Genomic DNA, 288358 nt, shown 5'->3' on the forward strand with positions numbered 1-288358 from the left:
AAGGCTTAGCAGTTGTTTTTTCTAAGGTAGAGATAGACAAGAAGGGGAGATTTATAATTGCCTTAATTCAGATTGACACTTCCACATACACCCTATGCAATGTTTATGGCCCTAATGCATATGACCCTGACTTTTGGACGAACCTTCTAGCCACATTGGCCACATATAACGCTCCTATAATTATGGGGGGTGATTTTAACTTGGCTCAGGCTCTTCCCCTAGATAGGTTTAGGGACCCTTCTGTCTCAAAAGCTTTGAAGATAAGTATGTCTAGATATAAGCGTGAGGTATCCCTTGTTGGCTCCTTTAAAGAAACTTTGAACCTGGTAGATGTGTGGAGAGCTAGAAACCCTGTTGAGAGAGATTTCACTTGCCTTTCTAAAACGCACCATACCATGTCACGTATTGACTATTTTCTGACTGCACCAAGTATCACGCCACAGATCTCGTTCATAGGTATAGGTCAAGTTACTATTTCAGACCATGCCCCAGTTACTCTAATCATTCAGCCTCAGCTTCCTAAGCCTCCAAATAATACTTGGAGATTCCCTCTTCACCTCTATAACAATATTGAGTTTCGTCGCCATTTAAAGGCCTCCTGGACACACTACGCGTCGGACAATGCTTCCCACTCAAGTGCTCCAGATCTATTTTGGCATGCCTCCAAAGCGGTGATGAGGGGCCACATAACCTCTTTCACAGCACATCATAACAAGCAACTTAAGAGGGTGGATGGGGCTCTTCTTTCTCAACTCACTGAGGCCTATAATAACTATCTATCTACCCCTACATTGCTGACTAGGAAAACATACTATGACCTTAAACAAACTAGGGATACATACCTCGCTCAACAAGACAATAAAGTCAATATTCACAGGCAGGGGCGTTATTATCGGCATGGTAATAAGGCTGGCAGGTTACTCGCCAAATTGGTTCACTCTTATAAGCCTAAGTCCCAGATCCTAGCTATTAAATCCAAGGGTATCATAACTGTCGACTCTAAAGACATCATGGCCGAATTTGTAGACTATTATACTTCCCTATACTCTAAACAATTAATTAATTCAGAAGCAAAGCACAAGTTTTGGGATGCAGTGCAACTCCCTACTCTTACGGAGGACCAGACCTCCCTCTTGAACTCTAGGATACACCCTCAGGAAGTTCTTAAGGCCATTCGGCAGAACAAGCAGGGCAAAGCGGCGGGCCCTGACGGGCTACCCGCTGAATATTTTAAAATACTGGATGAAGAGCTAGCCCCTGTCCTATCTTCCCTATACTCTGCGTACCTGGCAGGTACTGAGCAAATAAATGACAGATTTTCTGAAGCCAACATTTGTCTTTTATTGAAACCCGATAGGGATCCCCTCTTACCTCCTCTTATCGCCCCATTTCATTGTTAAATGGAGACTATAAACTTTTGACGAAGATCTTGGCGGATAGATTGGCAACGGTTCTACCACATATAGTCCATGCCGACCAAACTGGTTTTGTAAAAGGAAGATCGTCAGTGTTGAACATCAGGAAAACTCTTGGTGTGGTGGCCCATTATTGGTACAACGCACATGCACAACCCCCCTTTCAACTGCCAGATGCTTGCCTTTTAGGCTGCCTTGACGCTGAAAAGGCGTTTGATCGAATTGAGTGGGACCATTTACACACGTCACTATCTCACTTCGGTATCCGGGGTAACTTTTCCAACTTTTTACAGCAATTGTACATGGCCCCCAAAGCTTCTCTCATAATAAACGGGGGGCTTTCTCCCTCTTTCACGTTGCAGAGGGGTACGAGACAGGGGTGTCCCCTTTCTCCTCTCCTCTTTGATCTGGCCATTGAGCCCCTAGCATCCTACATTAGACAGCACTGTGCGGGTTTAAACATACATGGCCGACGGCAGCATCTTTCTTTATATGCTGATGATCTGTTGCTCTTTGTAGGTGACCCGGGTGCCAATTTGCACCCTCTCTTGGATATTATTGAGGAGTTTGGCAAGTTTTCAGGATACAAGATTAATATCGACAAATCTGAAGTCACGTGGTTACAGAACTCTTGTAAGACAGATCTGGCGGGTACTGGTCTCACAATTACTGACGGCTGCTTTAAATACTTGGGCATCCGCATACATGTCAATCCTCATAAATTATATTCTCTTAATCTTAGTGGGATTGTAAAGGATATTAAACAAATTTTGCTGAGTTGGGTGAAGCTCCCCCTTTCTCTTTCAGGAAGGGTGCATCTTTTCAAGATGGTTGCTCTGCCTAAGCTTCTTTACCCCTTGCAGATGTTGCCCTTGCTTCTCACCCAGCAAGACATTGCCTCCTTGCAGACTTCCATTGGCAATTTTATTTGGCAGGGTAAGAAACAACAGGATAGGGTAAGACTCCTCTGTCAATGCCGGTGGGTGGGGGTGGGCTCCGTCTTCCTAATATCATGTGGTATAATTGGGCAGCCCTTTCTAGGTTCATACTGGATTAGCTGGTAGGGAATGACTTTTACACAGTCCCTAATCTAGAGTCTAACTTCATCAAACCGCTACACTTGGCTTTCTTGCCTCATGCGGATTTTAAATCATTACCCATATTTGTACAAAATCATATCTTATTTAGTGACCCCTTGAGAGCCTGGGACAAGATTTGTAAACTATGGGGATTGCAGAAATCTACTAGTAAATACCTCCCAATACAGGGTAACCTCAACTTCCTTCCTGGTTATACTACACAAGCATTTCAGATATGGCAAGAATCAAAACTGACCAGACTTTATCAACTACTGCATCCCTTGACCTTTAACATATTACCTTTTCAAGACTTGCGGGTGAGTTATGATCTCCCCAGCACCCACAGGTTTGCGTACTTCCAATGCAGACATTACATTTCTACACTAATTTCAGGGGGACTGTTGTCTAAGGAATCTTCCAATATAGACAGACTTTGTGCCTTGGCAAAACTGGGACCTCACAGACTCTCACACACATATACTCTGTTGTATCGTCATTTTGAGGATTCCACTCTGCGTGGGATCGTATCGAAATGGTCTCATTTTGAAGATTTAGAGGTGGACACAACGCAGATTACTTTGAGAGGGCAATTCAGGGTACCATTTCTGCAAAATTGAGAGAATCGCACCTAAAGTTCTTGCACCAAGCTTATATTACCCCTGGCATGCGTGCAAAATGGGTTCGAGGGGCACGTGATCTATGCAGTAAATGTAGCCGGGTGTCCCCTGACTGGATTCATCTGATGTGGGGGTGCCCAAAGGTGCAGAGGTTCTACCCCTCTCAGCACAGTATGTGAATTTTCTGACGCCTAGAGACCAGACACATAAATCCAACACTTTCATAACTACAGTTCTCATGCTAGCTAAACAGGCTATTGTTAGGGAATGGGTGGGAGAGAGAACCCCTCCATTTCAACAGCTGCTTAGAGCGGTACACACTCAGATGTTAATTGAGCAGGCAGACACAAGGGGAGACCCTGAGAAAAGAGTGAAGAGGTTTCTTCTTAAATGGGAGGTATATTTCATGCAGTTACCAAACATAGTTAGGGATAGAGTTCTCCTTCCCTTTAAAAACAGTCTGTATGTCTTAAACGAAAATCTAAAGGGTAACTGGTGTCTTTCCACTGATTCAAACTGTTGAGAATTCCTTTCATTTGCGGAGGCGCGCGGTGGTTGGCTGGATGGGGGGGGGGATCCGGAGATACCCTGGGTGAGTATGAGCATATTTGTTGTTTATTGATCTTTCCGTTTTTCTTTCTATGCTATTCTCTTTCTTTCCTTATCTTAGTTTGCTTTTTCCCTTTTGCTTTTCCTTTCTTTTTCTTCCCTTTGTTTGTCTGTATATTTAGATATTTTTGATAAAAAACGAGTCCAAGTACATGCATGAAGATTTCATTTAAGTATCGGGCCTTTTAACACGGTCACTGCCTTATATGTCTTACTATGCATATGTTGATATCGAAACCTATTATACCAATGTGATTGTACTTGTTTTGTATGTCTTGGATTCTTTTCTATAAATAAAGTTTTAAAAAAAAAAAAAAAAAAGTGCACACTTTTTTTACTGAACTTAAAAAATGATCCAATCTTCCTGAAATTTTCAACACATTATACTAATGCCTTGAAATGGTTGCACATTTAATTTCAAGCCAATTAACCCATTAATGCCCAAACCGGAGCCACCTAAAGTAAACAACCGGTTAGCAAACTACAGCACCATGCCACAGCAATCTGCCGTGGCCCTACCTGCCCCTGGGGATTAGATGAATGGAAAATAAGCCTCTATGAAGTCCTCAAGAAGTCTTAGGACCCTCCACGTGAAGCTGCATGAAGCTGTCTGCAAATGTAACTGCGCAACTGAGGCGCAAAATTTAGGGGCCTCCCCCATCACTCCGGAGTTGTGGGGCCTTCAAAAACCCTAATTAGGTGTCTAAAATATGCCATGTGGAATAAAACCCCGTAAAACACATCCAAAGTAATAAAAAAACTTGTATAACGATTATATTTTGCTTAAAATAATCGATTGCCCCTTTGACAGTGTCCACCAGTGTTTGAGCCCTTAATTAAGCCTTCCTTCTATACTGAGTCTAGAATATGACTTACCTTCCCCACGTGGGGATTCTTGTCAGTCTTCTAGCATTACTAAGTCTTGACTAGAAAAAATGACTACACATACCTTATAGCAGTTAAGCCTGCAAACTGTTCCCCCCAACTGAAGTTTTCTGGTACTCCTCAGTCCTATGTGGGAACAGCAGTGGATTTTAGTTACAACATGCTAAAATCATCTTCCTCTCAGCAGAATTCTTCATCACTTTCTGCCAGAGAGTAAAGAGTACAAACCGGCACTATTTAAAAATAACAAACTCTTGATTGAAGATATAAAAACTACAAATCTAACACCACATTCACTTTACCCTCCCGTGGAGATGCTACTTGTTAGAGCGGCAAAGAGAATGACTGGGGGGGCGGAGCCTGAGGGGGAGCAATATGGACAGCTCTGCTGTGTGCTCTCTTTGCCACTTCCTGTAGGGAATGAGAATATCCCACAAGTAAGGATGAATCCGTGGACTGGGATACACCTTGCAAGAGAAATTAAAATTATTCCTATTCTAGAACCCTTTTACAAAAAAAAACAGCCTAATCTAGAATAAACTACCAAGGGCCCTTAAAAGGGCCTTTTGTAGGGCATTGCCCTGAGTTAAACAGCTCTTTTGTCCCCCCAAAAATACACCAAACACCCCCTAACACTATACAACCCCCACCCCCCAAACTACCAAGGGCCCTTAAAAGGGCCTTTTGTAGGGCATTGCCCTGAGTGAACTGCTCTTTTGCCCCCCCCAAAAATACAACACCCCCTAACACTATACAAACCCCCACCCCTCAAACTACCTAAACTAGAAAAATAAAACCACCCAAAAAAACTTAAAAAAGCCTAACACTAACCTTCTTCAATCCGCGAAGTCCTAATCCAAGTGGTGAGAAGTCTTCATCCAGGCGGCCTCTTCAATCTTCATCCAGACGGCATCTTCTATCTTGATCCAGGAGGCGAGGAACAGGTCCATCCTGAAGACATCCGGCGCAAAGCATCCTGCTACATACGGTCGTCGCCGTACACTGAATCTTCAATGCAAGGGACGCGATCCAAGATGGCGTCCCTTGCATTCCTATTGGCTAAAAAATTTGAATCAGCTGTTCAACTGTTCAAATCAGCCAATAGGATTTAAGCAGCTCTAATTCTATTGAATGATGAATCAGCCAATAGAATGAGAGCTGCTTAAATCCTATTGGCTGATTTGAACAGTTAACAGGTTTTAAGCAGCTCTCATTCTATTGGCTATTGGTGTGAAGAGGATGCTCCGCGCCGGATGTCTTCAGGATGGACCCGCTTCGCGCCTCCGGGATCAAGATAGAAGATGCCGCCTGGATGAAGATTGAAGAGGTCACCTGGATGAAGACTTCTCGCCGCCTGGATCAGGACTTCAAAAACTGTAAGTGGATCGTCAGGGGGTTAGTGTTAGGCTTTTTAAGGTTTTTTGGGGTGTTTTGTTTTTTTAAAATAATTTAGACTTGGATTTCAGTCCTACATAAATTATATCACTGGGGCATTATGTTTTACTAAAATGAGACAAGGCTCTAAAATGTCTCTCTCTCCCCTAGTAAAAACCTCCCTGTGCTTAGTGGTACAGATGATCTGTATCTCTCAGACATATCACACATGTACACTTACCTGTACTGATATTGTCACTGATATCCTGCTTCACAGGTTCCAGCTTACATGTCACAAATGTAAACTCACTTGTGACCTGCATCCCTCAGACACATCACACACATACACTCCCTTGGTCCATGCACCCATCAGACGCATCACACATGTACACTCACCTGTGACCTGCGTCCCTCAGACACATCACACATGCTCTCACATGTACCCTGCACCCCTCAGATACGTCTCACAACGTGCACCTCACATGTACCCTGCACCCCTCAGATACGTCTCACACATGCACTCACATGTACCCTGCACCCCTCAGACACATCACACGTGCACTCACATGTACAATGCACCCCTCTGACATATCACACATGTACACTCACCTGTACTGATATTGTCACTAATTTCCTGCTTCAGAGCTACCAGATCATCAGTCTGTTCAGCATTAATTGTGACTTCAGTCTTAACATCACCTGCATAGATCATATAAAAATGGTTAAATTTTAGCACTGATCAAGGAAATTATATTAGACACATATACACTCACCTGTACCCTGCACCCCTCAGACACATCACTCACATAAACTCACCTGTACCCTGTAGATACATCATACACATACTCACTTGGTCTCTACGTCCCTCAGACACATCACTCACATAACTCACCTGTACCCTGTAGATACATCATACACATACTCACTTGGTCTCTACGTCCCTCAGACACATCACTCACATAAACTCACCTGTACCCTGTAGATACATCATACACATACTCACTTGGTCTCTACGTCCCTCAGACACGTCACTCACATAAACTCACCTGCACCCTGTAGATACATCATACACATACTCACTTGGTCCCTGCGTCCCTCAGACACATAACGTACACACCTGTGTGCTGCATCCATGAGACTAAGCGCAACCATTGACCATTAACTTTAGTGTGATGCTGCGCACAGTCATTATCAGAGACATGAAATTGTCAGACAGATTCAGAGAGCAGGCAATTTGTAACAACTTTCCAATTTACTTTTATTATCGAAATTGTTTTGTTCTCTTCGCATCCTTTGATACCAAGAAAATGAAGAAAATTATATATAGAAGTAAATTTGAAAGTTGTTCAAAATTTTATTCTATCTCTGAATTATGAAAGAAAATGTGGGGTTGCATGTCCCTTTAACAAGGCTGACATTTATTTAGCGCACCCTATACTTTGAATGGATAGCACAGGATTTGTTACTAACGCTCGTATTACATTGGCGACATAAGTGTTACACTCAAGCACATTACAAAATAGCATTGGAAAAATTAGTGCTTTTGGAGACCTGAAGTAAACCTTTCACAATACAGATAGAGCGTGCACTTTTAAAAAACTTTCCAATTTACTTCTGGTACCAAGAGAATGAAGCAAATGTTGTTATATTTTGTTGAAGAAGCGGCTAAGCACTACTGGGAGCTAGCTGTACACATTTGGTGAGCCAATGACAAGAGACATATGTGCAGACACCAAACTTTAGCTAGCTAGTAGTGCATTGCTGCCCTTGAGCCTACCTACCTAGGTATGCTTTTCAACTAACTATACCAAGAGAACACAGAAAATTAGATAATAGATGTAAATTGGAAATGTTAAAATTGTACTCTTCATCTGGAGCACAAAAGTGTAATTTTGCCTTTACTGTCCCGACCCTATGAATATATGCACAACAAAACATACAGTGGCTCACAAAAGTGAGTACACCCCTAACATTTTTGTAAATATTTTATTATATCTTTTCATTTGACAACACTGAAGAAATGACACTTTGCTACAATGTAAAGTAGTGAGTGTACAGCCTGTTTAACAGTGTAAATTTGCTGTCCCCTTAAAATAACTCAACACACAGCCATTAATATCTAAACCGTTGGCAACAAAAGTGAGTACACCCCTAAGTGGAAATGTCAAAATTGGGCCCAATTAGCCATTTTCCCTCCCTGGTGTCATGTGACTTGTTAGTGTTACAAGGTATCAGGTGTGAATGGGGAGCAGGTGTATTAAATTTGGTGTTATCGCTCTCACACTCTCTCATACTGGTCACTGGAAGTTCAACATGGCACCTTATGGCAAAGAACTCTCTGAGGATCTGAAAAAAAGAATTGTTGCTCTACATAAAGATGGCCTAGGCTATAAGAAGATTGCCAAGACCCTGAAACTGAGTTGCAGCACGGTAGGCAAGACCATACAGCGATTTCACAGGACAGGTTCCACTCAGAACAGGCCTCGCCATGGTCGACCAAAGAAGTTGAGTGCACGTGTTAGCGTCATATCCAGAGGGGTGTCTTTGGGAAATAGACGTATTAGTGCTACCAGCATTGCTGCAGAGGTTGAAGGGGTGGGGGGGGGGGGGTCAGCCTGTCAGTGCTCAGACCATATGCCCGCACACTGCATCAAATTGGTTTGCATGGCTGTCGTCCTAGAAGGAAACCTCTTCTAAAGATGAGGCACAAGAAAGCTCGCAGGTTTGCTGAAGACAAGCAGACTAAGGACATGGATTACTGGAACCATATCCTGTGGTCCGATGAGACCAAGATAAACTTATCTGGTTCAGATGGTGTCAAGCGTGTGTGGTGGCAACCAGGTGAGGAGTACAAAGACAAGTGTGTCTTGTGTTGCCTACAGCCAAGTATGGTGGTGTGAGTGTCATGATCTGGGTCTGCATGAGTGCTGCCGGCACTAGGGAGCTACAGTTAATTGAGGGAACCATGAATGCCAACATGTACTGTGACATACTGAAGCAGAGGCATGATTGCCTCCCTTCGGAGACTGGCCGCAGGGCAGTATTCCAACATGATAACGACCCCAAACATACCTTCAAGACAACCACTGCCTTGCTAAAGAAGCTGAGGGTAAATGTGATGGACTGGCCAAGCATGTCTCCAGACATAAACCCTATTGAGCATCTGTGGGGCATCCTCAAACGGAAGGTGGGGAAGCAAAGACTCTAACATCCACCAGCTCTGTGATGTCGTCATGGAGGAGTGGAAGAGGACACCAGTGGCAACCCTTTTAAGCTCTGGTGAACTTCATGCCCAAGAGGGTTAAGGCAGTGCTGGAGAAATAATGGTGGCCACACAAAATATTGACACTTTGGGCCTAATTTGGACATTTCCACTTAGGGGGTATACTTACTTTTCTTGCCAACGGTTTAGACATTAATGGCCGTGTGTTGAGTTATTTTGAGGGGACAGCAAACTAACACTGTTATACAGGCTGTACACTCACTACTTTACATTGTAGCAAAGTATAATTTCTTCAGTGTTTTCACATGAAAAGAAATAATAAAATAAAATATTTACAAAAAATGTGAGGGGTATACTCACTTTTGTGAGATACTGTATATAATATAACAAAAATAAAGTATTTCACTCAGTTATACATATTTAATACAAAAACAAATATTCTAACAGTGATTTAAAGGGATATGGTCTATGATCAGGTGCTGGACTGGAACAGACACAAAGTTGTATATCCAAGTGTTTTTTATTTATATGTGTATAAATATACAGGAGTCTATGCAGAAAGAGATCACAATAAACGACCTCCAGATGTTAGCACCTGAGGCTTTGACTCTTCCGATAACATTCTACTTTCAACTTGTAATACGAGTACAAGAATAGAAGCTCTATAGATTTAACTTGAGTGGAGTTAGCACTCAGCAGTGCTTATATTTGTGTGCTTCATGTGTAATCTAGCCCTTAGTTATTCATACATGAGCTGCTCACTGACTTGTGTCTGCTGTGTAACCATCTGAGAAAATATAACTGTTTAAATAAGACAAAATGTCACCATCAGAATATTCCCTTTACTTAAAGGGACATGATACCTACATTTTTTCTTTCATGATTTAGAAAGAGCATGCAATTTTAAACAAAATTCCAATTTATGTCTATTATCTAATTTGCTTCATTCCCTTGATATCCTTTGTTGAAAAGCATATTTAAATAGGCTCAGTAGCTGCTGATTGGTGGCTGCACATAGATGCCTCATGTGATTAGGTCACCCATGTGCATTGCTTTTTCTTCCACAAAGGATATCTAAAGAATGAAGCAATTAGATAATAGAAGTAAACCACAAAGTTGTTTAAAATTGTATTCTCTATCTGATCAAGAAATAAATCTTTTTGGGTGTCATGTCTCTTTAATTAACCTTGGTTAATGGTTAAATATAGATAATGACTTGTTTTTCAGAACCTGTACAGGCCCTGTAGGTTTGTGGTCATTTTGGGTTTATCTAGCAGAGCTTCGCTGGAAAAGCTGTGCTAGGACTGTATGCCGGAGTCAAGACCTGTGCTATAGCTGGCGGATATTTAAGGGTAATGTGTTAATTAGTGCAAATCACCTGTAGCCATATATATAGGAACTTCATCCTCCTCAGTCTTTATGTGATCACACAAATACGGTTCTCCTCTGTGCTCAACCGCTGAGCCCTCTAAAAAGGCGGTCACATCCATACGGCCTGTACAATAAGAATATATATGTATGTGTGTAAGTTGTGTGCATTGCTCGTGGGATGTATCAATGTATCTCACACACAATATACGTGCTCACTCACCTGTAACCCACATACCTCACACACAATATATATGTGCTCACTCACCTGTAGCACACATACCTCACACACAATATATATGTGCTCACTCACCTGTAACGTAGATACCTCACACACAATATATATGTGCTCACTCACCTGTAGCACACATACCTCACACACAATATATATGTGCTCACTCACCTGTAACACACATACCTCACACACAATATATATGTGCTCACTCACCTGTAACACACATACCTCACACACAATATATATGTGCTCACTCACCTGTAACGTAGATACCTCACACACAATATATATGTGCACACTCACCTGTAACCCACGTACCTCACACACAATATATGAGCACACTCACCTGTAACGTAGATACCTCACACACAATATATATGTGCTCACTCACCTGTAACTCACATACCTCACACACAATATATATGTGCACACTCACCTGTAACCTACGTACCTCACACACAATATATGTGCTCACTCACCTGTAACGTAGATACCTCACACACAATATATATGTGCACACTCACTTGTAACCCACGTACCTCACACACAATATATGTGCACACTCACCTGTAACACACGTACCTCACACACAATATATGTGCACACTCACCTGTTTCCCACGTACCTCACACACAATATATATGTGCACACTCACCTGTTTCCCACATTCCTCACACACAATATATGTGCACACTCACCTGTAACCCATGTACCTCACACACAATATATGTGCACACTCACCTGTAACCCATGTACCTCACACACAATATATGTGCACACTCACCTGTAACACACATACCTCACACACAATATATGTGCACACTCACCTGTAACACACATACCTCACACACAATATATGTGCTCACTCACCTGTAACACACATACCTCACACACAATATATGTGCACACTCACCTGTAACACACATACCTCACACACAATATATGTGCACACTCACCTGTTTCCCAAGTACCTCACACACAATATATGTGCACACTCACCTGTAACACACATACCTCACACACAATATATGTGCACACTCACCTGTAACCAACGTAACTCACACACAATATATGTGCACACTCACCTGTAACACACGTACCTCACACACAATATATATGTGCACACTCACCTGTTTGCAACATACCACACACACAAAATATATGTGCACACTCACCAGTAACCCAAATATCTCACACACACACAACACATATGTTACCTTCATCCCTCAGACACATGCCCACTCACCTGTAACCTGTATCCCTAAGACACAACATATGTGCACATTCACATGTATCCTGTGTTCCTGAGACACAACACACATGCACACTCATCTGTAACACTCATGCACACTCACCTGTAACCCATATCCCTCAGACACAACATACGTGCACACTTACCTGTGATCTGCATCCCTCAGGCACAACACAAGTGTCGTATCCTGTGTCCCACAGACACACCACAAGTGCACACTCACCTGTATCCTGTGTTCCTCAGACACACCACAAGTGCACACTCACCTGGGCTGATGCTGTCACTGGTTTCCTCATCTGGTGCTTCCAGCTGATGCCTCACACACAGATCTTCTGTTATCTCAACTTTCACTATATCAGTGTTATCTTCATCTGTACAAATAAAGCAGATTCAGTTTTTATATCACATGATCTATTTTTTTTTAACTTTACTATAAAATAGTTTGTTTATTTCCCTGACAGACAATAGCACCAAATTCACACATTCTCCTCCTTTTCCCTCTCATTCCTTTTTTTTACTGTGATCCTCTATGATCCAGTATAAAAAAAACAACATGAACTAAACAAGGGTTAAACTCATTGTGTTATCTGCGCTTATAAAGCAGACAGTAAACTACAAGGGAGAGCAGTAAGTAACTGTGTGCACAGCCCCGGCAGACTCTCACGTATTACTACTCACCGGCAGGGAGGGAGAGCGGTAAGTAACTGTGTGCACAGCCCCGGCAGACTCTCACGTATTACTACTCACCGGCAGGGAGGGAGAGCAGTAAGTAACTGTGTGCACAGCCCCGGCAGACTCTCACGTATTACTACTAACCGGCAGGGAGGGAGAGCAGTAGGTAACTGTGTGCACAGCCCCGGCAGACTCTCACGTATTACTACTCATCGGCAGGAAGGGAGAGCAGTAAGTAACTGTGTGCACAGCCCCGGCAGACTCTCACGTATTACTACTCACCGGCAGGGAGGGAGAGCAGTAAGTAACTGTGTGCACAGCCCCGGCAGACTCCTCACGTATTACTACTCACCGGCAGGGAGGGAGAGCAGTAAGTGACTGTGTGCACAGCCCCGGCAGACCTCTCAACGTATTCCTACTCACCGGCAGGGAGGGAGAGCAGTAAGTAACTGTGTGCACAGCCCCGGCAGACTCTCACGTATTACTACTCACCGGCAGGGAGGGAGAGCAGTAAGTAACTGTGTGCACAGCCCCGCAGACTCTCACGTATTACTACTCACCGGCAGGGATGGGAGAGCAGTAAGTAACTGTGTGCACAGCCCCGGCAGACTCTCACGTATTACTACTCACCGGCAGGGAGGGAGAGAAGTAAGTAACTGTGTGCACAGCCCCGGCAGACTCTCACGTATTACTACTCACCGGCAGGGAGGGAGAGCAGTAGGTAACTGTGTGCACAGCCCCGGCAGACTCTCACGTATTACTACTCACCGGCAGGAAGGGAGAGCAGTAAGTAACTGTGTGCACAGCCCCGGCAGACTCTCACGTATTACTACTCATCGGCAGGGAGGGAGAGCAGTAAGTAACTGTGTGCACAGCCCCTTCAGACTCTCACGTATTACTACTCACCGGCAGGGAGGGAGAGCAGTAGGTAACTGTGTGCACAGCCCCGGCAGACTCTCACGTATTACTACTCACCGGCAGGGAGGGAGCAATGTATTTCAGTCTGATGACTATTCATGTCATCTGTCTCATCCTCTTCCTTCACATTTAATAGCCCAGTGCCCGGGTTTTCCTCTAGACGCCCTGTAATTACAGCAGGAAGTTACCTGATAGAGCACAGTACAGGGTGTAACATAAACTTATATAACAGAAATTTGTATTATTATTTTTTTTAACAATAATATTCTTAAAGGGACATGAAACCCAAAAAAATGATTTCATGATTTAGATAGAGAATACAATTTTAAACAACTTTCTAATTTACTTCTACTATCTAATATGTTTCATTCTCTTGGTATCATTTGTTGAAGGAGCAGAAATGCACTACTGGTTTCAAACTGAAAAAAATGGATGAGCCAATGACAATCGGTATAAACATGCAGCAACCAATCAGCAGCTAGAAACTAGGTTCTTTGATGCTCCTGAGCTTTTCTAGATAATATTTCAGCAAAGGATAACAAGGGAAGGAAGCAAATGAAATAAAAGTAGTAAATTGGAAAGTTGTTAAAAATTGTACTCTCTAGCTAAATCATGAAAGAAAAATGTTGGGTTTCATGTCCCTTTAAACCTAATAATCTAGATAATAAAATCACGCTTTGTATTAAATTCAGTCACTTACAGCATTGAGTAATATTGAATCACTTTTGGGAAGAAATTGGCACAGATTTTATAAAATACAATTTAAATAATAAAAAAATAAGTACAATAGCTCAGCTAAAAAGACAAAAAATCCCAATTTAAAAGCTTAAAGGGACATTCCAGCCAAAATTGGAATCCACGTGGATGCATTTCAGTTTTGAATTGTAGCATTTTTGTAATTTACATGCATTAGCAAAAGTGCTTCTATTAAAAGCTATAGCTGTTTCAAAAGTGTATTTAAGTATGCCCCGTGCACCAGCATTTTCAACACAGCACTTGTGAGGGAGCCTAAAGTGCTTGTACCATCTGTTAATGAGCAGCTGCAATATTTAAAATGCTGCTGCACTGAGAATATCTAGCTGTGCGTCACATGCACGTGCAGAGACAAATGCTAACACTAAAACACTGATAACTTTTACTAGAAGCATTTTTGCCAATACTGTACATGTATATTACAAATATGTTTCTATTCAGAGATGAAATTCATCTATGCGCATTTAAATTTTGATCGGAATGTCCCTTTAACAGATACCAACTATGGGCCCAAATAAACCAGCGTCTTGAAATACTGTAGTCACTAAGTATGTATTTAACTCCTTGATACAACTTAACTTGTGCCTATCTTAGTATGCTCTCACGACAAGCACTGGTGTCATACATAAAGCACGCTCCTGAGCCTACTTCTGTGTGCTCCCATGACTGCTGCCTCATATAGAGCATGATCCTGTACCTACCTCAGTATGCTCTCATTACATACACTGCTGCCTCATATAGAGCATGATCCTGTACCTACCTCAGTATGCTCTCATTACAAACACTGCTGCCTCATATAGAGCATGATCCTGTACCTACCTCAGTATGCTCTCATTACAAACACTGCTGCCTCATATAGAGCATGATCCTGTACCTACCTCAGTATGCTCTCATTACAAACACTGCTGCCTCATATAGAGCATGATCCTGTACCTACCTCAGTATGCTCTCATTACAAACACTGCTGCCTCATATAGAGCATGATCCTGTACCTACCTCAGTATGCTCTCATTACAAACACTGCTGCCTCATATAGAGCATGATCCTGTACCTACCTCAGTATGCTCTCATTACAAACACTGCTGCCTCATATAGAGCATGATCCTGTACCTACCTCAGTATGCTCTCATTACAAACACTGCTGCCTCATATAGAGCATGATCCTGTACCTACCTCAGTATGCTCTCATTACAAACACTGCTGCCTCATATAGAGCATGATCCTGTACCTACCTCAGTATGCTCTCATTACAAACACTGCTGCCTCATATAGAGCATGATCCTGTACCTACCTCAGTATGCTCTCATTACAAACACTGCTGCCTCATATAGAGCATGATCCTGTACCTACCTCAGTATGCTCTCATTACAAACACTGCTGCCTCATATAGAGCATGATCCTGTACCTACCTCAGTATGCTCTCATTACAAACACTGCTGCCTCATATAGAGCATGATCCTGTACCTACCTCAGTATGCTCTCATTACAAACACTGCTGCCTCATATAGAGCATGATCCTGTACCTACCTCAGTATGCTCTCATTACAAACACTGCTGCCTCATATAGAGCATGATCCTGTACCTACCTCAGTATGCTCTCATTACAAACACTGCTGCCTCATATAGAGCATGATCCTGTACCTACCTCAGTATGCTCTCATTACAAACACTGCTGCCTCATATAGAGCATGATCCTGTACCTACCTCAGTATGCTCTCATTACAAACACTGCTGCCTCATATAGAGCATGATCCTGTACCTACCTCAGTATGCTCTCATTACAAACACTGCTGCCTCATATAGAGCATGATCCTGTACCTACCTCAGTATGCTCTCATTACAAACACTGCTGCCTCATATAGAGCATGATCCTGTACCTACCTCAGTATGCTCTCATTACAAACACTGCTGCCTCATATAGAGCATGATCCTGTACCTACCTCAGTATGCTCTCATTACAAACACTGCTGCCTCATATAGAGCATGATCCTGTACCTACCTCAGTATGCTCTCATTACAAACACTGCTGCCTCATATAGAGCATGATCCTGTACCTACCTCAGTATGCTCTCATTACAAACACTGCTGCCTCATATAGAGCATGATCCTGTACCTACCTCAGTATGCTCTCATTACAAACACTGCTGCCTCATATAGAGCATGATCCTGTACCTACCTCAGTATGTTCTCATGACAAACACTGCTGCCTCATATAGAGCATGATCCTGTACCTACCTCAGTATGCTTGATTACAATCACTGCTGCCTCGTATAAAGCATGCGCCTGTACCTACCTCAGTATACTCTCATTACAAACACTGCTGCCTCATATAGAGCATGATCCTGTACCTACCTCAGTATGCTCTCATTACAAACACTGCTGCCTCATATAGAGCATGATCCTGTACCTACCTCAGTATGCTCTCATGACAAACACCTCTCCCATATATAGACACAACAGATAATGTAAAGCTCAGCACCTGGAACTCCCATCTGGGGTAGTGCACGTAGGACTGGAAGCCACGGCCAAGGCTGCAAAAAGGTGTAGAGTCCACAGCACTATGAATAAGCATCTGTTTACTAAAGCATAACGTGCACATTTACCTGACTGTTATGCGTTAGTTCCCACGGGAATAGGGTCCTCAATTCCTCCTGTATGTGTTTGTAAATTTTGTCCTGTCTCTTACAAGTCTTAACATTTGTTTTATTTAAATTAATTGTATCCATGGACAGCGCTGCGATATGTTTGGCGCTTCATAAATAAAGAATAATAATAATAAAACAGATACTTTTGGTGCTGTGGACTCTACAACATACCTTTTTGCCATATAAAACATGCTCCTGTTCTACCTCAGTATGCTTTAATGACAAGCACTGCTGCCATATATAGAGCACGCTCCTGTTCTACCTCAGTATGCTCTCATGACAAGCACTGCTGCCATATATAGAGCACGCTCCTGTTCTACCTCAGTATGCTCTCATGACAAGCACTGCTGCCATATATAGAGCACGCTCCTGTTCTACCTCAGTATGCTCTCATGACAAGCACTGCTGCCATATATAGAGCACGCTCCTGTTCTACCTCAGTATGCTCTCATGACAAGCACTACTGCCATATATAGAGCACGCTCCTGTTCTACCTCAGTATGCTCTCATGACAAGCACTGCTGCCATATATAGAGCACGCTCCTGTTCTACCTCAGTATGCTCTCATGACAAGCACTGCTGCCATATATAGAGCACGCTCCTGTTCTACCTCAGTATGCTCTCATGACAAGCACTGCTGCCATATATAGAGCACGCTCCTGTTCTACCTCAGTATGCTCTCATGACAAGCACTGCTGCCATATATAGAGCACGCTCCTGTTCTACCTCAGTATGCTCTCATGACAAGCACTGCTGCCATATATAGAGCACGCTCCTGTTCTACCTCAGTATGCTCTCATGACAAGCACTGCTGCCATATATAGAGCACGCTCCTGTTCTACCTCAGTATGCTCTCATGACAAGCACTGCTGCCATATATAGAGCACGCTCCTGTTCTACCTCAGTATGCTCTCATGACAAGCACTGCTGCCATATATAGAGCACGCTCCTGTTCTACCTCAGTATGCTCTCATGACAAGCACTGCTGCCATATATAGAGCACGCTCCTGTTCTACCTCAGTATGCTCTCATGACAAGCACTGCTGTCATATATAGAGAGCGCTCCTGAGCCTTCCTCAGTATGAACTCATGACAATCACTTCTCCCGTATATTAACGGTGCTCCTGTGCCTACCTCTGTATGGGCTCACGACAAGCACTGCTGCCATATATAGCGTGCACTCTCCTGTTCTACCTCAGTATGCTCTCATGACAAGCACTGCTGCCATATATAGAGCACTCTCCTGTTCTACCTCAGTATGATCTCATAACAAACACTGCTGTCATATATAGACAGTGCTCCTGTGCCTACCTCTATATGGTCTCACAACGAGCATTGCTGCCATATATAGAGCACTCTCCTGTTCTACCTCAGTATGCTCTCATGATAAGCACTGCTGCCATAGATAGCGTGCGCTTCTGAGCCTACCTCAGTATGCTCTCATGACAAGAACTGCTGCACATATAGAGCATGCTCCTGAATCTACCTTTGAATGCTCTAACGACAAACACTACTGCCATTTATAGAGCACACTTGTGAGCCTATGTCAGTATACTCTGATGACAAGCACTGCTGTCATGTATATAATGCACTCTGATTTCATCAGCTGCTGTTGTACAAATTAAGCACACCAGAGTAAGACATTGTGCAATGCAAAGTGCCTAAAAAAACAAACAAAACCATGTTTAGACATTTTGTATATAAGAAATTGGCAACATGTGCAATAGCTGATTGGTTGGTACACTATGCATGGAGCTTACCTACCAATAAGCGCTCTTTACGCACACAGATTCACAATGGCCATGAGCACATAGTGCCGATCTGGTCAATAACAACAGGAGTAAAGCAGGATTTTATAAACTGTGTAGTAGAGACTTCTGTACATTACCAATATACTCCAGAGGCAGAACCTTTTCTTTTACAAGATACAATGAGTCCACGGATTTCATCCTTACTTGTGGGATATCGCCTCCTGGTCAGCAGGAGGAGGTAAAGAGCACCACAGCAGAGCTGTATATATAGCTCCTCCCTTCCCTCCCACCCCAGTCATTCTATTTGCCTGTGTTAGTGATAGGAAGAGGTAAAGTGATGTGTTAGTTTAGATTCTACAATCAAGAGTTTATTATTTTTAAAATGGTGCCAAAGTGTACTATTTTACTATAGGGTGTAGCCGTATTCCTTGTCAGCCTCTAGAGTAGAGCCACAGGTGGCTTTAAAGCAATGGGAACTGGTGGGGTTTTACCCGCACTGTGCCTCCCATACTAGTGCTGCCCTTTGTATCCTGATGGCCTTAGCAGATATTAACTAAGGCCCCTTTGTGTTCACAGAGCTGCTGGAGGGAGAAGACCTCTTGATCCTGTGGACCTGCTCAGGCTGTTGATCAGCACTGAGGTAAGTGCAGTTTTTTATTCTGGGACACTGGCTAACTCAGAAGGGACTGTGTCATTATAAGTGGTTGGAACTTGAGCCCTGGCTACAAGTAGAAGGGCTGTTCTATAACGATGTGTGTGTGTCACAAGGGGGGTTACATTGGAGGCTAATGTTATACCTATTGTGGTCCTACGAATGGGGCTTAATTCAGGGGCTGGGAACATAGCTGCAGTGTGAATGCTTAGGGCTATGGTACCTCTGTGTTAGACGCTGGCGTGATTACCGGAGTCCTTGTATAGGACTCCGGTTTACGGCTGCATGTTTTTCTTTGGTATCTGTAGCAGGGGTTAAGAACTGGCTTTTTATTTGCCGAGCGGTGAACTTTACAGATATGGAAGTTCTTTGCGTGCGGAGTTTACAGCCGATGCGACGCCCACGATAGGGGCGGGACTTGCTTTGGCGCGCTGTTAGCTGCGCAGACTGTCCTTGCTTCCGGAATAGACTAACTCCCCCGACGAGACCGCATGGATAGTACACACACGAGCGGTCTTAGGCGTTTTTTCTGTCGAGATTCCTCTGGTTCCTTGTCGAGTGTGGTCGTTAGACCGTGGGGGCAGGTAGGCGCCCTCAGCAGAGCTGTGGCGAGTGGTACCGACATAAAATATAGACAGATTGTTTTTTTTTATTGTTGCCTTTTGCAATCGTTAATACATATTTAAAGGCACAGTAACTGCCCGTTTCCATATATTCTGTGCCTGTTTGTTTTTAAAGGCACAGTAGCTGACCAGGTTTAAAATAATCTGTGCTGCTGTTTTTTTTCTATGCAATTAGCTACAAATTTGTGAAATAATTTTCAGACCAAATTGCTTCTTGCTTTCTGTTATGATGGAAGACGATATCCAAACTGTAGCGTGCTCAATGTGTTTGGATGCCACTGTGGAACCCCCTGCTCCATTTTGTCCCTCATGTATTGAGAGGGCCTTGCATTTTAGAGACAAGATTGTTTTTGACAAATCATTGACTAAGCTGAATGCTTCTCAAGAGTCTACGATGATGAGATGCAGAGCATGCCGCAGCTTTCTCACCAAGCGTCACAGCCCTTAACGCGCCGCGCAAGCGGGGACTTGTATTTCACCAGTATCTGCAGCTTTTACATTAAAAGACATAGCTGCAGTGATGTCCTCTACTCTTCTTGATGCGTTAGCTATTTGCCCATATCGCACGGCAAGCGTTCAAGACAGGACAATTATGTAGTAAGTTCTGCCTCTGATTCTATGATGGCGATTACGGACGTACCCTCCCGGGGTTCTGAGGTTGGAGAGTACCTGCGGTTACTTTCAGAAGGTGAACTGTCGACTCAGGGAGTGCCTTACGACTCTGATGTAGTTTTCTTTCAGGTTTAAACTTGAGCACCTCGTTTATTACTGAGGGAGGTGTTGGTTTACTCTGGATGATTGTGACTCAATAGTGGTCCCTCCAGAGAAATTGGTAAGTTGGACAGATATTTGGAAGTTCCATCTAATTTCGGATGTCCTTTCCAGTCCCAGAAAAGGACTTCAGAGATCATTGCAAAAGAATGGGAGAGACCAGGTATTCCTCTTCTCTCCTTCTCCAGTTTTTAAAAAAATGTATCCTATAGCCGATGCTATTAGAGTTTCTTGGCAGACGGTCCCCTAAAGTTGAAGGGCTGTGTCTACTATGGCCAATGCGACTACTATTCCTATTGAGGATAGTTGTGTGTTTAAGGACCCTATGGATAAGAAATTGGAGGGTCTCCTTAAGAAACTCTACGTTCATCAGGGATTCCTGTTACAACCAACGGCTTGCATTGTCTACAGTCACCACTGCGGCTGCTTATTGTTTGATGCTCTGAAAGAGTCTTTTTAAGACTGAGACTCCTTTGAAGAGATACATGATCGGAATTAAAGCTCTTAAGTTAGCTAAGTTTGTGTATTATGGATGCTTCCCTGCAGATTATTAAATTGGCGGCTAGAGAGTTCAGGTTTTAACCATGCTTAGCACGCAGAGCTTTATGGTTAAAATCTGGGTCTGCGGATGTGTCATCCAAATCTAAGCTTTTGACTATTCCTTACAAGGGGAAAAAAACCCTATTCGGGCCTGACTTGAAGAGATCATTTCTGACATAACGGGAGGAAAGGGGTCATCTCCTCCCTCAGGATAAAAAGTCCAAACAAAGAGGGCGACAGAGTAATTTTTCGTGCCTTTCGAAATTTCAAGGGAGTTCCCTCTTCCTCTAAACAGGAAGGGAATTATTCACAAACCAAGTCCACTTGGAGACCCAACCAGTCCTGGAACAAGGGTAAACAATCCAAGAAGCCTGCTGCTGCTAACAAAGTCAGCATGAAGGGTCGGCCCCCGATCCGGGACCGGATATGGTGGGGGACAGACTCACTCTCTCTTCGTCCGAGGCTCTGATAAGAGATGTTTCAGGATCCCTGGACACTGGAAATTGTGTCTCAGGGATATCAGTTGGAGTTCAGAAACTCTTCCGCCAGGGGAGGTTTCTTCTTTTCAAGATTATATGCAAACCAGATAAAAAGAGAGGCGTTCTTACATTGTGTAGGAGACCTTGCTTCATGGGAGTAATATGTCCCTGTTCCAATACTGGAACAGGGTCAGGGGTTTTAATCAAATCTTTTTGTAGTTTCCAAAAAAGAGGGAACGTTCGACCTATTCTAGACCTCAAAAGTCTAAACAAGTTCCTCAGAGTTCCATCCTTTAAGATGAAAACTATCCGTTCCATTCTTCCATTGATCAGGAGGGTCAATTTCTGACTACCGTGAATCTGAAGGATGCATAATCTACATGTTCCTATCCACAAAGATCATCTCTAGTTTCCTCCGTTTGCCTTTCTGGACAAACATTTTAATTTCCGTGGCTCTTCCTTTCGGTCTGGCCATGGCGCCCAGAATCTTTACAAAGGTTCTGGGATCTCTGCTGGCGGTTCTCAGGCCGCGGGGCATAGCAGTGGCGCCTTATCTGGACGATATTCTGATCCAGGCGTCGTCTTATCAGCTAACGAAGTCTCATACCGACATTGTTCTGTCCTTTTCTAAGGACTCACGGGTGGAAGGTGAATCTAGAAAAGAGCTCACTACTTCCACGGGACAAGGGTTCCTTTCTGGGAACTCTAATCGACTCTCTATTCATTGAAGATCTTTTGACGGAAGTCAGAAAGTTAAAGATTCTGAATACATGCCGAACCCTTCAGTCCAATCCTGGCTGTGCATGGACAAATGCAAAGAGTGTGGTGTACCCAAACGTATCCCACACCCATAGGGGGCGCCTCCTGGCCACTATAAGACCCTAATACCAAAAATTATTATTCAATTATAGAATGGTTATATCACCATAACACAGAAACAAAAGCAGAAAAAATAGTCATATATATACACAACAATAAAAAAAAAGAAGGAGAATTGTCCATAGAGCCAAAAAACAAAAAGGATAATCCAAAATTGAAGTGGCTGCTCTATGTCATAGGACGGTCAGTCCTGATGAAATCGTAGTCTGCAAATAAAAAGAGGAACAGAAGCGCCAACATGGCCTAGTATTGCCAGAGCATGTAAAAAAAGCAAGTGCAGAAAATGGAGCATACTCACAAGCAGGGGCGCACCCATATGGGTGCTATTGTAGCAGGGCTGGAACTAAGCAGTGGTCCAGCTCACCTGATCTCCACCAGCATAAATCCAAAGGGTCCATGAGAGAGCTGTTGGTTAGTATCTGAAAGGACAAAGAATACGGTTTTGGACCGTTTGGACCAAAAGAGGTATGGGACTAATAAGTTGCACTTACAGGAGACAAAGCACCTCCAGGGTGCAGTACCAGCAAACTGGGACCTCTCAGCCGCCAGTGGACTGTATCACCACGAAGCAGGACAATAGCAATCCCAAGCGAAATGCCCGAATGGCAAGCAAAAAGTGATAATAATGTATGGTGACAAGAACCATACAACAGCAAGTGTATATTTAAAAAACTTTATTTTAAAAAAAAGTGACGCGTTTCTCAGCCACCTATGGGCTGTTTCATCAGGCTATAAAACAACATTGCAACACACTTGCTATATAACAGGAAATGATAAAAGCACAATGATCTGATAGGTCAACCAATTAATACAATTAAAAACCTACACCTGTGTTTGTAAATTGGTAGTTAGTTGATATGGTAACCTCAGTATACAAACCTAACATGTAATACATAAAATATTAAAAATACAAATCGAATCAATACATGTATAAACTAAAATGAACATCAAATCATATATTAAGAGCCCAAACAAAAATATATACAATATAATATATAACAGTTAAAATGATCAGTATTTCAGTAATAATCAAATTTGGTAAATAGTGCATCCAAAAACCCACAAACATATCAGCAGGGTCTTATATATACTAAACATAGTTTCTTAATTCACTCTTTTTAGGCAGTAGCACACTATAGCTGAAACTCGATGCAGATACCAATGTAATAATAATAGTCGCTTAGTCCTAAAGATATAACTCTTATCAAGACGGTCTTATATTAGCATTTAAGCTTTAACATAGTGGGAGAGGGACCTATGCTTATATATATATTCATTCCTATTATAATCATTGAAAAGGATACATTGTTTTCAGTGAGGCCCATGAATTCTAATAACTAAATGTTTGTTACCGTGATCGCCATAATGACCCGCCCTCCTGTGTTACCGAATGAGGTGTGTATCTTAGATCTAATCACAGAGGGATAGTGAAAAAGCCCAGAACTACAAAATAACCCATAACTCTACAAAGGGTGACATATATGTTCAATCCCATTGTGATAGGCCCAAAAGAAAAGAACATGTTATCCACAATATGGCCCTTAGTTTCTAAACTAAATGTATGCGATCATGATCGCCGATGAGACCCAGCCCTCACGTAAGAGCATAGGGTCCCTCTACCACTATGTTAAAGCTTAAATGCTAATATAAGACCGTCTTGATAAGAGTTATATCTTTAGGACTAAGCAACCAGTATTATTACATTGGTATCTGCATCGAGTTTCAGCTATAGTGTGCTACTGCCTAAAAAGAGTGAATTAAGAAACTATTTTTAGTATATATAAGACCCTGCTGATGTTTGTTTGTAGGTTTTTGGACGCACTATTTACCAAATGTGATAATTACTGAAATACTGATCATTTTAAATGTTTTATATTATATGGTATATATTTTTGTTTGGGCTCTTAATATAGGATTTGATGTGCATTTTAGTTTATACATGTATTGATTCGATTTGTATTTTTAATATTTTATGTATTACATGTTAGGTTTGTATACTGAGGTTACCATATCAACTAACTACCAATTAACAAACACAGGTGGAAGGTTTTTAATTGTATTAATTGGTTGACCTATCAGATCATTGTGCTTTTATCATTTCCTGTTATATAGCAAGTGTGTTGCAATGTTGTTTTATAGCCTGATGAAACAGCCCATAGGTGGCTGAGAAACACGTCACTTTTTTAAAATAAAGTTTTTTAAATATACACTTTGTATGCTGTTGTATGGTTCTTGTCACCATACATCATTATCAATTTTTGCTGGCCATTCGGGCATTTCGCTTGGGATTGCTACTGTCCTGCTTCGTGGTGATACAGTCCACTGGGCGGCTGAGAGGTCCCAGTTTGCTGGTACTGCACCTGGAGCTGCTTTGTCTCCTGTAAGTGCAACTTATTAGTCACATACCTCTTTGGTCCAAACGGTACTGGGCTATGCGTGTGTGTATTCTTTGTCCTTTCAGATACTAACCAACAGGCTCTCTCAAGGACCCTTTGGATTTATGCTGGTGGATGGACTTTCTAAAGATACCATTATTTTCATCATATCTTATAATTTACTATAAAAAAAATATAAAATATGAGGAAAAAAACACACTTTTTCTAACTTTGACCCCCAAAATCTGTTACACATCTGCAACCACCAAAAAACACTCATGCTAAATAGTTTCCAAATTTTGTCCTGAGTTTAGAAATACCCAATGTTTACATGTTCTTTGCAAGTTATAGGGCAATAAATACAAGAAGCACTTTGCTATTTCCAAACCACTTTTTTCAAACTTAGCGCTAGTTACATTGGAACACTGATATCTTCCAGGAATCCCTGAATATCCCTTGACATGTATATATTTTTTTATTAGAAGACATCCCAAAGTATTGATCTAGGCCCATTTTGGTATATTTCATGCCACCTTTTCACCGCCAAATGCGATCAAATAAAAAAAATTGTTCACTTTTTCACACATTTTGTTACAAACTTTAGGTTTCTCACTGAATTTATTTACAAACAGCTCGTGCAATTATGGCACAAATGGTTGTAAATGCTTCTCTGGAATCCCCTTTTTTCATAAATAGCAGACATATATGGATTTGGTGTTGCTTTTTGGTAATTAGAAGGCCGCTAAATGCCACTGCGCACCACACGTGTATTATGCCCAGCAATGAAGGGGTTAATTAGGGAGCATGTAGGGAGCTTGTAGGGTTAATTTTAGCTTTATTGTAGTGTAGTAGACAACCCTAAGTATTGATCTAGGCCCATTTTGGTATATTTCATGCCACCATTTCAACGCCAAATGCGATTAAATAAAAAAAAAAGTAAAATTTTTCAAAATTTTAGGTTTCTCACTGAAATCATTTACAAACAGCTTGTGCAATTATGGCACAAATGGTTGTAAATGCTTCTCTGGGATCCCCTTTGTTGAGAAATAGCAGACATACATGGCTTTGGCGTTGCTTTTTGGTAATTAGAAGGCCGCTAAATGCCGCTGCGCATCACACGTGTATTATGGCTAGTAGTGAAGGGGTTAATTAGGTAGCATGTAGGGAGCTTGCAGGGTTAATTTTAGCTTTAGTGTAGAGATCAGCCTCCCACCTGACACATTACACCCCCTGATCCCTCCCAAACAGCTCTCTTCCCTCCCCCACCCCACAATTGTCCCCGCCATGTTAAGTACTGGCAGAAAGTCTGCCAGTACTAAAAAAAAAAGCTATCCTTGATAAAAAATAAATTAAAAAAAAGGCATATTTACATATGCTGCTCTGGAGGATCCCCCCTTAGCCCCCAACCTCCCTGATACCCCCCAAACAGCTCTTTACCCATCCCCCTCTAACTTATTAGTAGCCATCTTTGGTACTGGCAGCTGTCTGCCAGTACCCAGTTTATAGTAAAATATGTTTTTATTATTTTTTTTAAATAATTTTCTGTAGTGTAGCTTGCCCCCCCCAAAAGACCAACCCACCACCCCTCCCAGATCTCTTAGATCGACATATATGTAAATATATTTGGCAATCACTGCCACTTTTCTCCCATCATTTTTCTGTAGTGTAGCGGTTCCCACCCGCTTCCTACCACCGCGCGCGCCCGCGCGCGCACCCGGCGTTCCCGCCCACGATCCCGCCCCCCTCCACATCATACGGCCCATCGATGGCCGCCCACCCGCCTCCCAGACTGGCTCCCACCCACCAACGAAACCGGCCATCGATGTCCGGTACAGAGAGGGCCACAGAGTGGCTCTCTCTGCATCGGATGGCCAAGGGGGGTTATTGCAGGATGCCTCTATGTTGAGGCATCACTGCAATAACCGGAAAGCAGCTGGAAGCGAGCAGGATCGCTTCCAGCTGCTTTCCAGACCAAGGACGTACGCCACATGTCCTCGGTCATTAACTGTATTTTTTTTGAGGACGTGTGGCGTACGTCCTTGGTCGTTAAGGGGTTAAAGGGACACTGTACCCAAAATTTTTCTTTCGTGATACAGATTGGGCATGAATTTTTAAGCAACTTTCTAATTTACTCCTATTAGCAAATTTTCTTCATTCTCTTGGTATCTTTATTTGAAATGCAAGAATGTAAGTTTAGATGCCGGCCCATTTTTGGTGAACAACCTGGGTTGTCCTTGCTGATTGGTGGATAAATTCATCCACCAATAAAAAAGTGCTGTCCAGAATACTGAAACCAAAAAAAAAGCTTAGATGCCTTCTTTTTCAAATAATGATAGCAAGAAAACGAAGAAAAATTGATAATAGGAGTAAATTAGAAAGTTGCTTAAAATTGCATGCTCTTTCTGAATTACAAAAGAAAAAAATTGGCTTCAGTGTCCCTTTAAGCAGTTACAGTAAAGCACCAGCTCAATTGCAATGTGTTGAGTAACTGGAGAATAAAGCATTTTTTAAAGTTTTATAATATAGTACATTGCACATTAGCTGCAGAGAAAAAAAAAGTGTTGTTTTTATGTCTTGAGTCAGTCAATAATAATATTATATGCACTGCTGCTTTGCAGCGATGCTCCATATTTGACTGTTCTCTTCAAACAGCACTTTGTTCTGGGTGCACTTTGTTAAGGAAAACTTACACAGTGCAGCCAGAGCACAGTGCAGTTTGAAGACAACAGCCTGATGAAGAGCAGCGCTGCAAAGCAAAAGAGCCAACAGTTCCTGCATGTGTCCCATTCTTCCTGCAGACATGCTGCATTTTCTGCAATGACATCTCACATCACAGCATGTTCTGCCTTGGGGCAATATACTATCAACCCCTATGTACCTTTAAGACAAACAGATCACTGAGGTTTCTGGTTAGTTAATGTAAATATTATCCCATTGTGATGACAAAACCAGGTGACATACATGTGACATCCCGCTTACCTCTGTGTGCATCAGGAAGGTCTGAGGTTTGGTTCTTGTCAGACATTGTCTTGTTCAGCACAAATGAATTTGTCAGATATTCTTATAATGTTGTCCCCTTTACTGGCAAACACAGTGACGTCTATTGTACGTGATCTTCACAGTAACAGGAGCCTAAACACAGAGAGAGAGAGACAGTCTCATGTACAGTTCGTTGTCATAAGGGGTATACATTAAAGGGGCAGTCTAGTCAAAATTAAACTTTCATGATTCAGATAGGACATCCAATTTACTTTTATCATCAATTTTGCTTTGTTCTAAGCTAATCCTAGGTAAGGTCATATACTAATTTCTAAGCCCTTGAAGGCCGCCTCTTATCGCTGAGCATTTTGGCAGTTTTTCACAGCTAGAGGGGGTTAGTTCATTTGTGCCATATAGATAACATTGTGCACATGGAGTTACCTAGGAGTAAGCACTGATTGGCTAAAATGCATGTCTGTCAAAACAACTGGAATAAGGGGGCATTCTGCAGAGGCTTAGATACAAGGTAATCGCAGAGGTAAAAAGTGTATTAATACAACCATGCTGGTTATGCAAAACTGGGGAATGGGTAATAAAGCTCTAGGCACACTAAGCAACGGGTCCATATCTGGCTTCCCGCAGCACCCTTAGGGAGAACTTGTAATAAAGGGATTATCTTTCTTTTTAAACAATAAACATTCTGGAGTAGACCGTCCCTTTAACTTCTCTAACAATACATAGTTTTTTTTTGTTTTTTTTTTGTTACTATTTACAAACCTTTAATCCTTTGACAACCTTGTGCTGAAGCTGTTTCAAACCATTTACATTTATGGTTTTTGAATATCAATTCCATTGTGTTTATTTCTTCTGTGAGTTACCCACACAAACTATATGCTGACATTTCATTAGACCTAGCACTTTTAGAAACCAACTTTAGTTTGCATTAATTAAATAATTAATGAAAATATAAGTCAAAATTGGTGATAATTCTCTGGAATTCCATTGTGTACCCATGCATAGTTTTACACTATACTGCATTTATTATTTTTCCACATCATCAAAATTGTTTAAAGGCACCTGGAGTTTTATTTTGCTGCTTAAAGGGACATGAAACCTACAAAATTTCTTTCATGATTCAGATAGAGAATACAATTTTAAACAACTTTCCAATTAACTTCTATTATTTAATTTACTTCCTTCTCTTGTTATCCTTTGCTGAAATGTTTATCTAGGTAAGCTCAGGAGCATCACAGAACCTAGGTTCTAGCTGTTGATTGTTGGCTGCATATACATGTCGATTGTGATTGGCTCACACATGTATTCAGTTAGAAACCATTAGTGTATTGCTGCTCCTTCAACAAATTATACTAAGAGAATGAAACAAATTAGATAATAGAAGTAAATTAGAAAGTTGTTTAAAATTATATTCTCTATCTAAACCATGAAAGGAAAAAAAATTGGGTTTCATGTCCCTTTAAGATCCTAAAATGATGTTAAAGTTTGAAGTCCTCTGACTTCATGAGAATACGTTTGTAATACCCAGTAGCTACAGAACAAGGCTTTTTCCACACTCCCTAAATAGTGTTTGCTGGAGCGGTCTGTGTAATGTGCTTTGTGCAGTACTATGTTCAAATGCAGAAACAATGCAGATATTCACAGAAGCTGCAGAATTCCACTTCCCTTTCCCCCTCCCGGTTACCACAGATCTCCTCCAGTCTCTGCACAACCTAATTAAATGCTGTGGTAACCGGGAGGGGGAAGGGAAGTGGAATTCCTGCAGCGTTAGAACGGACTGTGTGAAATCAGCAGACACAGATAAACACAGAAGCTGCTAAACTCAGCAGCATATTTTCCCTTCTGTCCGTTCTAACGCTGCAGGAATTCCACTTCCCTTCCCCTTCCCGGTTACCATAGCATTTAATTAGGTTGTGCAGAGACTGGAGGAGATCTGTGGTAACCGGAGGGGGAAAGGGAAGTGGAATTCTGCAGCTTCTGTGTATATTCTGTGTATATCTGCATCGTTTCTGCCTTTGAACATAGTACTGCACAAAGCACATTACACAGACCGCTCCAGCAGGAGGGCTGTCTGTAAACACTATTTAGGGAGTGTGGTAAAAAGTCTTGTTCTGTAGCTACTGGGTATTACGAACGTATTCTCATGAAGTCAGAGGACTTCAAACTTTAACATAATTTTAAGGACCTTAAAGTGAAGGTCAATTTCCATGTGAAAGTGCCTGTTTTTTAAAAAAACTATTAAAAACAAGGGCACTTTCATTCCTGAAAATTGACATTTCAGTCGGGGTTTTTTAAAACTATACTTACCTTTTCTTCTTGAAGCCGCTCCAGTGCTTCACCAGCCCGTCGCAAGCCTCTTCATATGTCAGCAATGACGATTCCAACATCCTCCAATCACGGCCTTCCCCCCGGGGTAATCATTGCATGAGGCAATGCTGTGATTGGAGGAAGCCAGTTTCGTCATTGCTGGGTAAGTAAACCAGGAAGAAGCAGGCGGGGCGTCGTTTCAGAAGGCCGATCCGGCGTTAAAGAAGAACAATGTAAGAATTTTTAAAATACGGTGCTATGTCAATTTTCATGAATGAAAGTGCCCATTTTTAATAGTTTTTTTAAAACCGGGCACTTTCACATGAAAAGTGACCTTCACTTTAAGCAGCAAAATAGATAACACATGTTAATTAAAAACTTTTATTTTCTTTTAATGCTTTATTTAATTAGCCCATATGTTTGAGTGTATAATGTCCCTTTAAAGGGACAGTAAACACCTTGTAATTAAAGGATATTCCTGTTGTGTTGCTATAGAATAACATATCAGCCAAGTCTAACATTAACATCCTTTTTTTACAACAGTTATTTTTCAATAGCCAAACTCCACCCACCATTTTCTTTATTTAGAGACAACAAGGCTAGCTACAGTCATAATGTTAGTATAAAGTGCAGTTGTTATATGATAATGCCACTTAGAGACATATATGTAGCTGAGATAGCCTTGAGAAGTCAGCAGGGTGCATCTAAGTTCATAGAATTAGAAATTGCTTAATTTTCTGAACCAGACGACACAAAAAAGTTCAAAATAAAGAATGAAAATATATTGCAAAGTTATTTCATTACATAAAACTAAACATTTTAAATAAAATAAACTTGATGAGCCTACGGTATATATATATATATATATTTATATTTATTAGGGCTGCACGATTAATCGTATATGCAATTTAAAAATGTGATTAAGGGGGGCGGAGTTAGCCACTGTACTGGATGGATGTGATTGTGTGTATGCCAAGCTCCTCAGACTAATAGTTTAAAATAAGCTAAAAAAAGCTATACTAAGTATACATTTTGGCCTCAAAGTCCACCTGGGTGGTTAGCTGTCGTGGAGAGACATTATACCTTGGTATGGTGCCCTGTTTTAGCCACTTTGACCTAAGAATGACCACGGAGCCGATTACCAGCAGTGCCACTGCTGAGAGCACAGGCCGCCATTAGCTTCAGCCTGGAAGATCGGAGCTCTACCCTGGACATCCCCACTACCACTCAAACTTACCTGGACCTCCGGACACAGCTCACCCGCTACTACCACCACCCAAGCTGATCTGAACTCGACGGGCACAAGCTGATTTGGACCTCAACTGCTGGCTATTACTGTCCCCCTACTCCGGAGGGTCGGGGCTCCGCTCCGGAGTAGCAGCCTGCTCCTCCGACAAACATCACCTGCCGCCAGTCCCCTCTTGCCAGCACCGCTCTGGAGGGCCGGGGATCCGCTCCGGAGCTACCCTCTACTAACATTCTCTGAGCGGGTGAGGCTGCATCTGAACGAAAGTCCTGCCTGTTTACCGACCCTGGAGAGGCTTCTGCCGAGAGCGCCCATACTCACCCTCTACACCTTCTCAAGGCACGGACAGCACTACGGTGTGTGCCGAAACATCTGGCCCCTAAAGATCAGGGGATAACTCGACCGGGACTCCTTGGTGCGCAAACTGTAAATAAGGCGCGAACACCCGCCATCTTTGTGCCTCCCTGCTTACGGGCCTGCTCCAGACCAACAACCAGCCGACGGGCGGATTCACTGCTTCTACGGCCACTTAACTGAAGACTACTCAGCCCTATACAAGAACCGGGTGAGAACTGGTCAGTATATCTGACACTCCTTACTGCTTCCTATGACCCTGGTGAGTAAGCCGCTCATACATGATATTTTGGTATTAAAAACGTGATTAATCACTGCGATTTTAAACCCGCGAGGAGTCGCAATTTTTTCCTACATAAAAAATTCCTTTAGAAGTGGCTGTAATGCATTCATTTATTTGTGATTTCTTGCAAACTAGCTCCATCTAGTGGTTACTTTTAGCACACATTTGTAAAATGGCTCTTTTACTTTCACTTTCTGTTCTGAGAAGCAGCCGATCAATCTAGAAATCTAAAAGGAGCCCATGCAGGAATGAAGAGCAGAGAAAGCCACTTACTTATATTTCCTCCTAGGGACATCTGCAGTCTGAAACTTAGGGTATGTAAACATTATGGAACCTCCCACACAATATCCTGCTCTCTGAGAAACGGCTTAAATACATAGCAGATGCAGTTAACCCCACGGCTCCCAAAAAGGCTAAAACTGCAGTCCCCTCTGCTATTAGCTGCTGGGTTAACTTAACTGCATCTACAATGTATTTTATATCAGCAAGGCACAGCATTTCTGAAACGAGCAGCCCCCACCCCTACTGCTATATGCCTGTAATGGATTCCTGGACAGGAGCAGGGCTCATTTTCAGTCAAATTAAAATGTTTAAAAAAGAAGAAAACAAATATTATATATATATATATATATATATATATATATATATATATATATATATATATATATATATATATATATATCTATATCTATATCTATATATATATATATATATATATATGTGTGTGTGTGTGTGTGTGTGTGTGTGTGTGTGTGTATGTGGCTTACACTGCTTCATTTGTTAATCATACCACTGTCCACAGTTAGAATGACTGTTCAAGAAAACATGTGTAGTGTGATAGGAGCGCCTAAAGGTGGATTCCTGCTGCTAAAAAAGTTCTTCCCTCAAAGAGAACTAAATGGTGGATAAGAAGAAAAAATGGGGTTTATTTAGCAGCGCTAAAAAAGCTAGGAAATGATGATACCAATCTAATTTAAGTTTTATACAATCTTGTTTATTTAAAAATTCTTATAACACATAAAAACAACAGCAAATGCTATTCCTAATTAATAAAGGGACGTCTCCCTTATACAACACTTATAAAAACAGACTAGAACCATATATTGATAAACCCTAGAATTCCAGGTATAAAGGAATTAATTCTCTAGATAACATATGGCAAGCAACAAATTTATAGGATAAATGGTGAATTGAATATTTAAAAGGCACAAATGTATCAATCCTAATATATTAAAAGCAAATAGATTCAGCGCTAATGTTCAAATTGATTCAACTGTAATTAGAAAGTGAGCGTAACAGCTTTGGTTCAACTGTGATTAGAAGTTGAGCATAACAGCTTTACAGTTCTTCAGTAACAAATACCGTTATAAAGTTACACAGTTACTTTCCTTGGACATATAATTGGCTCAGGTGTGCTGGATAGTTAAAAAGGCAAAAAACAGCCGTTTTTCTGATTTAGGTGCCAAAACAATCGTGGTTAATGGAAATGGTTAATTTAACATATGAATACCTTGATGTCTATAAAGTTCAGTTTGCATGTTTTAAAAACCGTAGTGCAAATTAGTGTAGAGGTACCTTAATCTGTCCTGGTTGCAACTGCTGATAGTCTTCACTGTGAGGGACTCACAGACTGATAGTTCCTGGTGCTTCTGATAAGTCACCTGACCTTCCCTTTGATTCAGAGGTCAGGGGTGATGATCCGTTCTGGTGATGTAGTTATCCTTTTTTTGTTTTCCTTTCTTCTTATAGCCCAAATATTGTTTTCATCTCGGGTTCCCTCAGACTTCTTAAGGTTTGAAGAAATCTTTGGTCAGTGTTTAGCAGTAACACCGTATTCCCTGAAGTTACCAAAGGTAGATTTTAACTTGCAGGGTCAGGAGAAAAGTTTAAAGTTGCAGGGTCAGACAGCTTTGTGACAGTAGTAAATGAAGTTTAGTAGAGTGTAGCAGGTCCCATTAAACGCGTTTCACTCTTCTGGGCTTTATCTTTATCTTGATAAAGCCCAGAAGGGTGAAACGCGTTGAATGGGACCTGCTACACTCTACTAAACTTCATTTGCTGTGTGACCCTGCAACTTTAAACTTTTCTCCTGACCCTGCAAGTTAAAATCTACCTTTGGTTACTTCAGGGAATGCGGTGTTACTGCTAAACACTGACCAAAGATTTCTTCAAACCTTAAGAAGTCTGAGGGAACCCAGATGAAAACAATATTTGGGCTATAAGAAGAAAGGAAAACAAAAAAAGGATAACTACATCACCAGAACGGATCATCACCCCTGACCTCTGAATCAAAGAGAAGGTCAGGTGACTTATCAGAAGCACCAGGAACTAACAGTCTGTGAATCCCTCACAGTGAAGACTATCAGCGGTTGCAACCAGGACAGATTAAGGTACCTCTACACTAATTTGCACTACGGTTTTTAAAACATGCAAACTGAACTTTAACGACATAAAGGTATTCATATGTTAAATTAACCATTTCCATTAACCACGATTATTTTGGCACCTAAATCAGAAAAACTGCTGTTTTTTGCCTTTTTAACTATCCAGCACACCTGAGCCAATTATATGTCCAAGGAAAGTAACTGTGTAACTTTATAACGGTATTTGTTACTGAAGAACTGTAAAGCTGTTATGCTCAACTTCTAATCACAGTTGAACCAAAGCTGTTACGCTCACTTTCTAATTACAGTTGAATCAATTTGAAAATTAGCGCTGAATCTATTTGCTTTTAATATATTAGGATTGATACATTTGTGCCTTTTAAATATTCAATTCACCATTTATCCTATAAATTTGTTGCTTGCCATATGTTATCTAGAGAATTAATTCCTTTATACCTGGAATTCTAGGGTTTATCAATATATGGTTCTAGTCTGTTTTTATAAGTGTTGTATAAGGGAGACGTCCCTTTATTAATTAGGAATAGCATTTGCTGTTGTTTTTATGTGTTATAAGAATATTTAAATACACAAGATTGTATAAAACTTAAATTAGATTGGTATCATCATTTCCTAGCTTTTTTAGCGCTGCTAAATAAACCCCATTTTTTCTTCTTGTTCAAGAAAACATGACAATGTTGTGTGTCATAAGACCTAATAACTGGCTAGTGGCTACTATTTAATCACAGGCAGCAAATTTTATTTTAACTATTTTGTGGTTTGTATTTTTATGCTCCAAGAGTGTATTGGGCATTGAGAAACATGTACATTAAGATTATGTAGTGTTAAATAAATTTTATAATGCAAAATGAAGGCGTTATAGTCATTTATAAAAAAAATTGCGATGAAATCGCAATTGCGTTTTTAAAAAAAAAAATATAATGCAATTTTGTTTTGCCCATATCTCCCAGCCCTATATATATATATATATATATATATATATATATATATATATATATTGTTAAGGAAAAATATTTTTAATTCTGTATATATATTTTTCCTATGTGTTATAAGGGACAAGTGATATTTTTAAACAGTTACATTTATTTTTGTCAGTTCAGCTAGTACAGAAACTGCTGTATATGCAAAGTATTTTCAGCTACAGTAACACCCAAAGTTTGTATGGACAAGATAAGAAGAAGACCACAAGGTGCTTATTGTGAAGATTGAGGCACAGCACATGGGCTATAAAAAGAGACACTGTTGCTATCTAATGCTGCGCGCCACACTCTGTATTACTGTGAAGTGACTTGTTGTCATTTTGTTGTTGTAATCCTGTTTAATTGTACAATTATAACCTTATTAATTTGGAACAGCTGTCTGATGTTATTTTTCTTCTTCAAATATATATATATATATATATATATATATATACACACACATGTGAAGTTCACTTTACCTAACATATACACAGACCCCTCACTGTATCTTCTATACAGATATATCTCACTCAAACAGAGCCAACTTCTACAAAACCTTAGTAGAGACGTTCTACCTATGTGTGTGGGTGAAATAGCATTACAGAGTCACTATGTAATTTTACATCATAATAGCCCTTTGACTATGCATCACAAAAAGCCCCTCCATATACCTTATATACAGACATATACTATAAAGAGGTTCCCTCTGCACAAGTGAACACAAACCCTCTTCCCAGTACCCAACATACAGATATAATATTCCCTCTATCTAATATGTACTGCACTTCTCCGCTATCTAATATAAAGAACAAAATACATAGTTTATAGACCTTATATGGAGCTACATATCATGTAGAACAGTAGAATTGTGCTGCTCCTCCCGCAATTAGCTACACATTTATCACACACACACAGTATAAACACAGTTACACACACTAATACTGTTATACACAAACAACATTGCACACGTAAGACACCCATCAGTCTATATCTGATTTACTGACTTGGTTGTTAGGCAGCTGAGAGTCAGCACATCCCAGGAAACAAACAGGGGAAAGTGCTATAAATCCCAGGATACAATTGCCAGCTTTCGTACCAGTGATCTTCAGCAGGAAACCACGAACCTACTCCCAGCATGCAGTGCAGCAGAAGCTGTATGCATAGCGTCACGTCCGGTAGAAGAGGAGGGGTCCCAAGGTTGATACTTTTGTTCAATAATCCTAGTACCTTATCTACAGGTATAGAATATTATATAGATATACCAATTGCCTGATATACAAATACCTCACCAGTACATTATTTACAGATAAATATTATAAAGAGGATACCTCTGCCTCACACACACAGCCTCCTTCCAGAAGTTCCAGTACTTTATCCTCGAGTAGCAGCTAGATCCCTTGCAGCAAAAGGACCAGTGAACTCACAGAAGCCACGTGACTGCAGTGACCTCACCTCTTCTGTCCTTTAACCGGACTGGATCTAGCTACTACCAGGTAATATATGTGATTTAAGGAAGCGTGACAACTAGCATTAACCGCCTATAGGTGGGGGACTGTGGGGTTAAGAGGGTGAGCTGTGGATGCGGAGAGAGAGGGGTTAAGTGGAGGAGGAGGGGTTTATGTGCGAGACAGAGGGGAGCTGAGTAAGTATCTGTACAGGCTGAGGCTTGGGATGTGAGACAGCGGTGCTGTGGGTCTGTACAGGGGCTGGGTGTAAGACAGAGAGGGGCTGATGTTTGACCCAGAGGGGACTAATATTCTATACAGGGTCTTAGGTGTGGGGCAGAGGAGAACTGTGAACCAGTATATAATTGGGGGGATGTGAGAGAGAGGGGGGCTGATAGGGGCTGGGGTATGTGAGACAGAGGGGGCTGAGAGTCTCTATACAGGGGCTGGGATGTGAGGAGGGCTGAGCATGGGCTGGCATGTGATACAGAGGGGAGGGCTGAAAGTCTGTATAGGGGCTGGGGGGTGAGACAGGAGTGTGTGTGTGAGGCAGAGGGGAGTGTGTGTGAGACGGGGGGGGGGGTGAGACAGGGTGGGGTGGGTGAGACAGAGGGGGGAGTGAGAGACTATATAGGGGCTTAGGTGTGAGGCAGAGGGGGGGGGCTGAGAACCAATACAGGGACTGGTGTGTGCGTGTGAGATGGGGGGGGGGGGGTAAGAGACTGTACAGGTGCTTAGGTGTGAGGCAGAGGGGGACTGAGAACCAATACAGTGACTGGTGTGTATGTGAGAGAGGTATCTGAGTCTCTACAGAGCTGAGGTGTGAGAGGGGCTGAGAGTCTGTACAGGGGCAGGGGTGTGTGAGACAGAGGGGACTGAGAGTCTATAAAGGGGCTGGGATGTGAGGAGGGCTGAGCATCTGTACAGTGGCTGGAGTGTGAGACAGAGGGGGGCTAAGATACTTTACAGGTGCTTAGGTGTGAGGCAGAGGGGGGCTGAGAACCAATACCAAGACTACATGGGCTGGGGTGTGATTGGGGCTGATGGTCCTTACAGGAGCTGAGGTGTGAGATGGAGTGAGGCTGAGTGTATTTATAGGGGCTTGGGTGTGAGACAGAGGAGTAGCTGAGAATCTATACAGGGGCTGAGTTGTGAGGGTGGCTTAGGGTCTCCACAGGAGCTGTGATGTGAGATGGAGGGAGGCTAAGAGTCTGTACAGGGACTTGGGTGTGAGACAGAGGGGGGCTGAAAATCTATAAAGGGGCTGAGCTGTGAGGGGTGCTGAGTGTCTGTACAGGGCTGGGGTGTAAGAGGGCTGATGGTCTGTACAGGTACTGGAGTGTGATACAGAGGGGAGGGCTGATATTCTGTACAGGGGCTGGGGTGTGAGACAAAAGAGGCTGAGAGTCTATAGAGGAGCTGGAGTATGAGACAGAGGGGGCTGAGAGTCTGCACAGGGACTGGGGTGTGAAACAGAGGGGGGTTAGAACTTGTACAGGGTATGAGGTGTGAAACAGAGGGGGCTGAGAACCAGTACAAGACTGGGCTGTGAGAGAGAGAGTGGGACTGAGAGTCTTGTACAGGGTATGAGGTGTAAGACAGAGGGGGCTGAGAGTCTGCACATGTATTAGACTGTAAGACAGAGGGGACTGAGATTGTGTACAGGGGCTTTGGTGTGAGGCAGAGGAGGACTTAGAACCAGTACAGGACTGGGGTGTGTGAGAGAGAGGGTCTGAGAATCTGTACAGGGGCTGGGGTGTTAGACAGAGGGGGGCTAAGAGTCTATACAGTGGTTGGGGTGTGAGGGGGGGCTGTGGGTATTTACAGGGGCTGGGGTGTGAGACAGAGGAGAGCTGAGATCTTGTACAGGGGTTAGGTGTGAGGCAGAGGGGGGCTGTGAACCAATACAGGAGTGCAGTGTGGGAGAGATACAGAGAGAGGGGTTGAGAGTTTGTACAGGGGCTGAGGTGTGATACAGAGGGGGGGCTGAAAGCATGTACAATGGATGGGGTGTGAGACAGAGGGGTTTAGAGTCTGTATAGGGGCTGCAGTGTGAGACAGAGGGGGCTGAGAGTCTACACAGAGACTGGGGTGTGAGACAGATGGGTTGAGAGTCTGTATAGGGACTGGGGTGTGAGACAGAGGGGGATGAGAGTCTACACAGGGACTGGGGTGTGAGACAGAGGGGGCTGAGAGTCTTCACAGGGACTGGGGTGTGAGACAGAGGGGGCTGAGAGTCTACACAGGGACTGGGGTGTGAGACAGAGGGGGCTGAGAGTCTGTATAGGGGCTGGATTATGAGACAGAGGGGGGCTGAGAACCTGTACATGTATTGGGGTGTGAGAGAGAGCCAGAGGCTAAGAACCTGTTCAGGGGCTGAGGTGTGAGACAGAGGGGGCTGAAACCCTGTACAAGGGATGGAGTGTGAGACAGATGGGGGTTGAGAGACTTCAAATGGGGCTGGGGAGTGAATCAGAGGGGAGGGGATGATACAGGGACTGTACAGGTCAGTACAGGAGCTAGGCGGTGAGGCAGTGGGGTCAAATAACTTGTACAGGGGCTGAGGTGTGAGACAGAGGGGGCGGAGAGCCTGTACATGGGATGGAGTGTGAGACAGAGGGGGGTGAGAGACTTAAAGGGACTGGGGAGTGAATTAGAGGGAAGGGGGTGTATACAGGGACTGTACAGGCCAGTACAGGAGCTAGGCGGTGAGACAGTGGGGTCTGAGAACTTGTACAGGGGCTTAGGTGTGAGGCAGAGGGGGGCTAAGAACCAGTACATGACTGGGGTGTGAGAGAGAGGTCTGAATCTGTATAAGGACTGACGTGTGAGACAGGAGGAGGACTGCTATTCTGTACAGGAGCTAGGGTGTGAGGAGGCTTAGATTCTGTACAGGGACTGGGGTGTGAGACAGAGAGGGGCTGAGAGTCTGTATAGGGACTACAGTGTGAGGGGGCTGATACAATGAACAAGCTGTATTTGAGGGTGTGAGGACTTGATGAAGCACAGTCTCGGTGTTAGGGTGATGGGTACAAGTCTGACATGTTTATAATAATTGTATATTTATTACTTGTATATGTGATGGGGTCACAGGAAGTCAGTCTCCATGGTTGCCCAAACAGGATGTGACATAACTGGGAAAAAGTTTGTAAAAAATGTTTCTTTTTGCTATTAGATATTATTATTATTATTATTATTATTATTACTGTTGCTATAATTCACCATTTATGACTATCTTAATGAATTTAAGAGAGGTGAAAAGTAAAGGGTGACATGAAGCCATTTAACTTAATATGAAGAGGAAACCACATCCCAGAGTAATGCAAAAAAATATAATAAAATGAAGCACACGCACAGCTGTTCAGAGGGTAGTAGGTATATTATGGACCAGTCTTACAGCACATGTAGCAGGGCAATTACTTACTTGGTGCCCAGTTTTTGTTGTGTCCTCAGTTTAGGATTCTCACATAATTTGTAATTTTATCCTATGATCAAGGTAATATGTGGGTTATATGATTTGGGGCAGATTCCGGTCAGGGCATAAACAGCAGATGAAGAACTAAGGTGCAGCAGGACAGAGCTACCAGTTTGGGATAATCCCATAAATTACAGGATGCCTGGTAACCAGGGAGCTGAGGCACTTAGTGTTTTACATCTGCTTCCTGATTTATCAGATAACATTGCATATTCCTGTGTACAGTCACCTTATTTTGCTTCTAATGAGCTTAAAGGGACACTAAAGTCAAAATTAAACATTCATGATTCAGATAGAGCATTCGTTTTTAAACACCTTTCCAATTTACTTTGATAAACAAAATGTTTTGTTTTCATATCGTTTTGAGTCACCAGCTGCTCCTGAGCATGTGCAAGAAGTAACTAAAATATGTATATGCATTTGTGATTGGCTGATGGCTGTCACATGATACAAGGGGAGTGGAAATAGACATAGCTTTAAAATTTGTCAGAAAAAAATCTACTCATTTGAAATTCAGACTAAGTGCTATTGCATTGTCTTGTTATCATGCAACTCTACTGTATTTACTGGCCCTTTAATATTAAATAAATGTGACGCCCCATAATGTCAAACATGCTATATAAAGACTGTCACATTTTATCACTTTATGTTATCTGCTGCATATGCATCTGGTCACACGCAGAGCCGTCATCAGGGGGTGAATAGGGTGACTCCTGTCAGGGGCCCAGTGTGCCAGGCGGGCCACATGAGGCAAGCACAACTATTATTTAAAAATACATTTTGGCAGCCACCAGAGGGCGCTACAGCAGAGCCCTATTGAGCATGGGAAATGTCATTACAAGGAGTAAAGCATTAGCATTTGAGAGGATTTCTGAGTGTGCACTAAACCACTATGCACAGTGTAAGACAGACTTGGCATTTCAGTTTGTACAGTGTGTGCCTGAGTCAGACGACAGATCACTTTCATTTGCAGAGTAGGTAGGACTTACTTAGTAAATGTTTTTTTTATTTATTTGTGCAATTTCAGATTGTTACTTCAGTGTGGTAGTTGTGTGGTGGGGCCAGGGGTCCATAAAAGCACTTTTTTTTTTTTTTTTTGCAATATGCAGCAGTGTATTTATTATTATTTGACAATGCTGTAGAAACTCTATATTTAAAACCATGCAGAAATGTTTCTTCCTCAATACACAAATGGTAGGTGCCCTTTTGGCAGATATATTTTATATATATATATATATATATATATATATATATATATATATATATATATATATATAATTACATTCCAGTGTACTGCCTCTTTATGCAAGGACTTTCCAGATGTCAGGAGACATTTTATCTAAGATTTTTACATCTGCATAAAATGTTATTCTCCCAGGCTAAGATTGCTCAGTGTTTGAAATGAGACAGGTTAACTTAACACTATTCAGTTTACACTACAGTTGACCTAATTTTGAAATACATACACACAAGCCTAAATACTGCATTTAACCAGATTTAATGGTATGAGACCTAGTGCCACAGCTTATAGTTCCACCAAGACCATATAGAGTACAGCATTTTCAAAATCCATAAGTACAGCTGACAGATGGAAACATTTGTACACCAGATTTGAAGTGGTGCTCTTGGTTGGGACAAATAGGGGGGGACCCCAAACATATGTCAACCTTTCAAAAGTACTTTTCTTCATCTACCCATTCTGATAGATCAATAATGTACAATTTTGAATTCACAGAAGTATTTTTGTTTGCACAAATACAAATATGATTCTTTAAAAAGTGATCTCTTAATTTCTTTTATCATGCATGTCACACTGTTTTTTTAGGGGATGGCAATATGCAGAAATTTTACCTCCTGTGAGTGTTTCTGTGGGTGTCTGTGTTTATGTCTTTATGCTTTTGTTGGTGTCTCTATGAGTGTGCATGTTTTTTTTCTGTGGATCTCTCTGTGAGGGTTTGTGTGTCTATCTTTGTGCATTTTCTGTGGATGTCTCTGTGAGGGTGTGCGTGTATGTATGTCTTTGTGTGTTTTCTGTGGGTGTCTCTATTTGTGTGTGTGTGTATGTCTTTGTGTGTTTTCTGTGGGTATCCGTGAGTGTATATGTCTTTGTGTGTTTTCTGAGGCTGTCTAGGTGGGTGTTTCCTTGGGTGTATGAGCAAGTTTGTGTTTGAGTTTGTGTCTATGTGTGTGTCCATTGTCTGTTCCTTTTTAGGACATTTTGACCTTACTGCTGATTATTCACAGACTTTGAGACTAATGAGACCTTTCTGGAAGTCACCAATCCACCACTTAACCTTTAAATTATTGTTTAGGCCAATGCATGCTGTTGTCATCATATAGTTGGCATCTTCCTTGTCAAAAAGATAATCCGAATTCCATATTTTGTCTTGTAAATCTCCTTTTTTGACAAAACTGTAGTCTACCTCATTACTTTTCAGGTCAATGTAAACAAGTGCTGAGTGTCTGTGTTGGTGTCTGTGTCTGAGATTGTTTGTGTGTTTCTTTGCGTGTCTGCTAGAGTGTCTATATGTGAATCCATATGTGTGTCTGTGTTTCTGTGTTTGTGTGTTACTACCTTTACAACATTTCCAAGTTTGACTGCACTTAAGAATAAAGTGCATATATACATTTTAGTCACTTGGTCAAAAATTAAACATGTCAAGGGAGGGGGGGCTGATCAGTGGTTAAGTAAGGGGCCCCACAATTTCTAGTGGCGGCCCTGGTCACACGTGTACTGTTAGATTGCTCATACGTGAAATAAACATGTTTAATATCACTTAATCATCTATTTACTGTAATAAAAATACAGGAAGAGCTCTGATTATTTTTGATCTCTCACATTAACCGTCTTCCTTTCTTCTTGCAGGTGTCACATTTATAGCATCAGACTCAGTCACTGACGATAAACAAGATGAACAAATACAGGAAGCAGATAGCAGAACAGTTCCTGAGTCAGGCCCTGGGCATCATCTGCCTACTGACCGGAGAGGTAAGAGCTTCTGGGTAATGTCATGTGACACTGGTCCTATTTACTGTGCTGCTTCTGATACACCAGACCTATCTTACTTACCCTAACTTCAGCTCACCTGATCATCTCACTTAACCGCACCAAGAACATTTCACTAACCCTAACTTCATCTCACCGAAACTAACCATCTCCTAACCCTAACTTTATCTCACCCAGACCATCTCACTAACAGATTTATTTTTTTTGCATATTAGCTTTTTTTTTTACTTGTGAGATAAAAGATGAGCAAATAACAAAACCTTTCCAGAAACAGTCTGACACTATCTGTCCAGTGCTGTAAATGTATATACAAAAAGAAGTTCTTGTACAGCTGAAGCTATGAAATGTTACATGTTGTCATCATCCGAATCTTCTTCTTCTTCTTCTAAAGACTCCTTTGCATATTTTTCTGCTTCTTCCCGGACATCTTTGGGAGCAACTTCATGTTTTCCGTTAGTTATTTTTCCAACCCAGCTCAGCTTCAGCTCAAAAGATTTGTCCTTTACTTCATCATATACGATGTAGATTATTTTCACCACCTGTTTGACCACTTCCCGGCAGGTCATGTCTTTCATCTGAAGCTTCTCTATTTCTGTCTTGGCTGCCTGTTTGGTTTTACAAATAGAGCAGCCCCAGTATCCATAGGAAATACCAGATGGATCAATCATATACAGCGGAGAACCATCATCTTTATTGGACTATCCCATCATGAAACTTGTGCCAAATGGTCTGACAGCGCTGTACAGTGTATAAGCATGCACGTGCATAGCTACTCTGTCCGCAAGGTGCTTTATTGGGATATCATAACCGTAGTTTGACCTGAAGTTGGAAGCTTCTTCTCTAGCTATATCTGCTAGGGATCGGGAATCTGCAAGGAGTCCAGCACTACCATTCCAACATGTTGATCAACATTTAAGATCCTTTTGTTTGAACCTTCTTCATAGAGCTTAGACAGAACAAGTTTCTCTACACCAAACCCAACACCATCCTTACACCAGATAGCAATGGCCGTGCTGCTGTTCTCAACTGCTTTAGCTGCATATTCAACCTGAAACACTCTGCCATCTGGAGAGAACGTGGATGTTGATAGATCATACCCGGTACCAATGGAACTCATCTCTCCGCTAACAATGCGCACCGGCTAGTGAGACTGCACTTTGTGCCATCTCACTAACCCTAACTTCATCTCCCTAACCATAACTTTCACTCACCCCGATCATCTGACTAACCCTAACTTCAGCTCACCCATACCTTCTTACTAACCCTAACTTCAGCTTACCCAGACCATCTCACTAACCCTAACTTCAGCTCACCCATACCTTCTTACTAACCCTAACTTCAGCTTACCCAGACCATCTCACTAATCCTAACTTCATCTCACCCAGACCATTTTACTAACCCTAACTTCATCTCACCCAGACCATCTCACTAAGCCTAACTTCATCCCACCCAGACCATCTCACTAAGCCTAACTTCATCCCACCCAGACCATCTCACTAATCCTAACTTCATCTCACCCAGACCATCTCACTAATCCTAACTTCATCTCACCCAGACCATCTCACTAATCCTAACTTCATCTCACCCAGACCATCTCACTAATCCTAACTTCATCTCACCCAGACCATCTCACTAATCCTAACTTCATCTCACCCAGACCATCTCACTAATCCTAACTTCATCTCACCCAGACCATCTCACTAATCCTAACTTCATCTCACCCAGACCATCTCACTAATCCTAACTTCATCTCACCCAGACCATCTCACTAACCCTAACTTCTGTTTAACCAGACCATCTCACTAACACTAAATTAAAGGGACATTCTACTTTGAAAATTGCTATTGTTTAAAAAGATTCACCAGTTTTGCATAACTATCACTATTATACAAATATACTTTTTTGCTTTATTATTACCTGTATCTAAGCCTCTGCAGACTGCCCCTTATCTCAGTGCTTTTTACAAACTTGCATTTTCAACCACTAGTGCTGGTTCCGAAATAACTCCACAGGAGTGAGCACAATGTTTATCTATATGGCATGCATGGACTAGCACTGTCTTGCTGTGAAAAGCTAATAAAAACCACTGAGATAAGCAGTGACCTGCAGTCACTTAGAAACAGGCAGAGATTTGAAGGTTTAGTGGTTATAAAGTGTCATATACATTGTTAGTTATGCAAAGATCAGGAATGGGTAGTAAAGGCGTAATCTATCTTTTTAAATAATAAAAAAAAAAAAATCAAGTACATTGTCCATTTAAGCTCACTCACCTGCACAACCCTCCAACACAAATCCTCTCCCCGCAGAAAAAAATATACTAATCCTAACATCCAAGACCCCTCCCACCATAAAGAAAAAACCCACTCATAAAAAGCCCTACTACATGTCCTCTATTGCAAAAACTTACCGAAGTTACCACAGCACCGAAGGAACCTCCTATCAATCAAGGGCTCAACATTTTGCCCCCCCCCCCCCCCATCACACCCTCTAAAAATGTTCTAGCAATGTAAATTTTCTTGATCTCATGTCCTCAGTCTTTAGCAGCTTTTATCATAGAGGTCCCACAAAATTATCCATTTATATTTTATTTATTTATATGTTTTGTGATGATCGAGAGAAGTAAACAAGAACATGTTAGTCCAGGCAAATGGAGTCTGATTATCTTTCTCATACATATTATAGGAATACACCATTGTGAAGAAGAGGCTCTCCCACAGCAGCGTTCAACAGCTGAGCGGAGAAGTGAGTACTGCTGGGGAATGTGACAATATACACAGTGACTCCCTTTACTGACCCATCTGACCCTGTGTGTATTTCCTGCCTTCTGTCTGTGTCTCTGTATATTCTCAGTAACATTATTCTGGCTCCGTCAGTAAAAGTGTGTGACGGAACCAGTCCCTGTGTCAGTGCTGAATGAGTTGTGTGTGTTTCAGGTGCCTATAAAGTGTGATGATGTTGCTGTGTATTTCTCTATGGAGGAGTGGGAGTATATAGAGGGACACAAGGAGCTTTACAAGGACGTCATGATGGAGACTCACCAAGCACTAAGGACTAAGGAGATCCATGGAAATGAGAACTCAGGTAACGCTGTGTAGTAATAAATATCTCACTCAGGAAATGCACAAACACTACTGACGTGACTGACACAGAGCAAATCTACAGTGAATCCGTCATGTGTGATCTAATGAGCTGTCTGATTATAAACTAATTTTATACCCAACAAAAATAATAAAAACACAGTTAAAGGGTCAAGAGGAATTACTGTTAAATCAATTTGTATATTAATTTTATATATGTAAATGTTTAAGTACAAAACAGATGCTTTGTTTTGTTCTTAATTGAATACATTTAAATATATATAAATTGTTTCATATCCATTTAAAAGGACAGTATACACCAATTTTCATAATCAAAGTTTTTTTATTAAGGTATTTATCCATACAATATTCATAGCATTACATCCTGAATATTATTCTCACAATATGATGACAAACTGATGTAGAAATTAAAAAGAAGAGAAAAAAATAAAATAAGAATAAGATACATGAGCAACCTCAAGATTAAATTCCCCAGAAAGAGTACCGGAGGTATGGCATAAACATGGTATATAATAATGCTAGTAAGTCACTCATATATACATTTCAGGTCTTGCATTGATACCTTAAATTTTTTTTTTATAGAAGGATACGTAGTACCTCTTTATCCAAATATACTGCCTAGTAGAGTGATGCTTTAGTCTGGACAACTTAGAGTAATAACATTATCTTAAAAGGACAGTCAAGTCCTGAAAAAACTTTCATGTTTTAAATAGGGGATGTAATTTTAAACTTTCCAATTTACTTTTATCACCAATTTTACTTTGTTCTCTTGGTATTCTTAGTTGAAAACTAAACCGAGGAGGTTCATATGCTAATTTCTTAGACCTTGAAGGCCGCCTCTAATCTAAATGCATTTTGATAGTTTTTCACCACTAGAGGGCATTAGTTCACATGTTTCATATAGATAACATTGAGCTCATGCACGTGAATTTACCATGGAGACAGCTCTGATTGGCTAAAATGCAAGTCTGTCAAAAGAACTGAAATAAGGGGGCAGTCTGCTGAGGCTTAGATACAAGGTAATTACAGACGTATAACATGTATAATTATAACTGTGTTGGTTATGCAAAACTGGGGAATTGGTAATTAAGGGATTATCTATCTTTTAAAACAACAAAAATTCTGGTGTTGACTGTCCCTTTAACTGAGAGATACAAGTTTTACTATAAAATATATAACATCTATTATAATGTTTTAGATATAAAATATGATTGATACAATTTAGCAGATTAATACCCCTGAGATATTCACCATATTGGGTGAATAAAGAGTATTGTCTCTGTTTTAAGGAAAATCTTAGTCAATCGGGGGCGGGGGGGGGATGAGATAATACAGCAGTAACTATATAATGAAAAATAAAGAACCTAAATTAATTATGGCTTTGGTTATTGGGTGTTCCACTGAGTATAAAGACGGAAGCTCTAAATATATATACGTTGTACAATTCCTTAAGGTAAGCGCTTCCGTAAATTTGCAGTTTCACTAACCCGGTGTGATGCGCTGTGTCTCCGTTGCTTCTGCAGCGTTGCTCTGTGTCTCCTGCTCAGCGCTCCCCACGGGAGCTACAGCAAAGGAAATGGTTCCGGTCTGAACAGGTGCATAGGATATGCAGGGAACCTCACCTCTTCCCCAAGGTAAAATGAAATTAAAGCAGTCAGGTCCTCGCACACTGTAGTAAGGTCTGGGTAAGGTAAAGAAATGAGCCGATACTTCTTGCTTGAGAAATAAAAAGCTTCTTTAGGTCACCGGCTCATTTCTTTACCTTACCCAGACCTTACTACAGTGTGCGAGGACCTGGCTGCTTTAACTAAATATATATACGGGAGGACAATGAACTGGTATAGAAAAACTTAGTTGCGCACGAGCTGACTGCATTAAACTATTTAGGAATAAGCACCTTGATTAACAGAATTCTGGATTAGAGATATACTGTTTGGTGAGGCCATGTCCCCTAAAGCAGGATAAACCTATTGGAATCTCTCAAAAATACATATTGAAAGCTATTTTATACGTACCATGTTCATGTATAGGAGTCTCCTAATGATGTTGTGAAGCCTTATAATAAGCAGTCCTTATATACTTGCACTCCGTTAGGGTAAATAATGCTACATTAAGGAGTTAAAGATTCTGGCATCTAAAAACAATACTAGGCACCACATGTTAACATTGAAGATATTAAGAGTTGCATTTGGCATCACAGTGGCTGTCGTAAGTAGACATATAGTAGCAGGTAACAATATCTCTCCAATACAGAAGTTTATATAACTAGGACATCCCTATACATATCATTAAGTAATTAAGCACTTAGAGGGTGTAAATTATGCAGATAGAATAACTATCAGAATAGCATTATCTCAATGACCTATAAAACAGTATAAGATAGGGTGAGATATTGGAGAAATGGGGATGTGGCTCATCAAGCTATAGAGATTAATTGAGTTAAATGTATTACAATTACCCTAAAGTAGTAAACTGCTGCAAGGTAAGCGCTAGGGTAATAATTATATTATGAGAAAGCATTGCTGACCCTACAACTAAGCTTCTTCCAAAACATCAAGTTGTGAGCCGGTCTACCACACAGACAATAATTATTCTCAGAGCTCTTACAAACATATTAGCACCCACAGACTTAGGATAGTGTAAGAAGGATTGTCTTGCCGCCCCGGACGCTAGCAGCTCAACATACATTAGTTTATGCTGAGTTATTAGTGCTAATCTATTGGTTCTATAATCGAACAATACTTCTAAGAAAATTAACAGAGCTCTAAAAGGCATATATGTCAGGCAGCCAGCAATAACACATAGAAATATAAAAGTGCAAGGATAACTGGATATTTATACTCATTAAACTAAAAATTAAATGGTTTCTTGAGTAACATATGGGAGCGCTGAGAAAACCTAATATAGGAGTCTCTGCTAAGTAGAGTCAAAGAGGATTTATCTTTTTAAAAAATGTACATGTTTATTATAACAAAAATTTAAAAGCAATGATATTAGGCATTAGTCGAATATTCAAACCTCAGAATTATATCTGGTTTACAAGAAATAAATCACAAGATTTGGTAAACATAGAAGGTACTAGTGAAAAAAATAAAAAAACAAAAAAATATATATATAAAAATGAAAAAAGTAAAAAATAAAATAAAAATATAAATATATATTTGGTGCAATTGCTCCAAAAAATGTGTGTATTATAAAAATGAGTGAAAAAAATGAGTGAAAAAAATCAAAGATATCAAAGTTGTAAAAATAGGTGTACACCTTTTAAAAGTCTTAATGTCAAATTCCTTGTGGGTGATATTTGTGAAAAAATGTGGAAATTGTGAAAGTTATATATATGGTGTGAAAAAGTTAATTAAGAATAATCCCTTGTTGTAGAAATCCTAAAACTCTTCTAGATGATGGTATATATCCAATTATATCCTTTTTGGGATGTTGTTGGTGGTAATTAGCTCCTAATGTTCCTAGTGTTCCATTAGTTGAAATGAGTCTTCAAAATGTCTTCATTATCCTAAGTAAAGATAAAAATATATAGTGCAATATTGCTAATAAAATGTGGCTAAAATGGTAAAGAACTCACCAGATAGGGACCTGAGCCTTAAATACCAGTGTAATAGTCTACGCGTTTCAATCCTACTGGATCTTTCTCAAGACTGGTATGGCTCTGTATAATCCCTTGTCTTAAATAGGCTATTTGGTCCAAAAAGAAAAACCGCCAAAAAAATTGCGCCAAAAAAATACGCTATTTCCATTTGTATCCCTTAACGTTAGTATGCTGATCCGGATGTTCTTATTAACCGGATTTGGGCTATTAACTTCCTGTCCTTCTATCTATTGTCCTCTGTTGTATCTCGTAATCGGAACTGATTGCTCTGAGGACCGAAACCGGAAGTGGCGTTCTACGTATGACGTCACTTCCGGAGTTTCGTTTTCATTCCGTAACAATTGGAGGGAAGAATCCCTATAGCGGGATGGTGGCTCAAGTCCTTTATCGGGAGTACAATTACCTTACAAGATATAGCCACAGATTACTGAATGACAATCTAATTATTATAATTTAAAGTATATGGATGCTGCTACAAATTCCCTTAAACACACTAATGCTCCTGTATGTTAAAACAAAAACCATACCTTAAGGAAATATTAAAACCAATTTGCTGATGTTAAAAGCACACATTTGGCAGATGTAGAAAATATACATTTATCAGATTTTAAAACACACACTCTTGCCAAATATTAAAAAGGATATCAGAATGAAATTGCGATGTATCCATTAAGACCATTATATAAAGGTACATCTTGCAAAAACATTATAACAATGATTTAAAATTAAAATATTGAATATAAAATATTAGCAAATAATTACATGTTAAAAAAATCATTTAAAATTTTTAATTCCAATAAACCATTATCTAAAATTAATATAGAAAATGTGTACATACACTTAGCGTACTATAATGTTTATTGAAGCCACATGTGATGTTTGACTGAATTAAAAATTATAAATTATATTGATAATAGAATTAAAATTACTGATGTCGCCTGAAGGACGCTATAAAATTTCTATTATCTGTTAGACGATACTGGAGTGATCAGTCCATAGAGAGATCCTTATTATTAGAAAGTCCCAAAAAATTTAAAAGATTATGAAAAATCTAAAAACTTCTTAAAACCTTGTAAATTGTCGTAAAAGAGAGTGTTAATAAACAGGGAGATATTATAAAATAAAAATTGAAGTTAAAATCAGACTTAAAACTTGGAATTGGAGATGTAAAACAAGGTTATGGCTACTCTTATAATAAATGTAAAATTTCTGTATTGCCATTAAAACCTTTGAGGAATACGCAATCTAAGTTGAAAATCCATTTGGACTCTTCTCTCAAGAGTGACTTTTCGAAATCCCCTCCTCTCCAATTCTTTCTAATTTTGCTTATTCCCATATATCTAAGAGTTTTGTTGGAACTATCGTGGACTTCTTTAAAATGTTTATATCGGGGAAAATCTTCCTTTTTCCATTTAATCTGTAGCAGGTGTTCTCTTATCCTGTCTTTGAGTTTCCTGGAGGTTTGACCTATATATTGAAGTAGACATCCACACTCTATTAGATATATAATGCCACTGTCTTGGCATTTGATCATATCTCTTATGTTAAAAACCTCTCCTGTTATTTTAGATTTAAAAGTCCTTGTTTTTCTACCATGTTTACACGCTTTGCATACGTGGCATGGAAAAAAACCTTTTAGTTGTTGACCTAAAATGTTGTTTCTTCTATTATTCGGAGTCTTTGGAACACTTGGTGCAAGAATGTTTTTCAAATTTCTTGTCTTCCTGTAAATAAACCTGGGTGTTTCGTTCAGGTCTTTTCCGATGATGTTGTCCTCCTTCAAATAGTGCCAATTTTTTCTTATGATGTTTTCGATTAGGAATCGATTCTCACTGTATTCGGTTATGAACGGTACTTCCAATCCTGTAGTCTCTTCACGTGTTTTCTGTTGTTTATATTGTAACAACGGTTTCCCGTCCATGTTCTCAATTTCTTCTATGGTTTTATCTATATTATCCTCTTCATACCCCCTTTCAAGGAATCTCTTCTTTATAATCTTTGACTGTTCCCTCCATTTCTTGACGTCTGAGCAATTCTTTCTTATCCTCATCATTTGACCTTTAGGAATGTTGGTCTTCCATCTCTGGAGGTGGCAACTTGTTTGATGAATATAGTTGCAACAATCCACTTCCTTGAAATATGTTGAGGTAGATATCTTGCCTTTCTCAACATATATGTCTAAGTCTAAAAAGTGGATATTCTTCTTACTTAGTTCGTAAGTAAATCTTAAATTTGCGGTATTTTTATTCATTACATATATAGTGTGTTCCAAATCTTCAATACTCCCCTTCCACACTATTAAGATGTCGTCTATATACCTTTTAAAGAGGACCAGGTCTGCGCCTGCTGGGCACGATTCCCAAAAAAAGGTTCTCCCATTTACCCATATACAGATTTGCATAACTAGGCGCAAACCTGGTCCCCATGGCAGTACCACAAATTTGGTTGTAGAATTTTCCTCCATCGTAAAAATAGTTATGCGTTAAAATGAATTGGATGCTATCTAAAATGAATGCTCTTTGATCTGGACTTACTCCATCTTTTTCCAAAAAATAATTGACAGCCTATATACCCAAATTGTGTGGAATACTTGTGTATAGGGCAGTCACATCACATGTGGCTAAAATATAGTTATCTCCCCATTCAAGGTCATTCATTATATTGAGGACCTCAGTAGAATCCCTAAGATAGGAAGGGAGATCTTTAACGTACTTTTGAAGTTTCTTATCGATATACTCCGATAAATTACAGGTAATTGAACCAATGCCCGATATTATGGGTCTCCCCGGAGGGTTTGTTTGGCTTTTATGAATTTTGGGCAAATAATAGAATACAGGTATTCTGGGATGATTTGTCCTGATATACCTGTATTCTTGTTGATTCAATATTCCTTTACTCTTAGCGGACGTAAGCATACTATCCAAATCTTTTTTAAAAGATTCTGTAGGATCTTTTGTTAATACCTTGTATGTATCAGAGTCACCTAGGATTCTATTTGACTCCTTTTTATAGTCCTCCTTATCCAAAATTATGATCCCTCCCCCTTTATCGGCTGGTTTGATTATAATGTTTTTATTTCTCTCCAAATTTACAATGTATTGTTTAGTTTCTTTATCTCATTGCAGACTATATTCTCGAATGTCTCAATATGGGGCCCTTTATGTGTGATGGGAAAAAAAGTCGACTTTGGTTTTAAAGTCGTGTATGCCGATCTGTCTTGACTGGGTGCTGGTATTTTAATATTCCCTGGTGGATTGTTAGATCTTTCTAACACTGTTTTACAGAAAAAACGTTTTAAGGTGAGTTTTCGTACTAGCTGTTTTACATCGGTATATGTCTGGAACTTATCGAGGCCTCTAGATGGAGCATAGGGTAGACCTAGAGATAAGACTTCAATGTCTCTAGGATCGAGATTGACTCTACTCAGATTGTATATCCCTTTGTGTTTAGGATCTGATTTACTGGTGGACGGTAGTGTAGTGGACTCAATTTTTAATAGGTCCTTTTTTTTTTAATTCTTCCTTTCCCTTTTTTTGTTGTATTTTTAATCCTGCTCTTCTACCCCTGTGGTTTTTCTTTTTGTGATTGGGCTTTCTTCTATGTCCTGTGTTCGATTTTTTCCTTTTCGATTGTTTGTTTCTGTCTACTGGGGCCAAGTTTCCTTCCCCTAAAAAATGATTTTCATTCTGAACTTCCATATTGCCAGATATGTTTTTGGTCACTTGTTTTGGGGTTGTTAGGGTGGACTTATGTGTACTCTCCTCATGTCTCAGGGGTTCAAACCTATTGCTAGTTGGTACTTGGGTGTTTTCCCAGTAATTCCTCGCACCTATATAGTGTGTATTCTGTTGGTGCAATCTCTCATTTTGCTCTTTAAACTGTACTTTAGGATATGTGTTCCTATAGTTTTGTCTGTAATGATATTCCTGTGTATAGTTCCCTTTTCCTTCATAGGATGGAAATCTAGTCTGGAACCTGTTGTCCCACCTTGGTGGTGATCTATTACTCGATCTCTCTTCCCTCATGTACTGTCTTGGGGACCTACTTCTAATGTATTCTTCTCTTTTTGGGTACCAGGGAGATCTAGTTCCATAGTGTTCATATCTGAACTGGTTCCCAGGACTTTGGTATTGGTTATAATAACCTGTTTGGGGTCTGTTTGATGGGGATTTGTAATGCGAGTTTTGTGTCTGATCCCACCTTTGTTGACGTCCCCTATTACCATCTCTCATGTGGTTTCTAAAATTGTTATTCATATTATCATTGTAATTTTGACGATAATTCTCATTATAGACCCACTGTCTGTGTGAATTTTTATTATTATTTCTCTTTGAGGCCACCGTTGTCCACTCAGTTCCTGTGTTTATAGTCACAACTTCCTCTGGTTTTTCGTTATTGGTGTTTGTGTCTAACTCGGATTCGGCACTGTTCTGTGTTGCTATATTAAGGTCTCTGTGAATTTTCTTGGTTTTCTTTGAGATAATCTCATCTTTAATTTTCTTAATTCTAGAGCATATTTGCTCTTGTTTAGTCTTAAATATATTGAGGTTGTTAAAGTGCTCCATCTTTATTTCCTCTTCTTTTATATTTTTGTCTAAATATTTTAACAGATAGCTTCGATAATCCATAATGATTTGCATAAAAGTGTGTGAAATTTCTTTGGTGGCAGTAGTCCACCTCTCAGAAAAGACTTGGTGTTCAATGTTAAATGAACAATTTTTCTGTACAATAATTATTGATTTCAGAAACCAAGTACACTGCTGAAATATCTTATCTAAGAAAATGCTTGTAGTTGAATATTATCCCTAGGGGATTAATTGTACAGAAAAATTGTTCATTTAACATTGAACACCAAGTCTTTTCTGAGAGGTGGACTACTGCCACCAAAGAAATTTCACACACTTTTATGCAAATCATTATGGATTATCGAACCTATCTGTTAAAATATTTAGACAAAAATATAAAAGAAGAGGAAATAAAGATGGAGCACTTTAACAACCTCAATATATTTAAGACTAAACAAGAGCAACTATGCTCTAGAATTAAGAAAATTAAAGATGAGATTATCTCAAAGAAAACCAAGAAAATTCACAGAGACCTTAATATAGCAACACAGAACAGTGCCGAATCAGAGTTAGACACAAACACCAATAACAAAAACAGAGGAAGTTGTGACTATAAACACAGGAACTGAGTGGACAACGGTGGCCTCAAAGAGAAATAATAATAAAAATTCACACAGACAGTGGGTCTATAATGAGAATTATCGTCAAAATTACAATGATAATATGAATAATAATGAAAGGTATTACCCAGAACCAAGGGATAGATACGTTTAAAGATCATCCCAATTTTAGAAACCACATGAGAGATGGTAATAGGGGACGTCAACAAAGGTAGGATCAGACACAAAACTCGCATTACAAATCCCCATCAAACAGAACCCAAACAGGTTATTATAACCAATACCAAAGTCCTGGGAACCAGTTCAGATATGAACACTATGGAACTAGATCTCCCTGGTACCCAAAAAGAGAAGAATACATTAGAAGTAGGTCCCCAAGACAGTACATGAGGGAAGAGAGATCGAGTAATAGATCACCACCAAGGTGGGACAACAGGTTCCAGACTAGATTTCCATCCTATGAAGGAAAAGGGAACTATACACAGGAATATCATTACAGACAAAACTATAGGAACACATATCCTAAAGTACAGTTTAAAGAGCAAAATGAGAGATTGCACCAACAGAATACACACTATATAGGTGCGAGGAATTACTGGGAAGACACCCAAGTACCAACTAGCAATAGGTTTGAACCCCTGAGACATGAGGAGAGTACACATAAGTCCACCCTAACAACCCCAAAACAAGTGACCAAAAACATATCTGGCAATATGGAAGTTCAGAATGAAAATCATTTTTTAGGGGAAGGAAACTTAGCCCCAGTAGACAGAAACAAACAATCTAAAAGGAAAAATCGAACACAGGACATAGAAGAAAGCCCAATCACAAAAAGAAAAACCACAGGGGTAGAAGAGCAGGATTAAAAATACAACAAAAAAAGGGAAAGGAAGAATTTAAAAAAAAAAAAAGGACCTATTAAAAATTGAGTCCACTACACTACCGTCCACCAGTAAATCAGATCCTAAACACAAAGTGATATACAATCTCGATCCTAGAGACATTGAAGTCTTATCTCTAGGTCTATCCTATGCTCCATCTAGAGGCCTCGATAAGTTCCAGACATATACCCATGTAAAACTGCTAGTACGAAAACTCACCTTAAAAGTTTTTTCTGTAAAACAGTGTTAGAGAGATCTAACAATCCACCAGGGAATATTAAAATACCAGCACCCAGTCAAGACAGATCGGCATACACGACTTTAAAACCAAAGTCGACTTTTTTTTCCCATCACACATAAAGGGCCCCATATTGAGACATTCGAGAATATAGTCTGCAATGAGATAAAGAAACTAAACAATACATCTCTTAAAAAATTTCATCATAATTTGAACAAAACACAATTGGATACTATTGTAAATTTGGAGAGAAATAAAAACATTATAATCAAACCAGCCGATAAAGGGGGAGGGATCATAATTTTGGATAAGGAGGACTATAAAAAGGAGTCAAATAGAATCCTAGGTGACTCTGATACATACAAGGTATTAACAAAAGATCCTACAGAATCTTTTAAAAAAGATTTGGATAGTATGCTTACGTCCGCTAAGAGTAAAGGAATATTGAATCAACAAGAATACAGGTATATCAGGACAAATCATCCCAGAATACCTGTATTCTATTATTTGCCCAAAATTCATAAAAGCCAAACAAACCCTCCGGGGAGACCCATAATATTGGGCATTGGTTCAATTACCTGTAATTTATCAGAGTATATCGATAAGAAACTTCAAAAGTACGTTAAAGATCTCCCTTCCTATCTTAGGGATTCTACTGAGGTCCTCAATATAATGAATGACCTTGAATGGGGAGATAACTATATTTTAGCCACATGTGATGTGACTGCCCTATACACAAGTATTCTATATCTAATCTAGTACCGTTCATAACCGAATACAGGGAGAATCGATTCCTTATCGAAAACATCATAAGAAAAAATTGGCACTATTTGAAGGAGGACAACATCATCGGAAAAGACCTGAACGAAACACCCAGGTTTATTTACAGGAAGACAAGAAATTTGAAAAACATTCTTGCACCAAGTGTTCCAAAGACTCCGAATAATAGAAGAAACAACATTTTAGGTCAACAACTAAAAGGTTTTTTTCCATGCCACGTATGCAAAGCGTGTAAACATGGTAGATAAACAAGGACTTTTAAATCTAAAATAACAGGAGAGGTTTTTAACATAAGAGATATGATCAAATGCCAAGACAGTGGCATTATATATCTAATAGAGTGTGGATGTCTACTTCAATATATAGGTCAAACCTCCAGGAAACTCAAAGACAGGATAAGAGAACACCTGCTACAGATTAAATGGAAAAAGGAAGATTTTCTCCGATATAAACATTTTAAAGAAGTCCACGATAGTTCCAACAAAACTCTTAGATATATGGGAATAAGCAAAATTAGAAAGAATTGGAGAGGAGGGGATTTCGAAAAGTCACTCTTGAGAGAAGAGTCCAAATGGATTTTCAACTTAGATTGCGTATTCCTCAAAGGTTTTAATGGCAATACAGAAATTTTACATTTATTATAAGAGTAGCCATAACCTTGTTTTACATCTCCAATTCCAAGTTTTAAGTCTGATTTTAACTTCAATTTTTATTTTATAATATCTCCCTGTTTATTAACACTCTCTTTTACGACAATTTACAAGGTTTTAAGAAGTTTTTAGATTTTTCATAATCTTTTAAATTTTTTGGGACTTTCTAATAATAAGGATCTCTCTATGGACTGATCACTCCAGTATCGTCTAACAGATAATAGAAATTTTATAGCGTCCTTCAGGCGACATCAGTAATTTTAATTCTATTATCAATATAATTTATAACTTTTAATTCAGTCAAACATCACATGTGGCTTCAATAAACATTATAGTACGCTTAGTGTATGTACAAATTTTCTATATTAATTTTAGATAATGGTTTATTGGAATTAAAAAAATTTAAATGATTTTTTTAACATGTAATTATTTGCTAATATTTTATATTCAATATTTTAATTTTAAATCTTTGTTATAATGTTTTTGCAAGATGTACCTTTTATATAATGGTCTTAATGGATACATCGCAATTTCATTCTGATATCCTTTTTAATATTTGGCAAGAGTGTGTGTTTTAAAATCTGATAAATGTATATTTTCTACATCTGCCAAATGTGTGCTTTTAACATCAGCAAATTGGTTTTAATATTTCCTTAAGGTATGATTTCCTTAAGGTATGGTTTTTGTTTTAACATACAGGAGCATTAGTGTGTTTAAGGGAATTCGTAGCAGCATCCATATACTTTAAATTATAATAATTAGATTGTCATTCAGTAATCTGTGGCTATATCTTGTAAGGTAATTGTACTCCCGATAAAGGACTTGAGCCACCATACCGCTATAGGGATTCTTCCCTCCAATTGTTACGGAATGAAAACGAAACTCCGGAAGTGACGTCATACGTAGAATGCCACTTCCGATTTCGGTCCTCAGAGCAATCAGTTCCGATTACGAGATACAACAGAGGACAATAGATAGAAGGACAGGAAGTTAATAGCCCAAATCCGGTTAATAAGAACATCCGGATCAGCATACTAACGTTAAGGGATACAAATGGAAATAGCGCATTTTTTTGGCGCAATTTTTTTGGGCGGTTTTTCTTTTGGGACCAAATAGCCTATTTAAGACAAGGGATTATACAGAGCCATACCAGTCTTGAGAAAGATCCAGTAGGATTGAAACGCGTAGACTATTACACTGGTATTTACGGCTCAGGTCCCTATCTGGTGAGTTCTTTACCATTTTAGCCACATTTTATTAGCAATATTGCACTATATATTTTTATCTTTACTTAGGATAATGAAGACATTTTGAAGACTCATTTCAACTAATGGAACACTAGGAACATTAGGAGCTAATTACCACCAACAACATCCCAAAAAGGATATAATTGGATATATACCATCATCTAGAAGAGTTTTAGGATTTCTACAACAAGGGATTATTCTTAATTAACTTTTTCACACCATATATATATAACTTTCACAATTTCCACATTTTTTCACAAATATCACCCACAAGGAATTTGACATTAAGACTTTTAAAGGTGTACACCTATTTTTACAACTTTGATATCTTTGATTTTTTTTCACTGATTTTTATAATACACACATTTTTTGGAGCAATTGCACCCAATATATATTTATATTTTTATTTTATTTTTCAATTTTTTACTTTTTCATTTTATATATATATATATATATATATATATATATATATATATATATATATATATATATATATATATATTATTTTTTTTATTTTTTTCACTAGTACCTTCTATGTTTACCAAATCTTGTGATTTATTTCTTGTAAACCAGATATAACTCTGAGGTTTGAATATTCGACTAATGCCTAATATCATTGCTTTTAAATTTTTGTTATAATAAACATGTACATTTTTTAAAAAGATAAATCCTCTTTGACTCTACTTAGCAGAGACTCCTATATTAGGTTTTCTCAGCGCTCCTTTTAGCCACAATTTTTCTGTCATTTTATAAGATCCGGTCAAGAGATCTTGCATATAGGAGCTAAAGTAGTATTACTCACTGGCGCTGGGTATAACATCTAAACTGTGTTAAGCTATCCCACTCCTGCTCTCACATAAGAGATCTCAAACAGTCGTTGAAAGTTCTTGTTCAGGTTAGTTTCTTGGGGATGGCAGGCGGACTATTTTTTCTGGGAGTCATATACTGTGCAAAAGTCCAAGTCATTCCATATAAACATGAGCAACGCTGTTTGTTCAGCAGAAGAGGTGTAAATGGGCCAGGGATGTGATCTTTCCGCAAATGTCACTTTGAGAGCTGGCCAGGAGCTATATATATATATATATATATATATATATATATATATATATATATATATATATATATATATATATATATATATATATATATATATATTAATATATATATATATTAATATATATTAATATATTAGACCGTCCTCTTGCCTCATATGACTCAGGAACAGCTGTGTCTCCTTCAGATTGAGCAACTTCAGATAGCTGACTTAGGGTTGGGGAATCAGAGGTAAACTGGCTGCTGTCATCTGACATTTCTACCTCTGATCTGTCCTGAAACGAGTGAAAGGCAGATCTGATCTCCAGAGTGAGAGCTTGCTGATGATGATTAAGCTGCGCAACATGTTATTGATGGAAGTCTCCATAGTGGATGGTACTTGTGACCGTTGGTGTCTGAGGCAATCCAGGATATATGCGTGTCTTACTCTGAGCAGCGTTGGGGGATTGCTTGATTTTTTTGTGTATATTCACTTGTAGCCTGTGATCAATGTTACGGCAGCTCTGCAATGTGCCTGACTGAGGTCGCTGTCCTGTGCAATCACTCTGCTTAGTTACCTTGAGATCGGCGACCTCAGTGGCTGTATTCAGCTGTCATTCTGTTTGCTGAAGCGTAACTTCTCTGTAGTTGTCGACCGCAGGCTGGGGACCTCTGGCAGAGTTATGCGGTGATCATGCTTTTATGGTGCACTTGGGAAATAGGTCTCAACGACGGAGCGATGTGCAGGCTATCAGGAGATCGAAGTTGGTTACACAGGAACAGCGTCCTCCTTTTGTTAGTGTTCACCTAACATTTGGTCTGCTTTTAGGCTGATGAGAACCAGGTGAGACGGCTAATTAGGCTTTTGAAACACGGAGCTTCAAAGAAAAGCCGCCATCTTGTTGCGGTGCTAGCTCCGCCCCCAGTATACACCAATTTTCATATAACTGCATGTAATAGACACTACTATAAATATGCACAGATACCGATTTAAAAATTCAGTATAAAACCATTTAAAAAGTTACTTAGAAGCTCCCAGTTTAGCTCTGTTAAAAAGGTAGCTAGAACACCCATTGCAAGTGGGAAATATCAGACACGCCCCCTTCCTTTGCATATGAAAAGACCCTTTACACAAACAGGAGTAAGCTGTAGTAGGTATACATCAGTATTCTCCTAAAAGTTTGGGGCTTGTTTAGGAGTCTGAAAATCAAAGCAATGTTATTTAAAAATAAATTATACATTTAAAAAAAGAAGAAGAAAAAAACTGTATGGGCTATATAAATGGATCATCTACAAAACATTTATGCAAAGAAAAATCTATTGTATAATGTCCCTTTAACAAAACAAACTGATTTTATTCTTTATTAGAACTAACAGGTCACAGAGATGAAAATCTATATACAGGATCACATAGAGAACTTGTACAGAATATTCAGCCAGTGGAATCCCCATCAGACGTCTCTGCAGGTAACAGATCTATGGCAGAAGCTACTAGTAATGTTTTCTAATATTGATGTGTTGTGTAATATTACTGTATAATCAGATTGTGTGAGATAACTGCACTTAAATCCATATATCCATAAAACTAATTGTATTCTTTATTAGATCTAACAGGTCACAGTGATGAAAATCTAGACACAGGAGCACAAGGAGACCTACAGAAAATTCAGCCATCAGATGTCTCTGCAAGTGAGTGATCTATGATATAAGATTCACAGTTAGAAAACTCAGATTCTGAAATGTTTCCCCCTATGTTAATGATGAGCCTCAGTACAGACAGATTGTAATAATAAAATCTATTTGGTTCACACCCCTACCTTGTCTTTTCTTCTCTCTCACCCTCTGCTTCATTTGAATAGTACACACACACACGTCCTCTCTTCCTTCTCTCTCACCCTCTGCTTCATGTAAATAGTACACACACACGCCCTCTCTTCCCTTCTCTCACACCCTCTGCTTCATGTGAATAGTACACACACATGCCCTCTAATCTCTTCCCTTCTCTCTCACCCTCTGCTTCATGTGAATAGTACACACACATGCCCTCTATTCTCTTCAATCTCACCCTCTGCTTCATGTAAATGATACACACACATGCCCTCTCTTCTCTTCACTCTCACCCTCTGCTTCATGTAAATGATACACACACATGCTCTCTCTTCCTTCACTCTCACCCTCTGCTTCATGTAAATGACATACACACATGCCCTCTCTTCCCTTCTCTCTCACCCTCTGCTTCATGTAAATGACACACACACACACACACCCTCTCTTCTCTCTCACCCTCTGCTTCATGTAAATGGTACACACACACACATGCCCTCTCTTCCCTTCTCTCTCGCCCTCTGCTTCATGTGAATAGTACACACACATGCCCTCTATTCTCTTCCCTTCTCTCTCACCCTCTGCTTCATGTTAATAGTACACACACATGCCCTCTATTCTCTTCAATCTCACCCTCTGTTTCATGTAAATGATACACACACATGCCCTCTCTTACCCTCTGCTTCATGTAAATGATACACACACATGCCCTCTCTTCCCTTCTCTCTCACCCTCTGCTTCATGTAAATGATACACACACATGCCCTCTCTTCTCTTCACTCTCACCCTCTGCTTCATGTAAATGATACACGCACATGCCCTCTCTTCCTTCACTCTCACCCTCTGCTTCATGAAAATGGTACACACACATGCCCTCTCTTCCCTCTCTTGCCCTCTCTGCTTCATGTAAATGGCACACACACATGCCCTCTCTTCCTTCTCTCTCACCCTCTTCTTCATGTAAATGATACACACACATGCCCTCTCTTCTCTTTCAATTTTGATTAATGTCAATAGTACACACACACCTTCTGTTTCCTTCTTTCTCACCCTCTGCTTCATGTAAATGATACACACACATGCCCTCTCTTCCCTTCTCTCTCTCACCCTCTACTTCATGTTAATAGTACACACACACACACCCTATCTTCCCTTCTCTCTCACCCTCTGCTTCATGTAAATGACATACACACATGCCCTCTCTTCCCTTCTCTCTCACCCTCTGCTTCTTGTAAATGACACACACACACACCCTATCTTCCCTTCTCTCTCACCCTCTGCTTCATGTAAATGACATACACACATGCCCTCTCTTCCCTTCTCTCTCACCCTCTGCTTCATGTAAATGGGACACACACACACATGCCCTCTCTTCCCTTCTCTCTCACCCTCTGCTTCATGTGAATAGTACACACACATGCCCTCTATTCTCTTCAATCTCACTCTCTGTTTCATGTAAATGATACACACACATGCCCTCTATTCTCTTCCCTTCTCTCTCACCCTCTGCTTCATGTGAATAGTACACACACATGCCCTCTATTCTCTTCAATCTCACTCTCTGTTTCATGTAAATGATACACACACATGCCCTCTCTTCTCTTCTCTCTCACCCTCTGCTTCATGTAAATGGTACACACACATGCCCTATCTTCCCTTCTCTCTCACCCTCTGCTTCATGTAAATGATACACACACACATGCCCTCTATTCTCTTCCCTTCTCTCTCACCCTCTGCTTCATGTGAATAGTACACACACATGCCCTCTATTCTCTTCAATCTCACTCTCTGCTTCATGTAAATGGTACACACACATGCCCTATCTTCCCTTCTCTCTCACCCTCTGCTTCATGTAAATGGTACACACACATGCCCTATCTTCCCTTCTCTCTCACCCTCTGCTTCATGTAAATGATACACACACACATGCCCTCTCTTCCCTTCTCTCTCACACTCTGCTTCATTTGAATAGTACACACACATGCCCTCTATTCTCTTCCCTTCTCTCTCACCCTCTGCTTCATGTAAATAGTACACACACATGCCCTCTCTTCCTTCTCTCTTACCCTCTGCTTCATGTAAATGATACACACACATGCCCTCTCTTCCTTCTCTCTCACCCTCTGCTTCATGTAAATGATACACACACATGCCCTCTCTTCTCTTCACTCTCACCCTCTGCTTCATGTAAATGATACACACTCATGCCCTCTCTTCCTTCTCTCTCACCCTCTGCTTCATGTAAATAGTACACACACATGCCCCCTCTCTTCCCTTCTCTCACCCTCTGCTTCATGTAAATAGTACACACACATGCCCTCTCTTCCCTTCTCTCTCATCCTCTGCTTCATGTAAATGATACACACACACATGCCCTCTCTTCTTTTCACTCTCACCCTCTGCTTCATGTAAATGATACACACACATGCCCTCTCTTCCCTTCTCTCTCACTCTCTGCTTCATGTAAATAGTACACACACATACCCTCTATTCCCTTCTCTCTCACCCTCTGCTTCATGTAAATGATACACACACATGCCCTCTCTTCCCTTCTCTCTCACCCTCTGCTTCATGTAAATGACACACACACACACACACACCCTCTCTTCTCTTCTCTCTCACCCTCTGCTTCATGTAAATGGTACACACACACATGCCCTCTCTTCTCTTTCAATTTTGATTAATGTCAATAGTACACACACACCTTCTGTTTCCTTCTTTCTCACCCTAGTGCTGTTCATGTAAATGTACACACACACATGCCGCTCTTCCCTTCTCTGCTCACCCTCGTGCTTCATGTAAATAGACATACACACATGCCCTCTCTTCCTTCTCTCGTCACCCTCGTGCTTCATGGTAAAGTGACACACTCACACACTCACCTCTTCTTCTCTTCTCTCTCACCCTCTGCTTCATGTAAATGGTACACACACACATGCCCTCTCTTCTCTTTTCAATTTTGATTAAGGGCAATAGTAACACACACAACCTTCTGTTTCCTTCTTTCTCACCCTCTGCTTCATGTAAAATGGATACACACACATGCCCTCTCTTCCCTTCTCTCTCACCCTCTGCTTCATGTAAATGACATACACACATGCCCTCTCTTTCCTTCTCTCTCACCCTCTGCTTCATTTAAATGACACACACACATGCCCTCTCTTCCCTTCTCTCTCACCCTCTGCTTCATGTGAATAGTACACACACATGCCCTCTCTTCCCTTCTCTCTCATCCTCTGCTTCATGTAAATGATACACACACGCCCTCTATTTTCTTCCCTTCTCTCTCACCCTCTGTTTCATGTAAATGATACACACACATGCCCTCTCTTCTCTTCTCTCTCTCACCCTCTGATTCATGTAAATGATACACACACATGCCCTCTCTTCCTTCTCTCTCACCCTCTGCTTCATGTAAATGATACACACACATGCCCTCTCTCTTTCAATTTTGATTAATGTCAATAGTACACACACACACCTTCTGTTTCCTTCTTTCTCACCATCTGCTTCATGTAAATGATACACACACATGCCCTCTCTTCCCTTCTCTCTCTCACCCTCTGATTCATGTAAATGATACACACACATGCCCTCTCTTCCTTCTCTCTCACCCTCTACTTCATGTGAATAGTACACACACATGCCCTCTCTTCCCTTCTCTCTCTCACCCTCTGCTTCATGTAAATGGTACACACACATGCCCTCTCTTCTCTTCTCTCTCACCCTCTGCTTCATGTAAATGGTACACACACATGCCCTCTCTTCCCTTCTCTCTCACCCTCTGCTTCATGTGAATAGTACACACACATGCCCTCTATTCTCTTCCCTTCTCTCTCACCCTCTGCTTCATGTGAATAGTACACACACATGCCCTCTCTTCCCTTCTCTCTCACCCTCTGCTTCATGTAAATGTTACACACACATGCCCTCTCTTCCCTTCTCTCTAACTTTCTGCTTCATGTAAATAGTACACACACATACCCTCTATTCCCTTCTCTCTCATCCTCTGCTTCATGTAAATGATACACACACATGCCCTCTCTTCCTTCTCTCTCACCCTCTTCTTCATGTAAATGATACACACACATGCCCTCTCTTCTCTTTCAATTTTGATTAATGTCAATAGTACACACACACCTTCTGTTTCCTTCTTTCTCACCCTCTGCTTCATGTAAATGATACACACGCATGCCCTCTCTTCCCTTCTCTCTCTCACCCTCTGATTCATGTAAATGATACACACACATGCCCTCTCTTCCTTCTCTCTCACCCTCTACTTCATGTGAATAGTACACACACATGCCCTCTATTCTCTTCCCTTCTCTCTCACCCTCTGCTTCATGTGAATAGTACACACACATGCCCTCTATTCTATTCCCTTCTCTCTCACCCTCTGCTTCATGTAAATAGTACACACACATGCCCTCTCTTCCCTTCTCTCTCATCCTCTGCTTCATGTAAATGATACACACACATGCCCTCTCTTCTTTTCACTCTCACCCTCTGCCTCATGTAAATGATACACACACATGCCCTCTCTTCCCTTCTCTCTCACTCTCTGCTTCATGTAAATGATACACACACACACATGCCCTCCCTTCTTTTCACTCTCACTCTCTGCTTCATGTAAATAGTACACACACATACCCTCTCTTCCCTTCTCTCTCTTCCTCTGCTTCATGTAAATGATACACACACATGCCCTCTCTTCTCTCTCTCACCCTCTGATTCATGTAAATGATACACACACATGCCCTCTCTTCCTTCTCTCTCACCCTCTGCTTCATGTAAATGATACACACATGCCCTCTCTTCCCTTCTCTCTCACCCTTTGCTTCATGTAAATAGTACACACACATGCCCTTTCTTCTCTTTCAAGTTTGATTAATGTCAATAGTACACACACACCTTCTGTTTCCTTTCTCACCATCTGCTTCATGTAAATGATACACACACATGCCCTCTCTTCCCTTCTCTCTCTCACCCTCTGATTCATGTAAATGATGCACACACATGCCCCCTCTTCCTTCTCTCTCACCCTCTACTTCATGTGAATAGTACACACACATGCCCTCTCTTCCCTTCTCTCTCACCCTCTGCTTCATGTAAATGACACACACACATGCCCTCTCTTCCCTTCTCTCTCATCCTCTGCTCCATGTAAATGATACACACACACACACATGCCCTCTCTTCCCTTCTCTCTCACCCTCTGTTTCATGTGAATAGTACACACACATGCCCTCTATTCTCTTCCCTTCTCTCTCACCCTCTACTTCATGTGAATAGTACACACACATGCCCTCTATTCTCTTCAATCTCACTGTTTCATGTAAATGATACACACACATGCCCTCTCTTCCTTCTCTCTCATCCTCTGCTTCATGTAAATCGTGCACACACATGCCCTCTCTTCCTTCTCTCTCATCCTCTGCTTCATGTAAATAGTACACACACATGCCCTCTATTCCTTCTCTCTTACCCTCTGCTTCATGTAAATGATACACACACATGCCCTCTCTTCCTTCTCTCTCATCCTCTGCTTCATGTAAATCGTGCACACACATGCCCTCTCTTCCTTCTCTCTCACCCTCTGCTTCATGTAAATAGTACACACACATGCCCTCTCTTCCCTTCTCTCTCACCCTCTGCTTCATGTAAATGATACACACACATGCCCTCTCTTCTCTTCACGCTCACCCTCTGCTTCATGTAAATGATACACACACATGCCCTCTCTTCCTTCTCTCTCACCCTCTACTTCATGTGAATAGTACACACACATGCCCTCTCTTCCCTTCTGTCTCACCCTCTGCTTCATGTAAATGACATACACACATGCCCTCTCTTCCCTTCTCTCTCACCCTCTGCTTCATGTAAATGGTACACTCACACATGCCCTCTCTTCCCTTCTCTCTCACCCTCTGCTTCATGTGAATAGTACACACACATGCCCTCTATTCTCTTCCCTTCTCTCTCACCCTCTGCTTCATCTGAATAGTACACACACATGCCCTCTCTTCCCTTCTCTCTCACCCTCTGCTTCATGTGAATAGTACACACACATGCCCTCTATTCTCTTCCCTTCTCTCTCACCCTCTGCTTCATGTGAATAGTACACACACATGCCCTCTCTTCCCTTCTCTCTCATCCTCTGCTTCATGTAAATGATACACACACACACACACACATGCCCTCTCTTCTTTTCACTCTCACCCTCTGCCTCATGTAAATGATACACACACATGCCCTCTCTTCCCTTCTCTCTCACTCTCTGCTTCATGTAAATAGTACACACACATACCCTCTCTTCCCTTCTCTCTCTTCCTCTGCTTCATGTAAATGATACACACACATGCCCTCTCTTCTCTCTCTCAATCTCTGATTCATGTAAATGATACACACACATGCCCTCTCTTCCTTCTCTCTCACCCTCTGCTTCATGTAAATAGTACACACACATGCCCCCTCTCTTCCCTTCTCTCTCACCCTCTGCTTCATGTAAATAGTACACACACATGCCCTCTCTTCCCTTCTCTCTCATCCTCTGCTTCATGTAAATGATACACACACACACATGCCCTCTCTTCTTTTCACTCTCACCCTCTGCCTCATGTAAATGATACACACACATGCCCTCTCTTCCCTTCTCTCTCACTCTCTGCTTCATGTAAATGATACACACACACATGCCCTCCCTTCTTTTCACTCTCACTCTCTGCTTCATGTAAATAGTACACACACATGCCCTCTCTTCCCTTCTCTCTCTTCCTCTGCTTCATGTAAATGATACACACACATGCCCTCTCTTCTCTCTCTCACCCTCTGATTCATGTAAATGATACACACACGCCCTCTCTTCCTGCTCTCTCACCCTCTGCTTCATGTAAATGATACACACATGCCCTCTCTTCCCTTCTCTCTCACCCTTTGCTTCATGTAAATAGTACACACACATGCCCTTTCTTCTCTTTCAAGTTTGATTAATGTCAATAGTACACACACACCTTCTGTTTCCTTCTTTCTCACCATCTGCTTCATGTAAATGATACACACACATGCCCTCTCTTCCCTTCTCTCTCTCACCCTCTGATTCATGTAAATGATGCACACACATGCCCTCTCTTCCTTCTCTCTCACCCTCTACTTCATGTGAATAGTACACACACATGCCCTCTCTTCCCTTCTCTCTCACCCTCTGCTTCATGTAAATGACACACACACATGCCCTCTCTTCCCTTCTCTCTCATCCTCTGCTCCATGTAAATGATACACACACACACATGCCCTCTCTTCCCTTCTCTCTCACCCTCTGTTTCATGTGAATAGTACACACACATGCCCTCTATTCTCTTCCCTTCTCTCTCACCCTCTACTGCATGTGAATAGTACACACACATGCCCTCTATTCTCTTCAATCTCACTGTTTCATGTAAATGATACACGCACATGCCCTCTCTTCCTTCTCTCTTACCCTCTGCTTCATGTAAATGATACACACACATGCCCTCTCTTCCTTCTCTCTCATCCTCTGCTTCATGTAAATCGTGCACACACATGCCCTCTCTTCCTTCTCTCTCACCCTCTGCTTCATGTAAATAGTACACACACATGCCCTCTCTTCCCTTCTCTCTCACCCTCTGCTTCATGTAAATGATACACACACATGCCCTCTCTTCTCTTCACGCTCACCCTCTGCTTCATGTAAATGATACACACACATGCCCTCTCTTCCTTCTCTCTCACCCTCTACTTCATGTGAATAGTACACACACATGCCCTCTCTTCCCTTCTCTCTCACCCTCTGCTTCATGTAAATGACATACACACATGCCCTCTCTTCCCTTCTCTCTCACCCTCTGCTTCATGTAAATGGTACACTCACACATGCCCTCTCTTCCCTTCTCTCTCACCCTCTGCTTCATGTGAATAGTACACACACATGCCCTCTATTCTCTTCCCTTCTCTCTCACCCTCTGCTTCATGTGAATAGTACACACACATGCCCTCTCTTCCCTTCTCTCTCATCCTCTGCTTCATGTAAATGATACACACACACACACACATGCCCTCTCTTCTTTTCACTCTCACCCTCTGCCTCATGTAAATGATACACACACATGCCCTCTCTTCCCTTCTCTCTCACTCTCTGCTTCATGTAAATGATACACACACACATGCCCTCCCTTCTTTTCACTCTCACCCTCTGCTTCATGTAAATAGTACACACACATACCCTCTCTTCCCTTCTCTCTCTTCCTCTGCTTCATGTAAATGATACACACACATGCCCTCTCTTCCCTTCTCTCTCATCCTCTGCTTCATGTAAATGATACAAACACATGCCCTCTCTTCTCTTCTCTCTCTCACCCTCTGCTTCATGTAAATGATACACACACATGCCCTCTCTTCTCTTTCAATTTTGATTAATGTCAATAGTACACACACACCTTCTGTTTCCTTCTTTCTCACCATCTGCTTCATGTAAATGATACACACACATGCCATCTCTTCCCTTCTCTCTCTCACCCTCTGATTCATGTAAATGATACACACACATGCCCTCTCTTCCTTCTCTCTCACCCTCTACTTCATGTGAATAGTACACACACATGCCCTCTCTTCCCTTCTCTCTCACCCTCTGCTTCATGTAAATGGTACACACACACACATGCCCTCTCTTCCCTTCTCTCTCACCCTCTGTTTCATGTGAATAGTACACACACATGCCCTCTATTTTCTTCCCTTCTCTCTCACCCTCTGCTTCATGTGAATAGTACACACACATGCCCTCTATTCTCTTCAATCTCACTCTCTGTTTCATGTAAATGATACACACACATACCCTCTCTTCCCTTCTCTCTCATCCTCTGCTTCATGTAAATGATACACACACATGCCCTCTCTTCCTTCTCTCTCACCCTCTTCTTCATGTAAATGATACACACACATGCCCTCTCTTCCTTCTCTCTCACCCTCTGCTTCATGTAAATGATACACACACATGCCCTCTCTTCTCTTCTCTCTCTCACCCTCTGATTCATGTAAATGATACACACACATGCCCTCTCTTCCTTCTCTCTCACCCTCTACTTCATGTGAATAGTACACACACACCCTCTCTTCCCTTCTCTCTCACCCTCTGCCTCATGTAAATGACACACACACACACCCTCTCTTCTCTTCTCTCTCACCCTCTGCTTCATGTAAATGGTACACACACACACATGCCCTCTCTTCCCTTCTCTCTCACCCTCTGTTTCATGTGAATAGTACACACACATGCCCTCTCTTCCTTCTCTCTCACCCTCTGATTCATGTAAATGATACACACACATGCCCTCTCTTCCTTCTCTCTCACCCTCTGCTTCATGTAAATGATACACACACATGCCCTCTCTTCTCTTTCAATTTTGATTAATGTCAATAGTACACACACACCTTCTGTTTCCTTCTTTCTCACCATCTGCTTCATGTAAATGATACACACACATGCCCTCTCTTCCCTTCTCTCTCTCACCCTCTGCTTCATGTAAATAACACACACACACATGCCCTCTCTTCCCTTCTCTCTCACCCTCTGCTTCATGTGAATAGTACACACACATGCCCTCTATTCTCTTCCCTTCTCTCTCACCCTCTGCTTCATGTGAATAGTACACACACATGCCCTCTATTCTCTTCAATCTCACTCTCTGTTTCATGTAAATGATACACACACATACCCTCTCTTCCTTCTCTCTTACCCTCTGCTTCATGTAAATGATACACACACATGCCCTCTCTTCCTTCTCTCTCATCCTCTGCTTCATGTAAATAGTGCACTCACATTCCCGCTCTTCCTTCTCTCTCACCCTCTGCTTCATGTAAATGATACACACACATGCCCTCTCTTCCTTCTCTCTTACCCTCTGCTTCATGTAAATGATACACACACATGCCCTCTCTTCCTTCACTCTCACCCTCTGCTTCATGTAAATGATACACACACATTCCCTCTCTTCCCTTCTCTCTCACCCTCTGCTTCATGTAAATGACACACACACATGCCCTCTCTTCCTTCTCTCTCACCCTCTGCTTCATGTAAATGACACACACACATGCCCTCTCTTCCTTCTCTCTCACCCTCTGCTTCATGTAAATGATACACACACACATGCCCTCTCTTCCTTCTCTCTCACCCTCTGCTTCATGTAAATGATACACACACATGCCCTCTCTTCCTTCTCTCTCACCCTCTGCTTCATGTAAATGATACACACACATGCCCTCTCTTCCTTCTCTCTGACCCTCTGCTTCATGTAAATGATACACACACATGCCCTCTCTTCCCTTCTCTCTCACCCTCTGCTTCATGTAAATGATACACACACATGCCCTCTCTTCCTTCTCTCTCACCTTCTGCTTCATGTAAATGATACACACACATGCCCTCTCTTCCTTCTCTCTCATCCTCTGCTTCATGTAAATAGTGCACACACATGCTCTCTCTTCCTTCTCTCTCACCCTCTGCTTCATGTAAATAGTACACACACATGCCCTCTCTTCCCTTCTCTCTCATCCTCTGCTTCATGTAAATAGTGCACACACATGCCCTCTCTTCCCTTCTCTCTCACGCTCTGCTTCATGTAAATGATACACACACACACCCTCTCTTCTTTTCACTCTCACTCTCTGCTTCATGTAAATAGTACACACACATGCCCTCTCTTCCCTTCTCTCTCATCCTCTGCTTCATGTAAATAGTGCACACACATGCCCTCTCTTCCCTTCTCTCTCATCCTCTGCTTCATGTAAATGATACACACACACATGCCCTCTCTTCTTTTCACTCTCACCCTCTGCCTCATGTAAATGATACACACACATGCCCTCTCTTCCCTTCTCTCTCACTCTCTGCTTCATGTAAATAGTACACACACATACCCTCTATTCCCTTCTCTCTCATCCTCTGCTTCATGTAAATGATACACACACATGCCCTCCCTTCCCTTCTCTCTCACCCTTTGCTTCATGTAAATGATACACACACACATGCGCTCTATTCTCTTCTCTTCACTCTCACCCTCTGCTTCATGTAAATGATACACACACATGCCCTCTCTTCCTTCTCTCTCATCCTCTGCTTCAGGTAAATAGTGCACACACATGCCCTCTCTTCCCTTCTCTCTCACCCTTTGCTACATGTAAATGATACACACACACATGCGCTCTATTCTCTTCTCTTCACTCTCACCCTCTGCTTCATGTAAATGATACACACACATGCCCTCTCTTCCTTCACTCTCACCCTCTGCTTCATGTAAATGATACACACACACATACCCTCTCTTCTCTTCTCTCACCTTCTGCTTCATGTAAATGATACACACACACATTCCCTCCCTTCTTTTCACTCTCACCCTCTGCTTCATGTAAATGATACACACACATGCCCTCTCTTCCCTTCTCTCTCTCTCTGCTTCATGTAAATAGTACACACACATACCCTCTCTTCCCTTCTCTCTCTTCCTCTGCTTCATGTAAATGATACACACACATGCCCTCTCTTCTCTCTCTCACCCTCTGATTCATGTAAATGATACACACACATGCCCTCTCTTCCTTCTCTCTCATCCTCTGCTTCATGTAAATGATACACACACATGCCCTCTCTTCCCTTCTCTCTCACCCTCTGCTTCATGTAAATGATACACACACATGCCCTCTCTTCCCTTCTCTCTCACCCTCTGCTTCATGTAAATGAGACACACACATGCCCTCTCTTCTCTTCACTCTCACCCTCTGCTTCATGTAAATGGTACACATACATGCCCTCTCTTCCCTCTCTCGTCCTCTCTACTTCATGTAAATGGCGCACACACACATGCCCTCTCTTCCCTTCTCTCTCATCCTCTGCTTCATGTAAATGATACACACACATGCCCTCTCTTCTCTTCACTCTAACCCTCTGCTTCATGTAAATGATACACACACATGCCCTCTCTTCTCTTCACTCTCACCCTCTGCTTCATGTAAATGATACACACACATGCCCTCTCTTCCTTCTCTCTCACCCTCTGCTTCATGTAAATGATACACACACATGCCCTCTCTTCTCTTCACTCTCACCCTCTGCTTCATGTAAATGGTACACATACATGCCCTCTCTTCCCTCTCTCGTCCTCTCTGCTTCATGTAAATGGCACACACACATACCCTCTCTTCCCTTCTCTCTCATCCTCTGCTTCATGTAAATGATACACACACATGCCCTCTCTTCTCTTCACTCTCACCCTCTGCTTAATGTAAATGATACACACACATGCTCTCTCATCCTCTGCTTCATGTAAATGACACACACCCTCTCTTCTCTTCTCTCTCACCCTCTGCTTCATGTAAATGATACACACACATGCCCTCTCTTCTCTTCACTCTCACCCTCTGCTTCATGTAAATGATACACACACATGCCCTCTCTTCTCTTCACTCTCACCCTCTGCTTCATGTAAATGGTACACACACATGCCCTCTCTTCCTTCTCTCTCACCCTCTGCTTCATGTAAATGATACACACACATGCCCTCTCTTCCTTCTCTCTCACCCTCTGCTTCATGTAAATGATACACACACATGCCCTCTCTTCCTTCTCTCTCACCCTCTGCTTCATGTAAATGATACACACACATGCCCTCTCTTCCTTCTCTCTCACCCTCTGCTTCATGTAAATGATACACACACATGCCCTCTCTTCCCTTCTCTCTCACCCTCTGCTTCATGTGAATAGTACACACACATGCCCTCTCTTACCTTCTCTCTCACCCTCTGCTTCATGTAAATGACACACACACACCCTCTCTTCTCTTCTCTCTCACCCTCTGCTTCATGTGAATAGTACACACACATGCCCTCTCTTCCCTTCTCTCTCCCCCTCTGCTTCATGTAAATGGTACACACACATGCCCTCTCTTTTCTTCACTCTCACCCTCTGCTTCATGTAAATGGTACACACACACACACCCTCTCTTCTCTTCTCTCTCACCCTCTGCTTCATGTGAATAGTACACACACATGCCCTTTCTTCCCTTCTCTCTCACCCTCTGCTTCATGTAAATGGCGCACACACACACACACCCTCTCTTCTCTTCTCTCTCACCCTCTGCTTCATGTAAATGGTACACACACACATGCCCTCTCTTCCCTTCTCTCTCACCCTCTGCTTCATGTTAATAGTACACACACATGCCCTCTATTCTCTTCAACCTCACCCTCTGTTTCATGTAAATGATACACACACATGCCCTCTCTTCTCTTCACTCTTACCCTCTGCTTCATTTAAATGGTACACACACATACCCTCTCTTCACTTCTCTCTCACCCTCTGCTTCATGAAAATACTACACACACATGCCTTCTCTTCTTTCTCATCCTCTGCTTCATGTGAATAGTACACACACACCCTCTCTTCCCTTCTCTCTCACCCTCTGCTTCATGTAAATGATACACACACATGCCCTCTCTTCCTTCTCTCTCATCCTCTGCTTCATGTAAATAGTACACACACATGCCCCCTCTCTTCCCTTCTCTCTCACCCTCTGCTTCATGTAAATAGTACACACACATGCCCTCTCTTCCCTTCTCTCTCATCCTCTGCTTCATGTAAATGATACACACACACATGCCCTCTCTTCCCTTCTCTCTCACCCTCTGCTTCATGTAAATGATACACACACATGCCCTCTCTTCCCTTCTCTCTCACCCTCTGCTTCATGTGAATGATACACACACACATGCCCTCTCTTCCCTTCTCTCTCACCCTCTGCTTCATGTAAATGATACACACACACATGCCCTCTCTTCCTTCTCTCTCATCCTCTGCTTCATGTAAATGATACACACACATGCCCTCTCTTCTTTTCACTCTCACCCTCTGCTTCATGTAAATGATACACACACATGCCCTCTCTTCCCTTCTCTCTCACTCTCTGCTTCATGTAAATGATACACACACACATGCCCTCTCTTCCTTCTCTCTCACCCTCTGCTTCATGTAAATGATACACACATGCCCTCTCTTCCTTCTCTCTCATCCTCTGCTTCATGTAAATGATACACACACATGCCCTCTCTCACCCTCTGCTTCATGTAAATGATACACACACATGCCCTCTCTCACCCTCTGCTTCATGTAAATGATACACACACATGCCCTCTCTTCCCTTCTCTCTCACCCTCTGCTTCATGTAAATGGTACACACACATGCCCTCTCTTCCTTCTCTCTCACCCTCTGCTTCATGTAAATGATACACACACATGCCCTCTCTTCCTTCTCTCTCACCCTCTGCTTCATGTAAATGATACACACACATGCCCTCTCTTCCTTCTCTCTGACCCTCTGCTTCATGTAAATGATACACACACATGCCCTCTCTTCCTTCTCTCTCACCCTCTGCTTCATGTAAATGATACACACACACATGCCCTCTCTTCCTTCTCTCTCACCCTCTGCTTCATGTAAATGATACACACACATGCCCTCTCTTCCTTCTCTCTCACCCTCTGCTTCATATAAATGATACACACACATGCCCTCTCTTCCCTTCTCTCTCACCCTCTGCTTCATGTGAATAGTACACACACATGCCCTCTCTTACCTTCTCTCTCACCCTCTGCTTCATGTAAATGACACACACACACCCTCTCTTCTCTTCTCTCTCACCCTCTGCTTCATGTGAATAGTACACACACATGCCCTCTCTTCCCTTCTCTCTCCCCCTCTGCTTCATGTAAATGGTACACACACATGCCCTCTCTTTTCTTCACTCTCACCCTCTGCTTCATGTAAATGGTACACACACACACCCTCTCTTCTCTTCTCTCTCACCCTCTGCTTCATGTGAATAGTACACACACATGCCCTTTCTTCCCTTCTCTCTCACCCTCTGCTTCATGTAAATGGCGCACACACACACACATGCCCTCTCTTCCCTTCTCTCTCACCCTCTGCTTCATGTAAATGACACACACACACCCTCTCTTCTCTTCTCTCTCACCCTCTGCTTCATGTAAATGGTACACACACACACACACACATGCCCTCTCTTCCCTTCTCTCTCACCCTCTGCTTCATGTTAATAGTACACACACATGCCCTCTATTCTCTTCAATCTCACCCTCTGTTTCATGTAAATGATACACACACATGCCCTCTCTTCTCTTCACTCTTACCCTCTGCTTCATTTAAATGGTACACACACATACCCTCTCTTCACTTCTCTCTCACCCTCTGCTTCATGAAAATACTACACACACATGCCTTCTCTTCTTTCTCATCCTCTGCTTCATGTGAATAGTACACACACACCCTCTCTTCCCTTCTCTCTCACCCTCTGCTTCATGTAAATGATACACACACATGCCCTCTCTTCCTTCTCTCTCATCCTCTGCTTCATGTAAATAGTACACACACATGCCCCCTCTCTTCCCTTCTCTCTCACCCTCTGCTTCATGTAAATAGTACACACACATGCCCTCTCTTCCCTTCTCTCTCATCCTCTGCTTCATGTAAATGATACACACACACACATGCCCTCTCTTCCCTTCTCTCTCACCCTCTGCTTCATGTAAATGATACACACACACACACATGCCCTCTCTTCCCTTCTCTCTCACCCTCTGCTTCATGTGAATGATACACACACACACATGCCCTCTCTTCCTTCTCTCTCATCCTCTGCTTCATGTAAATGATACACACACATGCCCTCTCTTCTTTTCACTCTCACCCTCTGCTTCATGTAAATGATACACACACATGCCCTCTCTTCCCTTCTCTCTCACCCTCTGCTTCATGTAAATGATACACACACACATGCCCTCTCTTCCTTCTCTCTCATCCTCTGCTTCATGTAAATGATACACACACATGCCCTCTCTTCTTTTCACTCTCACCCTCTGCTTCATGTAAATGATACACACACATGCCCTCTCTTCCCTTCTCTCTCACTCTTTGCTTCATGTAAATGATACACACACATGCCCTCTCTTCCTTCTCTCTCACCCTCTGCTTCATGTAAATGATACACACATGCCCTCTCTTCCTTCTCTCTCATCCTCTGCTTCATGTAAATGATACACACACATGCCCTCTCTCACCCTCTGCTTCATGTAAATGATACACACACATGCCCTCTCTCACCCTCTGCTTCATGTAAATGATACACACACATGCCCTCTCTTCCTTCTCTCTCACCCTCTGCTTCATGTAAATGATACACACACATGCCCTCTCTTCCTTCTCTCTCATCCTCTGCTTCATGTAAATGATACACACACATGCCCTCTCTTCCTTCTCTCTCACCCTCTGCTTCATGTAAATGTTACACACACATGCCCTCTCTTCCTTCTCTCTCACCCTCTGCTTCATGTAAATGTTACACACACACACCCTCTCTTCTCTCTCACCCTCTGCTTCATGTAAATGGTACACACACACACACATGCCCTCTCTTCCCTTCTCTCTCACCCTCTGCTTCATGTAAATGTTACAAACACATGCCCTCTCTTCCCTTCTCTCTCACCCTCTGCTTCATGTAAATGTTACACACACATGCCCTCTCTTCCCTTCTCTCTCACCCTCTGCTTCATGTAAATGGTACACACACATGCCCTCTCTTCCCTTCTCTCACCCTCTGCTTCATGTAAATGATACACATACATGCCCTCTCTTCTCTTTCATTTTGATTAATGTCAATAGTACACACACACCTTCTGTTTCCCTCTTTCTCACCCTCTGCTTCATGTGAATAGTACACACACATGCCCTCTCTTCCCTTCTCTCTCACCCTCTGCTTCATGTAAATGACATACACACACACCCTCTCTTCCCTTGTCTCTCACCCTCTGCTACATGTAAATGACACACACACATGCCCTCTCTTCCCTTCTCTCTCACCCTCTGCTTCATGTAAATGGCACACACACGTGCCCTCTCTTCCCTTCTCTCTCACCGTCTGCTTCATGTAAATGGCACACATACACCTTCTCTTCCCTTCTCTCTCACCCTCTGCTTCATGTAAATAGTACACACACACGCCCTCTATTCTCTTCCCTTCTCTCTCACCCTCTGCTTCATGTAAATGGTACACACACATGCCCTCTCTTCCCTTCTCTCACCCTCTGCTTCATGTAAATGATACACATACATGCCCTCTCTTCTCTTTCATTTTGATTAATGTCAATAGTACACACACACCTTCTGTTTCCCTCTTTCTCACCCTCTGCTTCATGTGAATAGTACACACACATGCCCTCTCTTCCCTTCTCTCTCACCCTCTGCTTCATGTAAATGACATACACACACACCCTCTCTTCCCTTGTCTCTCACCCTCTGCTACATGTAAATGACACACACACATGCCCTCTCTTCCCTTCTCTCTCACCCTCTGCTTCATGTAAATGGCACACATACACCTTCTCTTCCCTTCTCTCTCACCCTCTGCTTCATGTAAATAGTACACACACACGCCCTCTATTCTCTTCCCTTCTCTCTCACCCTCTGATTCATGTGAATGGTACACACACATGCCCTCTCTTCTCTCTCACCCTCTGCTTCATGTAAATGATACACACACATGCCCTCTCTTCCTTCTCTCTCACCCTCTGCTTCATGTGAATAGTACACACACATGCCCTCTCTTCTCTTCTCTCTCATCCTCTGCTTCATGTAAATGGTACACACACATGCCCTCTCTTCTCTTCACTCTCACCCTCTGCTTCATGTAAATGATACACACACATGCCCTCTCTTCCTTCTCTCTCATCCTCTGCTTCATGTAAATGATACACACACATGCCCTCTCTTCCCTTCTCTCTCACCCTCTGCTTCATGTAAATGATACACACACATGCCCTCTCTTCTCTTCACTCTCACCCTCTGCTTCATGTAAATGGTACACATACATGCCCTCTCTTGCCTTCTCTCTCACCCTCTGCTTCATGTAAATGATACACACACATGCCCTCTCTTCTCTTTCATTTTGATTAATGTCAATAGTACACACACACACCTTCTGTTTCCATCTTTCTCACCCTCTGCTTCATGTGAATAGTACACACACATGCCCTCTCTTCCCTTCTCTCTCACCCTCTGCTTCATGTAAATGACATACACACACACCCTCTCTTCCCTTCTCTCTCACCCTCTGCTACATGTAAATGACACACACAAATGCCCTCTCTTCCCTTCTCTCTCACCCTCTGCTTCATGTAAATGACAGAAAAAAAGCAGGCAGGTGACAGCAGATATTATTCTTTTATTAAGGAGGTAAAAAAGGCAACGTTTCGGGATTAGTCTCCCTTATTCATGCCATACCTGATACAAACTAACAAGTGACTTATATACATGTATACCACTAGGTGGCGCTCAAGTGTATTTAACACTTTCTTATCCAACATTTAAACTTACTCTTAACTTAAGCTAATACTTATGCATTACTTATTCCATATACATAATAGTGTTTCCATGATTAGTTAAATTACTATTTTCTTATCAAACTTTCACAGCAATAAATTATAATTTACATCTTAACAGTAATAATCATAGAAATACTGTGAGGTCCCAGTCTCTATTCAAACCTTTAGGCTCCAGACTCCCCAACTCATATATCCAATATGCTTCTTTTTGTTTTAACAGAATTTCTCTATCCCCTCCTCTTCGTGGGATATCAACTTTGTCAATTATTTGAAATTTTAACTGACTTATAGAATGATTTGCTTTTATAAAGTGGGCAGCTAGGGGGGCTTTTATGTTACCTGTTCTAATGTTGCTCTTATGTTCAATAATTCTCTCCTTAGCGGATCTAGTAGACTCCCCTACATAGACCCCCCCACATGGACATTTAATCATATATATTATAAAAGTAGTCAAGCATGTGTAATAACCTTTTATATTATATTTTTTGCCAGTGTGAGGGTGATAGAAAATTGACCCTTTATTCATGTTGCTGCAACATGAACACCCTAAGCAGGGGTAGCTACCGGTATTTCTTCTGTTATGTGTGATCAGTCCACGGGTCATCATTACTTCTGGGATATAACTCCTCCCCAACAGGAAATGCAAGAGGATTCACCCAGCAGAGCTGCATACAGCTCCTCCCCTCTACGTCAGTCCCAGTCATTCTCTTGCACCCAACGACTAGATAGGATGTGTGAGAGGACTATGGTGATTATACTTAGTTTTTATGACTTCAATCAAAAGTTTGTTATTTTAAAATAGCACCGGAGCGTGTTATTACTTCTCTGGCAGAGTTTGAGGAAGAATCTGTCAGAGTTTTTTACTATGATTTTAACCGGAGTAGTTAAGATCATATTGCTGTTCTCGGCCATCTGAGGGAGGTAAAGGCTTCAGATCAGGGGACAGCGGGCAGAGGAATCTGCATTGAGGTATGTAGCAGTTTTTATTTTCTGAATGGAATTGATGAGAAAATCCTGCCATACCGTTAAAATGACATGTATGTATACACTTCAGTATTCTGGGGATGGTATTTCACCGGAACTACTCTGTTAAAGGTCACTAATCCTTTTTAATAACTATTTATCATGTTAAACGTTTTTGCTGGAATGTAGAATCGTTTACATTGCTGAGGTACTGTGTGAATAAATATTTGGGCATTATTTTCCACTTGGCAGTTTTTTTTTTTTTTTTGCTTTATTTGTGACAGTTTCGTTTCTCTTCACTGCTGTGTGGGAGAGGAAGGGGCCGTTTTGGCGCTCTTTGCTACGCATCAAAAAATACCAGTCAGTTACTTTATTTTTCCTGCATGATCCGGTTCATCTCTGATAGATCTCAGGGGTCTTCAAACTTCTTTGAAGGGAGGTAAATTCTCTCAGCAGAGCTGTGAGAATTCTTATAGTGACTGTGAATAAAAACGTTGCTTTGTATTTTTTATGTCAAATTTAATTATGTTATTTTACTAATGGGAACAAACCTTTGCTAAAAGTTTTGTTGTTTTAAAGTTTGATGCTATAACTGTTTTTTTCAGTTCACTATTTCAACTGTCATTTAATCGTTAGTACCTCTTTGAGGCACAGTACGTTTTTTGCTAAAAAAGATTATAACCAAGTTGTAAGTTTTTTGCTAGTGTGTTAAACATGTCTGACTCAGAGGAAGATATCTGTGTCATTTGTTCCAATGCCAAGGTGGAGCCCAATAGAAATTTATGTACTAACTGTATTGATGCTACTTTAAATAAAAGTCAATCTGTACAATGTGAACAAATTTCACCAAACAGCGAGGGGAGAGTTATGCCGACTAACTCGCCTCACGCGGCAGTACCTGCATCTCCCGCCCGGGAGGTGCGTGATATTTTGGCGCCTAGTACATCTGGGCGGCCATTACAGATAACATTACAAGATATGGCTACTGTTATGACTGAAGTTTTGTCTAAATTACCAGAACTAAGAGGCAAGCGTGATCACTCTGGGGTGAGAACAGAGTGCGCTGACAATGCTAGGGCCATGTCTGATACTGCGTCACAGCTCGCAGAGCATGAGGACGGAGAGCTTCATTCTGTGGGTGACGGTTCTGATCCAAACAGATTGGACTCAGATATTTCAAATTTTAAATTTAAATTGGAGAACCTCCGTGTATTACTAGGGGAGGTCTTAGCAGCTCTCAACGATTGTAACACCGTTGCAATACCAGAGAAACTGTGTAGGTTGGATAAATACTTTGCGGTACCGGCGAGTACTGACGTTTTTCCTATACCTAAGAGACTAACTGAAATTGTTACTAAGGAGTGGGATAGACCCGGTGTGCCGTTCTCACCCCCTCCAATATTTAGAAAGATGTTTCCAATAGACGCCACCACTCGGGACTTATGGCAAACGGTCCCCAAGGTGGAGGGAGCAGTTTCTACTTTAGCTAAGCGTACCACTATCCCGGTGGAGGATAGCTGTGCTTTCTCAGATCCAATGGATAAAAAATTAGAGGGTTACCTTAAGAAAATGTTTGTTCAACAAGGTTTTATATTACAACCCCTTGCATGTATCGCGCCGATTACGGCTGCGGCAGCATTTTGGATTGAGTCGCTTGAAGAGAACCTTAGTTCATCTACGCTAGACGACATTTCGGACAGGCTTAGAGTCCTTAAACTAGCTAATTCCTTCATTTCGGAGGCCGTAGTACATTTAACCAAACTTACGGCTAAGAACTCAGGATTCGCCATACAGGCACGTAGGGCGCTGTGGCTAAAATCCTGGTCAGCTGATGTTACTTCTAAGTCCAAATTACTTAATATACCTTTCAAGGGGCAGTCTTTATTTGGGCCCGGTTTGAAAGAGATTATCGCTGACATTACAGGAGGTAAGGGCCACGCCCTACCTCAAGACAAAGCCAAAGCTAAGGCTAGACAGTCTAATTTTCGTCCCTTTCGGAACTTTAAAACAGGAGCAGCATCAACCTCCACTGCACCAAAACAGGAAGGAGCTGTTGCTCGTTACAGGCAAGGCTGGAAGCCTAACCAGTCCTGGAACAAGAGCAAGCAGGCCAGGAAACCTGCTGCTGCCCCAAAGACAGCATGAACCGAGAGCCCCCGATCCGGGACCGGATCTAGTGGGGGGCAGACTCTCTCTCTTCGCCCAGGCCTGGGCAAGAGATGTTCAGGATCCCTGGGCTCTAGAGATCATATCGCAGGGATACCTTCTAGACTTCAAATTATCTCCCCCAAGAGGGAGATTTCATCTGTCAAGGTTGTCAACAAACCAGATAAAGAAAGAAGCGTTTCTACGCTGCGTACAAGATCTGTTATTAATGGGAGTGATCCATCCGGTTCCGCGGTCGGAACAAGGACAAGGGTTCTACTCAAACCTGTTTGTGGTTCCCAAAAAAGAGGGAACTTTCAGGCCAATCTTAGATTTAAAGACTCTAAACAAATTCCTAAGAGTTCCATCGTTCAAAATGGAAACTATTCGGACAATCTTACCCATGATCCAAGAGGGTCAGTACATGACCACAGTGGATTTAAAGGATGCTTACCTTCACATACCGATCCACAAAGATCATCACCGGTATCTAAGGTTTGCCTTCTTAGACAGGCACTACCAGTTTGTAGCTCTTCCATTCGGATTGGCTACGGCTCCAAGAATCTTCACAAAGGTTCTGGGTGCCCTTCTAGCGGTACTAAGACCGCGAGGGATTTCGGTAGCTCCGTACCTAGACGACATTCTAATTCAAGCTTCAAGCTTTCAAACTGCCAAGTCTCATACAGAGTTAGTTCTGGCATTTCTAAGGTCGCATGGATGGAAAGTGAACGAAAAGAAGAGTTCTCTCTTTCCTCTCACAAGAGTTCCATTCTTGGGGACTCTTATAGATTCTGTAGAAATGAAGATTTACCTGACAGAAGACAGGTTAACAAAGCTTCAAAATGCATGCCGCGTCCTTCATTCCATTCAACACCCGTCAGTAGCTCAATGCATGGAGGTGATCGGCTTAATGGTAACGGCAATGGACATAGTACCTTTTGCACGCCTACACCTCAGACCGCTGCAATTATGCATGCTAAGTCAGTGGAATGGGGATTACTCAGATTTGTCCCCTACTCTGAATCTGAATCAAGAGACCAGAAATTCTCTTCTATGGTGGCTTTATCGGCCACACCTGTCCAGGGGGATGCCATTCAGCAGGCCAGACTGGACAATTGTAACAACAGACGCCAGCCTACTAGGTTGGGGCGCTGTCTGGAATTCTCTGAAGGCTCAGGGACTATGGAATCAGGAGGAGAGTCTCCTTCCAATAAACATTCTGGAATTGAGAGCAGTTCTCAATGCCCTTCTGGCTTGGCCCCAGTTAACAACTCGGGGGTTCATCAGGTTTCAGTCGGACAACATCACGACTGTAGCTTACATCAACCATCAGGGAGGGACAAGAAGCTCCCTAGCAATGATGGAAGTATCAAAGATAATTCGCTGGGCAGAGTCTCACTCTTGCCACCTGTCAGCAATCCACATCCCGGGAGTGGAGAACTGGGAGGCGGATTTCTTGAGTCGCCAGACTTTTCATCCGGGGGAGTGGGAACTTCATCCGGAGGTCTTTGCCCAAATACTTCGACGTTGGGGCAAACCAGAGATAGATCTCATGGCGTCTCGCCAGAACGCCAAACTTCCTCGCTACGGGTCCAGATCCAGGGATCCGGGAGCAGTTCTGATAGATGCTTTGACAGCACCTTGGAACTTCAGGATGGCTTATGTGTTTCCACCCTTCCCGCTGCTTCCTCGATTGATTGCCAAAATCAAACAGGAGAGAGCATCAGTAATTCTAATAGCACCTGCATGGCCACGCAGGACTTGGTATGCAGATCTAGTGGACATGTCATCCTGTCCGCCTTGGTCTCTACCTCTAAGACAGGACCTTCTGATACAGGGTCCATTCAAACATCAAAATCTAACTTCTCTGAAGCTGACTGCTTGGAAATTGAACGCTTGATTTTATCAAAACGTGGTTTTTCTGAGTCGGTTATTGATACCCTAATTCAGGCTAGGAAGCCTGTTACCAGAAGGATTTACCATAAAATATGGCGGAAATACCTATACTGGTGCGAATCCAAAGGTTACTCCTGGAGTAAGGTTAGGATCGCTAGGATACTGTCTTTTCTACAAGAAGGTTTAGAAAAGGGTTTATCAGCTAGTTCATTAAAGGGACAGATTTCAGCTCTGTCCATCTTGTTACACAGACGTCTGTCAGAAAATCCAGACGTCCAGTCTTTTTGTCAGGCTTTAGCTAGGATCAAGCCTGTGTTTAAAGCTGTTGCTCCACCATGGAGTTTAAACTTAGTTCTTAACGTTTTACAGGGTGTTCCGTTTGAACCCCTTCATTCCATTGATATAAAAATGTTATCTTGGAAAGTTCTGTTTTTAATGGCTATTTCCTCGGCTCGAAGAGTCTCTGAGTTATCAGCCTTACATTGTGATTCCCCTTATCTGATTTTTCATTCAGACAAGGTAGTTCTGCGTACTAAACCTGGGTTCTTACCTAAGGTAGTTACTAACAGGAACATCAATCAAGAGATTGTTGTCCCATCCTTGTGTCCAAATCCTTCTTCAAAGAAGGAACGTCTTTTACACAATCTGGATGTAGTTCGTGCCCTCAAGTTCTACTTGCAGGCAACTAAAGATTTTCGCCAAACTTCTTCCTTGTTTGTCGTTTACTCTGGACAGAGGAGAGGTCAAAAAGCTTCTGCTACCTCTCTCTCTTTTTGGCTTCGTAGCATAATACGTTTAGCCTATGAGACTGCTGGACAGCAGCCTCCTGAAAGAATTACAGCTCACTCCACTAGAGCTGTGGCTTCCACTTGGGCCTTTAAGAATGAGGCCTCTGTTGAACAGATTTGCAAGGCTGCAACTTGGTCTTCACTTCATACTTTTTCCAAATTTTCCAAATTTGACACTTTTGCTTCTTCGGAGGCTATTTTTGGGAGAAAGGTTCTTCAGGCAGTGGTTCCTTCTGTATAATGAGCCTGCCTTTCCCTCCCGTCATCCGTGTACTTTTGCTTTGGTATTGGTATCCCAGAAGTAATGATGACCCGTGGACTGATCACACATAACAGAAGAAAACATAATTTATGCTTACCTGATAAATTCCTTTCTTCTGTTGTGTGATCAGTCCACGGCCCGCCCTGTTTTAAGGCAGGTAAATATCTTTTAAATTATACTCCAGTCACCACTTCACCCTTGGTTACTCCTTTCTCGTTGATTCTTGGTCGAATGACTGGGACTGACGTAGAGGGGAGGAGCTGTATGCAGCTCTGCTGGGTGAATCCTCTTGCATTTCCTGTTGGGGAGGAGTTATATCCCAGAAGTAATGATGACCCGTGGACTGATCACACAACAGAAGAAAGGAATTTATCAGGTAAGCATAAATTATGTTTTTTAGTGGTGATATACCTAGGTTTATTTTTGTTTTTACTACTAGGGCCAATATCAGCCTTAACCAATTTATTTTGGATATTACTACCTCTTTTTTAAAAGCAGACATTGGAGGGCTTTGAAATTCTAAGATAGATGGGTTACAATCAGACAAAATATTCCAGTGTTTCCTGATAATGCGCTGTATTTCATTACTCTGTGCATTGTATTCTGTTACAAGAATAAGTCTATCTTTCTGATTATTTTCTTTCTTTACTCTATCCTTTGGATGCAATAAATCTGTTCTTGGAATTAATTTTACAGTTTCAATTTCTTTATTTATTAAACTCCTGGGATAGCCTCTTTCCAGAAATCTCTCACCCATCTCTGTCAGTCTCCTATTTAATATTTTCTCATCAGAGACAATTTTGCGCACTCTCAACATTTGACTGTGGGGTAGACATTTCAGGAGTGAAGGTGGATGAGCACTTTCAAAGCGCAAAAGACTGTTGCGATCAGTCATTTTCTTAAATAAATCAGTTTTAAATTGATTGTCTGATTTCATTACTCTCACATCCAGGAAGTCAACCACCTCCTCACTCCAAGTCAATTTAAACTTTATATACCTTGATGATGAATTCAAATCATTCACAAACCTTTCAAGGGTTCCAACGTCGCCCCACCAGATGCCAAAAATATCGTCAATATACCGCCACCAGGTGGCGCCATATTGAACAAAAAATTCATTAGAGAAAACAAATTTTTCCTCAATGAGGTTCATAAAAATATTTGCATAATTTGGGGCGACGTTGGAACCCATTGCGGTACCTTGGAGTTGGAGGAAATAGTCATCCTGGAAGAGAAAGTAGTTTCCACATAATATAATTGTCAGAAGCTGGACAAAAAAATCTATTTGTGCAGAAGTATATTGAGTATCATTCCTTAATACATTTTCTACGGCATCAATGCCACTTGAATGTTTGATGTTCGTGTAGAGACTCTCTACATCTAAACTAAACATAATAAACTTACTGCTAGAAAGGTCTAAGGAATCTAGTTTACACAAAAAATCATTGGTATCTTTAATAAAGGAACTGGAACGTTCAACATAGGGTCGTAAGATCTTATCCAAGAATATTGAAATATTTGTAAAAACTGAGTTGGTGCTAGCAACAATTGGGCGCCCTGGGGGATTTTTAATATCCTTATGTATTTTAGGTAGAACATACATGACAGGTGTATATGGATTGTCTACCTGCAGAAAAGAAGCAACATCTTTACCTATTATCCCTTTATTTTCAGCTTTTAGAATAATCATTCTAATTTCTTTTTGTAATTTGAATACAGGATTATAGTTAAGTTTTCTATATACTGCCTTATTATTCAGTTGATTTTTAATTTCATTAATATAGGCATTTTTATCTAACACCACTGTTGCTCCCCCCTTGTCCGCTCTTTTTAAAATAATCTCAGGATGTTCTTGTAATTTCTTTAGGGCTAAATGCTGATCTATAGTCATGTTATTACCCATCTGTTTAAAGGTATTCCCATTTCTTCTATACTTTTCAACTTTTGTTTGTAGTTTAGAAATATCTTTCTGGACTAAAGTTGAAAAGGTCCCTATACTGTGATTATTTACAATCGGGTTATATTTACTTTTCTTTCTTAACCCAAACTGTGTCAAATGGATCGTAGGATTCTCATTTAAATTCACATTTTCTGCCCAATTCAAAGTTTTTAATTTTAAAGTTCTTATAAATCTGTGCAGGTCTTTTTGCAACTGAAAAAAGTTACAATTTTTAACTGGGCAGAATGAAAGACCTTTGTTTAATAATTCAAGTTCAGGTTTAGAAAGTTCGTGTTTAGAGATGTTAACCACATTATTTTTGTATGTCTCTGGTGGGGTGGACGTTAGTACAGCAATATCAGAACTATTGCTTACCCTTGATGAACGGACCTCTTCCCGCTTGTTATCATGGTGGTCCCCATTTAGTGTCCCCGCCTTGTGCGTACTGGTCGTGCTGTTTTCTTTTTGTTTTCTTTCTTTGTATCCTTTGAGCTGTCGCTGATGTTTGCGACCACCTCGTCTCTGTCTGGGTCTGACTCCCCAGGCGATGAATCCTGTGACTCCGTACTGCTGCCGCTTTGCGTTGGCCCATGGCTCTGACGTCTTCTGGTGTGCGGCGTGTATCTCCGTTGGGCGCCCTCTGGGTCATAGCGCCATCTGTATACTTTGCCGGTGGAGTAATCTGATTCATCTCGGGCAAATTTTGTTCGTTTCCTCTCCTCTATTGTTTTTTTCAGCTCAGCGATCTTCATATTAGTGTCTTGTAGTATTTTCTCCAACTCAGCTGTCGGTAAGTTTTTTCTTAGGCTATTTTCCATTTCAGCCAGTTTGACATTCTGCTCTTCAATTTCTTTATTTAAGCACTCAACAGTTAGGACAATAATGTCCATTGAACATTTGTTCAATATATGTTCAAAGCGGTTACAGTAGTCCTGATTCTCCTTCATTAGTGTAGGTCTTGCTCCCATCCTCAAACCAAGGGCAAAAGATAACAAGCGGGAAGAGGTCCGTTCATCAAGGGTAAGCAATAGTTCTGATATTGCTGTACTAACGTCCACCCCACCAGAGACATACATAAATAATGTGGTTAACATCTCTAAACACGAACTTTCTAAACCTGAACTTGAATTATTAAACAAAGGTCTTTCATTCTGCCCAGTTAAAAATTGTAACTTTTTTCAGTTGCAAAAAGACCTGCACAGATTTATAAGAACTTTAAAATTAAAAACTTTGAATTGGGCAGAAAATGTGAATTTAAATAATGAGAATCCTACGATCCATTTAACACAGTTTGGGTTAAGAAAGAAAAGTAAATATAACCCGATTGTAAATAATCACAGTATAGGGACCTTTTCAACTTTAGTCCAGAAAGATATTTCTAAACTACAAACAAAAGTTGAAAAGTATAGAAGAAATGGGAATACCTTTAAACAGATGGGTAATAACATGACTATAGATCAGCATTTAGCCCTAAAGAAATTACAAGAACATCCTGAGATTATTTTAAAAAGAGCGGACAAGGGGGGAGCAACAGTGGTGTTAGATAAAAATGCCTATATTAATGAAATTAAAAATCAACTGAATAATAAGGCAGTATATAGAAAACTTAACTATAATCCTGTATTCAAATTACAAAAAGAAATTAGAATGATTATTCTAAAAGCTGAAAATAAAGGGATAATAGTTAAAGATGTTGCTTCTTTTCTGCAGGTAGACAATCCGTATACACCTGTCATGTATGTTCTACCTAAAATACATAAGGATATTAAAAATCCCCCAGGGCGCCCAATTGTTGCTAGCACCAACTCAGTTTTTACAAATATTTCAATATTCTTGGATAAGATCTTACGACCCTATGTTGAACGTTCCAGTTCCTTTATTAAAGACACCAATGATTTTTTGTGTAAACTAGATTCCTTAGACCTTTCTAGCAGTAAGTTTATTATGTTTAGTTTAGATGTAGAGAGTCTCTACACGAACATCAAACATTCAAGTGGCATTGATGCCGTAGAAAATGTATTAAGGAATGATACTCAATATACTTCTGCACAAATAGATTTTTTTTGTCCAGCTTCTGACAATTATATTATGTGGAAACTACTTTCTCTTCCAGGATGACTATTTCCTCCAACTCCAAGGTACCGCAATGGGTTCCAACGTCGCCCCAAATTATGCAAATATTTTTATGAACCTCTTTGAGGAAAAATTTGTTTTCTCTAATGAATTTTTTGTTCAATATGGCGCCACCTGGTGGCGGTATATTGACAATATTTTTGGCATCTGGTGGGGCGACGTTGGAACCCTTGAAAGGTTTGTGAATGATTTGAATTCATCATCAAGGTATATAAAGTTTAAATTGACTTGGAGTGAGGAGGTGGTTGACTTCCTGGATGTGAGAGTAATGAAATCAGACAATCAATTTAAAACTGATTTATTTAAGAAAATGACTGATCGCAACAGTCTTTTGCGCTTTGAAAGTGCTCATCCACCTTCACTCCTGAAATGTCTACCCCACAGTCAAATGTTGAGAGTGCGCAAAATTGTCTCTGATGAGAAAATATTAAATAGGAGACTGACAGAGATGGGTGAGAGATTTCTGGAAAGAGGCTATCCCAGGAGTTTAATAAATAAAGAAATTGAAACTGTAAAATTAATTCCAAGAACAGATTTATTGCATCCAAAGGATAGAGTAAAGAAAGAAAATAATCAGAAAGATAGACTTATTCTTGTAACAGAATACAATGCACAGAGTAATGAAATACAGCGCATTATCAGGAAACACTGGAATATTTTGTCTGATTGTAACCCATCTATCTTAGAATTTCAAAGCCCTCCAATGTCTGCTTTTAAAAGAGGTAGTAATATCCAAAATAAATTGGTTAAGGCTGATATTGGCCCTAGTAGTAAAAACAAAAATAAACCTAGGTATATCACCACTAAAAATACCGGTAGCTACCCCTGCTTAGGGTGTTCATGTTGCAGCAACATGAATAAAGGGTCAATTTTCTATCACCCTCACACTGGCAAAAAATATAATATAAAAGGTTATTACACATGCTTGACTACTTTTATAATATATATGATTAAATGTCCATGTGGGGGGGTCTATGTAGGGGAGTCTACTAGATCCGCTAAGGAGAGAATTATTGAACATAAGAGCAACATTAGAACAGGTAACATAAAAGCCCCCCTAGCTGCCCACTTTATAAAAGCAAATCATTCTATAAGTCAGTTAAAATTTCAAATAATTGACAAAGTTGATATCCCACGAAGAGGAGGGGATAGAGAAATTCTGTTAAAACAAAAAGAAGCATATTGGATATATGAGTTGGGGAGTCTGGAGCCTAAAGGTTTGAATAGAGACTGGGACCTCACAGTATTTCTATGATTTTTACTGTTAAGATGTAAATTATAATTTATTGCTGTGAAAGTTTGATAAGAAAATAGTAATTTAACTAATCATGGAAACACTATTATGTATATGGAATAAGTAATGCATAAGTATTAGCTTAAGTTAAGAGTAAGTTTAAATGTTGGATAAGAAAGTGTTAAATACACTTGAGCGCCACCTAGTGGTATACATGTATATAAGTCACTTGTTAGTTTGTATCAGGTATGGCATGAATAAGGGAGACTAATCCCGAAACGTTGCCTTTTTTACCTCCTTAATAAAAGAATAATATCTGCTGTCACCTGCCTGCTTTTTTTCTGAATTTTGAACTGGGGACTTAGGCAGTGGTCCCTGGGTGACGTGCAGCACCTAAGCCGGTTGTGCTGAAAAGCTCTACCTAATCATGTAAATGACACACACACACCCTCTCTTCTCTTCTCTCTCACCCTCTGCTTCATGTAAATGGCACACACATGCCCTCTCTTCCCTTCTCTCTCACCCTCTGCTTCATGTAAATGGCACACACACATGCCCTCTCTTCTCTCTCACCCTCTGCTTCATGTAAATGATACACACACATGCCCTCTCTCACCCTCTGCTTCATGTAACTGGTACACAAACACACGCGCTCTCTTCCCTTCTCTCTCATCCTCTGCTTCATGTAAATGATACACACACATGCCCTCTCTTTCCTTCTCTCTCACCCTCTGCTTTATGTAAATGGTACACACACATGCCCTCTCTTCCCTTCTCTCTCACCCTCTGCTTTATGTAAATGATACACACACATGCCCTCTCTTCCCTTCTCTCTCACCCTTTGTTTCATGTAAATAATACACACACACATGCCCTCTCTTCCCTTCTCTCTCACCCTCTGATTCATGTAAATGATACACACACACATCCCCTCTCTTTCCTTCTCTCTCACCCTCTGCTTCATGTAAATGATACACACACATGCCCTCTCTTCCTTCTCTCTCACCCTCTGCTTCATGTAAATGATACACACACATGCCCTCTCTTCCCTTCTCTCTCACCCTTTGCTTCATGTAAATAATACACACACATGCCCTCTCTTCCCTTCTCTCTCACCCTTTGCTTCATGTAAATGGCACAAACACATGCCCTCTCACCCTATGCTTTATGTGAATGGTACACACGCCCTCTCACCCCCTCTGCCTTTCTGTCAGTGGTACACACCCATGCCCTCTCTAACCCTCTGCGTCATGTAAATGGCACACACGCATGCCCTCTCACCCTCTGCTTCATGTGAATGGTACACACGCATGCACTCTCTCACCCTCTGCTTCATGTGAATGGTACTCACGCATGCCCTCTCTCACCCTCTGCTTCATGTGAATGGTACACACGCACGCCCTTTCTCACCCTCTGCTTCATGTGAATGGTACACACACATGCCCTCTCTCACCCTCTGCTTCATGTGAATGGTATACACGCACGCCCTCTCTCACCCTCTGCTTCATGTGAATGGTACACACGCATGCCCTCTCTCACCCTCTGCTTCATGTGAATGGTACACACACATGCCCTCTCTCACCCTCTGCTTCATGTGAATGGTACACACGCACGCCCTCTCTCACCCTCTGCTTCATGTGAATGGTACACACGCACGCCCTCTCTCACCCTCTGCTTCATGTGAATGGTACACACGCACGCCCTCTCTCACCCTCTGCTTCATGTGAATGGTACACACGCACGCCCTCTCTCACCCTCTGCTTCATGTGAATGGTACACACGCATGCCCTCTCTCACCCTCTGCGTCATGTAAATGATACACACACGTGCGCTCTCTATCCCACTTCTAGTTCATTAAATGGTATTCTGAACACTCTTATTTTATTGTGAACTCAGACATTTAGGCCATTAATAAAGATTAAATATAGGAATAAATTGGCATCTGGTACTTTGCAATATACTGTAAATATCCTTTTAATACGATGACAGTAGTGGAACATTATTTAATCTACAGACTATTGTATATACATTTTAAAGGGACATTATGGTCAAAATTTAAAAGCACATAAATTAGTTACATCTTTGAATAGAAACATATTAGCAATATAAATGTATTGGCAAAAATACCTATAGTAAAAGTTATCACTGTTTTAGTGTTAGCATTTGTCTCTGCTCGTGCATGTGACGCATAGCTAGATATTCTCAGTGCACCAGCATTTTAAATACAGCAGCTGCTCAGAGCGCCTGTGGGGCTTGTATCATGTCAGCAATTAACAAATTGAGTCATTACCAGATGGTAAAAGCACCTTAGGTTCTCTGAACAAGTGTTGTGTGTGAAATGCTGGTGCACGGTGCATACTTAAAGGGATGCTAAACCCAGTTTTTTTATTTAATGATTCAGATAGAGCAAGCAATTTTAAGTAACTTTCTAATTCATTCCTATTATCAATTTGTCTTTGTTCTCTTGCTATCTAAGAAGCCAGATCATTTTTGGTTCATATAACTGGACAGCACTTGTGTATTGGTGAGTGCATTTAGCTATCAATCAGCAAGCACAACCCAGGTTGTGAACCGAAAATGGGCCGGCTTCTAAACTTACATTCTTGCTTTTCAAATAAAGATAGCAAGAGAATGAAAATAAAAATTGATAATAGGAGTAAATTAGAAAGTTGTTTAAAATTGCATGCTCTATCTGAATCATGAAAGAAACAATTTGGGTTTAGTGTCCATTTAAATACGTTTGAAACAGCTATAGCTTTTATTAGAAGCAATTTTGCTAATACAGGTGTACCTCGCTCATACAGCGCGTTGGGGACCGGAGCCCCGCTGTAAAGTGAAACAAGGCGGTTTTAGCTTTCTTTTCACTTGCCAGTGTGTTTAAAAATTTGAAAATATGTTTGAACTGACATTTATTAGGGGTGCAATAGCGCTACGTTTAGTTTAACACTAGCACAGCACAGTATTAAATTAGTATTCAATAAATACTGTACCTGTAAAATAGTTACAATTACTGTAGTATAATTTGCCAGACTATAACACTGAGACACAGATTGCACTGTGATGCTGTAAACAGAATGAACTGTGCATAACAAAATGGTGCCAGTCACTTTTCTTGCAATCTCACGAAGATTACAGCACTTTTTCATAATCCTTGGAGTTTGAACCTTTAGCTCCACAAATCGCTGTATTAGCGAAGCGCTGTAAAGTGAGATTTACCTGTACATCTATATTACAAAGATTCTTCTATTCAAAACTGAAATGCACCCATGTGGATTCTAATTTTGGCTGGAATGTTCCTTTCAGTTCTGAAATAAGTTTTGGGTGTTTATGCTTCATACTCGTACCTGCAAATTTGCAATATAATTGAAATATTTAACGTAACATCTGAATGTACAAATCTAATAAAATTACATTTTTGATGTTATTGATTAACCTCAATATGCACCAAATATTAAAGGGACAATCTACTTTCTTTTTATTTTTGTTCAAAAAGATAGATAACGACTTTACTACCAATTCTCCAGCTTTGCATAACCAACATTGTTATATTAATATACTTTATAACCTCAGTTTACCTGTTTCTAAGCCCCTGCAGACCACCTCTTATCTCAGTGCCTTTTATTAGCCTTTTACAGCCATACAGTGCTAGTTCATGTGTGTCATATGGATAACATTGTTATATTAATATACTTTATAACCTCAGTTTATCTGTTTCTAAGCCCCTGCAGGTCATCTCTTATCTCTGTGCCTTTTATTAGCCTTTTACAGCCATACAGTGCTAGTTCATGTGTGTCATATGGATAACATTGTTATATTAATATACTTAATAATCTCAGTTTACCTGTTTCTAAGCCCCTCTTATCTCGGTGCCTTTTATTAGCCTTTTACAGCCATACAGTGCAAGTTCATGTGTGTCATATGGATAACATTGTTATATTAATATACTTTATAACCTCAGTTTACCTGTTTCTAAGCCCCTCTTATCTCGGTGCCTTTTATTAGCCTTTTACAGCCATACAGTGCTAGTTCATGTGAGTCATATGGATAACATTGTTATATTAATATACTTTATAACCTTAATTTATCCAACATTGGTGTGTCCGGTCCACGGCGTGATCCATTACTTGTGGGATATTCTCCTCCCCTACAGGGAAAGGCAAGGAGAGCACACAGCAAGAGCTGTCCATATAGCTGCCCCTCTGGCTCCGCCCCCCAGTCATTCTCCTTGCCGCTCTGAACAAGTAGCATCTCCACGGGGATGGTGAGGAGTTTGTGGTGTTAGTTGTAGTTTTTTATTTCTTCTATCAAGAGTTTGTTATTTTAAAATAGTGCTGGTATGTACTATTTACTCTGAAACAGAAAGAGATGAAGAGTTCTGTTTAAAAGAGGAGTATGATTTTAGCAGCAGTAACTAAAATCGATTGCTGTTCCCACACAGGACTGTTGAGATGAGAGAACTTCAGTTGGGGGGAACAGTTTGCAGACTTTTCTGCTCAAGGTATGACTAGCCATTTTCTAACAAGACTGTGTAATGCTGGAAGGCTGTCATTTTTCCCTCATGGGGATCGGTAAGCCATTTTCTTAGACTTAGAAAGAATAAAGGGCTTATTATGGGCTATTAACTGGTGGACACTCTTAAGGGCTAAATTGATTGTTTATTTAAGTTTTTATTTAAAGTTTGAAGTGGATTTCACACTTTTATTATTTGGGGAACGTTTTTTATCACCAGGCACTAGTTAAGACACCTTTCCAGTCAGGAAGGGCCTTTCACTGTGGCTGCGTTCGTGCAGCGCTCAGGAGCTAGTGGGAGCGCTTCACTTCCAGCGATGACGTGGCGCTGGGTGACGTCACAAGCAAGGGAGCTTAGAGAAAACGATCGCATGCGCAAAGGGATCTGCTGCACAATAATGGACTTTGTGCATGCAATCGTTTTTACCAAGCTCCCTTGTAGCTGACAATACAAATTGTCTCTCTCTTTGTCTAAGTGGAGGATTATTTTTATACAACACCGTTGTCCTCCTGCCTCTCGGCCAAACATCGGAACCCTGACCCACCTCCATTCAGCTGCTCTCAGCTCAGCGCCTGTAGCTTATCCTGCACCATTCAGCTAATAATACTACAGGTGCTGAGCTGAGAGCAACTGAATGGAGGTGGGTCAGAGTTCCGATGTTTGCCGAGAGGCAGGGGAAACCAGAGACACTGGGGAAACAATAACACCGGATAAGCCTGACAGCAGCGTTTAGTACAGGGCAAAGTGGAGATAGGTTACTAAACCACTTTGCCCTGTATTAAATGCTGCTATCAGACTTATCTGCCTCACCGGTCCCTCTGCTGCTTATAAAAACATGGCAACCTCCACAGCAACACGCGTGTGGAGGCTGCCATGTTGCCAAGCGTCTGAGCTTGCTCTGAAAAGTCCCAGCTTTTCCAGCACACTGGAAGCGCTCAAAAAACGCCAGGCATCTCACTTTCAAGTGTGAGAAAAACGCTCCAAGCGAGTCCCAGTTCGCTTGGAGCGCTGCCCGAACGCAGCCTGTATTAGGCAGAGCCTCATTTTCGCGCCATTATTGCACAGTTTCTTTTAAGTACAGTGCATGCAGATGCATGTGAGAGGGTCTGGTGTCCACTGAAAAAGTTCCTAGAAGGCTTGAAATACCCCCCTGGGATAGTTGAAGTCACAACAAAGGCTGTGGCTGGGACTGTAGTGGGGTTAAAATTGCAAACGGCTCCGGTTTCCACATTTTAAGGGTTAACAGCTTGAAAATTGGGGTGCAATACTTTGAATGCATTAAGACACTGTGGTGAAAATTTGGTAAAGATTGGACAATTCCTTCATAGTTTTTCACATATTCAGTAATAAAGTGTGCCCTATTTAACATTTAAAGAGACAGTAACGGTTTTGTTTTAAAACGGTTTTTGTACTTTATTAACCAGTTTAAGCCTGTTTAACATGTCTGTACCTTCTGATAGATCATGTTCTGTATGTATGGAAGCCAAAGTGGTTCCCCCTTCAATTATATGTGATAATTGTGCCATAGCGTCCAAACACAGTAAGGACAGTATTGTCACAAATAGTAAGGTTGCCCAGGATGATTCCTCAGATGAAGGAAGTAGATATAGTTCTACATCTTCTCCTTCTGTGTCTATACCAATTATGCCCGCGCAGGCGACCCCTAGTACTTCTAGCGCGCCAATGCTTGTTACTATGCAACAATTGACGGCAGTAATGGATAACTCCATAGCTAATATTTTATCCAAAATGCCAGCATTTCAGAGAAAGCGCGATTGCTCTGTTTTAAACACTGTAGAGCAGGAGGGCGCTGATGATACTTTTTCTGTCATACCCTCACACCAGTCTGAAGTGGCAGTGAGGGAGGGTTTCTCAGATGGAGAAATTTCTGATACAGGAAGAATTTCTCAGCAGGCAGAACCTGATGTTGTGACATTTAAATTTAAATCAGAGCATCTCCGCGCATTACTTAAGGAGGTGCTATCTACTCTGGATGATTGTGACAATCTGGTCATCCCAGAAAACTTGTGCAAGATGGACAAGTTCCTAGAGGTCCCGGTGCACCCTGATGCCTTTCCGATACCTAAACGGCTGGCGGACATAGTGACTAAGGAGTGGGAGAAGCCAGGCATACCTTTTGTCCCTCCTCCTATATTTAAGAAATTGTTCCCTATGGTCGACCCCAGGAAGGACATATGGCAAACAGTCCCTAAGGTCGAGGGGGCGGTTTCTACACTAGCCAAACGCACGACCATTCCCATTGAGGACAATTGTGTTTTCAAAGATCCTATGGATAAAAAATTGGAGGGTTTGCTTAAAAAGATTTTTGTACAGCAAGGTTACCTCCTTCAACCTATTTCGTGCATTATTCCTGTCACTACAGCGGCGTGGTTCTGGTTCGAGGAACTGGAAAAGTCGCTCAGTAGGGAGACTCCGTATGAGGAAGTCATGGACAGAATTCACGCACTTAAGTTAGCTAATTCCTTTATTTTAGATGCCGCTTTGCAGTTAGCGAGATTATCGGCGAAAAATTCAGGGTTTGCAATTGTGGCGCGCAGAGCGCTCTGGCTAAAGTCTTGGTCGGCGGATGTATCTTCCAAGACAAAATTGCTTAATATCCCTTTCAAAGGTAAGACCCTTTTTGGGCCAGAATTGAAAGAAATTATTTCAGACATCACTGGGGGAAAGGGCCATGCCCTCCCACAGGATAGGCCTTTTCAAGGCTAAGGATAAGTCCAATTTTCGTTCCTTTTGCAATTTCAGGAACGGACCGGCTTCTAACTCGGCAGCCTCTAGACAAGAGGGTAACGCTTCCCAGACTAAACCAGCTTGGAAACCAATGCAAGGCTGGAATAAGGGTAAACAGGCCAAGAAGCCTGCTGCTGCTACCAAGACAGCATGAAGGGGTAGCCCCCGATCCGGGACCGGATCTAGTAGGGGACAGACTCTCTCTCTTTGCTCAGGCTTGGGCAAGAGATGTTCAGGATCCCTGGACACTAGAAATAGTCTCTCAGGGTTATCTTCTATAATTCAAGGAACTACCCCCAAGGGGAAGGTTCCACATTTCTCACTTATCTTCAAACCAAATAAGTAGACAGGCATTCTTACATTGTGTAGAAGACCTGTTAAAGATGGGAGTGATACACCCAGTTCCAACTGTGGAACAAGGTCAGGGGTTTTTACTCAAATCTGTTTGTAGTTCCCAAAGAAGAGGGAACTTTCAGACCAATTCTGGATTTAAAAATTCTAAACAAATTTCTCAGAGTTCCATCGTTCAAAATGGAAACCATTCGAACAATTTTACCTACAATCCAGGAGGGTCAATATATGACTACCGTGGATTTAAAGGATGCGTATCTACATATTCCTATCCACAAAGATCATCATCAGTTCCTAAGTTTCGCCTTCTGGACAAACATTATCAGTTCGTGGCTCTCCCATTCGGACTAGCCACTGCTCCCAGAATTTTCACAAAGGTGCTCGGGTCCCTTCTAGCGGTTCTAAGACCAAGGGGCATTGCAGTGGCACCTTATCTGGACGACATTCTAATTCAAGCGTCGTCTCTTTCCAAGGCAAAGGCTCATACAGACATTGTTCTAGCCTTTCTCAGATCTCACGGGTGGAAGGTGAACGTAGAAAAGAGTTCCCTGTCTCCGTCGACAAGAGTTCCCTTTTTGGGAACAATAATAGATTCCTTTGAAATGAAGATCTTCCTGACAGAAGTCAGAAAGTCAAAGCTTCTAAACGCTTGTCAAGTTCTTCTCTCTATTCTGCAGCCTTCCATAGCTCAGTGCATGGAAATAGTAGGGTTGATGGTTGCAGCAATGGACATAGTTCCTTTTGCTCAAATTCATCTAAGACCATTACAACTGTGCATGCTCCAGTAGACAGGATCACCTGTCTCAGGGAATGAGTTTCTGCAGACCAAAGTGGGTCATTGTCACGACCGACGCCAGTCTATCAGGCTGGGCCGCGGTCTGGGATTCCCTGAAAACTCAGGGTTTATGGACTCGGGAAGAGTCTCTTCTCCAGATCAACATCCTGGAACTGAGAGCGATATTCAATGCTCTCCGGGCTTGGCCTCATCTAGCGAAGGCCGGATACATAAGATTCCAGTCAGATAACATGACGACTGTAGCTTACATCAACCATCAGGGAGGAACAAGGAGTTCCTTGGCGATGAGAGAGGTATCCAAGATCATCAAATGGGCGGAGGATCACTCCTGCCATCTATCTGCAATTCACATCCCAGGAGTAGACAACTGGGAGGCGGATTATCTGAGTCGTCAGATTTTCTATCCTGGGGAGTGGGAACTCCACCCGGAGGTGTTTGCCCAGTTGACTCAATTATGGGGCATTCCAGACATGGATCTGATGGCGTCTCATCAGAACTTCAAGGTTCCTTGCTACGGGTCCAGATCCAGGGATCCCAAGGCCACTCTAGTGGATGCATTAGTGTGCCTTGGTCGTTCAACCTAGCTTATGCGTTTCCACCATTCCCTCTCCTTCCCAGGCTTGTAGCCAGGATCAAACAGGAGAAGGCCTCAGTGATTCTGATAGCTCCTGCGTGGCCGCGCAGGACTTGGTATGCAGACCTGGTGAATATGTCATCGGCTCCACCATGGAAGCTACCTTTGAGACAGGATCTTCTAGTACAAGGTCCATTCGAACATCCAAATCTAATTTCTCTGCAGCTGACTGCTTGGAAATTGAACGTTTGATTTTATCCAAGCGTGGGTTTTCAGATTCAGTGATAGATCCAGAAAACCTGTGTCTAGAAAGATTTACCATAAAATATGGAAAAGATATATCTGTTGGTGGGAATCCAAGGGATTCTCCTGGAGTAAGATTAAAATTCCTAAGATCCTCTCCTTTCTCCAAGAAGGTTTGGATAAGGGATTGTCAGCGAGTTCTCTAAAAGGACAGATTTCTGCTTTATCTGTCTTGTTATACAAACGACTGACAGCTGTGCCAGAGGTACAAGCTTTTGTACAGGCTTTGGTCAGAATCAAACCTGTTTACAGACCCTTGACTCCTCCTTGGAGTCTAAATTTAGTTCTTTCAGTTCTTCAGGGGGTTCCATTTGAACCCTTACATTCCATAGATATCAAGTTGCTATCTTGGAAAGTTCTGTTTTTGGTTGCTATTTCTTCTGCTAGAAGAGTTTCTGAATTATCTGCTTTGCAGTGTGATCCACCCTATCTGGTGTTCCATTCAGATAAGGTTATTTTGCGTACCAAGCCTGGTTTTCTTCCAAAAGTCGTTTCCAACAAGAATATTAACCAGGAAATAGTTGTTCCTTCTCTGTGCCCGAATCCAGTTTCAAAGAAGGAACGTTTGTTACACAATTTAGATGTAGTCCGTGCTTTAAAGTTCTATTTAGAAGCAACAAAGAATTTTAGACAAACCTCATCCTTGTTTGTCGTTTACTCTGGTAAGAGGAGAGGACAAAAAACTATTGCTTCCTCTCTTTCTTTCTGGCTGAAAAGCATTATCCGATTGGCTTATGAGACTGCCGGACGGCAGCCTCCTGAACGAATCACAGCTCACTCCACTAGGGCTGTGGCTTCCACATGGGCCTTCAAGAACGAGGCTTCTGTTAATCAGATATGTAAGGCAGCGACTTGGTCTTCTCTGCACACTTTTGCCAAATTTTACAAATTTGATATTTTTGCTTCTTCGGAGGCTGTTTTTGGGAGAAAGGTTTTGCAAGCCGTGGTGCCTTCTGTTTAGGTAACATGATTTGCTCCCTTCATCCGTGTCCTAAAGCTTTGGTATTGGTTCCCACAAGTAATGGATGACGCCGTGGACCGGACACACCAATGTTGGAGAAAACAGAATTTATGCTTACCTGATAAATTACTTTCTCCAACGGTGTGTCCGATCCACGGCCCGCCCTGGTTTTTTAATCAGGTTTGAAAATTTTTTCTTTTTCTTTATACACTACAGTCACCACGACACCCTATAGTTTCTCCTTTTTCTCCTAACCGTCGGTCGAATGACTGGGGGGCGGAGCCAGAGGGGGAGCTATATGGACAGCTCTTGCTGTGTGCTCTCCTTGCCTTTCCCTGTAGGGGAGGAGAATATCCCACAAGTAATGGATGACGCCGTGGACCGGACACACCGTTGAGAAAGTAATTTATCAGGTAAGCATAAATTCTGTTTTACCTGTTTCTAAGCCCCTGCAGGCCATCTCTTATCTCAGTGCCTTTTATTAGCCTTTTACAGCCATACAGTGCTAGATCATGTGTGTCATATAGATAACATTGTTATATTAATATACTTTATAACCTCAGTTTACCTGTTTCTAAGCCCCTCTTATCTCGGTGCCTTTTATTAGCTTTTTACAGTCATACAGTGCTAGTTCATGTGTATCATATGGATAACATTGTACTCACTCCCGTGTAGAATGATAATAATTCTGCAGGAACGGCACTAATTGGTTGAAATGCAAGATTGTGAAATAAACTGAGATAAGGGGGGCCATCTACATAGACTTTGATACAAGGTGATCACAGAGGTAAAAAGTGTGTTAATATAACTGTGTTTGTTATGGGTAATAAAGGCATTGTCTATTGTTTTAAACAATAACAATTTTCAAGTAGACTATCCCTTTAAGTGTATGGCAATTAAATACCCATTACTGTGTTAAACATTAGTTGCCTTTGGGGTGAAATGAAATATTGTCTGCAATAAATGTTCTTACAGATGACATTAATACTGACGTAGATGTTAAAACAGAAGATCTGAGTGTAACGTGTCAGCTGGAAGCTCCAATGCAGGAATTGTGTGACAGTGACAATGAAGGTAAGTGCACGTGTGTGACAGTGAAGGTAAGTGCACGTGTGTGACAATGCAGGTAAGTGCACGTGTGTGTGACGTGTCTTCTGTTTATGGGGTATTGCCTGGTTTTTATATCTTATTGTCTGTAAGTGCTGTACATTATATTATCAGTCAGGGTGTCACCTCAATCACACACTGAGTGTCACAATATAGCCTGATACTCACTGCCTAGTGTTTAGTTATCCTCATCATATGAAGCCCAAGCCCTATACAGCTGCTGTCATTTATATCTGCCAAAGTGTAATCATTACTATTGTCATCTGATCAGCTGCAGATACATCAGTATTAGGAGTATTTAGGAACATAAAATAAATCCCATAGCACTATATGATCTACTCATCTGTATGTCCTGTCTGTATATTGTGAGTTAAAGGGGCATTGTACTTGAACATTCTATAATACATGTAAAAGACCAGCAGAGAAACATGTTTGTAATATGTATTTTTATGTGTAAAAATTTAAAGGGAAATTACAGCATTAAAGACAGAACCAACTATTATTAGTGATAAATACCCAGTTGAGAAGTGGCAGCAGCAATGACTATGAAAATGTGCGATAGTGTACGCAGTTGAATTGCATATTTTAATGAGCTGTGAAGCCACACGTGCAAATGCAAGGATGCAGCCCGTGGGTGAAACATTTATTTTAGATACATTTAGGGCCAGATTACGAGGGGCACGTTAACATTTATACATTAGCGATAAGGAATTTTATCTCGGCTATTTGCTGGCATCTGCTCGTATTACAAGTTGAAAGTACGCTAGAATGATTACTGCGTCATCAGAGCCCTGGTTAACTGTTTTGGGAAACAAAAAAGTCACAAAACAAATAAATAAATTACAAAATACATTTTCGCTTGTGACGGATACCCCAACTGGGTAGCTCCGTCCAAAGGGTCCTGCTTCCTCCCTGCCGACTGCAGCTGTGTAGTCGCCAAGCGATTACAGCCAGTAGCCCTGCCTGATACCCGACAACACCAGTATTCAGGCTTCCACCCTGTGGCAGACTCTGGTTCCCCCAACTGAGTAGCTCTGCCAGAGGGTCCTTCCTCTCCCTGACAACAGGTCGCTATGTAGCAGAGAAAGTGGCAGACTCTGGCTACCCTGACTAGGTAGCTCTGCCAAACGGTTCCTTCTGACACCTAGAACCTGGAACAAGCCGCTATGTAGCGAGGAAAGTGATTATAGCAATCCCCACCCAAATTAACTAGACAGACTAGCATTCAGGCAAAAACAAGAACTGATTTTATTGGGAAACACACACTCCTTTTATACACAAACACAGGGTCTTATCTCACTCCCAAATCTCCCGCAATTCACGCCCCTCTAGACAGGCTGGCGTCAGCCATAGCAGGCACAGTCTCACATAGTCCCAGTACACAGAGGTGGTGTTTTCGGGGTGATCCCGGGGGAGCGGCGGCACTACCAGGGTGTCATTTGAAAACCCTTGGTCCCCAGATGCCCTAGGTGTGATTCGTTTCTGGGGACCGGAGTTACAGACCGTTAAATATAGGGGGGTAGGGGTGTCCAAATCCCTGGTTTCCAAAGTAGCTCTCCTCTGGGAATTCCCCCACCTCTTGTCCTCCCTCGGGGCTACCAATCCCCAAAAGAGTGGAGCTCTGGGGCAAAGGGCCGCTGGAGCAACCGGGGGTAAAGTTAGCGGGTGTCCGTCTTAATGCGGCCGACCAGGAGTTCCAGGAGCCCGGCCAGCTGCGAGTGGTTCTGGCGGTAACCGACGCTGTGTTGTGAGGCCAGTCGGCAGTTCCAGTAGCCCAACTAGCCTAGAAGGGTTTTTCCGGTCAGATATCAGCTCTTTCCTGACCAGGTACACATAGCACAACCTAGCTGTGAGTAGGACAGTGTTTGGTGATAATTAATTGTATTATCTGTTATAGTGTTGTGCCTCTAAAATTCGTTTTATTCTTAATTAAATGTTATAATTAACAACTGATATCATAACTAATCAGGTTCTTATAAACCTATGTGCATCCATGGTATTATTGATTAATACCTTTCTATACTCTACATGTGTGTATACAACTTATTCTTAAATAGTGATAGTGAACTTATATTGGTGACTAATATGTTCTATACTCTATACTCTATAATCTGTTAAACGTCTGTATTCAGCTTGTGCTGTACACATCTAAGATCAACTTTCCCTTTATCAGAAGATAAATAGATATTATTAAATTGACACTCCTAAATGTTGGACCATGGGATATATTATCCTTGTGTTAATAGAAATGAAACTAAACGTATATGTACTTAAAATAGTTTACTTGCATCCATATATATAACAAAAATGACATAAAATAACATAAAAAATAAAAATTGAAATTGAAAGTAAATTCTATTATTTAAATTTTTTTACACAGATCGAGAGTAGTTTTAGATAACCACCAATGTTTTTTTGATGTTGTTAACCTTGTGTCTTAATATCTGTGTCTGACAATTGCTTGTATCCTATAATTCAAAAACATTCATATAAAAGACATATATACAATCTTGTTTGATCCCATGTGTGAAAACTTCATATATAAAAAAGACTGTTTCAAGTTCTAATATTGTATTGAAATCCAGAACACACTTTCTCATATATACATGTATTGGTCCTTGAAATTATGTATGCAGTTCGTATAATTTGTTACAAAAGTTGTGGCCACAACTGTATTCCTTGAATTTCGGTATCACCGAATGACGGAAGTATTGAGCAACGGTAATGTTGCACTCCCCCCTAACCGGACCTCCGATTGATCTTACCTCGGTGTGTTTGCAGGGGTCCTGGGAAGCTGCTCGTTACTGTTTTTTTTACCTTGTTGAGGGAGGATCAGCGTCTCTCAGTTTGAAAAAAAGTTTCCCGGCGGCTTACTTCCTATCCCTGACGTCGTCCGTTCCACGTGACTTGTTTGAGGCCAATCGGGTAACCGGATCGTGGGGGGAGTGTGCCTCTTTGAATCCTGGTTCTTTGGTTCTCTGGAGCCTTTGTAATCCACACTGGATAGTCTATCTACGCGTTTCAGCGCTCTCATGCGCCTTTATCAAGACTTGTATAGTTAGTGTGTATTTTGGCTCTATTTAAGGTTCCGGTCCGATTGTATAACTCCACCCATTTTGTTCAGAGTTAGTCATCATATATATGAATGAGTGTGTTTAACCCCTTAATGACCACAGCACTTTTCCATTTTCTGTCTGTTTGGGACCAAGGCTATTTTTACATTTTTGCGTTGTTTGTGTTTAGCTGTAATTTTCCTCTTGCTCATTTACTGTACCCACACATATTATTATATACAGTTTTTCTCGCCATTAAATGGACTTTTTAAAGATACCATTATTTTCATCATATCTTATAATTTACTATAAAAAAAATATAAAATATGAGGAAAAATGGAAAAAAACACACTTTTTCTAACTTTGACCCCAAAAATCTGTTACATATCTACAACCATCAAAAAACACCCATGCTAAATAGTTTCTAAATTTTGTCCTGAGTTTAGAAATACCCAATGTTTACATGTTCTTTGCTTTTTTTACAAGTTATAGAGCCATAAATACAAGTAGCACTTTGCTATTTCCAAACCATTTCTTTTTTCAAAATTAGCGCTAGTTACATTAGAACACTAATATCTTTCAGGAATCTCTGAATATCCCTTGACATGTATATATATTTTTTTAGTAGACATCCCAAAGTATTGATCTAGGCCAATTTTGGTATATTTCATTCCACCATTCCCCCGCCAAATGCGATCAAATACAAAAAATTGTTCACTTTTTCACAAATTTTTTCACAAACTTTCGGTGTCTCACTGAAATTATTTACAAACAGCTTGTGCAATTATGGCATAAATGGTTGTAAATTCTTCTCTGGGATCCCCTTTGTTCAGAAATAGCAGACATATATAGCTTTGGCGTTGCTTTTTGGTAATTAGAAGGTTGCTAAATGCCACTGCGCACCACACGTGTATTATGCCCAGCAGTTAAGGGGTTAATTAGGGAGCTTGTAGGGTTAATTTTAGCTTTAGTATAGTGTAGTACACAACCCAAAGTATTGATCTAGGCCCATTTTGGTATATTTCATGCCACCATTTTACCGCCAAATGCGATCAAATTAAAAAAAAAAAGTTACATTTTTCACAATTTTAGGTTTCTCACTGAAAACATTTACAAACAGTTTGTGCAATTATGGTACAAATGGTTGTAAATGCTTCTCTGGGATCCCCTTTGTTCAGAAATAGCAGACATAAATGACTTTGACGTTGCTTTCTGGTAATTAGAAGACCGCTAAATGCTGCTGCGCCTCACACGTGTATTATGGCTAGCAGTGAAGGGGTTAATTAGGGAGTTTGTAGGGAGCTTGCAGGGTTAATTTTAGCTTTAGTGTAGAGATCAGCCTCCCACCTGACAAATCCCACCCCCTGATCCCTCCCAAACAGCTCCCTTCCCTCCCCCACCCCACAATTGTCCCCGCCATCTTAAGTACTGGCAGAAAGTCTGCCAGTACTAAAATAAAAGTACTAAAATAATTTTTTTTTTTTTTTTAGCATATTTACATATGCTACTGTGTAGGATCCCCCCCTTAGCCCCCAACCTCCCTGATCCCCCCAAAACCGCTCTATAACCCTCCCCTCTGCCTTATTGGGGGCCATCTTGGGTACTGGCAGCTGTCTGCCAGTACCCAGTTTGCAAAAAAATATGTTTTATTTTATTTTTTACCCGGTTTTTCTGTAGTGTAGCTTCCCCCTCCCCACAGCCCAACACCCACCACCTAACTGATGTTTTTATTTTATTTTATTTTTTTCTCATTTTCCTACAAACTTTTTCTGTAGTGTAGCGGTTCCCACCCGCTCCCTCCCCGCACCCGCCCCCGCCCTCCCGTGCACGTGCGCGCGTCAGTGCGCGCCCCCTGGCCTCCCCGCCCACGATCCTGCCCCCCTCCACATCACGAAGGGCCATCGATGGCCGCCTCCCGGTCCGGCTCCCACCCACCACCGCAATAAGCCTCCGATCTCCGGTGCAGAGAGGGCCACAGAGTGGCTCTCTCTGCACCGGATGGCTTAAAACGGTTATTGCAGGATGCCTCCATATCGAGGCATCACTGCAATAACCGGAAAGCAGCTGGAAGTGAGCAGGATCACTTCCAGCTGCTTTCCACACCGAGGACGTGCAGGGTACGTTCTCAGGCGTTAACTGCCTTTTTTTTGAGGACGTACCCTGCACATCCTCGGTCGTTAAGGGGTTAAACATTGTTTTTATTTTTATTTTGAACAAACTTTTCTAAAACATTTGTATAGGATACATTTCTCTAATACAAATGACATAGAATATTATGTTATATTGGTAGATACATTAGTTTAGTGCTGTATCGGCATTTCTGAGTATTTCACTCTCTATAAGATATGCTGTATTCTCACATTCTACACAACCATTTGAAAAATGCAATATTGATCCTTATATAGACAAAGGATTTGAGAGAAATATCTGGTGAAATTAACTTAATATGCAATTAAGTAATTGCCCCCCAAATAAGGTTAAGTGTTGTTTAAAATAAATTGATGAGCATCTTTAATTTGTAAAATAACTGCTCAAAGCAGGCTTTAGGGATTAAAGTTAGGGGATTTGGGGTGTTAGAAAAAAAAGGCACTGAAAAGTGCCTCTACATTGCAGCCTATGGGGAACAAATATATATGTACAGTGTATGTGTGTGTATATATGTACCGTGTATGCTTATATACATATATATACAGTATGTACATGTTAATGTTTGTGTGTGTATATATATATATATATATATATATATACACATACACACACACACATTATTTACACTTTGCTGCCCATCGCTGCATGACTTGCCCCCTTTGCTGCACTAGATTCTCTGCCGTGTCTCATCGCATGAGAACAAGGTTCCCATTGGAGCCTAAGGAAGTGCGCTCTATTGAGAGTAAAGCTAACATGCAATAGTTTGCATTGCGCTCCACTTCAAATACCAGCGCATAATTGCGTGCATTATGTATTGATGAATAAATAGAACATATTCTTCTATGTGAAGAACATAGGAATGTGAAATATTTATATTTTCGTGTCATGTTAGAGCACTTGAGAATATGGGATCAGGTTTGTGCGCCAGTAGGGTACCCCCCCACCCCCGTTTTTACTCCATTAACTTCTATGGAGGAATAGGTTATTGCATGCACAATATCCTGATTTCAGCTTTTTATGCTCTTCGGGTTAGCGCGTGAGCTAACAGTTTACTTTCAACTCATAATATGAGCGCAACCCACACAAAAAATGTACTTCTAGCGCAGTTAACAAGCGGGAGCATTAAATTGTGCTCCACTTGTAATCTGACCCTTAGTAAGAAAGACCACGATCCCCTCTCTAATATTGTATATGTTTGTATAAAATAATCAGGATTTTACTGTGTGTGTGTGAGGGAGATTGTGTTGTGTGTCTGTGCATGTTTCCAGGGGCTGTTGGAATACTAGAATATCACAGGTGAGTGTGTATATGTGTGACGTGTCTCACTTTTAGAGTCCCTATTCCCCCTCAATAAAACACATAGATGAAAACTCACCTGTTATTTGTGGTGATTGTGATATTACTAATGTAGGGCTGAATTCTAAATACAATCGCCTAGATTACGAGTCTTGCGTTAGCCTTAAAAAGCAGCGTTGAGAGGTCCCAACGCTGCTTTTTAACGCCCGCTGGTATTACGAGTCTGGCAGGTACAGGTGTACCGCTCACTTTTTTTCCGCGACTCGAGCATACCGCAAATCCCCTTATGTCAATTGTGTATCCTATCTTTTCAATGGGATTTTCCTAACGCCGGTATTAGGAGTCTTGGAAAAACTGAGCGGTACAGCCTCTCCTGTCAAGACTCCTACCGCATTTAAAAGTCAGTAGTTAAGAGTTTTATGGGCTAACGCCATAACATAAAACTCTTAACTAAAGTGCTAAAAAGTACACTAACACCCATAAACTACCTATTAACCCCTAAACCGAGCCCCCCCCCCCCACATCCCAAACACTTAACTAAAAATTTTAACCCCTAATCTGCCGACCGGACATCGCTGCCTCTTTAATAAATATATTAAACCCTAAACCGCCGCACTCCCGCCTCGCAAACATTAGTTGAATTTTATTAACCCCTAATCTGCCGTCCCTAACATCGCCTACACCTACCTACATGTATTAACCCCTAATCTGCCGCCCCCAATGTCGCTGACACTATATTAAATGTATTAACCCCTAAATCTAAGTCTAACCCTAACCCCCCTAACTTAAATATAATGTAAAAATATCGAAATAAAATTACTACAATTAAATAAATTATTCCTATTTAAAACTAAACACTTACCTATAAAATAAACCCTTAAGCTAGCTACAATATAACTAATAGTTACATTGTAGCTATCTTAGGTTTATATTTATTTTACAGGCAACTTTGTATTTATTTTAACTAGGTACAATAGTTATTAAATAGTTATTAACTATTTAATAACTACCTAGCTAAAATAAATACAAAAGTACCTGTAAACTAAATCCTAACCTAAGTTACAATTACACCCAACACTACACTATAATTAATTTAAATCCCTAAACTAAATACAATTAATTACAATTAAATTAAATAAACTAAAGTACCAAAAAAAACACACTAAATTACAGAAAATAATAAAATAATTACAAGAATTTTAAACTAATTACAACTAATCTAATCCCCCTAATAAAATTAAAAAAGCCCCCAAAATAATAAAAATCCCTACCCTATACTAAATTACAAATAGCCCTTAAAAGGGCCTTTTGCGGGGCATGGCCCCAAAGTAATCAGCTCTTTTACCTGTAAAAAAAAAAAATACAATACCCCCCCAACATTACAACCCACCACCCACACACCCAACCCTACTCTAAAACCCACCCAATACCCCCTTAATAAAACCTAACACTAACCCCTTGAAGATCACCCTACCTTGATACGTCTTCACCCAACTGGGCAGAAGAGGTCCTCCAGACGGCCAGAAGTCTTCATCCGATCCGGGCAGAAGAGATCCTCCAGACGGCCAGAAGTCTTCATCCGATCCGGGCAGAAGAGGTCTTCCAGATGGCCAGAAGTCTTCATCCAGGCAGCATCTTCTATCTTCATCCATCCGGAGCGGAGCGGGTCCATCTTCAAGACATCCAACGCGGAGCATCCTCTTCCATCCGACGACTAACACTAAATGACGGTACCTTTAAGTGATGTCATTCAAGATGGCGTCCCTTCAATTCCGATTGGCTGATAGAATTCTATCAGCCAATCGGAATTACGGTAGAAAGAATCCTATTGGCTGATCCAATCAGCCAATAGGATTGAGCTTGCATTCTATTGGCTGATTGGAACAGCCAATAGAATGCGAGCTCAATCCTATTGGCCGACTGGATCAGCCAATAGGATTGAAGTTCAATCCTATTGGCTGATTGCATCAGCCAATAGGATTTTTTTCTACCTTCTATCAGCCAATCGGAATTGAAGGGACACCATCTTGGATGACGTCACTTAGGGACACCATCTTGGATGACGTCACTTAAAGGTACCGTCATTTAGTGTTAGTCGTCGGATGGAAGAGGATGCTCCACGTTGGATGTCTTGAAGATGGACCCGCTCCGGATGGATGAAGATAGAAGATGCTGCCTGGATGAAGACTTCTGGCCGTCTGGAAGACCTCTTCTGCCCGGATCGGATGAAGACTTCTGGCCGTCTGGAGGATCTCTTCTGCCCGGATCGGATGAAGACTTCTGGCCGTCTGGAGGACCTCTTCTGCCCAGTTGGGTGAAGACGTCTCAAGGTAGGGTGATCTTCAAGGGGTTAGTGTTAGGTTTTATTAAGGGGGTATTGGGTGGGTTTTAGAGTAGGGTTAAGGGCTATTTGTAATTTAGTATAGGGTAGGAATTTTTATTATTTTGGGGGGCTTTTTTATTTTATTAGGGGGATTAGAGTAGGTGTAATTAGTTTAAAAAATTTTAATTATTTTTTTATTTTCTGTAATTTAGTGTTTGTTTGTTTTTTTGTACTTTAGTTTATTTGATTTAATTGTATTTAATTGTTTTTAGTTTATGGATTTCATTTAATTATAGTGTAGTGTTAGGTGTAATTGTAACTTAGGTTAGGATTTATTTTACAGGTACTTTTGTATTTATTTTAGCTAGGTAGTTATTAAATAGTTAACTATTTAATAACTATTGTACCTAGTTAAAATAAATACAAAGTTGCCTGTAAAATAAAAATAAACCCTAAACTAGCTACAATGTAATTATTATTTATATTGTAGCTAGCTTATGGTTTATTTTACAGGTAAGTATTTAGTTTTAAATAGGAATAATTTATTTAATTGTATTAATTTTATTTGGATTATTTTAAATTCTAATTAAATTAGGGGGGTTAGGGTTAGACTTAGGTTTAGGGGTTAATAACTTTATTATAGTGGCGGCGACGTTGGGGGTGGCAGATTAGGGGTTAATAATTGTAGGTAGGTAGCGATGACATTGGGGGTGGCAGATTAGGGTTTAATAATAATGTAGGTGGCGCCGATGTTAGGGGCAGCAGATTAGGGGTTCATAGGTATAATATAGGTGGCGGCGGTGTCCGGAGCGGCAGATTAGTAATTAATAAATATAATGCAGGTGTCAGCGATAGATTAGGGGTTAATAAGTGTAATGTTAGGGGTGTTTAGACTTGGGGTTCATGTTAGGGTGTTAGATGTAGACATAAAAGGTATTTCCCCATAGGAATCAATGGGGCTGTGTTAGGAGCTGAACGCTGTTTTTTTGCAGGTGTTAGTTTTTTTTTTAAGCCGGCTCAGCCCCATTGTTTCCTATGGGGAAATTGTGCACGAGCACGTTTAGCCAGCTCACCGCTGACTTAAGCAGCGCTGGTATTGAATTGAGATGTGGAGCTAAATTTTGCTCAACGCTCACTTTTCTGCGGCTAACGCAGCCATTCAGAAAACTCGTAATACCAGCGCTGTCTTAAGTGAGCGGTGAGAAAAAAAGGCTCGTTAGCACCGCAAGTCTTACCGACAAAAACTCGTAATCTAGCCGAATGAATGCAAAAGACTGAAAACTGCTTCAGCATAAGGGTATGAAATGGCTCAGTAGTGAAAAGGTTAAACTTGATAACTTGCATTATTTCTATTATTTTTACTCTTTTATTAAAGAGAAAATACTTTTGTCTTGAACGATATAAATCCCTTTATATATTTGATGTCTCTATCATATCACTGTGGTACTCTCTCTCACACAGGCAATACAAGTTAAGATAATTACCTGGGCTATAGTGAGGTTTTAATAACCAATGGGAAATGGATTTTATTTTTAAAACCTCACAGAACTCTGTAATACGTCTTATATGGGAATTCTGATTGGTTACAATGAGGCTGTATTTGTAGCAAGTAAAGTAACTGATTCCCAGCTGACTCCCTTTACTGTATGACACAAGTTGTATTTACTGTTGTGCTGATGTCATTTCATGGGATGTTTCTTCCAGATGTGACTGCTACTGATGTAGGCTCGGGTGCTTTTAACTTAAAATACAGTTTTTCACATTTTGTTTTAAACTAACTTTTACAAAGATACCATGCAAAGAATCATTTATTTCTATTACTGATATTTTTGTTGGTGTAAAAGATGCTAACATTTTATGTAACACGGAACAAACAGAAGATCAGGGGCTAGCAAATATGCCAGAAGCTGCAAAGCAGGAAATATCTGACAATATAAGTACAGGTAGGTGTACTAGTGTGTGTCTGAGGGATACAGGGCACAGGTGAGTGTACGCGTGTGATGTGTCTGAGGGATACAGGGTACAGGTGAGTGTACGTGTGTGATGTGTCTGAGGGATACAGGGCACAGGTGAGTGTACATGTGTGATGTGTCTGAGGGATACAGGGCACAGGTGAGTGTACGTGTGTGACGTGTGTCAGAGAGATACAGGGCACCGGTGAGTGTACATGTGTGATGTGTCTGAGGGATACAGGGCACAGGTGAGTGTACGTGTGTGATGTGTCTGAGGGATACAGGGCACAGGTGAGTGTACATGTGTGATGTGTCTGAGGGATACAGGGCACAGGTGAGTGTACGTGTGTGATGTGTCTGCTGGATACAGGGCACAGGTGAGTGTACATGTGTGATGTGTCTAAGGGATACAGGGCACAGGTGAGTGTACATGTGTGATGTGCTTGAGGGATACAGGGCACAAGTGAGTGTACGTGTGTGATGTGTCTGAGGGATACAGGGCACAGGTGAGTGTACATGTGTGATGTGCTTAGGGATACAGGGCACAAGTGAGTGTACGTGTGTGATGTGTCTGAGGGATACAGGGCACAAGTGAGTGTACTGTGTGATGTGTCTGAAGGATATAGGGCACAGGTGAGTGTACGTGTGTGATGTGTCTGAGGGATACAGGGCACAGGTGAGTGTACATGTGTGATGTGCTTGAGGGATACAGGGCACAAGTGAGTGTACGTGTGTGATGTGTCTGAGGGATACAGGACACAGGTGAGTGTACGTGTGTGATGTTACTGAGGGATGCAGAGTACAGATGAGTGTACATGTGTGATGTGTCTGAGGGATACAGGGCACAGGTGAGTGTACGTGTGTGATGTGGCTGAGGGATACAGGGCACAAGTGAGTGTACTGTGTGATGTGTCTGAAGGATATAGGGCACAGGTGAGTGTACATGTGTGATGTGTCTGAGGGGTACAGGCCACAGGTGAGTGTACATGTGATGTGTCTGAGGGATTATTATTATCGGTTATTTGTAGAGCGCCAACAGATTCCGCAGCGCTATAAACAAAGACGGAGTACAACAAATCAATTATATGGATCAAATGGGTAGAGGGCCCTGCCAAGAGTTGCACTGTTGTAGTCAGCTCTTAAGAAGGTGATCTACAAACAGCTTAACTCTTAGTCTTGCATGCTAAGGGGGTTCAGGGGATAGCAATGGAGGAGTGGAGCCGGTATAAAGTAAGGTTAGCGTAGGTTGTATGCATCCCTGAACAGTAGAGTCTTTAGGGAGCGCTTGAAGATTTCAAAACTAGGGGAGAGTCTTGTGGAGCGAGGCAGAGAGTTCCACAAGATGGGAGCCAGTCTGGAGAAGTCCTGTAAACGGGAGTGCGATGAGGTAACCAGAGAAGAGGAGAGTAGGAGGTCATGAGCAGAGCGAAGGGGACGGGAGGGAGAGTATCTGGAGACAAGGTCTGAGATATAGGGGGGAGCAGTGCAGTTGAGGGCTCTGTATGTCAGAGTGAGAATTTTGTGTTTGATCCTAGAGGCAAGAGGAAGCCAGTGAAGGGATTGGCAGAGAGGTGTAGCAGATGAAGAGCGACGTGTAAGGAAGATGAGTCTGGCAGAGGCATTCATTATGGATTGTAAAGGAGCTAGGCGGCAGGTTGGGGAGACCAGAGAGGACAGAGTGTCAGTAATCGAGACGGGAAAGAATGAGTGGATTCAAATCTTAGTTGTGTCTTGTGTAAGGAAGTGTCTAATTTTAGAGATGTTTTTAAGGTGGAAGCGGCAAGCTTTAGCCAAGGACTGAATGTGAGGAGTGAAAGAAAGATCTGAGTCAAATGTGACCCCGAGTCATCGGGCATGCATGGTAGGGGTAATGATGGATCATACACGACCAACAGCAAATACAGGCAGTGCTCAGGATACCACTCACACCAACGAAATGACCGCACAGTCAAATCAGCCGTCTTCACGCTATGTGCATCCTAAACACGCTCACATCGTCCCCCGCTGATGACGTCATCCACCGGTGCCACTCACGAGCGCTCCATCCAACGCTCCAATATAGAAATACACCAACCACCAAAAGAAGGCACCCGGTCTCCAACAATCCCAGAGGACTCGAAACCTTGAAAACTTGAATGCTTGAACACTTGAAAAAGGACCACTATTTCAGGTAAAAGCATAAGGTCTTTATTTAGACATCCAAAAACATGTTAAGTCAGGCTGGGTCAAACATGTTTCGTATAGGAATACTGTCACAACTTTATCAATGACCACGTGCAAACAAATGGCTAAACAGCAAGAAATATATACCTGCAAAGCACCTCCCTAAATTCTAACACCCTATCAGGGCTGCAAACCTTTTAATTGATATAAAGCACACCTATGATTAACATTCTTTAAATTAAGCCAATAAAAGGAAGTGTATAGAAAAGGAGGGGGGGGGGGGAGCAGGCACTAAGCATAGATATTAGGTATACCTCTAAAATGCAGACATGTATATGTACACTTATTTGTTAAATTTGTATTATTTGAATATGATTTAGCTTATTCTGAAAATAAACCCTAAGTCCCTACACTCTCTAAATGGAAAGTTTAAAAAGATAATCCTTTTACTTTTTTCTCTGATAGCCCCTCTGGGGTATATGGAAGCAAAAAGATACACTAAAATGACTAAGTGTAAATATCAGAATAATATTCTATCGCTTACAATATACATAATAATAAGAATGTACAAAAATGTCAATATGCATATCTTATTTAACAAAAAGTTTTATATCCCATTCGGAATTCAAACCCTTTGGCACTACAGTCTCCAATCGAAAAATCCCAAAAAACTTCCTTTTGTCTTCCTTTTCCTCTCTGTTGCCCCCTCTTGGGTGTCTGGGAATAAATTGAATACATTGAAATGCCAAAAGGGAAGTATCAGAATGGTGTTCTTTCTTAAAATGAAGTGACACAGGAGTTGTAGAAAGTGGGTCTTCTATGGACCTAAGATGCTCCAAAAATCTATCTTTCAGGGGGCGTGTAGTGAGCCCTACATATTGCTTATAGCACCCCCTGCAGGTAAGAAGATAAATTACAAATGTAGAATTACAAGTAGAATATTGTTGTATCTGGTAGACTTTACCTGTGACTTGGGACTTAAACTCAGTGCCAAACAAGGCATGAGCACAAGATTTACATCTACTGCTATTACATTTATGAAACCCAGGCTTTAGAGAGAGACAATTTTCCTTTTTTATTTTTGGCAGCATGGATGGAGACAAAATGTTGCCTAAAGTTTTGGCTTTGCGAGACACAAAGCCACATCCTACCTGTACTGTCTCTCTAAGCCCATCGTCAGCTTCTAATATAGGCAGAGAGTCACGCACTATTTTAAAAATTTTATGATATTCACTACTGTATGTAGTGATGAATTTTGGTTTGTTCTGTACGGGGTTAAACTCCCTTTTAGTGTCACAGTGACTCTCTATCCAGAGGATCAACCTGTTTTTTGGCCCTTTCAAGGTTATTCTTATCATAACCTCTTTGTAAAAAACGATCAGTTAGTTCCTTGGCATGGAATTCATATCTTGCAGGATTAGTGCAATTGCGTTTAACACGAATGTATTGACTCTTGGGTATAGATACTACTGTATGCCGAGGATAACAGGAGGTAGCATTTAGGATGGTATTCCCAGCCACCTCTTTACGGTACAATTCTACCTCAATACTTTGTTCATCAACATTGGCCAGTAGTTCTATGTCCAAATAGGAAACACTCTGTTTGCTGGTTACATGAGTAAATTTTGAATTCAGATCATTATCCTGTAAATACGCTATAAAGGAGGGAATTGTCTCCTCTCACCCTTTCCAGATAAACAACAGTTCATCAATATAGCGACCAAAATATATTACGTGTTCCCTATATGGATTAATATCAATTAAAAGGTTTGCAGCCCTGATAGGGTGTTAGAATTTAGGGAGGTGCTTTGCAGGTATATTTCTCCAACATAGGTGTGTCCGGTCCACGGCGTCATCCTTACTTGTGGGATATTCTCTTCCCCAACAGGAAATGGCAAAGAGCCCAGCAAAGCTGGTCACATGATCCCTCCTAGGCTCCGCCTACCCCAGTCATTCTCTTTGCCGTTGTACAGGCAACATCTCCACGGAGATGGCTTAGAGTTTTTTAGTGTTTAACTGTAGTTTTTATTATTCAATCAAGAGTTTGTTATTTTGAAATAGTGCTGGTATGTACTATTTACTCAGAAACAGAAAAGAGATGAAGATTTCTGTTTGTATGAGGAAAATGATTTTAGCAACCGTCACTAAAATCCATGGCTGTTCCACACAGGACTGTTGAGAGCAATTAACTTCAGTTGGGGGAACAGTGAGCAGTCTCTTGCTGCTTGAGGTATGACACATTCTAACAAGACGATGTAATGCTGGAAGCTGTCATTTTCCCTCTGGGATCCGGTAAGCCATGTTTATTACGATTGTAAATAAGGGCTTCAAAAAGGGCTTATTGAGACTGTAGACTTTTTTTGGGCTAAATCGATTGATTATTAACACATATTTAGCCTTGAGGAATCATTTTATCTGGGTATTTTGATATAATAATATCGGCAGGCACTGTTTTAGACACCTTATTCTTTAGGGGCTTTCCCAAAGCATAGGCAGAGCCTCATTTTCGCGCCGGTGTTGCGCACTTGTTTTTGGCATGCAGTCGCATGTGAGAGGAGCTCTGATACTTAGAAAAGACTTTCTGAAGGCGTCATTTGGTATCGTATTCCCCTTGGGGCTTGGTTGGGTCTCAGCAAAGCAGATACCAGGGACTGTAAAGGGGTTAAAGTTCAAAACGGCTCCGGTTCCGTTATTTTAAGGGTTAAAGCTTCCAAATTTGGTGTGCAATACTTTTAAGGCTTTAAGACACTGTGGTGAAAATTTGGTGAATTTTGAACAATTCCTTCATGTTTTTTCGCATTTGCAGTAAAAAAGTGTGTTCAGTTTAAAATTTAAAGTGACAGTAACGGTTTTATTTTAAAACGTTTTTTGTACTTTGTTATCAAGTTTATGCCTGTTTAACATGTCTGAACTACCAGATAGACTGTGTTCTGAATGTGGGGAAGCCAGAATTCCTATTCATTTAAATAAATGTGATTTATGTGACAATGACAATGATGCCCAAGATGATTCCTCAAGTGAGGGGAGTAAGCATGGTACTGCATCATTCCCTCCTTCGTCTACACGAGTCTTGCCCACTCAGGAGGCCCCTAGTACATCTAGCGCGCCAATACTCCTTACTATGCAACAATTAACGGCTGTAATGGATAATTCTGTCAAAAACATTTTAGCCAAAATGAACACTTATCAGCGTAAGCGCGACTGCTCTGTTTTAGATACTGTAGAGCATGACGACGCTGATATTAATATTTCTGAAGGGCCCCTAACTCAGTCTGATGGGGCCAGGGAGGTTTTGTCTGAGGGAGAAATTACTGATTCAGGGAACATTTCTCAACAAGCTGAACCTGATGTGATTGCATTTAAATTTAAGTTGGAACATCTCCGCATTCTGCTTAAGGAGGTATTATCCACTCTGGATGATTGTGACAAGTTGGTCATCCCAGAGAAACTATGTAAAATGGACAAGTTCCTAGAGGTGCCGGGGCTCCCAGAAGCTTTTCCTATACCCAAGCGGGTGGCGGACATTGTTAATAAAGAATGGGAAAGGCCCGGTATTCCTTTCGTCCCTCCCCCCATATTTAAAAAATTGTTTCCTATGGTCGACCCCAGAAAGGACTTATGGCAGACAGTCCCCAAGGTCGAGGGAGCGGTTTCCACTTTAAACAAACGCACCACTATACCCATAGAGGATAGTTGTGCTTTCAAAGATCCTATGGATAAAAAATTAGAAGGTTTGCTTAAAAAGATGTTTGTTCAGCAGGGTTACCTTCTACAACCAATTTCATGCATTGTCCCTGTCGCTACAGCCGCATGTTTCTGGTTCGATGAGCTGATAAAGGCGGTCGACAGTGATTCTCCTCCTTATGAGGAGATTATGGACAGAATCAATGCTCTCAAATTGGCTAATTCTTTCACCCTAGACGCCACTTTGCAATTGGCTAGGTTAGCGGCTAAGAATTCTGGGTTTGCTATTGTGGCGCGCAGATCGCTTTGGTTGAAATCTTGGTCGGCTGATGCGTCTTCCAAGAACAAGCTACTTAACATTCCTTTCAAGGGGAAAACGCTGTTTGGCCCTGACTTGAAAGAGATTATCTCGGATATCACTGGGGGTAAGGGCCACGCCCTTCCTCAGGATCGGCCTTTCAAGGCAAAAAATAAACCTAATTTTCGTCCCTTTCGTAGAAACGGACCAGCCCAAGGTGCTACGTCCTCTAAGCAAGAGGGTAATACTTCTCAAGCCAAGCCAGCTTGGAGACCAATGCAAGGCTGGAACAAGGGAAAGCAGGCCAAGAAACCTGCCACTGCTACCAAGACAGCATGAAATGTTGGCCCCCGATCCGGGACCGGATCTGGTGGGGGGCAGACTCTCTCTCTTCGCTCAGGCTTGGGCAAGAGATGTTCTGGATCCTTGGGCGCTAGAAATAGTCTCCCAAGGTTATCTTCTGGAATTCAAGGGACTTCCCCCAAGGGGGAGGTTCCACAGGTCTCAGTTGTCTTCAGACCACATAAAAAGACAGGCATTCTTACATTGTGTAGAAGACCTGTTAAAAATGGGAGTGATTCATCCCGTTCCATTAAGAGAACAAGGGATGGGGTTCTACTCCAATCTGTTTATAGTTCCCAAAAAAGAGGGAACGTTCAGACCAATCTTAGATCTCAAGATCTTAAACAAGTTTCTCAAGGTTCCATCGTTCAAGATGGAAACCATTCGTACTATTCTTCCTTCCATCCAGGAAGGTCAATTCATGACCACGGTGGATTTAAAGGATGCGTATCTACATATTCCTATCCACAAGGAACATCATCGGTTCCTGAGGTTCGCATTCCTGGACAAACATTACCAGTTCGTGGCGCTTCCTTTCGGATTAGCCACTGCTCCAAGGATTTTCACAAAGGTACTAGGGTCCCTTCTAGCTGTGCTAAGACCAAGGGGCATTGCTGTAGTACCTTACTTGGACGACATTCTGATTCAAGCGTCGTCCCTTCCTCAAGCAAAGGCTCACACGGACATTGTCCTGGCCTTTCTCAGATCTCACGGATGGAAAGTGAACGTGGAAAAGAGTTCTCTATCTCCGTCAACAAGGGTTCCCTTCTTGGGAACAATAATAGACTCCTTAGAAATGAGGATTTTTCTGACAGAGGCCAGAAAAACAAAACTTCTAGACTCTTGTCGGATACTTCATTCCGTTCCTCTTCCTTCCATAGCTCAGTGCATGGAAGTGATCGGGTTGATGGTAGCGGCAATGGACATAGTTCCTTTTGCACGCATTCATCTAAGACCATTACAACTGTGCATGCTCAGTCAGTGGAATGGGGACTATACAGACTTGTCTCCGAAGATACAAGTAAATCAGAGGACCAGAGACTCACTCCGTTGGTGGCTGTCCCTGGACAACCTGTCACGAGGGATGACATTCACGCAGACCAGAGTGGGTCATTGTCACGACCGACGCCAGTCTGATGGGCTGGGGCGCGGTCTGGGGATCCCTGAAAGCTCAGGGTCTTTGGTCTCGGGAAGAATCTCTTCTACCGATAAATATTCTGGAACTGAGAGCGATATTCAATGCTCTCAAGGCTTGGCCTCAGCTAGCGAGGGCCAAGTTCATACGGTTTCAATCAGACAACATGACAACTGTTGCGTACATCAACCATCAGGGGGGAACAAGGAGTTCCCTGGCGATGGAAGAAGTGACCAAAATCATTCTATGGGCGGAGTCTCACTCCTGCCACCTGTCTGCTATCCACATCCCAGGAGTGGAAAATTGGGAAGCGGATTTTCTGAGTCGTCAGACATTGCATCCGGGGGAGTGGGAACTCCATCCGGAAATCTTTGCCCAAGTCACTCAGCTGTGGGGCATTCCAGACATGGATCTGATGGCCTCTCGTCAGAACTTCAAAGTTCCTTGCTACGGGTCCAGATCCAGGGATCCCAAGGCGGCTCTAGTGGATGCACTAGTAGCACCTTGGACCTTCAAACTAGCTTATGTGTTCCCGCCGTTTCCTCTCATCCCCAGGCTGGTAGCCAGGATCAATCAGGAGAGGGCGTCGGTGATCTTGATAGCTCCTGCGTGGCCACGCAGGACTTGGTATGCAGATCTGGTGAATATGTCATCGGCTCCTCCTTGGAAGCTACCTTTGAGACGAGACCTTCTTGTTCAGGGTCCGTTCGAACATCCGAATCTGGTTTCACTCCAGCTGACTGCTTGGAGATTGAACGCTTGATCTTATCGAAGCGAGGGTTCTCAGATTCTGTTATCGATACTCTTGTTCAGGCCAGAAAGCCTGTAACCAGAAAGATTTACCACAAAATTTGGAAAAAATATATCTGTTGGTGTGAATCTAAAGGATTCCCTTGGGACAAGGTTAAGATTCCTAGGATTCTATCCTTCCTTCAAGAAGGATTGGAAAAAGGATTATCTGCAAGTTCCCTGAAGGGACAGATTTCTGCCTTGTCTGTGTTACTTCACAAAAAGCTGGCCGCTGTGCCAGATGTTCAAGCCTTTGTTCAGGCTCTGGTTAGAATTAAGCCTGTTTACGAACCTTTGACTCCTCCTTGGAGTCTCAATTTAGTTCTTTCAGTTCTTCAGGGGGTTCCGTTTGAACCCTTGCATTCCGTTGATATTAAGTTATTATCTTGGAAAGTTTTGTTTTTAGTTGCAATTTCTTCTGCTAGAAGAGTTTCAGAATTATCTGCTCTGCAGTGTTCTCCTCCTTATCTGGTGTTCCATGCAGATAAGGTGGTTTTACGTACTAAACCTGGTTTTCTTCCAAAAGTTGTTTCTAACAAAAACATTAACCAGGAGATTATCGTACCTTCTCTATGTCCGAAACCAGTTTCAAAGAAGGAACGTTTGTTGCACAATTTGGATGTTGTTCGCGCTCTAAAATTCTATTTAGATGCTACAAAGGATTTTAGACAAACATCTTCCTTGTTTGTTGTTTATTCCGGTAAAAGGAGAGGTCAAAAAGCAACTTCTACCTCTCTCTCTTTTTGGATTAAAAGCATCATCAGATTGGCTTACGAGACTGCCGGACGGCAGCCTCCCGAAAGAATCACAGCTCATTCCACTAGGGCTGTGGCTTCCACATGGGCCTTCAAGAACGAGGCTTCTGTTGATCAGATATGTAGGGCAGCGACTTGGTCTTCACTGCACACTTTTACCAAATTTTACAAGTTTGATACTTTTGCTTCTTCTGAGGCTATTTTTGGGAGAAAGGTTTTGCAAGCCGTGGTGCCTTCCATTTAGGTGACCTGATTTGCTCCCTCCCTTCATCCGTGTCCTAAAGCTTTGGTATTGGTTCCCACAAGTAAGGATGACGCCGTGGACCGGACACACCTATGTTGGAGAAAACAGAATTTATGTTTACCTGATAAATTACTTTCTCCAACGGTGTGTCCGGTCCACGGCCCGCCCTGGTTTTTTTAATCAGGTCTGATAATTTATTTTCTTTAACTACAGTCACCACGGTACCATATGGTTTCTCCTATGCAAATATTCCTCCTTAACGTCGGTCGAATGACTGGGGTAGGCGGAGCCTAGGAGGGATCATGTGACCAGCTTTGCTGGGCTCTTTGCCATTTCCTGTTGGGGAAGAGAATATCCCACAAGTAAGGATGACGCCGTGGACCGGACACACCGTTGGAGAAAGTAATTTATCAGGTAAACATAAATTCTGTTATTTCTTGCTGTTTAGCCATTTGTTTGCAGGTGGTCATTGATAAAGTTGTGACAGTATTCCTATACGAAACATGTTTGACCCAGCCTGACTTAACATGTTTTTGGATGTCTAAATAAAGACCTTTTGCTTTTACCTGAAATAGTGGTCCTTTTTCAAGTGTTCAAGTTTTCAAGCTTTCGAGTCCTCTGGGATTGTTGGAGACCGGGTGCCTTCTTTTGGTGGTTGGTGTATTTCTATATTGGAGCGTTGGATGGAGCGCTCGTGAGTGGCACCGGTGGATGACGTTATCAGCGGGGGACAAAGTGAGCAGTGAGATGTGAGCGTGTTTAGGATGCACATAGTGTGAAGGCGGCTGATTTGACTGTGCGGTCATTTCGTTGGTGTGAGTGGTATCCAGAGCACTGCCTGTATTTGCTGTTGGTCGTGTATGATCCATCATTGGGGTAAGCTGCACGGATACATTTTATCACCAGGAGCATTTATTTGCATATGTTACAGAATATGTACATGCACAATGTGTTAGTCTTTTCATGCCCTGTAAGACGCTGCTAAAATTGGAATTTGCAGGGTTCTGCTCTGCTCTATATAAAGTGATACAGTATTGTGTTATTATTCACCTCAGCAATTGGATATTAACTTGACATTCATTTTCTTTCATGTAATTGGCAAGAGTCCATGAGCTAGTGACATATGGGATATACAATCCTACTAGGAGGGGCAAAGTTTCCCCAACCTCAAAATTCCTATAAATACACCCCTCACCACACCCACAATTCAGTTTTTACAAACTTTGCCTCCTATGGAGGTGGTGAATTAAGTTTGTGCTAAGATTTCTACGTTGATATGCACTTCTCAGCATTGTTGAAGCCCGATTTCTCTCAGAGTACAGCGAATGTCAGAGGGACGTGAAGGGAGTATCACCTATTGAATACGATGATTTCGCTAACGAGGTTCTTTTTCATGGGTTCTCTGTTATCGGTCGTAGAGATTCATCTCCTACCTCCCTTTTCAGATCAACGATATACTCTCAAATTTACCATTACCTCTACTAATAACTGTTTTAGTACTGGTTTGGCTATCTGTTATATGTGGATGGGTGTCTTTTGGTAAGTATGTTTTCATTTACTTAAGACACTCTCAGCTATGGTTTGGCACTTTATGCTAATTATATAAAGTTCTAAATATATGTATTGTACTTATATTCGCCATGAGTCAGGTTCATGTATTTCCTTCTGCAGACTGTCAGTTTCATATTTGGGAATATAAACACTTTAAGAAATGTATTTCTTACCTGGGGTTTAGTCTTTTTCAATTTGACTACTTTTTGCAATTGCGGGTATTAGGCCCGCGGGTGCGTCAAATGTTAGACTTTATTGCGTCATTTTTGGAGCGAACTCTTTTGGCGCAGAAAAATACGTTTTTGACGCAACTTCGTCATTTCTGGCGTCATACGTGATGCCGAGACCTTTCACACGGCGGCGGCATTAGTGACGCAAGTGTGTAATTTCCGGTAATTTTTTCTTCATTATTTTAATACCCCATTGTTGTTTGCCTCCTGCTTTCTTTTCTATCAAGAGGCCTATGCTTTTGCATTTTTTCCCATTCCTGAAACTGTCATTTAAGGAAATAGATAATTTTGCTTTATATGTTGTTTTTTCTCTTACATTGAGCAAGATGTCCCAATCTGATCCTGCCTCTGAAGTTTCTGCTGGAACATTGCTGCTTGACATCGGTTCTACCAAAGCTAAGTGCATTTGTTGTAAAATTGTAGAAATTATTCCACCGAATGTCATTTGTAATAGTTGTCATGATAAACTTTTACATGCAGATAGTGTTTCTATCAGTAATAGTACATTGCCAGTTGCAGTTCCTTCAACTTCTAATGTGCATGATATACCTGTAAATTTTAAAGAATTTGTTTATGATTCTATTATGAAGGCTTTGTCTGCATTTCCACCTTCTAATAAACGTTAAAGGTCTTTTAAAACTTCTCATTTAGCTGATGAAATTTCAAATGACCAACAACATAATAATTCATCCTTTTCTGATGAGGATCTATCTGAAACAGAAGATCCTTCCTCAGATATTGACACTGACAAATCTACTTATTTATTTAAAATAGAGTATATGCGTTCTTTATTAAAAGAAGTGTTAATTTCTTTGGATATTGAGGTAACCAGTCCTATTGACGTTCAGTCTAATAAACGTTTAAATGCTGTTTTTAAACCTCCTGTGGTTTCCCCAGGTGTTTTTCCCCATTCCTGAGGCTATTTCTGATATGATTTCTAGGGAATGGAATAAGCCAGGTACTTCCTTTATTCCTTCTTCAAGGTTTAAGAGATTGTATCCTTTACCAGCAAAATCTATAGAGTTTTGGGAAAAGGTCCCCAAAGTTGATGGGGCTATTTCTACTCTTGCTAAACGTACCACTATTCCTATGGAAGATAGCACTTCCTTTAGGGATCCTTTAGATAGGAAACTTGAATCTTATCTAAGGAAGGCCTATTTATATTCAGGTCATCTTCTCAGACCTGCTATTTCTTTGGGTGATGTTGCGGCTGCATCAACTTTCTGGTTGGAAAATTTAGCGCAACATGAATTGGATTTTGACATATCTAGCATTGTTCGCTTACTGCAACATGCTAATCATTTTATTTGTGATGCAATTTTTGATATTATCAAAATTGATGTTAGATCCATGTCTTTAGCTGTATTAGCTAGAAGAGCTTTGTGGCTTAAATCTTGGAATGCTGATATGACATCTAAATCTAGATTACTATCTCTTTCTTTCCAAGGTAATAATTTATTTGGTTCTCAGTTGGATTCTATTATTTCAACTATCACTGGAGGAAAAGGAGTTTTTTTGCCTCAGGATAAAAAACCTAAGGGTAAATCTAAGGCTTCTAACCGTTTTCGTTCCTTTCGTCAGAATAAGGAACAAAAACTCGATCCTCCTTCCAAGGAATCTGCTTCCAGTTGGAAGCCTTCCTCAAATTGGAATAAATCCAAGCCATTTAGGAAACCAAAGTCTGCCCCTAAGTCCGCATGAAGGTGCGGCCCTCATTCCAGCTCAGCTGGTAGGGGCCAGATTAAGGTTTTTCAAGGATTGTTGGATAAAAACTGTCCAAAATCATTGGATTCAGAGCATTGTCTCTCAAGGGTATCGAATAGGATTCAAAGTAAGACCTCCTGTGAGAAGATTTTTTCTCTCACGCATCCCTGTAAATCCAGTAAAAGCTCAGGCTTTTCTGAAGTGTGTTTCAGACCTGGAGTCTTCAGGGGTAATCATGCCAGTTCCTCCTCAGGAACAAGGTTTGGGATTTATTCAAACCTATTCATTGTACCAAAGAAAGAAAATTTGTTCAGACCAGTTCTGGATCTGAAAATTTTGAATCGTTATGTAAGAGTACCAACTTTCAAGATGATGACTATAAGGACTATTCTGCCTTTTGTTCAGCAAGGACATTATATGTCCACAATAGACTTGCAGGATGCATACCTTCATATTCCGATTCATCCAGAACACTTTCAGTTTCTGAGATTCTCTTTTCTAGACAAGCACTACCAATTTGTTGCTCTTCCATTTGGCCTAGCAACAGCTCCAAGAATCTTTTCAAAGGTTCTGGGTGCCCTACTATCTGTAATCAGAGAACAGGGTATTGTTTCCTTATTTGGACAATATCTTGGTACTAGCTCAGTCTTTACATACTGCAGAATCTCACATGAATCAACTAGTGTTGTTTCTTCGGAAACATGGTTGGAGGATCAATTTACCAAAAAGTTTCTTGATTCCTCAGACAAGGGTCACCTTTTTAGGCTTCCAGATAGATTCAGTGTCCATGACTCTGTCTCTAACAGACAAGTGACGTTTAAAATTGGTCGCAGCATGCCGGCTCCTTCAGTCTCAGTCATTCCCTTCAGTGGCTATGTGCATGGAAGTTTTAGGTCTCATGACTGCAGCATCGGACGCAATCCCCTTTGCTCATTTTCACATGAGACCTCTACAGCTTTGTATGCTGAATCAATGGTGCAGGGATTATACAAAGATATCACAATTAATATCCTTGAATCCCAATGTATGACACTCTCTGACATGGTGGATAGATCACCATCGTTTGGTTCAAGGGGCTTCTTTTGTTCGCCCAACCTGGACTGTGATCACAACAGATGCGAGTCTTTCAGGTTGGGGAGCTGTTTGGGGATCTCTGACAGCACAAGGGTTTTGGAAATCTCAAGAGGCGAGATTACCAATAAATATTTTAGAACTCCGTGCAATTCCCAGGGCTCTTCAGTTCTGGCCTCTACTAAAGAGAGAACCGTTCATTTGTTTTCAGACAGACAATATCACAACTGTGGCATATATCAATCATCAGGGTGGGACTCACAGTCCCCAAGCTATGAAAGAAGTATCTCTGATACTTGCCTGGGTGGAATCCAGCTCCTGTCTAATCTCTGCAGTGCATATCCCAGGCGTAGACAACTGGGAGGCGGATTATCTCAGCCGCCAGACTTTACATCCAGGGGAGTGGTCTCTCCATCCAGATGTGTTTTCTCAGATTGTTCAGATGTGGGGGCTTCCAGAGATAGATCTCATGGCCTCTCATCTAAACAAGAAACTTCCCAGATACCTGTCCAGGTCCAGGGATGTTCAGGCGGAAGCAGTGGATGCGCTGACACTTCCTTGGTGTTATCAACCTGCTTACATCTTCCCGCCTCTAGCTCTCCTTCCAAGAGTGATCTCCAAAATCATCATGGAACAGTCTTTTGTGTTGCTGGTGGCTCCAGCATGGCCACACAGGTTTTGGTATGCGGATCTGGTTCGGATGTCCAGTTGCCCGCCTTCGCCACTTCCGTTACAGCCGGACCTACTATCTCAAGGTCCGTTTTTCCATCAGGATCGCAAATCATTAAATTTGAAGGTATGGAAATTGAACGCTTAGTTCTAAGTCATAGAGGTTTCTCTGACTCAGTGATTAATACTATGTTACAAGCTCGTAAATCTGTTTCTAGAAAGATTTATTGTAGAGTTTGGAAGACTTACATTTCATGGTGTTCTTCTCATAAATTCTCCTGGCATTCTTTTAGAATTCCTAGAATTTTACAGTTTCTTCAGGATGGTTTGGATAAGGGTTTGTCTGCAAGTTCCTTAAAAGGACAAATCTCCGCTCTTTCTGTTTTATTTCACAGAAAGATTGCTATTCTTCCTGATATTCACTGTTTCGTACAGGCTTTAGTTCGTATTAAGCCTGTCATTAAATCAATTTCTCCTCCCTGGAGTCTTAATTTGGTTCTGAAGGCTTTACAGGCTCTTCCATTTGAGCCTATGCATTCTTTGGACATTAAACTACTTTCCTGGAAAGTGTTGTTCCTTTTGGCTATTTCTTCTGCTAGAAGAGTTTCTGAGCTATCTGCTCTTTCTTGTGAGTCTCCTTTTCTGATTTTTCATCAGGATAAGGCAGTTTTGCGGACCTCTTTTAAATTTTTACCTAAGGTTGTGAATTCTAACAACATTAGTAGAGAAATTGTTGTCCCTTCCTTGTGTCCTAATCCTAAGAATTCTTTGGAGAGATCCTTACATTCTTTGGATGTGGTAAGAGCTTTGAAATACTATGTGGAAGCTACTAAAAATTTCAGGAAGACTTCCAGTTTATTTGTTTTATTTTCTGGTCTTAGGAAAGGTCAGAAAGCTTCTGCTATTTGCTTGGTTTCTTGGTTGAAACTTTTGATTCATCAAGCTTATTTGGAGTCGGGTCAAACCCTGCCTCAGAGAATTACAGCTCATTCTACTAGATCAGTCTCCACTTTGTGGGCTTTTAAGAATTAAGCTTCAGTTGATCAGATTTGCAAAGCAGCAGCTTGGTCCTCTTTGCATACATTTACTAAATTCTACCATTTTTATGTATTTGCTTCTTCGGAAGCAGTTTTTGGTAGAAAAATTCTTCAGGCAGCTGTTTCAGTTTGATTCTTCTGCTTTTGATTTAATTTTTTTTTCTTTCAAAGTGAATATAACTTATTTTTTGGGTTGTGGATTATTTTTTCAGCGGAATATGGCTGTTTTTATTTTATTCCCTCCCTCTCTAGTGACTCTTGAGTGGAAGATTCGACATCTTGGGTATTCGCTATCCCATACGTCACTAGCTCATGGACTCTTGCCAATTACATGAAAGAAAACATAATTTATGTAATTATTTACCTGATAAATTTATTTCTTTCATATTGGCAAGAGTCCTTGAGACCCACCCTTTTTATGGTGGTTATGATTTTTTTGTATAAAGCACAATTATTCCAATTCCTTGTTGATGCTTTTGCTCCTTTCTTATCACCCCACTTCTTGGCTATTCGTTAAACTGAATTGTGGGTGTGGTGGGGGGGGGTGTATTTATAGGCATTTTGAGGTTTGGGAAACTTTGCCCCTCCTGGTAGGAATGTATATCCCATACGTCACTAGCTCATGGACTCTTGCCAATATGAAAGAAATTAATTTATCAGGTAAATTCTTACATAAATTATGTTTTTTCATTATCTGCCTAAAATTCATAAGAGTTTGTGGAAGCCTCCAGGTCGCCCAATAGTGGCTGGTATTGGTTCCCTAATAGAACCCCTTTCTGAGATAATTGATGCCTACTTACAACCCATGGTTGTCAAATTATTCAGCTATGTGAGAGACACTAGTGATGTCATTCAACAGATTGAGAAATTAAAATGGGAACCAGGGTATTCATTCATTTCAGTGGATGTTATTTCCCTTTATACATGCATACCTCATGATAAGGGTATTGAGGCAGTTACATTTTTCCCGGACAAATTCTCCGGCTATAATACCGAATTGAAGGAATTTATTCTTAAATCTATTGATTTTCTGCTTACACATAATTTCTTTATGTTTGAAGGTGACTACTATCTCCAGAGACGCGGGACAGCTATGGGGGCAAAGTTTGCCCCATCCTACGCCAACCTTTATTTGGGTTGGTGGGAGCTGTCCCGCGTCTTTGGAGATATTAATCCATATAGGGAACATGTAATATTTTTGGTCGCTATATTGATGACCTGTTGTTTGTCTGGAAAGGGTCAGAGGAGACAATTCCCTCCTTTATAGCGTATTTACAGGATAATGATCTGAATTAAAAATGTACTCATGTAACCAGTAAAGAGTGTTTCCTATTTGGACATAGAACTACTGGCTAGTGTTGATGAACAAAGTATTGAGGTAGAATCGTACCGTAAAGAGGTGGCTGGGAATACCATCCTAAATGCTACCTCCTGTCATCCTCGGCATACAGTAGTATCTATACCCAAGAGTCAATACATTCGTGTTAAACGCAATTGCACTAATCCTGCAAGATATGAATTCCATGCCAAGGAACTAACTGATCGTTTTTTACAAAGAGGTTATGATAAGAATAACCTTGAAAGGGCCAAAAAACAGGTTGATCCTCTGGATAGAGAGTCACTGTTTGACACTAAGAGGGAGTTTAACCCCGTACAGAACAAACCAAAATTCATCACTACATACAGTAGTGAATATCATAAAATTTGTAAAATAGTGCGTGACTCTCTGCCTATATTAGAAGCTGACGATGGGCTTAGAGAGACAGTACAGGTAGGATGTGGCTTTGTGTCTCGCAAAGCCAAAACTTTAGGCAACATTTTGTCTCCATCCATGCTGCCAAAAATAAAAAAGGAAAATTGGCTTTCTCTAAAGCCTGGGTTTCATAAATGTAATAGCAGTAGATGTAAATCTTGTGCTCATGCCTTGTTTGGCACTGAGTTTAAGTCCCAAGTTACAGGTAAAGTCTACCAGATACAACAATATTCTACTTGTAATTCTACATTTGCAATTTATCTTCTTACCTGCAGGGGGTGCTATAAGCAATATGTAGGGCTCACTACACGCCCCCTGAAAGATAGATTTTTGGAGCATCTTAGGTCCATAGAAGACCCACTTTCTACAACTCCTGTGTCACTTCATTTTTAGAAAGAACACCATTCTGATACTTCCCTTTTGGCATTTCAATGTATTCATTTTTTTCCCAGACACCCAAGAGGGGGCAACAGAGAGGAAACTCTCAGACAAAGGGAAGTTTTTTGGATTTTTCAATTGGAGACTGTAGTGCCAAAGGGTTTGAATTCCGAATGGGATATAAAACTTTTTGTTAAATAAGATATGCATACTGACATTTTTTGTACATTCTTTTTATTATGTATATTGTAAGCGATAGAATATTATTCTGTATATTTACACTGTCATTTTAGTGTATCTTTTTGCTTCCATATACCCCAGAGGGGCTGTCAGAGAAAAAAGTAAAAGGATTATCTTTTTGAACTTTCCATTTAGAGAGTGTAGGGACTTAGGGTTTATTTTCAGAATAAGCTAAATCATATTCAAATAATACAAATTTAACAAATAAGTGTACATATACATGTCTGCATTTTAGAGGTATACCTAATATCTATGCTTAGTGCCTGCTCCCCCCCCCCCTTTTCTATACACTTCCTTTTATTGGCTTAATTTAAAGAATGTTAAACATAGGTGTGCTTTATATCAATTAAAAGGTTTGCAGCCCTGATAGGGTGTTAGAATTTAGGGAGGTGCTTTGCAGGTATATATTTCTTGCTGTTTAGCCATTTGTTTGCAGGTGGTCATTGATAAAGTTGTGACAGTATTCCTATACGAAACATGTTTGACCCAGCCTGACTTAACATGTTTTTGGATGTCTAAAGACCTTTTGCTTTTACCTGAAATACTGGTCCTTTTTCAAGTGTTCAAGCTTTCAAGTTTTCAAGCTTTCGAGTCCGCTGGGATTGTTGGAGACCGGGTGCCTTCTTTTGGTGGTTGGTGTAATGATGGAGTTGTCGACAGTTATAGAGAGATTGGGGGGTGGAGATTTTGGAAGAATGGGGGAAAATGAGGAGCTCAGTTTTGGAGAGATTTAGCTTGAGGTAGTGAGAGGACATCCAGGAAGAGATGTGAGAAAGACAGTTAGTGACACGGGTTAGCAAGGAAGGAGGTAGGTCTGGTGCAGAGAAGTAGATTTGGGTGTCGTCGGTATACAAATGATATTGGAAACTGTGGGACTTCATTAGGGAACCTAGTGATGACGTGTAGATTAAGAAGAGAAGGGGACTGAGGACAGAGCCTTGTGGTACTCCGACAGAAAGTGGTGACGGGGCAGAGAAGGCCCCAGAGAAGGCTACACTAAAGGTACGGTTTGACAGGTAGGAAGAGAGCCACGAAAGGGCTGTGTCACAGATGCCGAAGGATTGGAGGATTTGGAGCAAAAGAGGGTGGTCAGCAGTGTCAAAGGCTGCAAACAAATCAAGGAGGATAAGCAGAGAGAAGTGGCCTTTTGATTTTGCTGTAAGTAGGTCGTTGGTAACCTTAACAATTGCTGTCTCTGTGGAGTGATGGGGACGAAATCCAGATTGCAGTGGGTCAAGAAAGGAGTTTAACGTAAGGAAGTGAGATAGGCGTGCATATACTAGTTTTTCGAGAAGCTTTGAGGCAAGAGGGAGGAGGGATATAAGGCGGTAGTTGGATGGGGAGGTAGGATCAAGGGAAGGTTTTTTGAGGATAGGTGAGACCAGTGCATGTTTCAGCGATGAGGGAAATATACCAGTGCTGAGGGAGAGGTCGAAAATGCAGAGAGGGGAGGGGAGTAGCTGTGAGTGGATAGGGTCAAGGGGACAGGTAGTGAGGTGAGAACGCAGTATAAGTTCTGAAACTTCTCAGTAACGGGGGAGAATGAGCTAAGTTTAATGTTATGTGGGTTGTGGTTGATTGAGAGTGTTTGAGGGGAGGGGGAGAATGGAATTATGTTGAGAGCTGATTTCATTTCTGATGGAGTCGATTTTGTTATTGAAGTTTCTTGCAAAGTCTTGAGCTGACAGAGAAGTTGTATTAGGAGGTGGGGGAGGGCGGAGGAGAGTATTGAAAGTGGAGAACAGACGTTTTGGGTTTGAAGAAAGATTAGAGATAAGAGTAGAAAAGTAGTTTTGCTTATGGAGATTAAGGGCAGAATAGTAGGCGATCAAGATGAATTTGTAATGAAGAAAATCAGCTGAACTACGAGATTTTCTCCAGTGCCACTCAGCAGTACGGGAACATCTGCGTAGGTACCATGTCAGAGGAGTATGCCAGGGCTGAGGATGAGTGTGTGATTTCCGAGCTATGGTAAGAGGGACGAGATTGTCAAGGACAGATATAAGGGTGGAATTATACTGGCAGATAGATTGTTCAGGGCAGGAAAAGGAGAAGGATGAGAGGAGAGGTTTGAGGGAATTAGCAAGCTGTTGCTGATCTAATGACATAATGCTTCTGTGAAGTTTGGTGTGAGGAGTTGAAGGAGGGAGAGTTGTAGGGAGGGATGGTATGTTGCAAGTAAGGAGATGGTGGTCAGAAAGAGGAAAGGGGGAGTTTGTGAAGTTTGAGAGAGTGCATCGAGGATCAGGTCAAGGATACAGGGCACAGATGAGTGTACGTGTGTGATGTGTCTGAGAGACACAGGGCACAGGTGAGTGTACGTGTGTGATGTGCATGAAGGATACAGGGCACAGGTGAGTGTACATGTGTGATGTGTCTGAGGGATACAGGGCACAGGTGAGTTTACATGTGTGATGTGTCTGAGGGATACAGGGCACAGGTGAGTTTACGTGTGTGATGTGTCTGAGGGATACAGGGCACAGGTGAGTGTACATGTGTGATGTGACTGAGGGATACAGGGCACAGGGGAGTGTTCATGTGTCATGTGCCTGAGGGATTCAGGGTACAGGTGAGTGTACGTGTGTGATGTGTCTGAGGGATACAGGGCACAGGTGAGTGTACATGTGTGATGTGTCTGATGGATGCAGGGCACAGGTGAGTGTACGTGTGTGATGTGTCTAAGGGATGCAGGGCACAGGTGAGTGTACGCGTGTGATGTGTCTGATGGATGCAGGGCACAGGTGAGTGTACGTGTGTGATGTGTCTGGTGGATGCAGGGTGAGTGTACGTGTGTGATGTGTCTAAGGGATACAGGGCACAGGTGAGTGTACATGTGTGATGTGTCTGAGGGAATCGGCACAGGAGAGTGTACGTGTGTGATGTGTCTGAGGGGTGCAGGGTAGAGGTGAGTGTAAGTGTGTGACATGTATGGGGGATGCAGGGCACAGGTGAATAGATTTTAGTTTCAAAAACCTCACCAAGCCCTGTAATACATCTCACGTGGGAATTCTGATTGGTTACAATGAGGCTTTATTTGTAGCAAGTAAAGTAACTGATTCCCAGCTAACTCCCTTTACTGTATGACACAGGTTGTATTTACTGTTGTGATGATGTCATTTCATGGGTTGTTTCGCCCAGATGTGACTGCTACTGATGTAGGCTCAGGTTTATTTAACTTAAATTACACAATATATCACACTAAAGTAATTTTCTCTTGTAAGGTGTATCCAGTCCACGGATTCATCCTTTACTTGTGGGATATTCTCCTTCCTAACAGGAAGTGGCAAAGAGAGCACACAGCAGAGCTGTCCATATAGCTCCCCCTCTAGCTCCACCCCCCAGTCATTCTCTTTGCCGGCTCTAAGCAACAGGGTCCCTCTCGGAAGGGTAAAGTGAATGTGGTGTTAGATTTGTAGTTTTTTGTTTCTACAAGCAAAAGTTTATTTTAAATGGTACCGGTTTGTACTATTTACTCTCCAGCAGAAAAGTGATGAAGATTTCTGCAGAGAGGAAGATGATTTTAGCATGTTGTAACTAAATTCCACTGCTGTTCCCACACAGGACTGAGGAGTACAAGAAAACTTCAGTTGGGGGGAACGGTTTGCAGGTTAGGCTGCAATAAGGTATGTTCAGTCATTTATTTCTAGACAAGACTGTGTTAATGCTAGAAAAGGACTGATAAGATCCCCATGAGGGAAGGGTAAGCTTTATTCAGAGACTAAGTATGGAATTACAAACTTACATAACAGGGCTAATTTATGTTGGTTGACACTATTTTATGGCAAGTTGACACTTTTTTTATGGCAAACGATTTTTACTAATAAATATCGTTTTTTGAGACACTTTGAAGGTCCCTTTGGGTTTCTTTCAGGGGTTGTTACCCACATGGCTAATATTATAACTCTTGGGAGTGTTTCTTTAGGCCTCACAGCACCGGAGTAAGGTGGGAGGGGCCTAATTTCGCTCTTCAGATGCGCAGTTAGATTGACTAGTTCTTCAGGCTGTTTTCACATGGAGGCTCCTGCTACAGTTTGAGGACCCATAAGAAGCTTTTTCCCCATAAATCTGACTCCTAAGGGAAGGTAGGGCCACAGCAGAGCTGTGGCAAGGTGCTAAAGTTGTTTTAACCGGTCTGTTAGCTTACTATTGATCCGGTTTGGGCATTAAGGGGTTAATCGTTTTTATTGCTAGTTGTGCAATCTTACCAATGCTTTAGGTACATACTGTGAAAATTTCAAAAAGTTTGGTGCATTTTTCACTGTTTTGGAAAATTGTGTGCTTTTTTTATAACTTAAAGGCACAGTAACGTTTTTTTGCAAAGTGTGTTTTTGCTTCATTAAAGTGATTTCTAAGCCTGTTTGTCTTACTACTAGTCTGTTAAACATGTTTGAGTCCAAGGAAAATCCTTGTTCAATGTGTTTAGAAGCCATGGTGGAACCCCCTCTCAGAATGTGTCCCACTTGTACTGATATGTCTATACACCTTAAAGACCATATTGTTGCACTTAAAAATGTGGCCCAAGATGATTCTTAGACAGAAGTTAATGAGGTTAGCCCGTTGACCTCCCCCCAAGTTTCACAACCAGTTATGCCCGCTCAAGCGACGCCTAGCACCTCTAGCGTGTCTAACTCTTTTACCTTACAAGACTTGGCGGCAGTTATGGATAATACCCTCTCAGTATTTTTATCTAAGCTGCCTGTGTTACCTGCAAAGTGTGATAGCTCTGTTTTAAGAACAGATTATGAGCATTCTGACGCTTTAGTAGCCGTATCCGATATACACTCACAACGCTCTGAAATGGGGGCGAGGGATGTGCTGTCTGAGGGAGAAATTTCCGATTCGGGAAAGGTTGCTCCTCAGACAGACTCTGATACGTTGGCTTTTAAATTTAAACTAGAACACTTCCGTTTATTGCTCAGGGAGGTATTAGTTACTCTGGATGATTGTGACCCTTTGGTGGTTCCAGAGAAATTGTGTAAAATGGACAAGTACCTAGAAGTTCCTGTTTACACTGATGTGTTCTCGGTCCCTAAGAGGATTGCGGATATAGTAACTAGAGAGTGGGATAGACCAGGTATTACGTTTGTTCCCCCTCCTGTTTTTAAGAAAATGTTCCCCATATCTGACCCCATGTGGGACTCGTGGCAGACGGTCCCTAAGGTGGAGGGGGCTGTTTCTTCACTTGCTAAACGCACAACCATACCAATTGAGGACAGTTGTGCTTTTAAAGACCCTATGGTTTACTTAAGAAAATTTTTGTTCATCAAGGTTTTCTTCTCCAACCTATAGCGTGCATTGTTCCTGTAACTCCAGACGGAGACCTCAAATGAGGACATTATGGACAGAATTACGGCTCTTAAGCTGGCTAATTCTTTTATCACAGATGCCGCTTTCCAACTAGCTAAGTTAGCGGCAAAGAATTCAGGTTTCGCCATTCTGGCACACAGGGCGCTATGGCTAAAGTCCTGGTCGGCCTATGTGTCGTCAAAATCCAAACTACTGAACATCCCTTTCATAGGAAAGACCCTTTTCGGGCCTGAATTGAAAGAGATTATCTCAGAAATCACTGGGGGAAAAGGTCATGTTCTCCCTCAGGTCAAGTCCTTTTAGACTAAGAACAAACAAAATAATTTTCGTTCCTTTCGAAATTTCAGGAGCGGTCTCGCTCCATCCTCCCCTGCTGCAGAGCAAGAGGGTAACACTTCACAACCCAGGGCAGCCTTGAAATCTTACCAGGGCTGGAACAAGGGTAAACAGGCCAAGAAGCCTGCAGCTGCCTCCAAGACAGCATGAAGGGGTAGCCCCTGATCCGGGACCGGATCTAGTAGGGGGCAGACTATCTCTCTTCGCTCAGGCCTGGGCAAGAGACGTACACGATCCTTGGGCCTTAGAGATTGTATCCCAGGGATATCTCCTAGAATTCAAGGACTCCCCTCCAAGGGGAAGGTTCCACATTTCTCGTCTGTCTACAGACCAGACAAAGAAAGAGGCGTTCTTACGCTGCGTAGGAGACCTACATACAATGGGAGTGATTCACCCAGTTCCAATTGTGGAACAAGGGCTGGGTTTTTACTCAAACCTGTTTGTGGTTCCCAAAAAAGAAGGAACTTTCAGACCAATCCTGGATCTCAAAATTCTAAACAAATTCCTCAGAGTCCCATCATTCAAGATGGAGACCATTCGAACAATCTTACCAATGATCCAGGAGGGTCAATATATGACTACCGTGGATCTAAAGGATGCGTATCTGCGCATTCCTATCCACAGAGATCATCACCAGTTTCTCAGGTTCGCCTTTCTGGACAAGCATTATCAGTTTGTGGCACTTCCTTTCTGGTTGGCCACTGCTCCCAGAATTTTCACAAAAGTGCTAGGGTTCCTCCTGGCGGTTCTAAGGCTGCGCGGCATAGCAGTGGCGCCTTATCTAGACGACATCTTAATTCAGGCGTCAACTTTCCAAAGAGCCAAGTCTCACACGGAAATTGTTTTGGCCTTTCTGAGGTCTCACGGGTGGAAGGTGAACATCAAAAAGAATTCTCTCTCCCCTCTCACTAGAGTTTCCTTCCTAGGAACTCTATTAGACTCGGTAGAAATGAAAATATTTCTGAAGGAGGTCAGAAAGTTAAAACTCTTAACCACTTGCCGAGCTCTTCATTCCATTCCTCTGCCATCTGTAGCTCAGTGCATGGAGACAATCGGACTAATGGTAGCGGCAATGGACATAGTCCCTTTTGCTCGGATACACCTCAGACCACTGCAACTATGCATGCTCAAACAGTGGATGTCTCCTCAAATACAGTTGGACCAGGAGACCAGGGATTCTCTTCTCTGGTGGTTGTCTCAGGATCACCTGTCTCAGGGAATGTGTTTCCGCAGACCAGAGTGGATCATCGTAACGACCGACGCCAGTCTGTTGGGCTGGGGTGCAGTCTGGGACTCCCTGAAAGCTCAGGGCTTATGGTCTCGGGAAGAAGCTCTTCTCCCGATAAACATTCTGGAACTAAGAGCGATATTCAATGCTCTTCAGGCATGGCCTCAGCTAGCTGCGGCCAAATTCATCAGATTTCAGTCGGACAACATCACGACTGTAGCTTACATCAACCATCAAGGGGGAACAAAGAGTCTCCTAGCAATGATGGAAGTAACCAAAATAATCAGGTGGGTGGAGGATCACTCTTGCCACCTCTCAGCAATTCACATCCCAGGAGTAGACAACTGGGAGGTGGATTTTCTAAGTCGTCAGACTTTTCACCTGGGGGAGTGGGAACTCCACCCGGAGGTATTTGCTCAGCTGATTCAGCTATGGGGCACTCCAGAATTGGATCTGATGGCGTCCCGTCAGAATGCCAAACTTCCTCTTTATGGGTCCAGGTCCCGGGATCCTCAGGCGGTGCTGATAGATGCTCTAGCAGCGCCTTGGTCTTTCATTCTGGCTTATGTGTTTCCACCGTTTCCTCTCCTTCCTCGTCTGGTTGCCAGAATCAAGCAGGAGAGGGTGTCGGTGATTCTAATAGCGAGTGACCACGCAGGACATGGTATGCAGACCTAGTGGACATGTCATCCGTTCCACCATGGACTCTGCCAGTGAGGCAGGACTTTCTACTACAAGGTCCTTTCAAACATCCAAATCTAATTTCTCTGCGTCTAACTGCTTGGAGATTGAACACCTAATCCTATCAAAGCGTGGCTTCTCTGAGTCGGTTATCGATACCCTGATTCAGGCTAGAAAGTTTGTCACCAGGAAAATCTACCATAAGATTTGGCGAAAATATTTTTCTTGGTGCGAATCCAAGGGTTACTCATGGAGTAAGATTAGGATTCCCAGGATATTGTCTTTTCTCCAAGATTGGAGAAAGGATTGTCAGCTAGTTCCTTTAAAAGGACAGATATCTGCTTTGTCTATTCTTTACACAAACGTCTGGCGGAGGTACCAGACGTTCAAGCGTTTACTCAGGCTTTAGTCATAATCAAGCCTGTTTATAGACCTGTGGCTCCGCCATGGAGTCTGAATTTAGTTCTTTCAGTTCTACAAGGGGTTCCGTTTGAACCCTTACGTTCCATAGATATTAAGTTTTTATCTTGGAAATTGTTGTCCTAATCCTTCTTCGAAGAAGGAACATCTGTTACACAATCTTGATGTGGTTCGTGCTTTAAAGTTCTATTTACAAGCACCTAAGGACATGGTATGCAGACCTAGTGGACATGTCATCCGTTCCACCATGGACTCTGCCAGTGAGGCAGAACTTTCTACTACAAGGTCCTTTCAAACATCCAAATCTAATTTCTCTGCGTCTAACTGCTTGGAGATTGAACACCTAATCCTATCAAAGAGTGGCTTCTCTGAGTCGGTTATCGATACCCTGATTCAGGCTAGAAAGTTTGTCACCAGGAAAATCTACCATAAGATTTGGCGAAAATATTTTTCTTGGTGCGAATCCAAGGGTTACTCATGGAGTAAGATTAGGATTCCCAGGATATTGTCTTTTCTCCAAGATTGGAGAAAGGATTGTCAGCTAGTTCCTTAAAAGGACAGATATCTGCTTTGTCTATTCTTTACACAAACGTCTGGCGGAGGTACCAGACGTTCAAGCGTTTACTCAGGCTTTAGTCAGAATCAAGCCTGTTTATAGACCTGTGGCTCCGCCATGGAGTCTGAATTTAGTTCTTTCAGTTCTACAAGGGGTTCCGTTTGAACCCTTAAATTCCATAGATATTAAGTTTTTATCTTGGAAATTGTTGTCCTAATCCTTCGAAGAAGGAACGTCTGTTACACAATCTTGATGTGGTTCGTGCTTTAAAGTTCTATTTACAAGCACCTAAGGATTTCAGACAAACAACTTCTTTGTTTGTTATCTATTCTGGTAAGAGGAGAGGTCAGAAGGCGACCGCTACCTCTCTTTCCTTTTGGCTGAAAAGCATCATCCGTTTGGCCTATGAGACTGCTGGCCAGCAGCCTCCTGAAACAATTACTGCTCATTCTACCAGAGCAGTGGCTTCCACATGGGCTTTTAAAAATGAGGCTTCCGTTGAACAGATTTGTAAGGCAGCGACTTGGTCTTCGCTGCATACTTTTTCCAAATTTTCCAAATTCGATACTTTTGCTTCTTCTGAGGCTATTTTTGGGAGAAAGGTTTTACAAGCAGTGGTGCCTTCCGTTTAAGGTACCTGTCTTGTTCTCTCCCTTCATCCTTGTCCTAAAGCTTTGGTATTGGTATCCCACAAGTAAAGGATGAATCCGTGGACTGGATACACCTTACAAGAGAAAACAGAATTTATGCTTACCTGATAAATTACTTTCTCTTGTGGTGTATCCAGTCCACCGCCCGCCCTGGCTATTAAGTCAGGTAGATTTTTTGTTTAAACTACAGTCACCACTGCACCCTATGGTTTCTCCTTTTTTCTTCCTAAGCTTCGTTCGAATGACTAGGGGGTGGAGCTAGAGGGGGAGCTATATGGACAGCTCTGCTGTGTGCTCTCTTTGCCACTTCCTGTTAGGAAGGAGAATATCCCACAAGTAAAAGATGAATCCGTGGACTGGATACACCACAAGAGAAAGTAATTTATCAGGTAAGCATAAATTCTGTTTTTAAATAAAGGCCATGTAAATAGTGATTCATTTATTCATTCTTTTTTTTTCCAGGTGAAAAAGATGCTAAGATTTCATGTAACATGGAACACATAGAAGATCAGTGGCTAAGAAATATAACAGAAGATGCAGAGCAGGAAATATGTGACAATATAAATTCAGGTAAGTGCACGTGTGTGACGTGTCTGAGGGATACAGGGCACAGGTGAGTGTATGTGTGTGATGTGTCTGAGGGATGCAGAGCAAAGGTGAGTGTACATGTGTGACATGCCTGAGGGACGCAAAACAAAGGTGAGTGTACGTGTGTGACGTGTCTGAGGGATGCAGGGCAAAGGTGAGTGTACGTGTGTGATGTGTCTGAGGGATACAGGGTACAGGTGAGTGTACGTGTGTGATGTGTCTGGGGGATACAGGGTACAGGTGAGTGTACGTGTGTGATGTTTCTGAGGGATGCTGAGGATAGGTGAGTGTACGTGTGTGATGTGCCTGAGGGATGCAGGGCACAGGTGAGTGTATGTGTGTGACGTGTCTGAGGGATGCAGAGCAAAGGAGAGTGTACGTGTGTGATGTGTCTGACCATGGAACTCCCAGTAAAGTAGCCTACAAGTTTCTCATAAAATTGTGCAAACATATATAGCATTATAAACACATTTTTCAAAGACCTACCTTGTTATTTGACTGCTGTGCAAGCTTAGTCCTAAACATGTAAATAAGTCTCCTTTTTACTGGTTGCTAGGCGCCTCTATGGACGAGTGTACACTGTGCACCAGCAGTGATTCTGTGACATTTGTTTGCCGTGTGCTATAGATCATTAGCAAGACCTAAGTTATCATATGGCACTGCACTGCAGAGGGTACACGTGCCTTAGCAGTAAATTTCAAAATGCTAGATTTCTAATATAGTATTGTTTTATCTTTTTTATATTTATAGGCCATGTTCTCATTTTAATTTACCTTCTGAATAATACAGGATTTCCTGAGACTGGTGTAGAGTCCTTTGAGAAATCAAGGGTTAAGTCCTCATGTAGCCGCTACAAAATTACTGGCTTCTGGATTTTTGGGCTGCCTCGTTGTTTTGTACAAATTTGTCAGTCTTACAATACCCCATATAGATAAAGACACTCGTAGATAGACAGATATTTAACATTTACATACTGCTAGATTACGAGGCTTGCATCAGGCTTAAAAAGCAGCGTTGAGAGGTCCCAACGCTGCTTTTTAACGCCCGCTGGAATTACAAGTCTTGCAGGTACAGGTGTACCGCTCACTTTTCGGCCAGACTAAAAAATACCGCAAATCCACTTACGTCAATTGCGTATCCTATTTTTTCAATGGGACTTGCATAGCGCCAGTATTACGAGTCTTCCAAAAAGTGAGAGGTACACCCTCTCCTGTCAAGCCTGGTACCGCATTTTAAAGTCAGTAGTTAAGAGTTTTATGGGCTAACGCCGTAGTATAAAACTCTTAACTAAAGTGCTAAAAAGTACACTAACACCCATAAACTACCTATTAACCCCTAAACCGAGGCCCCCCCCCCACATCGCAAACACTATAATACATTTTTTAACCCCTAATCTGCCGAACCGGACATCGCCGCCACTATAATAAATATATTAACCCCTAAACTGCCGCACTCCCGCCTCGCAAACACTAGTTAAATTTTATTAACCCCTAATCTGCCGTCCCTAACATCGCCGACACCTACCTACATTTATTAACCCTTAAGCTGCCGCCCCCAATGTCGCCGCCACTATATTAAAATTATTAACTCCTAAATCTAAGTGTAACCCTAACACCCCGCTAACTTAAATATAATTTAAATAAATCTAAATAAAATTACTACAGTTAACTAAATTATTCCTATTTAAAACTAAATACTTACCTATAAAATAAACCCTAAGCTAGCAACAATATAACTAATAGTTACATTGTAGCTATCTCACGGTTTATTTTTATTTTACAGTTCAACTTTGTATTTATTTTAACTAGATAGAATAGTTACTAAATAGTTATTAACTATTTAATAACTACCTAGCTCAAATAAAGACAAATTTACCTGTAAAATAAAACCTAACTTAAGTTACAATTACACCTAACACTACACTATAATTAAATTAATTCCCTAAATTAACTACAATTAAATACAATTATCTAAAGTACGAAAAAAAACCCCCACTAATTAACAGAAAATAATAAAATAATTACAAGATTTTTAAACTAATTACACCTAATCTAATCCCCCTAATAAAATAAAAAAAGCCCCCAAAATAATAAAAAGCCCTACCCTATACTAAATTACAAATAGCCCTTAAAAGGGCTTTTTGCGGGGTATTGCCCCAAAGTAATCCGCTCTTTTACCTGTAAAAAAAAAAGTACAATACCCCCCCCCCCCCAACATTAAAACCCACCACCCACACACCCAACCCTACTCTAAAACCCACCCAATACCCCCTTAATAAAACCTAACACTAACCCCTTGAAGATCACCTTACCGGGAGTCGTCTTCACCCAACCGGGCTGAAGTCCTCAACAAAGCCGGGAGAAGTCTTCATCCAACCGGGCAGAAGTGGTCCTCCAGACGGGCAGAAGTCTTCACCCAGACGGCATCTTCTATCTTCATCCAAACTTTGGTTAACAAAAGCTTGTTACAATAGCTCTGACATAAGAGGGAATAACAATCTAGAGGGGCGGCGCATGCGCAATGCGCTAAAGGGAGTAATACCAGACTGGTCGCACATCCAGAAAATATTCTAAGGGGCTTAGGCATTGTACTTTGTAAACAGACATTTAAAAAAATATTTATAAATGCAGACGATTCACACAGAATGTTCTGCACTACCATACTTAAATTCCTGCTATTATGTTTAAAAATGTATTATTTTTTGTGTGAACTGTCCCTTTAAGTTAATTGTAGGAGTTTGATGTTATTTTTGAAATTTCAGTGATTTATTTATTTATTCTTTTTTTTTCCCCCAGGTGAAAATGATGCTAAGATTTCATGTAACATGGGACAAACAAAAGATCAGTGGCTAAGAAATGTCCAACCATCAGAGCAGGAAATGTGTGCCAATATAAGTACAGGTGAGTGTACGTGTGTGAGATGTCTGAGGGACGCAGGGTGCAAGTGAGTGTACGTGTGTGACATGTCTGTGGGACGCAGGGTGCAAGTGAGTCTACGTGTGTGACGTGTCTGTGGGAAGTAGGGCACATGAGTGCGACATGTCTGAGGGAAGCAGAGCACGCATGAGTGTATGTGTGTGACATGTCTGTTAAGTTGGGCACGTGAGTGTTTGTGACGTGTCTGTGGGAAGTAGGGCACATGTGTGCGACATGTCTGAGGGAAGCAGAGCACACATGAGTGTATGTGTGACATGTCTGTAAAGTAGGGCACGTGAGTAAGTGTGTGTAATGTCTGTGTGATATGTCTAAGGGATGCAGGACATAGGTGAGTGTATATGGGTGACACGTGAGAGGGACGCAGGGCACAGGTGAGTAAGTGTGTGACATGTCTGGGATGGAGGGAATAGGTGTGTGTACGTGTGACATATCTAAGGAAAGCAGTTTACATGTGTGACACTTGAGAGGGATGTAGGGCAAAGTGAGTGTTTGTGTCATGTCTGTGAGAAACAGGGCACATATAGTGTATGTGTGCGACATGTGAGGGTTGCAGGGCACAGGTGAGTGTACGTGTGAGATGTGTCTGCGGGAAACAGGGCACAGGTGAGTGTACATGTCTGATGTGTATGTTCACTAATAGTTTATTTTACATATTATATATTACTTTTTATATAAAGTGATACTTTGGTTTTCATTACAAGTAAAGAATATATGGCATAAATGCAACATTCTAAAAAAAATAAAACTAAATGTTTTGTGCTAATAGCAATAATTATTTAAAGGGACACTCAAATAAACTTTTATGATTCAGAAAGAGCATTCAGTTTTATGATACTTTCCAATTTACTTCCATAATCAAATTTTGCAGTCTTTTTATATACATACTTTCTGGGGAACAAGCTCCTACTTAGCATGTGCACAAGCTCACAGGGTATATGTATACTAGTCTGTGATTGGCTCATGTCTGTCACATGATAAAGGGAGGCGGAAAAAGGGTAAAAAAAATAAATTTGACAGAATTTTTTTTACTGCTTATTTGAAATTCAGAGTAGGTATTATTGTCTTGTCTTTTTATTATGCATTTGTTAATTATGCAATTGTATTTAATGGTCCTTTATGTTACATATTAACCCTCTTTTCTGTGATGTAAATGCTCTTAGCCTTTTTTAAGTTAACTCAATAGCTGTGGTGGTTTGATGTTATTTTGGAAATTTGTTACAAGTTGATATCCTTTTGGTTTATTTGTATTGGGGTATTTTAAGCTTTTTCAGCTAAATACTCCTCATCTATATAATATTACAGATTTGGCTACCTTACTTCCTTTCCTCAGATACCCCTACGCTCATTCTCAGTGACTTCAACCTCCCTGTTGATAATCCCACTGCCTCCTATGCAAAAAACTTCTGCAACTCACTTCCTCTTTTGGCCTGTCACAATGGACTGACTCTCCCACTCACAAAGATGGTCACTCCCTTGATCTGTTTTTCAGCTATCGATGCACTATCTCAAACTTCACAAACTTACCTTTTCCTCTTTCTGACCACCACCTCCTCACTTGTAACATCACCTCCCTCCCTATAATTCTCCCTCCTTCTACCTCTCACACTAAACTTGACAGCAGTATTAAGTCAATAGATCAGCAACAGCTTGCTAGCTCTCTCGAACCTCTTCTCTCTTCCAACCGCTCCTTTTCTTGTCCTGATGAATCTATCTGCCACTACATCTCCACCCTTACATCGGTTCTTGATAATCTGGCCACACCTACCATAGGTCAGAAAACATACTCATCCTCAGCCCTGGCATACTCCTCTGACACTGTACCTACGCAGATGTTCCGTACTGCTGAGCGACACTGGAGGAAATCTCAGAGTTCTGCTGACTTTCTTCACTATAAGTTCATCTTGAACGCTTACTATTCTGCCCTTAATCTATATAAGCAACATTACTTCTCTACTTTTATCTCTACTCTTTCTTCAAACCCAAAATGTCTGTTCTCCACATTCAATACTCTTCACTGCCCACCCCCACCTCCCACCAAAACTTTTCTCTCAGCTCAAGATTTTGCCAGTTACTTTAATAACAAAATAGACTCCATCAGAAATGAAATCCGCTCTCAACATACTTCCAGTCCCCCACCCCCTCAAAAGCTCACAATCATCCAAAACCCACATAGCCATAAATTTAGCTCTTTTACCCCTGTTACAGAGGAAGAAGTTTCTGCCCTTATACTATCCTCTCACCTCACTACCTGTCCCCTCGACCCCATCCCCTCACAACTACTCCCCTCCCTCTCTTCTACCCTTACCTCTATACTCGCACACATCTTCAACCTCTCCCTCAGCACTGGTATAGTTCCCACATCTCTTAAACATGCATTAGTCACACCTATACTCAAAAAAACCTTCTCTCGATCCAACATCCCCATCCAACTACCACCCTATTTCCCTACTCCCTTTTGCCTCAAAGCTTCCTGAAAAGCTAGTATATGCACGTCTAGCCCATTTCCTTACATTAAACTCCCTCCTTGACCCACTGCAATGCGGATTTTTTCTCTTTCACTCAACAAAGACAGCAATTGTTAAGGTTACCAACGACCTACTTACAGCAAAATCCAAAGGCCACTTCTCTCTACTTATCCTCCTTGATCTGCCTGCAGCCTTTGATACTGTCGAGCACCCTCTTTTGCTCCATACCCTCCAATCCTTCGGCATCTGCGACACAGCTCTCTCTTGGTTCTCTTCCTATCTGTCTAAACATACCTTTAGTGTAGCCTTCTCTGGGGCATGCTCTGCCCCGTTACCTCTTTCTGTTGGGGTACCGCAAGGCTCTGTCCTCTGTCCCCTTCTCTTCTCAATCTACACGTCCTCATTAGGTTCCTTAATAAAGTCTCAAAGGTTTAATTATCATTTGTATGCAGACGATACCCAAATCTACCTCTCTGCACCAGAACTATCTCCTTCCTTGCTAACCCGTGTCACTGTCTCTCTCATATCTCATCTTGGATGTCCTCTCACTACCTCAAGCTAAAACTCTCCAAAACTGAGTTCCATATCTTCCACCCTTCTTCCAAAATCTCCACCCCCCATGACTCTATAACTGTTGATAACTACATCATTACCTCACATGCCATCTTGGGGTCACACTTGACTCAGATCTTTCTTTCACTCCTCACATTCAGTTCTTGGCTAAAGCCTGCGGCTTCCACTTTAAAAACATTGCTTACATTAGACATTTCCTTACACAAGACACAACTAAGATTTTAAACCACTCTCTCATCCTTTCCCGCCTCATCTACTGCAACTCCATCCTCTCTGGTCTCCCTAGCTGCCACCTAGCTTCTTTTACAATCCATAATGAATGCCTCTGCCAGGCTCAACTTCCTTACACGTCGCTCTTCATCTTCCGCACCTCTCTGCCAATCCCTTCACTGGCTTCCTCTTGCCTCCAGGATTAAACACAAAATTCTCACTCTGACACACATAGCCCTCCACTGCATTGCTCCCCCCTACATCTCAGATCTTGTCTCCTGATACTCTCCCTCCCGTCCCCTTCGCTCCGCTCATGATCTCCTACTACAAGTGCTTCCTGAAGAGTCTACTATTCAGGGACACATACAACCTACACGAACCTTCCTTATCTCCACTGCTATTCCCTTAAACTCCATGGCACGTAAGCCTATGAGCCCAGCTGTTTGTAGTTCACCTTCATAAGAGCCGACTACAACAGTGCAACTCTCAGCAGGACCCTCTACCACTTTGATCCCGGTATTTTTTTTTTATATACCACGTATGTTCATAGAGCTGCGAAACCTGTTGGCGCTCTACAAATACCTTATAATAATTGCCTGAGTAATACAGCTGGCTGGGGAGCTGCTGATTATCCCAGAAGGTGTAGTTGACATGTGAGTGAGATTCTTCTCTATGATTAAGATTTTATATATTGCTTAGATATACTACACCACCTGGGGCCATTTTCTTTGTTTTGTTGTTTTAGAGTTATCCTTGTTTTAACTACAAGCACAAAAGCAGTAGTTAAAATTATTTTAGCCGGGGGCGGAGCCGACTACCAGGCTGTTCAGACGCATGTTGCTGGAGCTCTGGTATTAAACCTTATTTTTAGGAGATTTTTTGGAGGTTTTTTTGGCAACTAAGCAACTAATTTTAATCTCCAAACAAAGATTCATTACAGCCCATCTTTTGCATCCTGTTTTAAAGCAGACTAGGTGACTAGAAAGAGGATCTTTATTGAGAAATGATTGCCTTAAGGTCGTCATGTGAACGCAGAACTCAGACGCAAGCCCTAAGAATCTAGCACCAGTATGGAGATTGGTCTTTTTGCTACAGAACTAGCCTAAATATTGGACTCCTTCTTATTAATATGGGCTGAGGTGAATTTCGAAAAAAGTGTGACCCGCACAGTGTAACAAAATAAGAACATTAGATACGCGGCCTGCTGAACAACATGGAGGACGCACATGACGTAGTGTGCCAGACAGACACCCTGAAGCTGGTCATTTCCCTTTTGAAGAATATGACTGACCGCTTAGACCATCATTATCTAGCTTGTTCGGCTGTCCTACAATCTGCTGCGGGTTCACCCCTTCTCACATTAGCCGACCCAGAACTCACCTACAGCCCATCGGATGTCAGATGTGGCAGTCGGGAGGAACCGGAGGAACACCCGACATGCAGGATCCCAGGAGCAAGCTCAAGTCCAGTCGATAAGACGCAACTTACCGTACTCACAGGCGCCACTCCAGTAGTGCCAGGGAGGTCCCGGAGTCCTGTGGCTTCACAGGCACTATCGACAGCAGTCATTATTCATCGGAAGTCATCCCCGCAAAGCTCCGCTTCAGCTATGGAGGTATATGCTAAGAGAAAGAGAGGAGACCGAGTAACAGACATAGCTTGCAGTCATGTACAGAGCACCTCATGTAGCTCCCCTTTACAGCAACACCGTTCCAACACCGAGATACATTTAGTTGACCTGAGACTCTCAGACTTTAGAAGAGCTGGCATAGGCTGAAAGGCCAGACATATACAAGCTCTGCTGCCTGGCAGCTTTCATTAGAGGCATCGCTTACACTGAATAACAAATGTAACTAATATATAAGATGCAGGGTTGTATTTATGTTTATGAGTAAGGCGAACAGGGCAAGTCTACACAAGCAGCAGATAACTATTAACTTTGGGAACGGTTCATGATGGCAGTATTGCCAGATACTTCTGTCTCCCCAACCAGTGCAGAACTGTGATTTTGTTTAAAGCTGCTTTTTTTTTCTCCGGCTCATATCAAATGTTATCGATATCAGGTTGAGATCTGTTTGTTATATAGTTGTTGAATCTCACTGTTCATTATCTCCTTAAGTATTTTATAAATATTTAATGTTTTCTCACATGCCATCCTTAATAGTAGACAAGTCTTATATTGTCTCTTCTCTGGTGTATTATTTGCTTAAAGCAGGCATAGCTTAATATTTGCAAGACTTTTTTTTTATATTAGCTAAGGGGGCTCCCTTGTTCATTCCTTTATTTTGATTATGTTATTTTATATGGCTAAACTTTTAATGCTCAACAGCATATGGAAATATGTTATAGCTGACAAGGAGATTATGAGTTCTTGTTCACATATTACTGTTCCAACTCTGTTTACTATTGTTATGAGCCCAATCAAAGTTGGTTGATACCCCTGGTCCTGCAATATAAGGTCCACATATATGCTAGCCCTGTAGGGTCTGCTTTTTATTGGAGTGCTACCAACTCTGAAACTATTAGCGTGCACCTCTCTTCTGAGATTCAAGTTATGTAAGCAAGAGATTGACTAATTGTATACTACTAACCACTACATTTTATTTCCAACTAGTCTAGGAGACTGGAATAGCACTGAATATGTGGGGGCGCCTTATATCCCTCAGTTTAATGTTCTTTCTATTCTAATTTTATAATATCTATCTAGGGGGGAAATATCTACATGATGCCCATCAGCTGATCCCAAGATATAGCCCCTTGTTTTATGTTAGAACACCCTATATCATAGAGCCTTGTTAGAGACCAAGCTCAGTAACCATGCTATAATTTTAGTTTCTTAATATATTTGAAAATGCCTATTAGATTGAAACGTTCATTCCGATACAACCTCTAGCCCCAAATACCACTTTGTAATAGTTTCCTGCTCAAATATAATAGTGTCGGGGTCCTGGTTGGCCTCCCCCACATGTGGGTTAGCTTTACACATTACATTCCATTTCTTTGAATGCCCCTTTAACTGCTAGTGTTTCGCAAATTGGTGATTGTTACCCTAGGAATAGGAGAATTATGAACTCAAGGCAGATAACTGTTTAATTTCACATCGCCCTGTAGTTTATATTCTTAAGACAAATTATCTAGCTCCGCCCCCACCCTTCCCTTCCCCTCTCCCCTATCCCCCCCATTATGAGCGGCTCTTGCCCGCTGCATCCCTCATCCCCCTATATATGCAGGCCTACAGGAGGCCTGATAAATGCCAGCTCCCTTCCTCTCACTATTTTCAGCGTATAGACTACCCCTTATCTGAGAGTAGGGACCACTAGTTACCTGTATTATAAAACTGAGACTTCATTTCTATATGCCCCTGTCACACATGTTTTGATCTCACTGTGCGCATTCTGTATTTAAGGTCATAAAGTCGGTGCTATAATTTACGTCAAATGTTATCTCTCTGTTCTCAACCTAGATACCTTCCATATCTTTGACTCCTATTATTATATAAATATTGAAACTCTATTGTCTAGATAATATCTTAACAAATTCTATATTAGCACACCAATGTTTTAATTCTTATGTACCTTTCATATGTGATTTGTAACAGTTATTTTTCTTTTTGTATTTGTCTTGTGCTGGGTCACACTCCCTTTTCTGTTACTTTTATCCATTGTCTCAATAAAAAAATTATTTAAAAAAAAAAAAAAAATATTTTAGCCCATAAACTAATCTTTATATTACTAAAAGTTTTTGTGGACACAATATTAAAAGGAATAGATATATTAGGTAGAAAAACAGCAACATTATATTAAAGTTAGTTCAGTCTTTGACTAAGTGTGAATTATTAGAAATAGTCCCTAATGTCCAGTAAACTGCCCTTAAGCCTTAGCATAGAAAAGGTCTAGTTGTCACAGTGTCTACTACAAGTGTAGGGGACTGATTAAATCAGAACAGTTTATATGTTCTCATGATAAAATAATTATGTAATTAATAACATTAGTTCCATTGTGTTTCTTATTGACAGGTGAATTTACAAACTGCAATAATCCTAGTCATGATCAGAGTCCAAATGCTTCTTTAAATCTTCAAAATCAAAGAAGCCACATGGGAAATTTATGTACTGAATGTGGGAAATGTTTTCTTAAGAAATCACATCTTCTTAAACATCTAAAAATTCATACAGGAAAAAAGCAATTTTCCTGTCCTATATGTGGGAAATGTTTTAACTGTAAAAACATTCTTGTTGCTCATCAGAAAATTCATACAGGGGAGAAAGCATTTTCATGTTCTGACTGTGGAAAATGTTTTACTCGGAAATCAACTCTTCTTATGCATCAACTAATTCATACAGGGGAGAAAGCATTTTCATGTTCTGACTGTGGAAAATGTTTTATCCTGAAATCAACTCTTATTAGACATCAAACAATTCATACAGGGGAGAAAGCATTTTCATGTTCTGACTGTGGGAAATGTTTTACGCAGAAATCACATCTCATTACACATCAGAAAATTCATACAGGGGTGAAAGGATTTTCATGTTCTGACTGTGGAAAATGTTTTACTCGGAAATCAACTCTTCTTATGCATCAACAAATTCATACAGGGGAGAAAGCATTTTCATGTTCTGACTGTGGGAAATGTTTTTCTCAAAAATCAAATCTCATTACACATCAGAAAATTCATACAGGGTTGAAAGTATTTTCATGTTCTGACTGTGGAAAATGTTTTACTCGGAAATCAACTCTTCTTCTGCATCATCAAATTCATACAGGGGAGAAAGCATTTTCATGTTCTGACTGTGGGAAATGTTTTACTCAGAAATCAAATCTCATTACACATCAAACAATTCATACAGGGGAGAAAGCATTTTCATGTTCTGACTGTGGGAAATGTTTTACTCTGAAATCAACTCTTATTAGGCATCAGAAAATTCATACAGGGGAGAACGCATTTTCATGTTCTGACTGTGGGAAATGTTTTACTCTGAAATCACATCTTCTTAGCCATCAGAAAACGCATACAGGAGAAAAAGCATTTGTGTGTTCTGACTGTGGAAAATGTTTTACTCGGAAATCAACTCTTCTTATTCATCAAAAAATTCATACTGGGGAAAAAGGATTTCCATGTTCTAAATGTGGAAAATGTTTTATCCTGAAATCACATCTTATTAGGCATCAGAAAACTCATATTAAAAGAAATCAGAGTTTAACCTTCTAACTGAAGAGGAATAATATGGTAGTTGTCACCCACACAATACCAAGTGCTGATGACTGCATGTGACGCCCTGGGGACTGCAGTTTTGGAGCTGTTTGAGGTCCCTTCTGCACCTCAAGCATTTATGAGGTGACCCCAGGGATGATTTGATTTCAAAATTATGATTTAAATCACTAGTCTAAAACCAATTTAGATCATGGTTTTCATGTTTAGAATAAATTTTCAGATTATTTGTTTATAGTTATACCAGGCTATTACTAAATTGGTTATATATCATTAGATATGCAAAGATAGATCATTAAAATGAATGAAATTAGTTGGAGGTGAATTATCTCCAGTTTAATTGGTTAATCATTCACATTTTATCAACTTTTCACCTGTACTTTATTGGAAGTAGGAAAATTATTACATTAATAACAATATAAATAGTTTTATTTTACTAAAACAATAACATTATTTCTCTTGTTAAGGGTATCCAGTCCACGGATCATCCATTACTTGTGGGATATTCTCCTTCCCAACAGGAAGTTGCAAGAGGATCACCCACAGCAGAGCTGCTATATAGCTCCTCCCCTCACTGCCATATCCAGTCATTCTCTTGCAACTCTCAACTAAGATGGAGGTCGTAAGAGGACTGTGGTGTTTTATACTTAGTTTATTTCTTCAATCAAAAGTTTGTTATTTTTAAATGGTACCGGAGTGTACCGTTTATCTCAGGCAGTATTTAGAAGAAGAATCTGCCTGCGTTTTCTATGATCTTAGCAGAAGTAACTAAGATCCTTTGCTGTTCTCACATATTCTGAGGAGTGAGGTAACTTCAGAGGGGGAATAGCGTGCAGGTTTTCTTTCATGTAATTAGCAAGAGTCCATGAGCTAGTGACGTATGGGATATACATTCCTACCAGGAGGGGCAAAGTTTCCCAAACCTCAAAATGCCTATAAATACACCCCTCACCACACCCACAATTCAGTTTTTACAAACTTTGCCTCCGATGGAGGTGGTGAAGTAAGTTTGTGCTAGATTCTACGTTGATATGCGCTCCGCAGCAAGTTGGAGCCCGGTTTTCCTCTCAGCGTGCAGTGAATGTCAGAGGGATGTGAGGAGAGTATTGCCTATTTGAATGCAGTGATCTCCTTCTACGGGGTCTATTTCATAGGTTCTCTGTTATCGGTCGTAGAGATTCATCTCTTACCTCCCTTTTCAGATCGACGATATACTCTTATATATACCATTACCTCTGCTGATTCTCGTTTCAGTACTGGTTTGGCTTTCTACAAACATGTAGATGAGTGTCCTGGGGTAAGTAAATCTTATTTTCTGTGACACTCTAAGCTATGGTTGGGCGCTTTGTTTATAAAGTTCTAAATATATGTATTCAAACATTTATTTGCCTTGACTCAGAATGTTCAACTTTCCTTATTTTCAGACAGTCAGTTTCATATTTGGGATAATGCATTTGATTTAATCATTTTTTCTTACCTTCAAAAATTTGACTCTTCCCTGTGGGCTGTTAGGCTCGCGGGGGCTGAAAATGCTTCATTTTATTGCGTCATTCTTGGCGCGGACTTTTTTGGCGCAAAAAATTCGTTTCCGTTTCCGGCGTCATACGTGTCGCCGGAAGTTGCGTCATTTTTTGACGTTATTTTGCGCCAAAAATGTCGGCGTTCCGGATGTGGCGTCATTTTGGCGCCAAAAAGCATTTAGGCGCCAAATAATGTGGGCGTCTTATTGGCGCGAAAAATATGGGCGTCGCTTTTGTCTCCACATTATTTAAGTCTCATTTTTCATTGCTTCTGGTTGCTAGAAGCTTGTTCTTTGGCATTTTTTCCCATTCCTGAAACTGTCATTTAAGGAATTTGATCAATTTTGCTTTATATATATATATGTTGTTTTTTCTCTTACATATTGCAAGATGTCTCACGTTGCATCTGAGTCAGAAGATACTACAGGAAAATCGCTGTCTAGTGCTGAATCTACCAAAGCTAAGTGTATCTGCTGTAAACTTTTGGTAGCTATTTCTCCAGCTGTTGTTTGTATTGATTGTCATGACAAACTTGTTAAAGCAGATAATATTTCCTTTAGTAAAGTACCATTGCCTGTTGCAGTTCCTTCAACATCTAAGGTGCAGAATGTTCCTGATAATATAAGAGATTTTGTTTCTGAATCCATAAAGAAGGCTATGTCTGTTATTTCTCCTTCTAGTAAACGTAAAAAATCTTTTAAAACTTCTCTCCCTACAGATGAATTTTTAAATGAACATCATCATTCTGATTCTGATGACTCTTCTGGTTCAGAGGATTCTGTCTCAGAGGTTGATGCTGATAAATCTTCATATTTATTTAAAATGGAATTTATTCGTTCTTTACTTAAAGAAGTACTAATTGCTTTGGAAATAGAGGATTCTGGTCCTCTTGATACTAATTCTAAACGTTTGGATAAGGTATTTAAAGCTCCTGTGGTTATTCCAGAAGTTTTTCCTGTTCCTAATGCTATTTCTGCAGTAATTTCCAAAGAATGGGATAAATTGGGTAATTCATTTACTCCTTCTAAACGTTTTAAGCAGTTATATCCTGTGCCGTCTGACAGATTAGAATTTTGGGACAAAATCCCTAAAGTTGATGGGGCTATTTCTACCCTTGCTAAACGTACTACTATTCCTACGTCAGATGGTACTTCGTTTAAGGATCCTTTAGATAGGAAAATTGAATCCTTTCTAAGAAAAGCTTATCTGTGTTCAGGTAATCTTCTTAGACCTGCTATATCTTTGGCTGATGTTGCTGCAGCTTCAACTTTCTGGTTGGAAACCTTAGCGCAACAAGTAACACATCATGATTCTCATGATATTATTATTCTTCTACAGCATGCTAATAATTTTATCTGTGATGCCAATTTTTGATATTATCAGAGTTGATGTCAGGTTTATGTCTCTAGCTATTTTAGCTAGAAGAGCTTTATGGCTTAAAACTTGGAATGCTGATATGGCTTCTAAATCAACTTTACTTTCCATTTCTTTCCAGGGTAACAAATTATTTGGTTCTCAGTTGGATTCCATTATTTCAACTGTTACTGGTGGGAAAGGAACTTTTTTACCACAGGATAAAAAATCTAAAGGTAAAAGCAGGGCTAATAATCGTTTTCGTTCCTTTCGTTTCAACAAAGAACAAAAGCCTGATCCTTCATCCTCAGGAGCAGTTTCAGTTTGGAAACCATCTCCAGTCTGGAATAAATCCAAGCCAGCTAGAAGGGCAAAGCCTGCTTCTAAGTCCACATGAAGGTGCGGCCCTCATTCCAGCTCAGCTGGTAGGGGGCAGGTTACGTTTTTTCAAGGAAATTTGGATCAATTCTGTTCACAATCTTTGGATTCAGAGCATTGTTTCAGAAGGGTACAGAATTGGTTTCAAGATGAGACCTCCTGCAAAGAGATTTTTTCTTTCCCGTGTCCCAGTAAATCCAGTAAAAGCTCAAGCATTTCTGAAATGTTTCAGATCTAGAGTTGACTGGAGTAATTATGCCAGTTCCAGTTCCGGAACAGGGGATGGGGTTTTATTCAAATCTCTTCATTGTACCAAAGAAGGAGAATTCCTTCAGACCAGTTCTGGATCTAAAAATATTGAATCGTTATGTAAGAATACCAACGTTCAAGATGGTAACTGTAAGGACTATCTTGCCTTTTGTTCAGCAAGGGAATTATATGTCCACAATAGATTTACAGGATGCATATCTGCATATTCCGATTCATCCAGATCATTATCAGTTCCTGAGATTCTCTTTTCTGGACAAGCATTACCAGTTTGTGGCTCTGCCGTTTGGCCTAGCTACAGCTCCAAGAATTTTTACAAAGGTTCTCGGTGCCCTTCTGTCTGTAATCAGAGAACAGGGTATTGTGGTATTTCCTTATTTGGACGATATCTTGGTACTTGCTCAGTCTTTACATTTAGCAGAATCTCATACGAATCGACTTGTGTTGTTTCTTCAAGATCATGGTTGGAGGATCAATTTACCAAAAAGTTCTTTGATTCCTCAGACAAGGGTAACCTTTCTGGGTTTCCAGATGGATTCTGTGTCCATGACTCTGTCTTTAACAGACAAGAGACGTCTAAAATTGATTGCAGCTTGTCGAAACCTTCAGTCACAATCATTCCCTTCGGTAGCCTTATGCATGGAAATTCTAGGTCTTATGACTGCTGCATCGGACGCGATCCCCTTTGCTCGTTTTCACATGCGACCTCTTCAGCTCTGTATGCTGAAGCAATGGTGCAAGGATTACACGAAGATATCTCAATTAATATCTTTAAAACCGATTGTTCGACACTCTCTAACATGGTGGACAGATCACCATCGTTTAATTCAGGGGGCTTCTTTTGTGCTTCCGACCTGGACTGTAATTTCAACAGATGCAAGTCTCATAGGTTGGGGAGCTGTGTGGGGATCTCTGACGGCACAAGGAGTTTGGGAATCTCAGGAGGTGAGATTACCGATCAATATTTTGGAACTCCGTGCAATTTTCAGAGCTCTTCAGTTTTGGCCTCTTCTAAAGAGAGAATCGTTCATTTGTTTTCAGACAGACAATGTCACAACTGTGGCATACATCAATCATCAAGGAGGGACTCACAGTCCTCTGGCTATGAAAGAAGTATCTCGAATTTTGGTTTGGGCGGAATCCAGCTCCTGTCTAATCTCTGCGGTTCATATCCCAGGTATAGACAATTGGGAAGCGGATTATCTCAGTCGCCAAACGTTGCATCCGGGTGAATGGTCTCTTCACCCAGAGGTATTTCTTCAGATTGTTCAAATGTGGGAACTTCCAGAAATAGATCTGATGGCGTCCCATCTAAACAAGAAACTTCCCAGGTATCTGTCCAGATCCCGGGATCCTCAGGCGGAGGCAGTGGATGCATTATCACTTCCTTGGAAGTATCATCCTGCCTATATCTTTCCGCCTCTAGTTCTTCTTCCAAGAGTAATATCCAAGATTCTGAAGGAATGCTCGTTTGTTCTGCTGGTAGCTCCGGCATGGCCTCACAGGTTTTGGTATGCGGATCTTGTCCGGATGGCCTCTTGCCAACCGTGGACTCTTCCGTTAAGACCAGACCTTCTGTCACAAGGTCCTTTTTTCCATCAGGATCTGAAATCCTTAAATTTAAAGGTATGGAGATTGAACGCTTGATTCTTGGTCAAAGAGGTTTCTCTGACTCTGTGATTAATACTATGTTACAGGCTCGTAAATCTGTATTTAGAGAGATATATTATAGAGTCTGGAAGACTTATATTTCTTGGTGTCTTTCTCATCATTTTTCTTGGCATTCTTTTAGAATACCGAGAATTTTACAGTTTCTTCAGGATGGTTTAGATAAGGGTTTGTCCGCAAGTTCTTTGAAAGGACAAATCTCTGCTCTTTCTGTTCTTTTTCACAGAAAGATTGCTATTCTTCCTGATATTCATTGTTTTGTACAAGCTTTGGTTCGTATAAAACCTGTTATTAAGTCAATTTCTCCTCCTTGGAGTTTGAATTTGGTTCTGGGAGCTCTTCAAGCTCCTCCGTTTGAACCTATGCATTCATTGGACATTAAATTACTTTCTTGGAAAGTTTTGTTCCTTTTGGCCATCTCTTCTGCCAGAAGAGTTTCTGAATTATCTGCTCTTTCTTGTGAGTCTCCTTTTCTGATTTTTCATCAGGATAAGGCGGTGTTGCGAACTTCTTTTGAATTTTTACCTAAAGTTGTGAATTCCAACAACATTAGTAGAGAAATTGTGGTTCCTTCATTATGTCCTAATCCTAAGAATTCTAAGGAGAAATCGTTGCATTCTTTGGATGTTGTTAGAGCTTTGAAATATTATGTTGAAGCTACGAAATCTTTCCGTAAGACTTCTAGTTTATTTGTTATCTTTTCCGGTTCTAGAAAAGGCCAGAAAGCTTCTGCTATTTCTTTGGCATCTTGGTTGAAATCTTTAATTCATCTTGCCTATGTTGAGTCGGGTAAAACTCCGCCTCAGAGAATTACAGCTCATTCTACTAGGTCAGTTTCTACTTCCTGGGCGTTTAGGAATGAAGCTTCGGTTGACCAGATTTGCAAAGCAGCAACTTGGTCCTCTTTGCATACTTTTACTAAATTCTACCATTTTGATGTTTTTTCTTCTTCTGAAGCAGTTTTTGGTAGAAAAGTACTTCAGGCAGCGGTTTCAGTTTGAATCTTCTGCTTATGTTTTTCGTTAAACTTTATTTTTGGGTGTGGATTATTTTCAGCAGGAATTGGCTGGCTTTATTTTATCCCTCCCTCTCTAGTGACTCTTGTGTGGAAAGATCCACATCTTGGGTAGTCATTATCCCATACGTCACTAGCTCATGGACTCTTGCTAATTACATGAAAGAAAACATAATTTATGTAAGAACTTACCTGATAAATTCATTTCTTTCATATTAGCAAGAGTCCATGAGGCCCGCCCTTTTTTTGTGGTGGTTATGATTTTGTATAAAGCACAATTATTCCAATTCCTTATTTTATATGCTTTCGCACTTTTTTATCACCCCACTTCTTGGCTATTCGTTAAACTGAATTGTGGGTGTGGTGAGGGGTGTATTTATAGGCATTTTGAGGTTTGGGAAACTTTGCCCCTCCTGGTAGGAATGTATATCCCATACGTCACTAGCTCATGGACTCTTGCTAATATGAAAGAAATGAATTTATCAGGTAAGTTCTTACATAAATTATGTTTTCCTGCAATAAGGTATGTGCAGTTAAAATATTTTTCTAGGGATGGAATTTGCTAGAAAATGCTGCTGATACCGAAGTAATGTAAGTAAAGCCTTAAATGCAGTGATAGCGACTGGTATCAGGCTTATTAATAGAGATACATACTCTAATAAAAGTGTATTTTAAAACGTTTGCTGGCATGTTTAATCGTTTTTTACATATGTTTGGTGATAAAACTTATTGGGGCCAATTTTTTCCACATGGCTGGCTTGAATTTTGCCTAGAAACGGTTCCCTGAGGCTTCCCACTGTTGTAATATGAGTGGGAGGGGCCTATTTTGGCGTTTTTTTTTGCACAGCAAAAATTACAGACACAGACATCCAGCTTCTTCCTGCATGATCCAGGACTTCTCTGAAGGGGGCTCAAAAGGCTTCAAAAGTCGTATTGAGGGAGGTAAAAAGCCACAGTAGAGCTGTGGCAGTTGTTGTGACTGTTTAAAAAACGTTTTTGTCATTTGTTATTCCGTTTTTGGTATTAAGGGGTTAATCATCCATTTGCAAGTGGGTGCAATGCTCTGCTATCTTATTACATACACTGTAAAAATCTCGTTAGTGTAACTGCATTTTTTCACTGTTATTTCAAAATTTGGGAAAATTTGGGTTTCTTAAAGGCGCAGTAACGTTTTTTATATTGCTTGTAAACTTGTTTTAAAGTGTTTTCCAAGCTTGCTAGTCTCATTGCTAGTCTGTTTAAACATGTCTGACACAGAGGAACCTACTTGTTCATTATGTTTGAAAGCCATGGTGGAGCCCCATAGGAGAATGTGTACTAAATGTATTGATTTCACCTTAAACAGTAAAGATCAGTCTTTATCTATAAAAGAATTATCACCAGAGGGTTCTGTTGAGGGGGAAGTTATGCCGACTAACTCTCCCCACGTGTCAGACCCTTCGCCTCCCGCTCAGGAGACGCACGCTAATATGGCGCCAATTACATCAGGGACGCCCATAGCGATTACCTTGCAGGACATGGCTGCAATCATGAATAATACCCTGTCAGAGGTATTATCTAGATTGCCTGAATTAAGAGGCAAACGCGATAGCTCTGGGGTTAGGAGAGATACAGAGCGCGCAAATGCTGTTAGAGCCATGTCTGATACTGCGTCACAGTATGCAGAACATGAGGACGGAGAGCTTCAGTCTGTGGGTGACATCTCTGACTCGGGGAAACCTGATTCAGAGATTTCTAATTTTAAATTTAAGCTTGAGAACCTCCGTGTATAGCTTGGGGAGGTATTAGCTGCTCTGAATGACTGTAACACAGTTGCAATTCCAGAGAAATTGTGTAGGCTGGATAGATACTATGCGGTGCCGGTGTGTACTGACGTTTTTCCTATACCTAAAAGGCTTACAGAAATTATTAGCAAGGAGTGGGATAGACCCGGTGTGCCCTTTTCCCCACCTCCTATATTTAGAAAAATGTTTCCAATAGACGCCACTACACGGGACTTATGGCAGACGGTCCCTAAGGTGGAGGGAGCAGTTTCTACTTTAGCAAAGCGTACCACTATCCCGGTTGAGGACAGTTGTGCTTTTTCAGATCCAATGGATACAAAATTGGAGGGTTACCTTAAGAAAATGTTTATTCAACAAGGTTTTATTTTACAGCCCCTTGCATGCATTGCGCCTGTCACTGCTACGGCGGCATTCTGGTTTGAGGCCCTGGAAGAGGCCATCCAGACAGCTCCATTGAATGAAATTATTGACAAGCTTAGAACGCTTAAGCTAGCTAACTCATTTGTTTCTGATGCCATTGTTCATTTGACTAAACTAACGGCTAAGAATTCCGGATTCGCCATCCAGGCGCGTAGGGCGCTATGGCTTAAATCCTGGTCAGCTGACGTGACTTCAAAGTCTAAATTACTCAACATTCCTTTCAAGGGGCAGACCTTATTCGGGCCTGGCTTGAAGGAAATTATTGCTGACATTACTGGAGGCAAGGGTCATACCCTTCCTCAGGACAGGGCCAAATCAAAGGCCAAACAGTCTAATTTTCGTGCCTTTCGAAATTTCAAGGCAGGAGCAGCATCAACTTCCTCCGCTTCAAAACAAGAGGGAACTGTTGCTCATTCCAGACAGGCCTGGAAACCTAACCAGTCCTGGAACAAGGGCAAGCAGGCCAGAAAGCCTGCTGCTGCCCCCAAGACAGCATGAAGGAACGGCCCACTATCCGGAAACGGATCTAGTGGGGGGCAGACTTTCTCTCTTCGCCCAGGCGTGGGCAAGAGATGTTCAGGATCCCTGGGCGTTGGAAATCATATCTCAGGGATATCTTCTGGACTTCAAAGCTTCTCCTCCACAAGGGAGATTTCATCTTTCAAGGTTATCAGCAAACCAGATAAAGAAAGGCATTCCTAAGCTGTGTGCAAGACCTCCTAGTAATGGGAGTGATCCATCCAGTTCCGCGGACGGAACAAGGACAGAGATTTTATTCAAATCTGTTTGTGGTTCCCAAGAAAGAGGGAACCTTCAGACCAATCTTGGATCTAAAGATCTTAAACAAATTCCTCAGAGTTCCATCATTCAAAATGGAAACTATTCGGACCATCCTACCCATGATCCAAGATGGTCAGTACATGACCACAGTGGAATTAAAGGATGCCTACCTTCACATACCGATTCACAAAGATCATCATCGGTTCCTAAGGTTTGCCTTTCTAGACAGGCATTACCAATTTGTAGCTCTTCCCTTCGGGTTGGCCACTGCCCCGAGAATTTTTACAAAGGTTCTGGGCTCACTTCTGGCGGTTCTAAGACCGCGAGGCATAGCGGTGGCTCCGTATCTAGACGACATCCTGATACAGGCGTCAAGCTTTCAAATTGCCAAGTCTCATACAGAGATAGTTCTGGCATTTCTGAGGTCGCATAGGTGGAAAGTGAACGTGGAAAAGAGTTCTCTATCACCACTCACAAGAGTCTCCTTCCTAGGGACTCTTATAGATTCTGTAGAGATGAAAATTTACCTGACGGAGTCCAGGTTATCAAAACTTCTAAATGCTTGCTGTGTCCTTCATTCCATTCCACACCCGTCAGTGGCTCAGTGCATGGAAGTAATCGGCTTAATAGTAGCGGCAATGGACATAGTGCTATTTGCGCGCCTGCATCTCAGACCGCTGCAATTATGCATGCTAAGTCAGTGGAATGGGGATTACTCAGATTTGTCCCCTCTACTAAATCTGGATCAAGAGACCAGAGATTCTCTTCTTTGGTGGCTTTCTCGGGTCCATCTGTCCAAGGGTATGACCTTTCGCAGGCCAGATTGGACGATTGTAACAACAGATGCCAGCCTTCTAGGTTGGGGCGCAGTCTGGAACTCCCTGAAGGCTCAGGGATCGTGGACTCAGGAGGAGAAACTCCTCCCAATAAATATTCTGGAGTTAAGAGCAATATTCAATGCTCTTCTAGCTTAGCCTCAGTTAGCAACACTGAGGTTCATCAGATTTCAGTCGGACAACATCACGACTGTGGCTTACATCAACCATCAAGGGGGAACCAGGAGTTCCCTAGCGATGTTAGAAGTCTCAAAGATAATTCGCTGGGCAGAGTCTCACTCTTGCCACCTGTCAGCAATCCACATCCCAGGCGTAGAGAACTACGTCTACGTAGAGAACTAAGTCATCAGACTTTTCATCCGGGGGAGTGGGAACTCCATCCGGAGGTGTTTGCTCAACTGGTCCATCGTTGGGGCAAACCAGAACTGGATCTCATGGCGTCTCGCCAGAACGCCAAGCTTCCTTGTTACGGATCCAGGTCCAGGGACCCGGGAGCAACGCTGATAGATGCTCTAGCAGCTCCTTGGTTGTGTTTCCACCGTTTCCTCTGCTCCCTCGACTGATTGCCAAAATCCAAACTGCCAGGGTTACAAGGAAAGCGAGACAGCTATGGGGCTAGAACAAATACAGAGCTCTCTGACGCTTTAGTAGCTATGTATGATATACCCTCACAATGTGCAGAAGCCGAAGCAGGAGAGCTTCTATCTGTGGGTGATTTTTCTGATTCAGGGAAGACACTTCAACCTGATTCTGATATGTCTACATTTAAATTTAAGCTTGAACACCTCCGCGTGTTGCTCAGGGAGGTTTTAGCAACTCTGGATGACTGTGACGCCATTGTAGTCCCAGAGAAATTGTGTAAATTGGATAAATACTATGCAGTACCTGGTTACACTGATGTTTTTCCAATCCCTAAGAGGTTTTCAGAAATTATTACTAAGGAATGGGATAGACCAGGTGTACCGTTCTCTCCCCCTCCTGTTTTTAAAAAGATGTTTCCTATAGATGCCGCTACACGGGACTTGTGGCAAACGGTCCCTAAGGTGGAGGGAGCAGTCTCTACCCTAGCAAAGCGTACTACTATCCCTGTCGAGGACAGTTGTGCTTTTCTAGATCCAATGGACAAAAAATTAGAGGGTTACCTTTAAGAAATTTTTTATTCAACAAGGTTTTATTCTTCAGCCCCTTGCATGCATTGCCCCAGTCACTGCTGCTGCGGCCTTCTGGTTTGAGTCTCTAGAAGAGGCTCTACAGGTAGAAACCCCGTTGGATGATATCCTAGACAAGCTTAAAGCTCTTAAGCTCGCCAATTCATTTGTTTCTGACGCCGTTGTTCATTTAACCATGTTAACGGCTAAAAACTCAGGTTTTGCTATTCAGGCGCGTAGGGCGCTATGGCTCAAATCCTGGTCAGCTGACGTTACTTCAAAGTCTAAGCTTCTCAACATTCCCTTCAAGGGGCAGACCCTATTCGGGCCTGGACTGAAGGAGATCATTTTTGATATTACTGGAGGAAAAGGTCACGCCCTTCTTCAGGATAGGTCCAACAAATTAAGGACCAAACAGACTAATTTTCGTTCCTTTCGAAACTTCAAGAGTGGCGCAGCTTCAACTTCCTCTGATACAAAACAAGAGGGAAATTTTGCCCAGTCCAAGCCGGTCTGGAGACCTAACCAGGCTTGGAACAAAGGAAAGCAGGCCAAAAAACCTGCTGCTGCCTCTAAAACAGCATGAAGGATCAGCCCCCGATCCGGAAACGGATCTAGTAGGGGGCAGACTTTCTCTCTTTGCCCAGGCTTGGGCAAGAGATGTCCAGGATCCCTGGGCGTTAGAAATTGTGTCCCAGGGATATCTTCTGGATTTCAAAGCTTCTTCCCCAAAAGGGAGATTTCATCTCTCACAATTATCTGCAAACCAGATAAAGAGAGAGGTATTCTTACATTGCGTTCAAGACCTACTAGTTATGGGAGTGATCCACCCAGTTCCAAAGGAGGAACAGGGGCAAGGCTTCTATTCAAATCTGTTTGTAGTTCCCAAGAAAGAGGGAACTTTCAGACCAATCTTAGATCTCAAGGTCCTAAACAAATTTCTCAGGGTCCCGTCCTTCAAGATGGAGACTATTCGAACCAGCCTACCTATGATCCAGGAGGGTCAATATATGACTACCGTGGATTTAAATGATGCTTATATTCACATTCTGATACACAGAGATCATCATCGGTTTCTCAGGTTTGCCTTCCTAGACAGGCATTACCAGTTTATGGCACAGTCCAATAGTGGTACAGCACTAAGATAACAAGGTGGTGCAGGCTGTAAGGGTACCACACAAAACCCTTAAAATAATAGCACAGTCCAAAGAATTCAGCAGCACTCACCACTATGTAGAAAATTCCATTTTTATTGGGATATTTCGAAATAGAAAAGACAACGTTTCGGACCTCTTGACATGATTAAGGACTAGAGGTCCGAAACGTTGTCTTTTCTATTTCGAAATATCCCAATAAAAATGGAATTTTCTACATAGTGGTGAGTGCTGCTGAATTCTTTGGACTGTGCTATTACCAGTTTATGGCTCTTTCCTTTGGGTTAGCTACGGCACAAAGAATCTTTACGGGGTGGAAGGTGAACGAAGGAAAGAGTTCTCTATCCCCTCTCACAAGAGTTTCCTTCCTAGGAACTCTGATAGATTCTGTAGAAATGAAGATTTACCTGATAATGGTAGTGGCAACGGACATAGTGCCGTTTGCCCGCCTACTTCTCAGACCGCTGCAACTTTGCATGCTCAGTCAGTGGAATGGGGATTACGCAGATGTGTCCCCTCTACTAAATCTGGATCAAGAGATCAGGGACTCTCTTCTCTGGTGGCTTTCTCGGGTCCATCTGTCCAAGGGTATGACCTTCCGCAGGCCAGATTGGACAATTGTAACGACAGATGCCTGCCTTCTGGGCTGGGGTGCAGTCTGAAACTCCCTGAAGGCTCAGTGCTCGTGGACTCAGGAGGAGGCACTCCTTCCGATAATCATTCTGTAACTAAGAGCGATATTCAATGCTCTTCAAGCTTGGTCTCAGCTTGCTGCGGTCAAGTTCATCAGATTTCAGTCAGACAATATCATGACTGTAGCCTACATCAACCATCAAGGGGGAACAAGGAGTTCCCTAGCAATGTTAGAGGTTTCAAAAATAATTCTATGGGCAGAGGTTCACTCTTGCCATCTATCAGCTATCCATATCCCAGGAGTAGAGAACTGGGAGGCGGATTTTCTAAGTCGACAGACTTTTCATCCGGGGGAGTGGGAACTCCATCCGGAGGTATTTGCACAGTTGATTCAACTTTGGGGCAAACCAGAACTGGTTCTCATGGCGTCTCGTCAGAACGCCAAGCTTCCTTGTTACGGATCCAGGTCCAGGGATCCCAAGGCAGCGCTGATAGATGCTCTAGCAGCGCCTTGGTCCTTCAACCTGGCTTATGTGTTTCCACCGTTTCCTCTGCTCCCTCGTCTGATTGCCAAGATCAAGCAGGAGAGAGCTTCGGTGATTTTGATATCACCTGCGTGGCCACGCAGGACTTGGTATGCAGATCTGGTGGACATGTCATCCCTTCCACCATGGACTCTGCTGCTGAGGCAGGACCTTCTACTTCAGGGTCCTTTCAACCATCCACATCTAATTTCTTTGCGTCTGACTGCTTGGAGATTGAACGCTTGATTTTATCAAAGCGTGGTTTCTTTGAGTCGGTCATTGATACCTTAATTCAGGCTCGAAAGCCGGTCACTAGGAAAATCTATCATAAGATATGGTGTAGATATCTTCATTGGTGTGAATCCAAAGGTTACTCATGGAGTAAGGTCAGGATTCCTAGGATATTATCTTTTCTCCAAGGATTGGAGAAGGGATTGCCAGCTAGTTCCTTAAAGGGACAGATTTCTGCTCTATCTATTCTTTTTGCACAAGCGTCTGGCTGATACTCCAGATGTTCAGGCGTTTTGTCAGGCTTTAGTTAGAATCAAGCCTGTGTTTAAACCTGTTGCTCCACCATGGAGTTTAAATTTAGTTCTTAAGGTTCTGCAAGGGGTTCCGTTTGAACCTTTGCATTCCATAGATATTAAACTTTTGTCTTGGAAAGTTCTGTTTTTGGTAGCTATCTCCTCGGCTCGAAGAGTTTCGGAGTTATCTGCTTTACAATAGTATTCCCCTTATCTCATTTTCCATGCAAATAAGGTAGTGTTACGTACCAAACCTGGTTTTCTTCCTAAGGTGGTATCTAATAAGAATATCAATCAGGAGATTGTTGTTCCTTCACTATGTCCTAATCCTTCTTCAAAGAAGGAACGTCTATTACACAATCTTGATGTGGTTCGTGCTTTAAAATTTAATTTACAAGCTACGAAGGATTTTTGTCAAACATCTGCTTTGTTTGTGGTCTACTCTGGACAGAGGAGAGGCCAAAAGGCTTCGGCAACTTCTCTTTCTTTTTGGCTAAGAAGTATAATACGCCTAGCTTATGAGACTGCTGGCCAGCAGCCTCCTGAAAGAATTACAGCTCATTCCACTAGAGCGGTAGCTTCCACATGGGCTTTTAAGAATGAGGCTTCTGTTGAACAGATTTGTAAGGCGGCGACTTGGTCTTCGCTTCATACTTTTTCTAAATTCTACAAATTTGATACTTTTGCTTCTTCGGAGGCTATTTTTGGGAGAAAGTTCTTACAGGCAGTGGTGCCTTCCATTTAAGCGCCTGCCTTGTCCCTCCCTTCATCCGTGTCCTATAGCTTTGGTATTGGTATCCCACAAGTAATGGATGAATCCGTGGACTGGATACACCTTACAAGAGAAAACAAAATTTATGCTTACCTGATAAATTTATTTCTCTTGTGGTGTATCCAGTCCACGGCCCGCCCTGTCATTTTAAGGCAGGTGTTTTTTATTTTTAAACTACAGTCACCACTGCACCCTATAGTTTCTCCTTTCTCTTGCTTGTCTTCGGTCGAATGACTGGAGGTGGCAGTTAGGGGAGGAGCTATATAGACATCTCTGCTGTGGGTGATCCTCTTGCAGCTTCCTGTTGGGAATGAAAATATCCCACAAGTAATGGATGAATCCGTGGACTGGATACACCACAAGAGAAATAAATTTATCAGGTAAGCATAAATTTTGGGGTTTTTTTTCAGAAAAAAAAACCTCTGAAAAAAACGTGCTGAATAGAGGGCGCCATATTGGAGGAGGAACAGGAAGAGCATACATCGGGCGCCATATTGGAGGATGAACAGGAAGAGCATACAGCACAGGAGCTGCAGTGACATGCAAACGTTTCCAGGAACCGGGTGGGAAAGCACTTCTATTATCTACCTGTTTTCAAAAACATATAGACTGTTTAGCGCATTACCGCTCACCCTGCTAAGCACTGACCTTGTAAGTCTATTGTTTCCTGGGAAAGCCTACCTGATGGAGGGTGCAGAGCAAAAGGAATGATAGACTGGATAATGACTGGGTGGGGTCCTACAGGCAACATATAATGTAAAGAGAAGTGCACACAGTCTGTAGGCTATCAGATAATATACCGGTATGTGTGGTAACTTAACAATATTGGTATTTCTTACAATACTTTGAGAATTGCACTTCGTTTCATACAGCTCAGCATTGGGACATGTGTCTATATTGATTTGAAATAGAAAGTGTGATTGCTTATACTAAAGTGCTCAAATGTCATTGCTGAAAAAAATATGTATATAAAACGTTTTTCCCTGATACATGAAAGTTTGGGGTGTCGTCTTTTATAATCAGGGTAATCTAATAATCAAGCAAATACGGTATATAGGAATATCTATTTAAAAAAATTACAATAAATACACAGTATAAGACTTTATTAAAAATGAATATTGCATAAATATTGTTTCTTTCATATAGGTGGCGAGAGTCCACAAGCTAGTTACTGATGGGATATACATTCCTACCAGAAGGGGGCAGAGTTTCCCAAACCTCAAATGCCTATAAATAAACCTCCCACCTCACTCATACCTCAGCTTTAAAAACTTTGCCTCCTTGATTTCTTCTGTGAAAGTCGCTTCTAAGCATATTGAAGCCCAGCTCCTCTCTAAGTGCAGTGTTTGTATGATGGATGTGAAGGGAGTATTGCATGATGGCTTTCTGTAAATTGGTCGCAGGGATTCATCTGCTGCCTCCCTTTATAGATCGACAATATACTCTTGTTTCATTACCTCTGTTGATATGTTTCAGTACTGGTTTGGCTGTCTGATATATGTCGATGGGTGTCTTACACGGTAAGTATATACTTTTATTGTATAAGACACTTTCAGCTATGGATTGGGCACTTTTTAACTAAATTTGTTATATGCCTTGAGTCAGTAATTCAGTGATCTTTTTTAGCAACTTTATGTGTGGCTAAAAATTTGTCAAGGTTGGTAGAGGCTGTGAAACATACAGGTTTTTTTTTGTAGCTAGTAATTTATTCATAAATTAGGATGCTAAGTATTCTGTTCGTCTCATGGAATGTTGATAATCGCATTTTATGCAGCTATAATAGAATATCCATTTAGGCTTTATTTAGGTACATTTAGTTTTTTTGTATATACAATCAAAATTCTTACCTGCTTTTTAGAGTGATAGGTGTATTAGAAAGCCACTACAGCTTTGCATGTTGCGCATGTGGTAATGCTATTTATGTCATAGGGTGACGTGTCATCATTTTGCTTCATTTGGTGCCAAAAATTTAAATTTTCCCGCCAAAAACAAAATCTGCCTTTATAAGCTTCACCCTAGCTAATTCAGTGTTCTCAGAAAACACTTACGGCAAGATTTAGAGTTCTGCGGCCAAAGGGGTGCGTTAGCTTTTTTTTCTCCCGCACCTTTTAAATACCGCTGGTATTTAGAGTTCACAGAAGGGCTGCGTTAGGCTCCAAAAAGGGAGCATAGAGCATATTTACCGCCACTGCAACTCTAAATTCCAGCGGTTCTTACGGACGCGGCCAGCTTCAAAAACGTGCTCGTGCACGATTTCCCCATAGGAAACAATGGGGCTGTTTGAGCAGAAAAAAAACCTAACACCTGCAAAAAAGCAACGTTCAGCTCCTAACGCAGCCCCATTGTTTCCTATGGGGAAACACTTCCTATGTCTGCACCTAACACCCTAACATGTACCCCGAGTCTAAACACCCCTAACCTTACACTTATTAACCCCTAATCTGCCGACCCTGCTATCGCTGACCCCTGCATATTATTATTAACCCCTAATCTGCCGCTCCGTACACCGCCGCAACCTATGTTATCCCTATGTACCCCTAATCTGCTGCCCCTAACACCGCCGACCCCTATATTATATTTATTAACCCCTAATATGCCGCCCCCAACGTCGCCGCTACCTACCTACACTTATTAACCCCTAATCTGCCGACCGCACCGCTACTATAATAAATGTATTAACCCCTAATCCGCCTCACTCCCGCCTCAATAACCCTATAATAAATAGTATTAACCCCTAATCTGCTCTCCCTAACATCGCCGACACCTAACTTCAAGTATTAACCCCTAATCTGCCGACCGGAGCTCACCGCTACTCTAATACATTTTTTAACCCCTAAAGCTAATTCTAACCCTAACACCCCCCTAAGTTAAATATAATTTTATTCAAACGAAATAAATTAACTCTTATTAAATAAATTATTCCTATTTAAATCTAAATACTTACCTGTAAAATAAACCCTAATATATAAATAATAATTATATTGTAGCTATTTTAGGATTAATATTTATTTTACAGGCAACTTTGTATTTATTTTAACCAGGTACAATAGCTATTAAATAGTTAAGAACTATTTAATAGTTACCTAGTTAAAATAATTACAAAATTACCTGTAAAATAAATCCTAACCTAAGTTACAATTAAACCTAACACTACACTATCAATAAATAAATAAACTACCTACAATTATCTACAATTAAACCTAACACTACACTTTCAATAAATTAAATAAATACAATACCTACAAATAAATACAATTAAATAAACTAACTAAAGTACAAAAAATAAAAAAGAACTAAGTTACAAAAAATAAAAAAATATTTACAAACATTAGAAAAATATTACAACAATTTTAAACTAATTACACCTACTCTAAGCCCCCTAATAAAATAACAAAGCCCCCCAAAATAAAAAAAAATCCCTACCCTATTCTAAAATTAAAATAGAAAAGCTCTTTTACCTTACCAACCCTGAAAAGGGCCCTTTGCGGGGCATGCCCCAAAGAATTCAGCTTTTTTGCCTGTAAAAAAAAAACCATACAATACCCCCCCAACATTACAACCCACCACCCACATACCCCTAATCTAACCCAAACCCCCCTTAAATAAACCTAACACTAAGCCCCTGAAGATCTCCCTACCTTGTCTTCACCACACCGGGTCCCGATCTGTTCAGAAGAGCCTCCGAAATCTTCATCCAAGCCCAAGCGGGGGCTGAAGAGTGACGTCCAACCTCCGGCTGAAGTCTGGATCCAAGCGGGCGCTGAAGAAGTCCATCATCAGGATGAAGTCTTCTATGAAGCGGCATCTTCAATCTTCTTTCTTCCGGAGCCATCATCTTCCAGCCGACGTGGATCCATCCTCTTCTACCGACGCCTACTCGCCGAATGACGGTTCCTTTAAATGACGTCATCCAAGATGGCGTCCGTCGAATTCCGATTGGCTGATCGGAACAGCCAATAGAATGCGAGCTCAATCTGATTGGCTGATCGGATCAGCCAATCGGATTGAACTTGAATCTGATTGGCTGATTCCATCAGCCAATCAGAATTTTCCTACCTTAATTTCGATTGGCTGATAGAATCCTATCGGAATTCGACGGACGCCATCTTGGATGACGTCATTTAAAGGAACCGTCATTCGGCGAGTAGGCGTAGGTAGAAGAGGATGGATCCGCGTCGGCTGGAAGATGATGGCTTCGGAAGAAAGAAGATTGAAGATGCTGCTTCATAGAAGACTTCATCCCGATGATGGACTTCTTCAGCGCCCGCTTGGATCAAGACTTCAGCCCGATGATGGATTTCTTCAGCCGCTGCTTGGATCCAGACTTCAGCCGGAGGTTGGACGTCACTCTTCAGCCCCCGCTTGGGCTTGGATGAAGATTTCGGAGGCTCTTCTGGACAGATCGGGACCGTGTGTGGTGAAGACAAGGTAGTGAGATCTTCAGGGGCTTAGTGTTAGGTTTATTTAAGGGGGGTTTGGGTTAGATTAGGGGTATGTGGGTGGTGGGTTGTAATGTTGGGGGGGGGTATTGTATGTTTTTTTTTTAAAGGCAAAAGAGCTGAATTCTTTGGGGCATGCCCCGCAAAGGGCCCTTTTCAGGGCTGGTAAGGTAAAAGAGCTTTTCTATTTTAATTTTAGAATAGGGTAGGGCATTTTTTTATTTTGGGGGGCTTTGTTATTTTATTAGGGGGCTTAGAGTAGGTGTAATTAGTTTAAAATTGTTGTAATATTTTTCTAATGTTTGTAATATTTTTTATTTTTTGTAACTTAGTTCTTTTTTATTTTTTGTACTTTAGTTAGTTTATTTAATTGTATTTATTTGTAGGTATTGTATTTAATTAATTTATTGATAGTGTAGTGTTAGGTCTAATTGTAGATAATTGTAGGTAGTTTATTTAATTTATTTATTGATAGTGTAGTGTTAGGTTTAATTGTAACTTAGGTTAGGATTTATTTTACAGGTAATTTTGTAATTATTTTAACTAGGTAACTATTAAATAGTTCTTAACTATTTAATAGCTATTGTACCTGGTTAAAATAAATACAAAGTTGCCTGTAAAATAAATATTAATCCTAAAATAGCTACAATATAATTATTATTTATATTGTAGCTATATTAGGGTTTATTTTACAGGTAAGTATTTAGATTTAAATAGGAATAATTTATTTAATAAGAGTTAATTTATTTCGTTAGAATAAAATTATATTTAGGGGGGTGTTAGGGTTAGAATTAGCTTTAGGGGTTAAAAAATGTATTAGAGTAGCGGTGAGCTCCGGTCGGCAGATTAGGGGTTAATACTTGAAGTTAGGTGTCGGCGATGTTAGGGAGAGCAGATTAGGGGTTAATACTATTTATTATAGGGTTATTGAGGCGGGAGTGAGGCGGATTAGGGGTTAATACATTTATTATAGTAGCGGTGCGGTCCGGTCGGCAGATTAGGGGTTAATAAGTGTAGGTAGGTAGCGGCGACGTTGGGGGCGGCATATTAGGGGTTAATAAATATAATATAGGGGTCGGCGGTGTTAGGGGCAGCAGATTAGGGGTTCATAGGGATAACGTAGGTTGCGGCGGTGTGCGGTCGGCAGATTAGGGGTTAAAAAAATGTAATAGTGGCGGCGATGTGGGGGGACCTCGGTTTAGGGGTACATTGGTAGTTTATGGGTGTTAGTGTACTTTAGAGCACAGTAGTTAAGAGCTTTATAAACCGGCGTTAGCCCAGAAAGTTCTTAACTACTGACTTTTTTCTGCGGCTGGAGTTTTGTCGTTAGATTTCTAACGCTCACTTCAGCCAAGACTCTAAATACCGGCGTTAGGAAGATCCCATTGAAAAGATAGGATACGCAAATGGCGTAGGGGGATCTGCGGTATGGCAAAGTCGCGGCTGCAAAGTGAGCGTTAGACCCTTTCCTGACTGATTCCAAATACCAGCGGGCGGTAAAAACCAGCGTTAGGAGCCTCTAACGCTGGTTTTGACGGCTACCGCCCAACTCTAAATCTAGCCGTTAGAGAGCTTTCATGCAGCATTTTATGAATTTGTTTTCTTTATTTTATACATTTTCGCTCTGTTTCCCATTCTCCCGAGCCTGATATATATATTTATATATATATTTATATATATTAGGGCTGCTGAAAATAATCGATTCAGTGATGCATCGCGATGCAGCCATTAACGATTCAGGGGTCAGTGACGTCATTGCACAATGTCACATGACCCCGCCTCTCACAGAGCAGTATATTCAGAGAAGCCGACATAAGGGAGTCTGTCTCTGGGTTTTACACCAGCTGCACCACATCAGGACTTTCTGTGTGCACACTGCGCAGATATCTGACACGGAGAGCACTCTCAACAGACCTCCCCTCTCACACACAAATGTTCCGGTCAGGAATTTTTATGACACCTAATGCCGACAGCAGCCTCATGTAAACAGTGAATCTTTTCTTGTATTATCGATTCACTGTTGCAGCCTCTGCTGCATGTTTGCTCTCTGTCATATCCCTAGCCCAAACGAGCATTTATGGGTTGCTATTAGATATAGTATGTCAAGTTTTACTAAAATCGCACAATTTATACTTTATTTTCAACATTTGAGAGGCAATTGTGTGCCTTTTGTAAAACTTGACTTACTATATCTAATAGCAACCCATAAATGCTCGTTTGGGCTAGGGGTCTGACAGAGAGCAAACATGCAGCAGAGACTGCAACAGTAAACAGTGAATCGATAATATGAGAAAAGATTCACTGTTTACATCAGGCTGCTGTCGGCATTAGGTATCATAAAAATTCCTGACCGGAACATTTGTGTGTGAGAGGGGAGGTCTGTTGAGAGTGCTCTCCATGTCAGATATCTGCGCAGTGTGCACACTGGTGTAGAACCCGGAGACAGACTCCCTTGAAAATGTAGCTGTAGTTAGGGAGACAAAGCTACTCTGGAACTCCAGACTCAGACTCCAGACTCATTATTTCTCACTGTGCATTTACACTTTCCTTTTTAAAATAAATCTACAGATACATTTCTTTCTGTATATAAAAAATCAGTGCGCCAAATACCTGTATATAAATTGGAAAAAAACATATAGTGCATCAAAATTAAAAACACCTATGCAAATAAATACATGAGTGACAACTGCAAAATAAAAACAGTGTGGTTAATATCCCAATCAAACCAATACTGTAGATGGTGGGAATATTGTATTGGACAGTTTATCTAGTCCATAATCCAAATCCTGAAATCTGGAGCAGATGGCAGGCTGCTTCTTCGAATTTCTTGTTGGTGTCCCAAGATGTTAAACTCTGCAGAAGTGAAAGATAAAAAAAGAAGGCGCCACCATAGTGCACAATCAGATGATTATAACACGCCAATATAACAAGTAAGACCGTACTTACAAGCTGTATGACACTTGAGAAGTGTCACAAACGCCTTCTGGACTGTTAGGAGTCGTCCAGCTAACTCACACTGATGGATTTCAGAATTCCTCTGGGGTGTGAGGGCGGCGATAGCAAAAAGCAAACAGCATCCAGCAACAGAAGTTTCACAGAGCCGGTTCGTCTTGTACTATCCACTGTTATAGTAGATACATTTGTGGATACAATGTAACAGATGGATCAATATGATGAGTAAATGAATGAATAAAAGATACTTCGTGGCAAAAGTCTTGTAAAAGTAAACAGACTTTATTTGGAGTACATAGGCACAACGTTTCTCGGTCTCTCCTGACCGTTTCCTCAGGTGCAATATACATAATAGTTAAAACCACGAACTTTTATTGCCGAATTTTCCTATGGAGGTGGTGAAGTAAGTTTGTGCTAGATTCTACGTTGATATGCGCTCCGCAGCAGGTTGGAGCCCGGTTTTCCTCTCAGCGTGCAGTGAATGTCAGAGGGATGTGAGGAGAGTATTGCCTGTTTGAATTCAATGATCTCCTTCTACGGGGTCTATTTCATAGGTTCTCTGTTATCGGTCGTAGAGATTCATCTCTTACCTCCCTTTTCAGATCGACGATATACTCTTATATATATATATACCATTACCTCTGCTGATTTTCGTTTCAGTACTGGTTTGGCTTTCTACAAACATGTAGATGAGTGTCCTGGGGTAAGTAAGTCTTATTTTCTGTGACACTCTAAGCTATGGTTGGGCACTTTTTTAATAAAGTTCTAAATATATGTATTCAAACATTTATTTGCCTTGACTCAGGATGTTCAACATTCCTTATTTTCAGACAGTCAGTTTCATATTTGGGATAATGCACTTGAATCAATTATTTTTCTTACCTTAAAAAATTGACTTTTTTCCCTGTAGGCTGTTAGGCTCGCGGGGGCTGAAAATGCTTCATTTTATTGCGTCATTCTTGGCGCGGACTTTTTTGGCGCAAAAAATCTTTTCTGTTTCCGGCGTCATACGTGTCGCCGGAAGTTGCGTCATTTTTGACGTTCTTTTGCGCCAAAAATGTCGGCGTTCCGGACGTGGCGTCATTTTTGGCGCCAAAAGCATTTAGGCGCCAAATAATGTGGGCATCTTATTTGGCGCTAAAAAAATATGGGCGTCGCTTTTGTCTCCACATTATTTAAGTCTCATTTTTCTTTGCTTCTGGTTGCTAGAAGCTTGTTTCTTGGCATTTTTTCCCATTCCTGAAACTGTCATTTAAGGAATTTGATCAATTTTGCTTTATATGTTGTTTTTTCTCTTACATATTGCAAGATGTCTCACGTTGCATCTGAGTCAGAAGATACTTCAGGAAAATCGCTGTCTGGTGCTGGAACTACCAAAGCTAAGTGTATCTGCTGTAAACTTTTGGTAGCTGTTCCTCCAGCTGTTGTTTGTATTAATTGTCATGACAAACTTGTTAATGCAGATAATATTTCCTTTAGTAATGTACCATTACCTGTTGCAGTTCCATCAACATCTAATGTTCAGAATGTTCCTGATAACATAAGAGATTTTGTTTCTGAATCCATCAAGAAGGCTATGTCTGTTATTCCTCCTTCTAGTAAACATAAAAAATCTTTTAAAACTTCTCTTTATACAGATGAATTTTTAAATGAACATCATCATTCTGATTCTAATGACTCTTCTGGTTCAGAGGATTCTGTCTCAGAGGTTGATGCAGATAAATCTTCATATTTATTTAAAATGGAATTTATTCGTTCTTTACTTAAAGAAGTACTAATTGCTTTAGAAATTGAGGATTCTGGTCCTCTTGATACTAAATCTAAACGTTTAGATAAGGTCTTTAAATCTCCTGTGGTTATTCCAGAAGTTTTTCCTGTTCCTGGTGCTATTTCTGAAGTAATTTCCAGAGAATGGAATAATTTGGGTAATTCATTTACTCCTTCTAAACGTTTTAAGCAATTATATCCTGTGCCGTCTGACAGATTAGAATTTTGGGACAAAATCCCTAAAGTTGATGGGGCTATTTCTACCCTTGCTAAACGTACTACTATTCCTACGTCAGATGGTACTTCGTTTAAGGATCCTTTAGATAGGAAAATTGAATCCTTTCTAAGAAAAGCTTATCTGTGTTCAGGTAATCTTCTTAGACCTGCTATATCATTGGCTGATGTTGCTGCAGCTTCAACTTTTTGGTTGGAAACTTTAGCGCAACAAGTAACAGATCATGATTCTCATAATATTCTTCTTCTTCTTCAACATGCTAATAATTTTATCTGTGATGCCATTTTTGATATTATCAGAGTTGATGTCAGGTTTATGTCTCTAGCTATTTTAGCTAGAAGAGCTTTATGGCTTAAAACTTGGAATGCTGATATGTCTTCTAAATCGACTCTACTTTCCATTTCTTTCCAGGGTAACAAATTATTTGGTTCTCAGTTGGATTCTATTATCTCAACTGTTACTGGTGGGAAAGGAACTTTTTTACCACAGGATAAAAAATCTAAGGGTAAAAACAGGGCTAATAATCGTTTTCGTTCCATTCGTTTCAACAAAGAACAAAAACCTGATCCTTCATCCTCAGGAGCAGTTTCAGTTTGGAAACCATCTCCAGTCTGGAATAAATCCAAGCCTTCTAGAAAAGCAAAGCCAGCTTCTAAGTCCACATGAAGGTGCGGCCCTCATTCCAGCTCAGCTGGTAAGGGGGCAGGTTATGTTTTTTCAAAGAAATTTGGATCAATTCTGTTCACAATCTTTGGATTCAGAACATTGTTTCAGAAGGGTACAGAATTGGTTTCAAGATAAGACCTCCTGCAGAGAGATTTTTTCTTTCCCGTGTCCCAGTAAATCCAGTGAAAGCTCAAGCATTTCTGAAATGTGTTTCAGATCTAGAGTTGGCTGGAGTAATTATGCCAGTTCCAGTTCTGGAACAGGGGCTGGGGTTTTATTCGAATCTCTTCATTGTACCAAAGAAGGAGAATTCCTTCAGACCAGTTCTGGATCTAAAAATATTGAATCGTTATGTAAGGATACCAACGTTCAAAATGGTAACTGTAAGGACTATCTTGCCTTTTGTTCAGCAAGGGCATTATATGTCCACAATAGATTTACAGGATGCATATCTGCATATTCCGATTCATCCAGCATTACCAGTTTGTGGCTCTGCCGTTTGGCCTAGCTACAGCTCCAAGAATTTTTACAAAGGTTCTCGGTGCCCTTCTGTCTGTAATCAGAGAACAGGGTATTGTGGTATTTCCTTATTTGGACGATTTCTTGGTACTTGCTCAGTCTTTACATTTAGCAGAATCTCATACGAATCGACTTGTATTGTTTCTGCAAGATCATGGTTGGAGGATCAATTCACTAAAAAGTTCATTGATTCCTCAGACAAGGGTAACGTTTTTGGGTTTCCAGATAGATTCAGTGTCCATGACTCTGTCTTTGACAGACAAGAGACGTCTAAAATTGATTTCAGCTTGTCGAAACCTTCAGTCACAATCATTCCCTTCGGTAGCCTTATGCATGGAAATTCTAGGTCTTATGACTGCTGCATCGGACGCGATCCCCTTTGCTCGTTTTCACATGCGACCTCTTCAGCTCTGTATGCTGAATCAATGGTGCAGGGATTACACAAAGATATCTCAATTAATATCTTTAAAACCGATTGTACGACACTCTCTAACGTGGTGGACAGATCACCATTGTTTAATTCAGGGGGCTTCTTTTGTTCTTCCGACCTGGACTGTAATTTCTACAGATGCAAGTCTTACAGGTTGGGGAGCTGTGTGGGGATCTCTGACGGCACAAGGAGGTTGGGAATCTCAGGAGGTGAGATTACCGATCAATATTTTGGAACTCCGTGCAATTTTCAGAGCTCTTCAGTCTTGGCCTCTTCTGAAGAGAGAATCGTTCATTTGTTTTCAGACAGACAATTTCACAACTGTGGCATACATCAATCATCAAGGAGGGACTCACAGTCCTCTGGCTATGAAGGAAGTATCTCGAATTCTGGTTTGGGCGGAATCCAGCTCCTGTCTAATCTCTGCGGTTCATATCCCAGGTATAGACAATTGGGAAGCGGATTATCTCAGTCGCCAAACGTTGCATCCGGGCGAATGGTCTCTTCACCCAGAGGTATTTCTTCAGATTGTTCAAATGTGGGAGCTTCCAGAAATAGATCTGATGGCGTCTCATCTAAACAAGAAACTTCCCAGGTATCTGTCCAGATCCCGGGATCCTCAGGCGGAAGCAGTGGATGCATTATCACTTCCTTGGAAGTATCATCCTGCCTATATCTTTCCGCCTCTAGTTCTTCTTCCAAGAGTAATCTCCAAGATTCTGAAGGAATGCTCGTTTGTTCTGCTGGTAGCTCCGGCATGGCCTCACAGGTTTTGGTATGCGGATCTTGTCCGGATGGCCTCTTGCCATCCGTGGACTCTTCCGCTAAGACCAGACCTTCTGTCGCAAGGTCCTTTTTTCCATCAGGATCTCAAATCCTTAAATTTAAAGGTATGGAGATTGAACGCTTGATTCTTGGTCAAAGAGGTTTCTCTGACTCTGTGATTAATACTATGTTACAGGCTCGTAAATCTGTATCTAGAGAGATATATTATAGAGTCTGGAAGACTTATATTTCTTGGTGTCTTTCTCATCATTTTTCTTGGCATTCTTTTAGAATTCCGAGAATTTTACAGTTTCTTCAGGATGGTTTAGATAAAGGTTTATCCGCAAGTTCTTTGAAAGGACAAATGTTCTTTTTCACAGAAAGATTGCTAATCTTCCTGATATTCATTGTTTTGTACAAGCTTTGGTTCGTATAAAACCTGTCATTAAGTCAATTTCTCCTCCTTGGAGTTTGAATTTGGTTCTGGGGGCTCTTCAAGCTCCTCCTTTTGAACCCATGCATTCATTGGACATTAAAATACTTTCTTGGAAAGTTTTGTTCCTTTTGGCGATCTCTTCTGCCAGAAGAGTCTCTGAATTATCTGCTCTTTCTTGTGAGTCTCCTTTTCTGATTTTTCATCAGGATAAGGCGGTGTTGCGAACTTCTTTTGAATTTTTACCTAAGGTTGTGAATTCCAACAACATTAGTAGAGAAATTGTGGTTCCCTCATTATGTCCTAATCCTAAGAATTCTAAGGAGAAATCGTTGCATTCTTTGGATGTTGTTAGAGCTTTGAAATATTATGTTGAAGCTACTAAGTCTTTCCGAAAGACTTCTAGTCTATTTGTTATATTTTCCGGTTCTAGAAAAGGCCAGAAAGCTTCTGCCATTTCTTTGGCATCTTGGTTGAAATCTTTAATTCATCATGCCTATGTCGAGTCGGGTAAAACTCCGCCTCAAAGGATTACAGCTCATTCTACTAGGTCAGTTTCTACTTCCTGGGTGTTTAGGAATGAAGCTTCGGTTGATCAGATTTGCAAAGCAGCAACTTGGTCCTCTTTGCATACTTTTACTAAATTCTACCATTTTGATGTATTTTCTTCTTCTGAAGCAGTTTTTGGTAGAAAAGTACTTCAGGCAGCGGTTTCAGTTTGAATCTTCTGTTTATGTTTTTCATTAAACTTTATTTTGGGTGTGGATTATTTTCAGCAGGAATTGGCTGTCTTTATTTTATCCCTCCCTCTCTAGTGACTCTTGCGTGGAAAGATCCACATCTTGGGTAGTCATTATCCCATACGTCACTAGCTCATGGACTCTTGCTAATTACATGAAAGAAAACATAATTTATGTAAGAACTTACCTGATAAATTCATTTCTTTCATATTAGCAAGAGTCCATGAGGCCCGCCCTTTTTTGTTGTGGTTATGATTTTTTTGTATAAAGCACAATTATTCCAATTCCTTATTTTATATGCTTTCGCACTTTTTTCTTATCACCCCACTTCTTGGCTATTCGTTAAACTGATTTGTGGGTGTGGTGAGGGGTGTATTTGTAGGCATTTTGAGGTTTGGGAAACTTTGCCCCTCCTGGTAGGAATGTATATCCCATACGTCACTAGCTCATGGACTCTTGCTAATATGAAAGAAATGAATTTATCAGGTAAGTTCTTACATAAATTATGTTTTTCACTAAATAAAATAATATATATATATAGTGACATCAAGCCTCCCTGGAGTATAGGTAGAAACTTATAAACAGTGAGCTTCACATGGAGGAATTGAATGGGTTACAAAACGAAAGTCACAAGGGTGCAGGTTTAATAAAAAGGACTAAAGTCAAGTGACGTATTCAACCCTTTTGGAACCAATGTGTCCAGTCTATGTATCCATCTACTCTCCAATTGCAGTAGTCTCTTAGCCCTATCACCCCCTCTTGGCATAGGTGGTACGTGGTCAATCAACATGGACCTTATGCTTGACACTGAGTGTTTGTGTGTTACACAATGGCGAGCTACTGGTTGGTCCGATTCGCCTGATTTTAAAGCTGCACGAATAGCGAACCGGTGGTTGGCCATCCTGTCACGGAACGGAGTAATCGTTTTGCCCACATATACACTGGAGCAAGGACAAACCAGTATATAGATAACATGGTTACTCATGCAACTCAACCAGTGGGTGATCTTATATCTCCTGTTGAAATGTGGATGCTGGAAGGAATTTCCTTTGGACATACTGTTACAGATGGTACAATTACCACAGGGAAAACATCCCATTTTGGTTGATTTCAGCCACGACTCCTTGCGGTAATGACTGACAGGGTCAGACTTAACCAGGTAGTCCCTGAGATTCTTGGCTCTGCGATACACCAACCTCGGTGCCAGCATGTTGCAAAAAGGCAATGTGGGATCCGTCTCCACCACCGGCCAGTGCCTACGCACCGCTCCTGTCAACCTCTGATTTCCAGGGGAGTAGGTAGTAACCAGGTTAAGTTGTTCAGGCTTGGTCCCTCCCATAGTAATGTTTCTTTTGGTGCCATCAGTGCTAAGTAATTTCTCTTGAGTCTTGGCAACTTCAGCCATAGGATATCCTCTGTTTCTCAATTTCCAACCCATCTCTTCCATCTGGGTTGATCTCAGTGACAACTCACTGTTATTTCTCAAGACCCGGGTGAGCTGGGAGGTTAAGACACCTTTCTTTTGGTGTACAGGGTGGAAGCTTCTGGCGTCCAATAGTGAGTTATGGTCTGTGGGTTTAGTGTACAAAGATGTACCGAACCGCAGACCGCCAGAGTCAACCACCTTAAACACGTTCAGATCCAAAAAATGTACATTCATAGAGTCAAATTCAAGTTTAAACCATATAGGACACTACATGTGGTTCAAATGTGACACCCACTCACGCAACATCAATTCACTACCCCTCCAAATTAGGAACACGTCATCGATATAGCGTGTATAATATCTCACCTGGGGGTGCTCAAATGGTTTCATGAGTTCACGTTCATACCATGCCATAAAAATGTTAGCGTAAGTGGGTGCCACATTCGAACCCATGGCAGTCCCAGCCACCTGTAAATAATAACATTCCTCAAATTTAAAATAGTTTTTCTCCAAACAGAATTTCAACAATGTGCAGAGGAACTCAATCGGGGGTCCACAGTAATGATCATTACCAGTCACCATGGCCCTGACAGCCTCAACCCTACCAGTGTGGGGGATCACCATGTAGAGGCTGTCAACGTCCATGGTGACCAGAATGTCATCCTGCTGGAGATCAGTGTACCCTTTCAAAATCCTTAACAGGCTTGGTGAATCCTGTAAGTATGCATCAGTATTCTTAACCACATTCTGAAGATGCGAGTCAATATAGATGGCTATATTTATAAGTACTGACCCCCGGGCAGACACGATAGGTCTGCCAGGGGGGTTCACCAGGGTCTTGTGAACCTTCGGAAGAAGGTATAATGCAGGTACAATTGGAAAATCAGTGACCATAAATGCATATTCCTTTTCACTCAAATAACCAGCCTCAAGGCTGCATTGAAGGAATGAATCAATGAGGGATTTATAGGTGTGAGTGGGAAATATAGCCATCTATATTGACTCGCATCTTCACAATATGGTTAAGAATACTGATGCATACTTACAGGATTCACCAAGCCTGTTAAGGATTTTGAAAGGATACACTGATCTCCAGCAGGATGACATTCTGGTCACCATGGACGTTGACAGCCTCTACATGGTGATCCCCCACACTGGTGGGGTTGAGGCTGTCAGGGCCATGGTGACTGGTAATGATCATTACTGTGGACCCCCGATTGAGTTCCTCTGCCCATTGTTGAAATTCTGTTTGGAGAAAAACAATTTTAAATTTGAGGAATGTTATTTTCTCCAACATTGGTGTGTCCGGTCCACGGCGTCATCCATAACTTGTGGGAATATTCTCATCCCCAACAGGAAATGGCAAAGAGCACAGCAAAAGCTGTCCATATCCTCCTAGGCTCCGCCCACCCCAGTCATTCTCTTTGCCGTTGCACAGGCAACATCTCCACGGAGATGGTGAAGAGTATGTGGTGTTTAGTTGTAGTTTTTTATTCTACTATCAAGAGTTTGTTATTTTAAAATAGTGCTGGTATGTACTATTTACTCTGAAACAGAAAAGGATGAAGAGTTCTGTTTGTGAGAGGAATATGATTTTAGCAGCAGTAACTAAAATCGTTTGCTGTTTCCACATAGGACTGTTGAGATGAGATAACTTCAGTTGGGGGAAACAGCAGACTTCTCTGCTTAAGGTATGACTAGCCATATTTCTAACAAGACTGTGTAATGCTGGAAGGCTGTCATTTTTCCCCTCATGGGGACCGGTAAGCCATTTTCTTAGTCTCAAACAGAATAAAGGGCTTAATATGGGCTATAAAACTGGTATACACTTTTATGGGCTAGATCGATTGCTTTATTTGGGCATTTTATACAGCTTGAGGTTAAAATTCACACTTTATAACTTTGGGGAAGTTATTTTCACGGCAGGCACTGGCTTAGACACCTTCCCAGTCAGGAAGGGCCTTCTTTGTAGTAGGCAGAGCCTCATTTCTCCAACATAGGTGTGTCCGGTCCACGGCGTCATCCTTACTTGTGGGATATTCTCTTCCCCAACAGGAAATGGCAAAGAGCCCAGCAAAGCTGGTCACATGATCCCTCCTAGGCTCCGCCTACCCCAGTCATTCTCTTTGCCGTTGTACAGGCAACATCTCCACGGAGATGGCTTAGAGTTTTTTAGTGTTTAACTGTAGTTTTTATTATTCAATCAAGAGTTTGTTATTTTGAAATAGTGCTGGTATGTACTATTTACTCAGAAACAGAAAAGAGATGAAGATTTCTGTTTGTATGAGGAAAATGATTTTAGCAACCGTCACTAAAATCCATGGCTGTTCCACACAGGACTGTTGAGAGCAATTAACTTCAGTTGGGGGAACAGTGAGCAGTCTCTTGCTGCTTGAGGTATGACACATTCTAACAAGACGATGTAATGCTGGAAGCTGTCATTTTCCCTCTGGGATCCGGTAAGCCATGTTTATTACGATTGTAAATAAGGGCTTCAAAAAGGGCTTATTAAGACTGTAGACTTTTTTTGGGCTAAATCGATTGATTATTAACACATAGTTAGCCTTGAGGAATCATTTTATCTGGGTATTTTGATATAATAATATCGGCAGGCACTGTTTTAGACACCTTATTCTTTAGGGGCTTTCCCAAAGCATAGGCAGAGCCTCATTTTCGCGCCGGTGTTGCGCACTTGTTTTTGAGAGGCATGGCATGCAGTCGCATGTGAGAGGAGCTCTGATACTTAGAAAAGACTTTCTGAAGGCGTCATTTGGTATCGTATTCCCCTTGGGGCTTGGTTGGGTCTCAGCAAAGCAGATACCAGGGACTGTAAAGGGGTTAAAGTTCAAAACGGCTCCGGTTCCGTTATTTTAAGGGTTAAAGCTTCCAAATTTGGTGTGCAATACTTTTAAGGCTTTAAGACACTGTGGTGAAAATTTGGTGAATTTTGAACAATTACTTCATGTTTTTTCGCATTTGCAGTAATAAAGTGTGTTCAGTTTAAAATTTAAAGTGACAGTAACGGTTTTATTTTAAAACGTTTTTTGTACTTGTTATCAAGTTTATGCCTGTTTAACATGTCTGAACTACCAGATAGACTGTGTTCTGAATGTGGGGAAGCCAGAATTCCTATTCATTTAAATAAATGTGATTTATGTGACAATGACAATGATGCCCAAGATGATTCCTCAAGTGAGGGGAGTAAGCATGGTACTGCATCATTCCCTCCTTCGTCTACACGAGTCTTGCCCACTCAGGAGGCCCCTAGTACATCTAGCGCGCCAATACTCCTTACTATGCAACAATTAACGGCTGTAATGGATAATTCTGTCAAAAACATTTTAGCCAAAATGAACACTTATCAGCGTAAGCGCGACTGCTCTGTTTTAGATACTGAAGAGCATGACGACGCTGATATTAATATTTCTGAAGGGCCCCTAACTCAGTCTGATGGGGCCAGGGAGGTTTTGTCTGAGGGAGAAATTACTGATTCAGGGAACATTTCTCAACAAGCTGAACCTGATGTGATTGCATTTAAATTTAAGTTGGAACATCTCCGCATTCTGCTTAAGGAGGTATTATCCACTCTGGATGATTGTGACAAGTTGGTCATCCCAGAGAAACTATGTAAAATGGACAAGTTCCTAGAGGTGCCGGGGCTCCCAGAAGCTTTTCCTATACCCAAGCGGGTGGCGGACATTGTTAATAAAGAATGGGAAAGGCCCGGTATTCCTTTCGTCCCTCCCCCCATATTTAAAAAATTGTTTCCTATGGTCGACCCCAGAAAGGACTTATGGCAGACAGTCCCCAAGGTCGAGGGAGCGGTTTCCACTTTAAACAAACGCACCACTATACCCATAGAGGATAGTTGTGCTTTCAAAGATCCTATGGATAAAAAATTAGAAGGTTTGCTTAAAAAGATGTTTGTTCAGCAGGGTTACCTTCTACAACCAATTTCATGCATTGTCCCTGTCGCTACAGCCGCATGTTTCTGGTTCGATGAGCTGATAAAGGCGGTCGACAGTGATTCCCCTCCTTATGAGGAGATTATGGACAGAATCAATGCTCTCAAATTGGCTAATTCTTTCACCCTAGACGCCACTTTGCAATTGGCTAGGTTAGCGGCTAAGAATTCTGGGTTTGCTATTGTGGCGCGCAGAGCGCTTTGGTTGAAATCTTGGTCGGCTGATGCGTCTTCCAAGAACAAGCTACTTAACATTCCTTTCAAGGGGAAAACGCTGTTTGGCCCTGACTTGAAAGAGATTATCTCGGATATCACTGGGGGTAAGGGCCACGCCCTTCCTCAGGATCGGCCTTTCAAGGCAAAAAATAAACCTAATTTTCGTCCCTTTCGTAGAAACGGACCAGCCCAAAGTGCTACGTCCTCTAAGCAAGAGGGTAATACTTCTCAAGCCAAGCCAGCTTGGAGACCAATGCAAGGCTGGAACAAGGGAAAGCAGGCCAAGAAACCTGCCACTGCTACCAAGACAGCATGAAATGTTGGCCCCCGATCCGGGACCGGATCTGGTGGGGGGCAGACTCTCTCTCTTCGCTCAGGCTTGGGCAAGAGATGTTCTGGATCCTTGGGCGCTAGAAATAGTCTCCCAAGGTTATCTTCTGGAATTCAAGGGACTTCCCCCAAGGGGGAGGTTCCACAGGTCTCAGTTGTCTTCAGACCACATAAAAAGACAGGCATTCTTACATTGTGTAGAAGACCTGTTAAAAATGGGAGTGATTCATCCCGTTCCATTAAGAGAACAAGGGATGGGGTTCTACTCCAATCTGTTTATAGTTCCCAAAAAAGAGGGAACGTTCAGACCAATCTTAGATCTCAAGATCTTAAACAAGTTTCTCAAGGTTCCATCGTTCAAGATGGAAACCATTCGAACTATTCTTCCCTCCATCCAGGAAGGTCAATTCATGACCACGGTGGATTTAAAGGATGCGTATCTACATATTCCTATCCACAAGGAACATCATCGGTTCCTGAGGTTCGCATTCCTGGACAAACATTACCAGTTCGTGGCGCTTCCGTTCGGATTAGCCACTGCTCCAAGGATTTTCACAAAGGTACTAGGGTCCCTTCTAGCTGTGCTAAGACCAAGGGGCATTGCTGTAGTACCTTACTTGGACGACATTCTGATTCAAGCGTCGTCCCTTCCTCAAGCAAAGGCTCACACGGACATTGTCCTGGCCTTTCTCAGATCTCACGGATGGAAAGTGAACGTGGAAAAGAGTTCTCTATCTCCGTCAACAAGGGTTCCCTTCTTGGGAACAATAATAGACTCCTTAGAAATGAGGATTTTTCTGACAGAGGCCAGAAAAACAAAACTTCTAGACTCTTGTCGGATACTTCATTCCGTTCCTCTTCCTTCCATAGCTCAGTGCATGGAAGTGATCGGGTTGATGGTAGCAGCAATGGACATTGTTCCTTTTGCACGCATTCATCTAAGACCATTACAACTGTGCATGCTCAGTCAGTGGAATGGGGACTATACAGACTTGTCTCCGAAGATACAAGTAAATCAGAGGACCAGAGACTCACTCCGTTGGTGGCTGTCCCTGGACAACCTGTCACGAGGGATGACATTCCGCAGACCAGAGTGGGTCATTGTCACGACCGACGCCAGTCTGATGGGCTGGGGCGCGGTCTGGGGATCCCTGAAAGCTCAGGGTCTTTGGTCTCGGGAAGAATCTCTTCTACCGATAAATATTCTGGAACTGAGAGCGATATTCAATGCTCTCAAGGCTTGGCCTCAGCTAGCGAGGGCCAAGTTCATACGGTTTCAATCAGACAACATGACAACTGTTGCGTACATCAACCATCAGGGGGGAACAAGGAGTTCCCTGGCGATGGAAGAAGTGACCAAAATCATTCTATGGGCGGAGTCTCACTCCTGCCACCTGTCTGCTATCCACATCCCAGGAGTGGAAAATTGGGAAGCGGATTTTCTGAGTCGTCAGACATTGCATCCGGGGGAGTGGGAACTCCATCCGGAAATCTTTGCCCAAGTCACTCAGCTGTGGGGCATTCCAGACATGGATCTGATGGCCTCTCGTCAGAACTTCAAAGTTCCCTGCTACGGGTCCAGATCCAGGGATCCCAAGGCGGCTCTAGTGGATGCACTAGTAGCACCTTGGACCTTCAAACTAGCTTATGTGTTCCCGCCGTTTCCTCTCATCCCCAGGCTGGTAGCCAGGATCAATCAGGAGAGGGCGTCGGTGATCTTGATAGCTCCTGCGTGGCCACGCAGGACTTGGTACGCAGATCTGGTGAATATGTCATCGGCTCCTCCTTGGAAGCTACCTTTGAGACGAGACCTTCTTGTTCAGGGTCCGTTCGAACATCCGAATCTGGTTTCACTCCAGCTGACTGCTTGGAGATTGAACGCTTGATCTTATCGAAGCGAGGATTCTCAGATTCTGTTATCGATACTCTTGTTCAGGCCAGAAAGCCTGTAACTAGAAAGATTTACCACAAAATTTGGAAAAAATATATCTGTTGGTGTGAATCTAAAGGATTCCCTTGGGACAAGGTTAAGATTCCTAGGATTCTATCCTTCCTTCAAGAAGGATTGGAAAAAGGATTATCTGCAAGTTCCCTGAAGGGACAGATTTCTGCCTTGTCTGTGTTACTTCACAAAAGGCTGGCCGCTGTGCCAGATGTTCAAGCCTTTGTTCAGGCTCTGGTTAGAATTAAGCCTGTTTACAAACCTTTGACTCCTCCTTGGAGTCTCAATTTAGTTCTTTCAGTTCTTCAGGGGGTTCCGTTTGAACCCTTGCATTCCGTTGATATTAAGTTATTATCTTGGAAAGTTTTGTTTTTAGTTGCAATTTCTTCTGCTAGAAGAGTTTCAGAATTATCTGCTCTGCAGTGTTCTCCTCCTTATCTGGTGTTCCATGCAGATAAGGTGGTTTTACGTACTAAACCTGGTTTTCTTCCAAAAAGTTGTTTCTAACAAAAACATTAACCAGGAGATTATCGTACCTTCTCTGTGTCCGAAACCAGTTTCAAAGAAGGAACGTTTGTTGCACAATTTGGATGTTGTTCGCGCTCTAAAATTCTATTTAGATGCTACAAAGGATTTCAGACAAACATCTTCCTTGTTTGTTGTATATTCCGGTAAAAGGAGAGGTCAAAAAGCAACTTCTACCTCTCTCTCTTTTTGGATTAAAAGCATCATCAGCTTGGCTTACGAGACTGCCGGACGGCAGCCTCCCGAAAGAATCACAGCTCATTCCACTAGGGCTGTGGCTTCCACATGGGCCTTCAAGAACGAGGCTTCTGTTGATCAGATATGTAGGGCAGCGACTTGGTCTTCACTGCACACTTTTACCAAATTTTACAAGTTTGATACTTTTGCTTCTTCTGAGGCTATTTTTGGGAGAAAGGTTTTGCAAGCCGTGGTGCCTTCCATTTAGGTGACCTGATTTGCTCCCTCCCTTCATCCGTGTCCTAAAGCTTTGGTATTGGTTCCCACAAGTAAGGATGACGCCGTGGACCGGACACACCTATGTTGGAGAAAACAGAATTTATGTTTACCTGATAAATTACTTTCTCCAACGGTGTGTCCGGTCCACGGCCCGCCCTGGTTTTTTTAATCAGGTCTGATAATTTATTTTCTTTAACTACAGTCACCACGGTACCATATGGTTTCTCCTATGCAAATATTCCTCCTTAACGTCGGTCGAATGACTGGGGTAGGCGGAGCCTAGGAGGGATCATGTGACCAGCTTTGCTGGGCTCTTTGCCATTTCCTGTTGGGGAAGAGAATATCCCACAAGTAAGGATGACGCCGTGGACCGGACACACCGTTGGAGAAAGTAATTTATCAGGTAAACATAAATTCTGTTTTTCGCGCCATTACTACGCAGTTACTTTTGAGAGCAGGACATGCAGCTGCATGTGTATGGGTCTGGAAGTAGTTGGAAAGGTCCCTAGAAGGCTTCATTTGGTATCGTATACCCCCCTGGGTTTGGTAAAGTCGCAGCAAAGGCTGTAGCTGGGACTGTAGAGGGGTTAAAACTATAAACGGCTCCGGTTTTGTCATTTTAAGGGTTAAAGGTCTGAAATTTGGGGTGCAATGCTTTGAGTGCTTTAAGACACTGTGGTGAAAATTTGGTTAAGATTGAACAATCCCTTCATAGTTTTTCACATATTCAGTAAAAAAGTGTGCCCTGTTTAAAATTTAAAGAGACAGTAACGTTTTTATTTTAAAACGGTTTTTGTACTTTATTGACAAGTTTAAGCCTGTTTAACATGTCTGTGCCTTCAGATAAACTATGTTCTGTATGTATGGAAGCCAATGTGTCTCCCCCTTCAAAATTGTGTGATAATTGTGCCATAGCGTCCAAACAAAGTAAGGACAGTACTGCCACAGATAGTAATGTTGCCCAAGATGATTCATCTGATGAAGGGAGTAGACATAGTTCTACATCATCTCCTTCTGTGTCTATACCAGTTATGCCCGCGCAGGCGACCCCTAGTACTTCTAGCGCGCCAATGCTTGTTACTATGCAACAATTGACGGCAGTAATGGATAACTCCATAGCAAATATTTTATCCAAAATGCCTGCATTTCAGAGAAAGCGCGATTGCTCTGTTTTAAACACTGTAGAGCAGGAGGGCGCTGATGATAATTACTCTGTCATGCCCTCACACCAATCTGAAGTGGCCATGAGGGAGGTTTCGTCAGATGGGGAAATTTCTGATTAAAGGTAGAATTTCTCAACAGGCAGAACCTGATGTTGTGACATTTAAATTTAAATTAGAGCATCTCCGCGCACTGCTTAAGGAGGTGCTATCTACTCTGGATGATTGTGACAACCTGGTCATTCCAGAAAAATTGTGCAAGATGGACAAGTTCCTAGAGGTTCCGGTGCACCCCGACGCTTTTCCTATACCCAAGCGGGTGGCGGACATAGTGAATAAGGAGTGGGAAAAGCCTGGTATACCCTTTGTCCCCCCTCCTATATTTAAGAAATTATTTCCTATGGTCGACCCCAGAAAGGACTTATGGCAGACAGTCCCTAAGGTCGAGGGGGCAGTTTCTACACTAGCCAAGCGCACTACTATTCCTATCGAGGATAATTGTGCTTTCAAAGATCCTATGGATAAAAAATTGGAGGGTTTGCTTAAAAAGATTTTTGTACAGCAAGGTTACCTCCTGCAACCTATTTCGTGCATTATTCCTGTCACTACAGCAGCGTGGTTCTGGTTCGAGGAACTAGAAAAGTCGCTCAGTAGAGAGACTCCGTATGAGGAGGTTATGGACAGAATTCACGCACTTAAGTTAGCTAATTCCTTTATTTTAGATGCCGCTTTGCAGTTAGCTAGATTAGCAGCGAAAAATTCAGGGTTTGCAATTGTGGCGCGCAGAGCGCTCTGGCTAAAGTCTTGGTCAGCGGATGTATCTTCCAAGACAAAATTGCTTAATATCCCTTTCATGGGCAAAACCCTTTTTGGGCCAGAATTGAAAGAGATTATCTCAGACATCACTGGGGGTAAGGGCCATGCCCTCCCACAAGATAGGCCTTTCAAGGCCAAGAATAAGTCTAATTTCTTTCATGTAATTAGCAAGAGTCCATGAGCTAGTGACGTATGGGATATACATTCCTACCAGGAGGGGCAAAGTTTCCCAAACCTTAAAATGCCTATAAATACACCCCTCACCACACCCACAATTCAGTTTTACAAACTTTGCCTCCGATGGAGGTGGTGAAGTAAGTTTGTGCTAGATTCTACGTTGATATGCGCTCCGCAGCAAGTTGGAGCCCGGTTTTCCTCTCAGCGTGCAGTGAATGTCAGAGGGATGTGAGGAGAGTATTGCCTATGTGAATGCAGTGATCTCCTTCTACGGGGTCTATTTCATAGGTTCTCTGTTATCGGTCGTAGAGATTCATCTCTTACCTCCCTTTTCAGATCGATACACTCTTATATATACCATTACCTCTGCTGATTCTCGTTTCAGTACTGGTTTGGCTTTCTACAAACATGTAGATGAGTGTCCTGGGGTAAGTAAATCTTATTTTCTGTGACACTCTAAAGCTATGGTTGGGCACTTTTTTATAAGTTCTAAATATATGTATTCAAACATTTATTTGCCTTGACTCAGAATGTTCAACTTTCCTTATTTTTCAGACAGTCAGTTTCATATTTGGGATAATGCATTTGAATTAATCATTTTTTCTTACCTTCAAAAATTTGACTCTTTTTTCCCTGTGGGCTGTTAGGCTCGCGGGGGCTGAAAATGCTTCATTTTATTGCGTCATTCTTGGCGCAGATTTTTTTGGCGCAAAAATTCTTTTCCGTTTCCGGCGTCATACGTGTCGCCGGAAGTTGCGTCATTTTTTTGACGTTATTTTGCGCCAAAAATGTCGGCGTTCCGGATATGGCGTCATTTTTTGGCGCCAAAAGGCATTTCGGCGCCAAATAATGTGGGCGTCTTGTTTGGCGCTAAAAAAATATGGGCGTCGCTTTTGTCTCCACATTATTTAAGTGTCATTATTTATTGCTTCTGGTTGCTAGAAGCTTGTTCACTGGCATTTTTTTCCCATTCCTGAAACTGTCATTTAAGGATTTTGATCAATTTGCTTTATATGTTGTTTTTTCTATTACATATTGCAAGATGTTCTACGTTGCAACTGAGTCAGAAGTTACTTGAGGAAAATCACTACCCGGGGCTGGAGCTACCAAGCTAAGTGTATCTGCTATAAATTTTTGGTACCTGTTTCTCCAGCTGTTGTTTGTATTGCATGTCATGACAAACTTATTAATGCAGATAAAATTTCCTTTAGTACTGTTATATTACCTGTTGCTGTTCCGTCAACATTTAATTTTCAGAGTGTTCCTGATAAACATAAGAGATTTTATTTTTTAAATCCATTTAGAAGGCTATGTCTGTTATTTCTCCTTCTAGTTTACATAAAAGTCTTTTAAAACTTCTCTTTTTTTCAGATGAATTTTTAAATGAACATCATCGTTCTGATACTGATAATGGTTCTTCTGGTTCAGAAGTTTCTGTCTCAAAAGTTGATGCTGTTATATCTTTTTATTTGTTCAAGATGGAATTTATTCGTTCTTTATTTAAAGACGTATTAATTGCTTTAGATATAGAGGATTCTGGTCCTCTTGATACTAAATCTAAACGTTTAAATAGGGTTTTTTAAAATCTCCTGTATTTATTCCAGAAGTGTTTAATCTCCCTGATGCTTTTTCTGAAGTAATTTCCAGGGAATGGAATAATTTGGGTAATTCTTTTGCTCCTTCTAAACGTTTAAGCAATTATATTCTGTGCCATCTGACAGATTAGAGTTTTTTGGGACAAAATCCCTAAGGTTTGGGGCTGTCTCTATTCCTGCTAAAATGTACTTCTATTCTTACGGCAGATAGTACTAAATTTAAGGATCCTTTAGATAAGAAAATTGAATCCTTTCTAAGAAAAGTTTACTTATGTTTAGGTAATCTTAGACCTGATCATGGTTGGAGGATCAATTTACCAAAAGTTCATTGATTCCTCAGTCAAGGGTAACCTTTCTGGGTTTCCAGATAGATTCAGTGTCCATGACTCTGTCTTTAACAGACAAGAGACGTCTAAATTGTTTTCAGCTTGTCGAAACCTTCAGTCACAATCATTTCCTTCGGTAACCATATGCATGGAAATTCTAGGTCTTATGACTGCTGCATTGGACGCAATCCCCTTTGCATGTTTTTCACATGCGACCTCTTCAGCTCTGTATGCTGAATCAATGGTGCAAGGATTACACAAAGATATTTCAATTTATATCTTTAAAACCGATTGTTCAACACTCTCTAACGTGGTGGACAGATCACCATCGTTTAATTCAGGGGGCTTCTTTTGTGCTTCCGACCTGGACTGTAATTTCAACAGATACAAGTCTCACAGGTTGGGGAGCTGTGTGGGGATCTCTGTCGGCACAAGGAGTTTGGGAATCTCAGGAGGTGAGATTACCGATAAATATTTTGGAACTCCGTGCAGTTTTCAGAGCTCTTCAGTTTTGGCCTCTTCTGTAGAGAGAATCGTTCATTTGTTTTCAGACAGACAATGTCACAACTGTGGCATACATCATCAAGGAGCGACTCACAGTCCTCTGGCTATGAAAGAAGTATCTCAATTTTTTTGGTTTGGGCGGATTCCAGCTCCTGTCTAATCTCTGCGGTTCATATCCCAGGTGTAGACAATTGGGAAGCGGATTATTTCGGTCGCCAAACGTTGCATCCGGGCGAATGGTTCTTCACCCAGAGGTATTTCTTCAGGTTGTTCAAATGTGGGAACTTCCAGAAATAGATCTGATGGCGTCTCATCTAAACAAGAAACTTCCCAGATATCTGTCCAGATCCCGGGATCCTTAGGCGGAGGCAGTGGATGCATTATCACTTCCTTGGAAGTATCATCCTGTCTATATCTTTCCGCCTCTAGTTCTTCTTCCAAGAGTAATCTCCAAGATTCTGAAGGAATGCTTGTTGTTCTGCTGGTAGCTCCGGCATGGCCTTACAGGTTTGGTATGCGGATCTTGTCCGGATGGCCTCTTGCCAGCCGTGGACTCTTCCGTTAAGACCAGACCTTCCGTCGCAAGGTCCTTTTTTCCATCAGGATCTCAAATCCTTAAATTTTAAGGTATGGAGATTGAACGCTTGATTCCTGGTCAAAGAGGTTTCTCTGACTCTGTGATTAATACTATGTTACAGGCTCGTAATTCTGTATCTAGAGAGATATATTTTAGAGTCTGGAAGACTTATATTTTTTGGTGTCTTTCTCATCTTTTTTCTTGGCATTCTTTTAGAATACCGAGAATTTTACAGTTTCTTCAGGATGGTTTAGATAAGGGTTTGTCTGCAAGTTCCTTGAAAGGACAAATCTCTGCTCTTTCTGTTCTTTTTCACAGAAAGATTGCTATTCTTCCTGATATTTATTGTTTTATACAAGCTTTGGTTCGTATAAAACCTGTCATTAAGTCAATTTCTCCTCCTTGGAGTTTGAATTTGGTTCTGGGAGCTCTTCAAGCTCCTCCCTTTGAACCTATGCATTCATTGGTCATTAAATTACTTTCTTGGAAAAGTTTTGTTCCTTTTGGCCATCTCTTCTGCCAGAAGAGTTTCTGATTTATCTGCTCTTTCTTGTGAGTCTCCTTTTCTGATTTTTCATCAGGATGAGGCGGTGTTGCGAACTTCTTCTGAATTTTTACCTAAAGTTGTGTATTCCAACAACATTAGTAGAGAAATTGTGGTTCCTTCATTATGTCCTTATCCTAAGAATTCTAAGGAGAAATCTTTGCATTCTTTGGATGTTGTTAGAGCTTTGAAATATTATGTTGAAGCTACTAAGTCTTTCCGAAAGACTTCTAGTCTATTTGTTATCTTTTCCGGTTCTAGAAAAGGCCAGATAGCTTCTGCCATTTCTTTGGCATCTTGGTTGAAATCTTTAATTCATCTTGCCTATGTTGAGTCAGGTAAAACTCCGCCTCAGAGGATTACAGCTCATTCTACCAGGTCAGTTTCTACTTCCTGGGCTTTAAGAATGAAGTTTCGGTTGATCACATTTGCAAAGTTGCAACTTGGTCCTCTTTGCATATTTTTACTAAATTCTACCATTTTGATGTAATTCCTTCTTCTGAAGCAGTTTTCGGTAGAAAAGTATTTCAGGCAGCAGTTTCAGTATGAATCTTCTGCTTATGTTTTTTATTATACTTTATTTTGGGTGTGGATTATTTTCAGCAGGAATTGGCTGTCTTTATTTTATCCCTCCCTCTCTAGTGACTCTTGTGTGGAAAGATCCACATCTTGGGTAGTCATTATCCCATACGTCACTAGCTCATGGACTCTTGCTAATTACATGAAAGAAAACATAATTTATGTAAGAACTTACCTGATAAATTCATTTCTTTCATATTAGCAAGAGTCCATGAGGCCCACCCTTTTTTGTGGTGGTTATGATTTTTTTGTATAAAGCACAATTATTCCAATTCCTTATTTTATATGCTTTCGCACTTTTTTATCACCCCACTTCTTGGCTATTCATTAAACTGAATTGTGGGTGTGGTGAGGGGTGTATTTATAGGCATTTTAAGGTTTGGGAAACTTTGCCCCTCCTGGTAGGAATGTATATCCCATACGTCACTAGCTCATGGACTCTTGCTAATATGAAAGAAATGAATTTATCAGGTAAGTTCTTACATAAATTATGTTTTTCGTTCCTTTCGCAATTTCAGGAACGGACCGGCCTCCAACTCTGCAGCCTCTAGACAAGAGGGCAATGCTTCACAAACCAAACCAGCTTGGAAACCGATGCAAGGCTGGAACAAGGGTAAGCAGGCCAAGAAGCCTGCTGCTGATACCAAAACAGCATGAAGGAGTAGCCCCCGATCCGGGACCGGATCTAGTAGGGGGCAGACTCTCTCTCTTCGCTCAGGCTTGGGCAAGAGATGTTCAGGATCCCTGGGCACTAGAAATAGTTTCTCAGGGTTATCTTCTGGAATTCAAGGAACTACCCCCAAGGGGAAGGTTCCACATGTCTCACTTATCTTCAAAACAAATAAAGAGACAGGCATTCTTACATTGTGTAGAAGACCTGTTAAAAATGGGAGTGATACACCCAGTTCCAACTGTGGAACAAGGACTGGGGTTTTACTCAAATCTGTTTGTAGTTCCCAAAAAAGAGGGAACCTTCAGACCAATTCTGGATTTAAAGATTCTAAACAAATTTCTAAGAGTGCCATCGTTCAAAATGGAAACTATTCGAACGATCTTACCTACAATCCAGGAGGGTCAATTTATGACTACCGTGGATCTAAAGGATGCGTATCTACATATTCCTATCCACAAAGATCATCATCAGTTCCTAAGGTTCGCCTTTCTGAACAAACATTACCAGTTTGTGGCTCTCCCATTCGGGCTAGCCACTGCTCCAAGGATTTTCACAAGGGTACTCGGGTCCCTTCTAGCGGTTCTAAGACCAAGGGGCATTGCAGTGGCACCTTATTTGGACGACATTCTGATAAGGGCGTCGTCTCTGTCAAAGGCAAAGGCTCACACAGACATCGTTCTGGCCTTTCTCAGATCTCACGGGTGGAAGGTGAACATAGAAAAAAGTTCCCTGTCTCCGTCGACAAGAGTTCCTTTCTTGGGGACAATAATAGATTCTTTAGAAATGAAGATTTTCCTGACAGATGTCAGAAAGTCAAAACTTCTAAACGCTTGTCAAGTTCTTCACTCTGTTCCAAGTCCTTCCATAGCTCAGTGCATGGAAGTAGTAGGCTTGATGGTTGCAGCAATGGACATAGTTCCTTTTGCGCGAATTCATCTAAGACCATTACAACTGTGCATGCTGAAACAGTGGAATGGGGACTTTACAGACTTGTCATTGTCACGACCGACGCCAGTCTAGTGGGCTGGGGCGCGGTCTGGGACTCCCTGAAAGCTCAGGGTCTATGGTCTCGGGAAGAGTCTCTTCTCCCGATAAACATTCTGGAACTGAGAGCGATATTCAATACTCTCAGGGCTTGGCCTCAACTAGCAAAGGCCAGATTCATAAGATTCCAATCAGACAACATGACGACTGTTGCTTACATCAACCATCAGGGGGGAACAAGGAGTTCCCTGGCGATGAGAGAAGTGACCAAAATCATAAAATGGGCGGAGGATCACTCCTGCGACCTATCTGCGATCCACATCCCAGGAGTGGAAAACTGGGAGGCGGATTATCTGAGTCGTCAGACATTCCATCCGGGGGAGTGGGAACTCCACCCGGAGATATTTGCCCAGTTGACCCAATTATGGGGCATTCCAGACATGGATCTAATGGCGTCTCCTCAGAACTTCAAGGTTTCTTGCTACGGGTCCAGATCCAGGGATCCCAAGGCAACTCTAGTGGATGCATTAGTAGCGCCTTGGACCTTCAACCTAGCTTATGTGTTTCCACCGTTTCCTCTCATTCCCAGGCTGGTAGCCAGGATCAAACAGGAGAGGGACTCTGTGATTTTGATAGCTCCTGCGTGGCCACGCTGGACTTGGTATGCAGACCTGGTGAATATGTCATCGGCTCCACCATGGAAGCTACCTTTGAGACAGGATCTTCTAGTACAGGGTCCATTCGAACATCCAAATTGAACGCTTGATTTTCTCTAAGCGTGGGTTTTCGGATTCTGTGATAGATACTCTGGTTCAAGCCAGAAAACCTGTAACTAGAAAAATTTACCATAAAATATGGAAAAAAATATATCTGTTGGTGTGAATCCAAGGGATTCTCATGGAGTAAGATTAAAGTTCCAAGGATCCTTTCCTTTCTCCAAGAAGGTTTGGATAAGGGATTATCAGCGAGTTCTCTAAAAGGACAGATTTCTGCTTTATCTGTCTTGTTACACAAACGACTGGCAGCTGTGCCAGATGTTCAAGCTTTTGTTCAGGCTTTGGTCAGGATCAAGCCTGTTTACAGACCTTTGACTCCTCCCTGGAGTCTGAATTTAGTTCTTTCAGTTCTTCAAGGGGTTCCGTTTGAACCTCTACATTCCATAGATATCAAGATGTTATCTTGGAAAGTTCTGTTTTTGGTTGCTATTTCTTCTGCTAGAAGAGTTTCTGAGTTATCTGCTCTGCAGTGTATTCCGCCCTATCTGGTGTTCCATTCAGATAAGGTTGTTTTGCGTACTAAACCTGGTTTCCTTCCAAAGGTTGTTTCCAACAAAAATATTAACCAGGAAATAGTTGTGCCTTCTTTGTGTCCGAATCCAGTTTCAAAGAAGGAACGTTTGTTACATAATTTAGATGTAGTACGTGCTTTAAAGTTCTATTTAGAAACAACAAAGGTTTTCAGACAAACGTCTTCTCTGTTTGTCGTTTATTCTGGCAAGAGGAGAGGTCAAAAAGCTACTGCTACCTCTCTTTCCTTTTGGCTGAAAAGCATCATCCGATTGGCTTACGAGACTGCCGGACGGCAGCCTCCCGAACGAATCACAGCTCACTCTACTAGGGCTGTGGTTTCCACATGGGCCTTCAAGAACGAGGCTTCTGTTGATCAGATATGTAAGGCAGCGACTTGGTCTTCCCTGCACACTTTTGCCAAATTCTACACATTTGATACTTTTGCTTCTTCGGAGGCTATTTTTGGGAGAAAGGTTTTGCAAGCCTTGGTGCCTTCCGTTTAGGTAACCTGATTGGCTCCCTCCCTTCATCCGTGTCCTAAAGCTTTGGTATTGGTTCCCACAAGTTATGGATGACGCCGTGGACCGGACACACCAATGTTGGAGAAAACAGAATTTATGCTTACCTGATAAATTACTTTCTCCAACGGTGTGTCCGGTCCACGGCCCGCCCTGGTTTTTTAATCAGGTTTGATGAATTTCTTTCTTTAACTACAGTTACCACGGTACCCTATAGTTTCTCCTGTTTTTTTCTCCTGTCCGTCGGTCGAATGACTGGGGTGGGCGGAGCCTAGGAGGGACTATATGGACAGCTTTTGCTGTGCTCTTTGCCATTTCCTGTTGGGGAAGAGAATATTCCCACAAGTTATGGATGACGCCGTGGACCGGACACACCGTTGGAGAAAGTAATTTATCAGGTAAGCATAAATTCTGTTATTTACAGGTGGCTGGGACTGCCATGGGTTCAAATGTGGCACCCACTTACGCTAACATTTTTATGGCATGGTATGAACGTGAACTCATGAAACCATTTGAGCATACCCAGGTGTCAGATCCTATCTGTCCCCTTCATCTGTCCCTTTAAATTTCTCCTCACTGCCTATAAAAGCCCACAGCTCCACTTACACATCGCTGGATTATTTTTCTGGACTCCGTTGTATCAGAGTCTAAGTGAGCCAATCCGGTTCCCTCCTTACAGGAAGTCAGCTGTTCCTCTGGGTTCTACTCCTCACAAGGCGCTACAACTTTCCTTGTACGCTGCATCTCTCCACTTCCAGCCTGTCAGCTCAACCTGTGTCTGCGGACACCTACCTTTGCTACTCACGCTGCCACGTCATCAGCTATGGCCGCAACCGTTACCGCTCTCGGCATCTTAGTGGTATTCTAAGCTGTGTAACATTCTGGCTCTTAACGGTTATACAAAACAACATCCTCAGGTCGTATACTCTTATTGGTGATATATATCATAACATATGAACCTTGTAACTTATCCATACTTAGTTAAAACTGCAGTAATACTTTATTTCATATTTTCTACCATGCTCCTCGCCACTGCTTAGTGATACAGACTTCAGTGTCTGTCTACCACTATTGCATCTGGCACATATCAATTCAGAGTGTCAGACTACAAACTTAAGATATTTGTAGTTAATGCATTCCGAGACATCTATATAACTAATGATATAATCATCACTGTTTGCATTTTATATCATCTAATACCGTGGTTGATTGTAAGGTGTGATACCAGGTGAGATATTATACACGCTATATTGATGACGTGTTCCTAATTTGGAGGGGTAGTGAATTGATGTTGCGTGAGTGGGTGTCACATTTGAACCACATGTAGTGTCCTATACGGTTTAAATTTGAATTTGACTCTATGAATGTACATTTTTTGGATCTGAACGTGTTCAAGGTGGTTGATTCTGTCTGTCTGCGGTTCGGTACATCTTTGTACACTAAACCCACGGACCATAACTCACTATTGGACGCCAGAAGCTTCCACCCTGTACACCAAAAGAAAGGTGTCTTAACCTCCCAGCTCACCCGGGTCTTGAGAAATAACAGTGAGTTCAAAGAATAGCAGAAAAACAGCAGCACCTTCTTAATGCAGTGAAAGTTCTTTAATTGATGGGACATCATAGCAGACAAAAAGATACGTTTCGGTCACAAACTGACCTTAGTCATGTTCTAGACAGCATCATCCCTACACACACTTTATAACCTTAACAAAAGGGGAGGGGCCCAATTACCTGACTCAGGTGTATTCAAACATAGTCCTAAACTACACACCCCCTCAAGTGGATTTAAGCAGAGAGATCTCTCTTCTTAATTAAAAACAATGTAATGTTACTCATATTTAAAACTAAAAACTTTAAACTAGAAATATATTCAATTATAAATACATATTCTCAAAATTAGATACATTTCCTAGTATAAGTATATTTTAGCATATTACCAACATAGTATGGACATAAAATTATCAGAAAGACTTGCATTACAAATTGGCTTATATTACAGGGTAACCCCCCAGTCTATTTCCTTATTCATTCCTACAGGTGCCATAGATTGTAGGGTGTAATTCCAGAAAGTTTCTCTGGACTTCAACAACTTAACTCTATCACATCCTCGCCTTGGTCTTTTAATATGTTCAATAATTTGAAACCTAAGTTGCGAGACCGAATGGCCAGCCTGAAGAAAATTATTAGACACTGGGGCTTCAAGATTCTTTGTTCGAATGTTAGATTTATGTTCATTTATTCGATCTCTGGCCCTACGTGTTGACTCCCCCACATAGATCTTAGAACAGGGGCATTTAATTAGATATATAATAAACTCCGAATTACATGTATGAAAGCCAGAAATCTTATATTTCTTATATTTCTTTCCCGTTAGTGGGTGTAGAAATACCTCCCCTTTGATCATACTGTTGCAATTGCAACACCCTAGACAGGGATAGCTACCCATATGTGGATTATCAATAAATGTCTGTCTTAAACCCTTCTCAGGGCCAATATCGGCCTTGACCAAAATATCATATCATGAGTTGTCACTGAGATCAACCCAGATGGAAGAGATGGGTAGGAAATTGAGAAACAGGATATCCTATGGCTGAAGTTGCCAAGACTCAAGAGAAATTACTTAGCACTGATGGCACCCACATTGCCTTTTTGCAACATGCCGGCACCGAGGTTGGTGTATCGCAGAGCCAAGAATCTCAGGGACTACCTGGTTAAGTCTGACCCTGTCAGTCATTACCGCAAGGAGTCGTGGCTGAAATCAACCAAAATGGGATGTTTTCCCTGTGGTAATTGGACGCCAGAAGCTTCCACCCTGTACACCAAAAGAAAGGAGTCTTAACCTCCCACCTCACCTGGGTCTTGAGAAATAACAGTGAGTTGTCACTGAGATCAAGCCAGATGGAAGAGATGGGTTGGAAATTGAGAAACAGAGGATATCCTATGGCTGAAGTTGCCAAGACTCAAGAGAAATTACTTAGCACTGATGGCACCAAAAGAAACATTACTATGGGAGGGACCAAGCCTGAACAACTTAACCTGGTTACTACCTACTCCCCTGGAAATCAGAGGTTGACAGGAGCGGTGCGTAGGCACTGGCCGGTGGTGGAGACGGATCCCACATTGCCTTTTTGCAACATGCCGGCACCGAGGTTGGTGTATCGCAGAGCCAAGAATCTCAGGGACTACCTGGTTAAGTCTGACCCTGTCAGTCATTACCGCAAGGAGTCGTGGCTGAAATCAACCAAAATGGGATGTTTTCCCTGTGGTAATTGTACCACCTGTAACAGTATGTCCAAAGGAAATTCCTTCCAGCATCCACATTTGAACAGGAGATATAAGATCACCAACCGGTTGAGTTGCATGAGTAACCATGTTATCTATATACTGGTTTGTCCTTGCTCCAGTGTATATGTGGGCAAAACGATTACTCCGTTCCGTGACAGGATGGCCAACCACCGGTTCGCTATTCGTGCAGCTTTAAAATCAGGCGGATCGGACCAACCAGTAGCTTGCCATTGTGTAACACACAAACGCTCAGTGTCAAGCATAAGGTCCATGTTGATTGACCACGTACCACCTATGCCAAGAGGGGGTGATAGGGCTAAGAGACTACTGCAATTGGAGAGTAGATGGATACATAGATTGGACACATTGGTTCCAAAAGGGTTGAATACGTCACTTGACTTTAGTCCTTTTTATTAAACCTGCACCCTTGTGACTTTCGTTTTGTAACCCATTCAATTCCTCCATGTGAAGCTCACTGTTTATACGTTTCTACCTATACTCCAGGGAGGCTTGATGTCACTATATATATATATATATATATATATATATATATATTATATTATATTATTTTATTTAGTGAAAATGTGTGTCAGTGTTCAACTCTTGCAATTTGGATGAAATTGTTTAACATGGATATATGTGCAGTTTGTGTATTATTTATTTGCTGCCATTGTCGTTGGTAATGGGGTATTGACTGATCAATTAATATGATTTATTGGTCTTTCAATTCTTCAAGTTCGTCATCATGATATTGTTGTCTTTTGATAGAATGTGTACATGACATCGGACACCGTGCATTATTAACTTTACCCGGAACTATATGTCTGTGAGATATATATATATATATATATATATATATATATATATATATAATATGAACCTGTGCTTGGTCTATTTTGAGTCCTTAGTGTGGATGTTATGTTTGCACGGTTGATCGATCTCATGCACTCTCTGCCACTTTTGCATCTTTTGCCGCTATCAGCACCGATCTCACATATCGGCCTTGGCCAGCATTGTTTATGTTTAGTTTGTTGCCATAGGCAACGCGCTTTTCCAATAAGGGTTCTGGTCACACGCAGGCGCACTGTGGCTTAGACCTGCTCTGACGCTGTAGGCTTTCCAACGTTGCTATGGCAAAGCCGTGCCATGCGTCATCACGCTAGGCACGTTCTTTGCCTACGTGACGTCATTGCCGTAATGGGGAAGACGCAAGCGTCTGTGTGGCGGTAATTTGAATCCTCAGCTTGTCTTTATAAGGGGTATGTTTTTAACATTTGTGTTAGATGATTTTAAGTGTGTTATATGAAATAAATGTGATAACAAAAATCATAAAAGGAAAACCAAATAAAGTTCTGAATCAAGGATATGTCTGTGTCCTCTGGATGAGTTTTTCAGCTTGTTAGCATTCCTCAGTGAGATACCATAAAAAAGGAAACAGAAAATAGCAACATAGTGTGAATCTGTAACGGCACTTTTTAGGAACTGAACTGTTCTATATTGAGTTTGGAACTGAACTGTTCTATATTGAGTAAGGAACTGAACTGTTCTATATTGAGTTTTATCGCGTCTCTACACTAGCCAGGACACCTGGGGAGCAAGGAAAAACCAGTATATAGATAACATGGTTACTCATGCAACTCAACCAGTGGGTGATCTTATATCTCCTGTTGAAATGTGGATGCTGGAAGGAATTTCCTTTGGACATACTGTTACAGATGGTACAATTACCACAGGGAAAACATCCCATTTTGGTTGATTTCAGCCACGACTCCTTGCGGTAATGACTGACAGGGTCAGACTTAACCAGGTAGTCCCTGAGATTCTTGGCTCTGCGATATACCAACCTCGGTGCCAGCATGTTGCAAAAAGGCAATGTGGGATCCGTCTCCACCACCGGCCAGTGCCTACGCACCGCTCCTGTCAACCTCTCATTTCCAGGGGAGTAGGTAGTAACCAGGTTAAGTTGTTCAGGCTTGGTCCCTCCCATAGTAATGTTTCTTTTGGTGCCATCAGTGCTAAGTAATTTCTCTTGAGTCTTGGCAACTTCAGCCATAGGATATCCTCTGTTTCTCAATTTCCAACCCATCTCTTCCATCTGGCTTGATCTCAGTGACAACTCACTGTTATTTCTCAAGACCCAGGTGAGGTGGGAGGTTAAGACTCCTTTCTTTTGGTGTACAGGGTGGAAGCTTCTGGCGTCCAATAGTGAGTTATGGTCTGTGGGTTTAGTGTACAAAGATGTACCGAACCGCAGACCGCCAGAGTCAACCACCTTGAACACGTTCAGATCCAAAAAATGTACATTCATAGAGTCAAATTCAAGTTTAAACCATATAGGACACTACATGTGGTTCAAATGTGACACCCACTCACGCAACATCAATTCACTACCCCTCCAAATTAGGAACACGTCATCGATATAGCGTGTATAATATCTCACCTGGGGGTGCTCAAATGGTTTCATGAGTTCACGTTCATACCATGCCATAAAAATGTTAGCGTAAGTGGGTGCCACATTCGAACCCATGGCAGTCCCAGCCACCTGTAAATAATAACATTCCTCAAATTTAAAATAGTTTTTCTCCAAACAGAATTTCAACAATGGGCAGAGGAACTCAATCGGGGGTCCACAGTAATGATCATTACCAGTCACCATGGCCCTGACAGCCTCAACCCTACCAGTGTGGGGGATCACCATGTAGAGGCTGTCAACGTCCATGGTGACCAGAATGTCATCCTGCTGGAGATCAGTGTACCCTTTCAAAATCCTTAACAGGCTTGGTGAATCCTGTAAGTATGCATCAGTATTCTTAACCACATTCTGAAGATGCGAGTCAATATAGATGGCTATATTTCTTTCATGTAATTAACAAGAGTCCATGAGCTAGTGACGTATGGGATATACATTCCTACCAGGAGGGGCAAAGTTTCCCAAACCTTAAAATGCCTATAAATACACCCCTCACCACACCCACAAATCAGTTTTACAAACTTTGCCTCCAAGGGAGGTGGTGAAGTAAGTTTGTGCTAGATTCTACGTTGATATGCGCTCCGCAGCAAGTTGGAGCCCGGTTTTCCTCTCAGCGTGCAGTGAATGTCAGAGGGATGTGAGGAGAGTATTGCCTATTGAATGCAGTGATCTCCTTCTACGGGGTCTATTTCATAAGGTTCTCTGTTATCGGTCGTAGAGATTCATCTCTTACCTCCCTTTTCAGATCGACGATATACTCTTATATTTACCATTTCCTCTACTGATTCTCGTTTCAGTACTGGTTTGGCTTTCTACAAACATGTAGATGAGTGTCCTGGGGTAAGTAAGTCTTATTTTCTGTGACACTCTAAGCTATGGTTGGGCACTTTATTTATAAAGTTCTAAATATATGTATTCAAACATTTATTTGCCTTGACTCAGAATGTTCAACTTTCCTTATTTCCAGACAGTCAGTTTCATATTTGGGATTATGCTTTAAATTATCATATTTTGTCTTACCTCAAAAATTTGACTTTTTTCCCTGTGGGCTGTTAGGCTCGCGGGGGCTGAAAATGCTTCATTTTATTGCGTCATTTTTGGCGCGGACTTTTTTGGCGCAAAAATTCTTTTCCGTTTCCGGCGTCATACGTGTCGCCGGAAGTTGCGTCATTTTTTGACGTTATTTTGCGCCAAAAATGTCGGCGTTCCGGATGTGGCGTCATTTTTGGCGCCAAAAGCATTTAGGCGCCAAATAATGTGGGCGTCTTATTTGGCGCCAAAAAATATGGGCGTCGCTTTTGTCTCCACATTATTTCAGTCTCATTTTTCATTTGCTTCTGGTTGCTAGAAGCTTGATGTTTGGCATTTTTTTCCCATTCCTGAAACTGTCTTATAAGGAATTTGATCTATTTTGCTTTATATGTTGTTTTTTCTCTTACATATTGCAAGATGTCTCACGTTGCATCTGAGCCAGAAGATACTACAGGAAAACCACTGCCTGCTGGATCTACCAAAGCTAAGTGTATCTGCTGTAAACTTTTGGTAGCTATTCCTCCAGCTGTTGTTTGTAATAATTGTCATGACAAACTTGTTAAAGCAGATAATATTTCCTTTAGTGATGTACCATTGCCTGTTGCAGTTCCCTCAACATCTAAGGTGCAGAATGTTCCTGATAACATAAGAGATTTTGTTTCTGAATCCATAAAGAAGGCTTTGTCTGTTATTTCTCCTTCTAGTAAACGTAAAAAGTCTTTTAAATCTTCTCTCTCTACAGATGAATTTTTAAATGAACACCATCATTCTGATTCTTTGGACTCTTCTGGTTCAGAGGATTCTGTCTCAGAGATTGATGCTGATAAATCTTCATATTTATTTAAGATGGAATTTATTCGCTCTTTACTTAAAGAAGTACTAATTGCTTTAGAAATAGAGGATTCTAGTCCTCTTGATACTAATTCTATACGTTTGGATAAGGTTTTTAAAGCTCCTGCGGTTATTCCAGAAGTCTTTCCTGTTCCTAATGCTATTTCTGCAGTAATTGCTAAGGTATGGGATAAATTGGGTAATTCATTTACTCCTTCTAAACGTTTTAAGCAATTATATCCTGTTCCGCCTGACAGGTTAGAATTTTGGGACAAAATCCCTAAAGTTGATGGGGCTATTTCTACCCTTGCTAAACGTACTACCATTCCTACGTCAGATGGTACCTCGTTTAAGGATCCTTTAGATAGAAAAATTGAATCTTTTCTAAGAAAAGCTTATCTATGTTCAGGTAATTTTCTTAGACCTGCTATATCATTGGCTGATGTTGCTGCAGCTTCAACTTTTTGGTTGGAAACTCTAGCGCAACAAGTAACAAATCGTGATTCTCATGATATTATTATTCTTCTCCAGCATGCTAATAATTTCATCTGTGATGCCATTTTTGATATTATTAGAGTTGATGTTAGATTTATGTCTCTGGCTATCTTAGCCAGAAGAGCTTTATGGCTTAAGACTTGGAATGCTGATATGGCTTCTAAATCAACTCTACTTTCCATTTCTTTCCAGGGAAACAAATTATTTGGTTCTCAGTTGGATTCTATTATTTCAACTGTTACTGGTGGGAAAGGAACTTTTTTACCACAGGATAAAAAGTCTAAAGGTAAAAACAGGGCTAACAATCGTTTTCGTTCCTTTCGTTTCAACAAAGAACAAAAGCCTGATCCTTCATCCTCAGGAGCAGTTTCAGTTTGGAAACCATCTCCAGTCTGGAATAAATCCAAGCCTGCTAGAAAGGCAAAGCCTGCTTCTAAGTTCACATGAAGGTACGGCCCTCATTCCAGTTCAGCTGGTAGGGGGCAGGTTACGTTTTTTCAAAGAAATTTGGATCAAATCTGTTCACAATCTTTGGATTCAGAACATTGTTTCAGAAGGGTACAGAATTGGTTTCAAGATGAGACCTCCTGCAAAGAGATTTTTTCTTTCCCATGTCCCAGTAAATCCAGTGAAAGCTCAAGCATTTCTGAATTGTGTTTCAGATCTAGAGTTGGCTGGAGTAATTATGTCAGTTCCAGTTCCGGAACAGGGGATGGGGTTTTATTCAAATCTCTTCATTGTACCAAAGAAGGAGAATTCCTTCAGACCAGTTCTGGATCTAAAATTATTGAATCGTTATGTAAGGATACCAACGTTCAAGATGGTAACTGTAAGGACTATATTGCCTTTTGTTCAGCAAGGGAATTATATGTCCACAATAGATTTACAGGATGCATATCTGCATATTCCGATTCATCCAGATCATTATCAGTTCCTGAGATTCTCTTTTCTAGACAAGCATTACCAATTTGTGGCTCTACCGTTTGGCCTTGCTACAGCTCCAAGAATTTTCACAAAGATTCTCGGTGCCCTTCTGTCTGTAATCAGAGAACAGGGTATTGTGGTATTTCCTTATTTGGACGATATCTTGGTACTTGCTCCGTCTTTACATTTAGCAGAGTCTCATACGAATCGACTTGTGTTGTTTCTTCAAGATCATGGTTGGAGGATCAATTTACCAAAAAGTTCTTTGATTCCTCAAACAAGGGTAACCTTTCTGGGTTTCCAGATAGATTCAGTGTCCATGACTCTGTCTTTAACAGACAAGAGACGTCTAAAATTGATTACAGCTTGTCGAAACCTTCAGTCACAATCATTCCCTTCGGTAGCCTTATGCATGGAAATTCTAGGTCTTATGACTGCTGCATCGGACGCGATCCCCTTTGCTCGTTTTCACATGCGACCTCTTCAGCTCTGTATGCTGAACCAATGGTGCAGGGATTACACGAAGATATCTCAATTAATATCTTTAAAACCGATTGTTCGACACTCTCTAACGTGGTGGACAGATCACCATCGTTTAATTCAGGGGGCTTCTTTTGTTCTTCCAACCTGGACTGTAATTTCAACAGATGCAAGTCTCACAGGTTGGGGAGCTGTGTGGGGATCTCTGACGGCACAAGGAGTTTGGGAATCTCAGGAGGTGAGATTACCGATCAATATTTTGGAACTCCGTGCAATTTTCAGAGCTCTTCAGTTTTGGCCTCTTCTGAAGAGAGAATCGTTCATTTGTTTTCAGACAGACAATGTCACAACTGTGGCATACATCAATCATCAAGGAGGGACTCACAGTCCTCTGGCTATGAAAGAAGTATCTCGAATTTTGGTTTGGGCGGAATCCAGCTCCTGTCTAATCTCTGCGGTTCATATCCCAGGTGTAGACAATTGGGAAGCGGATTATCTCAGTCGCCAAACGTTGCATCCGGGCGAATGGTCTCTTCACCCAGAGGTATTTCTTCAGATTGTTCAATTGTGGGGGCTCCCAGAGATAGATCTGATGGCCTCTCATCTAAACAAGAAACTTCCCAGGTATCTGTCCAGATCCCGGGATCCTCAGGCGGAGGCAGTGGATGCATTATCACTTCCTTGGAAGTATCATCCTGCCTATATCTTTCCGCCTCTAGTTCTTCTTCCAAGAGTAATCTCCAAGATTCTGAGGGAATGCTCGTTTGTTCTGCTAATAGCTCCGGCATGGCCTCACAGGTTTTGGTATGCGGATCTTGTCCGGATGGCATCTTGCCAGCCATGGACTCTTCCGTTAAGACCAGACCTTCTGTCACAAGGTCCTTTTTTCCATCCGGATCTGAAATCCTTAAATTTAAAGGTATGGAGATTGAACGCTTGATTCTTGGTCATAGAGGTTTCTCTGACTCCGTGATTAATACTATGTTACAGGCTCGTAAATCTGTATCTCGAGAGATATATTATAGAGTCTGGAAGACTTATATTTCTTGGTGTCTTTCTCATCATTTTTCTTGGCATTCTTTTAGAATACCGAGAATTTTACAATTTCTTCAGGATGGTTTGGATAAGGGTTTGTCCGCAAGTTCTTTGAAAGGACAAATCTCTGCTCTTTCTGTTCTTTTTCACAGAAAGATTGCTATTCTTCCTGATATTCATTGTTTTGTACAAGCTTTGGTTCGTATAAAACCTGTCATTAAGTCAATTTCTCCTCCTTGGAGTTTGAATTTGGTTCTGGGAGCTCTTCAAGCTCCTCCGTTTGAACCTATGCATTCATTGGACATTAAATTACTTTCTTGGAAAGTTTTGTTCCTTTTGGCCATCTCTTCTGCTAGAAGAGTTTCTGAATTATCTGCTCTTTCGTGTGAGTCTCCTTTTCTGATTTTTCATCAGGATAAGGCGGTGTTGCGAACTTCTTTTGAATTTTTACCTAAAGTTGTGAATTCCAACAACATTAGTAGAGAAATTGTGGTTCCTTCATTATGTCCTAATCCTAAGAATTCTAAGGAGAAATCATTGCATTCTTTGGATGTTGTTAGAGCTTTGAAATATTATGTTGAAGCTACGAAATCTTTCCGTAAGACTTCTAGTCTATTTGTTATCTTTTCCGGTTCTAGGAAAGGCCAGAAAGCTTCTGCCATTTCTTTGGCATCTTGGTTGAAATCTTTAATTCATCTTGCCTATGTTGAGTCGGGTAAAACTCCGCCTCAAAGAATTACAGCTCATTCTACTAGGTCAGTATCTACTTCCTGGGCGTTTAGGAATGAAGCTTCGGTTGACCAGATCTGCAAAGCAGCAACTTGGTCTTCTTTGCATACTTTTACTAAATTCTACCATTTTGATGTATTTTCTTCTTCTGAAGCAGTTTTTGGTAGAAAAGTTCTTCAGGCAGCGGTTTCAGTTTGAATCTTCTGCTTATGTTTTTTGTTAAACTTTATTTTGGGTGTGGATTATTTCAGCAGGAATTGGCTGTCTTTATTTTATCCCTCCCTCTCTAGTGACTCTTGTGTGGAAAGATCCACATCTTGGGTAGTCATTATCCCATACGTCACTAGCTCATGGACTCTTGTTAATTACATGAAAGAAAACATAATTTATGTAAGAACTTACCTGATAAATTCATTTATTTCATATTAACAAGAGTCCATGAGGCCCACCCTTTTTTGTGGTGGTTATGATTTTTTTGTATAAAGCACAATTATTCCAATTCCTTATTTTATATGCTTCACACTTTTTCTTATCACCCCACTTCTTGGCTATTCGTTAAACTGATTTGTGGGTGTGGTGAGGGGTGTATTTATAGGCATTTTAAGGTTTGGGAAACTTTGCCCCTCCTGGTAGGAATGTATATCCCATACGTCACTAGCTCATGGACTCTTGTTAATATGAAAGAAATGAATTTATCAGGTAAGTTCTTACATAAATTATGTTTTATAAGTACTGACCTCCGGGCAGACACGATAGGTCTGCCAGGGGGGTTCACCAGGGTCTTGTGAACCTTCAGAAGAAGGTATAATGCAGGTACAATTGGAAAATCAGTGACCATAAATGCATATTCCTTTTCACTCAAATAACCAGCCTCAAGGCTGCATTGAAGGAATGAATCAATGAGGGATTTATAGGTGTGAGTGGGAAATATAGCCATCTATATTGACTCGCATCTTCAGAATATGGTGAAGAATACTGATGCATACTTACAGGATTCACCAAGCCTGTTAAGGATTTTGAAAGGGTACACTGATCTCCAGCAGGATGACATTCTGGTCACCATGGACGTTGACAGCCTCTACATGGTGATCCCCCACAATGGTGGGGTTGAGGCTGTCAGGGCCATGGTGACTGGTAATGATCATTACTGTGGACCCCCGATTGAGTTCCTCTGCCCATTGTTGAAATTCTGTTTGGAGAAAAACTATTTTAAATTTGAGGAATGTTATTATTTACAGGTGTCTGGGACTGCCATGGGTTCGAATGTGGCACCCACTTACGCTAACATTTTTTGGCATGGTATGAACGTGAACTCATGAAACCATTTGAGCACCCCCAGGTGAGATATTATACACGCTATATCGATGACGTGTTCCTAATTTGGAGGGGTAGTGAATTGATGTTGCGTGAGTGGGTGTCACATTTGAACCACATGTAGTGTCCTATACGGTTTAAACTTGAATTTGACTCTATGAATATACATTTTTTGGATCTGAACGTGTTCAAGGTGGTTGATTCTGGCGGTCTGCGGTTCGGTACATCTTTGTACACTAAACCCACAGACCATAACTCACTATTGGACGCCAGAAGCTTCCACCCTGTACACCAAAAGAAAGGTGTCTTAACCTCCCAGCTCACCCGGGTCTTGAGAAATAACAGTGAGTTCAAAGAATAGCAGAAAAACAGCAGCACCTTCTTAATGCAGTGAAAGTTCTTTAATTGATGGGACATCATAGCAGACAAAAAGATACAACGTTTCGGTCACAAACTGACCTTAGTCATGTTCTAGACAGCATCATCCCTACACACACTTTATAACCTTAACAAAAGGGGAGGGGCCCAATTACCTGACTCAGGTGTATTCAAACATAGTCCTAAACTACACACCCCCTCAAGTGGATTTAAGCAGAGAGATCTCTCTTCTTAAACCATCTGAGACCTGAAAAAACATACAATCTTAATTAAAAACAATGTAATGTTACTCATATTTAAAACTAAAAACTTTAAACTAGAAATATATTCAATTATAAATACATATTCTCAAAATTAGATACATTTCCTAGTATAAGTATATTTTAGCATATTACCAACATAGTATGGACATAAAATTATCAGAAAGACTTGCATTACAAATTGGCTTATATTACAGGGTAACCACCCAGTCTATTTCCTTATTCATTCCTACAGGTGCCATAGATTGTAGGGTGTAAATCCAGAAAGTTTCTCTGGACTTCAAAAACTTAACTCTATCACCTCCTCGCCTTGGTCTTTTAATATGTTCAATAATTTGAAACCTAAGTTGCGAGACCGAATGGCCAGCCTGAAGAAAATTATTAGACACTGGGGCTTCAAGATTCTTTGTTCGAATGTTAGATTTATGTTCATTTATGCGATCTCTGGCCCTACGTGTTGACTCCCCCACATAGATCTTAGAACAGGGGCATTTAATTAGATATATAATAAACTCCGAATTACATGTATGAAAGCCAGAAATCTTATATTTCTTTCCCGTTAGTGGGTGTAGAAATACCTCCCCTTTGATCATACTGTTGCAATTGCAACACCCTAGACAGGGATAGCTACCCATATGTGGATTATCAATAAATGTCTGTCTTAAACCCTTCTCAGGGCCAATATCGGCCTTGACCAAAGTATCATATCATGAGTTGTCACTGAGATCAACCCAGATGGAAGAGATGGGTAGGAAATTGAGAAACAGGATATCCTATGGCTGAAGTTGCCAAGACTCAAGAGAAATTTCTTAGCACTGATGGCACCAAAAGTAACATTACTATGGGAGGGACCAAGCCTGAACAACTTAACCTGGTTACTACCTACTCCCCTGGAAATCAGAGGTTGACAGGAGCGGTGCGTAGGCACTGGCCGGTGGTGGAGACGGATCCCACATTGCCTTTTTGCAACATGCCGGCACCGAGGTTGGTGTATCGCAGAGCCAAGAATCTCAGGGACTACCTGGTTAAGTCTGACCCTGTCAGTCATTACCGCAAGGAGTCGTGGCTGAAATCAACCAAAATGGGATGTTTTCCCTGTGGTAATTTTACCACCTGTAACAGTATGTCCAAAGGAAATTCCTTCCAGCATCCACATTTGAACAGGAGATATAAGATCACCAACCGGTTGAGTTGCATGAGTAACCATGTTATCTATATACTGGTTTGTCCTTGCTCCAGTGTATATGTGGGCAAAACGATTACTCCGTTCCGTGACAGGATGGCCAACCACCGGTTCGCTATTCGTGCAGCTTTAAAATCAGGCGAATCGGACCAACCAGTAGCTTGCCATTGTGTAACACACAAACGCTCAGTGTCAAGCATAAGGTCCATGATGATTGACCACGTACCACCTATGCCAAGAGGGGGTGATAGGACTAAGAGACTACTGCAATTGGAGAGTAGATGGATACATAGATTGGACACATTGGTTCCAAAAGGGTTGAATACGTCACTTGACTTTAGTCCTTTTTATTATACCTGCACCCTTGTGACTTTCGTTTTGTAACCCATTCAATTCCTCCATGTGAAGCTCACTGTTTATAAGTTTCTACCTATACTCCAGGGAGGCTTGATGTCACTATATATATATTATATTATATTATATTATTTTATTTAGTGAAAATGTGTGTCAGTGTTCAACTCTTGCAATTTGGATGATATTGTTTAACATGGATATATGTGCAGTTTGTGTATTATTTATTTGCTGCCATTGTCGTTGGTAATGGGGTATTGACTGATCAATTAATATGATTTATTGGTCTTTCAATTCTTCAAGTTCGTCATCATGATATTGTTGTCTTTTGATAGAATGCATACATGACATCGGACACAGTGCATTATTAACTGTACCCGGAACTATATGTCTGTGAGATGTATATATATTTATGAACCTGTGCTTGGTCTATTTTGAGTCCTTAGTGTGGATGTTATGTTTGCACGGTTGATCGATCTCATGCACTCTCTGCCACTTTTGCATCTTTTGCCGCTATCAGCACCGACCTCACATATCCACCTTGGCCAGCATTGTTTATGTTTAGTTTGTTGCCGTAGGCAACGTGCTTTTCCAATAAGGGTTCTGGTCACACGCAGGCGCACAGTGGCTTAGACCTGCTCTGACGCTGTAGGCTTTCCGACGTCGCTATGGCAACGCCGTGCCATGCGTCATCACGCTAGGCACGTTCTTTGCCTACGTGACGTCATTGCCGTAATGGGGAAGACGCGAGCGTCTGTGTGGCAGTAATTTGAATCCTCAGCTTGTCTTTATAAGGGGTATGTTTTTAACATTTGTGTTAGATGATTTTAAGTGTGTTATATGAAATTAATGTGATAACAAAAATCATAAAAGGAAAACCAAATAAAGTTCTGAATCAAGGATATGTCTGTGTCCTCTGGATGAGTTTTTCAGCTTGTTAGCATTCCTCAGTGAGATCCCATAAAAAAGGAAACAGAAAATAGCAACATAGTGTGAATCTGTAACGGCACTTTTTAGGAACTGAACTGTTCTATATTGAGTTTGGAACTGAACTGTTCTATATTGAGTAAGGAACTGAACTGTTCTATATTGAGTTTTATCGCGTCTCTACACTAGCCAGGACACCTGGGGGCTTAGCGCTATTGTCTTGCTACTAAAGAGGTTTTGGTTTCGGCGGTCACACTCCTGCTGATCCATTTACCTCTTTGCAAGTTTGGCGATTTGAAGCATTTGTTACAGCATATCTGCTTTTGTACCCTTACATTGTGGTGTTATCAAAGCTTATGTGACGCTTTTATATATTTTAAAATAAATTTGTATCCAAGTTTTGCCTAGTGTACTGTTTTCCCATCAGTATAAAGTGGGAGTGCGCATATCCTTGAGCTTAGTCGAAAGCTCCAACAAATGTGAGTAGTCATTTGTTACAAAACAACTACTTCCTCAAAGTGCCGTTACAGATTCACACTATGTTGCTATTTTCTGTTTCCTTTTTTATGGGATCTCACTGAGGAATGCTAACAAGCTGAAAAACTCATCCAGAGGACACAGACATATCCTTGATTCAGAACTTTATTTGGTTTTCCTTTTATGATTTTTGTTATCACATTTATTTCACATTTTTTTCTTTGTGATATTCGGTATATTTATTGTAATTAAGTGTGTTATATACTTTGTGAATATATGCTGACATTTGACAAAGGCACAATGCCGTGCTGAAACGTTATGTCACTCTTTTAATTATGACTTAATACATTTTTGGATATTTTAACTAAGACCAGTGAGTGCCTGCACTTTGTTGAAATGCTTATATATATATATATATATATATATATATATATATATATATATATATATATATTTCTTCTACATTGGTGTGTCCGGTCCACGGCTTCATCCTTACTTGTGGGATATTCTCATTCCCTACAGGAAATGGCAAAGAGAGCACACAGCAAAAGCTGTCCATATAGCCCCCCCTCTGGCTCCGCCCCCCAGTCATTCTCTTTGCCGCTCTGAACAAGTAGCATCTCCACGGGGATGGTAAAGAGTATGTGGTGTTAGTTTAGCAAGAAAGAGAGTGCTATTAGTGTATTCTGAGATGGGTCTTTAACCCATCACTTGTTTGATGTGGTGTTAGTTGTAGTTTTATTTCTTCTATCAAGAGTTTGTTATTTTAAAATAGTGCTGGTTTGTACTATTTACTCTACAACAGAAAGTGATGAAGATTTCTGTTAAAAGAGGAGTATGATTTTAGCACCAGTAACTAAAATCCATTGCTGTTCCCACGCAGGACTGTTGAAACCAGAGAACTTCAGTTGGGGGGAACAGTTTGCAGACTTATCTGCTTCAGGTATGACCAGTCTCTTTTCTAACAAGACCCAGTAATGCTAGAAGACTGTCAGTTTTACCTTATGGGATCGGTAAGCCATTTTCTTAGACTCAGTAACAGAATTAAGGCTTATAAATTGGGCTCTATGCTGGTTGACACTATTGTGGGCTAAATCGATTTATTTTTATCATATTTATATGACATTTGGAGTGTTTTGTGAACTTTGAAACACTTTTGGGAACGTTTATTTGCGCCTGGCAGTTGTTTAGACGCCTAATCTAGTCAGAAAGGCCCCTTCACTCTGGTATGCAGAGGGAGGAGGCCTCATTTTCGCGCCTCAGTTGCGCAGTTACTTTCTATAGGCAGTGCATGCAGCTTCACATGAGAGGGTCCTGTGGCTGAGAAAAGGACTCAGGAAGGCTTATTTCTGTGGTGAATAACCCCTAAGGAAGGTAAAAGCTGCAGCAAAGTCTGTGGCAGGGACTGTAGTGTGTTTAAACCGGTAAATTGAACTATTAGCTCCGGTTTGCTCATTTAAGGGTTTAGAGACTTGAAATTTGGTGTGCAATTCAAAGCATTTAGACACTGGGGTGTAAATTTCATAAAGATCGGATATTTCTTTCATAGTTTTTCGAACATTCAGAAATAAAGTGTGCTCTTTTTATTATTTAAAGAGACAGTAACGGTTTTGTTTAAAATTGTTTTTATTGCATTAATAGCCTGCCTAAATCTGTCTAACATGTCTGTACCTTCAGATAGCATATGTTCTGTGTGTATGGAAGCCAAGGTGGTTCCCCCTTTAAATGTATGTGCAAATTGTGCCATGGCGTCCAAGCAAAGTAAGGACAGTACTGTCACATTTAATAAGGTTGCCCAAGATGATTCTTCAAATGAAGGTAGTGGGGATAGTTCATCATCCTCTCCTTCTGTGTCAACACCAGTTTTGCCCGCGCAGGCGATACCTAGTACATCTAGCGCGCCAATGCTTGTTACTATGCAGCAATTAACAGCAGTAATGGATAATTCTATAGCAGCTCTTTTATCCAAACTGCCAGCATTTCCCAGAAAGCGTGATTGCTCAGTTTTAAATACAGAGGATGAGCAAGTAGGCGCTGACGATAATTTATCTGTTATACCCTCACATCAATCTGAGTTGGCAGTGAGGGAGGGTCTGTCTGAGGGAGAAATTTCTGATTCAGGAAAAATTTCTCAGCAGGCAGAACCTGATATCGTGGCATTTAAATTTAAGCTAGAACATCTCCGCGCCCTGCTTAAGGAGGTGCTAGCTACTCTTGATGATTGTGATTCTTTGGTGATTCCAGAGAAGTTGTGCAAAATGGACAAATTCTTAGAGGTCCCAGAGCACACAACTATTCCTATAGAGGACAGTTGCGCTTCTAAAGATCCTATGGATAAAAAGTTGGAAGGATTGCTTAAAAAGATTTTTTTCAGCAAGGTTTCCTTCTTCAACCAATTTTGTGCATTATTCCTGTCACCACGGCGGCGTCTTTTTGGTTCGAGGAACTAGAAAATTCGCTCCAAAAAGAAACTCCATATGATGAAGTCATGGACAGAATTCACGCACTAAAGTTGGCTAATTCCTTTATTTTGGATGCCGCTTTTCAATTGGCAAAATTAGCGGCGAAAAATTCAGGTTTTGCAATAGTGGCGCGCAGGGCGCTTTGGCTAAAATCTTGGTCGGCGGATGTGTCGTCCAAAACAAAATTGCTTAATATTCCTTTCAAAGGTAAGACCCTTTTCGGGCCAGAATTGAAGGAGATTATTTCAGACATCACTGGGGGAAAGGGCCATGCCCTCCCACAGGATAGGCCTTTCAAGGCTAAGAACAAATCTAATTTTCGTTCCTTTCGCAATTTCAGGAACGGACCGGCTTCTAACTCTGCAGCCTCTAGACAAGAGGGTAACGCTTCCCAGCCTAAACCAGCATGGAAACCATTGCAAGGCTGGAACAAGGGTAAACAGGCCAAGAAGCCTGCTGCTGCTACCAAGACAGCATGAAGCGGTAGCCCCCGATCCGGGACCGGATCTAGTAGGGGGCAGACTTTCTCTCTTTGCTCAGGCTTGGGCAAGAGATGTTCCGGATCCCTGGGCACTAGAAATAGTCTCTCAGGGGTATCTTCTAGAGTTCAAGGAACTTCCTCCAAGGGGAAGGTTCCACATGTCTCGCTTATCTTCAGACCAGATAAAGAGACAGGCATTCTTACATTGCGTAGGAGACCTATTAAAGATGGGAGTGATACACCCAGTTCCAACAGCGGAACAAGGTCTGGGTTTTTACTCAAACCTGTTTGTAGTTCCCAAAAAAGAGGGAACTTTCAGGCCAATTCTGGATTTAAAAATTCTAAACAAATTCCTCAGAGTTCCATCATTCAAAATGGAAACCATTCGGACGATTTTACCAACAATCCAGGAGGGTCAATATATGACTACCGTGGACTTAAAGGATGCGTACCTGCATATTCCTATCCACAAAGATCATCATCAGTTCCTGAGGTTCGCCTTTCTGGACAAACATTACCAGTTCATGGCTCTTCCATTCGGTTTAACCACTGCTCCCAGAATTTTCACAAAGGTGCTAGGGTCCCTTCTAGCGGTCCTAAGGCCGAGGGGCATTGCTGTAGCACCTTACCTAGACGACATTCTAATCCAAGCGTCGTCCCTTTCCGAAGCAAGGGCTCATACAGACATTGTTTTAGCCTTTCTCAGGTCTCACGGGTGGAAGGTGAACATAGAAAAGAGTTCCCTGTCCCCGTCCACAAGGGTTCCTTTTCTGGGAACAATAATAGATTCTGTGGAAATGAAGATTTTTCTGACAGAGGTCAGAAAGTTAAAGCTTCTAAACGCTTGTCGAGTTCTTCAATCTATTCCTCAGCCTTCCATAGCTCAGTGCATGGAGGTAATAGGACTAATGGTTGCAGCAATGGACGTGGTTCCTTTTGCTCGAATTCATTTAAGATCATTGCAACTGTGCATGCTCAAACAGTGGAATGGGGATTATGCAGACTTGTCTCCCCAGATTCAAGTAGACCAGGTAACCAGAGACTCACTCCTCTGGTGGTTGACTCAGGATCACCTGTCTCAGGGAATGAGTTTCCGCAGACCAGAGTGGGTCATTGTCACGACCGACGCCAGTCTCTTAGGCTGGGGCGCGGTCTGGGACTCCCTGAAAGCTCAGGGTCTATGGTCTCGGGAAGAGTCTCTTCTCCCGATAAACATTTTGGAACTGAGAGCGATATTCAATGCGCTCCTGGCTTGGCCTCAACTAGCAAAGGCCAGATTCATAAGATTTCAGTCGGACAACATGACGACTGTAGCGTACATCAATCATCAGGGGGGAACAAAGAGTTCCTTGGCGATGAGAGAGGTATCCAAGATCATCAAATGGGCGGAGGATCACTCCTGCCATCTATCTGCAATTCACATCCCAGGAGTAGACAACTGGGAGGCGGATTATTTGAGTCGGCAGACTTTCCATCCGGGGGAGTGTGAACTTCACCCGGAGGTCTTTGCCCAGTTAACTCAACTATGGGGCACTCCAGATATGGATCTGATGGCGTCTCATCAGAACTCCAAGGTTCCTTGCTACGGTTCCAGATCCAGGGATCCCAAGGCGACTGGATGCATTGGTGGCGCCCTGGTCGTTCAATCTAGCTTATGTGTTTCCACCGTTCCCTCTCCTTCCCAGGCTTGTAGCCAGGATCAAACGGGAGAAGGCCTTGGTGATTCTAATAGCTCCTGCATGGCCACGCAGGACTTGGTATGCAGACCTGGTGAATATGTCATCGGCTCCACCATGGAAGCTACCTTTGAGACAGGATCTTCTAGTACAAGGTCCGTTCGAACATCCAAATCTAGTCTCTCTGCAACTGACTGCTTGGAAATTGAACGCTTGATTCTATCTAAGCGTGGGTTTTCAGATTCGTTTATAGATACTCTGGTTCAGGCCAGAAAACCTGTGACTAGGAAAATTTACCATAAGATATGGCAAAAATATATCTGTTGGTGCGAATCCAAGGGATTCTCTTGGAGTAAAATTAAAATTCCTAGGTTACTTTCCTTTCTCCAAGAGGGTTTGGATAAAGGTTTGTCAGCTAGTTCTCTAAATGGACAGATATCTGCTCTGTCTGTTTTGTTGCACAAACGTCTGGCAGCCGTGCCAGATGTACAGGCGTTTGTAAAGGCTTTGGTCAGAATCAAGCCTGTCTACAGACCTATGACTCCTGCATGGAGTCTAAACTTAGTTCTTTCAGTTCTTCAAGGGGTTCCGTTTGAACCCTTACATTCCATAGATATTAAGTTACTATCTTGGAAAGTTCTGTTTTTGGTTGCTATTTCTTCTGCTAGAAGAGTTTCTTAATTGTCTGCTTTGCAGTGTACTTCACCCTATCTGGTATTCCATACAGATAAGGTAGTTTTACGTACCAAGCCTGGTTTTCTTTCAAAAGTGGTTTCCAACAGGAATATTAACCAGGAAATAGTTGTTCCTTCTCTGTGTCCGAATCCAGTTTCGAAGAAGGAACGTTTGTTACACAACCTAGATGTGGTCCGTGCTTTAAAATTCTATTTAGAAGCAACAAAGGATTTCAGACAGACATCATCCTTGTTTGTCGTTTATTCTGGTAAGAGGAGAGGGCAAAAAGCTACTGCTACCTCTCTTTCCTTTTGGCTGAAAAGCATCATCCGATTGGCTTATGAGACTGCCGGATGGCAGCCTCCTGAACGAATTACAGCTCACTCTACTAGAGCTGTGGCTTCCACATGGGCCTTCAAGAACGAGGCTTCTGTTGAACAGATCTGTAAGGCAGCGACTTGGTCTTCTCTGCATACTTTTGCCAAATTTTACAAATTCGATACTTATGCTTCTTCGGAGGCTGTTTTTGGGAGAAAGGTTTTGCAAGCTGTGGTGCCTTCCGTTTAGGTTACCTGACTTGTTCCCTCCCTTCATCCGTGTCCTAAAGCTTTGGTATTGGTTCCCACAAGTAAGGATGAAGCCGTGGACCGGACACACCAATGTAGGAGAAAACAGAATTTATGTTTACCTGATAAATTTCTTTCTCCTACGGTGTGTCCGGTCCACACTACAGTCACCATGGCACCTTATAGTTTCTCCTTTTCTCTTGTTAAGTGTGTTCAGTCCACGGGTCATCCATTACTTATGGGATATATTCTCCTTCCCAACAGGAAGTTGCAAGAGGATCACCCAAGCAGAGCTGCTATATAGCTCCTCCCCTCACATGTCATATCCAGTCATTCTCTTGCAAGTCTCAAAAAAGAAGGAGGTTGTGAGAGGAGTTGGAGTTTTTTACTTAATTATTCTTCAATCAAAAGTTTGTTATTTTAAATGGCACCGGAGTGTGCTGTTTTTTCTCTCAGGCAGTATTTAGAAGAAGAATCTGCCTGCGTTTTCTATGATCTTAGCAGACGTAACTAAGATCCACTGGCTGTTCTCGCACATTCTGAGGAGTGGGGTAACTTCAGAAAAGGGAATAGCATGCGGGGTCCCCTGCAAATGAGGTATGTGCAGTAAAATATTTTCTAGGAATGGAATTGACTAAGAAAACACTGCCGATACCCATATGATGTAAGTACAGCCTAAAATGCAGTAGTAGCGACTGGTATCAGGCTGGTAAATGTATGCACAGTAGAGTTATTTTCTAGGGAATAGAATTTGACTGAAAAAATACTGTTAATACTGAAATAATGTATGAGCCTTAACTGCAGTAGAAGCGACTGGTAGCAGGCTTAGTGATAACTTTACACAACATCTGAAATGTTGTTTTTTAAAATGTTTACTGGCATGTTAATCGTTTTGTGAGGTACTTTGGTGATAAATCTCTTGGGGCATGATTTTTTCCACATGGCTAACGTATTTTTCTGCATAGAAACCATTATAGCTGGTCTCCCACTGTTGTAATATGAGTGGGAGGGGCTTTTGTTAGCGCCTTGTTGCGCAGTTAAAATTCAATCATAGTCTTCCTGTTTCTTCCTCCTTGATCCAGGACGTCTCCAGAGAGCTCAGGGGTCTTCAAAATTTATATTTGAGGGAGGTAATCAGTCACAGCAGACCTGTGACAGTGTGTTTGACTGTGATAAAAATGTTAACTGTTAAATTGATTATCCGTTTTTTTGGGTATTAAGGGGTTAATCATCATTTTGCTAGTGGGTGCAATCCTCTGCTAATTTCATACATTTAATGTAAAGATTTGGTTGCTATAACTGAATTAGTTCATTGTTATTTCAACTGTAATTGTTTTTTTTTGGTGTTTTTAAAAGCGCAGCAGCGTTTTTACTTTGCTTGAAAATTTTCCGAAAGTAATTTCCAAGCTTGCTAGCCTCCCAATAAATATTCTGGAATTAAGAGCAATATTCAATGCTCTTCTAGCTTGGCCTCAGTTAGCAACACTGAGGTTCATCAGATTTCAGTCGAACAACATCACGACTGTGGCTTACATCAACCATCAAGGGGGAACCAGGAGTTCCCTAGCGATGTTAGAAGTCTCCAAGATAATTTGCTGGGCAGAGTCTCACTCTTGCCACCTGTCAGCGATCCACATCCCAGGCGTGGAGAACTGGGAGGCGGACTTTCTAAGTCGCCAGACTTTTCATTCGGGGGAGTGGGAACTTCATCCGGAGGTCTTTGCTCAACTGATTCATCGTTGGGGCAAACCAGAACTGGATCTCATGGCGTCTCGCCAGAACGCCAAGCTTCCTTGTTACGGATCCAGATCCAGGGACCCGGGAGCGGTGCTGATAGATGCTCTAGCAGCCCCTTGGGGTTTCAAGATGGCTTATGTGTTTCCTCCGTTTCCGTTGCTGCCTCGATTGATTGCCAGGATCAAACAGGAGAGAGCATCGGTGATTTTGATAGCGCCTGCGTGGCCACGCAGGACCTGGTATGCAGACCTAGTGGACATGTCGTCCTGTCCACCATGGTCTCTACCTCTGAGGCAGGACCTTCTAATTCAAGGTCCTTTCAACCATCCAAGCCTCATTTCTCTGAGGCTGACTGCATGGAGATTGAACGCCTGATTCTATCAAAGCGTGGTTTCTCGGAGTCGGTTATTGATACATTAATACAGGCTCGGAAACCAGTTACCAGAAAAATTTACCATAAGATATGGCGTAAATATTTATATTGGTGTGAATCCAAGAGTTACTCATGGAGTAAGGTCAGGATTCCTAGGATATTGTCTTTTCTACAAGAGGGTTTAGAAAAGGGTTTATCTGCTAGTTCGTTAAAGGGACAGATTTCTGCTCTGTCTATTCTTTTACACAAACGCCTGGCAGAAGTTCCAGACGTTCAGGCTTTTTGTCAGGCTTTAGCTAGGATTAAGCCTGTGTTTAAGACTATTGCTCCGCCGTGGAGCTTAAACTTAGTTCTTAAAGTTCTTCAAGGTGTTCCGTTTGAACCCCTTCATTCCATTGATATTAAACTTTTATCTTGGAAAGTTCTGTTTTTGATGGCTATTTCCTCGACTCGAAGAGTCTCTGAGTTATCTGCCTTACATTGTGAATCTCCTTATCTGATTTTTCATTCAGACAAGGTAGTTCTGCGTACTAAACCTGGGTTTTTACCTAAGGTAGTTTCTAACAGGAATATCAATCAAGAGATTGTTGTTCCATCATTATGTCCTAATCCTTCTTCATAGAAGGAACGTCTTTTGCATAATCTGGATGTAGTCTGTGCCCTGAAGTTCTACTTACAGGCAACTAAAGATTTTCGGCAAACTTCTTCTCTGTTTGTCGTTTATTCTGGACAGAGGAGAGGTCAAAAGGCTTCGGCCACCTCTCTCTCTTTTTGGCTTCGTAGCATAATTCGTTTAGCCTATGAGACTGCTGGACAGCAGCCCCCTGAAAGAATTACAGCTCATTCCACTAGAGCTGTGGTTTCCACCTGGGCCTTTAAGAATGAGTCCTCTGTTGAACAGATTTGCAAGGCTGCAACTTGGTCTTTACTTCATACCTTTTCAAAATTTTACAAATTTGACACTTTTGCTTCTTCGGAGGCTGTTTTTGGGAGAAAGGTTCTACAGGCAGTGGTTCCTTCTGTTTAATGTTCCTGCCTTGTCCCTCCCATCATCCGTGTACTTTAGCTTTGGTATTGGTATCCCATAAGTAATGGATGACCCGTGGACTGAACACACTTAACAAGAGAAAACATAATTTATGCTTACCTGATAAATTTATTTCTCTTGTAGTGTGTTCAGTCCACGGCCCGCCCTGTCTTTTTGAGGCAGTTCTAAATTTAAATTAAAACTCCAGTCACCACTGCACCCTATAGTTTCTCCTTTCTCGTCTTGTTTCGGTCGAATGACTGGATATGACATGTGAGGGAAGGAGCTATATAGCAGCTCTGCTTGGGTGATCCTCTTGCAACTTCCTGTTGGGAAGGAGAATATATCCCATAAGTAATGGATGACCCGTGGACTGAACACACTACAAGAGAAATAAATTTATCAGGTAAGCATAAATTATGTTTTTCTCCTAACCGTCGGTCGAATGACTGGGGGGCGGAGCCAGAGGGGGGGGCTATATGGACAGCTTTTGCTGTGTGCTCTCTTTGCCATTTCCTGTAGGGAATGAGAATATCCCACAAGTAAGGATGAAGCCGTGGACCGGACACACCGTAGGAGAAAGAAATTTATCAGGTAAACATAAATTCTGTTTTATATATATATATATATATATATATATATATATATATATATATATATATATATATATATATATATATATATCATATATATATATATATATCATATATAGGAGCATGGATATAAATATGCATAATTAATTTATTTTTTTCAAATTTAGTTTTTTGAAATTATGTCTCAAACTGAACCTGCCTCTGATGTTACCATAGGATTTGAGCTGCCTGAACACATATCTACCAAAACTAAGTGTGTTTGTTGTAATAAAGCTGATCTAAATTCTTCAGCTCAATTATGGGGCTCTTGTTTTGACAAATTGTTAAATGCTGATAATATATCTATTAGTACAAATACACCAACTGTTATTCCATTTTAGTCTAATGTACATAGCATTACTGCAGAAATGTAAGGTTTTATTGCTGCAGCTATTAAGAAGGCAATGACTGCTATTTTGCCTTCAAATAAAAGTAAAAGGGTTTTGCAACATGTTCCTAAACCTAGTGAATTAAGTTCTGACCTTCAGCATACTGACGTATCCTCTACTGATGAGGTTTCCTCTGTTTCAGAGGATGCCACGTCAGAGACAGATATAGACAAATCTTTTTTTATTAAAGATAAATTATAGTCGTTCTCTCTTAAAGGAAGTTTTATTTCATTTGGCTATTGAGGAGTCTAAACCTCCTGATGATAAAGCTAGTAATCATCTAAATTTTGTATGTAAGACTACTGTTGTTACTCCTAAAGTATTTCCTATTCCTGACGCTATCTCTAATGTGATTGCTAAAGAATAGTCTAAGCCTGGTACCTCTTTTTACCCTTCTTCTAGGTTTTAGAAATTGTATCCTTTACCTGTAACCAATTTATAAACTTTGGGAAACAGTTCCTAAAGTTGATGGGGCAATGTTTACTCTTGTCAAACGTACTACTATTCCTATGGAAGACAGTACTTATTTTAAGGATCCTTTAGACAGGAGGCTTGAAAAGATCAAAGATGGGCATATTTACACACTGGCTATATTCTTAGACCAGTTATATCTATTGCTGATGTTGCTGCTGCTTCTACATTTTGGTTGGACAGTTTAGCACAGCAGTTGTCTTCAGATTCGGAATTATCAAACATTATTGTTTTACTTCAACAAACAAATCATTTTATTTGTGATGCTATAGTGGATGTTATGAAGATCAATGTCAAATCCATGTCTTTAGCCATTCTAACTAGAAGAGCTTTATGGCTTAAATCTTGGAATGTTGACATGGTGTCAAGAAATCTAAGGGTAAATGTAAAGCTCTCAATCATTTTCCTTCCTTTCATCAGAATAGAGAACAGAAAACCTTTTTTCCCCCTAAGGCCTCTGGCTCTAATTCGAGACCATCTCCGAATTGGAATATATCCAAGCCTTATAATAAACCAAATCCTGCCCCTAAACCTACATGAAGGTGCGAACCTCAAGACAGTTCTACTGGAAGGGGGCAGACTAAAACTATTTCAAAAAGTTTGGACATACTCTGTCCAAAATCAGTGGATTTAGAATATAATTTCTCAGGGGTATCGAATAGGATTCAGAAAAAGACCTCCTTTGGGAAGATTCTTTCTTACCCATGTACCAAAAAACCCAGTAAAAGCTCAAGCCTTTCTGAAATGTGTTTCAGATCTAGAACTCTCAGGGGTAATTATCCCAGTTCCACAGCAAGAACAAGGATTGGGGTTTTTATTCAAATCTATTCATTGTACCAAAGAAGTAAAATTATTTCAGACCAATTGTGGATCTGAAAATTTTAAATCGTTTTGTAAGAGTCTCAACTTTCAAGATGTTGACTATAAGGACTATTCTGCCTTTTGTTCAGCAAGGTCACTTCATGTCCACAATAGACTTACAGGATGCTTACCTTCACAATCCGATTCATCCAGATCACTATAGTTTTCTGAGATTCTCTTTTCTAAACAAGCATTACCAATTTGGCGCTCTTCCATTTGGCCTTGCAATAGCACCAAGAATATTCTAAATAGTTCTAGGTGCCCTTCTATCTGTAATCAGAGAGCAGGGTATTGCGTGTTTCCTTATTTGGACGATATCTTGGTACTAGCTCAATCTTTTCATTTAGCAGAATCTCAGATAAAACAATTTCTGCTGTTTCTTCAAAGACATGTTTGAAGGATCAATTTACCAGAGAGTTTCTTGATTCCTCAGACAAAGGTCACCTTTTTTAGGTTTCCAGATAGATCCGAATGTCCAGTTGCCAACCTTGGTCACTTCCTCTAAGACCAGACCTTCTGTCTCAAGGCCCTTTTTTCAATCCAGGATCTTAAATCTCTAAATTTAAAGGCATGGAAATTGAAAGCTTAGTCCTTAGTCATAGAGGTTTCTCTGACTCTGTAATTAACACTATGATACAGGCTCGTAAGCCTGCTGCAAGGAAAATATATCACAAGGTTTTGAAAACCATCAAGGTAAAGCTGTTCCTTTCATGTAATTGGCAAGAGTCCATGAGCTAGTGACGTATGGGATATACAATCCTACCAGGAGGGGCAAAGTTTCCCAAACCTCAAAATGCCTATAAATACACCCCTCACCACACCCACAATTCAGTTTTACAAACTTTGCCTCCTATGGAGGGGGTGAAGTAAGTTTGTGCTAAGATTTCTACGTTGACATGTGCTTCTCAGCATTTTGAATCCCAATTCGTCTCAGAGTACAGTGAATGTCAGAGGGATGTGAAGGGAGTATCAAATATTGAATGCAATGGTTTTCCTCACGGGAGATCTATTTCATAGGTTCTCTGTTATCGGTCGTAAAGATTAATCTCCTACCTCCCTTTTCAGATCGACGATATACTCTCATATTCCATGACCTCTACTGATAACCGTTTCAGTACTGGTTTGGCTATCTGCTATATGTGGATGGGTATCTTTTGGTAAGTATGTTTTCATTACTTAAGACACTCTCAGCTATGGTTTGGCACTTTATGCATTTATATAAAGTTCTAAATATATGTATTGTACTTATATTTGCCATAATTCAGGTTTTCAGTATATTTCCTTTTGCAGACTGTCAGTTTCATATGTGGGAAATGCATTGTTTAGGAAAAATTTATTTCTTACCTGGGGTATAGTTAATTGACTGTCTTTTTAAATTTGCGGGCAGAATTAGGCTCGTGAGGGCGCAAAATGCCAAAGTATATTGCATAATTTTTGGCGCAAGATTTTCTTTGGCACGAAGTTACGTTCGATGACGCAAAGTCGTCACTTCCGACGTCTTAGTTGATGCTGAGTTCTTTCACAAGGTTGCGTCTTCAATGACGCGAGTGTGTCATTTCCAGATGTTGTTAGCACCAAAAAATATTTTTCTGTTTGTGTTGTGCGTCATACTTAGCGCCAAATATTTTCATTATTTAAAACCCCATTCATATATGCCTCTTGCCTTTTTTCTCTATCAGAGGGCTATGCTGTTTGCATTTTTTTTCCCATTCCTGAAACTGCCATATAAGGAAATTGATAATTTTGCTTTATATGTTGTATTTTTCTCTTACATTTGCAAGATATCTCAATCTAATCCTGGCTCAGAAATCACTGTTGGAACCCTGCTGCCTGATAACAGTTCTACCAAAGCTAAGTGCATTTGTTGTAAACTTGTGGAGATTATATCTCCAGCTGTGGTTTGTAATAGTTGTCATGATAACCTTTTACATGCAGAAAATGTGTCCATCAGTAATAATACATTGCCTGTTGCTGTTCCTTCAACATCTAATGTACAAGATATACCTGTGAATCTAAAAGATTTTATTGCTGATTCTATTCAGAAGGCTTTGTCTGCCATCCGGCCTTCTAATAAATGTAAAAGGTCTTTTAAAACTTCTCATAGAGTTGATGAAATTTCAAATGACCGGCAACATACTGATTTATTTTTCTCTGATAAGGATCTATCTAATTCAGAAGATACTGCCTCAGATATTGACACTGACAAATCCTCTTATTTATTTAAAATGGAGTATATTCGTTCTTTTATTAAAAGAAGTGTTGATTACATTGGATATTGAGGAAACTAGTCCTCTTGCTATTAAAACTAGTAAACATTTAAATTCTGTTTATAAACCTCCTGTGGTTATTCCAGAGGTTTTTCCAGTTCCTGATGCTATTTCAGATATTATTTCAAAGGAATGGAATAGGCCTGGTACTTCTTTTATTCCTTCTTCAAGGTTTAAAAAATTGTATCCTTTGCCAACTGATAGATTGGAGTTTTGGGATAAGATCCCTAAAGTTGATGTGGCTATCGCTACTCTTGCTAAATGTACTACTATTCCTACAGAAGATAGTACTTCTTTTAAAGATCCTTTAGATAGGAAACTTGAATCTTATCTAAGGAAGGCTTATTTATATTCAGGTCATCTTCTTGGGCCTGCAATTTCTTTGGCTGATGCTTCAACTTTTTGGTTGGAAACTTTAGCGCAACAAGTATCGGATCATAATGTGTCTAGCATTGTTAAATTAATTCAACATGCTAATAATTTCATTTGTGATGCCATTTTTGATATCATCAAAATTGATGTTAGATATATGTCTTTAGCTATTTTAGCTAGAAGAGCTTTATGGCTTAAATCTTGGAATGCTGACATGACTTCTAAGTCAAGATTGCCATCTCTTTCCTTCCAAGGTAATAAATTATTTGGTTCTCCGTTGGATTCAATAATTTCAACTGTCACTGGGGGGAAGGGAGCCTTTTTGCCACAGGATAAAAAGTCTAATGGTAAATTTAAAGCTTCTAACGGTTTTTGTTCCTTTTGACTTAATAAGGAACAGAAATCTAATCCTTCCCCAAAGGAATCTGTTTCCAATTGGAAGCCTTCCTCAATTTGGAATAAATCCAAGCCATTTAAGAGATCAAAACCAGCCCCCAAGTCCGCATGGGGGTGCGGCCCTCATTCCAGCTCAGTTGGTAGGGGGCAGATTAAAGTTTTTCAAAGATGTTTGGATCAATTCAGTCCAAAATCATTGGATTCAGAGTATTGTCTCTCAGGGGTACAGGATAGGTTTCAGAGTAAGACTGCCTGTGAGAAGATTTTTTCTCACACGTATTCCAGCGAACCCAGAAAAGGCTCAGGCTTTCCTGAAGTGTGTTTCAGACCTGGAGTTATCAGGGGTAATCATGCCAGTTCCGTTTCAGGAACAGGGTCTGGGGTTTTATTCAAATCTATTCATTGTCCCAAAGAAAGATCGTTATGTAAGAGTACCAACTTTCAAAATGGTGACTATAAGGACTATTCTGCCTTTTGTTCAGCAAGGGCATTATATGTCCACAATAGACTTACAGGATTCATATCTTCATATTCTGATTCGTCCAGATCACTAGCAGTTCCTGAGATTCTCTTTTCTAGACAAGCATTACCAATTTGTTGCTCTTCCTTTTGGCCAAGCGACAGCTCCAAGAATCTTTTCAAAGGTTCTCGGTGCCCTACTCTCTGTAATCAGAGGGTATTGCGGTATTTCCTTATATATCTTGGTATTAGCTCAGTCTTTACGTTCTGCAGAATCTCACATGAATCAACTAGTGTTGTTTCTTTGAAAATATGGTTGGAGGATCAATTTACCAAAAAGTTATTTGATTCCTCAGACAAGGGTCACCTTTTTAGGTTTCCAGATAGATTCAGTGTCCATGACTCTGTCTCTAACAGACAAGAGACAATTAAAATTGGTTTCAGCTTGTCAGAACCTTCAGTTTCAATCATTCCCTTCAGTAGCTTTGTGCATGGAAGTTTTAGATCTCATGATTGCATCAGCCAATAGGATTTTTTCACCTTTAATTCCGATTGGCTGATAGAATTCTATCAGCCAATCGGAATTCAAGGGACGCCATATTGGATGACGTCACATAAAGGAACCGTCCTTCTTTGTTAGTCGGAAAGAAGAGGATGCTCCTCGCCGGATGTCTTCAAGATGGAGCCGCTCCGCACTGGATGGATGAAGATAGAAGATGTTATGTAACAAGAAGGGGCCAAAAGACAACTTCTTAATACTAATAACTATAAAAATCTTCTAAGTAACCCCACTGAGATATTTTTGAGTAAATATAATAAACTAATAAATGATGCTCTGGATAATGAGATCTCAAGGAGTTTTGTTTTTTACAAGTTACACAACCGTGGGTCGCCACATTTTACTTGCTGCCGAAAGTACATAAAAGTCTTTCCATACCACCGGGGAGACCTATAGTGTCAGGCATAGGCTCCCTAACTGAGAAAGCAAGTAAATACGTAGATGCGAGACTCAGATATATAGTTGAGTCCCTTCCATCCTACACAAGGGATACTATGCATATTTTAACAAAGTGCAAGAAAGTTGAGACAAATTTAGAGACGATCCTTGTTACATGCGATGTAGAGTCACTCTACACTAGCATACAAACTCACTGGGGCTGTAAAGCCATTTCTCACTTTCTATTTAAAGAATCTAATATATCCAGTGAATTGAAGGAATTTCTAATTAAACTCTTACGGCTAGATTTAGAGTTGGGCGGTAGCCGTCAAAACCAGCGTTAGAGGGTCCTAACGCTGGTTTTTAACGCCCTCTGGTATTTGGAGTCAGTCAGGAAAGGGTCTAACGCTCACTTTACAGCCGCGACTTTTCCATACCGCAGATCCCCCTACGCCATTTACGTATCCTATCTTTTCAATGGGATCTTTCTAACGCCGGTATTTAGAGTCGTGGCTGAAGTGAGCGTTAGAAATCTAACGACAAAACTCCAGCCGCAGAAAAAAGTCAGTAGTTAGAGCTTTCTGGGCTAACGCCGGTTTATAAATCTCTTAACTACTGTGCTCTAAAGTACACTAACACCCATAAACTATCTATGTACCCCTAAACCGAGGCCCCCCCACACCACCGCCACTCTATTAAATTTTTTTAACCCCTAATCTGCCGCTCCGTACACCGCCGCCAGCTACATTATCCCTATGTACCCCTAATCTGCTGCCCCTAACATCGCCGACACCTACTTAATATTTATTAACCCCTAATCTGCCCCCCCCCAACGTCGCCGCTACCTTACCTACACTTATTAACCCCTAATCTGCCGACCGAACCGCACCGCTACTATAATAAATGTATTAACCCCTAATCAGCCTCACTCCCGCCTCAATAACCCTATAATAAATAGTATTAACCCCTAATCTGCCCTCCCTAACTTCAAACATTAACCCCTAATCTGCCGACCGGAGCTCACCGCTATTCTAATATATTTTTTAACCCCTAAAGCTAAGTCTAACACTAACACCCCCCTAAGTTAAATATAATTTTTATCTAACGAAATAAATTAACTATTATTAAATAAATTAATCCTATTTAAAACTAAATACTTACCTGTAAAATAAACCCTAATATAGCTACAATATAAATTATAATTATATTGTAGCTATTTTATGATTAATATTTATTTTACAGGCAACTTTGTAATTATTTTAACCAGGTACAATAGCTATTAAGTAGTTCATAACTATTTAATAGTTACCTAGTTAAAATAATTACAAAATTACCTGTAAAATAAATCCTAACCTAAGTAACAATTAAACCTAACACTACACTAGCAATAAATAAATTAAATAAAATACCTACAATCATCTACAATTAAACCTAACACTACACTATCAATAAATTAATTAAATAAAATACCTACAATTATCTACAATTAAACCTAACACTTAATTAAATACAATACCTACAAATAACTACAATTAAATAAACTAACTAAAGTGCAAAAAATAAAAAAGAACTAAGTTACCAAAAATAAAAAAATATTTACAAACATTAGAAAAATATTACAACAATTTTAAACTAATTACACCTACTCTAAGCCCCCTAATAAAATAACAAAGACCCCCAAAATAAAAAAAATGCCCTACCCTATTCTAAATTAAAAAAGTTCAAAGCTCTTTTACCTTACCAGCCCTTAAAAGGACCTTTTGTGGGGCATGCCCCAAATAATTCAGCTCTTTTGCCTGTAAAAAAAAACATACAATACCCCCCCAACATTACAACCCACCACCCACATACCCCTAATCTAACCCAAACCCCCCTTAAATAAACCTAACACTAAGCCCCTGAAGATCTCCCTACCTTGTCTTCACCTCACCGGGTTCAGCGAACGGTCCAGAAGAGGGTCCGAAGTCTTGATCCAAGCAGCGGCTGAAGAACTCCATCAACGGGCTGAAGTCGGAAGTCCATCATCGGGATGAAGTCTTCTATCAAGCCACATCTTCAATCTTCTTTCTTCCAGAGCGGAGCGGAGCCATCTTCTTCCCAGCCGACACGGATCCAACCTCTTCAAGCGACGCCTACTCGCCGAATGAAGGTTCCTTTAAATGACGTCATCCAAGATGGCGTCCCTCGAATTCTGATTGGCTGATAGGATTCTATCAGCCAATCGGAATTAAGGTAGGAATATTCTGATTGGCTGATGGAATCAGCCAATCAGATTCAAGTTCAATCCGATTGGCTGATCCAATCAGCCAATCAGATTGAGCTCGCATTCTATTGGCTGTTCCGATCAGCCAATAGAATGCAAGCTCAATCTGATTGGCTGATTGGATCAGCCAATCGGATTGAACTTGATTCTGATTGGCTGATTCCATCAGCCAGTCAGAATATTCCTACCTTAATTCCGATTGGCTGATAGAATCCTATCAGCCAATCGGAATTCGAGGGATGCCATCTTGGATGACATCATTTAAAGGAACCGTCATTCGGCGAGTAGACGTTGCTTGAAGAGGTTGGATCCGTGTCGGCTGGGAAGAAGATGGCTCCGCTCCGGAAGAAAGAAGATTGAAGATGCGGCTTGATAGAAGACTTCATCCCGATGATGGACTTCCGACTTCAGCCCGATGATGGAGTTCTTCAGCCGCCGCTTGGATCAAGACTTCGGAACCTCTTCTGGACCGATCGCTGAACCTGGTGAGGTGAAGACAAGGTAGGGAGATCTTCAGGGGCTTAGTGTTAGGCTTATTTAAGGGGGGTTTGGGTTAGATTAGGGGTATGTGGGTGGTGGGTTGTAATGTTGGGGGGGTATTGTATGGTTTTTTTTTTACAGGCAAAAGAGCTGAATTATTTGGGGCATGCCCCACAAAAGGTCCTTTTAAGGGCTGGTAAGGTAAAAGAGCTTTGAACTTTTTTAATTTAGAATAGGGTAGGGCATTTTTTATTTTGGGGGTCTTTGTTATTTTATTAGGGGGCTTAGAGTAGGTGTAATTAGTTTAAAATTGTTGTAATATTTTTCTAATGTTTGTAAATATTTTTTTATTTTTTGTAACTTAGTTCTTTTTTATTTTTTGTACTTTAGTTAGTTTATTTAATTGTATTTATTTGTAGGTATTGCATTTAATTAATTTATTGATAGTGTAGTGTTAGGTTTAATTGTAGATAACTGTAGGTATTTTATTTAATTAATTTATTGATAGTGTAGTGTTAGGTTTAATTGTAACTTAGGTTAGGATTTATTTTACAGGTAATTTTGTAATTATTTTAACTAGGTAACTATTAAATAGTTATTAACTATTTAATAGCTATTGTACCTGGTTAATATAATTACAAAGTTGCCTGTAAAATAAATATTAATCCTAAAATAGCTACAATATAATTATAATTTATATTGTAGCTATATTAGGGTTTATTTTACAGGTAAGTATTTAGCTTTAAATAGGAATAAGTTATTTAATAATAGTTAATTTATTTTGTTAGATTTAAATTATATTTAACTTAGGGGGGTGTTAGGGTTAGACTTAGCTTTAGGGGTTAAAAATTTTATTAGAATAGCGGTGAGCTCCGGTCGGGAGATTAGGGGTTAATGTTTGAAGTTAGGTGTCGGCGATGTTAGGGAGGGCAGATTAGGGGTTAATACTATTTATTATAGGGTTATTGAGGCGGGAGTGAGGCGGATTGGGGTTAATACATTTATTATAGTAGTGGTGCGGTTCGGTCGGCAGATTAGGGGTTAATTATTGTAGGTAGGTGGAGGCGACGTTGTGGGGGGCAGATTAGGGGTTAATAAATATAATATAGGGGTCGGCGGTGTTGGGGCAGCAGATTAGGGGTACATAGGGATAATGTAGGTAGCGGCGGTTTACGGAGCAGCAGATTAGGGGTTAAAAAAAATATGCAGGTGTCAGCGATAGCGGGGGCGGCAGAATAGGGGTTAATAAGTGTAAGGTTAGGGGTGTTTAGACTCGGGGTACATGTTAGAGTGTTAGGTGCAGACGTAGGAAGTGTTTCCCCATAGAAAACAATGGGGCTGCGTTAGGAGCTGAACGCTGCTTTTTTGCAGGTGATAGGTTTTTTTTCAGCTCAAATGGCCCCATTGTTTTCTATGGGGGAATCGTGCACGAGCACGTTTTTGAAGCTGGCCGCGTCCGTAAGCACCGCTGGAATTTAGAGTTGCAGTGGTGTTAAATTATGCTCTACGCTCCCTTTTTGGAGCCTAACGCACTGAAAACGCAGCCATTCTGTGAACTCTAAATACCAGCGGTATTTAAAAGGTGCGGGGGGAAAAAAGCACGCGTAGCTAACGCACCCCTTTGGCAGCAGAACTCTAAATCTAGCCGTTAGAGTTTGTATTGACTCACAACTTTTGTTTTTGATAACAGGTTTTACTTGCAGGTATGTGGGACAGCTATGGGTACTTCTTGTGCCCCCACATACTCAAATATATATCTGGGCTGGTGGGAAGAGACTGTAGTGTTTCATGAGTCATTTAAACACTATACCACTCATATATCCCACTGGTCCAGATATATAGATATATTTTTTTGTGTGGAATGGCCCTCAGTATTTACTGCTGGATTTCATTAAAGTACTTAACGTGAACCCCTTTGGGTTATATCTCACTTCTACCATTAGTAAAGATAAAGTGGAATTCCTCGACCTTTCTATCTGTAAAGTTGAAAACCACTTGGTGACAGACGCTTATAGAAAAGCGACGGCTACGAATAATATACTTTAAGCTAATAGCCACCATTACCCATCCATGGTCACAGGGTTACCAGTGGGGGAATATTTGCATCCTAGGAGAAATTGTAGCACTGTAGATATTTTTAAGACAGCAGCATTAGATCTAAGAACCAGACTCCTGAAAAGGTTACTCTAAAATCTCTCTTGCCAGAGCTTACAATAAGGCAATAACCAGAGACAGGAAAGAATTACTCACCCCTAAGGCTAAAAAGAAAGACAAAACCCTATGATGTGTGTCCACTTACTCAGCCGATAGTGATCAGATTTAAAAAATTGTAAATAAACATTGGCATGTTCTCCGTGTGGATGAACAATTAAGATCCTTGATTCCAAATAGACCATCATTCACTTTTAGACGGGCTAAAAATATCAAGAAGTCACTTTTGGCTAGATTACGAGTTTTGCGTTATGAGGGGTGCGGTAATAACTTGCAAGTTATTGTCACTGCTTACTTCCCTACAGCGCTGGTATTACAGGTTTACAAAAACCCGGCGTTAACAGGCAAAAAGTGAGCGTAGAGCAAAATTGTGCTCCATACCGCACTCCAATGCCAGCGCTGTTGAAAGCTGCGGTAACCTGGTTTTACGTGCTCGTGCATGATTTCCCCATAGACATCAATGGGGAGAGCCGGATGAAAAAAAGCCTAACACCTGCAATAAAGCAGCGTAAAGCTCCGTAACACAGTCCCATTGATTTCTATGGGGAAAGAAAAATTATGTTTACACCTTACACCCTAACATGAACCCGAAGTCTAAACACCCCTAATCTTACACTTATTAACCCCTAATCTGCTGCCCCCGACATCGCCGACACCTACATAATGTTATTAACCCCTAATCTGCCACTCCAGACATCGCCGCCATTATAATAAACATATTAACCCCTAAACCGCCGCACTCCCGACTCGCAAACACTAGTTAAATATTATTAACCCCTAATCTGCCGCCCCTAACATCGCCGCCACCTACCTACATTTATTAACCCCTAATCTGCCGCCACTATACTAAATTTATTAACCCCTAAACTTAAGTCTAGCCCTAACCCTAACACCCCCTAACTTACATATAATTAAAATAAATCTAAATAAACCTACTATTAATAACTAAATAATTACTATTTAAAACTAAATACCTATAAAATAAACCCTAAGATAGTTACAATATAACTAATAGTTACATTGTAGCTAGCTTAGGTTTTATTTTTTATTTCACAGGCAAGTTTGTATTTATTTTAACTAGGTAGACTAGTTAGTAAATAGTTATTAACTAACTACCTAGCTAAAATAAATACAAATTTACCTGTAAAATAAAACCTAACCTGCCTTACAATAAAACCTAACCTTACACTACAATTAAATAAATTACCTAAATTAAATACAATTACCTAAATTACAAAAAAAACTAACACTAAATTACACAAAATAAAAAACAAATTATCAGATATTTAAACTAATTACACCTAATCTAATAGCCCTATCAAAATAAAAAAGCCCCCACAAAATAAAAAAAACCCTAGCCTAAACTAAACTACCAATAGCCCTTAAAAGGGCCTTTTGTGGGGCATTGCCCCAAAGAAATCCACTCTTTTTTACCTGTAAAAAAAAATACAAACAACCCCCCAACAGTAAAACCCACCACCCACACAACCAACGCCCCAAATAAAATCCTAACTAAAAAAATCTAAGCTCTCCATTGCCCTGAAAAGGGCATTTGGATGGGCATTGCCCTTAAAAGGGCATTTAGCTCTTTTTCAAGTGCCCAAACCCTAACCTGAAAATAAAACCCACCCAATAAACCCTTAAAAAACCTAACACTAACCCCCAAAGATCCACTTACAGTTTTGAAGACCGGAGATCCATCCTCAACGAATAGAATCGGAATTAAGGTAGGAAAAATCCTATTGGCTGAGGCAATCAGCCAATAGGATTGAGCTTGCATTCTATTGGCTGTTCCAATCAGCCAATAGAATGCAAGCTCAATCCTATTGGCCGATTGGATCAGCCAATAGGATTGAACTTAAATCCTATTGGCTGATTACATCAGCCAATAGGATTTTTCCTACCTTAATTTCGATTGGCTGATAGAATTCTATCAGCCAATCGGAATTGAAGGGACGACATCTTGGATGACGTCACTTAAAGGAACCGTCATTGTTCAAGAAGACGTCGGATGAAGAGGATGCTCTTGAAGATGGAGCCGCTCCGAGCCGGATGGATGAAGATAGAAGATGCCGTCTGGATGAAGACTTCTGCCCGCCTGGAGCACCATTTCTGCCGGCTTCGTTGAGGACTTCAGCCCGGTTGGGTGAACACTTCTCCCGGGAAGGTAATCTTCAAGGGGTTAGTGTTAGGTTTTATTAAGGGGGTATTGGGTGGGTTTTAGAGTAGGGTTGGTTGTGTGGGTGGTGGGTTTTAATGTTGGGGGGGATTTGTAATTTTTTTTACAGGTAAAAGAGCTGATTACTTTGGGGCAATGCCCCGCAAAAGGCCCTTTTAAGGGCTATTTGTGATTTAGTGTAGGGTAGGGCTTTTTTATTTGGGGGGGGGGCTTTTTTATTTTGTTAGGGGGATTAGATTAGGTGTAATTAGTTTAAAAAAACTTGTAATTATTTTATTTTTTTCTGTAATTTAGTGTTGTTGTTTTTTTTTTGTACTTTAGATAATTTTATTTAATTTTATTTAATTGTTGTTAAAGTAGTTAATTTATTTAATTATAGTGTAGTGTTAGGTGTAATTGTAACTTCGGTTAGGTTTTATTTTACAGGTGTATTTATTTTAGCTAGGTAGTTATTAAATAGTTAATAACTATTTAATAACTATTGTAACTAGTTAAAATAAATACCTGTGAAATAAAAATAAACCCTAAGATAGCTACAATGTAACTATTAGTTATATTGTAGCTATCTTAGGGTTTATTTTAAATAGGAATAATTTATTTAATGATAGGAATATTTATTTATATTTATATAAATTATATTTAAATTAGGGGGTGTTAGGGCTTAATAAATTTAATATAGTGGCAGCGACGTTGGGGACGGCAGATTAGGGGTTAATAAATGTAGGTAGGTGGTGGCGGTGTAGGGGGGCAGATTAGGGGTTAATAACATAATGTAGGTGGCGGCGCTGTAGGGGGGAGATTAGGGGTTAATAAGTATAATGTAGGTGGCGGCGGTGTAGGGGGGCAGATTAGGCGTTAATAAGTATAATGTAGGTGGTGGCGGGGTCCGGGAGCGGCGGTTTATGGGTAAAACAGTATAGTATAGTGTGGGTGTTTAGTGACAGGGTACCAATAAAGCTGGGAAAAAGCCAAAGAGCAGCGAGATCGATGACTGTTAGTTAACAGTCCACTGCTCATCGCTTTTTTGGTAACTTTGGAGAACGTATTCAGGTCCGCTTCAGCGATGTTAGGCGATCTTAGGCGAGCGTATTGGTGCCGGCGAATGCAGCATAGTTGACGGGTTGATAAATAGATGCCATCGAGTGTTGTGAGTGTGCAATAGAAAAAGTACATATACACAGATGGTTGTCAGTCTGCAGCAAGTACATATACAATTTAGGTTGTGAGTGCACTAGGTAAGTACATATTCACAGAGGGTTGTGAGTCTGCAGGAGGTATGTACATATACACATAAGGCTGTGAATCTACTGCAGGTAAGTTCTTCCAGAAATAGTGATGTGAATCTGTTGTTGGTAAGTACATATATACAGAGGGATTTGAGTCTGCAACAGATAAGTACATATACATAGAATATTGTTTTTTGTGCAAATGAAAAAGTACATATACACAGAGGGTTGTGGGTCTGCAGCAGGTAAGTACATATATACAGAGGGATGAGAGTCTGCAGCAGGTAAGTACATAGACACAGATAATTATATATAGAACATTTTCTCCTATGTGAAGAACTTTGGAATCTAAAATATTTACAGTAAATACATAGTTATACACATTATAAAATATTAAAATATAAGAAAAAGGATTAATGAACGGTGCTGTTCATTAAACCCTTATGGACCTGTGGCATACCCTGTACGATGCTGCTGTCCTGGGCCTCTCTCTGCCGTGTTCTCGCTAACAGTACCTATCAACTGGAGGGGAAAGGGCGGTAGGGGGCGTGAATGAGTGAGATCACTACACTGCAGAAAAACTAAATGCTGAGAGCAGCAGGGAGGGGAGAGGGGATCCTAGAGTTAAGGGGTGTATAGACGGTAGGAAAATTATCTTGGAGGGGGAGGGGGTAAATGAGAGGGGGCAGCTACACTACAGAAACAAATGTGTTGGGTTTTTTTATTAACAGAAAAGAAAAATTGTAAATAAAACTGGGTACTGGCAGACAGCTACTAGTACTTAAGATGGTGGAAATTAGTTAGAAGGGGGAGACTTAGAGAGCTTTTTGGGGGAATCAGTGAGGTGGGAAAGTAAGGGAGTAATCCTACACTGAAGAAAATAATAATAAATAAAAAAGAAAAGGTCTAAAACTGTATAATGGCAGACTGTCAGTACTTAGGATGGGGCTGACCAGTGGAGGGTGAGGGAGAGAAAAGAGAGCTGTTTGAGAAGGATCAGGTAGGGATTAGGGGGTAGGAAGATTCAGGTGGAAGGTTAATCTCTACACTTAGGGCTCCATGTACTAAGCCGTCAATTCATCCGTCATTGTAGACGCGGCTAAACTCGCCGTTACTCGCCGCGGGCGAAATGGTGTCCGCTGTTGCTATGTACTAATAATCCCACAATAAATAGACACGTCTATCCCGCTGCGAGCAGTGGCGGAATATTGATAAATTTGACACCTCACTCGCCGCGACTAAGCTGGTGTACTTAACTTTCAGTTGAATTGTCTGGCCAATTGTTAACACGTGACATGCAAGGTGTCACGAACGTCATAGTAGTCGCGGGAATAGAATTTTGTTCCTAGAAATGTACAACTTTTCTAAACAACTTTATTATTGTTCCAAAATTTTTGGAGAGTGATTACAGAGCGTTATTTTTTGTGATCTTTATTTACAAATTCGATATGGCTTCATCTGGATCTGAAACCGCTTCAAAATCCAAGAATCCTCACTTTTCTCATCAGCCAAACGTCGTTTTGATTGACATGATTATTGACTCTTATGATTATTTGTTTGGATGTCGTGTCAAACAGACAAATTTTTCTAGGAGGAAGCAGATCTGGCAAAGGATCAGCGGTGCTGTTAGTGCCCAGGGTCCAGGAAAAAAGGATGTCGATCAGCTGAAGAAGCGTTACAATGACATTAAACGTTTCGCCAAAGCTAAATTGGCCAGAGAAAAAAATTCGGCACGTGCTACCGGAGGTGGACCAGCATATGTGGCAGACCTCAATGATTATGAGCAGAAGCTTGTTCAGCGTCTGGGACCAGAGATCATCACTGGCATAACGGATGATTGTGACAGTGATTTAAGAGGTAAATGTACAACATAATTGATGCAAAAATGTTTGTTAAATTATGATAGCTCATTGTCTCCAATATATATTTCTTAAAAATAACATGATCTGACTTCTTACGCTTCTGTATCTGAATCTATAAAGGCCATTTAGGCCCCAAATACTGTAATCATTTATGTCGCATATATGTATAAGGGATTGTACAATAATAGGGTTGTTATACTGCCTTTTTTTTATAGCTATAACGGAAATATACATTTGTTGATTATAAATATAGTGATCCCTAAAGATAACACCCATGTGTTCATTTACAAACCAGTATTGCATAGAAACTCCTTAAAGAGATAATGACAATAGAAATAATGTATTTTGAAACTATTACAAAAATATAGATGTTGTGTAACATGGTATGTTCGACATTAATCATGAGACTGACCCCAGATCACATGCCTTCTTAAATCTCTGCTCTATTGACTTCCATGTAGCGTTATTTGAGTATAGAATATTATTTTTAACATCTTTCAAAATTAGAATATATAATTGTTCTCCGCTTTCTAAGCATATACTTTTTTCAGACATAGCTATGCACATAGTTGACGCAGTCATATGACCCATCTATGTGCATCAACCAATGATCATTTACTTTGCCTGTATAGATTTGCTTTTCGTCAAAGTATATCAATCCAATGAAGCCAAAAACATTATACAATTAAATATTTTTGAAAAAGCATTTTCTTATGAGATTTCAAAAGGAAATTTTATTTGTTCATGTCCCTTTAAAGGGCCACTAAACCCAAAATCTTTCTTTCATGATTCAGATAGAGAATAGAAAGTTAAACAACATTACAATTTACTTCCATTGTTTATTTTGCTTCATTTTCTAGATATTCTTAGTTGAAGAAAAAGCAATGCACATGGTGAGCCAATCACATGAGGCTTCTTTGTGCAGCAACCAATCAGCAGCTAGTGATCATATCTAGATATGCTTTTCATCAAAGAATATCAAGAGAATAAAACAAATTAGATGATATAAGTAAATTAGAAAGATGTTTATAATTGCATTCTCTTTCTAAATCATAAAAGAAAAAATGTGGGTGGCATTTCCCTTTAATGATTGAGCCTTCATTCACTGCTGTGATTATATTATTATTAACACTTTTAGCTTTCAGTTTAAACTAGAAATAAAAATAAAGTATTTTTTTTTTTTTTTTTTTTTAAAGCAACACCAACAACACAAGCAGACTTGTTCTACTTCGTCTTCTGCTGGTTCCAGACCTTCGGCCAGTTTTTCACATGGCCAATTCATACGCTCCACATCTAATGTTACACACACTACTTCATAGGCGGACACACTTCCTGATGTAAGGACCAGCACTCCAGAAACTGGTGTTGGCAGAGCAACTGGTAAGCAATTTACAAATTTAATGAATAATTTCAATGTTGTGTGTTTTATCTCTTTTATCTATCAAATATATTTATTTATTTTTTGGAGAAAAAAAATGTAAAATGTCATTATTGACATAATCGAGTTCGAGATCTTTTACAGATGGAATGGAATTTGAAGGACAAATAGCAATGATCTTAGATTTTCATGAAAGGGACACTGTACAAATTATTTTAAATGAGGATTCATGTAGAATATGCACGCAATTGTAAGCAACTTTCTAATGGGTTTAAATTTTATCATTATTTTCTTTTGAGAATTGATTATAGTATTACATTAGAAAGTTGATTGAAATTCCATGCTATATATCTTATTCTCAAAAATATTATTTTTTTGTTCAGTGTCCAGTTAATTGCAAAGTACATTTTAATTAATAATTTTACTAATAGAAATTTCACTGAATGTAATAGCGTTTGAATATATGGTTACATTGACTAAAAAAACGTTTTTATTTTATTTATTTTTTTATAGGTGATTTGGGACGTCTTTTTCAGAGATTGACTGGACATTCATCTCCACTATTTGATGGTATGTATCACATATGTGTATATATATATATATATATATATATATATATATAATATAACTTAAATTTGTGTATGACTGTTGTCTCTATTTATGCAAGTGATTTTAGAAAATTTTATTTTTATTTACTAACAATTTGTTATGTCTTGATCTAGAAGAAGAAAACTCATCAAGGGAGATCACTATCAATCTCAATAGTTCCAGCCAATAGTGGAAAATCCCATTCAAGATGAACCACCAGGAGGGCATGATGGAAGCGAGACTCCAGATATTCTTGAAGAATTTGGAGATGCACAACCGGATGAAATACACACACCGGAAAACCTGGAGGAACCTGTTGAAACACAGGCACAACCAATTGCACTTGAAACAGGTGGTGTAAATATTGATAATACACCGGCAGAAGGACTATTGGCCGATGTGGGATTAAGGGAAATGTTGACCCTTGCAAGGCAATACAGAGAGGACCACAGAGATATGCAAAATATTATTAACACTAATATTGACCGCTGGGCAGCTCTGTCAGAAAAATGTTTTGAACTGGAAATGCAAAGGAATGACATTGAAAGGCAGAAATTACAGCTGCAAAGAGAAATGTTCCAGTGGCAGAGACGGATGGATGAAGAGAAAAACCTGCAAATTAACAGAGCTTTATCCATCAGTGAAAGGACATTACAATCTCTGTTGTCTATTGTCAGTGAAAGGGAGGGTACAACAGACCCAAAGAGGCCACGTCTGCAGTGAACATTTCATTTATTATTTATAACACCTTAGTCACTAAAGTTTTATTTTATGTTAATTGTTTTCTTCGATATATTTTTTAATTAGTTATTATTTGTGTTCTTTAAGTTTAAAATGTTATTGTTTAATAAAGACAAATTTTTTTTTATTATTTATTTACATAAATTCAAAATCACTATTGATTCTTCTCCAAAAAAGTTTTTCTCATTTATTAATTGTCATTCTTCTGACAATCATCATGACAAAACAAAAAATTAAATCAAATAACATATTTATTGTATAAAAAATCTACTTGCTCCATTAACATTCCCAAAGTTGCCCTAATTTTAGAAAATTTTTGTTTAACATGATCTTCAAGACAACTCTGAGTACTTTTGTCTTCAGTTTCAGTAGTTGATGTTGAAAATAAATCTGTAGAAAAATAAAGGCAAAGAAAATTTTAATTCCATTTACATATACATATGCAATGTATAATATGGTTTATTTAATCACAAATATTACCTCCTGATACGCTGTTATCTACTATATTGGCTTCTACACTTATGTCCACTCCTTTAAAGCTTTCATCTGAGCCAACTCCTAGTAGAAATATACAATATGTATTAGTTAAAACTTAGATTTTCTTAGATTTAAGATTACTAAATATGAAACATACCTTTATCTACCATCATTGTTGTTAAAACTTCTATCCTTGGTTGAGTATCATCTGAACTCAAGGCTTCAAATATTGGCACACTATCAGGATTTTGAAAATCTTCCATTTCCATACTATTTTCCATGTCTTCCATGGTAATATCTATGAATGTAATTACAAAGATAAAGATAGAATACTATTAAATCCAAAACCTAAAATATATTATTTAAAACTTAAATAATAACTCATTACCTGTCTGTGTGTTTTTATGAAAAACTTCATATGGTTTGGGAGATAATTCAATATCCAATAGTGTTATTGGCAAAGGTGGAGAAAGAGCTTCACTTCTGGGTGTTTGCACCAACATTGACCTGAGGTAGCGTGGTGGCTGTTCACACTTCATTCTCCTACTTTTCATATCTATAAAAAAAAAATTGAATTTAAAAAATAAATGTAATTAATCCAAGTAATTTTTTATTTTCAAAACATAAAAATTATGCTTAAAACTACAATTACAATAATTGGACACTGAACCAATTTTTTTTCAATTGGGATTGTAATAGAACATGCCATTTTAAAAAAAAATGTATAATTCACTTCAATTTTAAATTTGCTTCATTCTCTAATATTTTTTTTATATAAAAAAAAAACCACCTACGTTTTTGGTTCTATACAATGTAAAACACTTCTTTCTCTTGTTAAGTGTATTCAGTCCACGGATCATCCATTACTTGTGGGATATTCTCCTTCCCAACAGGAAGTTGCAAGAGGATCACCCACAGCAGAGCTGCTATATAGCTCCTCCCCTCACTGTCATATCCAGTCATTCTCTTGCAACCCTCAACATAGATGGAGGTCGTGAGAGGACTGTGGTGTTTTATACTTAGTTTATTTCTTCAATCAAAAGTTTGTTATTTTTAAATGGTACCGGAGTGTACTGTTTATCTCAGGCAGTATTTAGAAGAAGAATCTGCCTGCGTTTCCTATGATCTTAGCAGAAGTAACTAAGATCCATTTGCTGTTCTCACATATTCTGAGGAGTGAGGTACTTCAGAGGGGGAATGGCGTGCAGGTTTTCCTGCAAAAAAGGTATGTGCAGTTAAAATATTTTTCTAGGGATGGAATTTGCTAGAAAATGCTGCTGATACCGAAGTAATGTAAGTAAAGCCTTAAATGCAGTGATAGCGACTGGTATCAGGCTTATTAATAGAGATACATACTCTTATAAAAATGTATTTTAAAACGTTTGCTGGCATGTTTAATCGTTTTTAACATATGTTTGGTGATAAAACTTATTGGGGCCTAGTTTTTTCCACATGGCTGGCTTGAATTCTGCCTAGAAACAGTTCCATGAGGCTTCCCACTGTTGTAATATGAGTGGGAGGGGCCTATTTTGGCATTTTTTTGCATAGCAAAAAATACAGACACAGACATCCAGCTTCTTCCTGCATGATCCAGGACTTCTCTGGAGGGCTCAAAAGGCTTCAAAAGTCGTATTGAGGGAGGTAAAAAGCCACAGTAGAGCTGTGGCAGTTGTTGTGACTGTTTAAAAAACGTTTTTGTCATTTGTTATTCCGTTTTTGGTATTAAGGGGTTAATCATCCATTTGCAAGTGGGTGCAATGCTCTGCTAACTTATTACATACACTGTGAAAATTTCGTTAGTGTAACTGCTTTTTTTCACTGTTATTTCAAATTTGGGCAAATTTTGTGTTTCTTAAAGGCGCAGTAGCGTTTCTTATATTGCTTGTAAACTTGTTTTAAAGTGTTTTCCAAGCTTGCTAGTTTCATTGCTAGTCTGTTTAAACATGTCTGACACAGATGAATCTACTTGTTCATTATGTTTGAAAGCCATGGTGGAGCCCTATAGGAGATTGTGTACTAAATGTATTGATTTCACTTTAAATAATAAAGATCAGTCTTTATCTATAAAAGAATTATCACCAGAGGATTCTGTCGAGGGGGAAGTTATGCCGACTAACTCTCCCCACGTGTCAGAACCTTTGCCTCCCGCTCAGGGGACGCACGCTAGTATGGCGCCAAGTACATCAGGGACGCCCATAGCGATTACCTTGCAGGACATGGCTGCAATCATGAATAATACCCTGTCAGAGGTATTATCTAGATTGCCTGATTTCAGAGGCAAGCGCGATAGCTCTGGGATTAGGAGAGATGCAGAGCGCGCAGGTGCTGTAAGAGCCATGTCTGATACTGCGTCACAGTATGCAGAACATGAGGACGGTGAGCTTCATTCTGTGGGTGACGTCTCTGACTCGGGGAAACCTGATTCAGAGATTTCTAATTTTAAATTTAAGCTTGAGAACCTCCGTGTATTGCTTGGGGAGATATTAGCTGCTCTGAATGACTGTAACACAGTTGCAATTCCAGAGAAATTGTGTAGGCTGGATAGATACTATGCGGTGCCGGTGTGTACTGATGTTTTCCCTATACCTAAAAGGCTTACAGAAATTATTAGCAAGGAGTGGGATAGACCCGGTGTGCCCTTTTCCCCACCTCCTATATTTAGAAAAATGTTCCCAATAGACGCCACTACTCTGGACTTATGGCAGACGGTCCCTAAGGTGGAGGGAGCAGTTTCTACTTTAGCAAAGCGTACCACTATCCCGGTTGAGGACAGTTGTGCTTTTTCAGATCCAATGGATAAAAAATTGGAGGGTTACCTTAAGAAAATGTTTATTCAACAAGGTTTTATTTTACAGCCCCTTGCATGCATTGCGCCTGTCACTGCTGCGGCGGCATTCTGGTTTGAGGCCCTGGAAGAGGCCATTCATACAGGTCCATTGGATGAAATTATTGACAAGCTTAGATCGCTTAAGCTAGCTAACTCATTTGTTTCTGATGCCATTGTTCATTTGACTAAACTAACGGCTAAGAATTCCGGATTCGCCATCCAGGCGCTATGGCTTAAATCCTGGTCAGCTGACGTGACTTCTAAGTCTAAATTACTTAACATTCCTTTCAAGGGGCAGACCTTATTCGGGCCTGGCTTGAAAGAAATTATTGCTGACATTACTGGAGGTAAGGGTCATACCCTTCCTCAGGACAGGACCAAATCAAAGGCCAAACAGTCTAATTTTCGTGCCTTTCGAATTTTCAAGGCAGGAGCAGCATCAACTTCCTCCGCTTCAAAACAAGAGGGAACTGTTGCTCATTCCAGACAGGCCTGGAAACCTAACCAGTCCTGGAACAAGGGCAAGCAGACCAGAAAGCCTGCTGCTGCCCCCAAGACAGCATGAAGGAACGGCCCCCTATCCGGAAACGGATCTAGTGGGGGGCAGACTTTCTCTCTTCGCCCAGGCGTGGGCAAGAGATGTTCAGGATCCCTGGGCGTTGGAGATCATATCTCAGGGATATCTTCTGGACTTCAAAGCTTCTCCTCCACAAGGGAGATTTCATCTTTCAAGGTTATCAGAAAACCTGATAAAGAAAGAGGCATTCCTAAGCTGTGTGCAGAACCTCCTAGTAATGGGAGTGATCCATCCAGTTCCGCGGACGGAACAAGGACAGGGCTTTTATTCAAATCTGTTTGTGGTTCCCAAGAAAGAGGGAACCTTCAGACCAATCTTGGATCTAAAAATCTTAAACAAATTCCTCAGAGTTCCATCATTCAAAATGGAAACTATTCGGACCATCCTACCCATGATCCAAGAGGGTCAATACATGACCACAGTGGACTTAAAGGATGCTTACCTTCACATACCGATTCACAAAGATCATCATCGGTTCCTAAGGTCTGCCTTTCTAGACAGGCATTACCAATTTGTAGCTCTTCCCTTCGGGTTAGCTACTGCCCCGAGAATTTTTACAAAGGTTCTGGGCTCACTTCTGGCGGTTCTAAGACCGCGAGGCATAGCGGTGGCTCCGTATCTAGACGACATCCTGATACAGGCGTCAAGCTTTCAAATTGCCAAGTCTCATACAGAGATAGTTCTGGCATTTCTGAGGTCGCATGGGTGGAAAGTGAACGTGGAAAAGAGTTCTCTATCACCACTCACAAGAGTCTCCTTCCTGGGGACTCTTATAGATTCTGTAGAGATGAAAATTTACCTGACGGAGTCCAGGTTATCAAAACTTCTAAATGCTTGCCGTGTCCTTCATTCCATTCCACGCCCATCAGTGGCTCAGTGCATGGAAGTAATCGGCTTAATGGTAGCGGCAATGGACATAGTGCCATTTGCGCGCCTGCATCTCAGACCGCTGCAATTATGCATGCTAAGTCAGTTGAATGGGGATTACTCAGATTTGTCCCCTCTACTAAATCTGGATCAAGAGACCAGAGATTCTCTTCTTTGGTGGCTTTCTCTGGTCCATCTGTCCAAGGGTATGACCTTTCGCAGGGCAGATTGGACGATTGTAACAACAGATGCTAGCCTTCTAGGTTGGGGCGCAGTCTGGAACTCCCTGAAGGCTCAGGGATCGTGGACTCAGGAGGAGAAACTCCTCCCAATAAATATTCTGGAGTTAAGAGCAATATTCCAGGCTCTTCTAGCTTGGCCTCAGTTAGCAACACTGAGGTTCATCAGATTTCAGTCGGACAACATCACGACTGTTGCTTACATCAACCATCAAGGGGGAACCAGGAGTTCCCTAGCAATGTTAGAAGTCTCAAAGATAATTCACTGGGCAGAGTCTCACTCTTGCCACCTGTCAGCGATCCACATCCCAGGCGTAGAGAACTGGGAGGCGGATTTTCTAAGTCGTCAGACTTTACATCTGGGGGAGTGGGAACTCCATCCGGAGGTGTTTGCTCAACTGGTCCTTCGTTGGGGCAAACCAGAACTGGATCTCATGGCGTCTCGCCAGAACGCCAAGCTTCCTTGTTACGGATCCAGGTCTAGGGACCCGGGAGCAACGCTGATAGATGCTCTAGCAGCTCCTTGGTTCTTCAACCTGGCCTATGTGTTTCCACCGTTTCCTCTGCTCCCTCGACTGATTGCCAAAATCAAACAGGAGAGAGCATCAGTGATTCTGATAGCGCCTGCGTGGCCACGCAGGACCTGGTATGCAGACCTAGTGGACATGTCATCTCTTCCACCATGGACTCTGCCTCTGAGGCAGGACCTTCTAATACAAGGTCCTTTCAATCATCCAAATCTAATTTCTCTGAGACTGACTGCATGGAGATTGAATGCTTGATTCTATCAAGGCGTGGCTTCTCCGAGTCAGTCATTGATACCTTAATACAGGCTCGGAAGCCTGTCACCAGGAAAATCTACCATAAGATATGGCGTAAATACCTTTATTGGTGTGAATCCAAGAGTTACTCATGGAGTAAGGTTAGGATTCCTAGGATATTGTCCTTTCTCCAAGAGGGTTTGGACAAAGGCTTATCAGCTAGTTCTTTAAAAGGGCAGATCTCTGCTCTGTCTATTCTTTTGCACAAGCGTCTGGCAGAAGTTCCAGACGTCCAGGCATTTTGTCAGGCTTTGGTTAGGATTAAGCCTGTGTTTAAAACTGTTGCTCCCCCGTGGAGCTTAAACTTGGTTCTTAAAGTTCTTCAGGGAGTTCCGTTTGAACCCCTTCATTCCATTGATATTAACTTTTATCTTGGAAAGTTCTGTTTTTGATGGCTATTTCCTCGGCTCGAAGATTCTCTGAGTTATCTGCCTTACATTGTGATTCTCCTTATCTGATTTTTCATTCAGACAAGGTAGTTCTGCGTACCAAACCTGGGTTTTTACCTAAGGTGGTTTCTAACAGGAATATCAATCAAGAGATTGTTGTTCCATCATTGTGTCCTAATCCTTCTTCAAAGAAGGAACGTCTTTTACATAATCTGGACGTAGTCTGTGCCTTGAAGTTCTACTTACAGGCTACTAAAGATTTTCGTCAAACATCTGCCCTGTTTGTCATTTACTCTGGACAGAGGAGAGGTCAAAAAGCTTCGGCAACCTCTCACTCCTTTTGGCTTCGGAGCATAATACGCTTAGCCTATGAGACTGCTGGACAGCAGCCCCCTGAAAGGATTACAGCTCATTCTACTAGAGCTGTGGCTTCCACCTGGGCCTTTAAAAATGAGGCCTCTGTTGAACAGATTTGCAAGGCTGCGACTTGGTCTTCGCTTCACACCTTTTCAAAATTTTACAAATTTGACACTTTTGCTTCTTCGGAGGCTGTTTTTGGGAGAAAGGTTCTACAGGTAGTGGTTCCTTCCGTTTAAGTTCCTGCCTTGTCCCTCCCATCATCCGTGTACTTTAGCTTTGGTATTGGTATCCCACAAGTAATGGATGATCCGTGGACTGGATACACTTAACAAGAGAAAACATAATTTATGCTTACCTGATAAATTTATTTCTCTTGTAGTGTATCCAGTCCACGGCCCGCCCTGTCCTTTTAAGGCAGGTCTAAATTTTAATTAAACTACAGTCACCACTGCACCCTATGGTTTCTCCTTTCTCGTCTTGTTTCGGTCGAATGACTGGATATGACAGTGAGGGGAGGAGCTATATAGCAGCTCTGCTGTGGGTGATCCTCTTGCAACTTCCTGTTGGGAAGGAGAATATCCCACAAGTAATGGATGATCCGTGGACTGGATACACTACAAGAGAAATAAATTTATCAGGTAAGCATAAATTATGTTTTATTGGTGCATGGATTTACCAACCAATAAGAAAAGAAGAACACAATAATGTTTTCACACGCAATGTGCCTGCATCTAAACTGAAATTATTGCTTTTCCAATAAAGAAACAAAGAGAATGAAAATAAATTTGATGATAGGAGTACATTGTAAAGTTGGTTAAAATGGCAATTACATTTTACTATACTTATTCAGTTCTGCATGCTTACTTTTCTAACATGTTTCAATGGTATATAGTAATATATTTATATTTTATTCTACTAACTCAGTTCTGCATGCTTACTTTTAGAAGATGTTTCAATGGTATATACTAATATAGTTATATTTTACTCTACTAACTCTGTTTTGTATGCTAACTTTTCTAACCTTTTAAGTGTATATAGTAATATGGTTACATTTTAATCTACTAACTCAGTTCTGCATGCTTACTTTTGTAACTTGTTGCAATTGTATATACTAATATAGTTAAAGTAACACTCAGAAAATAATATTGTCCTTGATTCGTCAATGATGACGCAGTTCAAAAATACCATCCTTATTTTATATTATAAAAAATAATTTCATATATAATTTTGGAACTTACATGTCCTTATCAATCTTCGAATAGATTTATAGTACTTCGGTTCTCTTCTCTTCAAATCACTATATTTTCTAAGACACTGTCGTCTTGTTCTTTTAATTTTTGAAATACGATGCATTCTTCTCAGCATCTCGTATATAATTTTGTCTCTGCATTCCTGTCTCACTCCCCTCACACCACCAATCCGTTTAGGGAAATATTTATCCATGGCATAAACTAATATCACCAATTCTCCAGCACCAAAAGGTTCAGGACGCGACATGTTTGACGATGACGTGATTAATCGTTATGTCAATCATTAGCGCATTGATCTAGATATGTATAATGTATATGTAGATTAATGTATTTTATGAAGGTTTTTAAATTGAATCGATGTTTATAGTTATTACAAATGATATTTTGTTTCTAAACATTTTCTTTGTTTCAGATGTGTTGATATGTATTAAAATTTACTTTGGTTTACAATTGTTATTTTTTTTCTAAACATTTTCTTTGTTTCAGATGTATTGATATCTATTAAAATTTACTTTGGTTTACAATTGTTATTAATAATATTTAATGTATAATGTTTCAAGATTGTCATTTTGTAATAAAATAATTTATTTTCCATTATTTTCTATATGCCACTATTCTTTTAACAAATCTTGAATGGAAATAGATATTATTAAGGATAAGAAAATAAGTGTTAAGAGTAAGCCCTTAAGGTATTTTTAATTGGAATATGGGACAACCTAGTAGCTGTTAAAAATTGAGATTAGAATAAAACAAAGCAAATTAGCAAGTCTTTTTTAACTCAAAAATCCTATCTGAAAACATAAAGCACTTTGGAATATACTGTCGCTTGTTACAGCTGCAATTCAATGACACAATACAATGAATTAGCATCAGCTATGGAGGGATTACATTACATTAATCACATTATGTAAAAGAGTGAGAGCAGCTGTAGACACTAGTGTGATGTCACAAAGACACTGTATTACCTATAATATATTGTCTGTAATAACTTTGATTATAAACTTTATTTATTTGAAACCTTTGATAATTGAAGAGCAACAACTGTTATGTATTTAACTGTTTATCATGAGTGATTTTTAATAACCTTAATTCTTAAAAAAAAGTAGAAGACAAGTTAATAAAGAAAGTTTTTTATTGATCAACTGAAACTTTAATCTTCAAAATATTGTTCTGAAACCATGTCCCTTGTTGCCATACCACGCCTATTAGCTTGTTCTACACCTATTTCTTCTGGTAAATCATCAGCATCTATGGTATCTTCATCTTCTAATGGACAGCCTCTTTTTATTGCTATATTGTGCAGTATGCAGCAAACCAATATAATTTTTGCAACTCTCTCAGGTGCATACTGCATAGCACCACCAGAACGATCAAGACATTGAAACCGCATTTTCAAAAGACCGAAAGTCCTCTCAATAACCCCCCTGGTAGATCGGTGAGCTTCATTGAAACGTACTTGACTTCTAGTCTGTGGGTTGTTATAGGGAGTCATCAGCCATTCTGTACATGAGTACCCTCCATCTCCTAATAGAAGATATAATAAATATAAATATTAATATAAGAATAATTATAAAGATTGAGAACTATACAATACAAATTTAAAATATACAGATTACAGTCGACAAATTGGGCGCAATTTTTGTACATTGAAATGAGAGACAAATTAGACGCCAGTTATGCTTACCTAGAAGCCATCCTTCAGGCATATTTCCGTCCTCAAACTTCCGGTATAAGCCAGTCTGCCTTAAGATGTAAGAATCATGACAGGAGCCAGGAAAGTTAGAACGGACACTGATAATCCTCATGTTGGGGTCACAGACCATCTGGACATTCAAGGAATGGAAATGCTTTCTATTCCTATAGATCTCCTCACGAGCTTGAAGTGGTCCTACAGCAACATGGGTACAGTCTATGGCACCTAGGACATTGGGCATCCCAGCCATCCTATAGAAATTTGACTTTATAGATTGCCATTCTTCAGGGGTAGATGGCAAACAAACATATCGATGAAAAATAACCATCATAGCCCCAATGACTTTGGATAAGTGGCGTGAAAAAGCAGATTGACTCATTCCAATAATGACGCTAGAAACTGCCTGAAAGGAGCCTGTTGCCATAAAATGCAATGCAGCTAATAGTTTCAGAAGTCCCGGAATAGCTTGTGAACGAGCCGTCATCGGCTCCAAATGATCTTCAATCTCTCGATACAGGTGTAATATGGATTCACGATCAAGCCGGAATCTTTGTATGATCTCTCGGTCAGAAAGGCTGTGCAAACCAACCCGTGGAAGGAATACATGGGGGACACGAACTCTCCTTCTTCTAACCATTCGATTAGCGTCATTTCCAGTATTCTGTCTTCTAGCCCAGATTTGCATCACACGGAGAATAAACAAATACAGAATTCTCTCCATAGCTGCTGAAATGAACAATGTAAGTACAATGCTGATATTACTGCCTTTTATATATGTCTAGACTGGTGTCTAGAGTGACTTTCCTATTGTTTTGTACCTTGCCCGCCACCTAAAAGGTGGCGAGGCAAAAATAACGAGGTGGGGGCGGAAATTGACGCGAGCGGACAAATAGATTTTTTAGTACATTCGTTTTTGGCGAGTTGGTGGTCAAATGTGTCTAATTACAGTGAAAAATGGAGAGGTAGTGAGGTTTGGCGGATAAGTACGCTCACAATTTTAAAGATGCAAGTTTTAACATAGTTGACGGCTTTGTACATATCAGTTTGCGAGTTTTGACGCGAGATTTGTTGCGGGTAGCTCGCTGACTGCTTAGTACATGGAGCCCTAAAGCTAAAATTCACTGCTGGGAATAATAAAAGTGTGGTGCGCAGCTGCAATTAGCGGCCTTCTTATAACCAAAAAGCAATGGCAAAGCCACATATGTCTGCTATTTTTGAACAAAGAGGATCCCAGAGAAGCTTTTACAACCATTTGTGCCATGATTGCACAAACTGTTTGTAAATAATTTCAGTGAGAATCCTAAAGTTTGAAAAGTAAAAAAAAAATGTTATTTGATGGTATTTGGCGGAGAAATGGTGGCATGGAAAATACAAAAATTGTATGTAGAGTATAGTAGTGCGCTAGATCAAATGATATCAAACTCCTTACAATAAACAACTCCTTCCAATTTTAACCTCTAACTTCAGAACTGTTTTTTAACCCAGGTTAATTTGTTTAACATTTTTTTCATCTACTAAGTAACAGCCAAGTCCTTTCCTGCGTGCAAGGCACTAAGTGCAGGAGCGAAGGTGTACCGCTGTAACATCACAGTTTGTAATCAGCAAGCAGGTAAACTTTATCTGCAGCAACAATACGATGCATGACATCAGACGCCATTGGTCACGCGTGGTGAAGACAAAATTACAAGATCCGCTGAGAGATCATTTCACAAAGACTGTGTCAAATACTGTGTCTAAGAAGAATCGAGTTGTTTTTGTCTTGGAGGTATATTTTTTGCCATCCTTCAACTTATCTCTGTGGGGACCTGCTGCTTTCTGAGAACTTCATAATCTAATATATAGCACACGATCCTTTGGTGGTATATGCTAAACAGCAAAAGGCTGGTCTCACGCAGAGATATTTGTTGTCACTTATGAACCTCTATTGAAAACTAATAACAACTGAGTAGTATCTGTGCAGTTGATACTTGTTAACTTATGTGTACTTGATACTATAAAAAATGTTTATATTGCAATTGATTCATTGTATAATCAAAACAAATATTTAAGGGAGACATCCCTCTTTTTATGAAGATAATGAGATATTGGCTATTTAGCTTTTAATAAATATTATATTTCTTTTGCAAGAGGTACCGAGTCCACAGTTTCATCCATTACTTGTGGTATAGTATCCTTCCCTACAGGAAGTGGCAAAGAGAACATCCCCTAGCCTAAACTAAACTACCAATAGCCCTTAAAAGGGCCTTTTGTGGGGCATTGCCCCAAAGAAATCCGCTCTTTTACCTGTAAAAAAAACAATACAAACAACCCCCCAACAGTAAAACCCACCACCCACACAACCAACCCCCCAAATAAAATCCTAACTAAAAAAAATCTAAGCTCCCCATTGCCCTGAAAAGGGCATTTAGATGGGCATTGCCCTTAAAATGGCATTTAGCTCTTTTTCAAGTGCCCAAACCCTAACCTAAGAATAAAACCCACGCAATAAACCCTTAAAAAACCTAACACTAACCCCCAAAGATCCACTTACAGCTTTGAAGACCGGAGATCCATCCTCAACTAATAGAATTCTATCAGCCAATCGGAATTAAGGTAGGAAAATCCTATCGGCTGAGGCAATCAGCCAATAGGATTGAGCTCGCATTCTATTGGCTGTTCCAATCAGCCAATAGAATGCGAGCTCAATCCTATTGGCCGATTGGATCAGCCAATAGGTTTGAACTTCAATCCTATTGGCTGATTACATCAGCCAATAGGATTTTTCCTACCTTAATTTCGATTGGCTGATAGAATTCTATCAGCCAATTGGAATTGATGGGACGCCATCTTGGATGACATCACTTAAAGGAACCGTCATTGTTCAAGAAGACGTCGGACGTCTTGAAGATGGAGCCGCTCCGCGCCGGATGAATGAAGATAGAAGATGCCGTCTGGATGAAGACTTCTGCCCGTCTGGAGCACCACTTCTGCCGGTTTCGTTGAGGACTTCGGCCCGGTTGGGTGAACACTTCTCCCGGGAAGGTAATCTTCAAGGGGTTAGTGTTAGGTTTTATTAAGGGGGTATTGGGTGGGTTTTAGAGTAGGGTTGGTTGTGTGGGTGGTGGGTTTTAATGTTGGGGGGATTTGTAATTTTTTTTGCAGGTAAAAGAGCTGATTACTTTGGAGCCCCGCAAAAGGCCCTTTTAAGGGCTATTTGTAATTTAGTGTAGGGTAGGGCTTTTTTTATTTTGGGGGGATTTTTTATTTTGTTAGGGGGATTAGATTAGGTGTAATTAGTTTAAAAAACTTGTAATTATTTTATTTTTTCTGTAATTTAGTGTTTTTTTTGTACTTTAGATAATTTTATTTAATTTTATTTAATTGTTGTTAAATTAGTTAATTTATTTAATTATAGTGTAGTGTTAGGTGTAATTGTAACTTAGGTTAGGTTTTATTTTACAGGTGTATATATTTTAGCTAGGTAGTTATTAAATAGTTAATAACTATTTAATAACTATTGTAACTAGTTAAAATAAATACTAACTTGCCTGTGAAATAAAAATAAACCCTAAGATAGCTACAATGTAAATTTTAGTTATATTGTAGCTATCTTAGGGTTTATTTTATAGGTAAGTATTTAGTTTTAAATAGGAATAATTTATTTAATGATAGTAATATTTATTTATATTTATTTAAATTATATTTAAGTTAGGGGGTGTTAGGGTTAGGTTTAGGGCTTAATACATTTAATATAGTGGCGGCGACATTGGGGATGGCAGATTAGGGGTTAATAAATGTAGGTAGGTGGCGGCGGTGTAGGGGGGGGCAGATTAGGGGTTAATAACATAATGTAGGTGGCGGCAGTGTAGGGGGGGAGATTAGGGGTTAATAAGTATAATGTAGGTGGTGGCGGCGGTGTAGGGGGGCAGATTAGGGGTTAATAACATAATGTAGGTGGCGGCGCTGTAGGGGGGGAGATTAGGAGTTAATAAGTATAATATAGGTGGCGGCGGTGTAGGGGGGCAGATTAGGGGTTAATAAGTATAATGTAGGTGGCGGCGGTGTAAGGGGGCAGATTAGGGGTTAATAAGTATAATGTATGTGGTGGCGGAGTCCGGGAGCGGCGGTTTATGGGTAAAACAATATAGTATAGTGTGGGTGTTTAGTGACAGGGTACCAATAAAGCTGGGAAAAAGCCGAAGAGCAGCGAGATCGATGACTGTTAGTTAACGGTCCGCTGCTCATTGCTTTTTTGGTAACTTTGGAGAATTTATTCAGGTCTGCTTTAGCGATGTTAGGCGATCTTAGGCGAGCGTATTGGTGCCGGCGAATGCAGCATAGTTGACGGGTTGATAAATATATGCCATAGAGTGTTGTGAGTGTGCAAAAGAAAAAGTACATATACACAGATGGTTGTCAGTCTGCAGCAAGTACATATACAATTTAGGTTGTGAGTGCACTAGGTAAGTACATATTCACAGAGGGTTGTGAGTCTGCAGGAGGTATGTACATATACACATAAGGCTGTGAATCTACTGCAGGTAAGTTCTTCCAGAAATAGTGATGTGAATCTGTACATATATACAGAGGGATTTGAGTTTGCAACAGATACGTACATATACATAGAATATTGTTTGTGTGAAAATGAAAAAGTACATATACACAGAGGGTTGTGGGTCTGCAGCAGGTAAGTACATATATACAGAGGGATGAGAGTCTGCAGCAGGTAAGTACATAGACACAGATAATTATATATAGAACATTTTCTCCTATGTGAAGAACTTTGGAATCTAAAATATTTACAGTAAATACATAGTTATACACATTATAAAATATTAAAATATAAGAAAAAGGATTTTTCTTAACCCCATGTACGGTGCTGTTCGTTAAACCCTTATGGACCTGTGGCATACCCTGTACAATGCTGCTGTCCTGGGCTTCTCTCTGCCGTGTTCTTGCTAACAGTACCTATCGACTGCAGGGGTAAGGGCGGTAGGGAGCGTGAATGAGTGAGATCACTACACTGCAGAAAAACTAAATGCTGAGAGCAGCAGGGAGGGGAGAGGGGATCCTAGAGTTAAGGGGTGTATAGACGGTAGGAAAATTATCTTGGAGGGGAAGGGGGTAAATGAGAGGGGGCAGCTACACTACAGAAACAAATGTGTTGGGTTTTTTTATTAACAGAAAAGAAAAATTGTAAAAAAAAACTGGGTACTGGCAGACAGCTACCAGTACCTAAGATGGTGGAAATTAGTTAGAAGGGGGAGACTTAGAGAGCTTTTTTGGGGGGATCGGTGAGGTGGGAAAGTAAGGGAGTAATCCTACACTGAAGAAAATAATAATAAATAAAAAAGAAAAGGTCTAAAACTGTATAATGGCAGACTGTCAGTACTTAGGATGGGACTCAGGCCCGGACTGGCCATAGGGCATTGCGGGCAAATGCCCGGTGGGCCGCTGGGTGCCTTAGCCCCGCCCCCACCTGGCCTAAGCCCCGCCCCTATCTGGTATTGGCCCGCTCCCACTCACAAGTGCTGTGGCTAGCTCCAAAATGTTATTGTGAAAGTGTGACATCATGTAAAGGTGCCAGTGCAGCTGCTGGGCATACTGTAGGCTGTAGTACTAGCACTGTTGTAATCTAGTGTACTGTGAGGCTGAGCTACTAACTTCACATGGAGCCCCTGTAACCACGCACAAGCCCTGCCCTCTGTCAGCTAGCGCCACATTCACGCTTACAGGCTACTGGTTAAGGAGTAGGTAAGTTGTGCTTGTGGTACATGTGGAATTATGCAATGGAGCTCTTTAACTAAAAATAATATCTGTTTCCACTGTAAACAGATATTATGTTTAGTTAAAGTGTTCCATAGTATAATATGCTAAAGAGGGGTGTGCTGGGGCAGCTGATTGTATGACAAAATCAGGGATAGCATAGAGGCAGCTTCATGATTATTCTGCCTTACAGCAGGGGGATACGCTGGTGCTGGTCATCATTGTGACTGAGGTAGGGGAAATCCCCTGAAGCACAAAGAAGCAGAGAGCACAGTACAGGCAGAAGTATCATGCTGCACTCAGCCAGGGCCGGCGTTTTGTATTAGGCAGCATAGGCAGCCGCCTTACTGCGCATCAGCAGGGGGGCGCCAAGTGCCTACTATGCTAAAAAAAAAAATATATATTTTGAATGAACTTGCGTGATGTGTGCAGCAATGATTATGCAACTAAATGTATTTTATTTACAGTTACATTAATGGATTGTCACAGACTGTATATGACTGTCGAGAGACAAACTCAGTCTCAGAGTCATAGAGTGTTTGTAGCGGTCCGAGCAGAGGAGGACAGTGGACTGGAGGCGATGAGGCGGAGCTTAATTGCCTTGCGCAGCTGCTGCGCTTCCTGCTCTGCCGCTGCCAGTGGCTGTCTACCTAGACCTAGTGACGTCACTCAGACTGAGAGGGAGCGGGAGAAATCGTGCGGGATGAGCCGCGGCCGCCTGACATCTCCACAGCAGCTCACAGTCTGGCTGCAGCAGCATCATCAAAATCTCCCGACCCTCAGCCACGTGAGTGAGGTGGTGACAGTTTCTGAGACAAGCCCGCACGCTGTCCGCTGCTGCTGCAGTCTTGCAGACGACGAGTGAAGACTCAGAGAAGCAGGTAGGTGATGCGTGGCACTGTGGTGGTCGCTGGGCTGGTGGCTTGCCTTGGGGGTCTCTGAGGAGGGATCCAAAAAAGAGACTGGAGGCATTTAGGAATGGGGGGGGGCTCTGAGGAGGGGGGGTCCGGCTGGAGCGGGCATAATTTGCTAGTACTATAGTCTATACTAGGAACTAGGTGGTAGGAAATGGTCAAATTGAATGAATGGTGGGGTGGGGGCCCAGGGCTGCCCAGTTCCTGATAAATATAAAATATGCCATGCCATGATTGCCATTTTGTTCTTAACTGTTGTCGGTTGACTGAAGGCTGAGCAAGCAGCCAGATCCCAGCACAGTCACCTACATCATTAAAGGATCATTTAATCTGTGACAGTGTGAGTGAGTCAGTGAGTGTCACACAGACAGGACTCAGTCAGGAAACACAAATCCTTTAATGTATAGGTGCTGGCCTGGGTGCTGGCTGCTCTTCAGGTGGCCTGTGTGGCCATATTACATGGTGGAGTATGTTGTGCCTGTGAGTGTGTCATAGAAAATAAACCACATGGCACCGGTAATGAAAGGGCTAGCTAGCCCTGTGAAAAGGAAGCAGGCAGCCGTTATTATTGTCAGGCTAGGCTATTTTGAATTTGAAACAAATGTGATACTGATAAGGTTATAATTAAATAAAAAATTTCCATAACTTATTTGCTGTTTAATCATACACACACACAGGTAATATACCCTGTGTGTTAGCTGCAGCACTGTGGGGTTGTAAGGTGTGTGTGCATGTACAGTATATATATATATATATATATATATATATATATATATATATATATATGCGTGTGTGTATATATATATATATATGTGTGTGTGTGTATGTATATATGTGTATATATATATGTATCTATATATATATATATATATACATAAATATATATATATATATATATATATATATATATACTTATATAGTGTCCCATATCCCTGCAATTACAGTACCAGGAGCAGGGTATCAGGATAGCCTAATATACAATATATATATATATATATATATACACACACACACACACGCATTGGTGTGTGTGTATATATATATATATATACACATACTTGTGGCTGCCCCCACATTTTTGATGGGGGGGGCGCAAAATTTATCCTCGCCTGTGTGGTCAAAAATCCTAGCACCGGCCCTGCACTCAGCATTGTCTCCCTGAACAGCCCCTGTGCTCTCTGCAAGAGATCTGCATTCTGCTGGCTTCTGATAGTGGAGCACTGGGACCCGCCCCCAACCTCAGGCAGCTCCGTGTTACTGGAGCTCATGTTGTGTCCTGCAGCACTGCTGTTACCAGACATGTGGAATGACTTCCCTTCTGCTGCTCTGTCTGGTAAGTGGGCTAAATGATGTGAGTGGAGGTTCCTGGCATCCCTTTTCCTGCAGGGTTGGCTGGTGCTGTCTGTGTAGGATAGTGTCACTCTCTCCCCCAATTAGCAATGAGCATAAATTCAAACATACTCAAATTGTTATTTAGCTTCTAAAGGTTCAGCCCCAACTTCCCTTCCCCTTCTGCTCTTATTGGATTTAACCTCTTGGCTGCCCCCCCCCCCCCCACCACAGAAATTTCAGCAAAGTCAAGGTACATTTAAAAAGCATAGTAAGCAATACTATTTCTTTCATGTAATTAGCAAGAGTCCATGAGCTAGTGACGTATGGGATATACATTCCTACCAGGAGGGGCAAAGTTTCCCAAACCTCAAAATGCCTATAAATACACCCCTCACCACACCCACAAATCAGTTTTACAAACTTTGCCTCCTATGGAGGTGGTGAAGTAAGTTTGTGCTAGATTCTACGTTGATATGCGCTCCGCAGCAGGTTGGAGCCCGGTTTTCCTCTCAGCGTGCAGTGAATGTCAGAGGGATGTGAGGAGAGTATTGCCTATTTGAATGCAGTGATCTCCTTCTACGGGGTCTATTTCATAGGTTCTCTGTTATCGGTCGTAGAGATTCATCTCTTACCTCCCTTTTCAGATTGACGATATACTCTTATATATACCATTTCCTCTACTGATTCTCGTTTCAGTACTGGTTTGGCTTTCTACTACATGTAGATGAGTGTCCTGGGGTAAGTAAGTCTTATTTTCTGTGACACTCTAAGCTATGGTTGGGCACTTTTTATATAAAGTTCTAAATATATGTATTCAAACATTTATTTGCCTTGACTCAGGATGTTCAACATTCCTTATTTCAGACAGTCAGTTTCATATTTGGGATAATGCATATGAATAATTCATTTTTTTCTTACCTTAAAAATTTGACTTTCCCTGTGGGCTATTAGGCTCGCGGGGCTGAAAATGCTTCATTTTATTGCGTCATTCTTGGCGCGGACTTTTTTGGCGCAAAAATTATTTTCTGTTTCCGGCGTCATACGTGTCGCCGGAAGTTGCGTCATTTTTGACGTTCTTTTGCGCCAAAAGTTTCAGCTTTCCGGATGTGGCGTCATTTTTGGCGCCAAAAGCATTTAGGCGCCAAATAATGTGGGCGTCTTTTTTGGCGCGAAAAAATATGGGCGTCACTTTTGTCTCCACATTATTTAAGTCTCATTGATTTTTTGCTTCTGGTTGCTAGAAGCTTATTCACTGGCATTTTTTTCCCATTCCTGAAACTGTCATTTAAGGAATTTGATCAATTTTGCTTTATATGTTGTTTTTTCTATTACATATTGCAAGATGTCCCACGTTGAAGCTGAGTCAGAAGATACTTCTGGAATATCCCTGCCTGGGGCTGGAGCTACCAAAGCTAAGTGTATCTACTGTAAACTTATGGTATCTGTTCCTCCAGCTGTTGTTTGTACTGTTTTGTCATGACAAACTGTTTATGCAGATAATATTTCCTTTAAGTACTGTTACATTACCTGTTGCTGTTCTGTCAACATCTAATACTCAGAGTGTTCCTGATAACATAAGAGATTTTGTTTTTAAATCCATTAAGAAGGCTATGTCTGTTATTCCTCCTTCTAGTAAATGTAAAAAGTCTTTTAAAACTTCAAATTTTTCAGATGAATTTTTAAATGAACATCATCATTCTGATTCTGATAATGGTTCTTCTGGTTCAGAGGATTCTGTCTCAGAGATTGATGCTGATAAATCTTCATATTTATTTAAAATGAAATGTATTCGTTCTTTACTTGAAGAAGTCCTAATTGCATTAGAAATTGAGGATTCTGGTCCTCTTGATACTAAATCTAAACGTTTAGATAAGGTTTTTAAATATCCTGTAGTTATTCCAGAAGTTTTTCCTGTCCCTAGTGCTATTTCTGAAGTAATTTCCAGGGAATGGAATAATTTGGGTAATTCATTTACTCCTTCTAAACGTTTTAAGCAATTATATCCTGTGCCATCTGACAGATTAGAGTTTTGGGACAAAATCCCTAAAATTGATGGGGCTGTCTCTACTCTTGTTAAGCGTACTATTCCTACGGCAGATGGTACTTCCTTAAGGATCCTTTAGATAGGAAAATTGAATCCTTTCTAAGAAAAGCTTACTTGTGTTCAGGTAATCTTCTTAGACCTGCTATATCTTTAGCGGATGTTGCTGCAGCTTCATCTTTTGGTTAGAAGCTTTAGCGCAACAAGTAACAGATCATAATTCTCATAGCATTTTTATTCTTCAACATGCTAATAATTTTATTTGTAATGCCATCTTTGATATCATTAGAGTTGATGTCAGGTATATGTCTCTAGCTATTTTAGCTAGAAGAGCTTTATGGCTTAAGACTTGGAATGCTGTTATGTCTTCTAAGTCTACTCTGCTTTCCCTTTCTTTCCAGGGTAATGATTGTTTTCATTCCTTTTGTCACAACAAGGAACAAAAACCTGATCCTTCATCCTCAGGAGCAGTATCAGTTTGGAAACCATCTCCAGTCTGGAATAAATCCAAGCCTTTTAGAAAATCAAAGCCAGCTCCTAAGTCCACATGAAGGTGCGGCCCTCATTCCAGCTCAGCTGGTAGGGGGCAGATTACGTTTTTTCTAAGAAAATTTGGATCAATTCCGTTCACAATCTTTGGATTCAGAACATTGTTTCAGAAGGGTACAGAATTGGCTTCAAGATAAGGCCTCCTGCAAAGAGATTTTTTCTTTCCCGTGTCCCAGTAAACCCAGCGAAGGCTCAAGCATTTCTGAAATGTGTTTCAGATCTAGAGTTGACTGGAGTAATTTTGCCAGTTCCAGTTCTGGAACAGGGACTGGGGTTTTATTCAAATCTCTTCATTGTACCAAAGAAGGAAAATTCCTTCAGACCAATTCTGGATCTAAAAATATTGAATCGTTATGTAAGGATACTAACATTCAAAATGGTAACTGTAAGGACTATCCTTTTGTTCAACAAGGGCATTATATGTCTACTATAGATTTACAGGATGCATATCTGCATATTCCGATTCATCCAGATCACTATCAGTTTCTGAGATTCTCTTTCCTAGATAAGCATTACCAGTTTGTGGCTCTGCCGTTTGGCCTAGCTACAGCTCCAATAATTTTTTACAAAGGTTCTCGGTGCCCTTCTGTCTGTAATCAGAGAACAGGGTATTGTGGTATTCCTTATTTGGACGATATCTTGGTACTTGCTCAGTCTTCATATTTAGCAGAATCTCATTCGAATCGACTTGGGTTGTTTCTTCAACATCATGGTTGGAGGATCAATTTACCAAAAAGTTCATTGATTCCTCAGACTTAGGTAACCTTTTTAGGTTTTCAGATAGATTCAGTATCCATGACTCTATCTTTGATAGACATGAGACATCTAAAGTTGATATCAGCTTGTCGAAACCTTCAGTCACAATCTTTCCCATCGGTAGCCTTATGCATGGAAATTCTAGGTCTTATGACTGCGGCATCGGACGCGATCCCCTTTGCTCGTTTTCACATGCGGCCTCTTCAGCTCTGTATGCTGAACCAGTGGTGCAGGGATTACACAAAGATATCTCAATTAATATCTTTAAAACCGATTGTACGACACTCTCTGACGTGGTGGACAGATCACCATCGTTTAGTTCAGGGGGCTTCTTTTGTTCTTCCGACCTGGACTGTAATTTCAACAGATGCAAGTCTTACAGGCTGGGGAGCTGTGTGGGGGTCTCTGACAGCACAAGGGGTTTGGGAATCTCAGGAGGTGAGATTACCGATCAATATTTTGGAACTCCGTGCAATTTTCAGAGTTCTTCAGTCTTGGCCTCTTCTGAAGAGAGAATCGTTCATTTGTTTTCAGACAGACAATGTCACAACTGTGGCATACATCAATCATCAAGGAGGGACTCACAGTCCTCTGGCTATGAAGGAAGTATCTCGAATTCTGGTTTGGGCGGAATCCAGCTCCTGTCTAATCTCTGCGGTTCATATTCCAGGAATAGACAATTGGGAAGCGGATTATCTCAGTCGCCAAACGTTACATCCGGGCGAATGGTCTCTTCACCCAGAGGTATTTCTTCAGATTGTTCAAATATGGGAACTTCCAGAAATAGATCTGATGGCTTCTCATCTAAACAAGAAACTTCCCAGGTATCTGTCCAGATCCCGGGATCCTCAGGCGGAGGCAGTGGATGCATTATCACTTCCTTGGATGTATCATCCTGCCTATATCTTTCCGCCTCTAGTTCTTCTTCCAAGAGCAATCTCCAAGATTCTGAAGGAATGCTCGTTTGTTCTGCTGGTAGCTCCAGCATGGCCTCACAGGTTTTGGTATGCGGATCCTGTCCGGATGGCCTCTTGCCAACCATGGACTCTTCCGTTAAGACCAGACCTTCTGTCGCAAGGTCCTTTTTTCCATCAGGATCTCAAATCCTTAAATTTAAAGGTATGGAGATTGAACGCTTGATTCTTGGTCAAAGAGGTTTCTCTGACTCTGTGATTAATACTATGTTACAGGCTCGTAAATCTGTATCTAGAGAGATATATTATAGAGTCTGGAAGACTTATATTTCTTGGTGTCTTTCTCATCATTTTTCCTGGCATTCTTTTAGAATTCCGAGAATTTTACAGTTTCTTCAGGATGGTTTAGATAAAGGTTTGTCCGCAAGTTCCTTGAAAGGTCAAATCTCTGCTCTTTCTGTTCTTTTTCACAGAAAGATTGCTAATCTTCCTGATATTCATTGTTTTGTACAAGCCTTGGTTCATATTAAACCTGTCATTAAGTCAATTTCTCCTCCTTGGAGTTTGAATTTGGTTCTGGGGGCTCTTCAAGCTCCTCCGTTTGAACCTATGCATTCATTGGACATTAAATTACTTTCTTGGAAAGTTTTGTTTCTTTCGGCCATCTCTTCTGCCAGAAGAGTCTCTGAATTGTCTGCTCTTTCTTGTGAGTCTCCTTTTCTGATTTTTCATCAGGATAAGGCAGTGTTGCGAACTTCTTTTGAATTTTTACCTAAGGTTGTGAATTCCAACAACATTAGTAGAGAAATTGTAGTTCCTTCATTATGCCCTAATCCTAAGAATTCTAAGGAGAAATCATTGCATTCTTTGGATGTTGTTAGAGCTTTGAAATATTATGTTGAAGCTACTAAGACTTTCCGAAAGACTTCTAGTCTATTTGTCATCTTTTCCGGTTTTTGAAAAGGCCAGAAAGCTTCTGCCATTTCTTTGGCATCTTGGTTGAAATCTTTAATTCATCTTGCCTATGTTGAGTCGGGTATAACTCCGCCTCAGAGGATTACAGCTCATTCTACTAGGTCAGTTTCTACTTCCTGGGCGTTTAGGAATGAAGGTTCGGTTGATCAAATTTGCAAAGCAGCAACTTGGTCTTCTTTGCATACTTTTACTAAATTCTACCATTTTGATGTGTTTTCTTCTTCTGAAGCAGTTTTTGGTAGAAAAGTACTTCAGGCAGCTGTTTCAGTTTGAATCTTCTGCTTATGTTTTCATTTAAACTTTATTTTGGGTGTGGATTATTTTCAGCAGGAATTGGCTGTCTTTATTTTATCCCTCCCTCTCTAGTGACTCTTGCGTGGAAAGATCCACATCTTGGGTAGTCATTATCCCATACGTCACTAGCTCATGGACTCTTGCTAATTACATGAAAGAAAACATAATTTATGTAAGAACTTACCTGATAAATTCATTTCTTTCATATTAGCAAGAGTCCATGAGGCCCACCCTTTTTTGTGGTGGTTATGATTTTTTTGTATAAAGCACAATTATTCCAATTCCTCCTGGTAGGAATGTATATCCCATACGTCACTAGCTCATGGACTCTTGCTAATATGAAAGAAATGAATTTATCAGGTAAGTTCTTACATAAATTATGTTTTATAATCCCTATCTCCTTCCCCACTTGACTGTCCATTTCCCCTCTTTTCTTTTTCTATGTGTAGTAAATGTTTTATACTAGTGTATTATGTGATCAATAGAACAAAAAACAAACAAGCAAGAAAACATCAAATTTAGTGCATCCATTGCATATTTCCCCTCCTTTATTTTAATGGCCAGTGAATGAAATGTCAGTTTGTTGTTTTATTTAGAATTTGGATTTTTTTGTTTTATAAATGTCTATATGTTCTCTTAGGGCTGGAGATGTAAAATTGGGATGTAAATTGCCACAGCAGCACCAATATGTCCTTTTACTATTTAAAATGTTTAATAAATACATACAGGAATATCACTAAACAACACTAAAGTTTAAATTGTTTCTGCATTAACCAGTGTATAGTTGTTATATCATCTGCACTAGTGTAGGATTTAAGACTGATTTGCCAATGGTATATGTTATGTGGGATTTGGTGATATCCCATATTTAAATGTTAACAAAGCTGAAATGGTTTTTTGGAAGAAATATGTATGTGTTGAAGTTAACTGCTTAGACATTTCAGTCCTATTTTGCATTGTAACCTGTAAAATTGGGTTAACTGTTTGCAATTTACAGACAGCCATGTTTTTAAAATGTTCACAGAATGTCTTTGTCCCAAAATGAAATTGTAACTAGCCATTCTTTAAAGATCTTCTTATACACTTCTTAAACCTGGACTTGTCTAAGAAATTCGCATATGAGCCTACCCAGGTTTAGCTTTCAACTAAGAATACCAAAAGAACAAAGCACAATTGGTGATAAAAGTAAATTGGAAAGTTGTTTAAAATTACATGCCCTGTTTAAATCATGAAAGTTTATTATAGAACTTGACTGTCCCTTTAATATAACTGTTGGTTATGCAAATCTGGGGAATGGGTAATAAAGGGATAATCTATCTCTTTAACCAATAAAAAATCTGATGTACACTGTCCCTTTAAGTGATAGGAATGATTATTTCACCCACATGGAAAGGTGTCATTTTACTCTTTTGCTTTTTTTTTTTATAAAGATGACTGTTTCTACCTTATATGTAGATGGAAGCCTGCAGTGCTTGCACTTTATTGTATGCAATAATCATGATAGAAAAGTAACTGCTTTATCCAAAGTTGCCTTAAAGCAGGGATGGGGAATCTTGGAACTCCTGATGTTTCAGAACTACATTACCCATGATGTTTAGGCACTCTGAAGTCCAGTTGAGCATCATGGGAAAGGTAGTTCTGAAACATCTGGAGGGCCAAGGTTCCCCATCCTTGCCTTAAAGGGATAGAAAGGTCAACATTTATATGTGCACAGGTGCATTTCAATTTTAAATAGCAGCATTTTGCAATATAATGTCATTAGCAAAAATGCTTCTAGTAAACGTTATAACTGGTCTTTAGCAGCATACGCACATATGCTTTGAGGGCCTGTTAACCAATTTTCAAACCCCACACCATCTCAGAGAGTCAGTATGGTCTCTAACACCTATTAAGTCTATACAAACACAACACACACCACCGCCAAGTCTCTGAGCTTGAAATGGATAGTTTATTGAATATGTCTTGTGTTTACAAATGATCACTTTATATTGTTTTTTATATTTTCCTTTTTTTCATACCAACCTATTCACAATAGTATACCGTTAAATAAGAAATTGGGGGGGGGGGGGAGTGGGCTGCTTTGCCTTAAAATGCCCCGGCCTATTTTTGGTCCCAGTCCGGCCCTGATGGGACTGACCAGTGGAGGGTGAGGGAGAGAAAAGAGAGCTGTTTGAGAAGGATCAGGTAGGGATTAGGGAGTGTCAGGTGGAAGGTTAATCTCTACACTAAAGCTAAAATTCACTGCTGGGAATAATAAAAGTGTGGTGCGCAGCTGCAATTAACGGCCTTCTTATAACCAAAAAGCAATGGCAAAGCCACATATGTCTGCTATTTTTGAACAAAGAGGATCCCAGAGAAGCTTTTACAACCATTTGTGCCATGATTGCACAAACTGTTTGTAAATAATTTCAGTGAGAATCCTAAAGTTTGAAAAGTTAAAAGAAAAAAATTATTTGATGGTATTTGGCGGAGAAATGGTGGCATGGAAAATACAAAAATGGTATGTAGAGTATATTAGTGCGCTAGATCAAATGATATCAAACTCCTTACAATAAACAACTCCTTCCAATTTTAACCTCTAACTTCAGAACTGTTTTTTAACCCAGGTTAATTTGTTTAACATTTTTTTTCATCTACTATACTTAAGTAACAGCCAAGTACTTTCCTGCGTGCAAGGCACTAAGTGCAGGAGCGAAGGTGTACCACTGTAACATCACAGTTTGTAATCAGCAAGCAGGTAAACTTTATCTGCAGCAACAATACGATCCATGACATCAGACGCCATTGGTGACGCGGGGTGAAGACCAGATTACAAGATCCGCTGAGGGATCATTTCACAAAGACTGTGTCAAATTCTGTGTCTAAGAGGAATCGAGTTTTTGTCTTGGAGGTATATTTTTTGCCATCCTTCAACTTATCGCTGTGGGGACCTGCTGCTTTCTGAGAACTTCATAATCTAATATATAGCACACGATCCTTTGGTGGTATATGCTAAACGGCAAAAGTAAGACTGGTCTCACGCAGAGATATTTGTTGTCACTTATGAACCTCTATTGAAAACTAATAACAACTGAGTAGCATCTGTGCAGTTGATACTTGTTAACTTATGTGTACTTGATACTATAAAAAATGTTTATATTGCAATTGATTAATTGTATAATCAAATCAAATATTTAAGGGAGACGTCCCTCTTTTTATGAAGATACTGAGATATTGGCTATTTAGCTTTTAATAAATATTATATTTCTTTTGCAAGATGTACCGAGTCCACGGTTTCATCCATTACTTGTGGGATATTATCCTTCCCTACAGGAAGTGGCATAGAGAGCACCCACAGCAGAGCTGTCTATATAGCTCCTCCCTTAACTCCACCCCCAGTCATTCTCTTTGCCGGCTCTAAGCAAGAGGAAGGGTAAAGTGAAAGAGGTGATAAACTGTCAGTTTTTATTTTCTTCAAGCAAGAGTTTGTTATTTTTAAATGGTACCGGTGTGTACTAGTTACTCTCAGGCAGAAAATGGATGAAGATTTCTGCCTGAAGGATAATGATCTTAGCATTTGTAACTAAGATCCACTGCTGTTCCCACAGAGGCTGAGGAGTACAGGAAAACTTCAGTGTGAGGAACAGTTTTCATGCTATGCAGCAATGAGGTATGTTCAGTCATTTTTTCTGGAGAGACTGTGATATTTCAGAAAGGCTGACAGTATCCCCATGAGGGGAAGGGTAAGCTGTAATCATAGACTTATAGTGGTATTACTAGCTTGCATAAAGGGCTAATTGAATTCCCGGTTGACACTTAATTCTGAGATAAATAAGCAAACGTTTGTGTGTACTGAGAGTGCTATGGATAATGTTTTTGAGGGACAATTTTTTGAGGGTTCACTTGGCATATTTGGAGTTTTAGAACCCACATGGCTAGTTGAAACACTTTAGTGTGTTTTTTGAAGCCCCCAGAAACATCGAGTGAGGTGGGAGGGGCCTAATTTTGCGCCTCAGATGTGCAGTTGTTTTTCCTTGTCAAGCAGCAAGCTACAATACCGGAGGGTCCTGATACATCTTTTGGGCCAAAACAAAGCTTTTACCCCACAATTCCAATCCCTAAGGGCAGGTAGGAGCCACAGCAGAGCTGTGGCAAGGTGCTGACAGAGTTTTTTCGGTTTCTTGGCACTTTGTCATTCCGGTTTCCATGTTAAGGGGTTAAATGTTTCATTTACTTGTGGGGCAATCTTACTAAAGCTTGTTGAATCTGCTGTAAAAAATTTGGAAAGTTTGATGCATTTTTAAGCAGTTTTGCAGAACGTGTATGCTTTTTTTCTCTTAAAGGCACAGTACCGTTTTTTAAAAAATGTTGTTTTTTCATTGAATAAAGTGTTTTCCAAGCTTGCTCGTCTCATTACTAGCCTGTTCAACATGTCTGACATTGAGGAAACTCCTTGTTCAATATGTTTAGAAGCCATTGTGGAACCCCCTCTTAGAATGTGTCCCACATGTACTGATATGTCTATAAATTGCAAACAGCATATTTTGACTTATAAAAGTGTGGCGCTAGATGATTCTCAGACAGAAAGAAATCAGGTTATGCCATCTAGTTCTCCCCAAGTGTCACAACCAGTAACGCCCGCACAAGTGACGCTAAGTACCTCTAGTGCGTCTAATTCTTTCACCTTGCAAGACATGACCGCAGTTATGAATTCTAACCGCAGTAGCTCTGGGTTAAGAACAAATGCTGAGCCCTCTGATGCTTTAGTAGCCGTATCCGATGTACCCTCACAATGTTCTGAAGTAGGGGTGAGGGATTTGCTGTCTGAGGGTGAGATTTCTGACTCAGGAAAGATGTTCCCTCAGACAGACTTTGATATGACGGCCTTTATATTTAAGCTAGAACACCTCCGCTTGTTGCTCAGGGAGGTGTTAGCGACTCTGGATGATTGAGACCCTATTGTTGTACCAGAGAAATTGTGTAAAATGGACAAATACCTAGAGATTCCTGTCTACACTGATGTTTTTCCGGTCCCTAAGAGGATTTCGGACATTGTTACTAAGGAGTGGGATAGACAGGTATTCCGTTCGCTCCCCCTCCTACTTTTAAGAAAATGTTTCCCATATCCGACACCATGTGGGACTCGTGGCAGACGGTCCCTAAGGTGGAGGGGGCTATTTCTACTCTGGCCAAGCGTACAACTATACCTATTGAGGACAGTTGTGCTTTCAAAGATCCTATGGATAAAAAATTAGAGGGGCTCCTAAAGAAAATTTTTGTTCATCAGGGTTTTCTTCTCCAGCCTATAGCGTGCATTGTTCCTGTAACCACTGCAGCTGCCTTTTGGTTCGAGGCTCTGGAAGAGGCTCTTCAGGTGGAGACCCCATTAGATGATATTCTGGATAGAATTAAGGCTCTTAAGCTAGCTAATTCTTTCATTACAGATGCCGCTTTTCAACTGGCTAAATTAGCGGCAAGGAATTCAGGTTTTGCCATTTTAGCGCATAGAGCGTTATGGCTTAAGTCCTGGTTGGCCGATGTGTCATCAAAATCTAAGCTTTTGACTATCCCTTTCAAAGGTAAGACCCTATTCGGGCCTGAACTGAAAGAGATCATTTCAGACATCACTGGAGGGAAAGGCCATGCCCTCCCACAAGATAAGACAAATAAAATGAGGATCAAACTAAATAATTTTTGTTCCTTTCGAATCTTCAAGGGTGGTCCCGCTTCCTCTTCCCCTGCTGCAAAGCAAGAGGGGAATTTTGCTCAATCCAAGTCAGTCTGGAGACCTAACCAGGCTTGGAATAAGGGTAAACAGGCCAAGAAGCCTGCTGCTGCCACCAAGACAGCATGAAGGGGTAGACCCCGATCCGGGACCGGATCTAGTAGGGGCAGACTCTCTGTCTTTGCTCAGGCTTGGGCAAGAGATGTTCAGGATTCCTGGGCCTTAGAAATCGTTTTCCAGGGATACCTTCTGGACTTCAAAGATTCTCCCCCAAGGGGGAGATTTCATCTTTCTCAATTGTCTGCAAACCAGACAAAAAGAGAGGCGTTCTTATGCTGTGTAGAAGACCTACATACCATGGGAGTGATTCTGAAAGCGGAACAAGGGCAAGGGTTTTACTCCAACCTGTTTGTGTTTCCCAAAAAGGAGGGAACTTTCAGACCAATCTTAGATCTCAAGATCCTAAACAAATTCCTCAGAGTCCCATCCTTCAAGATGGAGACCATTCGGACTATTCTACCAATGTTCCAGGAGGGTCAATATATGACCACCGTGGACTTAAAGGATGCGTACCTACACATCCCTATTCAAAGAGATCATCACCAGTTTCTCAGGTTCGCCTTTCTGGACAGGCATTACCAGTTCTTGGCCCTTCCCTTCGGGTTGGCCATGGCTCCCAGAATTTTCACAAAGGTGCTAGGGTCCCTTCTAGTGGTTCTAAGGCCGCGGGTCATAGCTGTGGTGCCTTATCTAGACAACATCTTAATTCAAGCGTCGACTTTCCAACTAGCCAAGTCTCACACGGACATCGTGTTTGCTTTTCTGAGATCTCATGAGTGGAAGGTGAACATAAAAAAGAGTTCTCTTTCTCCTCTCACAAGAGTTTCCTTCCTAGGGACACTGATAGACTCGGTGGAAATGAAAATATTTCTGACGGAGGTCAGGAAATCAAACATTCTCCACCTGCCGAGCTCTTCATTCCATTCTTCGGCCGTCAGTGGCTCAGTGTATGGAGGAAATCGGACTAATGGTAGCGGCAATGGATATAGTTCCGTTTGCTCGCTTACATCTCAGACCACTGCAACTATGCATGCTCAATCAGTGGAATGGGGATTATGCAGATTTATCTCCTCAGATAGATCTGGATCAGGAGACCAGAGATTCTCTTCTTCGGTGGTTGTCACAGAATCACCTGTCCCGGGGAATGTGTTTCCGCAGGCCAGCGTGGGTCATAGTGACCACAGACGCCAGTCTACTGGGCTGGTGTGCAGTCTGGAACTCCCTGAAAGCACAGGGTTTGTGGACTCAGGAGGAGGCCCTCCTTCCGATAAACATTCTAGAACTGAGAGCGATATTCAATGCTCTTCAGGCGTGGCCTCAGCTGGCTTCGGCCAAATTCATCAGATTTCAGTCGGACAACATCACGACTGTAGCTTATATCAATCATCAGGGGGGAACAAGGAGTTCCCTAGCGATGATAGAAGTTTCCAAAATAATCTGATGGACAGAGACTCACTCTTGCCATCTATTAGCAATCCATATCCCAGGGGTAGAGAACTGGGAGGTGGATTTTCTAAGTCATCAGACTTTTCATCCGGGGTGTGGGAGCTCCATCCGGAGGGGTTTGCTCAACTGATTCAGCTATGGGGCACACCAGAATTGGATCTGATGGCGTCTCATCAGAACGCCAAGCTTCCTTGTTACGAGTCCAGGTCAAGGGATCCCCAGGCAGTACTGATAGATGCTCTAGCAGTACCCTGGTCATTCAACCTGGCGTATGTGTTTCCACCATTCCCTCTCCTTCCTCGCTTGATTGCCAGAATCAAACATGAGAGAGCTTCGGTGATTTTGATAGCACCTGCATGGCCACGCAGGACTTGGTATGCAGATCTGGTGGACATGTCATCCTTTCCACCATGGACTCTGCTGCTGAGACAGGACCTTCTGATTCAAGGTCCATTCAAGCATCCAAATCTAGTTTCTCTGCGACTGACTGCTTGGAGATTGAACGCTTGATTTTATCGAAGCGGGGTTTCTCTGAGTCGGTCATAGATACCTTGATTCAGGCTCGAAAGCCTGTCACCAGGAAAATCTATCATAAGATATGGCGTAAATATCTTTATTGGTGTGAATCCAAGGGTTACTCATGGAGTAAGATCAGGATTCCTAGGATTTTGTCCTTTCTCCAAGAAGGATTGGAGAAGGTGTTATCAGCTAGTTCCTTAAAGGGACAGATATCTGCTTTGTCTATTCTATTGCAGAAGCGTCTGGCAGATGTCCCAGACGTCCAGGCGTTCTGTCAGGCTTTAGTTAGTATCAAGCCTGTGTTTAAACCTGTTGCTCCGCGATGGAATTGAAATTTAGTTCTTAAGGTTCTTCAAGGGCTTCCGTTTGAACCCATGCATTCCATAGATATTAAGCTTCTATCTTGGAAATTCTGTTTTTAGTAGCTATCTCTTCGGCTCGAAGAGTTTCTGAATTATCTGCATTACAGTGCGACTCACCTTATCCTGTTTTCCATGCGGATAAGGTGGTTTTGCGTACCAAACCTGGATTCCTTCCTAAGGTTGTTTCTAATAGGAATATCAATCAGGAAATTGTTGTTCCTTCTCTGTGTCCTAATCCTTCTTCTAAGAAGGAACGTCTGTTGCACAACTTAGACGTTGTTCGTGCTTTGAAGTTTTAATTACAAGCAACCAAAGATTTCCGTCAAACATCTTCATTGTTCATTGTCTATTCAGCAGTGGTGCCTTCCGTTTAGGTTCCTGTCTTGTCCCTCCCTTCATCCGTGTCCTAAAGCTTTGATATTGGTATCCCACAAGTAATGGATGAAACCGTGGACTCGGTATATCAAAAATTTATACTTACCTGATAAATTTATTTTTTTTTGCGATGTACCGAGTCCACAGCCCGTCCTGTCTACTCAAGACAGGTAGTATTTTTTATTGAAAACTTCAGTCACCTCTGCACCTTATAGTTTCTCCTTTTTCTTCCTAAGCCTTCGGTCGAATGACTGGGGGGTGGAGTTAAGGGAGGAGCTATATAGACAGCTCTGCTGTGGGTGCTCTCTTTGCCACTTCCCGTAGGGAAGGATAATATCCCACAAGTAATGGATGAAACCGTGGACTCGGTACATCGCAAAAGAAAGAAATTTATCGGGTAAGCATAAATTTTGTTTTTATTTTGTAACTTTTACGAGTAGACTTGATATCTTTAGCTGGCTAGTGCCCTCACTTCTTTTTGTCTCTGCAAATACAAAAATTGTGAAAAAGAGAGTTTAGGAGTATGGGGCGCAAATAAATGCTACAACCTTAAAAGAGTTTTTAAAATGTGTTGCTATATGGTTAAAGAACTAAAATAAAAGATACCTTTTCATATAAAATAAAGTTATCTTTATTGGTACAATAATGAATGAACAAATGTGTGTTTGATCAATTCTTTTCAATCGGTATACGGATATATATATATATATATACAATCCTGTGCTTATATCTATAGATCTGTCTATAAAAAGTCTGTAAAAAATCTGTAATTTTTTTTATTTTTTATATAAAAAAAGTTAAAAATACATAAAGATCATAGAGGAGAGTAGTAAAATTGCATGTAAATGTAAAAGATTGGAAGAATTTTTCTGGATATATCCTGTCTAGGTAGGAGAAGACCCTGACTAAGTGAAGTATATATGTGTTGGGAAAAGTATTCCACAAGTAATCTTAAAACGTGTAGTCGAAATGGATTTGCTAGTATATATGCAATACACCTAGTACATAAAAACCTAGTGTAGTGTAGATAAACAATTCCACTCCCAATTGTATAACACGTCAGTGGAAGTAATTTTTCCTTATCAGTTCCTATTATTTTAAAAACACTATAATAAAAGCGTCTTTCATCGCCTTTAGTATAAAAAATATGTGCTATATTATTATAGTTTTATGAGTCTATTCCTTTTTGCTATTGTAATTAATAGCTGTATGCTGGGAATGTTTTTTATGTTGCCCGGGTTGTTTTAAACGTTGCCAGGGCTCTACGGTCTAGGAGCCCTGGCAACGTTTAAAACAACCCGGGCAACGTAAAAAACATTCCCAGCATACAGCTATTAATTACAATAGCAAAAAGGAATAGACTCATAAAACTATAATAATGATGACCATTTGAAGAAAAATAATAGTCTTTTACCTTTCAGTCGGCCGACTGTATTTTGCAGCAAAATAATTTATTAACCATACATTCAGTGACTGTGAACCGCATTTTACGTGCACTAATTCTGATTATCAGTTCTTTAAACCTAATATATCTACGTTTTATCAATATATTATCAATATATATCCAACAAGCACATATTTTTTATACTAAAGGCGATGAAAGACGCTTTTATTATAGTGTTTTTAAAATAATAGGAACTGATAAGGAAAAATTACTTCCACTGACGTGTTATACAATTGGGAGTGGAATTGTTTATCTACACTACACTAGGTTTTTATGTACTAGGTGTATTGCATATATACTAGCAAATCTATTTCGACTACACGTTTTAAGATTACTTGTGGAATACTTTTCCCAACACATATATACTTCGCTTAGTCAGGGTCTTCTCCTACCTAGACAGGATATATCCAGTCTATGATCTTTATGTATTTTTAACTTTTTTTATATAAAAAATAAAAAAAAATTACAGATTTTTTACAGACTTTTTATAGACAGATCTATAGATATAAGTACAGGATTGTATATATATATCCGTATACCGATTGAAAGGAATTGATCAAACACACATTTGTTCATTCATTATTGTACCAATAAAGATAACTTTATTTTATATGAAAAGGTATCTTTTATTTTAGTTCTCTAACCATATAGCAACACATTTTAAAAACTCTTTTAAGGTTGTAGCATTTATTTGCGCCCCATACTCCTAAACTCTCTTTTTCACAAACGTACTCAATATCAATTGGGGTTGATATTTCAGGAGTTAAGGCTAACCAAAACTAGGCAGCGCAGGAAAGTTTTTGAAAACTCTGTCTTCTTTGTATCTATTTCTAAATACAAAAATTGGCCTAGATCAATACTTTGGGTTGTCTTCTAAAAAATATATAGTTTTAATAGGTAACTAAAAAAAAAAAAAACAAGGCTCTATTTCTGTTAAAATGTAGTGATGGCAACAATGCTAAACATGCTCTTTTTTGGGGAAGTTTTAGTCTGAAATTCCCAGTCCTTAAGGGGATATTTTCAGGTATTCAACTAGAAAGGGTTCAAATGTGTGTGTATACAGTATGTATATATATATATATATATATATATATATATATATATATATATATATATTTTAAACAAGGGCAGGGGGCACTCAGATTACTGTGTAAAGAGAATAATAATCCGTGCTAGCAGTCCTAATTTAAATATGTACAACTTAGAAGATAGGGTTCATAACTATTCTTATGAACCAAAGCAGGACATGGCTGCACCGGATAATTTTACCACACAATTAATGCATCAGTGATACACTCACAGGGTTTGCCTTGACATATATACTTTTATTAAAAACAATAGCCACACACAGAGCAGATGGTGATTCCGTACAGCGATGTATAAACTGTCACATTTCCCCCAAAGAAAAATCAGCATGCTAGTTAGTGAATTAGCCGGCTATTCAACAGTCCACCTGAGTCTCCGGGTACTTAGTGTATGCAACACGCTCCGGTCAAAGTGAACCACAACAATACCGTCCTTAACTCTCCAAAGCTTTCAGGAGTACTTCCGGTAACCGGACTCCGTTCCAATATGAGAGTACCTCTGATGAACAGTACGCAAATGCCAAACTTCTTATTACTTTGCTGATAAAGAAACCACTGGGTGCAAGACTTATTGCTGCACGGCTTACCTTCACTCTTTCAATATCGCTACGGGTACCTTCCGAACACGGATCCCTTCCGTAGTATAATAGACTGTGATGCAAACCAGCCTGTGCAGAGCTTCACTTGACACGCCAGTGGTATGTAGACAGACTGTCCTGGTAACTACCAAAGCTGCTCCACCATGATAGCGTTACCACGCTGTTAGTGTAATCCAGTCATTACGCGTTTCGCCCCTCCCCCTTCCAGGGCTGGACTTAGGGCTTCATCAGATGTATCGTGTTGCCAGCACCACTGGTCTTTAAATACTTATAAAGGGAAGTTGCGCTATTGTGATACATAACATGGCTACAATATACATACATTGAAAACATTCTTGTCATTGTAAAATCGACACCTACATGGCTAAATAGATTATTACAAGATGTTACATATAATCAGCAAACTGATAACTTCACATAGTGTTGTTAACCTTCATATGGGGCTAAGACATTCCCCCAGCCGCATAAATCTAAGGCATAGTAACATGATGTACTAACTCACATAACAATACTTGTGCTTGAGTAACTATAGAAAACAGGAATATTCAATCTTTTCGTTGAGAGTGTTGAGTCTAAACATCCAGCGTGATTCATGCTGGAGTAATAACTGATCAACGTTGCCTCCTCTCCTCCTAGGTCTGATATGTTCAATACCTAATACTTTAAGCTGAGAAAAGTTAGAGTTATGCATTGTTTGAAAGTGCCTAGCCACCGGGCTATCTTGGTCCTTATCCTTGATGCTATCTCTATGCTCCCTAACTCTATCCTTCAACTCACGTGTAGTTTTCCCAATGTAAAATTTGGGACACGAACAGTGTAACATATAAATGACATTCATGGTGTTACAGACAATCCTTTCATTTATATAGTAAGTCCTATCCGAATATTCTGTGCAAAAATTTGAGACTTTGACTATATATTTACAATATACGCAGTGGCCACATGGTTGGCACCCCTTTCTGATCTGTGTTTTCGTTAACCAGTTTTTTGGAGTATCTTTTTGAAACTTGCTATGTACCAGCCTGTCTTTTACACTGGGCGCTCTTTTAGCTGTTAATAGAGGGTATTTGGGGATGAATCTAGCAATAGTGCTGTCATTTGCCAAGATATGCCAATGCTTCTTAAGTATATCACAAAGTTTATCCCAATGGGAATTGTACTTAGTGATAAGTCGAATTTAATTCTCAGCTGGAGATTTATTTACTTTTTTGTACAGCAATTGGCTTCTCGGTGTTTGTCGAGCTCTGACCCATCCCTTACATATCTGTTTCCTAGAATATCCTCTTTGGAGAAACCTTTGGGCCATTTCGGTCGCCTGGCACAAAATCGGATTCCGTGGAACAGCATCTCTTCAGTCTCAAGAACTGTCCCACTGGAATCCCATTTTTAAGAGCTACAGGGTGGTGACTTGTTGCATGTAGCAAGCTGTTTGTTGCTGTTTCTTTACGAAACACCTTTGTTTTTAAAACTCCATTCTCAATTGTTATCTGCAGGTCCAAAAAGGTTGCTTCCCTATCACTTATTTGGTGAGTTAGGAACAAATTCCTATTGTTGTTGTTCAGTAGCTCAACAAATTTTCCTGCTGATTCAGCATCGCCTTTCCACAGAACTAGGATATCATCCACAAAACGCAGCCATATGGTGATGTGAACCTCAACCCATTGGTCCAAACCCTGGAAAACGTCCATGGTTTCCCAAACGCCAAGATGTAAACAGTCATAGCATCAGCTATGATTACGGCAGAAGTAGCCAAAACATGTCAGCATTAGTGACAAGCCTACCTAAGGATGACTGTAACTGGAGCTGAAGCTGCAAATATGTTTTAAAAGAATTTGTAATAAAGGACATTTTAAACTACCTGCTGGTTTCCGGATCACTCCTTTAAATCGACTATTTCATATTTCATATCTGCTAGCTCCTCACTATTGGATTTATTTCCCCAAATTTTTTTCAAAATAATTTTCCTAGCATATAAGTTCAAATCCTTCACAAACTCAAATTTGTCAAGACCACTGGCCGGGCAGAATAACAGTCCTTTTTTCAAGAGATTAATGTGTGACACGTTTAGGTTAATTTTTGATAAATTCACAACAGACATTTCATCTGAACCATTAGCAAGTTGGTACTGTCCCAAAACTGACTCTCTTTCCTCTGATTCCTGGTTGTCATCTGATATTGGGGGCTGTTTCTGTACCTCCCTCCCCTGCCTCTCTGTCTCTGTCTGTTGGGGTAAGAAGGACCACCTCCCCCTCTTTCGTCTCCCTCCTCTCCTTGTCCTACCCCTAAAGGGATCCTTGCCTGTATAGCGTTTCTGATATTTTGAGGGCCACTTTCCAGTTCACTCTCAGAGTTGTCTGTACCTGAGTCATATGCGTATCTAGTACTGTTATTGTTCCTATACAGATATATTGTGCCTTTCTTAAAATCATCCTGATCCCTCACCATTTTACGCCTTTTCCTAAACTTAATTTCACTCTGCAGCTTTTCTAAGCTCTTCTGTGCCTCTTTATTAAGTTTCTCAAAGGCTGGGTCATTAGCAAAAAGATTTACCTGCTCATATATCTTATTAGTTTCTAATTTACTCTCCTCTAGCCTTTTCTCGTCCTCATCTATCATTAACTGCATTAACTCCAATGTGCATCTAGTTAAGATGGCATTCCATTTTTGGATAAAATCGGAATTTGCTTCCACACCTCTTAAATTGATCCCTGGGTCCAATCTAATCCTCAGGCCCCTAGGAATCAATTCCTCTTTAACATATCTTTGTAAGCTAGCTAGCTCCCACTTGATTTTTAATTCTTTAATTGCCTTTTTCTTATACTCTTTAAATGCTGAAAAAACATTATTTCTTTTTTCTTCAATGTTAGTTTCATCAATATTGATTGCAGGCTTAAAGGCCTCATCAATATCACTCACCCATTTTTCTTCAGTTAATTTAAAAGCCATGGGGGGTAGTTATCAAAGTGTCTACTTCAAATCCGCCGGAAATCCGCGTCGTACACGTCGCAAAATTGCTTCGCCTCAGTTATCAAAGTGTCTAAATCGGAAGAAGTTGATTTTTGTGACGTAACATACGATTCGGCGCTCTCAATTCGATGCAGATCGGTTCGAGTCGAAAACCTCTGGAAAACTTGCGGAATTCATTGCTTTCGGCCTGCTCTTCGACACAATTAGAAGCTTTCTGATAGTTATCAAAAAATGACCACTTACGCTCGCATCTTATCCGACGCAGCGTACCTCATTTTCAATCCGCCGCCTCAGAGGTCGCGGATCCTATAGTAGTCAATGGAAATCGGGTAACTGCTATATTCGGTGCTGCTCGAGTCGATCATGTCACCTAATAAAACTCTATGGAAAACAAATATGTATTTATTTTTCAATTGTTACAGTTTAGGGAAATGAAAAACACATGCACACAAAGGATAGGAAAAGAATGAAAACAATGCACAGCAAATGTTATAATTTTGAAAATGAAAAACACATGCACACAAAGGATAGGAAGATAATCAAAACAATGCACAGCAATTGTTACAGTTTAGGGAAATGAAAAACACATGCACACAAAGGATAGGAAAAGAATGAAAACATTGTTTAAATGTGTTTTTCATTTTCAAAATTATAACATTTGCTGTGCATTGTTTTCATTCTTTTCCTATCCTTTGTGTGCATGTGTTTTTTTCATTTTCCAAACTTTAACAATTGCTGTGCAGTGTTTTCATTCTTTTCATATCCTTTGCACAGCAAATGTTATAATGTTGAAAATGAAAAACACATGCACACAAAGGATAGGAAAATAATCAAAACAATGCACAGCAATTGTTACAGTTTGGAAAATGAAAAACACATGCACACAAAGGATAGGAAAAGAATGAAAACAATGCACAGCAAATGTTATAATTTTGAAAATGAAAAACACATTCACACAAAGGATAGGAAAATAATCAAAACAATGCACAACAATTGTTACAGTTTAGGGAAATGAAAAACACATGCACACAAAGGATAGGAAAAGAATGAAAACACTGCACAGCAATTGTTACAGTTTAGGGAAATGAAAAACACATGCACACAAAGGATAGGAAAAGAATGAAAACAATGCACAGCAAATGTTATAATTTTGAAAATGAAAAACACATGCAAACAAAGGATAGGAAAATAATCAAAACAATGCACAGCAATTGTTACAGTTTGGAAAATGAAAAACATGCACACAAAGGATAGGAAAAGAATGAAAACAATGCACAGCAAATGTTATAATTTTGAAAATGAAAAACACATGCACACAAAGGATAGGAAAATAATCAAAACAATGCACAGCAATAATGCTATCAATTAATTATACACAATACAAAAGAGGCTATTATTTAATTACGCACAATACAAATTAGGCTATCAATCAATTATCCAAAACACATGCAAATTTACATCGGCATGATATGAATTCTGATTTGGTTTGGATGGCAGCATCGTTGAGGCTTATAAGGTAAATCACTAGGATAATGTTTGATAGTCATGTTTTTAAGTCAGTTGCTAGTATCCCTTTTTGTTGATAAAATGCCCTTATAAATTTCATGGCTTTATGTCACTGTGTAACTTTGTACTTTCAAAATACATTGAACTGGGGGCGGAGCCTGGAGAGCCAGAGAATGGCCGCACAATTTGTATGCTCTGACTCTAATTGTACTGTAATCATCTTTATTTGCTACTTTTTGTTGAGATGAACTCTGCAAAGCTGCCCATGCATACCCTGGACTTTGGTTCATTAGCCGTGGAAGCTGAATTTAATGCAGGGGGCCACTTCTTTGACTTAGGACCGGAGCTCCATCCTGAATCTATATGAGCGGTGGCCATTTTAAAGACCTTGTGGCTACAATATTCTCTAACTACATCCAGGCTTCCAATCTATGAGGACTATTATCACCACTAAGACCCCCCGGCGGGTACCCTTGACGGTCCTGTCGTTAGGACGCAGTGTTACCTCATCAATCACTGCAGTACAAATATAATCACAAAACGTTCTACGCTACTGGCCCGCCATATACCAGATGAGACATGGAGATTGCAACCTTTCTTCTAGAGGAGCTGCGATGCTTACTTGAAGCACACAGAGTAGCCTTTGAGGAAGAATTGTACATAGCATTTCATGGCAAAGATGATTGCGCCCCACAACAGCCTCTTGAGATTTTTCCGACACCCCAAGGAACTGCGCCTGTACCTCCATGCTTGATGCCTATTACTAAGCCAACCCAGAGGGACTCCAACCCTATTCCTATAGTACCCGAGGCTCTGGAGATCAAATTCGCTAACACAACCTACGCTATAGTCAGCCACAATCAATGGGAGACAGCCCGGAGAAAAGGCATCATCACCCGCAGCTCCACTTCCACTACAACCCGACTGCCGAGGGCACAGATTGGTGAGGTGATCCTGGCTGATGACTGCATGCAGCTATACAGATTCACACAGCCGCGAGTAGCGCGGTCCCCACAAGTCCCAGTCATATCAGCTGTTAGTTCACACTCACCGCTCCTACGCCAGAACTGGGATCCTGGGGGCTGCTCTCTCTAGATGCATTGAGGTACCTTGCGATGGACTCCCCTACTTGCAGCCTCTGCTTGCTGCTAACAGCGGCACCCTTTGAACTGCCTTAATGAACAGTATGGATACGGTGTCCATTCAAGGAGGCTCCCTCTGTGCACACTAACTATTGAATGCTTTATTGCCTATACTAAGTGCACCGCTTCCTAACTAAGAATTATCCATGGGATTGATGTCCCTTTATGTTTTGTTTATGTTCTTGCCGTTCCAAGCTTTTCTGTATTAGAATCTATATTATATTGCCTTAAAGTTAGTTAAATGTTAAGCGGCAGTTTATATATAGCCATTGCGAGATCCTGCAGTTATGTATCTGGAGTTAAAGTCTCTTTTTTCACACTGTCTGTTTTTTAAACTTGCTAAAATATTTCTATTGCCTTAAATTAACATAATGTTTACCAGCAATCTGGGCATGTCCATCAGAGGACTCCAAAGCTCTCTACTTAAAACTACACCTTCCCTGAAACAATATCTGCTTCAAATTTCATAGCTATGTGGGTTACATGGGATCCTATTGTTGGTTAACAAAAGTGATTGCCTCATAAAGTCTATCACATATAAATCCATTTACCACCCACTTATGTTGTTATAAGCATGTCATCTAAAACATCTTGCAGTTATAGGATTATATATATTTATCTCCTCAGTGGTTTAGCTTATCACTTCGGGATGGTGTCCTGCTGTCGGCGGCCGAGATAGCGGGGCAGATCCCTCTCCCTAAATGTGTATATACATCAGACCCCTCTAATGTCCTAACACCTACAACTGCCAACGCTGAGATATATATCAAGATTAACTTTAATCCAAAGGCATACACTTGCACTTACCTGTCCCAGATACTGGTTATGCTACAATTCGCACTACCTATTCATTATACTATTAATATTTTATTATATTATGTCTAAAGGATCCCAATTTGTTCTTAATTATACCTCCCTTTCCTATAATTGTGAGGTCATATCTCATCCTACATGTGTAACTCTAATTTTGCCTCGTAGGTCCCTCCTTTTTAAGTTAACTACAGTAATTCTCCTGTTCATTGGACTTTAAATATATCCTATAAATATAGCCTCGGGGCCCTGAGCGCAGCCTCCCCTATAAAGGTTAACACTACACTTGCTCCGAATCTCCTACTTGAACCACACGATTGGCGGAGCCCTTATTACACTTTTTCCATAGCTGATAAATATGATTCATTTCAACTCCTTTACTATCACATTTCTAATTCTAAAATATCCCCTGTTGTTATGTAATGCAATAATAAACAAAAAACATAATTTATGCTTACCTGATAAATTCCTTTCTTCTGTTGTGTGATCAGTCCACGGGTCATCATTACTTCTGGGATATAACTCCTCCCCAACAGGAAATGCAAGAGGATTCACCCAGCAGAGCTGCATATAGCTCCTCCCCTCTACGTCAGTCCCAGTCATTCGACCAAGAATCAACGAGAAAGGAGTAACCAAGGGTGAAGTGGTGACTGGAGTATAATTTAAAGGATATTTACCTGCCTTAAAACAGGGCGGGCCGTGGACTGATCACACAACAGAAGAAAGGAATTTATCAGGTAAGCATAAATTATGTTTTCTTCTGTTATGTGTGATCAGTCCACGGGTCATCATTACTTCTGGGATACCAATACCAAAGCAAAAGTACACGGATGACGGGAGGGATAGGCAGGCTCATTATACAGAAGGAACCACTGCCTGAAGAACCTTTCTCCCAAAAATAGCCTCCGAAGAAGCAAAAGTGTCAAATTTGTAAAATTTGGAAAAAGTATGAAGCGAAGACCAAGTTGCAGCCTTGCAAATCTGTTCAACAGAGGCCTCATTCTTAAAGGCCCAAGTGGAAGCCACAGCTCTAGTGGAGTGAGCTGTAATTCTTTCAGGAGGCTGCTGTCCAGCAGTCTCATAGGCTAAACGTATTATGCTACGAAGCCAAAAAGAGAGAGAGGTAGCAGAAGCTTTTTGACCTCTCCTCTGTCCAGAGTAAACGACAAACAAGGAAGAAGTTTGGCGAAAATCTTTAGTTGCCTGCAAGTAGAACTTGAGGGCACGAACTACATCCAGATTGTGTAAAAGACGTTCCTTCTTTGAAGAAGGATTTGGACACAAGGATGGGACAACAATCTCTTGATTGATGTTCCTGTTAGTGACTACCTTAGGTAAGAACCCAGGTTTAGTACGCAGAACTACCTTGTCTGAGTGAAAAATCAGATAAGGGGAATCACAATGTAAGGCTGATAACTCAGAGACTCTTCGAGCCGAGGAAATAGCCATTAAAAACAGAACTTTCCAAGATAACATTTTTATATCAATGGAATGAAGGGGTTCAAACGGAACACCCTGTAAAACGTTAAGAACTAAGTTTAAACTCCATGGTGGAGCAACAGCTTTAAACACAGGCTTGATCCTAGCTAAAGCCTGACAAAAGGACTGGACGTCTGGATTTTCTGACAGACGTCTGTGTAACAAGATGGACAGAGCTGAAATCTGTCCCTTTAATGAACTAGCTGATAAACCCTTTTCTAAACCTTCTTGTAGAAAAGACAATATCCTAGCGATCCTAACCTTACTCCAGGAGTAACCTTTGGATTCGCACCAGTATAGGTATTTCCGCCATATTTTATGGTAAATCCTTCTGGTAACAGGCTTCCTAGCCTGAATCAGGGTATCAATAACCGACTCAGAAAAACCACGTTTTGATAAAATCAAGCGTTCAATTTCCAAGCAGTCAGCTTCAGAGAAGTTAGATTTTGATGTTTGAATGGACCCTGTATCAGAAGGTCCTGTCTTAGAGGTAGAGACCAAGGCGGACAGGATGACATGTCCACTAGATCTGCATACCAAGTCCTGCGTGGCCAAGCAGGTGCTATTAGAATTACTGATGCTCTCTCCTGTTTGATTTTGGCAATCAATCGAGGAAGCAGCGGGAAGGGTGGAAACACATAAGCCATCCTGAAGTTCCAAGGTGCTGTCAAAGCATCTATCAGAACTGCTCCCGGATCCCTGGATCTGGACCCGTAGCGAGGAAGTTTGGCGTTCTGGCGAGACGCCATGAGATCTATCTCTGGTTTGCCCCAACGTCGAAGTATTTGGGCAAAGACCTCCGGATGAAGTTCCCACTCCCCCGGATGAAGAGTCTGGCGACTCAAGAAATCCGCCTCCCAGTTCTCCACTCCCGGGATGTGGATTGCTGACAGGTGGCAAGAGTGAGACTCTGCCCAGCGAATTATCTTTGATACTTCCATCATTGCTAGGGAGCTTCTTGTCCCTCCCTGATGGTTGATGTAAGCTACAGTCGTGATGTTGTCCGACTGAAACCTGATGAACCCCCGAGTTATTAACTGGGGCCAAGCCAGAAGGGCATTGAGAACTGCTCTCAATTCCAGAATGTTTATTGGAAGGAGACTCTCCTCCTGATTCCATAGTCCCTGAGCCTTCAGAGAATTCCAGACAGCGCCCCAACCTAGTAGGCTGGCGTCTGTTGTTACAATTGTCCAGTCTGGCCTGCTGAATGGCATCCCCCTGGACAGGTGTGGCCGATGAAGCCACCATAGAAGAGAATTTCTGGTCTCTTGATTCAGATTCAGAGTAGGGGACAAATCTGAGTAATCCCCATTCCACTGACTTAGCATGCATAATTGCAGCGGTCTGAGGTGTAGGCGTGCAAAAGGTA

At 40.9% G+C, this 288358-nt stretch overlaps 1 protein-coding gene, 1 long non-coding RNA gene and 1 pseudogene across 2 annotated transcripts; 1 reads left to right on the forward strand and 2 right to left on the reverse strand.

Annotated features, from left to right (window-relative positions):
* Nucleotides 1-6155: 6155 nt before the first annotated feature.
* LOC128643720 (uncharacterized) lies at nucleotides 6156-10675 on the reverse strand. Its single transcript, XR_008399871.1, has 3 exons — nucleotides 10581-10675; nucleotides 6457-6678; nucleotides 6156-6411 (listed from the first exon to the last, which is right to left on the reverse strand). It is a non-coding gene; the product is annotated as an uncharacterized LOC128643720 (long non-coding RNA).
* Nucleotides 10676-36819: 26144 nt separating this feature from the next.
* LOC128643721 (gastrula zinc finger protein XlCGF26.1-like) lies at nucleotides 36820-169038 on the forward strand. Its single transcript, XM_053696548.1, has 12 exons — nucleotides 36820-36898; nucleotides 36967-37153; nucleotides 43447-43569; nucleotides 46270-46329; nucleotides 46521-46668; nucleotides 61671-61769; nucleotides 61908-61991; nucleotides 103162-103260; nucleotides 141749-141856; nucleotides 144670-144774; nucleotides 152074-153392; nucleotides 168453-169038. The coding sequence occupies exons 3-11, from the start codon at nucleotides 43492-43494 to the stop codon at nucleotides 153264-153266; spliced, it is 1974 nt and encodes a 657-aa protein (XP_053552523.1). The 5' UTR covers nucleotides 36820-36898; nucleotides 36967-37153; nucleotides 43447-43491; the 3' UTR covers nucleotides 153267-153392; nucleotides 168453-169038.
* Nucleotides 43935-44743, reverse strand: LOC128643722 (proteasome subunit alpha type-3-like; annotated as a pseudogene).
* Nucleotides 169039-288358: the final 119320 nt, after the last annotated feature.

Source organism: Bombina bombina, unplaced genomic scaffold (assembly GCF_027579735.1).
Source record: "Bombina bombina isolate aBomBom1 unplaced genomic scaffold, aBomBom1.pri scaffold_307, whole genome shotgun sequence".
Taxonomy (NCBI): Eukaryota; Metazoa; Chordata; class Amphibia; order Anura; family Bombinatoridae; genus Bombina; species Bombina bombina.

What these genes read in the sequence shown, in the direction of transcription:
- LOC128643721 (XM_053696548.1), top strand. Translation starts at nt 43,492, where the DNA reads ATGAACAAATACAGGAAGCAGATAGCAGAACAGTTCCTGAGTCAGGCC. An exon ending in TCTGCCTACTGACCGGAGAG is followed by an intron (nt 43,570 to 46,269) that starts GTAAGAGCTTCT and finishes TACATATTATAG; the next exon opens with GAATACACCATTGTGAAGAA. An exon ending in ATGTGACAATATAAATTCAG is followed by an intron (nt 141,857 to 144,669) that starts GTAAGTGCACGT and finishes TTTTTCCCCCAG; the next exon opens with GTGAAAATGATGCTAAGATT.